The following is a 288358-nucleotide window of genomic DNA, read 5'->3' as shown; positions in this document are numbered from 1 at the left end:
CACAGTAAGTCACAGGGGGAGGACAGCTAAGGAGGCAGGTGGCTATGACTTGAGTCACTATGCTACTGATGATGCCCACTTTATTCTAATGGCACCAGGTTTGTGTGAAACACAGACATAGCAGTTCACAGGTGGACCTCTCGATTTTGTTGTATGCCAAGTTCATACTCCTTTGACCCTTTCTTGAGATTTTTAATCCTGCAGTTTAAGGGAAATGAATTTCAGCCAGCGACTTTTGCATTGCTTTCTAATAACTGTAAAATTGCCCAGGTTCTTTGGAAATTGCCCAAGGATCATGAACTACAACAAACCTTTGGAAAACATTGTTATGAATTCCAGATGCTCTTAGGAGTGTTTCCAACAGCCTTCAGTGATAAAGCCTGGAAACATTCCCAAGCTGGTAAATGCATCTAATTCCCTCCAGGTCCAATAGCTACTACAACCTCCCTTGGAGCCTTGAACTGTAGGCACGCTGCACTTTTGTTGGTAACTCAGACTTTCCTTTAGCAGATGATCAGAATATAATCATGTTAGCAGTGGATTTTACATTAAAGCAATCCCAGAAATACTACCAATCACTTTAAGTTTATGAAGCACATCTCTCAGAAATGAACCTGAGTAACAGGAAATGTGTAAGAGTCGGATAATCCTTCCAGCTGCAGAGAACTCTGCTAACAATTATTTTAAGCTGTTATTGCGGGACTAAAGCACTTCTTTAGCTGTCAAACAGTAATAAATGGGGCATTTTCTTACACAGTACATTTTTTTTTGTTATTTTTTCCCCCTGGCCATCACCTGATCAACTGTATTTTAATTCAATGCTGTAATGGTTTACCTTAGTTACCTTAGTCTCTTACTGCTTTTCAGCCCGGAGGCATTTCATTTCATTTTCTTACATTCCTAATACTTCCTTACTATATATTTCCCATTATGATGATCACTATTGTTTTGAATGGTTCTTGATCTGAAGGTTACTGCAATTATTTTACCCACATGAGTTTCAGCCTTGATGGGGTACAGGGCAGGATTGCTCTTTGGTATAACAGTAGGCTTTACATACGAAATCCTTTCCTTTGACCTGTACCATCTAGCATTCAAAACTAATAGCTGCAAAAATATTTGTGAGCCCATGACTGACTGTATTCTAGCTGTAACAGCTAACCAAGTCCACCTGCCCAGCCAAGGCATAGCTGGGTTCAGTAATATCAACTCTGACAGCTAAATCCAATTGGGCTATTTGTTGGGAAAACCAAGAGCAAATAACTGTTCAGCTTCAGAGCTCAGCTAAGCTGTAGCTGCCAATCTGAAGTTTTTCTCACTGGATGGGGCAACACAGGCAGTTGCAGGTTTGTATGTGTACAAGTCCAAAACAGTCAGTAGAGGCTTCTACAGTCATCTGGGGGATTAAAATTGGACTGCAAGTGCGCCTAGACCTTCCAGCTTTCTGCCTGGTTCTGGTTGACGTGTTTTCGTTCTGTTTGCAGGGATACCAGAACAGCTTATGAAAGACCCCTTAGAGTATTCAATTTCTAAGTCAATGCATTAAGTGAACCAATCTCAGGTTATCTAATAGAGAAAACAGAAAACTACTGAGTCTGATGGTTCCTCACAAACCATCCAGTTATCCCAACAATGGTGACATCTACCATCCATGTGATAGGTGAAAAGCTGGGAGCAATGAGCGCTTGGTCAGGCAGAACACAAACAATCCTGATGTGTGGGGCACAGACCCATGGTTCACATTGACACTTTAGGGGCTTGAGCATCCGTGTTGTGGTTTAACCCTGGCCAGCAGTCAAGCACCACACAGCTGCTCGCTCACTCCTGCCACAGTGGGATGGGAGGGAGGACTGGAAAAGTAAAAGTGAGAAAACTTGTGGGTTGAGATAAAAAGAGTTTAATAGGCAAAGCAAAAACCATGCACACAAGCAAAGCAAAACAAGGAACTCATTCACTACTTTCCATCGGCAGGCAGATGTTCAGCCATCTCCAGGAAAGCAGGGCTCCATCACGCATAATGGTTACTTGGGAAAACAAATGCCATAATGCTGAATCTGTGTGTGTGTGTGTGTGTGTGTCCCCTTCTTCTTCCTCCAGCTTATATACTCAGCGCGATGTCATATGGTATGGAAATCTCTTTGGCCAGTTTGGGTCAGCTGTGCTGGCTGTGTCCCCTCCCAATTACTCATGCCTCTCCAGCCCTCTTGCTGGCAGGCCCAAGAAACTGAAACCTCCTTGACTTAATATAAACATCACAACCCAGCAACAACCAAAACCATCAGTGTGCGATCAACATTGTCCTCACATCAAATCCAAAACACAGCACTGCACCAGCTACTAAGACAAAAATTATCCCAGCTGAAACTAGGACACATGTAGACAAACTTACAAATTTGTAATCCATAAGGGATCTTTTCCAGTTCATGAGTTATGACCAGTTTCCTTCTCAATGATTTTTTTCTCTGTGGATCTACGTGAGATCATGGAGAGGTTTTCTTGCTTCAGTGCCTTTTCTGGCAGAAACTTCAGGACCATTAGATGATCTGGCTGTAGCATCCAGGTGCTATTTTAATCTATCCTTATAGGAGGACTCTAAAAATCACTAAATGTTAGTAAAGGAAATGCTGAAAACTTAATTCTGTTAGCAGAACTTTTTAGGAATTTTTGCTTTTACCTGCTTCCAATAAATCATTGGTACTTGGATTATTAGGCTTGAAGCCATGTACTGTTCCTGGGATTTAGGTTTTAAATATGGACAAGCTTCAAAATAGAGTGTTAGACTGCATTAACAATGTTTTTCATGACACAAACTCTAAATTTTGTGTGTAAAAGTATTTATTTTTTCTTGCAATTTTTCTTCAGTGTTTGTGGTGACTGTAATGTCACCATCTGTTCAAGAAGAAACAGAATAAGGTGCCAGCTCAGATGTGTCAGAGACATTAAAGCCCTGTAATGTTCCAAAATTTCATATTATGATAAATCTATTTGGTTTCATTTAATATATGTCTATACTGGTTATTGGTTATAGTCAGAATGCCCAACTATAAGAGTCATATGTGAGAAGCTGAAATGCAGCTTGGCTGAGGCCAACTGTATACTTGGGGTGAAAACTTAGCTCCAGAGAAGCTGAAAGCAGGTTTTTTTCTGACTTCAGTTTGCAGTGCCTCTGAGGTTAGCACTAAAAATTACCTGCTTATTTTAGGCCTGCTTAATAAAACACTTCAGTTTAGAACAGACATTTCCTTAGCGGATCAAGTTGTGTTTGATTTATTCCTGCATTTCAGCTGTAGTAATCATCAACTTTTGATGCTTCAGTAAGAGCAATGCTTCTATTTTATCCTTGTCTGAAACAGTCTATCAGAGATGGGATTATACGAGGTGTAAGGTCTTGCACCTTGGTACGTGCAGTTTTCAAGTCCAAGTTTTGTGACCAGACAATTAATTGTGCATACTTGTTTTGTCTAGTGACTTTTGGGTGCGTGCTGACCTCTGAAAAATTAATCATAGACTTTTTTTTTCCTGCAATAACTGTTTCTATAATTAAAATATTTATAATGTGAATTATTTAAAGAGGTCCCTTTATGTAAAGGAATATTTGCCAAACAGATTGCAAAGGAAGCAATGATTACAAGATCTATATGCAAGCTGCTTGTTTCTGTAAAGATATCCAACCGGTCTGGATGTATCCTTTGGAAATAATCAAACCAGACTGGAACCGACGGGGGGACCAAATCCAACTACATTTTGACAAGATCCTCTACTGTTGTTCAGATCCATTAATCTATATAATCTAATGGTTTATAAACTCTTCTACTTATTCAGCATCCAAAGCACATATGAGATTTCTTCTGCCATGAAGAATCCTCTACTCTGACAGTGAGGATTACAATCACAGAATCATAGAATAGTTTGGGTTGGAAGGGATCTTAAACACCACCTAGTTCCAACCCCCCTGCCATGGGCAGGGACACCTTCCACCAGACCAGGCTGCTCCAAGTCCAGTTCAACCTGGTGGTGAACACCTCCAGGGATGGGGCACCCACAGCTGCTCTGGGCAGCCTGTGCCAGCGCCTTGCCACCCTCATAATGAAGATTTTTTCCCTTATATCTCATCTAAATCTGCCCTCTTTCAGTTTAAAGCTATTACCCCTTGTCCTATCACTACATGCTGTCATAAAAAGCCCCTCTCCAGTTTTCTTGCAGCTTTCTTTTGTAGCTTTCTTCTTTTCCAGTAGGAAGGCTGCTTTAAGGTCTACCTGGCACCTTCTCTTCTGTGGGCTGAACAACCCCAATGCTCTAAGCTGAATGCATTCCCTTCCCAAGGTTCCAGAGTTTGTCACAATGTTACATTTCAAAGAATAGAAAAAAAAAAAAAAAAAGAAACTGGTAATGGTGATACTTGCATCAGCAAAGACTGCTGTCATCTCTGCGCATCTTGGGAGGTTCTCAAGGACCTCTGGCTTCAAAGCCTTATTAGGATCTTTCCTATTCTGCCCCCAGTAGAGTTTCAACCTGCACACTGTGATGTCAAATACATTCTTTTGCCAACATGGAGCTAGTGCAGCTACTGCAAGTTCAGAAGTAATTGTAGACATCAGAACAGGGCGTGAAGGTCTGACTGAGGAACTGTTCAGGCTTGCAGATATTTTTAGATGGCTGAACATCTCAGTGTGAATTTTGGAAATACTTTTAAGGAGATTTACATAATAGTTCACTTCTGTATGCAGAAGGAATATTTCTCAAGATTAATGTTGTAGAAGTTCTAAACAATGCCTGTACTGAGTACCTAATGATGACAGCCACTAAAAAGGTTAGTGTTCAGATTACTCCAAGACTCTTCCCCATAAGTGTTTTCTTAAGTTGTCTTCTGTATCTGGCCATTGTTGTATAGAAAGATCAGACCTACTATAGGAAAGTTTATTCTCCTAAATACTGACATAACCAAACAGAAATTGAAAAGACACAAGAAAAGAAATAAGCTTCTGCATCTAATGAAGATAAGAAGCATATTTGCCCGTAAGCATCTTGCTAGAAATTATCATATGTTGTCATTTTCCTTGAACAAACAGTTTGAATTTAAGGTTTAAATTTGAGAAAGGCTTAACAAAATGGCCAAGCACTGAATATTATGAATATTTGACTGAAATAGCTAGGTAATAAGTCTGCTTAATTTCACTGTAACATAAACCAGCCATCAAGTACACGAATGCAAGTAAACGCAGCAATTTTCCTTCAGGCAACTCGGCCAGTTTGTGAGAGTACTATCTGGGTAAGAAATGGATGTATCTTGATAGCAAGTACATGGTAGTGAAATAGTTCCTTTTTTTGAGTATATGGCAGATTCAGCAGCTACTCTGTGAAAGAAACCCGACACTACTATAAAGAAATAGTTATGTTTAAAACAATCTGTCTCACTTTGGAGAAGAATCAGTGCATCTGCAATGATCATTCTTTCTAGCTGGACGATAGGTTGGCACATTGCTTATGAAAGGCAGCAGGTGGGATTCAAACAGCTTGTGTGGTTTGGAGGGCAGGAATGCTCCTGAGATACTGCATCATTGAAGATTTTGTCAGCTCAGCAACTCCTCTATTAAAACAAACAAACAAAGAAAAAAACCCACAGTAGCAATGCTAATAAAGTGCAAAATTGTATAAATAGTGGTATTTAAAGTTCAATCTGAAATATAAAGCATGCTTCAGTAATTTACATTATATGTAATGCTTCAAATCCAGATACTTTAGTATCTCTACAAAATAAAAGTAGGAGATGATAATCTTCAAAATCCCTAAGGCTACATTTTTTGAGCAATTTTAACCAAGAGCTTAATCAGTACTTGATCTTAAAGGTCTTTTCAAAGCTAAATGATTCTATGATTCTATGGGTGAAAAAGGCTTTAGGCATACATAGACAACCCAAAACTCATAGTGACAAATCTTATGCAATGGACAGGATCAGATGTTACATACAACGCTGTCAAAATCCTTTTTTACACTGAATGAAACAGAAGCCTCTGGGCATCTGACCTCAAGCATGAGAAGAAACAAGCAAGTCTTTCTAGAGCAGTTTAGCTTTTTCGTAACCTGTTGAGTTTATTCCTTTCGTTCACTGTAGAGTAGGATACCCACAGCTGTCCGAGGTAAAAAGTAATGGATGCTTAGAAACTGTAATTATAGAGAAATCAAGATCTGAGGTCAGATGTCTACATTTCAAAATAGTTTTGTCTCCTATCACACTGTCACTCTTTATTAGTGATTGGTACCTAAAACCAGAAGGACTGAATAAAAAGTATAATGATGTAAGCCAATTTTTCCTTGATGTAAAAAGGGGGGAATTAATGTTTGACCCCTGTGAGCTGACTGGCGTATGTCTGGAAGCATGAGATTTAATTAAACAGATGGTAGCATACATTACTGCTTTAGAAATCTGATTAATCATTATAAATGTTCTAGGTCCTTTAAAAGAATGACTAGAGCATCTGGCTATCCACACTGAAACAGTGCACACCCACCTGACAGGAATCCATCTCCATAATGTAAATGATACTTGTGTTTATGTTAATTACTTTGCATCTTTATGCTTCAGTTGAATGGACAAGTGCTGGCACATTCTTTTAAATAAGGCAGATTCATTCTGAAATTGGATTGCATTTAGATTCTATCTAATGTTTAAATTTTAGCATCAAGAAAATGCATGAAGCAAAAAAAAAATATCCAACCTTAACCCACCACTTTTCAAGAAGCCTGGAGGTGAAATTTGATGTAGACTTTTAGATTAGGAAAAGGCAAAGTGACTGCCTGTTGTGTGGGTAATTTCTTCACTGAATCATCAGATTAGTTAGGAACCACACCACTGGAAATTCCAGCCAAGTGCACTAACGTTAGTTCTAATGTGTTCTACCTGACACGCTCACCAGCTTATTTCAAAAATAGCTCTTCTGTTACGCACATGTGTGATCCAACTTTATCAACAGTCAATGAACAGAAGAGCTGCTTGTCTGAAGTTCTCTGCTTTTCAGAGGAAACTAGTAGCTTCCAGGTAACTACAGGCCTGCCACCCTGACCTTGGTGCCAGGGAAGGTTATGGAGCAGATCATCCTGAGTGCCATCACGTGGCATGTGCAGGACAACTGGGTGATCAGTCCCAGCCAACATGGGGTTGTGAAAGGCAGGTCCTGCTTGGCAAATCTGATCTCCTTCTATGACAAGATGACCCACTTAGTGGATGAGGGAAGGGCTCTGGACGTTGTCTGCCCAGATCTTAGTAAAGCGTTTGACACCATTCCCACAGCATTCTCCTGGAGAAACTGACTGTCCGTGGCTTGGATGGGTGTACACTATGCTGGGTTAAAAGCTGGCTGGATGGCCAAGCCCATGAGTGGTAGAAAATGGAGTTAAGTTACATCTGGCTGGTGACCAGTCACAAGTGGTATTCCCCAGGGTTCAGTACTGGGGCCAGTTCTGTTTAATATCTTTGTTGACAATCTGGATGAGGGGATTGACTACCCACTTAGTAAGTTTGCAGATGACGCCAGGCTGGGCAGGGGTGCTGACCTGCCTGAGGGCAGGAGGCTGCGGAGGGGTCTGGGCAGGCCGGGCTGGTGGGCCGAGGCCAAGTGTATGAGGCTCCTCAAGGAGCCATGTGGGTCCTGCACGGGGTCACAGCAACCCCAGGCAGCGCTGCAGGCGGGGAGGAGCGGCTGGGAAGGTGCCCGGAGGAAAAGGGCCTGGGGGAGCTGGTGGGCGGCCGGCTGACCGTGAGCCGGCAGTGTGCCCGGGTGGCCAAGGCGGCCAGCGGCACCTGGCTGGTGTCCGAAGCAGCGTGGCCAGCAGGAGAGGGCAGATTGTCCCCCTGTACTTGGCACTGGTGCAGCCACACCTGGAATGCTATATTTGATTTTGGACCCCTCACTCCAAGAGGGATGTATAGGTGCTGGAGCGTGTCCACAGAAGGGCAAAAAAACTGGTGAAGTGTCTAGTGAACAATTCTTATGAGGAGCGGCTGAGGGAACTGAATTGTTTAGTCTGGGGAAGAGGAGACTTGGGGTGGGGGGACACCTCATTGCTCTCTACAACTAACTGAAAGGAGGGTGTAGCGAGATGGGATCAGTCACTTCTCCCAGATAACAAGCGACAAGACAAGAGGAAATGGACTCAGGTTGCACCAGAGAAGGTTTAGACTGGATATTAGGAAAAAGTAAAATTACTGAAGGGTGCTGAAGCACTGGAACAGGCTGCCCAGGGAGTGGTGGAATCAACATCCCTGGAGGTATTTAAAAAAACACGTAGATGTGGCGCTTAGGGACAGGGTTTAGTGGCAGTCCTGGGTTAACAATTGGAATTGATGATCTCAAAGTTCTTTCCCAACCTAAATAATTCTATGATTCATGTATGTCCTCCTGACACTCATGACCATAGACTACGTGTCTTAGGAGTACTCCTTACTTTGCCTGTTTTTCTGAGGGGACACAGCATGAACTCAGGAGCAGCTTGCTAATGCAGGTCAGCCCCTTATGGTGAGACCTTCCCTTGGATGGTTATGAGCATGGTGATTTATTTGCTTCAAATAGATATTATATTTTTTAGTCCTCTATATTTATCCACATTCTGTCATTTAGTTCCATCTGCTGTACATGGGAAATGGAGTCTTTATTTTAGAACCCAGTTCTGCAAACTGCTGTCAGCTTGAGGCTTTCAGAGATTCACAGTGCTTGAAGCTGGACAGAACCCTGTTTTTTTGTCTGTTCTCTGAAGTGCATGCCTCATTAATTCATGTTGTCCAATTGCACATTGGTGGCTGATTTCTAAAGTATATAGCACTCATGCAGGAGATGTTTAGTGCCTTGCAGAATGGACTCATCCCCATGTAGCTCTCTAAGGTTCCTCTTCTTGGGAATATTTCAATCAAGCTCAAAGAAATAAGAGATGAGACCAGCTTGAGGCTGAATGATAGACATCAGGTCAGTAGCCAGTGTTGCAAAAGAAGTCCTGTAGACTGATAGCCTAACTAGATAGGTTTCTATACACATTTCATTTGCTAAAAGTCACATTAGAAAGCAAAGATACTTGGACAAGTCAGATGTGCTCTTTTTTTCAGACATCAATGCATTAATATTCTCTATCATTTTCATATGACTCTGACAGGCTTACAGAAATAAACTTACTTCAGAGGATTACCTTCTAGTCTCTGAATTTATAAATGCCATCTGTTCATATCTGAGAGCTTGGTGTTATGGTAACCTGAGTCTTTTAAACTTGAGCTAATTGCGAGTACATGCCCATACTCATGGAGCACATAAGCATGTGGGTGCATGAGGATGGTGACAGGGAAAAGCCAGAATATGGGAAGCCTTTGAATGGATCTTGGGTACCACAGTGGTCTGGTTGGAAGCAAGGAGGTCCTTTCCTCCTCAAGGCCAGGAAGCAAGGAAGGTTACTTGTAACACTACAACATGCCAAGAGGCCGGGTAACAGGGGCTCTTCTCTTTTGATGGTGTAAATCAAACTTTGGGGCAAAGATGAGGGCAGGGTGAAAGGAAGCCTCTATGCTGAAATTTTCTTTTTCATGTAAACTTTGAGATATCTTGTGTGTGATTTAATGTGAAAGTGTCACCTGTTCAGTTCATTCCATCTGCACAAAGAAAAGCTTGCAATTACTGTGGCCATTGAATGAATTTGAATCATCACACACAAAACTCCCTGTGCGTTTACTGAACTTCTTAGGTTACTCTTCACAGAAAGTAACTTGACATGTACACAACATTTTCTCGAATGACTTTTGCTCTTAGAAGTGTCTTTCAGCTTATGGCCATGTAGATCTAATAAAAGTTAATATAACAATTTCACGAAGTTAGACAGGTACACAGCCCCATTCCCCGTAGTTGACTGTTGTATTAGCTAGTATTCTGCTACTGTTTTCCTGCTCTGTGTATCCATTAATTATGGATCAATTACTCAATTCTTTAGGAGCTCAGGTGATGCCTGGGCTACTGAGTTGTGAAATTAAAGCAATGCCACAGTGAACAGGAATGAGCATGCATTTACTTTAGAACCATCGTCCTATGATACTGATACTCCTAGGACAAAAGCATTTTTCTTCAATCAATAATTAAGCCAATTTGTATGAATGTCCTTTCCCCCACACTGCTTCTAACTTGTGTAGTTTATCAAGACCTTATTTCTGAGTAACAATCTTTCCATATTTTCTTAATGGCACAATCAAAATCTGAAAGCCAAATGCCTGTTATCACCATAGGCATAATTCACTGTGCTCTGTATTTTTCCTAAATGAAGCACAGCACAATTACCAAAAGAACAGCTGCTTTACAAAGTGAATCTTGTAGTTCAGTAAAATTTAACCGCTGAGGATCATCTCAACAAGTAAAGTATTAATTTGCTATTTGACATGCTGGAAAAAGTGTCAAACCGAAATGAGAGCAGTGGCTTCTCAGCTACTGGGACCAGGAGGAGCAGCACTCTCTAGCACATTGCTCATTTTGCAGTCAGTCTCTTGCTTACAATTTCACTTAGATTCCTGTACTATTTAGCTGGTTAAGTCAGTTCTTCTTTACCTTTGGGGAGTGAATTTCTGATGACAAGTCTTTTGTTAGTAAAGTTGTTTGCTTTTGAAAAATGTTCTCTAGTGTAAGAACCTGAATAAAATTGAAGCCAAATATTTACACAAAATAAAAATATGCTAACAAATACAGATAATAACCTGTTTTTCGTTGCTTTACCCTTTGTTCAGCCATCTACATCAATCAAATCAAGCAATTAAACAAATTGCAGGAAAAAATTTAACACTTTACAGTGTTTTTTTTTGCATGGGGCAGAAAGGGAAATGAAGCTGCTATTGTTTTCAAGTATCTGTCATTTTGCTAAAGTGCCAAGTCTTTAAAGAGTGCCATATTCAATGCCCAGCCTCTCTGGTATCAACTGACACATTGTAAATTATCATTAACAATGCAGTACAAGGTCATGTTTGTATATATAGGTAGGAAGGGTCTGCATATATGTCTCCATCAGGACTGAAACTGGTGGCTATCTCACCAATTTGTGCCATTTACCCCAAGCCTGCGACATATGACAGACCACACTGTAAGGCACTGGGGTGACACAGGTAAAACTGTGGCTTCTGGAAGTGCTTGCAAGTACAGCTTGTGTCATTAACCCTGGGAAGTGTGGCACTGGTGTCTGTGCTGCTGAGAGCCAATCTGCTGGTGTCAGAATTCTTTAAAACCTCAGGACAATGATTGCAAACCAGTTTGTGCCAAGATTTCCTCCAGTTCCGTTACAAAATGCTGCTTCTGTGCTATGTAGCAAAGGATTGCTTACAGCCCCTTCCTTGGGGTTTTTAGCAAAACATTATTTAAATCCCCCAAATTTGGAAGGCCAACCTTCCTTTATAGTTAAGGGCTTCTAGTTCATTCATGACACTGAAATTAGATACTTGACACTAAGCAGGTTAAAAACCTCTTAACTGTCTAAGTCTTTCAGAGGCACGTTTCATGTTTGGCTCTTGCCAAATCTTTCAGCATTCAGAATTCTCTGAAGTATAGTTTAAACGTATGACCCAAAAGGCCAGACTTAAAAAAAAAAATGTTTATTTTCTTTTTTTCCTGCTATGTTACCTGGAATTCCAACTTGAGTAAAGCAGAACTGTGACCTGAAAGATATGTTTGTGATTCAAGCTTATTTAGAAGTAAAAATGTTTTCAGGACTTTCTGGTTTGGTTTGTTTTGGTTTCCAGAAAGGACATCATGACCTTCTGTGATGGGAAAGATTGTCTTCTGTCATGTGGTTTGTGAAGGTGTGAAATATATAAACTGAAAGATCAAAGTGTTTCTTATTTTCCTCTTTTTTGGGGTTTTAGCATTTTAAATGGCAAGAAAACTTACTTCAGTGTAGTCACATAGCAACGATTTTTGGATCACATAAGTAGACTACAAGGTTGTGCTGCTTTGGCTGGGCTTGTATATAGGACACTTCCAGAAGTTCTCAGAGAGCGAGAAGCAGCAATGTGTACTAGGAATTCAGAGCAACTTTTTTTGGCGTGCATGATTTGACATGGAGTTACAATATAGAGAAACTTTTGATGGGAAATCTTTAACCTTTGAAAAAGCTGTGTTGGAAAGTTAGCTTGTTGATTTAGAAATGAAGGGGTAAAGCATCCCTTATTTTATTTTGAAAGCTTCAGCCTACATATATTTGTCAGTTTCTTCAAAAAAATACTTCTCAGGTGTAATAGCTGCCTAAGGACGGTGGGATGGTGCACTGCTCTGGCCATTTAAAGAGAGAAAATTCAGGACCTGTAGACTAGATGAGCATCATAACAGGCTATTTCTCCGTCTAATGAAAATGCCAGCTTCCTTGGTCACTGGTCCTTATACCCAAGAAATTCTGTGCTTTTGAAGGGCAGATCTATTTAATATAGGATAAATCTAATGAAAAGAGCTCATCTTTTTCCTCCTAATGAAATATGTTTGAGGTCTTATATTAGCTGTCTACACTAATTTCAACCCCACTCTCAAGACCAGACTTGTCCATCATCACTGATGACCACACTAAGTGTCCATGTATGGAGATCTCTAGAGACGGACAGACCTGGACGGGATCTGAGCACTTGTTCATTCCTATGGTCTGGCTGGAAGGAGCACCACTGAACTCAAGTCCAGTCCTCTTCAGGTTTCAAATCTGTATCTTTCTGAGATGAATACAGACATCTTCAACTCACCTGTGCGAGAAGGCACAATGATCCCATGGATGAGTTTGCCCAAATCTACTGCCAAACGCAGAATTAATCTTGCAGCACAGACACAATAGAATGACCTGAAGGTGACTGTTCAGGAACCAGGGACTGAGGTCTTAGGCTGTATCTCTGGATCTCACTTCAGCAGTCTTTTTAATGAGGCCAATAATATCAGCTTTAAAAAGCAGCTAGAGCAATTTAGGTAAGCTATTTAGTAGAAAGTATTATTATTAGACTTTTTCTGACAGCCCAGGGAGGATGACACTTTTCACTGCTTTATATTAAATAGGAGTTTTTCCTTTTTTCATGATGAGTTGGAGTAGTGTTAGCAACCATGACAAACCATTTCCTGATTGCTTTTTCCTTTCTTTCTGACTTCAGAATGCATCACTTCAGGGACTGTGTATCATTTACTGAATTGCTTCTGTTTGCCTCCCTCAGCCACTGCCTGCTTTGTCAGCAGTCTGGGATCCAGCCGGTGACATTTTTCACTCCTTGTCTCAGAGGCACACGGTGCTAAGTCCTGCCCAGATGCTCTTGCACGCCTTTCTGTAAAGCCTAATGATAAAGCTGTTCAACTGAGTGATACTCATATCAAGAGGGGCCGGTCTTGAGAAAGAAAATCAGACAAAAAGCAGGCTTGCCTTAGATGTTGAAAACAGTTGGGGAAGAATTGATTTCATTTTAAAGGGCACTTCTGCTTTGCAGTTCTGAAGTGCAACATGTAGTAATAAGAGGTGATTATGCTGCACAGTAGCCTGAATATAGTCACTAGAAGCAGGGTGAAATTAAAAAAGGTTTCTTCATATAAGGCATGATGTAATGACTTCTGTCATGCTTACAGCCATAAATGAAAATAGCAATTCATTGCACACCAAAACTAAAGCAAACAGTTGAGGCTGCGGGTAGTATGGAAGTAATAAAACCAAAGCCAATCTAAGGACACAGAGGCTTGAGTGCATTTTCTACTTTATTTATTAGTTTTGATCTAGACCACAATAGACTCAACCAGAAATGACCACGCACCTGCTCCGAGTACCTTGCCAATTATTTCAATCTACAAAACCAAAAGGCAGTACGAACAGCTCACCACTTCTAGCAAAGTGCAATACCCTCTCAGATATCCCTGCCCCTCCTTTTCCACCAGTACTTTAATGCATTTCTCTCTCTCCCAGTGCCAGGTCACAGAGATGAATACTGCAAGCACTGCTGACAGATGCAATAGGAAAGTATTCTTTTCTTTTCCTTATTTTTCAATGAGAAGTAGGAAATGTTGCCTAAAGTGCAATGAAAACACTTCGCCGTGTCTCTTTTTAGAAGCAGGGCTGTAAATTATTAGGCTTCTGTTCCTTGTTCTGACTTTTCTTGAGAGACTGTTTTTTATCTTCTTTTCTGTGCTTAGCTACTTTAGGTAATATTTAGACCAAACACCTCTCTTTGCTCCATTCTACCTTTAAACTTACCAAATTTGACAGGATGAGCAGCAGCATTGCTTTTAGAAGGAGAAAAGTATATGAAAATCTGGCAACGTTCTAGGTATTTAACCATCATGCCTTTATTTCTTTTATTCTTACGAGGGGTTAAATTCAAGACTAATTATGTATTATTCTAAAAGTAGTAACACTTTTACAGTTAACATTCTTAAGAATTAATTTGACAGGTGCTGCTATTATTTAAATATGGACCAAGAAAACAGTTTGGTTTTCCCAGAGATGTAAGAGCAATTCTGTGTTACAATACTTGTGAAGCTATAGATGAAATCTTAGTGCCTTGGAAATCAATGGCAGAACTTCCTAAAGTACTAGTACCTAGATTTTAAAACAAATTAAGTGCCCAAATCCCTTTGAAAAACTCACAGGCAATTTCATCTCAACATACAGATGGCTTTGGGTCTGGAAATCTGTTTACAGACTGCAGAGTAACCCCATGGCAGTGAAAGCAGAATTTGGCAAAAGACTGCTGAAAGAATTTAAGAGACTCAGATGCCCATATCCACGATTACTCCTTCCACTCCTGCTCTAAGTATTATTGGTTCATGCCTCATCTGACTCCCCACAACTGGGTGTAAGGCTGGAGACACACATTCTGTTCTGGAACATCTGTGCTGCTTAAAGAGATGATGCCCCCATCCCACACCCATCTGTCTCCTCTCCCTCTTACTGTCTCTTTCATTTTCATGAGTCAGCTGGTATCCTCCAAGTCTTCCAGCTGTCTGTCCAAATCTCACTGCTATTAGCAATTAGCCAGTGAAGGCTGGGTCACAAAATAGGAAATGAGGAATTCTTTTACTGAAAGGTAAAAGCAGTATTTCCCCTTTTCTAATGAAGGAAAATAAGTGGAAATGTTGAGACGTATTTTTTTGAGCCCAAAGTCCAAGGCAAAAGATGGTTTTCTCAGTGGCTTCACCTTGTAATTTCCTTCATTTCTTGTATAACAGAAAAAGCAGTACAGAGAATGTATGTTGTATTTCAGATCTGCTGTGAGTTATGCTGCAGGGTCACCCACTCCTTCCTTAGTGAATGCCCAGGATCCCCAAGGATGAGAGTCTTTGTATACCTTCCCCTCTCTCCCCAACTCCAGTACATATTCCTTAGGCTTTGGTACCATATATATCATACGAACTCTGAGCTGAAACTTGACAAGATGTTAGCTTGGTACCTAAATAAATCTGAAGGTGACTACACTGGATGAAATGTTCATAAAAACTCCTCCCTCCCATTTCTGTCATATCTTTGCTGAGTTTTTGCATCCAGGCAAACCAGCTAAGTGACTTTCTGAGCTGCAGCAGATGCTGCCTCTTCCCTTCTGTCCCTCATAAGCCCCTGCTGTAGCTCCTGAGGCCTGGCTGGCTTCTCCCAGCAATTTGGTCTCTGTGCATGTTGCAGGCTCCTGGTGCCCTGCTGTGCAGAGCTCCTTCCTGCTCGCAACATGCTGTATTGCCTGAAACAGCTTTCTGGTCAGGTTTAGTTTCTCCCTCAATCAGCAACAATGTTCCCCTTCCCAAACAGCCACCTGATGATGTCCTTTCAAATGGTCTTACTGCACAGACTGAGAATAAACAGATGCTATCACTCACAGGAAAACTGAAAGCCTTTGCTTAATCAAAGGGTGTCATACAGCCTATTAATATTAATAAAATTGATTTTTAATCATCATTCAGAGCTTTAATACACAATTTGCCTTATGTGTTTTATAAAAAGGCTGAAAAGTGCTTCTACATTTCTAGACTGTTTCCTTCCATTGTTTTAGTAGCAGCAAACAGGGATATGCTGCTCCCAAGTACCTCTGTTTGGATGCAAAACCATATTTGAAATGACAAGACGACCTCCTTTAAATACCCTGGAAAATAAAAGGAGGTAAAACCCAATTTCTGGATATGGATTCTAAAATTCCATATTCGGTGCCCTTTAAGTATTGCAGTCCTATGTTCTTGAGATTCCTTCAGAGGTATTATCAGGCTTAGAACTGAGTAAAGGTGAACTTTATTAAATAAGTTCATTATAATGGTATTTCATAGGTTTGGGCTTCCGATTAATGGATTGTAAATTTATACTTTAAGACTAGAAGAACATGATCATATAAATAGTCTTATTGAAGTTAACAGGGCTGTTCTCTGAAGAAAAATGCCATTCAGCAGAACACTTAAATGTATGCATAGCTCTAAGCATATGTTTAAGTTCAAATGAAGTCAATCTATTTGGTTTTAAGAGGGCTTGACTCTGCTTAGGTTCCTTGAAACATTTATATTAATATATAAGGTGGCTGCAGCAGCAGCCTTGGGATGTCATTAATATTTCAAAAACAATAGTCTTCCCAAGCACTCATGACCATTAGGTGAGAGAACTACTATTTGCTGGCAGCCAGGTGAAGGCCTTAAAAACTCGGTCATTTGATATGTTTATTAAACTTCCATATGAACTGTACAAATGCAAAGAAGAAAATTTAATTGAGTACCAGTTGCTGAAGACTAGTCCCTGCTGCCAAGTGTTGTAGAGAAAAAAGTTGCCAGAGTGCAGTTCAAGAGTGGTGCTAAGAAATGGATTTTCTAATTTTTTTGCCTAAATAATCAGAAAAAACTTTGCAGATTTGCTCTAGAAGTAATTTTCCTTGGGTTATTTTGAACTCTCCCTCCCCTCACAGACTGTAATAATACCTTATGGAAGAATAGGAAAGAAATCTCTGTGGTCATACTTCCCTGCAGTGAGCACAGCATAGCATGACGGAGGAGCCTTGCTGACACAGCAGCCGCTTCAATGCATCCCCCTTACATCAAAAAGCTACACTGTATAAGGGTAGTTTGAAGGCAGAAGTTAATTTATTATATTTCTGTAACAAAGACATCTAATGTCTTAATTACAAGAAACTGATACAGAACTAACAGGAACTTTCTACATTATTAAACAAGGGTATAGAGGTTGAATTTTTTTTTCTTCTCTATACAAGTAGGATACTGTATATACAAAGGAAACTTTTAAAGTATGCATTCCAAATCTAAATCTCAAGGTCCTTATTGTAAGTAATCTACCAAGAAATGCAAAACAAACAGCACCCTTAATCCCCCTGCTTCTTAAGTGTTTCTGTAGGTTACTTGGCAGCATAATCACATGCTCCACAGAGCATCATCTCCCTGATTGAGAGGAAATCATCCTGTAATTTTTTTATCCCTCTGATTTCCAAAGTTATTTTTAGAAGAGCCTCAAAGTCTTTACGTACCTGCAGCCACCACTCTTTCCAAAACTGAAGGATACTGCTACTGTCCCATTGGTGTCCATAGTCCAGCTCATACATTAAATTAGCCCAAAACCTACTGACTTTCCTATAGTAAAGAGTTTCATTGACATCAAAGAGTTGTTCTAGTACCTTTGGCCTTAGGATCCTTTTATCTAAAGAAGAATGAATGAAAAAAACAGCAGCAATGATGATTTATCAAGTCTGTCCCCTTTATATTTGAGCAAACCTTCCTGGACATCATTTTACATGACAGATTTGTCATACTTTCGCAATGACCAGGTACATTCGTAAAACTAGAGAGAGGGAGGGAGTGTAAGCATTCAACCCAGGAGTCCTTCCTTGCCATTTCTCATCTGTAGTCTGAACTCTGCTACATAACACTCGATTGCTGTTGTCTTGAATAACAACATTCTCATTTGCATACATGGACTGATGATCTGACTTTTTTTTTAAATTCTCTTCCATATAAATGCACAAAAGTAGCAGATGCATATCACCATACTTTATGCTGGGCATAAAATAGTGCAATTCAGAAGGAATTCAGTGGTGCCTCCTTTTTAAAGCCAGGCATAGATATGCATGAAGTGAAAATAGCAAAAGTCCTTATCTTCGGGTTGGTATTAAGATCCAATACAATGGGTAAATGTTGATTAAATGTCAGATACACCACACTGGGCAGTGCTTTAATCAGTTTTTTCTATATATTCCAAAAAGAGGTGCATTAAAAGCTTGGGAGAAAAAAAAAAAAAAAAAAAAAAGGAAAGAAAAAAATGTGGTGTTCTCATCAATAGGAGGTAGAGAAATACCAGAAGTCTCATTCAAACATTTTCAAGTTTTTGTACAGCAAAGCTATGTGGGGCTTAGAAAAATGTAATATCACAAATATAAGCTTTTACCATTGCTGTTCTGCTCCAGTGAATGGCCATAAATGTGATATTTATAAAGTTTTGTGTTTGTCACTCAAGGATCCAATATAAAAACTATTAAGTTTATAATCAGAAATATATTCTCTTCCCTTCTCCAAACTCCAGCCTGTACTCTGGAAGTCAAGCTGCGAACTTTCTGTCATGGGTATTGACAATAAAGATGAAGGTTCTATGCCAAATTAGGCCCAAATTAATGCTTCAATACCTTCAGCTTCTGTAATGCGTTTGCACGAGAGTAAAACTTATTGAACAGCTTACATGGTGATGGAGCAAAGGAGGTTAACTTCCATTCCACTCTTACCTCTTGTCTGGTTCTGAAGAGGAGCTGAGATAAACCAAAATAATTTCTGTCATAATAGTCAGCAGGATAAGGTGACTGGTGCATGAAAAGGACATAGGGCACAGAAAAAGATGGTGTTCTTATATGTTCTTTTCCAAGTGAAACCACGATTTGACTTGTAATGAATACTTTTCTTTTCCCCTACAGAAAATACTCACTGAGCTGGGGTAAGGGAGCTGTGACCAAGTTATCCTCCAGATATTAATGTTTGGTTGCACCTAGGAAAATAGAAAGTAGCTGTAGTCCACCAGCAGCTGACCAGTGAACAGAGCTGGCTAGTATTAGTCCTTAAAATACACTGTGGTATATAAAAATTAGACAAGTGCAATTTCCATTCCTTTGATCAAGCAATATTGCATACATGTGCTCACTACTGTCAGCATTCAGAGCTGTTGTGGTCTAGATAATTTTTCTGTTGAAAAATGTAGATTCTTGTTTTGGAAGATCACCTGCCTTATTGGTTGTAACTTCTTACTGGATCATTTGAACAACACTTTGGAATCAATATACTGTTGTTTTGTTTTTTTTTTAAATTAAAGTTTACAGAAATAATGTCAAGTTGGCCTGTGAGTTTTCTGAGGATTCTTACAAATTTCTTTTGTAGTTCTTCCTTGAATTAAAAACAAAGTTCCCATGAATGGAAATTTTCTCTGATGGTATTTAGAGAAGCATTTCTCTAGTTGCAGCTTAGCATGGATGTTAAGGAATAACAGAAACTTTTGAAATTATAGAGCTAATTATCTACATGCAGCTGATCAAACATTTTGTGCTTCTAGCTGTGAGCACAACTCACTGCATCTGTTGGCCTCTCCCTGGGCAAGTCTGCACTGCAGTTGTTGCTGTGAATGTTATGGAGTGGAGACACACCAGAGGTAGCATTAAACTAACAAGCCTTGGATTTGTTAGCATGACAGCACAAAGCTTAGTGGTGGCTTTTTGCCTGGAGCCTTACCCAGTCACTTGCTGGGTGTTGGAGCCCACAGAGAATTTGGGGGTGGCACAGAGCTGGGCAGCTGCAACTGCTCTTGGCTATAAAGGCTAGTACTGCTCTGTCCTTCACAATCTCTTTCCTTTACTGTTGGATTGTTGCGTTTTGGTTTTTTTTTTTAACTTACTTTAGTTATACAGAAAGCTCACTAGAACTACAGATTGCACTTAATGTTCAGAGGACAGAGGGATGACAGTGAATCGGCACAACATCAAAAAGGAAGAGTCCAAGCAGTCTATAAGGTAGTTTATCCCTCCATGAAAAAGCTGAGTATCCTTGAGTGGTAGCAAAGTGAAAGGAAATTTGTTGAGACAGGTACAGTGTTCTCTTCAGTACATTGTATTGTGACCATTATTTAATATTAAAAATATCATTTTCTCACTTAGATCATGAGGACTCATAGAATTGCAGAATACAAGCACTGTTAATGTACAATGCACTCATCCTCACCTATCACATGGATGGACTGTATGATTAGTGTTTCATACACTCTTTTAAACTGCATGAATAATCTTTCTGCAGACAGAGACATTTCCACATGCAGGAGTGGAAACACTGTCATTCATATGCCTTGGGAAACTCTCCACTCATATCTTCTGTACAGTCACTAACTTGTACTGCATGTCCAGCTTTAACTATGTATAATAATAGTAAGAGAAAGGCATATGATGTTCCATTTCGTGTTTATGTATAATAACAGTGCTAGAAAGCTGTATGATGCTTTGTATTCTTTTTGCAAGCGGAAGTGAAGATGCAGTTGAATCCCTTTTTGTTCAGACTCATGCTATTATTCAACTTTCAGGATCAGCAATTGTCAGCCCATTGTTTAAAAATCCCTTGTACTGGTTCTGTTCCTGGTGCCTAAAGATCTTGCTTCCTCTGACTAACAAAACCCTTCTTTTTATTATTATTTTTTCCTCTTCTGAATCAGAGAATAAGGGCGAGCAATTTTTGATTTAACCTCCTGCTGCTGAGTTTTTAAATTTTGAAGTGTTAACAAAAGGGACTGCATGTTTTCAGTGCTGAAAGCTCTGATTATACTATGGCACAAATTTATAAAAATCAAACGCAGGCAGAGAATACCCGGCTGGAGATACGTGACTCTTTTTAACTGCTGGCCTCCTATAATAGAAATTGAACTTTCTCAAGAAAGCAAGCTGTAAAAAGAGACTGTTTTACCAAGTCTTAGTCTGTATCCAATTTTGATAGATTTAGTTAACCTACAAGGGAACAACAGTATTGACATATATCACTTTGAAAAATGGCAGCTGAATGAGATATTTTTGTTTCCTGGGTTACATGCCGAAGCCATGTCATTTGTTCTGATTTTTTTCTGTCCCTGCTAACACACTCTGTTCCTCTATTTCATGATTATATGTTCACTCTCTGAACTACCTCAGAGATATTGATCACATTTTTTGGTGAGTGAACAATATTTCAAACAGCCTGTATGGAACTCTCACTTTTGTTCCTATTTACACAATTGTTTGAACTAGAAATATAATTAGACAAGTAAAATTATTAGCCTAAAGAACCTCTAAACCTGGTTAATAATTTCTGGTGGGAAGACTTCTGGTTCCGTAGTGTTCTTCAGCCGACATCATACATGAGAAAGAGTTGCCCCCAAAGGAGAAAACTAATGAGATTAGTTAAATTTGGGTGTTGCCTCAGCGGGTTTTTCCTAAGAATTAATCACTGCCTGGTCCTGTGCCTTTCAAGTCTCCCTCCTGGAAGGATAGTGAATATTAAGGAAAGGAACCTTTAGGGTTTTGGCGCCTTCAGTAGAACTATGGGTACAGCTGCCTGCTGAGACACCTCTCAGTACAGACCCAGGGCTGGGTTTTTAAGATTCAGATCTGTTAAGATTCAGAGCATGGCCAGAAAACCAAAACAGTGTGGACAATGTCACCACTTACAGCTTGTTTGGTGAGAAGACTTAGGGTCAGGCTTCTCAAGAAAGTTTGATGTGAACAAAGCTTTTACAACGGATTTCTTTTTCTTTCATTTTGTTGTTTCCTACATCATAGGCAATGGGCATCTGTGGGGGCAAAATCTGCTCTCACTGCAGTTTGGTGACACTTCATCAAAATTGTGTGCTCAAGGACTTGTATGACTCATACTGGTGTGGCTCAGGATGCTGATATGAGCTTACTGCTCGATGCTCCCTTCCTGGGAAAGCCATCGCTTGTTATTTAGGAAGAGAGTTGATAGTGTTGATAGCAGCTCAGCGCAGCTTTTCTCCCAAGCCAGTGCCAGAAAACAGATGTGTGACATGCCATATCCTTAACAGATGGACATGCCATATGCCATTAAAAGTGGTTATCCAACTTTCTCTCACATTGTGGGTGAACAGCTCTTCTCTTTTGCATCAAACCCTTAACAGGCAAAAGAAGTGTTAGCTCCTAGGGGAGGTGAGTAACTCCAAGAAAGATTTCCCAGGCTTCTTCCAGAGTTCCTCGATGCTGAACAGTTGTGTGTCTTTCAAGGGTCTGTCTACCTGAGTCTTTGCTGTGCCTGTGTATTCCTGGCTGTGGGAGGTATCTTCTGTAACTCACAGTCCTGGGATTACACTAATGCATGTCCAAGTCTGAACTAATTTACTTTGCTTTTCCTAAGGCAGGCTGGGGGCTGAGCTAACACAGTCGTGGGGCATCTGGAATGACTTGGCATATATGAGGAGCAAGCTCCCCTTTCCACAGAGCGGAGGCAGGGCTTGTAGAAATAAACTTTGATGTATAACTGAACTTCAGCTTCCTTACAGGAAGGAGTAGAAAGCTGCATAATGGTCTAAGAACAGCTACACACATACTTTATGTTCTGGTTAGATATCTCAGGTGGGACACTTCCAGGTTGTGCTCTGTGAGCATGTCTGTTCTGAACCGCTCCTGTGTTTTAGGCTCACACACAGTTATGGACCCACGAGTGATGCTGTAGCATTGTGTCGTTAAATGGTTTGATGGAGGAGAAGTTATTGTTGTACCACTGGTCATTTGTGGCCTTAACAAGGAAGCTGAGGTGATCCAGGTTTTATCATTTTAGGGTATGAGCTATATCACATAAGGGACTAAACCCATTTTGGTGAATGGCTGAAAATGTTTACAATGGTAAAATGTTGCAATTATACTGATAAGCACAGCTTTTATAAAATAATTTGTGCTTAGAAAACTAGCCTCCTATGAGGAACATCGAATTTTGCTGGAAATGGGCCAGAGCAAGACTGTTTCAAAGATGACTGGCATACTGGTTTGGTTTCCCCTCTCACTGTACATTTGGTTCATTCAGATGAATGACAGGGCTTTGGGCTGGATGGTATTTTAAGTGGAAATGACACAAAATGGGAGTTGAGAGGGAAAGATGTGGGGAAAGCCTTCATAAAAAGTCTTGTTAGACCCAAGCCAGCTCCTGAGGGTGGTTGTTTTTCTGTCCCGAGTTATACGAAGCCCTGAACTGCGGGAGGATTACAATGAATGATTTTGATTTGGCAAATCTACAGCATAATGTGAGGCAATGGCCACAATAAAACCTACATAGATTGAATAATGCAGAATCAATACATGAATGGAAGTGTGTGACAGGGGTTGCTATGGCATGTCCCTTATTTAATAAAGGAATAAATAAAGGAATAGAAATCTCCATAAATGGTCTCAGCACAAATTAGAGCTGTTCCTAACAGCTGTAATATATGCAGTAACATTTTTGAAAAAATAATTATCTTTCTCTATAAACAAGAATAGCTTTTTTTGATCATGCTTAAAATGACTTTAATTTGTCTAAATTTATGCCAATTCCAGCTGAACTGTCCCTGAAGCTTCACTTAGGGAGTAGGGGAGTTATGAACAGAGAGATCTGTACAAGTGTTTTGTTCAAATGCCTTCTTCTGTTTTGTGCTAGAAGTGTAAGAGGACAGGCATAAATATACCCCAAAATACAGATTCTTGGAAAATATTGAACCTCAGTCTGCAAGAACCTGAGCCCTTAATTTTATTCCTTGACTCAACAGAGAAGGGACAGTAGCAGGATTTGCTCAGTGTGGCAGAACCGGACTGAAGACTTTTCTGGCAGCCTACCTGTGAATCCCAAGCTGTCTCCCAGGCCAGGCTGCTCCTGAGCTAGAAAACTCACACTTAGATTCCAGGTGGAGCTGCCAGACCAAATCCTTACGTGTTTAAGATCAGGGTGTCCGGGGAATTAACAGGATTGCACCATTTGGGTGTGGAGAAATGAAAAGGCAAGTGAGTTATATACAGGGATGAATTAATCTATGAGGTTAAGATCTGCTTTTGCTTGTCAAACATTGATTTTCTCATTTAAGCCTACTAAGATTTGGTAATATCACACACATTAGAATAGTTTTTCCTGATCTCTAACTTTCAAGGTATATTGTTTAATTATGTCTCATCAATCATGTGGTGTAGTTCTTCATCTTGAATTGGGACACTGCTGAAACTGTGCATCACATCTTGTAGGTGTTCAGATATGTATTTTATTGTCAACAAATATTTTCTCAGTAACGTTTCTTACTGGTAAAATCTCAATTGTTTTAGCAAACAGTTTTGTGCAAATGGATACCAAAGGGGCATATTATGGCAAAAGGTAACATAAAGAAAATTTGGATGAGACTTCTGAAATGTGTTTTCTTCCATTTAAAGGTTGAGTAGAGGTTTCTCTCTGCTTGAGCATTTGTTATCCCTTGAATGTTTTACACCCACCACATCTCCTACTGTTCCTGGGGAATGTGTCAGCCTTTAAATGAATAATTTAAAGCTAACTTAACTTTCCTGGGAAGCGGTCTAACGGATAGATGTAATCAATGCCCACTAGTTATCACATTCCAGGGTACTTGGTGAATAAATAATCTTTTTTTTCCCTAGCATGAAACAGTCCTAATTTGTGAAAGTGCATTTTCTAGTCACAACTATCCCTCAAAAAATGCAGGAAACAAAATAATATTTGTTGTGTAAAAGGCCTTCATTCACTTGAGTCACAGACAAGTTTGTACTTCAACAACAAAAATTAAATATCAAAGGAAAAACAATTAATATTTGCTTAGGATAATATATCATTGTTTGCTTGCAAATTCAGGCATTTTAATGGGCTTGATTTAAATCCTACCAGTAACCTGAAAGCATCCCATGTCGTTCAGGTCAGGCAGCTGAAGAATGTGTCTTTCCCCAGATTTTTGTGAAAAGGAAAACAACTTAATAGGGATAGTTAAAATTAGTCAAAAGTAACAGGTAGAGACAAGCAAAACTAAGATATTCTGGGTAGCTCCATATTCCTTGCTGTTTGTCTCAGTTGCAACACAGGAAAGTAGAGAAAGTACATAAGAAAGTACTTTGCGTTGTGAGCTATGGGCCTGTGTAGCATCCTGGTTATGAAGGGGACTGCACTTTCAGTTACTTAGGGTCAGTGAATTGCTGAAGTTAATTATAAGTATAAATAATTTGCAACGAGAAGATTAACGGGGCTGGGAAAATTATTTGTCCACTTATTGATTGCAAGTGCATTTTTCAAATTCCTCATGATGTGATAAATCCCACAGGTGGTAAAAAAATTTGGGCCAGATCATTAACTGAAAACTCAGCTCCATTTGCATTGAATTCAGAAATGCTGAACAGTGGTGCCTTACTGTAGCTCTGGTCTGTAAATCAGCAAACAAAATTCAGCAGTTGAGTATTTTATTCCTGAACTATACTTAAAAATATTTGTACTTACTTTCTTCTGTGGATTTGCACAGATATACTTTTCTTTGGCATCATGTCACTTTTTGGTGAAAATGTATTTAGAAATGTAATAAGAAGCTAAAGGATGTTTATTAAATTATTAATTATTTTTCACTTATCCATTAGGCTGCATTTTTGCCTTTTTACAAGATAAACACCTTTTGGCCAAAAATATACAGTAGGAAAGGTTATAGCCACCTTGATTTGCAAGGAGATTTTACATATGCCTCAGGTAAGGACAAATAAACAACTGCATTCACTACAATATCACTTCATGGAACTTTCTCTTAGCCCTAGTTAGGCCTTAATATACTCTAGAAGGTTGCTCTTCTAATTTGAACTGTGTGAGACTTTGGCTGGAGGCTACTTCTGTGTCCCAGTGATAAAAGAAGACATAAAACAACCCAGTGCCTGATCATTCTCCCTGACTGTCAGTGAATCATGTTTAATAGCATCTCCATTGCAGTTTTGGCCAATTTGCTTGCAATGGCATCCTTTTCCATGGGCTTACTGCTCAGCAGGCCCTGAAGCAATCTATGAATAACTTCCCAACAGATGCTGTTTATGAATTGAAGCAAATGGCTTCCCTGTTTCTCTTTTTTCTCACTTCAATAATTTTCAGTTACATTACGATGAATATTTATAGTCCTATAACAGTGCATAAAAATGGAAACAAGCAGACCTGTGCATTGTTTCATACGTGAGTGCTGTTCTAATGGGTTTTGGCTCAATGGTTTTAATAATGTTCTGTTGATGGACTGAAAAGACAATGCAAATTGTAGATCAGTCACTTCCATTCACTGTTTTAACAGACTGGGCATTGATGGAAGACTGTATTAGGAGCACGTATAGCACACCTTATCTTCTGGAAATAATACACGCCCTAATACAAGTCTGCAATACCTTTCTACTCAGCTTTATTTCCCATCCCTAATCCCAGCTAACTGCATTGTTAAATGCAGGACTCTGCACTACTGCAGCTGGTCCTTACTGGGTTTGTTGGGTGTGCAGGGGGGGTGCTGGCAGCAGGGGCTGCCCGGAGCTGCCCCCACACCCGCTGCCGCCCCTGCCAGCTGGCTCCCAGCTGGGCCCAGCGCTCCCCAGGCCCAGCAGCTCTGGGATCACTGGTTTCCCCAGGGAAAAGCTCTGGCACGGCAGCAGCTGCAGCCAGAAGCCGCAGGGTGTGAGGGGCTGAGCCCGGCCCTGGGGGAGATGGTCTGTGCCCGGGGGGGCAGGGACAGAGCGGCTGGGAGGGGGCAGGGACAGAGTGGCTGGGGGGGGGCAGGGACAGAGTGGCTGGGGTGGCCAGTGACAGAGCGGCTGGGGGGGTGGGCAGGGACAGAGTGGCTGGGGGGGCACCTGGCCTGCAGCGGGGGGCAGCCCGCCACACTGGGTTTTGCAGGCTCTGGCTAAAACATTATGTGGTTTACAATAAAATTAATGTTTAATGGTAGATATAGCCAGTGTTACAAGTATACCATTTCTACAAATTAAGTTGGAAAGTCAAAGGAGAAACTGATTTGTGATCAGCCATCATTCTGTAACAGAACAGTGCAAAATTCTTGTTCAGTCCTGAAAAGGCCATTTTACTAAATTTTATAGTTCTATAACAGTTCTTCACCGGTGTTTTGCCAAAAGAAGTGGTTAGATTTACAACTGTAGATGTTTATTCAGTTTCTTCTAAGGGAGCTGTTCTTGGTGCTGCTTCATTCGTCTCCAGATGTCTGATCTGCTTGTCGTTTCTATTAAACAATAGAGAGGCTAAAGAAATAATGCTTTTACTATCACAGCAATTCCAAGATTAATAAACCCCTCTAACATACCATATACACTTGCACAAACATATTGTCTATAAATATATACTAGATACAAACCATGCATATTTAAATACAGTATATGTCAAATTATTGTTTTTTCCATTGCTCTGTAATAATTAAATTTGTACGATAAAAATAATTGGAAATATTAATGGCCACTCACATGATTCACACTACAGATCTTTAACAGCCAGTACAGAACTTAGAAATGGAAAAAATCTGAACAATTTCTTGTATCCTAGTATGATCACACTCATGCGGATTACAGCTTTTAAAAATCCATTGTAAATAGGGCACACTAAATATGACTGCCATGCCTATGAAACTCAGATTGTATGATTTCATCGCTTTTGGCTTCCTGTAAATGAATAAAAAGCATTTACCATGCTAACATATATTATCAATTGCTGTCTCAGGAAAGTAAACTGAGACATGCACTGTGTCCTGAGTTCTCGGCCATTAAGTAGCAAATACTATAATTACACCCATACCAACCTACACTTCTAGAAGCATTCCTTTAACATTTTCTGAAGTCGCTTCTAAAAGGCACGTATTGTAGAAGGTGGCATTTCTAATTGACAGGATGATTTGACATTTGAAAATGTGCATTTGTTCCATTTTCCATCAAAACAACATCTTGAAGAACTGTCATGTTGGGTTATGAAGGTGGCCAGATTCAGGCATCAGGCTCAGGGGTGGCTCCCCACGCTGGGAGCTCCAGCTGGTGGGCCCAGACCTGCGGCCCTTCAGAGAACCGGGCTCCAGCCTTCTCTCTCCATCACTTGACCCACTCTTCTTCTCTAGCCTGTGCCATCTGCTACAATCTCTTTGTAAGTTCTTGCCACTTCTCCTTTTGCACCATGAGTGTGCAATGTACCAACATCTTTCTGACATCTTTGCTGATGTTTTTTTCTAGTCTTCTTTAAGTAGTCCTGCATAGGGTATAGAATGATAAACAAGTCCTTCCTTTGAGACTAGATTTAATTAAGAAAGGTACGAAAACCACACTAATGGAAAGGCCTAATTTGATTTTTTTCTGTATCTTTTAGGAATAAAAAATTGCATTAAAATGCTGACTAGATATTCACAAAAATTTCTTCTTCCTGTCAATCACACACAGTGGTTTTTTATTTAATTATTCCATATAATTTATCTTCACAGTTCCCTCTATAACTCATTTCCACAGCTCCTTGCTTCTTGGACAGGTTATTGATCTAATGTGTACAGAGAAGGTTTTTTAAAGGCAGTCTTTTAATAATAATCACCTATGCACAAAATCAAAGAGCTCTTTAATGTAAGCAGTAGTAGAAATTTGATCAATGCAAAGCATTACAGCATTAGGTCTTAAATTAATTGTTTCAGCTTACACTTTAGAAAACTTTGACATCACTTCGATATCTGGTCTTTTCAGAATTTTATGATGTAGGAAACATTATCTTCATAAATCACTGTCAGGTAAGAAATTTTGCTGGAGACAAAATAAAGTAAGTGGTCTGAAAAATTTTCCAGTGGAAGCTGGGGACTGAACTAGATACTGGCCCTAGATTTCCAGGCCCCATGCTAATCATTTAATAGCTCAAAAATACCCAGGGCAAGAAGTGAAGAAGCTCCACCCAAAACATTTGACAAAAAGGTTATAATGTGTTACAGAAGTGTCACTCATAAACTGCCATTGGGACGCAGAGTTTAGCTATGCTTAAAAGGAAGACTGGGTTTATAGCTAAGGACTTTTTTCTTTAATTCACCATACAAATTCCTGCTGAGGAATATTGCTATCAGTTTGGTATTCAATAAAAAAAGAAAGGTTGTTTTTTTTTAACCACTGGATGAAGATCAAAAGTGTAGACCCAGTACTCCTTCCTTATTAACCTCAATTAGGGGTGGTAAATAGATGCTTTCTCAGATTCATCATAAAGAATTGATTTTTTAGAAAGAAACACCTGAAGGAACATCTAGACAGTGAACTATGGGGGTCAAGCATGAACACATTTCGGATCACACACTGATCACTTCCCACTGGTCCTCAGGGACCATCGCTGCTGGTTGCAAATACCCTTCACTGAGAGGAATAGTGGAGTAGGCAGTGTGTCCCAAGAGATGGAAGGGAAATAGATGAAATGGATGTTCTTGCCAGGAGGAAGAGATACATATAGAAATGTACATATATTCCTTCAAAGGGGTTTAATGATTTGCATGTAGTTGTGAACAGTTTTCTGTACATTTAAACAATTCTAAAGATTAGTGTTTCTAATGAGTTGTTTATTACTGTGGACCTTCAATTTACCATGCACAGAGCAGGCTATAAATACTGGTCCTGTATAAATTATTAATAAAATCAACATCTTTTATCACTTTCTTGCTTGACATAAACTATGATGAGCTGAAAATCCTACAAATGCTTTTAAGCACTCCCTCCTCCTGCCACCCCACCCCCCTCCCCAGCCCCAGTACACATGAGGAAAATAATTTGCTTTTATACAACAGTGGAAATGCTTTTTCTGTGGCTAGAATAAATTTCCTCAGTCCTTCTATAGTGGATACTAATAACCGAAGTGGCTTTGCTGTTATCTAACAAAAGGCTAACATGCTTTAGCTTTAAAAAATCATATCTTTCCTATTGTCCTTTTCATCTCAGCCTTGTTTTCTGCTATAGTTAATTATTTTTCTTGTAGACAAAATAAACCCCATTAGTACTAACAAGGGAGATTCAGATTAAGGGCTCACAGAGGCTTGGATCTTAATGTTAACATTATTGTGTGAGCAGGAATTTATCAATTTGGGATTAAAAATTAATCACCAAAAGTGTTTTAGGAGCATGATTCATAGTCAAACCAAAACACCAGAATGTTTATTTGATTCCATAGAAAAGACAGATGTCTTTATCTTAACTCTATGGGAATTGCTCTGGAAAATGGAAAGGAGTGTGTCTTTAACAAAGCTAAATTTGAACTATCACATGTGATAATTTCATTTCTGTTTTTTCTTCTTTCTTTGCCTTTCTCAGTGTGACATGATTCAGACAAAAATAGAAGGATAATATCACAGATGTTACTTTACACCAATCACTGGTTGTTGCTTATTCAAATGATGTTTTGATACAAATACACAACTGCTCCTTCTGTTTTATTGCTGTCAAAATTTTGTTTCAAATTTAATAAATGGAGAAGTGTGAGCAGATGTGTCATTGACAGTTTGCTTTCTTCACTGGGCTGCATGGCAAGCTAGAGGATGTTAGTCACATCTGCATTTTTAGAATATTTAATTCTGTGCCTTTTTCACCCAGTCTGCTGCTCCTCAGTTGGCTGTTAGGGCCAGTGCAAATGGGCTATTGCTGTGCAGCGGATCTGGAAAGCTGCTGCAAGCTCAGAGCTGTACAAACATTCAGCATCCATCACTAGCTCCTGGAACCTCGGGTACCTCGCTGGCTTCTCAGAGAGCTTTGGGTAAACTCACTTGTCTGGCCACAGATGGTCCCTGAAAACCGTATTGATGATTACACTCATCCCATGTTTTTCCCAGTGTTTGACATAGTACCGTAGTATCCCTAACTGCTGCACCAAGAGTGGTTTCAGTGCCAGCTGTGCTCTGGTAAAGCTCACGATAAGACTGGCTGCCAAAATCAGATCAATGGGAGTCTGTGGGCTCTGGGGTGTCTGGGTCATCAGAAAAAGGGCATTTCTTGTCAGGTGGACGTGTTCCAGCGCATATTGCTGTGTTGTGGAATATCGGCAGGCAAGTCAGCTAGATCCTAGCTAGCAAGGATCCCCTAATCTATTGAAATGGGTAGCTTTTCTGGGAAACAGGCAGAGAGAAATCCCAAGGAAGAAACTATCTTAGTATAACAACAGCTGACACTTTATAAACATAAAGATAAAAAATAGTCCCTCACTTACAGTTTTTATGTGATTTATGTCTTTAATTTATTTAAATCAGTGACCCATCAAATGCAGACACAAAATTAGAAATTCAGCAAAAATTTCAACTGCCATGAGGAAATACTGTTTTTTTTATTTGCTCTCCTCCTGCAGCTGCCTCTCTACATTTCATGAATTTATCTCAATATGAAACACGATGAGGAATCATCTTGCCAGAACATTATTGATCCATGATTGGGGTACCAGGCTCAATACACTTTAGACACAGATGTGAAGGAGACAATTTACTTGCTCTCACCTCCAAATTTTTCAGAGTACTTTGTTTCAGATAGATAAATCTGTAAGCTTGCCATAGCAGTTTTGTGACCAAATATATGCCACTTACATTACTTACGGGGTTTTTCAGTAAACCAAGAATGAGCCAGTATCCTTGTATTAATCAGATGGTCATGGTTTGAAAGCTGCTGATATCCATGTCACATGGCCCAAAGGGCTCCACACACAGTGAGTCTGGTCTGTAAGGAACTGAAGTGAAGGGATTTCTTTTCTTTTTCCTTTCTTTTTTTCCCCTCATTGGTTACAGTGGGATTTGGTTCAAGCTCAATAAATTCAACAACAAGTACTGGATCTTCAGCTGGTGTAAATGTCACACATTTGCTTCAAAAGCAGACGCTGCCTTTCACGGTGGGAATTTTCCTGCTATCTTGGGTATACACAATTTGCAAGTGCTGAAGTTAGAGTGTCCAGCTCTATAACTTTGAAAAAGGTACTGAGATTTTCCATGCTGTACGGGTGGCCACTCTCTGAACGATAGCTCCTTTTTGCTGTCTTTGTTGCTTACGAGTAAAATGATTATTTGTACAGATATTTTCCAGAAATATGTGACCAAATTATGCACACAGCATTTGAGAAAAACATAGTCCATGTATCAGGATAAGGCCAAAAATTCATGGCATGAGATTTTCTTCACCCAGCTGGGCTTGATTTTCTTTCAGGAAATCATAGTGTTTGTAACAATCTGGCCTTCCCTACCAAAATAATCCAACCCTCTTTCAATATTTGCCAGGAAAGCTGCACCAATATATCAATCATTAATTATAGAAACCCATGCCTGAACATAGGAAAAAGGGAGAATTTTAATTCTTTCCAAGATCTTGATTTCTTTTATAGCCTCTGAGAAGTCAATCAACCTGCTTGCCCCCCAAGTAGCCCTTTATTCAGAACATAGGTGGTGCAGGAAGGGGGAGAAGGGGGGGAGAAGAGTCTGATGGGGCAGAATGTGCACATGAGCACGTGGCTTGAATGAAGCAACTCTATAAACGGCTGCCTCAGTAAAGAGCTAGTTCACTTTTGCAGGCTTGGAATTGTACATGCACTACCTGGAAAAGCTCTTTTATCTTCCACAGAATGGGGTTAGTCTTACTCGTGAGCATATTTATTCCTTAGGAAGACATCCTTAGGATTAGGCTCTTTGAAGTGCAACAAAGACAAGTTGCACTTTCGAAAGGATATGACATTATATGCAGAAGCTCCTTCTGAAGTTTGGTCGTTTAAAATATTTTAAAAGTATTTTTTGTTAATAGATTGAGCCATGAAAATGAGATAATGGCATTCAAATATTTGTTCTTGTTCACAATGACTACCTTATTACATTATCTACATCAAGGAAAAGCTTTCACATTCATGATGCACATTTTCTGCGAATGATTCTTTATAGCTATGCTCAGCTCTATGCAAAGGTAGAGGCTTCTTGAAGGCGCGTTGAACTCTTCTCTGTGGCATTCTGTGGTGGTCCCAGAAATTTCTTCTTGGACATGATAGCACAAGATAACAGAATGAAACTATGACAATTTCTGCAAGATAACGACCACTAACTGCTACCTGTTGTTCCCTACCATACTGTATGTCATGTGAGTGGTACCATACTATTCTAGGTGTATCTGTGCAATCTCAGTGTACAGGTATGTGCTATAGCTACTAAGCACGGACCTTGGCAGGTCCACTTTACTCCTCATATGTAACATGTGCTGATAACAACAGGAGACAGAAAAGTCATGCTACTTTGTCAGTTACGCCAAAAGATAATCCAGAAGTATTTAACCCATGTTCTAGCATGCATTTGAGAATCTTTATGGGTGTAAGGTAGGATACTGGAAAACACAGTCTACCCTCTCCTTCTGTAGAGGGTGATCAAGTAGTGGCTTGCAAGTCCATTCCCTCACCTCAGTTTTTTCTTTACTGTCTCAGAAGCTGTTCTGAATTTCCCTTCTGAACATGCACTGTTCCCAGGCTTTCTGACTCCACGGTCCTGCCCCACTGCCTGGTGTCATGCTACTGTGCTGACAGCTCCTTCTAGAGCTCTGATAGTGATGGACAACAAGCGTGGCATGCAGCTGTGTCTCTGCAATCATTACAGCCAAGTTTAGTTGCGGATTTAATCTGTGTCAGGCATGGACACTCCCTGCATTTGTGTCGTTAACAGGGTCCCCTGACAGACAGCATATGCCAGGTTTTTGTGAGCCCTTGGGAGATAGATAGTAACAGTATAACATCAGATGCATCATTATACAAGAAAGAGGGATCCATGATAGGTGATCTACTCTTGGTAAAATCAAGCCCCACTCAAACTTTCTAAACCAATATGAAGCAGTAAAATGATTTTATAACAGACCAGCTCTTTACATTTTCAGGTGTGATAGTTTTAATTTAATACTAGGGCTTCAGAAGCTGAATTTACAGTACGATCAAACCACAGCTCCAAAAGGAGCCCGTAACTCTCTTTCCAGTGTCATCTCTAGTGACCTCAGAATGAGACTTGTCTCGTTATTAATGCCATACTCCGCGGATTATGGAGCCCTCTAATGTCAGGAAGCTGCACTGGGTGAAACGTGTCCACAGTTTAGCTCCTCACCTCTGAGCAGGTTGTGGACACTGGCAGATTCATTCTACTGTGTTGAAAAACAGGGTAATATACTTTATGGATGAAAGGCATGTATTCTGGATGCTAACTCTACATACACCCTTTGAAATTGTGCTCCTGTTCATACTCTGAAAACTGCTGGCTCCAGTGGTACTTAATCAGGCCAGAACTCAGCATTGTGTCTTTTAGAAACTGATATTTTTTCTTATTATAGATGTTTTTGCAGTAGTGGTGGCATCCACCATTCCATCAAGCACTGATTGGAAAATGAAGTAAACAAGCACTCTATGTTGCATGACAATTTTCTTCTTTGCAGAATAGATACAGAGCAAATCTCTGGAAGAAGCCAGTAAGATAAAGTTAGAAATGAAACCCTGCCAAACCCTTAAAGTTGGGAAAAATATGTGGTTACCAAAGAAACAAAAAAAAATATGAAAAGAGAGCCATGCCGTTGAACTTCAAACATTGTCCAACTGCTGAAAGCAAAAGCTATATTAGCAGTAGAGAGTTTAGCATTTAACAATGAGAAAATCTGTAATAATGGCTTAAAAAGCCAGTCTAATTTTCCATGACCCTACATAAGCCTAGTAATACTCATTAGTGTCTACATGAATTTGTTAAACCTTCTCAGCACTGAGAAAACATGACTTCTTTCGATTTGGATTTGTTTGCATCCAAAGATTTCATATGGTGGAGCTTCCATGGGAGTGACAATAACTTATATTTGAGGATTAAGGAAACGCATTATATATTCCACATCTCAATAAGAGTAGCTAAATAACGTAATCTACCACATTTCTAAAAGCAATCAAATGGACAGATTGCTGCCCTTTTCAGTAAGCAAGCTTGCCTGTAAGATAAGCATTCTGAATTTCATAATTAAATGAAAAATTAGATGAATGCAAGTGAGGCTATGAGTTGGTGCAGCTTGATTAGAACAACAGGGTCATTAATAGTTATTAATGATAACCAGGATAAACTGTCTGATATCATCCACGTGTAAGTAGGTAGACATGAACAAATGATTAATAAATGTGTCTTAAAGAAAAAGATTCCTTGGCTGAGACTCTGGTGAACTTGCAAGCTAGGAAAGTAGATACAATAAAATGCAGAAATAGGGCATTTGTTTTAATTTTGGATGTGCTGTATTTGGATAAGGAACCCAGCGTCACACAATGGCCTGCCATGGAAACAGCGATGTTACGGATTTTAGAAGTTAGCTGCAATGAAATGCCCCTTTTGGCTCAGAAGCCTATATTCACCCCTGACTAATTTCATTATGCTGCTCAAGCCGACACACTGATTAAAAGAAAGTCATTCCGTTTACTGCTCCTTTTAATCATTAAGTAAACATAATATGGAGCGCTTGGTATGTTTGGTAAATATGAAGTAGATCAGTTATTACTCCTCAGGTTCTGATAGCACTATCGTGCTGGCTTATCTCCTGTGCTGTCAGCACCCCATTCTCCCATACAGCAGCTTCTCAAAATTGCAACATGGTAAACAAAAGGCCTTTGGGTATTTGATTTTCTCTCTTTCAAATATACATAATCACTCAGCAATACCAGGATGGTTAAATTATCCTTAGAGCCAAATGACTTTGAATTAGATTTCTTTTCTTAACTACATTAATCCCCCATGTGCCACTGATATCTGTGGAACTAATACACAAAATGGTCCCTGCTGGGGCCACACTCACCACCCATTTGCAGACAAGGGTGAATGTAATGCGTAAAGCCTCACAGCTCATGCTATATACATGGACTACATAATTCTCTAAATGAAGAGGTGGCTGCATCTGCCCATGCTGATGTTCATGTGACGGCTGCCAGAGAATGTTCTCCTATGGCAGTGCTGTCACCCCTTAGCAATGAGGGACATTTTCAACTGACGTGGATGACGTACTGTTTTCAAGGCAGGTGAAGGCACTGCAACAGCAGGGTGGGATCTTGCAGAGCCTTCTAAAGATCTATAGTTCTTCTATAGAGATAGCTCTTTTAAAGCAATGGGAGCTTTACTATTGATTTCCTTGAGAGCAGAATTAGAGTACAGCTTTCCAAATCCTTGCTGTGCAAAAAATGCAGAACAGATTTTAAAATTTAGGGATGATGTAATGAGGGCTAAGCTAAGCCCAGCTGAAGCACTGCTGGGCCTCCTTCCTGTTACCTCACTTTTGGCCAAGCAGAACCACTCCTTTCCTTGTGTTTGCACTGGCACATCTGAGCTGAAAACCCAGGGAAAGAGATGGGCAGGGTACACAGAGAAGGAGGGGAAGGTGTTAAGGCATAGACAGTGTTTTCCCTTGGATACAGCCAATCCTTTCCTTCACATCCACAGAAGTATGAAGCCTTGCTATGCTGCCTTGCAAGGGTACCACACAGGAGGATGTGTCTAAATCCTACTAAAAAGGATGTTCTGTCATTCTGCAAGAAACAGCCTCCAAAGGTCCCTCAGGTAGGAGTTTTGAAAAGCTCTAACTCTGAAAATTAATATTTTCCAGACAGTTCCGGACATATTTATTATTACAATTACTATTACTACTATTGGCATTTTTGCCCATAGTTGCTCATGCATTTTTGCAGAGTGAGGATAAAATTGGAACCCAATTAATTTCCCCACTTCTACTCTCACACCTCTGAAAACAAAAAAAATCTGAAGTTGTCACCAGTCTGCCTATTATTTTGTTTGCTGCCTCCTTCCTGAACAGTGCCATCAAGATGAGCTTACATTTGATATCTTGTTGTCATTTCTCTTTGTTTTCTGTTTGCAAGATGCTGATGGATCATTGCAAATTGGAGAAGGCTCCCAGCATGTCAGCTGTCTGGACAAACTGCAGGAGCAGGTTAGCTGGGAATAAAACCTCCCAGAGACACAGGTTTAATACTGTTTGCATGGCTTTCCCTCTTCAGTTTGCAATCACTCTGACTTCAAAGAAGTGTTTTACAAGTTCCTACATTCAGATCATTGTAGAGAAAAATATTTGTTCATTCTTCCCATCAGGCACTCTCAGAAACAGCCTTACAACAGTTGGTAAAGGGGAAAGAGATATTTTATTGTTCTGATTCCCTTAAAGCGGCAGCACCCTGCAAAAATGGAGAACAATTATAGGTGCCATAATTTTTTTTGCTATCATCCTTCCTAGCTTGTGTATTCCGGTTTAATACAGCCTCAGAACTGTGATTTTCCGTGAGCATAATTAACATTTTGCCTCTGAGTGCAGTAAGCCGCATTTGCTGCTGTGTCCAGAGGCTGAGCCAAGAAGCATTGTTTCTCACTTGATAATGTTTTAATGTTCTATGGAAATGCCAGTCTATTTGTTGGGTTTTTTTTCAAACACACCTCAGCCAAAAATGCTATCACTTTTTTCACGTGAATCTTTCAATGGCCTTGTTCTAAGCATGAATTTTCTTCAGGGGCTGTTATATTTACTTATTTGTTTATTATTAAGGACACCGCAGATTGAGAAAAATAAAGGTAAGCAGGCAAAGCTGCAGACTGCTGAGCTGAGAGGCTCGTATCCTAATAACAACATACAGTGAGGCGTAGAGTCTGTTATTAGGATAAAAGTCTGGCCATGAACAATGACAGGATTCTAATTGTCTTCAGGAAGATCAGCATTTCTCCAGTGTCCTTGCAAGAGCAGAGGTTCTCCCTCTTTAGCTGAACTTGTTTCTAATTAAGTCACTACCAACACCACCTCTGATTTCAACCTCATTATGAACTTCAGCTTTTTTTCCTTTCCACTAAAAAATTAGACTTCTTTAAAATGAACTATGAATTCTACAGAAATATTCTGGCTTAGACAAAATTGCCGCTGAGAGCCTAGGTATTTTTTGTGAAAAAGACAGTAAGACCATGGCACTGATTTTACAGTGGTGCTGAGAAAATTTACCCTTCAGGCCTCTGTCCGAGTCTCCCGTTTGCTTGATTCATTGCCGATTTTTCTCTTATCAGGTGAGTAGTTTGATCATTTGATTTTATTGTTGGTTTCTTTCCAGATGCCAGAAGTACTGGGTATTTAAATATGTATCTGAAGTTCAGCAGGAAATTGAAAATTGATTCTCTACAACAGTTATCTGAGATATGGTTCAAGTTCTTGCTTCAAGTTAGCCAGAGCAAAGAGCTAAAGGAGTCTCAGGAGAATGCCAGCTCCACAGATATTCTGGAGTAATTTCTGTGGCATTTTGGAAGAGAAATTCAGAAGTTGTGCATTTGTTTAAACAAGTCTCCTGTTTATTCTTGGCTCTACTGAATAAGCACGGAGGGTAAGGAGAGAACAAAAAGTATTTTGAATTACTTGCATAATACGCAGGCACCTTTTGGCGCAGACATAGGTGGTGAATTGTCGGATACGGCGATGGTCAGACTATGACTCCTTGTGATTGCCTTTAGCTGCGCTGTGGCGTGGCCACAGGCTATGGCCGCAGCTCAGCCTGCAGGTGCTGGGTCTCTCCCGAGGCTGCTGAGTGCAGCTGAAGCAGAGGCGCGCACTCCAGCAGAGCTAAGAGCTTACTTTAAAAATAAGCGGCGTGACATAAAGTCAGATTTTTACTAATGACTCTGTGAATTTGATATACTAACACCAATGGACTGACTCAAAATGGTAACCTTTGTCATTCTGAGTCATACATAAATGAACGGGTAAACCAGCACTTGGGTGCAGAGTTTAGTGATGTTTTTCTCAGCAAAATCAATGAAACTAAGCTTGGGTAAAATATTTGCAAGAATATAAAAGTGACTTAGACAATTCCTTGCCTAAGATTAAGCTTGCTCCAGCAGCACATCCAGTAGTAGCCTATTAAATGTTACTTGGACTCCAGAAGCTGTGATATGCGAGAGAGCTCAAACCCCCTTTTATGCTCTGGCAGCAGAGTGAGCCCAGTAATGATTCAGTGTTACAGGCCAGTGTTAGTTCAATACAGATTGATTTGGTTCTGTACCTTTTTGTTTAAAATGCATTTCCACACAAATGAGTCTGGTGTGTTCAAACTACCTAAATAATAATTCCACCAAAATTCTGTAATAAATGAATTACCCTCAAAAATCTACTGGAATTAAAAAGAAATCAGCAGATTCTTGGTTCAGCAGCAGCAATAAATCCTTCCTCTATCACAGTATACACTGTTTACATTTGCCTAGGGGCTCTAAAACATTATGAGATGAAATGATTTCCCTGTTCCTTGGTGTCTGGCTTCCATAGAATTTAAGTGTTTCATGAATTTAATTGTGAAGAGAACAGTTTAACATTTTTCAGCATCCTGTGGGGAAATAGAAGGAGGAGCCAACTGGATATTATGCTGCCTGAAAAATTATTCATATTTAAAATTTAGCTGTGATAACTGTATCAGGTGACATTCAGAAGGATGGCAAATGGCCCCATGTCCATTAAAGACCCATGCAAACTCTCAAAAGAAGGATTTGATATTCTAAGTAGGGCCTAGCTGCCTGCTTTGTGGTAGAATTTCATTCCAGGTTGCATAAATATCTTTATTCATGCAACATTAAGCCAATTTTCAGCATTTTCCTGAAAATCTATTGGTTGTTTTCAGGCTCTCTGAAAGGTATCATATTTAATTGCATGAGAATTCATCTGTCATACTTTGAAGAGATACTTTATATCTCTAGCAACCAATAGCTTGTAAAAAGGAGCTGCAATCTTCTGCTGGAGCATAGGTAAAAGAAACAAAAACTACTACCATTTCTTAGATGTAAAAAGAATTCTTTTTTCAATGGAAAAGATTGTCCCGGCTTACCTTGATTACTGAAATCAAGGAAAACATATAACTTAAGTCTACCAGACCATTTTTGTACAATTTAGGGAATGAGAGAGAAGATTGCTGTACAGGCTGGAAAAAAAACCCCCAAAACTACTAGTTGTGCCTCATTCAAACATACAGCCCTTTATATTTTCATTTTCCAATCTCTATTTTCTTTTCTTGGTCCTCTTTTATTCACTTTCATGCTTTGCAAGCAATATGGGAAGGATTTCTGCACCATTGTGTATGCTCACTTATTCTGACTTCTCTGCTTGGTGCACAGAAGTCAGGGTGTGATGAACAATGATTTGATGTACAGAGCCTACAATGCCAAAAGAATCTAGTATTTTATTCAGAAGCAAATGACAACAAAATCTTTGAAAACCTGAGAAGAAGGTGGGGTAGTAAAAGGGATGTGTGGGAGAAGAGGAATATAAAAAAAGGATCAAAGCAGATAAATTTCAGCTGGCATGTGATAACATACTCCTCAGTTTCCTAGAGTTAAATTTGCAGTTTCCAATATATTTCAGTGACAGATCCTGCATAGCAAACCTAACCTAAATTATCCCTTATAAATCTGTTTTCTAACAAAAAAAAATAATAGAATTAAATATAATCTTATAAATTCTGCTAATATGCTTGGTAGCGAAGAAAAAGCAGCAGTAAGAAAAAGAGTACTGCTGACAATTTCAGTGAAGAGCAAAACCAGTCAAGTATAATGTTCATCATTCCTTATTATGATAATTAGATCCCGACATTCTGCACTGTGATGTGCATGGCTTGCTTTGTTCAAGATGTTACCCACATTATTTCTTTGGGAGTTGTCTTCTTCCCTTGCCACCAACTTAATACACATGCTTTTATGTATACAAGCACTGGAAACAAGTGCTTCAGAAGTTGCTGGTTGGCCCAGCCCCTCTCTATGTGCGCACCAGATGACACAGAGACAAATGAGTCTGCTTCCAGGGACACCACTGCATGAAGCATTGCTTTTGTTCATTAAAGCAAATGCCTGGGTACCCATTCAATAAATGTTCTTTATGACTGAAAATTAGCAGTGGTGTGAATGGGTCTCTTGAACTTTGTAACTACAGTGAGGGTTAAGAATGACAGAATCTGAGTGTTGAGAATTGGAAGGAATAAAAGAGTAAATCTGAAAACAGAACAGACTGGAGACTGGAGCACTCCTGTATCTCTCATAGGGTGGAACTGTGCATTAGCAGATGGCAGCCTAAAAACAATATGTGCTTAGAGAGCTTGAGATGTATGGCAAGATTTTCAACACCTACGCAAACGTTCAAAAGAGTATTGTCTGTCAGGGGTGGTGTAGGGATTTACAAGTTGCTTTTGTGTGGATTTATGAAGCTATTATCTACATACAATCAGCTATGAGATGTTGGAGGTAAATTCAAGGCAGAATTTTACAAAATGGAACACGAGAACTCGTCACAATATTAATCCATATGTTTTGATGTGAGCATTGTAAAACACATATAAACCAGCCCAGACCCTTCTTTTATTGGTAGATCATATAGTTAGGTTGCTTGTGAGAGGCAGCGGAAAATTGCAACCAAAAAGTAAATCGTGATCTTGCCATCTGCCTGGAAGGAATTATTGTATAGGGTTTGCTGTCAATCAACCAACCTGTTTTGAAGCACAGGCAGAACAGTATACGATTTTTTCCATGCTCATTTCATGCACTAATTCTTTACTCAGAAACTAACCATTTCCAGCACTAGCACAGCACACGGGGCTCTGGCACAAGCGTGCTGCCCAGCCCTGCAAACAAGCAGATGAGGTACGGAAGAGAGCTTTAGAGTGTTTTACTTAAATAATGACAAAGCCCATAGCTGGTACAAGGAATTAAATCTCAAGGTATTGTGTTTGTTGAAGTGATGGCATCAGGGAAGTTCTGGCTGCTGAGTATCACATATTCATGCTGATTCTCACTTTTTTTCTTTGTTCCAGTGGGAGAACTTTCCCCAGTCTCTCATTTCTACCTCTTTAAGGGTGTCTTTTGTGTTGCTTTCTAATTTTTTTGGTTGGTTGGTGGTTTTTTTCCATGAACACAACTGAAGTCAGAAATTTTCCCTGTCTGCCTGCTTGATCTTTTCAAGGATTTTCCTACAAACTTTAGGCTACAGTATGGCACACCAGTACATTTCATCCATAACCACATTTCCTTATGCAGCACCTCTAATCTGAGGCTCTCCAAGCTTACTAAAATAGGTATGTGCAAGGCATTTTAGCAGTAATAAACTGAAGCATAATTTAAGATCATGTAGTAAATCTATTACTAGAGTTCACACTGCAGGGGGCCAGTAGCAAAGAAACCTCTCAATTTGTTAATGTTTTTTCCACCACTGGCTTTCTTTGTGATAAAGTGGAAGCAAATACACAGGTTTGCAAATAAGCTATTTGGTCAATCCCCTAGTGTAATAGAAGAGCTGAGGTTTCCACTGCAGCTGGGGCTGATGCAGAGTTAGTAGACTTTAAAGTGTTATTTTCAGGGTAGAATCTGGAGTTATCAAGACCATAAGTGCAACACTGCAGCATGGGATCGGCTCCTTGCATTTTCCTTTTGCAGAGGTACTTGGCCAAAGCTTTCTTTCCTAAATAAGACGCTTCTGAGCACAGGTGCTGGGTTGTGCCAGGATGTGCATTTGATGTGTACTGGAGCACCCTGGCATGCCTGGGCGCCTGGAGACGCTTCACAGCCAGAAGAAGCATTAGGCTGATAGCAGAGCTCTGTGCAGTGTTCCCTAGCACACATCCTGGCATATGTTCCAAATCAGCCTGGCTGTGCCTTGTTACTGGGATTTACTTTAAAAAGCAAATACTTTGCACCTGGTGGTTTTTGAGCCTTCAGACCAGCTCATTCCTATGCCAGGATGTGGACCCTTTAAAGGCTCAGGTGGTTTGAGTTTGTAAAAATTGCCAATCTGTGAAAGGAGATGAGAGGAGTTGGGTGTGGTTTGCTTTGGGAGTGGAGGAAGCCGCCACAAATTCATAGAAAGAAGTTTTTTTTGTGTTAGGGAGAGACAGAAGCAAGAGCTAAACCTACTTGTGAGCTGACATCTGATTTTTTTTTTTTAATTTTTTTTTTTTTTTTAAGGTTGGTGTCTTGGGAGCTTGGCTTTTTGGGGCTGGTGGATTGGGTTCTTGGTTGTGTTCATGGTTTGTGCTTTGGGCTGTTGTGGTGTGTTGGGGAAGCTCTTTCTCCTCACAGTGGTAGGAGGGTTGAGGGTAGCTGGGAAAGGGGTGATGTATTTTTGAGCTCTGGTCTATGGGGTAAGCCTTTTTTGCTATGGCTTCTGGATGCTTTTTCTACTATTTTCCCTGAGCTTGGAGAAGAGGGGAGGCTGGCTGGGCTTGGGGGGGAGGAAAGTCTACCACAGTGCAGCTGGGAAAGAGATGGGTTATCAAGCTGGGGGTGGCTTGCTGCAGTGCTATAGGGAGAAATTTGTTTCCTAGATAGCCCCATTTCTATGCTGATGTTTAAAATATGTGAACTTTGACGGAAGAGACTTACTTTAGCTGCTGTTGAAGCCTCCTTTTTTATTACCTGGGGATAATGGAGACCTATTGTTTAAATTTAACTAAAGGTAGGATCATAGCAAGCCTAGAGGGAGCGAAGACATCCCAGTGACCGTGTCTGAACTCACTAGTGAATTTGCTTGCTGCCTTAATTGCTTTGCTTCTGTTGGATTTATTTTATTTATGTTGTGAATATTGAAAGCACTTTTACCTTCATGTAAAATTTACTTTTCAACAGCAAAAGTAAACACTAAACTGTGCTTGAGGACTGATATTTGATGTACTGAAACTGATAAATCAAACGCCAAGTGTCCTCTCTGACTATAGATATACCAACTTTCAGTTAATGTGCTCTGGCCCTTGGTTTGTCTGCTGTAGGTGGGTCTTGCGTGTAATGTGATTCTAACTGGTCTGGAAAGGCAGCTGCAGACTGGCAATAGTAATAGTTCATTCTGAAACTAAGAATACTTCAACAGTATTTCATATAATGTGTTCAACTAGGCTAATGTAAGAATGTCTGAGCTGGAGGCTCTTGAGTTTGTGCTGTGCAGAAGTTGAGAATCAATGAGTTGGATTTTCAGATCAGGGTGATCTCTTCAGCTAATGTATAGCTGATAAAGGATAACAGTATCACTACTTGACAAGAACACCATGACCAGCATCACTCTAGGGCTGTGTTAACTTAGATTATTTTGCTTTTTTGGTATCTCTGAACTGAAACTAAATAAACAACTTGCTCCATTATATGAAGGTTATGTCTACCTGCCACGATTTCCTGAGCATACTCATGTTTTTGTGGTTATATTTTAAATACACTGAGTGCTATTGAAATTTTGTTGCGTGATGATAATGTACTGCACAGATAATTCATTTTGTTAATCCTTAGCAAGTGCTGATCCTGTTGGCTAATGGCAAGCTATAGATAAGGGTTGAGATTTTTTTTGTGCATTGTCCTACATACTTTAAAAATAACTAGGACACAAACTTTTTGATATAAACTTCCTTGACAAATATAGATATGTTCTTCTTTTTCTTTCTTTCCTCTTAGGCATGGAAAAACTGTAAGAAGTGGAATCGTTGGAATCCCCCAAACACAGCAATTGTGAAAACTAGACATCCCTTTAACAAGGAATAGCAGCACCTTCAAGGTAGGCTGGGAAAAATAACTGTGAAAAATTTTCCTTTGGTGCTCTGCTCTCACTTCTTCCTGCTTTTGTCAGTATTCAAATTGTTGTTTAATTTGTTATTGTTTTCCAATACAAGCTACTTATAGTGCTTATGTGGTTTTGGTTTTTTAATGGCTTTGGTTATGTTGTCTTGCTGGTTGGACCCTCTCTGTACATTTGGGGGTGGGGGATGGCTGACGAAACTGCTGCTTCCACCAAGCAAGGTTGGTGTGGCTGAGGTAGCAAAGAGGGAGGTAGTGCAGTGGTGTGGCATGAGATAACAGGGTGGGAAGGGGCCACCATGTTTCTGGGTGCCAAGTGCAGCAAGTGAAGCTTCTCCATTGTGTGTTGCACTGTTCCCTGGTGTTGCTGTGTGGTTGGCTGGTCCCTTATATCTACATAGATGCACTTGTGATAGAAACAGCGAGTTTCCCAGCACCCTGTGGTGGGACAATAACTGTCTGAATCAGATCCTGGGCTCCCATGGGAAAGTCTTCCCTGCGCAAGTTGTTCAGCTCTGCTTTTTCAGGCTTTTGCTCTGTATAGTTAAGCCAACAGAGACTGTGGTTGCAGCCAGGCAAAAACCCCAAATATTTCTTTGACGTTTTTCTTTCATGAAAAATTGTGTAGCTTTCTAGCTGAGCTTTTCTTGGTCAGCATGGTTGCCTCTAAGAAAATGAATGAATTTTCTCTTGCTACTGGAAAAGCTAAAGGAGAAAGAAGTCTGACGATACAGACTAAAGGATTTAATGTTGTTGTAGAAGACATAGGGAAGGAAGGTTATAGGCTCAGTTCAGTCACTGAGGTTGGACCAGACTTCCTTCAAGAGAGGAGGAAAACTGGCAGGGGGCCAAACAAAACTTCGGCTCCACCAGATTTTTAAAAAAAGCCTCCATAAATGTTGTGGACCTAAAACAAGAGACAGTAATTTAGCTTTTCGTGGAGGTAAGGTAAAACTTGCTGTTAGACTACACTTGGCTTACCTGGGGTAGGAACATGTAGGTACAGAGGAGCTTCAGTGTGCACTGCCTGCTGCCCAGGCACCAGCCAAGACTGGGTTTGGGTCTATAGGAAAGAGCTTTGTAGGGTGAGTGGAAGCAGCTGGGGAGGGATGGAGAACACAAGCTGTGAAAAGCAAACCTTCATTGTCCCAGGAGCGCTAGAATTAATGAGCTCTGCATTTCAAAGGTGATGAGCCTTCTTCAGACCCTGTGAAATACATGCCTGGGATTTGTCCTCTTAAATCTCTAGAGGGGGAAAAGGGGGGGGGGGGGGGGGGAGGGGAGGAGGGGAAGAGAGGCAGAGGAGGCAGCATGCAGAAAGCAGAGGTCAGAGACCCTTATTTGGGTGCAAGTACCAATCTGCTGTCTGCATTAGTCTGCCCAAGTTGCATATGCTCTCCTTTTCTGTGCGCACAGACAATTGCGATAAATAGAGGTTCAGGCAGTGAAGAGCATTTATTTTTATTTGCCTGGTTTTGTCATTCACTTGGCATCTCTGGATGAATGGTGGAACCAGGAGGAAGAGGCTATTCTTGTGAATGCAGTCCTTGTGTGGGTTAGGCAGCCTGTCTCAAAGAGAGTTTGATACCTGCTGACCCCTTGCAACCTACTTTCACCTTGGAAATATCACACCAGTGTACTGGTCTGCTTTTGGCAACCCTGCCCAGAACCCCATGGAGTCTCTCAGTCAGACCTGTGGATGGGCAGTTTTCCATGCTGTCTGATGGGTAGCTCGGGTCCTGGTCTCTGTCCTTTCTTCTGTTCGCCATCAGCTATTGGAGTGGAGATCGAAGGACCTGGTTTTGACACTTCATCTTCCAGCAGCCAGGGATGGACCACATAACCCAAAGGCTGTTCTACCCCTCTGCAGGGCCTGGATACATCCCACCCCAGCACTGGTGGGAGCTGCCATTGCACAGGATCGTTGACACAATCTTTTGTCCCATCTCCCTTCTTTGTAGAGATAAACTACTCTTTCAGCTTTCCCTTTTCATGAGGAAAGATTTTGGAATGTGCAGATTGTTCACTAGTGTCTTATTTTTCCTTCCTAAATTTTCTTTCTAATGTGTCAGTGTTAGTAGCCCCACATTCAACATGTGGGCCCATAGACACATGTAGCATCATCCCCTTCCGGTCAAAGCCAGTGACTCCCGAAGTGTGGAGGTTAAAGCCCCTAAGTACCAGGTGAAGATGACACTGCGCCTAGCTCAAAGCAGGGTAAGAGGAGCTGTTTCATGTCTTGTTGGTCCACTGAAAGTTAAAATTGGCAGCAAAGACATCAAAGCAGGTGTGAGGATGCTTTTGCAAGATTTGCCAAGGACTCCTCTGTTCCTGTCTGATGCTGGGAGCCAGGGCAGGGAAGAGACTGCAAGCACATGCTGTTTAATATTCTCTTCTGTCCCTCTGATCTCCCCCCCCTACCCTGCAGAAAAAACATGTCCCATGTTTCTGCAGAGCTTGTCCTAGGCAATAGCAGCATCTGTCAGGGGTTATGGTGGCATTAGCCTCATGGAGCTGGGAGTTAGCAGTGCTTGGCAGAGTGACAGTTCTGCTGTACCTTACATAAATCTGTATCTTGCATAAATCTGTCTCTGCCTACTCTGCCAAGGTGTGCGGTCACAATTTGTCTGATTCCTCCTGCTGTCCGCAAGGCCTTTCAGTTTCCTAGAAGACTTTATTTGTTTCTTGAGGCTGCTCTTCCTCTTTCTTCACAGCTCCCCACTCCATACCCTTTCCCTCAGTTTCCCCACGAGTCCTAGTGGGAACATAGCTTGTTAAACAGATGTGTTACTTTAAAATAAATTCCCATCACCTGCCCATCTCAGGTGCTGCAGAAAGCCCCCCATACTCCCATGGGAAGAGGGGAAGGTCTTGAGCCTCCCTGTGGCTTTGGCAGCAAACCACAGCAGCCCTCCACCCACCACCACCTGCTATGGGCTGAACCTGAGCCCAGGTCCTGGTTCCTTGCTCATCAGTTCTTTCTGGTACTTGGTGTGCCTTGGCTGCCTCTCATCAGCTTTCTTTGACACTTGCAGACCCTTCTGAGGCCAGAAAGTAGCAACAACTGCCCTAGTTCTTGACCTTCTTCCAGCGTTTAAGAAATTATTGGGGAAAATAAAACCTTCATTAAAGAGAACATTATATTCTGCAACCATACTCATGCCATGTGTCTTTATACAAAGCACCCCAAAAAAATCTTGACCTTGTGAAAGCATCTCTGGTCATTACAAGACTTGTCCTAAGACACCCTCTCCTCCCCAGCACTACTCGGGGACCTGATGGGAGCTATGCTGTGGTGGTGGCCTGTGGTGCAGGGAGGGTCCTCTTGCCAATGGTCTCCTGTGTCACTGTCATGCATGCCCTCCCACCCCCACCCCCCGATTGCTTTATTGTTTGAAGGCTATGGTAAAGGGCTGCTCTGAGCACTGTGACAGAGAACAGCATAATGCTCCTGTCAGTCTGTGGGTCCAATCTCCTATACGTATTACCCAGTAAAATACTGCAGCTCCAAAGGAGTGTGTGGTCTGTCAAGTTAAAGTCATCATGTATCTGCTGAGATGGTGTCCTTGGGCGCTGAGGAGGAGGTACTTGAGTGTAAGGTTACTTACTACTGTTGTTATTTACTGTTGTTTGATGTCTGGAGATGGTAAGTAGCAAAGGTAGTACACTCTTTTACCACAAGTTATAAAGGAAAAAAAAGAAAAATCCCATGTTCTGTTATAGTGTGCACCCTGGGCTCTTAAAATGGAAGTTTCTGTTTTGTCTCCAAGCCTTCTTTATTTTGTAGGCAGGCGTGAGAGCTGTAATGCTAAATGAATGGTATGTATTAAGTCCATACAATAGCTCTTTAAAAAACAATTACATATTGCACAAGAGGGAGAAGAAACCACTCCATTCCTGTAAATGGCCACTTAAGATGTAGACAATAAACAGATAACTGTAATAAATAATCTGGCATATTTTAGCTTTAGCATTTAGGAGGAGTAAATCAGAGCTCTTTCCCCATTGTCTGCTGAGATGCATTGGAAATGGAGTTGGAGTGAAAGATTTCACTCGGAGTTGTGGCAAGGTGTTGGAAAGACCATGGGAGCGTGTAGGAGTCTCCTGCCCTCCCCTGGGTTTTATTACACTTTTCCCTGCACCACCCCTCCCTGTTCACAAGCATGTGCCGCTCTCCCCTGAAATGGGAGAGACTTCCTTAAGTCTCACTTGCCTCTTGTGAATAAATGCCAGAGCAACGCCTGGGGAATAAAGCCTTCGCCGGCAGAATTAACACGTCTCCCAGATTGCTCATTGGGTATTTAGTCCATCGCCTCTCCAACGGCTTTGCTTTTCCACCCTCCTCTGCCCATTCATACCTGCTCCTCGCAGACAAAACCAGCTGCTCTTCTGCTCTGTGCAAAGTCTGAGTGCTGGTATTTAAATGCAGCTCCAGTTGCTAAGCCCCGGCGAGCAGCGAGTGCCTGGCTGAGGCTTGCAACCGAGGGCTGTGTCGCTTTAAGGCATGTGATACTTTCCCAAGCAGGGATGTATTGAAATAGGCAACGGTACTTACAGCATCGTATAGCAGTGTACATACAACTGCCTTACTCTGCACTGCCCGCGCTGGAGTGAGGCTTCTCTGTCATTAAATGTAAACTGCTTCTCGTCCTTAAGTATCCTGGAAGCTGCAAATTATCTCAAGATCACTTCAAAGGTCTCATCAAGCGGAAGGTGATGCTAGGAGATGATTTAAAGGTGAAAATGAGAAGGTTTCCACCCCTCAAACCTTGGCCACTTTTCTGACGGCAGAGTCTTAGAGCTCAGATGTCTTCTTTACTCTGGAAACAGGATTTGTAACGAAAAAGATTTTTTTTCTTCTTTTAATCCTGATAAAGAAGATTACTGGGAAGCTATTAAAAATCCCTTATTGTGACACAATGGATTTAAAAAAGTGTTAGATCTCTCCAATGAACACTAATAGAGTGCTCTGCTCTTGGTTGGATTACTCAGGTAAGGAGCTCTTTAGGATTTAAGATTCAGAAAACAGATCAGATCATCAGATAAGTGGAGGAATACTCGCTGCTGTGTTTCTTTACTAATGATAAGATGATCTGTGTGTAAAAGTGTGTATGTGAAAGCAGTTTGCTGACAAGTGCATGAAGAAATGTTTGTAAGAAATGCTGGGCTGTGAGCAAAGGTAGCTTGAAATAGTGTAGTTCGGGAGTTGTTTTTTTTTTTTAATAAAAGGAAGAAAAAAAAAAGGTAGGAAGCTAATAATAAAGACTGAGTGGGTTAAGTAAGTCTGCTCTCCATGTGGCAAAGGATACGGTGCCGGAGGAAAGGCACAGAAGCATTTAGCAATAGAAGTTTGGCTTTGCTTCACTGTTTGGCTAGTATTTTTAAAGTTCAGTTTAAATAACCTTAATACCTGAAATATCCCTATGTGAGAGTCACCTTTCTCTCTTACCATTTTGTATAAAAAGCATGGAACACCAAATATGACGCGAAAGCATTAATTCCCAGAGACATGCAAAACCTACTGGGAGCTCCCTGATCTGAAGGGATTGAACCTCTTTTGCAAGATAGAGGTGTAAAAAGAGGGGAGAAAAAGTAGACTGTATACTGCAAAATAAACAGTTGGAAATGAAATTAATTACATGCTAAGCTGCGCATCAAACAGTGCAGAGAAAGAAAGAGCCTCATGCTCTTATCAAAATAATGTTTTGGTGTTTTCTATTTATATTTGTCAGTTTACGTGGTTCCTCTCAACCAGACTTAAAAAGCTTCCCAAAGACTGTGTGCTACTTTAATATTGGGGCAAAAAAAATATAAATTATATGCATATTTTTTATTACCACTGTATTTCACTATTGCAATATTGTTAATTTTTCTAGTGCAGAAATCCCCCAATAGATCACATACGACTCTTGATTATTTTTTTTTGAAATTTTTTTGTAAATACATGATTTTTCTATGAGAGAGATTTAATCTTTCTAAGTCTTTCTTGCTCTGTGGAGCTGATGTTGAGCTGATTGGATTATTAGATAGAAGACAGCATCACGTCATTGGCTGGATAAGAGTGCCTGAAGTTTGATTAATTTGGCAATATGAAATGCAGCAGAAGGTGTTGTTAAGGGAACTGGACGATGTGTAGCGTAGCTGAGCCTTGCAAACCTCCCGATCCTTGCAGGCACTGAGAAAGAGCTGCTGGAAGTTAAAAAGTCAGAGGGAGATTTAGCCAGTTAGTACAGTAATGAATACAAGTACGAAAAACCACATTTGTTTGTATTGGATGGCCAATTATGCCAGCACTGGGAGACAAAGAGATTGCTCTTTCTCTTTGTAATAGTGCCAGAATTTTAAAAAAGATTTCTATCTACTCTGTGAAAGGATCAAATCTTCTATAGAATATGTCTGAAATTCAGTCTGGCCATACCCCAGTCCCTTTATATGCACAGGTCGAACAAAAGGAAGCTCATTTCATCTGGGGATTAGAACATAATTCTGAGAAACAATTACTTTGTTTAGCAGGCAGCATCATGATTAAAAATTAATGCTCGCAAAAGTAAAAAACAATGAAGTGTTACCTAGTGTTACCTTCTGGGTCAGTATTAGCCTTCCAGTCTTGGGAATGGAGTATTTTCGAAATGCATCTCAGATACCCAAGGATGTTGCATGCCTATCTGTAATGTGTTTAAAGTAGTTTTGATATTGTCTGGGCATCATGTTTTTTCAGCTGGCTGTTTGATTATTTTTTTATTTTTCAACTCCTCTGTAAATTCAGCTATGGACCAGTGCGGGAATATTTTCCAGCCTTCTATTTACATTGTTTTTTCTAGTCCTCAGATCATTACAGTTTCATTTTTACCACTGAATTATTAAAGTTATCCAGGCTTCTGTGTTGACATCTTGTTACATCAGCTGTCCTTTTTGGACATGACCTTTGTTGTAAGACAATTGCATCCTCCAGGGGGGAAAAATAACCAAGAGGTAAAAGACATTTAGGAACAGGAGTAAAAGAGGTGGTGGGTGGGGGAAATATTAAAAATACTGTTGTAATGGAAGCTGACTATTCTGTGTGCTGTAAGGCAATGGATAATAATGTCTATCTAATATTTTGTTTAGAGAATGGCAGTGGTCTCTGCAATGTCCTGGGTCCTGTATTTGTGGATAAGTGCCTGTGCAATGCTGCTCTGTCAGGGGTCCCTCCATCACACTTTCCAGCAGCATCACCTGCACAGACCAGGTAGGACTGAGATCAGCTGTGGGATGCCGTAAGATTGCAGGCTCTCTGCCCGTGCTCATGTCTGTCTTGATAAATGATTGAATAATCATACAATCCTTTTTCTCATTTAACTTTTATGAGTTGCTTACCTTTACATTGCACAGCATCTTTTTTTTATTTTATTGGTCTAATATGTGTTGTGCTTTACCAATCTGATGTTGGATTATTCATCCTTTAATGTCATCTTCTAACAACTTCCCAACACAGGAATCCCATTTTGGACAATTGTTTTTCTCTCTTTCTGTCCTTATTTCCATCTTCCCTTCTCCAAATTTCATGCAGTTCTGGAATGGGTGTATAACTCGAAGGTGTTGTGACAACACAGGTTTGGATAACTTTGCAGTTACCTGATCCATACTGGACACAGGTCCCACTGGCACCAAATCTCACTCAGTCACTAGTGTTTACTGGAGGTTGGGTATTTGCCTTAGCATAAATGAGAGAGACAGTTATTATCAAGTTCTCAAGTTTACTTCTGAAAATTGATGCTTTTGTGAAAGTGCAGCCCAGAGGAAAATTTGGGACTGTCTTTCAATGGAATGAAGTGCCTGTCAAGTCAGAATAAATCCCACAGGTTAGCAGTGGAAAATGCATCTCACTTTGACTGTTGTGATCCACAGAGACTGCACATTAGTAGTTTTATTGTGTTTTTATTAATGGAAATGGATCATGTAACTTTTGTTAATTGCTCTCTGAAGAATGTGCACCACGTTAACAATTACGAAGTTGGCATTCTAGTGCAGTATTATCATCTGGTTAAAATTAGATGGGTCAAGAATGTTGCTTAACAAATTTGGATGCGAAGAAAGGTAGGAGAGGTTTTAAGAGCCTTAGAAATGAAAGATGGAAAATGTTAACTCGCAGTGATGAATCATTTAATGATGTGGCAACTAATAATTAAATAGTTCTTTTATCTAATGGCGTGTCTTCAAAGACAGATGTTCTTGAACTGCGGGTCTTTAGCCACCTTAACGACTCAAAGTTTTCCCAACTACTTTCATTGTCCAAAAGTCAGGTATTGGCACTGCCTTGCTTTCTTGTAATATGCATAGCATAGAGGAATAGACCTGAGCCTTTGATAGACCAGCTCTCAGTAACTATGTTAGAGCATCAGATTAACTAAAGGTGTTATTTTCACTAGCTGGCACCAAAAGTTTGAGAGTATTTGAAGTTGAGTGGTGAGGTTCTTATTTGGGACTTGCAGAGAAATGAACAAAATATTTATTACTATGCAATTGCAAGTAACGCTGCAGGTTGTTTGAGTCTGTCCCCCAGTGAAAGAAATAGGAAAAAACAGCCCAGCTAAACAGATAGGTAAGAGGAAAATGTAACCTCATTTTACAAAATCACTTGAAACAAGCGACATTATGAGAAAAAATGAGTGCTGGGCAGATTCAGAGCTCTGCAACATTTGCCTAAGCTTGAAAAATCGTCTTTTTTATGAAACAAGAACAGCAAGACACTGAATGCATACCAAGTATTGGGGAAATGTGAAAAATGACAAAATCTTTCACTTGGAGATGTGATACAGATAGAGTGAAGGTTTTACAGCTGCCTCATCACCTACTTAGAAACAGCCAAGCTTTCCCTCCTGTGAGCCTTTCTCAGGCAGCTTCTCCACACCCTACATGAATAAGATTGATGGTGTTCTGATTCCAGGCAGCCAATTTCAGTCTCTCAAGAAATAATCCACTACATTGACAGATGAGTGGAATTTGACATGATGTTCACCTCAGATTCAGATTGTGCTGCACCTGGGAACTACCAGCTAGGGAGTGTCCTTTAGGGAGACTGTTAGAGATTTTGGACAATTTCTGCTGTCACAACAGAAAATAAAGACAGTGCTTTTTATAAGGCCATGAATTTCTAGTCTGTCAACTGAATGTGAAAGGTTGTACATAAAAGGGATGGAAATATGTTAACTAGAAAACTGAGTGATTTTAATGTATTCAACTGCAGTCCCTGAGCACACCCTATTTTTCATATTTATAATATTAGGAATGCGTCATTTACTTTTAGTTAGTCACTGTGTAAGTAAGATTAAAATGTTCAGCCAAATAAAAGTGAATAAAAAATGCATGCAGATGAGCCAGTGCATAATTTCAGTAATTTAATATTTGGTATATGAAATTTCAACTTATTGAATCATAGCAAATATAGCTGTAATCAATAGCATGCTCAGCATACCTTTTCTTTCAGTTCATGATCTTAGATAGATAATGAGATGCTCTAAAATAAGAGAATTGGAGCTGTTCAGCTCCGTCGTGGGGCTACTTTGGTACAAGATAATTAAAAAGGCAGGTTCCACCCCTGTTTTGTGCTTCTCATACTTGATGAATAGAAGAGCCTTACTTGAGCACAGGGAGGTGCAGGTAAAAGATGAAATCCTCGTGGAGTGTATTTGGTGTAATAAACTTGAACTGAACTCAGGGCATTAGCACAGTGAATACACCTGTCTGTACTACTGCAGTTAATCTGGTTTTGAAACCCTGGAAATAAAGGGCAACACATGAAAAGGCTGGCTTATCTTCAGAGATTTCTGAGCTTGTTATATTTTTTTTTTTTCTGAAACTTTCTTAAGCAAGTATCTGAACTGGTTGACATAGATTTCTACACAGTGTGCAATCACACAAGTCTCAAGCTTCCTGTTAGTGTAATATAAACTTTCAGTTCTATAATTCAGTACTACTTTATTCAGTGAGATGACTTAGCAGAAGGTACAAACCTGAAAACAAGTGTGATAAACTGCTTTACATGGCAGTATTTGTAGCTTTATTTTCTGTGAAAAGTTGGCAGGCAGGCACAAATAGTAAGGGTGTAGTAAATATTGCTTGAATTTAAGTTGGGTATGCTGTATTTATTATTTGTATCTCCTTATTAATTCTTTCTTATCTCATTAACACAATGAAAAGTTTGAACGCTGCTGTTAAGTAACCTCAAGTATTGGTGGCTGCTTCTTTTGACTCTGGTAGGTAAGGTGGGCAGGGTAGATTTTCAGGCTTCTTTGCTGGGATTGGAGGAGACCTTTGGAGTAAGCTAGCTGAATGCTATTGCAGTATAATTCCCCTTGGGAATTACCCATGGCTTTCTGCAGGTTTTTTTATGACTATATTTCATTTTCATGAAAATTATGTTAGGCAAAGGATGTGTGAAAGCATTCACAGGAAATAACTTTATGTGGAAACAAATCTCCATCTTTTTCAAGCATGTCACTTCTGTGTGATTTAATAAGAAACAGTGGTAATGAGAAGAATTCCACATTGGCTGTTTTAGGCTCTAAGATACACAGTTGTAGAGCTGTTGAATTGGCCTGAGGATTAGAGTGGACAGGTTGTGATTTTCAGAGTTAGCTGAGTGCCTGTGATAGTCCATTGATCATCTGATTGACAGGATTGACCCTGCCTAGAGGTAGGAAGTAGATGCTGGCATTTGGCAAGACAACAACATATTAACAAAGTAAAGGATTTAAGTTTAAAAAAATAACCACCACCCTTTCAATCATGCAATTCTTAGCAATTTTTCTGGCTTTCTTCCATAACAAGGGTTGTTTTCCTCCTGCTGAGGACCACCAGCTAGTATTGGATGACAGCAGATAGCTCTGGCCAAGCATTGCTTAAAATATGGGAAAGTACATTGGATTCACCTGTAAGTCTGTGCGAAATAATTAGGTACACATTAAGTATGCTAGGTTAGTCTTGCCGACAGTGTAAAGATGTGAGGCAGACACAAGCAAAAACATGTACCTACTGTAGCAATGCTGACATTTGCAAATATGTTAATTAAAAATAGGTCTATTCAGAGGAAGAAATCATGGAATGAATCAAGGCTGGAATTGGATGCCTACTAAACATGAAGTACCTTTTATTGTGACAGTAGTTAATGATGGTGCCCATTAAAAATAGTCTCAAATGTTTCTCTGTACCTCATATTATAAGGAAGAAAATCAGTCTCAAAGCAATTCTGCACTAACTAACCAGTAACATCGACCTACAGATGCTCTTAGCGTGTTTCTCAGTAGACCGCATTTTGCAGAACCTTGGGTCTGTGGCTGTGAGCAAAAAATGTCTCGGTTCTGATCTTGGCCTTCCCACTGATTTTTATAGCCTTGGGGGAATCTGCATATTTTCACATTTCAAAAGGCCTGCCGTTTTCATATGTCACATGTATGTGGCAATTCAGCTCAAAACAAACTGGGAAGAATGATGGTCTGATTCTAATTCCTCAGGAAACTGTAAATAAAATGTGTCTTTATTTTGCAGAACGATTGAAAATTGGAAGATTAATTCAACGGGATTTTGGCTCTTGGTATTGACAAAAGCAAGTGTGGGACTAGGTAGCTGAATATATGCAGTTCCTATGATTAGCAAGAACTGTATTCCATTAATCATACGGTGTGAATGCAAACTGTTGCCTTCAGTATTACAATATCCAAATTGCCATGCAACAGCTTAGCCAGTATCCAGCAGATCATGTCACAGGCATGAAAGCTGACGACTGGTGTTTCTTGCTGTGTTAATTAAAATGAACAAACTTATAAGCTCGAAGGCCTGATTCAGACATCACTTACACCAATAAATGCACAGGAAACACCATATGTATCCTGGTTTGTTCACGATTGGAAAACCTGCTCACAACAAGCTATTCCAGTCACTCGCTGGAAATATCTCTCTCGTGACACCTTTCTGTTATATACCTCTGGCCTTCACAGTCTGTTCTGGAAAATGTGAAACTACCACCGACTGCTAAGTAAAGAAATCCAGATTGGAGGTACCTACTGTGTTCCTGGTCGCACACAAAATATATTTGGATGTATGTGAACAAAACTTTGTATTTTGTGTAGGCAGAGAACTGATGTAATGAAATCAACACTTAAGGGTGAGGTAGGATTACTAGCAGCGTGATAGCAATGAATTGCCTACTGTGCTTGTGTGTTGCACTTGTTTGCAGCAGCAGACTTTATTGGAAGTATTGCACCCTGTGATTTTATTTTTTTTGTAAAAATCAAATATCCAAAGAAGAAACAATATAACTGTAGGGTGTGTTTGCAGCTAGTTAGCTATGGTTGTGGGTTTTTTCTTTTTTTTTTTTTTTTTTTCCTGGGGTCTGTAAGCTGTTAATTCAATGTGCTCCTCTCCCTCAGGTAAAGGGGGAAAGGGTAGGTAGGCATCGCTAAGGAGCGACCAGCGCTCGGTGGAGGCTCAAAGGCGAGAGGACACCTCTCCCTTCACCAGAGAAGGGAGTGTAGCTGGGAGGCTGGCAGCTTGGTTGCAGGTGGAGGAAAGCTGTCACCAGTCATGCCGCTGAACGCGACACCTTGTTAGTTCTGATCCAGGGAGACTAAGCAACCTGAGAGGGGAGCAGGTGTTGCAGCTCGATGGACTGTGAAGAACAGCATGGCCAAGGTGTGAGGTGGGGCACTGAGCAGACTGCTGTGCCCAGCGTGGCTCCACGGGAGCCACTGCAAGCGTGGCTGTGTTCCCTGCAATCACCCTCACAGCATGCCTTGTGCAAAAGAGTGATGGCAAGGTGCTAACAGTGGTGTTTCGAGACCAAGGATGTGATTCCTGCATGTGATTTGCCCAGGCAGTGCCTGTGCTCTGGTTCAGTGCTCCAGTTTGGTTCCCCTTGCTCCGTCCTTCCTCCTGGCCGTGCTCCTGTCCCTGTTCCATGCCACTTCAGCTCTCCCTCGGGCCTCTCTGCAGGCAGCCACGCCGGCAGGCACAAAGCACATCCTCCTTTGCATGGCAGAAGCTGCTCTGGGAAGACTGGGACCAGAAAGCACCTCTTGCTGTGATGACCCCGGCAGGCATCTCCTCCTCCCATACCAGTGTGCTGAGCCCCATCTCCAGTGCAGCCTTGGGGCTTTGGTGACCATGACGGGACGTTTCAGCGCGCTCGCTATTTGTAGCTTGCTGTCACGGTATTAAAGACCGGGAATTGATACAGCGGTGGTGGAGTTCCAAGGAAAATTTGGCACCTACAAATATAAACCCCAAAGGCAAACTACATTGCTCTGCGCTGAAGTATTTCTGCTGATAACATCAAGAAAAACCTGCCTTTAATGATTAGCCTACTTTAGTCCAAGGCTCATTTATATTTTAAAAGGCAATATCCAAGTGCATTTCCTCATAAGATAGAAGTGTTTTCTCCCATTATGTTTCACATTGTTTTATCCTATCCCACTTACAATCTTTGTATTTCCTTTTGAATGTTTTCTTTTCCACTCTTCTGTGAAATCAACCTTTGCTGTGAGTAAGATTTATTTTCCTGATGGGATTCAGCATTTTTGCTGTTTTCAGATGTTTTGTACAGAACAGTTATCTCCAGCTATAAACTTTTTTCTTTTGCATGGGAGTGGTGCTGGAGATTTCTTTTCATTGTGCTCTAGGCAGGGACCACGAGGACTGTAGCACAGTTGGACTCTAAATTTATGAGACTTGGCCAATGATGCACAATGGGGAACTGGGGCTGTAAATTAAGCTGAATGAAGTTACAAAGCCCAGTGTATGTATCTGTGACTCATATTTCTATGCTCTATTTAGAAGATTGTTATCTGACATCTCTCTCTCGCCTTCTGTATTCCTTTCAGAACAACAGTTTTCCCCTTTTCCTTCGCAGTGGGTGAAGAAACCATTTCAACCCTTCTTGAAAGGTCACTTCAGTGACAGCAGGTGTAAGATCACTGTTACTGTATGACAATAATTCTGTCATAGTATCCCATTGTAATCCTTGTTTTACTTTGAGAGAACACCTTTTCTTGGGAGCTGAATTGCCTGCAGGAATGGAGGATCTTACTAGTTTTTAGGAGATGTGAAAGTGATTCCTTGGGAATCGCCAAGCAAAGTGCAATACGTGGGAAGTCTGCTACCTGTGATGGCTGAATTTCCTTCTGCCATGGAGCTCTCACTGTGGTGCCTTGTCTTTGAGCTACAGGTAATCTGGGAACAGCCTGCTCTACGCTAGCAGCTCCCACCAACAGTCATATGGGCTGAGTGCTTTTTAAAATGGTGCATAAATATTTCTTCTATGAGCTGTGAAGTTTTATTTGTATACTTACATCTCACTAAATGAATAGGTAATTAAAAAGCAGCTTAAATGGTGATCCTTGTCTCTTGATTATTAGAAGAGCTGCTGGTTCAGATCAAAATATGCATTTCATGCGTCCTCATGCATTATATAAAACTCCTATTGGATTAATTATTTTTTCTGCAGATGGTAGATCTGAATTGAGAACCTCCATTGTGAATCTACCAAATACAATGTGCAAAAATCACTTCTGCTGTTAACTGTGCAAGTTAATTGATGGAGAACTTGAATGGAAAACTCCTATGAACGTACATGTCAGTTTATTAGGAAGTGGGAAACTCGGAATTATGATTTCCTATGTTGTAAATAATGTCAGCAGCCATGAGGGTCTATAGATCAGCTTGAGTGCAGGCAAGAGCCTCAGTCTTAACTGCACACACTCTGATAAAATGTTTTTGTTTTTCGGGGTTTTTTTTACTGTCCTCATTAATGCTTCTCAAAAATGCTGCTAAATATTTCTGGCAAGCAAAGCTTCAGTGTAATTTTGATGTATTGTTAAGGATTTATTAATTATAATCTTTTCTTGCAGAGTCTATTTATATTTGATCATGACATTAATTGGTTGCCAAAACAAACTAGAGTTAATTGTGTTTAATTAAGTGGTGGGGAGCAAGCAAGGATAGTTTATTTGGAAAATCTGTTTCATTGATTTATATGTTTATTTTTTAAAAGAGTATGAATAAATGAAGGGAACCTATTGTTTATCACCTTTTTCCCTACGTGCTGCCCAGGAATCATCAATAACATAGTTGTGACTTTGAACATATTCAAGAGTTGAAAAGTATCTGTATTATATATGTTTGTCTACACAAACCTGTAAGAAGTAAATGTTCCCATTCTGAATCATCCTGAATTTAAATAAAACCTGAAACCAAACAGGAATGAGATCAAATAACATTAAAACTAACAGTCAGGTGTCTGCAGAGCAATGTGTCCTGAAATATACATTTTAGAGAAAAACAATTTCATTTCATATTTGGCTAAAGGCACTTTGGATATGGAAGATGAGGTAAAATACACTATAAAATATTATACAATTACAACTACAAAAATATTTTCTATTAATACAACATATATTGTATTTCCATGACCTAGTAGCTACTATATTTTTCTGTCATGCATTTCAAAACCTACTAATTTTACAATTCAGAAGCTTTTGTACATCAGCCAGTTTCACATTTTAAAATGTGCTAAAATCAGAACTAAGTGGAGAATTCAGAGGACTTCATGTTTGGTTTTGGTTTGGGTTTTGTGTTGAGCTTCCCCCCCCCGAGGAATCTGTTTCCTAAGTTGAAACTGTAATTTGAAAATAGTTTGATATCTTCATGCCTTTCTTGTTTCTGCCTTTATTCCTTCCTTGGGGGGGGGGGTAATCTACATAAGGTTTGTTATCTCAGTAGCTACCCAAAACAGGTCATCATCCTGATAAATGAATAAATCCTGTCTGGAAGCATATATTCAGTTATGCCAGTGGCTGCCTTTTTCCTGAAAGAAATCAAGACCTCAAATGTCATGTCCGATACCAATGTAAACATACGGAAGGTCTTGTGTGTTCTTCTGGCTGGTACCAGCTCTTGTTTTGGTTTGCAGCAGCACTGGAAATAAAGGATAAAGGAGGTCTAGTGTTTCCAGAAGTTGTCTTTCCTCCCAGAATCTCTTCTCTTTTATTAAAAGATATTTCCTTATCTAAGAATCTTGCTTAAATCATAAGTTATCAGGGCTACATTAACCCTGTTTGCTGTGACGATCGTTAACTCATTAAGTTCCTCTTCTTAGTTACTGGCATGGAGTGCTTTCAAATTTGGGTGGTCAGTCAGCCAGAAGTCGTTGTGTGTTTAAAACTCAAAGGATGCGTTGAAGATAACAGAGGGGTTTGAGTTTGTGATTGGTTTCAGTGTGCCAGGGCAGGATGTGACAGAGAATGATTGTGTCTAAGCCAGCTCCCACACCTGTAATGTTCTTATTTCTGCAGTAATACCATATTTTTCTGAAGGCTTTAAAATTCAGCTTTTTTTTTTTTTTCTCCTAGGTAATTAGAAACTGTCTTTTCATGGCTGAAACCTCAGCACTTTTTCCATCTAGTCAGCTGCCTGGGTGGTGTTTATCTTAACCTTGTTTTGAGTTTCTCCGACAAATAGATGACTCCTTTAGTTCTAATTTAGTTTCTCTTGGTATTTCTATTATCTCTTTCTAGCTGGCAAGCAAGGAAATCAGATGTGCATCAAATGAAACCATTTGTCATGGATTAGTGCATGCAAATGCCTTGATAACAGCTATAGACAAAAGCTGGCGAGCGAATGCTGACTTTGGAGGAGAAAATTAACAAGGCCAAAATACTAGCAATAGCAGTCCCTAAATGAGATTATTCTATGCCAAAGAGCAAGGTGACACTCTTCTGTCCCCTCCCTTGCCATGTTTTGTCTTACTAAAACTTTAAGACATTTGGTTAATGCACAGTGAACCCTGCGCAGTGGAGAATTGCCCATGGGAGCTTCTGGATTTCCCAGGGCTACACAATATTGGGACCTTCGCTCTGTCCTTTAAAACCCATCTGGATCCACAGCGGAGGGGTGGGGTGGGACTCATAGCTAGGCAAAAGTAGAGATGACCATTAGTGATGCTCCAGCATCTATACCCCAGTTTGTCACAGCACCCTGGGAGTCAGAAGAGCTGCCAGGCAGGATACATTCCATCCACCTCAACATGATTCACTTAAGTATCTTCCTCAATGCCTTGGTTAGAAATGATTTATATTTCCCTTTTCCCCCGAGGACAGAACTGGGTAATTGTTTGATGCTGATTTCCTACTGTTGATAAGATGGTGAATTGAACAATGACAGCAGTTATTAGATATTTATCTCATGCTTGTGATTACTACTCCATTCTTTTTATGAGCCTGGTTGGACTTTTTTTTTTTTGAGTCCTAACAAGTAAGTTGAGCTCTGCCAAGTTCCCCACTTGAAGGATGTTGTGAGGAAGAGCCATGGCACAGTTGTGAAAGGGAATTTGAGATGCCTTGACTGGGAGCAGGCTGTGGGCAGCAAGCACCCTGTGCACGTTTGCATGTTGTGTTTCCATCCCCCCGACCCCCCTTAGGAGAGTGCCGGACACAACCTTTAATTTAGTGGAACTCCCACAACGTACCCAGGTTACCTGCTGTTTTCTGTAGGTTTTTACCTTGTTTCAATCTTTCCCCCCTGCTCCCCTCCCCCCCCACCCCCCCAAAAAAAAAACCCACACAGGAAAAAAAAACCCAACACACTGTTTAGTCTATTTCTAAATTTGTCTTCCTTCCTTTAAATCAGTTTCCTTTATTTTCTTTTAAATCTTTCTTTGTGTAAGCTCTTATGGCTCTGATGTTTAGAAACGGCTCTCTGACCCTCCCGCTCTTACAGTCAGTGTACCTTGACGTGGTGTTTGAGCAACAAAATGTCATGATTTTGTCCTAATTAGAACACACCAAATTTTTAATGAAATAAATATCTTCAAACATTGCTATCTGGAAAGAATCAAAATGGAGCTATCTGATCAAAGGATTTGAAATGCTGAAATACATTTTCCACTTTGATATTGACATCGTATTTTAAGTGTTTTCTAACAAAAAGTGGGGAAAACATAAATGATAACCTTTCTCCCATAGGAAAAAAATTATTTCTGTTGGTCAGCATGTTCCAATGGGAAAAATGTCACAGGTACTTTGCGCCTGTCTCTGCAGCCGACTCTGCACAAGGCAATATATCATCATAGTGGTTAAGTGTTGTTTTTTTTTTTATTGTTCCCCCCTCCTCTGCCTTTGCTTTCCTTTTTGTGTACTTTTACTGGAACCAGGCCTTCATCCCTTATATGCCCAAAGCTTCTCCCTCTTTTGGTGCTGTAGTGGAGTCAAGACACCTTGTGGAGGTCGTGACGTTACCACAGATGTAAGTGTGCTGGTCAGAGTGGGTGATGTAGGCTCTGCAAAGCAAACTCCTGACTGAGCAGAACAAGTTCTGAAAATGAAGAAACGCTGGTGATAAAAATAAATGTAAATTAAAGGGAAAGGGATTTCTGCTTGCAGTGTGAATCATTTAATGGTTTCCCCTAGTGAAGCAGTTCCTTGACTTTTTACGTTGTATTTGAATGGCTTTGGGCTGCCTGCTGCTGCAGTGTTTCGTGATGATGTACCCTCTATGCATAGTGTGGTGTGAAGTGGTTTGGTTTTTTTTGTACCAGTCATACTCCTCCGAGGTTCAGGATACACAAGTCCCCTCTAAACCCTGTTCTTATGAAATTAAATTATTTACTTATGTTCCTTTTTTTTTCTATCCTATCAAAGGAAAATGTGTAATCTATAGTGTCTGGAGATGGAAACAAACTGCAAAGCAGTATCACACTTACAATGCAGTCCTTCTGATGAGGATTGTCTTTAGTATGCTGCTCCCTACATCTGAGGGGCTGTGCTCTTTAACAGGTGAGAAGAGATTATCCCTTAGTCCTAATAGAATCTATGAATCAAAGTCTGTTAGGGAAAATTCATAGAGGGTTTAAAACGCAAACCTGCTTTTAAATGTACCTATATCAAAACAACTTCCTCTGTATAATAATGCGTACTGTATGAATTAGTGCCTAGAGTTTCAGAAGTCTTGCTGTAATCTGTGTCCTGTCTGCTTTTAAAGAGGTACTTTAATGTCCAGCTTTCACATAGGAACCAAGCAAAGACATGAACAAAATTGAAATATGCTTTTGTTAGAAGGGATTATTCCTTATTCTGATAACATACACAGATCTCAGAACATCAATTATTTGCTCTATAGAGAGCGTGGTTTTACAGGACACCCAGCTAACACCTGCCTTTCTTTTTGGTTCTCTTCTTTCTCTTTATGCCCCACCCAAGGGCAGTCAGTCGATCCCCTGTGCAGTCTGTACGCAGCATCCAGCAGTGGAATGATCTGAGGAAACAGATCTCCATTATGAGCATATTTAGGGCAGCTGAGATGCAAATAAGTGAGGTTCTGCTATTCTGTTCCTCATGTAGCCTCTTTAAGTGAGGCTGGTGGCTACCAGTCACTGGTACTCAGAGCAGGCATCCCATCCCTAGCACCTCCATCCTTGGCATGGCGAGTATGAGTGTTGCTGTAAGCTGGGTGATGGATCATGGTGGCTCTTAGCTCCCTCTTTTCATGAAATCAAGTGCTTTGCTGTAAGCCAGCTTCACGCTGGCTTAAACTTTCATGGTGGTTAAGCTATAATCTATCAGACTGCCCCAGCTGTGAGGTGTAAAGAGCCTTCACGTTCACTTACTGTTACTCTATTGACAAACAAGTTGTACCCTTGTAGTGAATTTTTCCCGTGTCCGTGCTCTCAGCTGAAGCACAAGACTCCGTGCACACAGGCAGGCAGTTTCTTTGCTTCAAATGTGGAACTTTGCACTTTTAATGTAATTGCTTTCTTCAAGAGACGAGAGGGTTGGGCTTGTCTTTGGACAAAAAGGCTTCTGCTTTAAGCGTGTTTCTCACTTGGAGGCTACGCTTCCCACCAGAGTTTTGTGCAATGCTTCCAATCCTTCACAGGCAGCATAACACTGATTCCGCATCACTCAAAGAACACGTTTTTTGTAACACGTCTGACTTGCAAATCTTGTTAGCTGCATGCTGTTATCTCAATATACTTGCAGCCAGCTACAGCAGCGTAGAAACCTGTGGTAAGATAAATTATGTCTTTTTTTTTTTTATAATATAGGGAAAAAAAATTCACACTACTCCATTTGCTACAACTGGAAAAAACTTAATCATTTGATTGCTGCTAAAGGCACAGATTGCTCTGGGGAGAGACCTAGGGGAACAGTCCCAACAGAGAACTGTGCTCTAGGGGTCCTAGGTGGGAAAATCACCCTTGCCTGGACCAAACAAGACATTGCTCAAAAGTAGAGTAGGGAGATTTTGTAGAGCTAGGATCCTGGGGTCCTGCATGTCCTTCCCACTAATGACCCTTCTTTTTTGGATGCTACGGTTGAGGTTCAAGCCAGCTGCCAAAGTTTTGCTTCTTACTTCTTGGAACCTGGAAAACCTCCAAGCTGGGGAAAGGTCTTCTCAATTACTTTGTTTTGGCAGCAGAAATCTTAAAGGTTATATAGCAATCCACCCGGATTGTTATGTTTTCTGGCAGGACTGTGTGCTGTCATAGATGTACAGCACGAATCCTGTGTCCCAGTTCATACTGGGGACACCTGGTTGGACTGAGGATTCCTGGCCAGAGATCCACTTCCACAGGATCCTTTTCCTTTTGTGCACTGAAAAGGTGACAGAGCTTCAGCTGGTGCCCACTGCCTGGCTTGCAGAGGGTATCTGGAGGCTCTTGTTAGGTCTGGAGAATCAAACTCTAGGGCTTGATTCCATCTGCATCGACAAATTAATGCAAAAATTGCTCATTTTAACCTCTTGTGGTTATCAGCTTTTATGTGCTTGAGGAATAGTAGCAGACTTTCTTTCCTGTTGTGACAATTGTTTATTTTTATAGTCTGAAGGTATACAGTGTAACATTATAGGCTTTGCAAAGCAGTGTTTCTTTTGTTCTGTGACTACAACAATGTAAACAATCAATTATTATTGTTTTTATTTGACAGCCAAAGCAAGATATCATGTTGGTTTGGTGCGACATTTACATTTTAAAGTTAGTTTAGAGCAATTTGATTGTTTTCCTTACTAACTGGAAAAGAAAGAATAAACAAATAAACCCAAAACCTGAAACAACTTGCACTTCTGAACACCAAAAGAAAAGCAAGGAAAAGGCCAGATTAAATTAATTATATATTAAAAATGTGTAGAGAAGGTACTAATTCTTTCCTTAAACAGATCTAAATCAAAGTATCTCTAATCAGAAGCTATGTTCTGGTGTAGGGGTTGACCCTTATCCCAAAAGTAGAGTGGTGGCGTTAAGGTCATGCTGGTAGGGAGAGTAACTTCCAATAACTCCTGAGTTTTCCCTTTTGAAGAAATTAGGTAATCAGGAGAGCAGAGATGGGACATCAGGACTTTCCCCTCTCTCTCACTGTGAAAGGGTGAAAAAAGCCAGTTGGCTGCTCACAGTCCCGGTGGCCAACCTGGTGTGCCATGGCAGGTTGGGTGGGTTTTGAGGCAGCCCCTATCCTGACCAAAAGATGAGGATTTGGGAGGTGATGCTAAACCTAATCCTAATCCTGAGTGCATGGCTCTGCTCTGAGCTGGGGGGGCTCTCGGGGGGTGGTGGCACACGCTAGTCATTGAGAATTAAATGCGTGTGAGAAAAGAGGTTTTAATGAACAAAAAAGGGTATTTTAAGAATACCCTGTTGTGAAGTTTAACCTCTGGGAAGGGCATACTTTGGATGTTTTGCTTTTCTGCCAGAAGAAGAAAGCTGAAGCGCTGCTCGCTAACTGTGGTGCAGCAGGCATAGATCTGCTGCCGTTCTGCTGCTGCCTTTGAAGGTGAGGCTTGAACTGTGGTTTCTCTCTGCTCGTGTTTCAGAGGTGGTCAACGCCTGGCCCCAGCCGCAGCAGAGCACTGCCCCTGGCCTCTTGTCAGCCTTTCAGAAAGCAGCAGCAGCCCACAGGGAGGGAAGGCAAAGCTTTGACAAACTGTGTGTCTGCGGTGCTGTTGAGGTGTTTTGCTGACTTCTCAGTCGTCTCGAGATCTTTGCTAATTTAATGAGCCAATTTCAATAGTCAAGGTGACAGTTATCCATGTCAGAGACCAATACTCCTTCTCTTTTAATATACATCAGCAGTTATTTTTCTGTCCTTGAAAAAACATAGACCGGAATACCACTTCATTTTGAGAGATGCTTCTAGGTAGTTTTTATTAACCGAGACTTAGTATTAGAAGTGTTGGGTTTTTATCTAAGTGATAGCATCTGCTTTTGTCATTTTTATGTAAACTCAGCTCTGCTTTGCAAAGCACCGCTGTTCTCCCCTTCTGGAGAACATGTGATTATCTACCAGCAGCGAAGCTCTGTCTGGACACTCTTAACATTAATCATTTATTCCAGCAGTTATTTAAACTGTATCTACTCGTGCCTTTTTCATGACACGCTCTTGAGAGGATGGTGGGATTCGTCAGTGGCCGTATTGGATTTTAAGTAAGGGTAATTACAGTGAATGAGTTGGGGATTATGTGCCAGAGGAAACCTTTAATGAAATGTATGAACCTGACAGGAAAAATGTCTTCTGATAGGAACATACAAGTTTTAGCAGGATCTAAAATGTGGTGAAATGGAATAGGAGGTTGAGATCTTAACAATGTGATTGGTGGTGTGGTGGTTTGGGTGTTTCCCTGGAACCTGCTTCAGAGAAAGGATTTGAATCTCAGTCTCTCACTGGGCTGTTGAATCCATCTGAATTTTCCCTTTCCTGGGAAGACAGTCTGATTCAGCCAGAAAGCTGCTGGTTCAACGTCCAGAGTGCTGCTGGTGACACAGCATGAAGATCAGAGGTACTGGGTGTGCAGGGGGGGTGCTGGCGGCGGGGGCTGCCCGGAACTGCCCCCATGCCTGCTGCCGCCCCTGCCAGCCAGCTCCCAGCTGGGCCCAGCACTGGCCCAGGCCCGGCAGCTCTGGGATCACTGGTTTCCCCAGGGAAAAGCTCTGGCACGGCAGCAGTGACAGATCAGCTGGGGGGGGGGCACGTGGCTTGTGGCCAAAGGCAGCCCACCACAGCAAGGACCATTTTTTGGCAGCACACAGAGCACAAACATCTTTCCAAAGCCTTGTGACTCCTGCAGAAGCACCAGCCCTGCTCTGTGCGGTGCCTTTTGGCGTGGTTACCCAGCCCAGCGGACAGACTGTAGCTGTCAAACCTTGCAGAGCCCCAACTTTCTGCCAGCAGAAATAGAATGGGGTGTGAAACATTTAGAATTGGTTTTGATGGCCCTTCATGTGGAATAGAAAATGTAGATTCATTTCATAGCTGACAAAGAGCAGATTATTTATGTTTCTTGGAAAACAACTAAGAATGTCTAAGAATCTTTTTTTACCATTATGGATGACTTTCCTTGTATTTTCACATCATTCTTTTTGAATCATGACAAATTGAGATTAAACAACAGCCCCTGAGATCTGTCATTTTTTCAATGATTTACGTAGGGTGGTACCCATAAATTATGGAGGCAGCTACTGGATACTCTGAGTGAGCAAGTACTTTGTGATGTAGAGAAACATCCTGTGAATTGTATCTGCAGAAGATAACGGTGCCATCCCATAAACAAGATGCTTAGCATTTTCAGGACACTAAGCCATGAGGCAAAAGTGCTAATTTTTTATTTTTAACATAGACCCCTGAGGGTTTTTTATGCTGGATTATATCACTGTCTGGCTATCTCTTTTCTCATTTCTTTTACTGTCATCTAAATGTCAAAAGAACAAAAATCCACTTCTTGTAATAGCAAAAGGATGAAGCTTTTCCATCTTGCTCTGCTCTGAATACTGGCACGTGTGATATAACTATTTCTCAGTAAATAATTCACCCAATTTTGAACCACCCTCTTGTCTGAAGCATGTCCCTCCTCTGTAAATGGGAAGGTTTGGAAAGATGCTATAAGAAAAGGAGGCTTAATTTTGTTCTACTGCAAAGCTGCCTTATTTACAGCTGCTATCATTTTATGTATTTCCCTTCATTACTCCTTGAGGAGGATGGAGGAAGGTGGCAATGTATCATCTCCCAAAATGAGAATGTGTGGATATGCCTATAGCCTGATGTATCTAACCTTTTTGCTCTCAGTGGTGCAGGCACATTTGTGTACAAGACTGCCTGTCACCTCACCTGGTACTGCAGACCTGCTTTAGTAATACAGAGCTGGATTCTGCACTCAGTTTCTTCACAGAACATTGTCCTTCACTCTTCCATTATTTCTTGTCATCACAAAATAGTCCAGAGTGGGCATGTTCAAAGCAGCAAGGTGTTAGCTGCTTTCACGGATAACTAAGTACTAAATGTTTCCCATCAGTTGACCAGGTCTTGCAGTCAGTTATTCAAACAGTTGCAAGGGTTTGGGATTTGGTGCTGTTTCTGCTGGGTCTTGATGAAGACTGAAATGTTTTGAGTTTTGCTATTGCTGAGAGCATCTTTCCTCATTGTGCAAATGCCAGTCTGGAGTGAGATTCTTCCCCTAGGGCCGTGGCTTGTCACAGGCCAAAGTAGCAGCAGGAATAGCATTGTGAGGGGCAGTAAAAAAAAATCCCTACATTGCATTGTCTGGGGGAAATGAATGTTGCTGCCGCCTTCGGACTCATTTTTTCCCAACAGACAGAATTTCTGCAGCTCCCTTAAGAGCAGTACAGCCACCTGTTTGCAGTTGCAGAGCAAGATGTGCCAATAGCTGCCCTGGTCAGGGCAGCAGCAGTGTTGCTGCAGTGCAGGATGCTCAGCACACATAACTTTTCCGTGTATCTTGCCCATACACCCCCCAGGCCAGCCTGGCTTCACCTGTCCTCAGGGTGAAGCACACTCAGGTTTAAGTGATGCTGGCGAGCTGTGGGATGGTCACTGTACATGTCTCCTGCCACCGCAGGGCAAAGCCCCAGCCAGCCTGGAGGAAGAGAAAGCGCCATCACAGGCACAGGGTTTCTGTTGGTCTCTTTAGGTTACACGTGCTTGTGATTTGCTTTTCTTGTTTGTTTTTATTCCAATCAGTGAAAACCTTCAGAAATATCACTCCAGATTGGAAATACCAAATGTCCTGCTTTTTCATTATTTTTATTATCTGCCTACCCCCACCCCAAATAAAAAAGATACCCTCTTCTAAAATTTTTATTTTTTTTTCTTTTTAACTGTTACCTTCTCTGTTCTGGTGGCTGCAGTTAGGCAGACTTCAGTGCTTACAAGGATTTGTGTTTTCTAAACAAAGTACTTAAAATCATAAAGAATAAATGTATGAAACCTGGGAACAATATCAATTATCCTGCCTTTCTTCTTGTCTAGAAACATTTTTCTTATTATGTTTTGAATTACGATTCCTGTAATGAATTCTAAAAAATATATATTTACTGAAGTGCAGAAATGCCCAAAGTGTCGTGAAGTTTGCTGTGACTGTTTCTGTCAATATGGAATACTCGGGTAAGTGCAATTCATGCTGTTAGCAAAGCCATGCTGAATCGGTGGAAGGCAGTGCATGTCTGTACCTTTACTGTAAGCCAACTTACTTCCCACTTTACATTCCCCATGTTTACGTGGATTTATTCCATGAGGGTTTCAGGTGCTATATGCTTCTTCTGTATGTGTGGTAAGATTCAGAAGTTTCAAATCCATCTACTTGGTGATCATCTGGAAATAATACCCATCAGTTTATAGTTTGTTCAGCTTTGTGACACATCATAATTTGGATTTACAGCCATTTGCTAGCCTGGTGGGTGGAGGGGTAAATGTCCTCCCCTGCAGGAGCCTCCAGCCCAGGGCACCTGTGTTATGCCCTAAGGCTAACAGCGAGGGATGCTTATGATCTCCCTGGGGAGGGACTGGTGCCTCCCTGCTCCAGCAGCTCCCATGGCTGCCTGCCTGCCCTGTGCTGCAGCTGCCTTTGGAGATGGGGCATAAAGATCTGGTAGTTAGAAGTGACTGAAGGTTTGAGGTAGCAACAGGTTTTCTTTACAATAAGTTTGCCAAACATTTTGGTTCCATCACACTTCTGGAAGTGATAAATATATTAATTTGCATTTTTATCACATAATAGTCTATAGCCTTTAAAATGTCAAATTGCGAGCACGTTTGTAGATTAGGTTTAACTATTAGTGCTTTCCAGGAATCATATATAGATCTGTATTATTTCTTTATTGGCAATATTAAATCATTGTAGTTGGAGAGCTATACGTTTGTTCTTTATTAATTTTTTTCCTCGGCCACCAGAAATGTGCAGACATCACAGCATCTTGCACAGCTGTCAGTATCTGAAGATGTTATCTCTAAGTCTTTTATGCAGTTATATAATATGGAGGAGTGGAGGATGTAAAGGTTCCATCAGTATGTTTTTCTGTAACTTAATTTATACTTTCTTTTTTTTTTTTTTTTTTTAAGGAGGGAAACTAAGAGAAAGAGGTAGAGACTATGAAACATTGTACTTAATGGCAGCAGTGAAAGTGTTCTGTGATTTGGGATGTTAGAGAAAGTCTGCTGGGAAGCAGATTAGTAGGCCAGGAGAGCGTATTGTGATCAAAGTGCATAGTAAATTAATTTACCTCACATTCCCGCAATTTATCACATAGGTATCACCTCTACACATGAAAAGATACATGAGTATGGATGCAATATTGCTCTAGTGCTTATATCTTATTCCAGAACTTAAATAATTTAACACCCCTGCTTTAACCTTATTGAAATATTAAAACCCTGCAATCCCTTAAATTTGCTTTTGTTACAACTGTAACATGACATTTTTGTGTCATTATGACACCAGTTCATAATTGTGGCTCAGACAGGTCTTTGGCCACTTGAATAGAAAGCAAAACTGGTTTTGACTGGTAACTGCTAAACATTTTCATCATGAGCAAGGACATGCATTATAACGAAGGAGGAATTACAGATTCATTCTACATCAGGAGCCCTTTTCAAAAGAACTTTTTCATTTGCTCACCCTTGCAACTTTTGGCTTGCAGTCATTTCCCATCTGTATAGCAGTTCTGAGTGATTTTTCAAGTTGCAGTAGTTACTCCTCACAATTAGACTTGGCTGGTAAACAGTTCATTAAAAATACCTACATCAAAGCAAGATGAAAAAGTCTTTCAGAGGTTTTGATGGAGAATGGAACAAAATAAAGATCCATCTCTTGTTGAAGGGCCTCTAGGTTAGGTGGTGGTGCTGCTGCTGTGAAATTGAGGATGGGAAATGCACAGTTGCATCCTGGCCTGAGTTACAGGGGTTGGGAGTTCTCCTTTGCTACTCACGGTCCAGGAAAGTGACCTGACAAGGCTGCGCTGGGCAGCCTCTGCCTTTGAGCAAAACCTGCCTTGTTTCTGTGCAACCCCCTCCCATCAAAATTACTGCCAAGTGGCCCTTCACCTCCAAAAGTTTCGGCCGTACAGAAGATGCGCTATTGTATTACAAAAAGATTTCCTCAAAAAGAAGTCCCAATTAGCTACAGTCATCGTGCTTAATTCAATTAAACCGAGCTGATCCCTGCTGCTCGCAGAGCTGGCAAGTGGAGTGCTGCAGAGGAGAGGGTCTGCTCCTCTCCTGCCACCCCACATCTTCTTTTGAAAGATTGCTTGGCTCCTGTCTGCAGAGCTACCAACTTCTTTAGCTGGAATCTCTTCATTGCCTGGGTTCTTCTAATTAATTACTTATCTCCAGGTCTGTTAAAAATTTGGTAATTGGCGTGTGTAGCTGTCTGCTTCCCCTAAAGTCTGAAACCATTTTATGTACAACTTATCTAAGTGTACAATCAGCTAAATTAATATTAATTACAATTTCTGAGACTTCCATGAAATAATTTTCTGAAGAGAGAAAAGTTTTCTTGATGGTTCTTTATGGGTAGAGGTCATGAATATCTCTGTATTATTCTTTTTTGATTACTAACACCTGATAACACTGCTTCTTCCTAAAGTATTTTTGGTTCAATTAGTTTGCTTTTAGTGCTGGATCTAACACTCTTTTTGCTGTAGTAAATCACCTGCTAATGAAACTACATCCTTTTAAATCATTTCAGACTTGCTTGTGACTATGTTTTTTTCTTGTTAGTCTTCCATTTGAGGAAAAATGTGTACCTCAAAACACTTACAGAAAACTCAAATTAAAAAAAAAATAATAAAACTACTCAGATATTTCAGTGTACTTGAAATTTCCAAAGGGAAAGATTGTCAACTTTAAATCTCTTGCGATGTTGACACCAACTTTAATGGGTTTTGACCATTCTTTGCATAATTTTTTTAGCATAGAATTATTAGTGTTTCTTGGATTTTTTTTTCTGGTTATTTAAGTTGTAGGGCTCAGAGCCTTTACCTTCAGTATGAAAATGCAACACACATCAGACATTGGGGCGGATATGCTGAGAGATGCTCTTTGCATCTGGCAGTGATGTTAGATGTCTTTTAGCCTGGCCATGCAGAGCAAGGCAGATTCAATCAGCTGAGATCTGCTGCAGGGAAATGTGAGGGAGAACAAGCTAAACCATGAGGGTGGCAGTGTTTCTGAAAGCTCATTGAATCATGAGGTGGTGCAAACATTGGAACTCAGACTCCAAAACTGGCAAGAAAAAGGTGATGGAAGAAGTTGCTACTCTTGTAGAGGAGGAGGAAATCTTTCCAAAACAGACAGTTGGCTCTCAGTGGAGTTTTCATCATAGTGTTACTCCATCAGCAGAACGTAGGCACCAAGTAAGACCACACTGATTGAATGATGTTTTACAAGCACTGCCCAAAAGACTTGGGGCAGTGGATAACTGTGTTCTAGGGTTATAGAAAAAGTACCTTTAGACCCTCTTAGAAAATGAGATTCATTGATGGCTCACATGAGAGATTGCAGGTGAGCTAAATGATTCATCAGGGAAGGGAGTGAATGGTTAATGAAGACACTTGATCATAACCAGTGCAAAATTAATCTCTACACCTAGATAAAAAATTTGTCATGACAACTCTTGTTTGGGTCCATGAGAGTGAGCATTAATTAACTAGATCTTCAAGTGACAAATGGGTAGTCAAAAGGGAAGAAAGATGCAGCAATCTTAAATAAGAGGATGCCAAAGCTATAGCATCATTTTATAATGTGTTATTCTAATCACAAATCAACAATATGCTAGGATTCAAAAAAACAGATTAGAGACTTGGATGATAAATAAAAATCTTTACATATATTTGAATACTTTTTTTAGCTTATAATGCTCATTTTAACAGTATAAGCTTGCTATTCACCTCTTAATTTCATGTCTCTAGTGCAACTCCTAGTCATGCCTGCACTAAAATCTGCACCTGTCTTCCTGATGTCTGTGACATCTGGCTTTTAAGTCTGACGCGATGTAGCTAGAACAAAATTCTTCTCTTATCCTGGGTAAAGCAGGACTCATCATTGTGTCAAATCTCAGTTTTCAGCATTGTCCACTGTGAACAATTCCATCCTGCCTGTAACTTGAGTGTCACCTTCAGCTCCTCAGCTTGTGTCACCCTGGCCACCTCTGAATCATGCTGCATGAGCCATCCATCTAAGAAGCAATTGTTCAAGTTTATACATACAGCCAGAAGTTTTGTTAAGGCTCGTGTCTCATCCCCTGATTATTTCCACCTTCATTTATCGGTTCTTCCTAAATTTGTTATACTGCGCTAGTGCCTATCTGAAATGAAGCAAAGACTGTTCCTTGGCCTGTACCTCATCTTCCCTCTGTCCTGGTGTCCCCTCTGCTACTACATCAATTGTAAACTACTTATTTTTATTATTATTTTATTTTAAATATCCTTTTTGGTCTATTCCCAGCAGATCTATTTCCTGTTTCTTGTGTTGTACGTACTTTCATATGTGTATCTCATTGTTTTCATGTTGTTCGTGCACATAGTACTTTATGTACTCTTTCAAGCTACCAAGCCACTTTAGCATTAGCTGCTGTTGGGATACTGGATTAGATGTAGCAACTGGCCTGATATTCTATAATAACTTCTCTATAACTGCAGAAGGAAGGACTTTATTTAGATAATCTATCTTCAGAGATCTGTGCTTAGTATAACAGATAAGTTATTCTTAAACTCAGGCTACAAAGGCACCTTCTGGGACATACTGGTTTAGGTACCCAAATGCAGGTTTATACTTACTTTGATTTTTCAGCCATGGCATTTCAGGCATCTAATTTAAAAGATCCAGTTGCATAAGGATTTAATTTCAATGAGTCTTAGTCCTCTGAATAGCTCCCTCTCCTAAAAAGAAGATTCTAGACATTTCCACACAATGCAGAGGAAAACAGAGGTGTCCTGGTTGGAACCTGTACTAGTTCCAGAGCCAACATAGCTGCGTCAGGACATAGTAGCTGGAACCGATGGCTGTGCTGATTTGGTACCCTGCTTCCCTAGCCGGGCTAGTTTCAGTGTCGCTCCAGCATCACACATGTTGGTTACAAACCTACCATCTGTGCTCAAGTGTTCAGTGTAGACTAGTTTTAAGCTATTATGTGAGTTTAGGGTGCTTACAAGACCAGAATTCAGTATTTTAAAGTTCATCAAAGACTGTCTTAATTGCACATATGTGCTGTGCTATGTTTTTCTCAGATTTTGTTAATAAACTAACAATTATCAACAATTTTTAAAATGAGTAGCTAAAAATTAATATTGATTGATTCACTTATACATGCGAGTATGCATAACATGGTATGTCCCCGGTTTATTAATCTGAACCAAACTGTGCTGCTCTGAAAGAAGGAAGATGTTATTAAAGTGAAGTATATGTGTATAGCTGGGCTATTGCCTTACAAACTGTGGTGATAAACCTGAGGCTTAGGTGCTCTTGAAAATATCCCCTATAGAGAAGCGCGTGCATTTGTTCATAATAAGTCAGAGACTCAGAACAGGATTTCTGCTGGCGTTTGTAGCCCGTGCCCTGGTAGCAGTCAGCAAACACTTAATTAGCATCTAAACCCAATGTTAGGGCCTCAAGGGCGACCTTCAGTAGAGGGGAGTAATCAGACACTTTTAATTTCCTAATTACTGAATGGGACTAATGGATCCATGGCAACATCAATTCCACAAAAAACTATTCTTGTTCCTCTTGGGTTCCTCAGACTCCTTTGCTTGTATTGATTGCATGTTTGCCCTGAAAAAAAATGTATAGGCAGTGTGAATGAAAGCTATTTTGTCTTGAACGGCTGTGAGATCAACACTGTCATAGTATACATAGCGATTTAAATGTGATATTCCAAAAAGAGGGCAAGATGCTGTGCTCATCTCCACTGAAATAAGTTATTAACAACTGTGTTCTGTTTTTAAGGAAATGAAGTGTGGAACAGCGGATTCCCTTAGAGTTGAGGGGGGTTTAAATTGCTCCAGTCAGTAGTACACATAATACCATCAGTAATACTTATTAAACACAACCCTCGGAAAAGGAGAAGCGAACAGCTTTTTAAGTGTCCGTGGCTGCTCACTGCCTCAGTAGCTCAGCTACTAGTTAATACACAGAGCGTGCTTGCACAGTGTCCCTTACTCACTGAGGACTGCCTACTGGAAAGACAAAGTGACTTAAGTCTGGTGTAAAGCAGGCAGGCTCCGGATTTCAGACCTTGCTGCCAGCCCGTGCCGTGGGTCAGCGACCTGGTGTTGGACTCAGAGGCCACACAACCAACTATTTCCTTTGCAGCACTGGAATATGGGATCCTGCTTCCCCCTCTCTAGCTTTTCTACGCCTATTGGTGTCATAGCTCAAACTTGTGTAGCAATCAAGAATTAAGTAATTATGTGCATAAAAGTACATAGATTCACTGGAATCAAATACTAGTAAGTGTGCCATATACTAATCGTACCACTTTAAAAAATACCAATCTAAATCAATTTGATGTGTGATGTCTTTTAATGCTTTTCATCAGATTTGCATTAGGAAGAATGGTAAATAACTGCTTGGTCTTTCCCTGTCATCAGATATTTTTTATGCTTTCCTGTGTCCCTCCCCTTTATTAGTTCCTGCTGGAAATGAAGTGCTTAAATTGGTTCGGTGCCTTTGATTGCCTTTGTTTCTTTTGCTGCTTGTGCACTCTCTCTTGTTTTTTCCAATTTGCCTTTTTTAGGGTGGGGATCTTAAGTTTTACCCTTTTTTAGTATTGGTTTAATTATATTCCTTCTCTACTAATTTTTTCTAAGCTATTATTTTTCTAGCTCCTAAATTGCATGACGTTATGGCTGAACTACCATTTTCTCCCAACTTGATATTGTTTACTTTAGAAATATCTTGGAGAAGGTACAGCTGACTGTTATGACTTCAAGTGGAATTGCATCTGTTTCATTAACTCCTGTATAATTTAATGATTTTCCCCCTTTACTAAAAAAAAAAAAAACACAACAACACACCAAAAAACTGGAAAGAGACTCAATTAAAATGCAGTTCAACAAATGAAAATAACAATTCATGTTGGCCTTCAAAATGAAGCAGGGGGAGTTAATGCCGGTATTCCCTCTACAGCCCCAATGCTATTTTTCTTCCTTTGATAATACCAACAAAGTGGAAGCAGCTTGGGCAGATTTGTATGGGGAGGTGTAAAAATTGTGGGAGTGTGGAAATAGCAAAATAAATTTATCTTCATCCCACTACAGTGTGTCATTGCAGCTGTTTATTTCAGTAGTTGTTCCACATAAAATACCGAAGCAGAGCCAGTTTCTCTGCTGCCTCAAACTGGCCGCAGTATGTGAGTATTTTCAGGTAACGGGCCAGTAAGCACCAACGGGCCTGAGTACTGCCTGTATTGCCACGTGTGCCTCGTGCTAGATGCAGGTCCTGTTTCTTCATCAGTTGACAGAAAAACATTTCCAGGAACTGTTCCTGTAAACAGCGAAGATGTGAAGCCCTCTGAGGAGGAGCTTGAGGTTGGAGGATGCTCTTGCCTCACAGATTTGGAAACCAGCATCCTGTAATTATTTTTTGTTTTTCCCCACCATGTCCCTATTCCTGAGAGCAGTGGGACAAACACTGAAAAGGATTCCCCTGTTTCCCAGCTACCTTCTCCCTCTCACTGGGAAGCGCAACATGAGTCACCTCTTTCAAAAACAAGAGGTGACTCTAGGAGTGTTGCTGCTGCTATTGACTGTATGTGGGGTGAGCTCCAGCACCCCTGCGATGAGCCAGCATCCCTGCCTTTGCAAGGCTGTGCATTTTGGCTCTGATAGAAATTAAAGCCATTATCTCTTCCCCAGGTCTCCTACGGCACCTGTGAGTTGTTGCATTGGAAGGCAACCTCACCATCTGCTCCCAACTTCTTACTGTACCTGGCCAGGGATAAACTTTTAGCTGAGGTGTGGCTCTGGGTAGAAGGAGGAGAAAGAGGCATTGGACAACTAAATACAGATATATTTTTTTGTATTTATTAAAACATAGTAACTCTCAGATTTAAATAGGAGAGTAGCTGTTGCTAATGCAAATTTTTTTCTAAAGTTCAGCTGCTGCTAAATGAGATTCTGGTGCTCCTATACTTAGAAATGCTTAACATAAATTATGACCTAATTAACATTTGCATGTTAATCTAGACTTCCTACAGCTTATTCTGCTAATTAACACATGACAAATGATCAAGAATTAATATTTCATTGAAACATAACTTGTCCAAGAAAGCCCATTAATGCTGTAGAGAACACTTCATTCCCTTATAGTTTTATACCTGAAAAGTGTTCTGTTACAATTAAGACTATTACATATTTTTTTGTCATGAAAATTATATGTTATTAGAAAAATTACTGTAATAAGGATGACTACAGGTGTTCCAAATTTTTCTCAGGTCTACTTAAAAATAAATCAGTACATGTCCTGACACAATCAACTGGGCTAATTAGAGTTTGGAGTAGTTTGGATTCTTCTGTAATAGCCACTGGACTTCAAACAGACTCCAACAGGTTGAAATAAGTGCAAAACCCATGTGCTGCTGTTCTTCTGTTCCGTTTTATTTGTAATGTGATCATACCAACGGGTAATACCTGTTCTGTGTCAGACAGTCTCGCGAGCAGATCTGCAGGTAAGCTCCAACGAGAACAACATCAGCACAGTGACATGCAGAGATACCAGCTTGGGTCCTTAGCTGCTGTTGTCTCATTTGCTCCACATTTCATGTTTTCCTGTCTTTAATGCTGCAAAACATCCTCGTGCCTATTGCTGCTGTAGTGGGGCCAGGCTTCCTATACCCTTAGTGGGACCCAGCTCCTTGTCCTTGTCTTTCCCGGGGAGATGGGTCACCTTTTAGCAAGATACGAAAGTCTGAGCTCCCACTCAGTTTCTCATCTTAAATGGATGGCGAAGTATGGCTGAAACTGAGAGCTTGCTCTTCAGAAAAAAAAAAGAAACAAACAAAAAAAAACAACAACCAAACTTTCTTTAGATCCACAGGAAAAGAGCCTGAAGACTTCAGTAAATTTGTATAGGCTAAGAATAGTTAACACTTAAATAATAATTAACTGCTAACTCATATAACCAAGAACTGTAGTTTTCAATCAAGGTTGTAATTAGGGTTACATGATCAATGCAGCACAAAAAATCCAATGAGCGACTTCCTTGAGTTCAAAGTGATTAAGTACTGGCCCTTCTTGCTGTGTTTTTCCAAGGATTTCTATTTTTGAGTACTGCTTACCCAAAAATTGAATACAACTGTGTCTCCGTGGGCTGAAACAATGTTTGATTGCCCTTTAATAAAAAAATAAAAATAATTAAATTAGAAAATATTTTCTTCTGCTTGTTTTCCTATGTAAATAACACCACTTAAAGCAATAGGTATCCTTTTGCAGGAATTTAAGTGTCATCTTCACTGTTTGGTCATCAGGCGCATCTCTACAGGCACCACTTGCTCTCCTTTTAGATGATATGTCATCATTTGTTCACTAGGCAATAAATTCTTAGTGATTAATCAGTCAAAATGCCCGTTGGTTTCAGAAGGAATCTCAACTGCTTGCAAAATACAGGATCTGCTCTCTAAGGAAAGTGTAGAAAACATGCACATATTAGACTAACATTTGCTTTGTTTTAAAGTCAAATTAATTTTGCCTTGCCTGAAGCTGAGAGGGAACTTAATCATATATATAGTCTGTAATAAATCCTGCTTGACATATGGTATTTCCCTATGAGCTTCCAAAAAGGAGGGGGATGTAGCAGACACGTGGTTCAGGGACAAAGGCCTGGTATTTCTTGAGCACCAGTTGAACTCCGACATTTTGTATTTGCCTTTGTACTCTAGTTGTGTGTGCTTTTCTTGGAAAGAGTTCATAACTCAGTTTTGTTGCACATGGCTGCTTGGCACTGTTCTCAGGCGCAGGCGCAATGCAGAAATGCGTAGCTGAAAAATCTGTTGCATAGATTGTCAGACAGCTTGTCTCCAACGTCTGAGGTCAATGTCTAAGGTTTGAGCTTTATGGCTATCATTTTATAAAAACTTAAATACTCATCTAATTATAAATTACCCATATTTTTAATCCAGCCCAGAGCAGTAAAGATACTTGGGGTCTATACATTATCAGTTCTGAGGTTATGAGTATCTATCTTAACAGTTCAATGTGCCCAAAATTTTTCCAAGAGCGGATTTCTCAGAACTGTGATCATAAGGTATCATGACTGATCAGGCTGGGGAGTCTGTTTTCTCTCCCACCAAATGAAAATCACAGTGCAGGAATATGGGGGGTGGGGGGGTGGGGGTGGGCAAAAGAGGAACGACTGGATTTGTATCTGATGGTGGCGTTCTGCAGCCTATTGTCTCGACTATCAAATTAAGTACTGAAACATCAAGAATCCTTTTGCAGTCATTCTTCCATTGCTGCCTTGGGGAGAGGCCTTAGTGAGTACTGGGTGTAACCCGTTGTGTAATTAACCATTGTGGCTTTAATTTTATAATGATCTGAGTGTTAGCAGAGTCATATCTTTGAATTTCTTGTAAGGGTACCTGTTAGAAGAGTTCCCTTTGTCCACAGATGGGAGTGCAAATAGAAATTGGTAATGAACTGCCAACAGTGATTTTTTACAACTGAGTCTGAAGTATATCATCCCTTTGAAGCTTTCTTTCTTGTTTAACTATTTTTCCTTTGTTATTTTTTATGTGCTGGTACTGATGCCCACAATGCTAAGAGAACTGAATGAAAAGCTCTTCAGAAATCCAGCAGTTCATGCCTGTTTACATTCTTCTGTTCTACATTAGGAATACTCAAGCACATTTGACCCTGAAAAAGGGCTTCCTTTAAGGCTTTCATTCACTGTGACATGTTACGTGTGTCCGCATTATGCAGGTGGCATCATGGCATTTGCCCTCTGCCGTACAGCTGGAGGAGAAAAGCAGTAACGCAAAATTTGGTGTCAATCACTTCAGCTGCAGGTGGCCTTTCAGTGCTCCCCAAACCCTGATGCGCATAATTTCCGCCCCCCCCCCCCCCCCCCCCCAAGTTCGCAGGAAACAATAGAAGGTTTCTAGTATAAAGCTTGTTTTTAATTCAAAGTATAATGCCATGTTGTATGTTTTCTTTAACTAACAGAGAAACTGGCTCTTTTGAGTTCGGAGGATCTTTGAGTTCACTCTAAAACTACAAATTTGCTACTGTTTCTCTAGGAGAATCCTGTTGAATTTCACTTTCCTTGACATACCGAGGTCTTCTTGGGATTTTGAATTTGCAACAGTCTCTGAAACTTCATGATTTGCAGATTTAAATGATGTTTTAATGTTTCCCAAGTAGGAGCAGCACCTGCAGCCGGATACGGCTGGGATGGGCCATCCTTCTGAGCTCCAGGCTGCCCTGGATGCAGAGGCATGTTGACGCTACTGATGTTCTGAAGGCCAGTAATATTGCCTGTTTGGATGTTATGTTTTGGATAAATCCACACTTATCCAGGCTTGTGTTGCATCGTGTAATTGAATCAATCTGATTCATGCAATGGAGTGACACTGAAAGCCAGTGGCTCACTTTTATAAAAGTAGTTTCCTTTGAGTCCAAAAGGAAATTTCTTGAATGTCTTTGATCTATGACAAAAGGTCAAAAGTTTGAGATGCAGGAGATATTGCACATCATCCGTGGATCTGGGGATGCCAGAAATGTCAGTCAGGCTCCAGACTGTTTTTCAGTAAGAGCAATTTATGTCTGTAGTGGTCCTACATTCCCCAAATGTAGAACGCACTTGTGTTCTTCAGCTTCTTTAGTTTGAACTTCTGAAGGGTGACTGTAACTTGACCTACTGTCTGAAATGAATTGTGAATAATTAACTTTTGGCTTGTGTGATTATTTTGAATTAAACAGTATCTGGTCCGTATAGGTTACTCAGCTTTTTTATTCCAGAATTTGGGGAGTCAAGTATCTCGGCACAATTTTATTTCTTTTACACAACAAACAGCAATGCCTCATTTCTGCATTTTGTTATATCCTAGCTCCATTAGATCTGCAGGTAAAACCACAGCCCTAACTGCTTCAGAAAAGGCTTTATTTCTTTCCAGTTGTTTGAAGCAAAAGCCATTTGCAAATAAAAGATGAGTCATTAACTGTGTTCTCCAAGACACACTGGTCAGTGCAGTAAGGAAGGAACTGCTCTTCCAATTTGGCTGTCTAAATGCAATTAAATGCTGCTAGGTTTGCCATAACAAACTGCTAAATTGTCACTGTCATCTACTGAAAGAGACACCTCCAGTTATTGAGGGCACTGTTCATTTCCTCCTCACCGATAAGGGATCTGTCCAGTTGTCAATTGTCAGCCGCCGTCAGGCGATGCTGCTATGTGCCTGGACTTCAGAGCGCGCAGCGCAGTTCGTGCTCGGACAGCGCTTTTACTTAGTCTTCTGCTTGGGTTTGCCACTTTGCGGGTGCGTTTGTATTTTCAGCTTCCCAAAGAATGACTTCTGGTTGTACTGGCTGGAGGTAACTGCTCAGGGGAAGAGCAGAGTGGGAGCAGTCATTTAAGTGGGTAAAAATTTGGATTGGGATGTTTCTGTGAGACAGGGCACAGCTTGGTTCCCTGGCCGTGATGAGGGAACAAGCTGGGGTTTATCGTTTTGGGTCTGGCTGTGTGAACTGGCAATCACAGGGTGGTTTTGTTTTCTCCACTCAAGCTCACGCTTTATTCTGAATATCTCCATTTACACAGACCATTGCAGTCACAGCAGAAGTTAAGCTGAGGGAGATTAAAAAGTGTCTTTTTTGTGGAGTTAGCACTGAATTGATCATGACATAGTCTTTTCTTGCTTTACTTGAATTCGGTCTGTCTCTAGCATTGAACTATAACTCATTCTACCTTTCAGAAACGGGAAGAGCCCACTAGAGGCTGTTTTCACCATTAATTAGTTGGCATAATTTGAGATGCTGAAGAAACTCAGTGATAGTTCAGACACTTTATTTTCGGCTACTGCTTTTCTTATTGATTGATATTCCTTTTCCCTCACACACTAATTTAGAGGGGGGAAAAAGGCCCTCTTTTTCAATTTGATGTTAGGCTGACTCTTCTTTCTGTTTGGTTTTTTTTTTCCTATCCAAAGCATCTGGAGCTCATGGAAGCATTCGCCTGTGTGCCAGGCCACTACCAAGCAGAAGTGACTGTGTGCTGATGCACACATCTGTTTCTTTCTGACATGTTTAGCTGTATTGATGTTGGAAGGTAATATTTTGGCCGCTGGAGCTGGTATTTACATTTAGTGCTGAACTGTCAGTTTGCTTCTTCATTTGGCCGTGTGAGGTGGTCCATCCACAGAGCCAGCACATGAGCGCTGGAGAGCCCTCCTGCTCGTAACGAACGCGAAGGGATTGCTTCACAGTGACTCATCCAGTCATATAATCAAAATGTTTATAGCATCTGTGTCTTGGCAAGGCTGTCTGCGGTGCCCCAAACACAAATTCCATCAAACAGATTGTTGCAGAGCAGCCATGTGTATTAACTCTATTTATCAGATAATTAATTTTGGTTGCAGGGAGAAAGGATGACCATAATTTACAATGCAATTCAGGGCCACGTGGAAGAAAGAACAATGCTGTAGTATTGCGGGCTGCAAACAGGAATATTAAGTACACCTTGGTATCTCAGTGAATATACTAAATGCATTAGGTAACCTTCTAACCAGAAGGTCATCTTTATGTTAATGGGGGAGTCTGGTTCACGTCCTGCTTCTGGCAGGACAGGACTAATTTCCTCTTGTAAGTGTCTCTTTGGGGGAAGGGGTGGGGTTTGTTTGTTTGTTTGTTTTTTTTGTCTGGGATTTTTTTTTTTTTTTTTTGCTTTTTAGTATTGCATCAATCTCAAGAGGTGGTATTATTGGTTCTCTGGCAGCAGTCGTATTTTAGTGTTTTTAAACAATATGATGTTTATAGACCAGGAGAAGATTTGAAAATTATTTTAAGCCACAAATCCTGATTAGACTAGGAGATGTAGAATTAAATTGTCCCAGACAGGTCCTGAACCCTATAATCAGCTCCACTGCTATTTCCTGGATGCATTTGGTTGCCGAATGCCCTACCAGGGTCTGCTAGATGACTTTACCTCTGTTTCCCTGCTCCTTGCCAGGAGAGAAGGAGCAAACATCATCTGTATCTTCTCCAGAGCATATGGAGTGCTTCTGCCTTCTCCCCCTTGGCAGCAGCGTGGATCCAAGGCACGCAGGCAGGAAGCGCGGTTATCTGGGCTCTTTCTTTGTTCCTTTACTATCACCAGACTGAGTACTCGCATTTGAGAAAACGGGCACAATGTGCAAAACTGCATCTAAATTCTTCATCGTTGGGGTGACTTCTGTTTATCAATAGCTCAATAATTATTGATATTACATTTCCTACAGAGCACGTAACTTGCTTCAAAATTTATTCTCCCTTCTTTTTTCTTTTTCAGTTTTCCTCCATTTTCTACAGTATCTAGCTAGAGGGGAGAGAACCAAAATGAGCATTCAGTTGTATTTTCCACTTCAGGGTCCCTTTCATTCCTGCAAGCAAAGTGCAGGTCGCACTGCAAACACTAGATAAATGGCTTGTCTTACCTCATCACCGAGCGAAACGTTCTTGCTTGCTTTTTTTGCACTGTTACAACGTGTTTCATGTTGTTCCATTTGCAGCATTTGTAACAAGTTCCAGTCGGATGACCTCCTGCGATCTTCTCAGCAAAGCTTGAGAGTGGTGCATTATTATAGCATAAGAGGGAACGGGCAAAATTTCCGTTACTGCTGCATGATGGCATTCGGAAACGCCAGTCCCTTTGGAATAAGTTGCGTTGTTAGTTTGCCTTTTATTTTGTCTCAAGTAGCTGGCTCCGATCGGTTGCACTGACTGTTGTGAATGGTTGCGGCGGGGCAAGGCTTACACCGGGTGATGTTCAAGCATGGGGATGCTGACCATGCTGCAAGACGTGTCCTGCAAAGGGGCAGCCGAATGGGATGCCCTGGGCTGGGAGGTGCTGGGCCTCAGGCTTGTGCAGTGTCTCACCTGACCCTTGCCTCTTCCCCTCTGTGGATGATGTATTGAGTGTCTGCAGCCACCCTCATCCAACAGGATATCAGGACTTGGGCTGGTTAAGGTGTGGGATTTTCATATTTTTTACTTGAAAGTGCTTTTGTTTTCCTGCTTTTTATATTCTATTTATTAATTTTGCAGTACTTTTTTTACAAGTTAGTAGTTGTTGGTTCAATATTTCAACTTACGTTTCATGTTGTATCTTCTTTCATGTTGTTTTGAAAATCATTATTGCCTTTCATTGATCAAATCACAGTATCCTTTATCTAGAGCAAAGTGTCTGCTTTGAGATGCAATAAAGGGTAAGTTTGACACTTGTAAAAAAAAAATCGTACATTAAGGCATGTCAATAGTAAAGTAGCACAGGATATTACTACCATCATGTTGGAAAATGTGAGAATAATAAGAACCATGTCGTAAAATAAATTATTTTAATACTCCACTTCAATAATCTCTAAATTTAATTTAAAAAATACTTAATTGGAATACAATATGTTCCACAATATCTTTGTTGAAGTTTGTGTTGGCTTCAATAGAATTTGTAGAAAAAAATCTTTTTTTTTGGCAAAAAGCAGCACTCTGATCCAAGACCCTACAAACAAACCACATATATCATAAGGGGAAGAAGGCCCTTCATGACATTCAGGTCCTTACCAGCAACTCCAGAAGACTAGTGCTAAACACACTTTTTATTCTTGCTAGCTCTTTCTCAATCAGCTTCTATTGTGGGAGAGAGGGAAGGAAGAGCTATTCTTTCCTAACGCCCTTTCGTGATGATCGGAAATCCAAGACACAATCAAGTCTTTATATACTAGAGAAGTGGGTGGTAGATGTCAACCTAAATAGATTAGATGAATTATTAATGTGCATATTTTTGAGATTGACAATAATCTGTTGAAGATGACAAATCTATTTTGATAAGAGCATGCCTCCAGACACAGCACCAAACGGAGGGTCTGGGCTGGGGCCCCTCTGTTTGGGAAGAAGAAGATTGAGGGGGACATGGACATGCCTTGCCAGATCCCAGCAGCAGGAGAAACAGTCAGTGTGGAGCTGTTCACCATGTTCTTCAAAATTAGAGCTATGGGCACCTGGTGAGTGAGCAGGAAACTGATTTTAAAACGATTTTGTCCCAGCGAATGTCCCCAGTGCAGGGGTTTAGATGCTGGGGAAAGAGGTAGAGATGGGATGGCACAAAACGGTGGAGGGTCCCATGCTCCCCCAAACAGTGCCTAATTGCTGCTGGGGAGAGGGAGCACTGACCCGCAGGGCAATTCCTCTGCTGATCTTGAGATCTCATCTTGAGAAAGTCCTCAGTCTTTTCTTATTTTCTTGCCTTTTCCATCTGTTCTGGGAAGGAAAAGGGGCATATGAATTTGAGTGGAGAGAGAAGGTGCTTCAGCTGTTTTCTCCAGTCCTAGGAAAGTATTACTGTAATGATAATGTGGAGGGGGGAAAATGCTATCCTGCTTTTCCAACTCTTCTCATTTACTCTCTTGCTAACAACCACACAGACTCAGCTCTGGTAGTCACCAGAAGCCACACTGTTGCTTTTGAAGAACTCAGTGGAATTTCAATGATATGGGCAAATACTTTGAGATTAGTTTGCAGCGTGCTTAGCTTGTTTCCAGAATCACTTAATCTCAGATTATCCAACATAAAAGATTAATCTTCTTCTTAGCTTTCACTTCCTCTCACAATCCTATGTCCAAGCTTTCTGCACAGTGTGCAGCTTTTTAGGGTGTAATACTATCGTGGCAAATGCATGCATAATATATTAAAGCTATTCATAAGCAAATACTGGATGATATTTACTAACATTTGCTTTGTATCCAAGCCAGTCTTTTCAACTCAATTTATATTGATCTTTCAGCCTGATTTTCACCTTTCCCATTAGGTTTTTCTGAACCGTTGACCTTAATTTTGTCCTTTGGAGCTGTAAGATTGACTGAAGTGATGCTATTAGATTGCTCTTTGGAGAGCTGATAGTGACAGTCACAGCTTTCATTGCAGGTCCCCGGGAATCTTCAAGTGTGTGACTAATATTCCCATCTTATTTTCATCTCTCAGGTTAATCAAAAAAAAAAAAAAAAAAAAAAAAAAAGGAGCAGTTAATCCAAAAACTCTATCACCTCCAAAATGAAAAGACTGTATGATAGAGGCATGTTGGTAGAGCAGACACCTCTGCTGCCTTTTGGAGCTTCTTATTTTAAATGACAAGGAAACAAGAGCTTTACACTCTGATCAGAAACAAGAGGTTAAAATTTAATATGACTGAAGCTATCCCACTTGTGGGGTTGTCATGAATTTTACTTGCAGCTTGCAGAATGAGAAGGGTCTCCTTGACAAGATACCCTCTAAATCCCAAGGCTGCATTTACTGTCTTAGAGGTGGGATTCTCTGATGTTTGCACATGTTTTCCAGCTTGGCACTGGTGGCTTTAAGAACCATATGAAATATTTATGTGTTGTGCAAATGGCACTGCTTAGTTACTATTGGATACCTGTTGTGGTGCAAGGCTTGAATCAGAATTACATGAAGTCTGAATCGCAAGATGCAAAATAAACCCCTGAAGACAGCCCCATTTTGTTCAGAGAACCTGATCCTTTAGTTTGAGGCTGAAGGAAATTCCTAATTCTGTCCATTTCCAGAGGGATTGTGCTTTTGTCTGGATTTGCTGTATCAGGAGGGAGATGAATGCTTGGAAACATGTTTTGTGAGAACAGTAAAAACGCATCTTGGCTGGTCTATTATATATTCTTAGATCTACTCCACAGGGAAGAGCAGGTCAAAAGGACCATCCTGCCGGCTTTTGGCTGAGTCTCTCACAATGTGGTTATCAGTTAACTGATGAAGAACCACGCTCTGTAAGATGCAAGATATTTTTTATGAAAGGGTAATTATCTTCATTTTCCTGTGGGACCTGAAAATGCTGAGCATCTCACGAGTGCTTTACAGGACTGGCTGTAAAGGTGACATAAACATATTAGGATTAATTGTAGGCATAAATACCCATGGAAAGGGGCTAAAAATCATGACAGTGAGATGATAATCTCAGCCCTGTAGCTGTCCTGAAGCAACTGCTTAACTTCTTGGTCTTCTGTGGAAATTGGAAACAGGGCCACAGATACGGACACGTGTGTAGGTACCTAAAGATGCAGAAAGATGATACCAACATTCTCCCTGAATATATATCCCTATTAATAAATGTTCTACTGTTGTGAATCTGGCCCTTAAGTTGTGGCTTTTTCCTAAGCCTTTCCAAGCCCTGACTAAAATAGTCTGGTTTTGTGGTAATATTTTGAATTAAATTTCTGAGTTGTGTTTTCTCATTGGATGGTTTTTGATTTTTTTTGTATTTTTTTTTCTTTTAAATACTATGAATTATTTCCTGCCAATCATGAGGTGTGGTTTTTTGTGGGTTCTGGGGTCTTTTTTTCCCCTCCGGAGCCTTGCACAATCAACAGGCTTCTGGTTGTTTGATAGATATGTACAACTGTCAGTGCCAGTTGCTCATTCAGGGATGAAGAGACCTTTATTAATGATAAATGGTTAATAATATAAGCTTTTAATGTCTGCTATCTGGAATTAAAAATCTCATGAAAACTTTTACGTGCTTTTGAATTGTGGTCGTTTAGTGCCTTTGTATTTTTACATGCTAGAAATCTGGCAACCATCCCCTTTGTGCCTGTTAGATACAGAACCACAGTTGTCTGACTTTGAAGTCATTAGAATGAAAATGCAAAGATCACAAGAGCTCTCCTAAGCATTTGCTTAAAGATTTATACTACTTGGTGATTCTAATCTTTGTTTCAATTACAGTAACACGTTGATAGTGTGATACCTGGGTATGGATATAAACAAAAACGTACATATATGTAAATTTAATTGGTAGATCTATCTCTTTATCTGATGCAGAAATATTTCTGCTGGTATTAGTTGTGTATACAAAGTAATATTCCTGCACAATTTGCAAAACCAATTAATGCGTGGTATTACAGTGAGCATCTTTGATCACCTTTTCTACAGTCTGTTCACAAAGTTTGTTGTGCAATGATGCTGGATAGTCTCAGCCTCTTTTACCTGAGTTGCCATATTTAAAGCAAGCTACCCTGGAAAAGGTCTCTGGTAGCTCTGTCCGTGTGGAACGCTGCAGGGAGTCAGTCTGACAAAAGATGTGAGATCAGTTGCTTTTGGATTTGCTCTTGGGTTTGCTCTTGGATCTATCAGAGGTCTGAGGTGCAGCATCCAGTGGCCCAGCTGGATTAGCAGGTGGAAATGGGCTCCCTCTTTCCCAGAATGAGAAGTCATTCCACCAGACCCCAAAGAGTCTTACGTTACCTACCCTAAAATAAGCCACTGGTGCATGGGAAGTTTAATGCAAAATAATTTTCTGAAGTCTTTTAGATAGGTGTCAAGGTACTCCTTATACTAAATTATACCAGGTATTTAGCTGAATCAAGAGAGACAACTACCGCAGTTAACTTTAAACACTTTTTTTTTTTTTTTTCCTGTTCAAGTATATTGCTTGTAGTAGCATGGGTTAAGGTACTCTAAGGAGTATGCAGACATTTCTTTAGGATGACTTTCGTAAGTTCCTTGAGAGTTTACTACCTGCAGTGGAGACGTTCCCAATGAGTGCCAATTAAATATTTATACCACAACATAATATTGCACAGATACAGTGGTCACCATTAACATTTCAGAATTTGTTTACAGAGGCTGCATTCTCACCACAGTTATTTGCTAATTCAGGCATATGCACAAACAAATGGTAACTCAAATAACTGTTGGAGGGAAATACTAAATTTTTAATTGTGGGCGCTGATATATGTAATGTGGCGTGTATTGCTATTCTTAAATAATTGGGACCAAAAGCCCCAGCTGAGAATAGTAATCCATTGTACACACTTGTATAGGAATCTGGAAACGTATCATTCCAGTAGAAGAGGACTGCTATTCAGACCTTATGGAAGACTGCTAGGTTAATGAAGGTATCTGCTAATTGCAGGTATTCATTCACAGATTATGTCAGAATGTAGGATGTGTATTTAGGTATCAACAGCGTTTCTCCAGTCATGTTAACACAGAAATATAATGCAGCGTGGAAAAAGTTACTTTAAAACTAGTAAGTGATGTACCCTTACATAGTTTCTTCTCACTTTGGATTCAGAGTTAAATGCAATTTAAGTCCAGTGCTTGTAGTGGACATGACATTTCCTTTTAAGTTGCAGTGATTCCTGCACTTAAAGGCTACAGCTTAATAAACCACAACTTCTCTTTGAAATGTCTCTGGTCAAAACTGAATACTTTGGAATTTTTCGAACAAACATCAGATGAACCCGCTGTAATTTGCGCTAGTGTGTTGAATATAAAGTATGCTACTCTTGTAGGATTAGTTTCATTCTACATTCATTTCAAGATACTGGGTTATTCTGCATGTTGAAGATGTTTGGTGGCAAGAAAAGGAAGTGATGAATGAACGTGACTAGTGGCAAAAATTAAAATGTGCTGGTAAGTGCACATTCAGCCTACTACTCTGTAAATTTTGTTCAGGTTGCATAGACTCAATGTGCGCTATTTTGCTGAGCACTGATCAGATTCAAGATTTTGGCTATTTCCTGTCATGTATTCTGGCCGACAGAGAGAGCATATCCATCTTGGTATGAGTAAGTTACAGGTATACAGGTCTCATCTATTTTGGTTCTGGTTTAGTCCTCCCCCTAGATTTCTCAACAACATGGGCAAGGGGTGACAAACAGTGTCTCCAGCTGAGTTTCTCTTTCACCAGTGGGACTGCCTCCAGCCTCCACCTCTTACTGTTGTGAGATGCTATAAAGGTAAATGCCTGAAATGTTTTGAGGTACTCTCATACTTTGGGAACATGGAACTGCGTATATCCTGTCTATATGTCTACCTGCAAAGATACGTGCCAGTTCAGTGCTAAGACTAAATTGCCTTTGGTTTAAAAATTCATGTATTTAAGTAGCTGTTATTACCTCTGGCTATTTGGGTTCCAGGTGAGTGCTGGTCCACAGTGGAAGAGCTCAGGTCCATCTACAATGCTCAGAGAGATATGCCCTTAGGTGAGCATGGGCTATGGCAAGACTGGTAAAGGGAGACAGGATGTGCCTGAGAAAAGGGATAAAAAAATCATGGTGGAAAGAAAAGCAAAATAAATCAAACCAACACACAGAGAAGTGAAACGAAGACATAACACCCTAGAGGCAGGGAAATAACTGAAATAAAATTAAATCATTATAAAATATTACACCTGGAATATCCCTGCTATCTAGTCAAAGAACGAAACAGGGCTTCAAGGAAGGTCAGTATCGATACTGAAAAGGAGAAACAAAGACAAATCTGGTGTCCTGAAAAGGAAACCCATGGCATGAGCAACTTCAAATATTTCCCCTGTTGTAATTCAAGGGTGAGACTATCTGTCCCCGCAGGACATAACTCAGAAGATTTTTATTTTTTTTTACGTTTTTGTCTGAGAAGGGATGGAGGGAAATACCTGGGAGCAATATAGTAAATAAAATCAGTGCTGCATACTGAAAAGCAAAATAGTTACAGTTGTCTCTTGATTTCTGCTTAAGCTTGAAATTAAATTAAACTTCAAATACATCCATGCTTGATGGTGTAAATCATCTGATAGGTGTTGTTTTGGGCTGTTGCTTTTTTTCTTCTAAAAGCTTAGTAGCCAGGCCATGTGATGTATTTCTACAGAGGATGGCCCCATAGTAATAATCACTGGTTCAAAAGCCTTTGGCTACATAGCTATCAGATTTAACTTAACCAAGAAATCAGGAATTAGAAAATAAACTTGATGGTTCAACTTTGTGACTATTGATGGTTCGTCTTGGTGGCTGTTGATGGTTGTCTTCACCATAGCAATAACAAGCATGGAGGGTGCATTGACATGGGCTGTCTGTACATCAGCCAGTGATGCACTGCATTGCAGTGGTTTTCTCTTTAGCACCTGATAAATTCCGATTCACTTTGTAGGTTATGCAACGGGAGTGAGAATTTACACTGTTGTGCAAAGGACAACAGTTTTTGGTGGTGTTTTATTTTCTTGTAGATCTTTTTAGTTGGAAATAAGCATAGTATCTGTGCCTGAACTCCACTCCAAATAGAATGACTGTAGAATTAACCCGTTTTGATACTGCTGGATAAGCGGTGGTCTTTCAGAAATGATGCTTGTGTTATCTCTTCACGAAGAAGTTCCTGCTCTGCATGCTCACCTCGAGCTGCTTTTTCCCCTTCCCTCACCTGCAGTTCCATTCTGGCTTCAAAGAGCTGTTAAGGGCAGGTGCCTTTGTGGAGGCACACAGCCTGTAGCGAGGGCAGGCAGGGACCTGCGATGGGGGAGGATTCTTTCCAAATTGAAGTTGCTTTGTGCATGACAGGTGCATTTAAACTTTTCTTGAAAATATAGCCTTTTTGAAAGGACTGTAGACTAGCTTCTACATCCCCTCTCAGCCTTGCCACTGCTCTGCTCCCCAAGCAATGCCTATTTTTTCGCTCTTTCCTCCCTGATACGCAGTGCAAACAGGCTGCACACGAGCTGCACGCACTCCCTTTCCCAGGAGTATCCCTTCTTAGGGACAGACAAAAATATCAGTGCGAAGAGACGCTACCTGTGTCACTGTAGGTACATCACAGGCCCCAGGAAAAGATGCAAACCTGGTCACTGTGCATTTGCCTGCTTCAGTCTAGCTGACGTGGGGAAGGCATAGCATAAATTTCAGCGCTGCCCCCTCTGCTCCTGGCTATGCATTTCTGCTGCTGACCTGCGTTACTGTGCTGCCAGGGTGAAAGCTGTGCTCTGCCCTGGGTGCGGAAAGGCACCTCGGGGGAACAGGGCTCTCCGTAAGAGCCAGACATGCTAAAGCTGAATGAATTTCACTCCTGCGCAAGTAATCACTTGGTTCTCTGAGAATAATACAAATTATGTGCACTTGCATTAAAAATCCTCCTCCTGACAGTGCTGCTTAGAAATATGTCAGCTTCTGAAATCAATGTTTGAAATCTTTGGTCGGGAAACCTGCCTTTTCAGAGTTCTGCTCTTCCTAGAAGACAGTGTCAAAAGCTAGCATCTTAACCTCCTACTAATTTGCTTCAAGTCAGTCAAATGATGAGTTTAGCTAAATTCTTTTTCCTTGTAACTGGCAGCATAAGTTAACATCTACCTTTTCTCCCTGCCCAAAGCCAACACCATACAAAGGCCTTCTGACGAGGGGTATGTACGTTAATGATACAGCTTCTTAAATAATATGTTATCTAAAAAGCAGTAAAATCTGTTGCTTGTAGAGATGCAGAGTATTTAAAGAAACTCAAGCAGTAAGCATCTGGGGCTAGAAGCTTCTAGAAATTTTGTTTCAATAAAAGGAGTAGCTTTCAGAAAAAAATTTCAGTGGAAAAGTGACATGTTCTTCAGTAGTTCTGCTCCTGGGATATATTCTGGAATGCCTCTGCTGAAGATGGCCACTAAATAAGTTTATGCAGCTCAAAGTCAGACATGTCCTTTCCTGCACATCCATCAGGAATGGGGCAGAAATGCCTCTCGCAGTCTGGGCATGCCGAACAAGCATGCCTGGAGTGGACAGGATTACAGGGCTATTAGGAAGGACAATCAATTTAATACTGGTGATATAAGAGAAGCCAAGCACTTGGGCTGCCTTTCAGCTCAGAAGTCAAGCTGAGTTTGTGCAGTTTGAATTTAGAAGGTTTCTCAGACTGTTCCTGCCTGGAAATCACTGACTGGTGACATGGAAGCCCAAATCAAGGGTAACTTTGATTTGTCAGAGCCTTGACATGAGTTTGTTTGTCCTCTCTTTGCATTTCTTGGCCTTTTTAGAGGGCTAAGGAGAAGCAGATATACAGCAGAATAATTAGTCTGAAGTGCATAAACCATTCACATGGTGAAAGGAGGCAAATGAGCGCCTCAGGGAGGATGTGGGATGCACCTGAATTAGTCTGGGTGCCTGACATGAGTGATAGAGCTGACCCTGGCCTGGTATAGGGGTATTAAACACAGAGAGATCGGGTAGTCCCACTGCGGTTTGCTACGGTAAATCACCTGGTAAATGAGAAGCAAGCAGGTGAGCAGGATTTACACAGCACTGGTATGTCATCCTTTTACACGAATAGGCACTTAAGACGTTTGGTGTGGTTATGTCTTGTTCCCCTGGGAGGCTGTAGTAATATTTTGTGGGGGTAGTTTAGTTCAGCTCTGAGGAGGTTTGTCTGTGCTCTTTATTTTATGGCACAGTGAAAGCTGCTGATCTACGTTAGCCTGTCTTTGCTCGCAAGTGCTTGCTGTTGAGCTGCATGATACCTCTGTTTCCCCAGCAAGTCTGTTACTTCATTTAAATCTCTCTTAAAAAGTAACTTCTGCTGTATACCTTAGGAGAGGGAATTGTAAGGGAATTACAAAATCAATATACAAAACAAACCGAAACTAAATTTAGAGACACCTCTGCCAAAACAATGGGCGTTTGTGTTCCTTATGTGAGAAAGATTTACTTTTTGCATTGTTCACTTTGTTCTTCCTACATCTATTTCTTTATCCATCATATCAAACGTAGGAAAAAATGCTGAAGCTACTGAGGTGTGAGTTTATGCATATATTTCGGTGCATGATGGATCCATGTTCTTTTCTTCATCTACCTACTCCCTAAAAGCAGATCTCAGTTTGTGTAGTGTATAAACTGTATGGTACATTTATATGGATATTTAAGAAGCACAGAGAATACTTTGAAGAGATGAATTCTGTATGGCTGGGCACAGTGCTGGGTGGAGACACAATCCCCAAGTCCAGCCGGGATGATTTATCTTTTTTTAACTATTACATCAGAAATAGGGATATCTGAATTTGTACTGTTAGTGATTAATTATAGGATAAAAATTGCAATTCAGGGAAACCATGATATTTGGTGGATGCACAGATAAGTGCATCTGGTTTAGAAAATATTGGCATTGAGATGAGTTTCCCCCACAGTGCTGAACTCACACAGTGTGCCCAGTTTGACTCCTTAGCACTCTAAATAAAACCCCAGGACGCTGGCAGAGTCTTGAAATTTCTTTGGAACTCAGGAAAATATGAAAAATACAGGGAAATAATGGGTATTGGCCTTTGATCAATTGGCACACACCCTTTAATGTCAAGTCCTTTCCCTTTCCAGACTGTGACAAAGCCTCTTGGGTTGCAAGAGCTCTGCCAGTCCAGACCTTCATGGTGGCTCAACCAGAACCAGGCTTTGAAGATGTGCAAGACGCCTTCTTGTGCTGGGCAGATCCCAGGCTTTGGGTTGTCCGTATTTGCTTCCCAGACACTGGAGAGCAGTGGCCAGGGCACAGCCACCTGCCTCACGTCCTGCCCCAGGTCAAGGGGCACCTGCAAACTCTTCCATCAACCACCACTGCTCTACGTTTTCCAGGCACTTCCAAGAAAAGCAGTGTGGGATGGGCTGAATGGTCTCCCTGACAGGGAAAGCTGGGCTGTGTTTGTTCTGCATCCCCTGTCTGCTTTGAGGAGATGAAAATTAGGCTTGCAGTAGTGTATCAATCCTGAGAAAGTTGTGCGCAACCCTGTTGCCTGTAGTCTGCATGGGGGCCAATTTCACCCTCTGTTTCTTCGTAGCCCAAGGCTGTCAACTCCGTGCTTTCCCTAAGCCACGAGGATTCAAAGGAAAAATAAGATAAAGAAAACAGCTTTGATTTTTATAGTTTTGCTACCACCACTGAACAGCATATAATTAGCCTTTCTTTTACATATTAAAGCTAGTCTGATGATGCAATATCCACTGTAACTCTAAAAGCTTAATCTTAAACAGAGCAAAAAAAAAACCCCAGAGGAGAATCATATGACTGGAAATTAGCACAGGGTTTTTTCCTCTTTAGAGGAATGCCTGAGCGCATGGATGCTGGGAGGATGTGACTCACACAGAATGAGAACGAGTTGTTCTTTAGCCTCTCAATATAGTGCCTGGGATATCAAATCAAGTCCAAGCCCTGATTTGAAACTCCCTTGGAGGACCAATTTTTAATTGGATGTGAACTACTTTTACTGATGGAAGGATACCTCTTCTGGTGTTATATTTATGGGAAAAAATAAAAAAGCAATTTTATATGAGCAATAACGTACTCCAGAGCATGCAGTCATAATCAAGTAGATGTATTTCCTGATTGCTGGATTCACAGCTGAAGCATAGTGTATAGAGTACATAGGCTACTCGTCACGTCTCACAGAGGGCTCAGTTCTGTTTATGCTGCCGTTAGTATTTTATACAGGCAGCTTCCATCTCAGGACAGGAGTATTTTGCCGTGTTTATCCTAAGGAAAGACTAGACCTCCCTTGAATTTCTTCTGTTCAGTGCATGTGAAGAATGGATAACTGACTGGCCCTCTTTTCCCCATTCATCAGACCCAGATTTTTAACACATAGGCTGTGATGTGCATTTCCCCTCTGCATATGCTCATTACCTCCCTCGTTAGTAACTATGGAGGTCTTGGCACCATCCTGTTGGGCAATGGGGTCATGTCTTTCTGACTTATTCCCATGCAGCAATTCTGTGTAGTGGTCTTAACTATAGTATGTTTTGGGTCAGCTTTTCTTCAGTGCCAAGATGCAAGCTTTTAGGAGATGCCACTTTCCATCCAGCACTGCCTCACAGTGCAGGCAAAGCACTCTTTCCACCCACCAGTTGTAATCAACGTATAAAGTTTGTCAAATAACATGCGGGTAATTGTTACCCTTTCTCAGAAATCAGCTTGTGCTGTTGGGTTGGGGTTTTTTCCCTCTTATTAACCAGCTGAATAGTGGCTTACACAAACCCAACATTTAGAACCCCTGCTTTTACATTGGTCATAACAAGCTTCAATTTGAACTGCAGAACACTGCTTTTGAAAGAAAAAAAAAATAACATTTGGCCTTTGCCTGGTACTTTTACTTAGAAATAATCAACAAACAACTACCCAGCTATTTAAATAACCTTTCATTCTAATAACTTAGTTATTTATCTACCACAACCTCATTATTTAACATTAACAGAAGTGTTTTGCTCTGCAGAATCTCAGTGCTCTTTCTACCCGTTGCTGCTATTCTATCTGGGAACCGTCATACCAGTTTATTGTCTGTCTTTGTTTTTAGAGTATAAGTGAGTTTTATATTCTGCCCTATGCTTTCTGTGCCCTGGATGTCCTCACAGAGTTCTTATAGAGTAGCTAGGGCAGGCTACATTTATAATTTCCTTCTCAGTGATTTTCCTGTGAAGACAAGCCCTAAAACAATTATTTTTGAGATAAAGGTCTTGGAAACTTCATTTGACTATCCAGCAATCAAAGACCTGATCTCAGGGTTGAGTGCATCCATATCTTTCTTCCAATTCTCTACAGGTTTTTGTAGCCACACATCCTCAGCTGCACTTGGACACCTTTCAGTGTGTATTATGCAGCACAGTTGATATCTGGTATGTATTTTTCTTCTCACCAACTCCTTCTGAAGGGAAGTGTGAACCGCAGTGTGCCCAGGTGTTTTGGTTGGTTTTAGTTTATGCAATATGCACATTCCTCTGAGTTTGTTCAACTCAAATGAATGTTCTTGAAAAGGAGACATCGAGGGATCTGTAATTCATTTTTCAGACTGGGAAGGCTCAGCATTCTGCACACATGAGCCTAATCCTTCATACAGCGGTTTTTTTCCACACGATGAAGTCCTGAAACATGGGTTTCAATCCACACACCCCATGTGCTGGCATGCACTGCAGGAACAATGAAGCTCAGCTGCGTCAGGAGCGAGCAGTGCTGTGTGCGCCAGTGCCAACCGGGCGAGCTCTGCAAAGCGTCACGGCCATGGCAGAGAGGCACTCAATTGCTTATCCTGCTTATTTGGAGAAACTGGCTGTAGTGCCGTACTGATACAGGTATTTCATTTCTAGTCTAGTTAGTTTGGTGGGCACTGGGTGCCATGGCTTCACACCCTAATGTAGGTGGTTCACTGGGATTCAGGCTCTCCAAGGACTTTGAACCTTTCTAGGGATATGGCGGTAGAAAACAGAAAACTAACCTGATGTACTTACAATGGAAGCTAAAGGGTTTGTTGCAGCTTTCTTTCCTGGCTAGGATTTCTCACACCTTTCTGTCCAGGACCCTTGAACCATGTGCAGACCTGACTAGGTAGGACCAGGCTGGGACTCTAGAGTCCTCATCAGTACCTTGAGGGGCATAGGGAGCAACCTTTGTGTGTGCAGGCATTTGTACCCTTGGGTTTCTTCAGTCTTATAACCACCGTGGAAATCTTCTCTAGATGATAGGACCCTTGAATCCTATTTCATCATGGCCACAAAGGAAAACTTCTAAGAAATTTCATTATTTCCTCTCTGACAGTTGAATAGACCTCATATTAATTGTGACAGTGCTTCAAATTTTCCATTAGTATATGCTGTATCATTCTTTCATGTCAGTAATTCTTTGTTCAGTCTGCCTCACTGCAGGAATATATTAAGAATCCTTATAGCCCAGATTTAGACATGCTTAGGCATGATGATTTTTCATTTATTGTTGTAGAATGAACATTGCAGAGCAAGCAGGAGGCTAACCATTTAACACCAAGTGTCTTATTAATCAGCTTTTGTTTATTTAATTTAATAAGCAGCTTTTGAGAGCTGTGAGAATCTGGTTGTACATTTAATTTAAGCAGCACTTACTGCTTGGGTCTTTGGAATATACAGCTTCAGCCTTCCTGATACCTCTTTACTGTATGGTGGCCTTTGGATCTCAGAAACTTTGTTCCATCTTTTTCTTTTGAAAATGCAGTAAGTGTTTTCTCATTAAGATGCCAGGGAGCCTACTTTCTTGAGCTGAAAGTTTTACATTGCTGTCTCCTTAATTTTGGGAGGAATGCGTAGGCACAAAAAAGCCACTCAACTGCTTGCCTTTTGGCATGAAAACCCAGAGAAGCATATGTTAGAAACTCTGGTCTTTGAATCTTGTATGGTTCTTTGGGAAGTTATGGAACCCTCTTACCATCCTTCTCTCCCTCCTGACAAAAATAGGCATTATTGCATCCCTGCCTTGAATGAGCCCCAACCTATTTCACAACTGCTATTATAGGAGGTGAGGACCAGAACCCACCTCTGAGACCCCTCTCTTACAGTCCTTTAGTCACATTGGTCCGTTGGTTTTCTCATGCATTTGTTCTTAAAGCCATTTAAAATCCTTTCCAACGTGCAGCATGCTGCGTTCCTGTGCCTGGTGTTGCAAACCTTGCCTCCTTAGGGATTTGGGATCCAGGAGGTGATGTGGTCCCACTTCTCAAAATTCTTTGGGACAGAAATCAGAGACCTGCAGGGTAACAGGGCTCTGGGAAGCTTTTTTCTAGTTTCATTTGCATTTCATGTAATCATTACTTATTTATGAAGTAATTAATCTGGGTTTATTTTTCTGAACTAGAAGAATGCCATGTGGTTTTGTATCTTCCATTAGTTCAATCATGTCACATTAACAGGATGGGTTTGCATGTACAGCCTGTAGTTCCAAATGGCCTTGAGCATTTTTTTCATGGATCTAGTAGCTGAAGCTGGATCTTGCTGTAACTAGTAAAAAGTCAAGAATTCTCCTTAATATCCGGTGCAACACGATTCAATAAGACCTTGATAAATTGAAGACAAAATATTACTGGAAAAACTCCACATACATGTAAGTTAAGTGATATTATTTTTCAAGCAAAATAAGGTTTTTAATACCCTTCTGTCACCCATGATAGTCATCTTTGTGCATTTTTGCAGTGCTAGACTGACATGGAGACCATGCATTAAGCTGACTATATATATGCCTAATTGTCTTCACAGCTCTATGGCCTGCAATACTGTGTTTTGAAAGACTATTCAGGAGTAGATCTCTAACTTCACGACTCCTTGCATAAATTATTGAAATACTGCAGGGGTGGGGAAGGAGGTTTCAGAAAAATGGATAATTATAATTGCCTTAGTGAAATATATATTGACAACACTAATGTTTAACTACTTGATAAACCCTTTGAAAAAAGGTACTGTAGGAGCTGCTACAGTTGGCAGCTCCTAATATAATCTGAGAAATACAGAGATTGATACATGACTGCAGGTGCTGCATGTCCTTGGCTGTAGCCCCCATTACTGCAGCTTCCTGCAAGTAGCCAAGTAGCCCCCATTATGCCATTCTGATACTGAAATGGGAAGATAAGTGAGGGACTGTTATTCTGTGCTGAAAAGCTAAAAAAACCCACCCCAAAACAACAACCATCCCACAAAAAAAGCTACTACGTAATGTGTTACATCGGCTATTAAAAAACCCTTAACACCCAAAATCCCACACTTGGTAGAAAGCCAAGGGCATGGTCTGATTTTATTTTCAAAAGCGTGTGTATACAAGTAATTAATAAAGCAAGCTTTTAAACTCGGTTTAAAATGAAAATGGGGAGAGCAGTTTTGAAGCACATAATTCAGTCTCTCAGTTTGTTCCTGTGATTTCGTTGATTTTTTGGGGGCTGTTGAGTAGCTCGGTTGTAGGCATTAGGATCCTAATTCTCTTAGGTACTTATTAAGCACTAAATTGCTTGCTTGTGCCACGTCTTTGTAATCCATTGTCCTAAAATAAAAAAAAGAGCAGACTGGCATCTGAGTTATTTTTTCTACTGTGTTATCTGGCAGAACAGTAATATCAGCATTTTACAACCTTTTCCTCTCTCTGTCCTATAATCTAAATGTAAGACATCTCTAGTAATGATGGAGACGTCTCATCTAAATGGGAATACTTAAGTGTCTGTTCTCATCATTCTTTTTATCCTTCCAGAAACAGGCATTCATATGGAATTCTTGTACCCAGCTCCCTCTGTTTCCAGATTTCCAAAGAAAAAGACCACTGTGCTTGGGAGCAATGTAATGTTCCTTTATCCAACAACAGTAGGACTTTGACACATGTTTCTAAATAGGATCTGAAACAAAACCCATAAACGTTACTGTGGGAGACTCAGCTCTTCACTGTAAGTGAAAAGGGCTGTTATGTGGAAGCAGGCACGGAAAGTTATTCTCGTATGTCCATCAGCTACAAGAACGGGCCATCTCACCTTCTATGCTCATAGGGCTTGTGTGGACATCTAAAACATATTTCTCCTGCGAATAATGTCAAAAGGTCCATAGGTTAACTGTCTCTGAGCATTACGGTTCCTTGGGGAGGCATAAGCACAAAACCAAATGCTGCTGTATGCATCAGACACAGCAAGTACAGCGGTAATGTTTTCGGCACAGCCAGTGCTGAAGTGGGGAGCTAGCCCACTGCTGAGCCTTGGGTACCTTGGCTGTCCCCAAAAACAAGGGGCCATCTGCAAATTAACCTGAGATGGCTCTGTGCTCTGAGGGAATAGCTGATATGCAGGAGCATCAACAAGTGTTCTTTGACAGAAGAAATTCTTGATAGAAGATGTCAAAAATAGGCCGTGGGGAGGGGGGAGAAATGAAAAGCTCAGGCTGAAGGAGGAGGCAGCTTTGTACAGCAAAAGGCATCACCCAGCTTTCTGCATGGGATAGCAAGCAAGAACTGATCTTGGGAAGAAGTAGGGCCCATTGTCCCTTAGTGACCCGAAGTAATGTTGGCATGAAGGAGCTATTAAAGGGCAGTGGTGGCAGGGGAAAGATACTCCTTTTAAGTGAGAAATGAGTCATCTGAGGAATGAGTTGCCTTTATTTTTTTATTTAATTGCTTTTCTCTCTGTCTCTATTAGCTAGATATCAGCTCTGAGAAATGTGCTATTTGGGCTTCTGGGAATTTGTCGGCAGTATTTCAAGTTTGTTTGTCTATCGGTTTTATAGACTTGTCAGCAGAAAATCATGGGAGAATGCAAATCAGGAAATCTTTAATTGTGTGTAGCTTATCAGTTCATTTCCATGGGTGTTTTCTCAATAATCTTATTTCCACAACACTAAATGCATGTATGCATTCTATTTTCATTGTGTTTATTCATTGAAAAACTATGTTATAAATAGAAAAGTGCTTTCCTAAATGCCATCTTGCTAGCTATTGTAATGTCATGTCTCTGGCACTCTCAATTATGCCAGTGAGAGTATTTACTGCTGCCAGTTCCAAAAAATAAGTTGTAGGCTACTGCTCCCTGCCTATTTTTTTGCTTTGGGCATTTTTACCCCAGATCTGTATAGAACTCCCTTGAGAGCTTCACTTACCCTCTGCACCTTTTGAGCCCATCCCTGCCCTTGCAGAACATATGTCATGCAAAACTGCTGTGTGGATCAAATTGCCTTCTCTTCCCCGGAGATATCTCCAAAGTCACTTTCCAGTAAGACACCAAGTGCTGCTCCAGGCTCAGTCCTTCCCCTTTTGCTTTTCTTCTCTATCCTTTGCCTGTTTTATTTCTTTTGGTCTTACCACCACCACCACCACCCACCCCTCCACACTTTTCTTCTAGACACCTCACTGCTGTTTCCCTTTTCCCCATCCCTTACTATCCTCTTAAAGGCAGACCTTCGTGTTTCACCTACTCTGGCTCTCCCTCTCCCCCAGTGGTTTCTCTCCCAGTGATAACCATCCTCCTTTTCTCACCCTCCTCCTCTCCTCCTTTTTCCTGGCACTCCAGTTTCTTTCCAGGGCGGTGGCTGACAAACAGGTTTACAGCACTTTAGATGAAATGAATGTGCAGCTATTTCTGTTCATAGCAGCTTATTTCAGTTTACATCAAAACTGCTCTTACACTCTACCATGGTGGAAACATCACAGAAAAGAACCTTTTTTTAATGCTGAAGAAGCCACTCAAGGTGTTTTTCTGGCTGATCCCTGGTGGGTCTTGTGCAACCAGACGTGGGAGCGTGTGGACAGGCTCCGAGGGCTGTGTTTCGGTTCACAGCCTCTCCATTATCTGCTGCTTCTTCCACTGGTTTGTTTTCAGTTGAAAGAGGCGCTTCCCTTCCGACTTAACCATCTGCCTTGGTCTCGCCACGCTTTTTCTCTTCTATCTCTTAATGGAGTTTGCACCATCTGGACCTTCCCACTCTTAGTGGACAGAATTTTTAAATATCGTGATGGGTTTTCTGATTGGTTTCTTCATGATTTCCTTCTTTTAGGAAGAGTGTGGAGTCAGCAGAGCAGGAACTGAGTCACCCTCCTCAGTGCCTCTCCTGCCCCATCTCCTCCACCTTGGGTTGTGTGCCTGAGCTGGGATGGATTCCTTGGTCTGTGTGCAAACATTACAACATTTTATAAAAGTAGTAGTGAATAATGCTGTTAGCTTTTCCTCACTGTGGTTTGATTTCCTTTATTTTAAGCATAGCTCATTAAAACTGTAGTTCATTTTCAAAAATCCCTTATTATCTATTAGTTTGCAGCTTAGATACCCTCCTACTGCTGATTTTCTCTAACCTCGATGACCCACTGTGGCTCTAATAGTGTCTGACTGAGTTTCTGGGTACTGCCGAGGGCTCATCTCTGACAGCAGCCCGGCCTCTAACGTTCTACGATCATATAAATCAGCCTGATTTACCTGATTTTTATTGCTGTCGATGGAATGCTATGTCTTCATTTGTAGCGATAAAATATACATTTGTTCCCACACCCTCAGCTCTGCCTTGCCTAGCTCAAGCCAACGATGGTTATTTCTCACATCGCCCAGTTTGACGTAGAGGACAACAGTTGTTTTGTCTATAACTCTGGTTGTGAGGAGAATACAGAAGACACCTATAGGACGTTTGCTCATTTGCAAAGGGATGGATTACCCCAGCCAGCTGTCCACTTGCAGAGCCCGATGAATGGGCTTGATGTCTCCTTCAGCATTAAGTATTTACTGCTTCACTGAGCTGGTCTACTAATCTAACTGCACCGAGGGTTTTAAAATAAGTATCATTGCCTTCAGCTTAATTAATTAAATTTTCTAATTGTGCTCTCTCTTTACTGCTGTACAAGGTAATAACTGGTGCTTTAATTGGGGTAATTCAAGAAAAAATCATCTTGTTCTTATTACTGGGTTGTGGGGTTTGTTTGTTTATTTAAGGTTTCCCTCAATATAATACCCATAACATTAAAATGCTTAAGACAGTGGGAAAGCATCTGCCATGTACAACACAGGAAAGATGCTGAGTCCTGGGTGACGTGGCTGCTGGGTCAGGGCTGACTTCCTAATAGCCCCATCGTCGGTAATGCTGGATTTCATACCACTGCTGGGAACCTGTATACCCCACACGACTTTTAGGATTAGATTGCAGGATGAGGACCACGGGTCATTTAATCCTGATCCCAATTTGTAATGACTTTACTGTTCCTCTGAAAGCGCTATTGGAGAAAAGAAATAGGCCCGTTGGGTACGTTACGATCATAGGGTGCATACTGCAATCCAATCCTTGCGTAGTCTGTTTAATAGAAGAAAACACAGCAGAAAGATCCATTTGAATGGTTTTAAGATCGTCATCATCTCTCTAAGCTTTGTCCTTATTTTCCAGAGACATTTCATAAATGGTAATTGCAGCTTTGGGAACAGGCCATTGAGAGTTTGTGGGTATTTGGCGGCAACTAGGGTCAAGGGGCTTAAGGAGTTTGCCACATGGGGAAATCTACTGGTGTACTTACACTGCTGTCGTTGTACCAGCACAAACACCCCGTGTTTTCCAGGATGAGGGTTACTTTCTTATTCTTTATTGTGCTTCCACTGTGACATGCTTTGGGTAAAAGGAAGCAAACTTTGGCAGGTATGTTCACCCCTACCAGAGCGCTGGAGCTCAGCCTGTGCCAGGCCCCAGCAAGCCATCCACAAAGGGGCATCCCATCATCTGCCATACCAACAGCCATGCAGATTTATGCCCCAGTACCGTGGTCAAATTAGAAAGCTGTGTTGCATGGCCTGGTAGGATTATTTTGTCCAAGGGCTGTGCTTCAGCCAGCTCTGTGGTAGCTGTTATCCCCCTGTTCTGCAGAATAATAGAAAGGAGCTATCTAGCAGGATGTGCCCCTTTTGGTACCACTGGTTCTGAAAAGGGATGGAGCGACATGTGCTTTCAGCAAGATGGTATTGCAGTGTATTATCGAACAACAGAGGCATGGGAGTCTTTTGAGAGATGAAAAGCAGCATGCTCAGGGAGTATTGCCTTCAGGGCTGGGAGGAGGTTGCTTCCAGATCCAGAGCTTTGCTTTGAGGCTGGGTAAGGGGAAGAGTAGAGGAAGCAATGCAGGTGAGGGGGGAATTAATTTGTTAGAGTTTCTGTGCCAGGTGCAGTTAAAAGCATTAGGAGTCCTTGTGTAACCACTATTATTTGAAGAGACAAAACTCTAATCTTGGAGTTATGTGTGCTCAGGACAAAGAAGTGTTGCTTCTTTCTGCAAGTCAGCATCAATAGCCAGCTGGAACCTGCCTAAAAATGTTTCTCTCTGGATTTGCAATTATTATTTTTTATTAAAAAAAAAAAAAAGGGACTTCATTTTGTTTTAAGTACACATTCTGCAATATTTCTGCTAGTATGGGAAACAGCATACCATGCACTTAAAATTACTGCTCATTAATTAGCTCCTTTGATCCTACGACTGAAAATATCCTACCTGTGGTACAAGGTAGCATGCAGAGTCGTCTTTAGAAAAAAGACTTTTGCTGAAAAAGCTTATCCTCTCTGCTGCGTTACGCAAACAAATTATTCTTTTTTTTTTCTTTTAGTAGGAGTGAAGTACGAGCTCTTTTTCTTTTCCCGGCTTGCTAAAAATGTGTGATAACAAGTTGACTTCAGTGGGAGTTTAGCATGGGTAAAAGCTGAAGGATCAATCCCCATATTGTATGTGATTTTGCCCTAGTAATTATTCTTCAGTTGAACGGCTTCTCCATGGCAACTGCTTCAAATAAGTCTTGTATCTTCACCTATTTTTAAAAAAGGATTTATTAGGATGTATGTTTTAATTTTTCTTTTCACCCTAAAAAGAGAGACACGAGAAGAAACAGACACAAGCAGGAGTGCACAGGATTCGGCCGAAGATGTCCTTTCTTCCACTCACATCCCCACCTTTTCTCTGTCCTAGGAGGGGAAAAAGAAAGAAAGAAAAAAAAAAGAATTTACTGTTAAAAATAAAATCACTACCTTGTCTTTCCATGCCCCCTTCCTGAGCCTCTGAGACATTGTGACGCTGACTTGATCAGTCATCCCGCATCTACCCTGACAGTTCCTTAACACAAACTTTCTTCTTCCCTCTTTTTTTCAGCCACAGTCTGCTTCCAATCTGGCGATTAATTGTCCTACTTCTCCTGTCCTCACAACTGCATTCTTGTCAGAAGGCTCAGCTAAAGGTCAGGGCCTGTTAGCTGCTTGCTTTGTTTTGCACCCTCTTACTGCAGTGTAAAGACAGCAAAATATTCTGTGGCTGGATATTTTCTTTCATACTGGGCTCTTCTCACGGATCATTGGTGATGCCTCCACAAGCAGTTCTACTCCTAGAAAAAGGGGAGACTTAAATTTTGTGCCAGAGCCTAGAAAAAAACATCTGTTGACAGCATTATTTTCGACTTAATTTTCTATTTCTATTTTTGTATGGCAACGTTGCTTTCTAACAAAACCCCAAAAGCAATGGTTTCATAAGGAATCATCTTCTCTTTATAGTTTTCTATTGTTGGAGGTTACTGTCTTCTGAAATAAAACATCCTTTTGGAAGGCTTTTTACCTTGATTCATTTCAAAATGTGGAATTGTTGTATGCTGGTCATGGTATATTGTGTTCGGTTCCTTATGCCGTGCCACATTTTAAAGGCTAATAGGGTAAAATGGGGCCCTCTCTGCTGAACCCATGAATATGGAAACTCTGGCAGATGAGTTTACCTGTCCTGGTGACACGATCTTTGAAACACTGCTGACTGACAGTTTTGCTGGCAGGTTTTCACACAAGGCTTTTTAAAGCTGGTGTATAAGGCTATGTTGTGCTTGTTTCACCTGAAAAACTACGTAATGTGGCATACAAAAAATTATTATCTAATTGGTTTCAGGAGGACTACATCCTGTGTGAGGGCTATTTTGTTACCTTTAAGGTTGCCTCTGAAAATTTTTGCAGGTTATGTGTAATTTTAAAATCGCTGCTCTTTCTCATGAAGATCATGAAATGCTGATGATTTTTAGCTTGTTTTTAGCAAAGCCAGGATGACTGACACTGGCCTTGAACGTTGCTTTCTGCAGCGGCTCACCCCTCTGGTTACATGTTACTCTCATCCTCCCTGCAACACACATTGCTTTTAGAGATCCAGTCTATGTTATGACCCAATAAAGAGTTTTATCTGCAGAAATAAGATGGCAACAAACCGTGGCAGAAGGTGGGAAGAGTTAGCTGGAGGATGAAAACATAATAAACCAACTTTCTAATTTAACCTGATTTATCGCTGTACCCTGAGCCACAATACTCATGCATGTCAGCAGGTGCTGCTCACTTTTCTTCTTTGCAACCCTGTGTCAAAAACGGGGCTCATCAGGCAGCATCCATATGTTTGCCAGTACGCTGTAAAGCACTGTGTTTTGCTGTTGTCTGATAATCAGAGTGGTTAATAAAGCTAAACCAGTATTTTTCAGTCAAAATGTTGACAGCCATTTCGCAAATGCCATCTTAGCACTGACATCTTGGGAAACAGCTTAATAATTAATGTTACAGTGGAGACTTTAACTGTCTGCCAGTTCTTACTATCACCAAAACAACACACTAACTCACTAGATGTAGCAGCGGTACCTCAGGTGGGCTGGACATCAGGCACTGAAGAGCAGCTGTCATGTTTGATACGGTGCCATCAGATGGAAGAAATTCTAACTGAATCTTAAACAGGGCACATCTATTAAGTTTTCATTATATATATTTGGCTTGAACAGTTACAAGACCAATTCAGTTGTCTTTTGTTGGTATTAATAAATTGTCAGCAATTAAATAATGAAATAAGCATAACCAGCAGCAAAAAATCTAGGATTTTTTTTTTTTATAATGCCTTGGCTGTAATTGTGATTAAATGGTATAGGTCAGTCAAGGTGGGAGAAGAACTCTAAAAAGCTGTGAGACAAAATTTCTTGTTACCCTTAGTTCTGCATTACCTGTTTTGTCACTTAGTCTAATACCAGAGTAATTAATTTCAAACAGCTATCTTTGAAAAGCAAATAGCCCTGGCTTCCTACTGAAAATGATAAGCATCACCCTACACGGAGAATAAAAACTAAACAATAGTTTATGACAGAAATTTGGACCATTCTATTTAATTAAGAAGTATCCAAATTCTCTAAGTATTCTCTGATTAGTGAATTTGTATGTATACTAAATGGGTAAAACCAGGTGTGATTTCGTATCATTTATCACTGGCTGTAGCAGTCTTTTGGCCAATAACCCAAAAATTACGGAGGTTCCTCTGCAATTTTAGCCTTATTACTAAACTTCTAATAATCAACAACAACAACAAAAAAACCAAACTCAAAAAAACCACAAAACCAAACCTAACCTCTACCTTTTACAGCTTAATGTGGTCTCACGGACCAAAGTTAAATGCTTGTTGGTGTCTTGTGGACCACCAGAAAAAGCTGGGACAGCAGGTGGGATCCTTTCTGCGGTCCATGGGATGCTGTTGCTGCGAGCACAGGATTGCCACAGGCAATGCATTGCAGCCAGGATCAGTTTCCCCACATGGCAAAGAGAAAAACTGTGCAGCAGCAATAACATGATTGATGCTGCTGGGTTTTTTTATTACAGCTAGGTCTTAAAATATCCATTTATTCTGTTCGTCCATCCCATGCAGATTTTAGACAAAGTGACATCTTCTCCATGAGTCTCCTGAGCTTGCTTCTCTCCCTGAGGCAGGGCTCCTTCAGTGCTTGTATTTTCCTCAGGACACCCATCTCTTTGCTTGTGTAAGTAGGATGGTGAATGAAGTATTCTTTGGTGGGGAATTCAGCAAGTTTATTGTTTCATTTACTGCTGGATTTGGATTTTGAGCAAAGAGTGATGCAGAGGGACTGCACGTTGAATGCTGAAGGGAAGAATAAACGCTGCAGGGTCTGCATTGCTGGCTGGGCCACATACTGATTCGGGCAGGGTCCTGGGGGGGGGGCGGGGCATGGAGTTATGTACAGCCCCTGTGCAGGATTAATGCCATAAGATTAGACCTGACAGCAGATCGGATCCTGCTTTCAAAGGACTTGACTTTGCAACTGTAGCGTTCTTAGTCAATTTGTGTCATTATTGCTTATGAAAGAATAACTTTAGAGACCTTCCAGCAGCTTTCCTGACAGAAAGCCTTCTACTCAAAACCTTTTCCACCTGAACTAGACCTTGCGCCCCGCTGTATTACGGGAATTGTACATCCTGATTTCTGCTGAGCCCAGGATGTGGCTATCCAGACAAGGAAGAAACAAGTGTGTGTCAAATCAAGAGCTGGGGCACGAAGGAGAAGGAGAACTGGGAATGATTTCCATGATTGGAGGCCAAAGGAAGAAAGGTTGCCATCCCTACCTTGCTCTCAGATAATTATATACTCCACCTGTTCTATAGGCTTCTGTAGATTAGTTTTCCTTTCTTTCCACTTAAAGCGGTTCATATTTGAAACATACAGCTACTTGAAAGGGGGCATTACTTAAGACAGTATGGCAAGTACATCTCTGTCAGCTGTTCCACTAGCAAGAGACATCATAAACAAGGTGGCTAAAACTGTTTTTGTACCGTATCGTGCCATCTTGCTGTCACAATTAATGTAGCGAACCAGTTATTAGGTCTCTCCTCAGATCAGAGCATCCCAGCTCTTATTGCAAATCAATGATACCAGGGCACTGGACCAGGTGGGAAAAACTGATTTATCAGGAGTACAGCTTACAATTTTGAGTCTTTAAACAGAAAGTGAAAGCAGGGCTTTAAGTGTTAATACCTTCTAAACTTAAAACTGCCTGTTAACTATGGTAAACTTCTAGCTGTGGAAGGTATATGAGTGGATTACAGCTTAATGTTTTTCTCAAGGTATGTCTGTTTAATCTCCATCACAATGTAACTGCAGAGTCTGCTGCCTGCATATGTTTTGTTGTATTTGTGTCCTATGCCCAGATTTAGGTAGCACTTAAGTGAAATTCTACCATTTAATAAGCACTTAAAACCGATCCTAATTTTCAAGTGTCTATTAGATTGCACAGGGAGTTGTGACATTTAACTTGCAGACTCATGCTTTTGAGATATAAATGTATATATAATATCTAGTAAAGAAATTTTACTTGCTGGGCTGGAGTTTCAGGTCATGCTGAATTTATGCTTGTGTGAGGGAAAGCGCCTTTGCTTGTATCTTTGAAGGGCTGTGAGATAATGGACTTTTGCACTGAGACATCTGTACTTCCAGAAAAGCTTTTACTGACCAAGAGCAATGCCCAGGCACTCCTGTGGCTTGGATAAAATTAATTGGTGAAAAGGCATTCCACATCTAGTGAAAATGAAAAAAACCCCAATGTTTTGATAACTTCGGGGACTTCCTTCTTTCTTAAAAATGACCATTTGAGCATGCTGAGGAAGGTATACCATTATGTTGGTATGTTGAAATAAATCTCAGAGAAATATATGAGCAGGCAGGCAATGTAGTCATCGATGAGGGCTAAATTATGTGGCTGTGATTAGAGATATGGAGCAGAAATCCATGTGGTGAATTCCACAGGTATCTCTGCATGCAAGTTAAACCTTTAAAAAATAATAGCAAAAGGAATAGTGTATTCTGTGAAGTCAGAGTTGAAAAAAAGTCCTGCAAGCTGCTTCCTTTTCAGTTAATGAAGACAGAGGAATCTTTGTAACATACAGAATATCAGGACTCTGTAATGTGTTGATTATCCTCCCATTAAGCATTATCCTGGACATAGAAATGGAATATAAGTTAGCTTTATAGGGGAAATATTGACTAGACAGGCTGCTAACATAGAGATTGATTTTATTATTTAGGAAGTCAGAATATTAGGATACATGAGTGTTTCTTTTTTTAACCAAGATGCTATACTGTCAGTGGTGAAATATTACTGCAGGAGAGTTTTCTTTTTATACACAGCGGTAAGAAGTATGGCTTCCTTTCTCGGCACTTCAGCCACAGATGCTATCAGCTAGACCATCTGTGGTGACAGATTTGTGTTATATCACTTAGAAACTAAGCGAAGCTGGTAAAGCCTCCTACTACAGGATATAAGTAGCTCCTGCTAAGGCTGAGATGTATTAAGATTCTCTCTTTCCTTGCGGGGCAGAGGAGTGGGAGGATTGTGTGGATAGAGGCTCACAATAGCTTTCATTCGTGTCCTCACCATGTCTTGAAGTGCTGGTGTGGATCTTCTGGGGCGATGTCCACATAAAGCTCCTTCCTCTGTGTCCCTACAATGGATAGATCTGGACTCTTATTGGTTCACTGTCAGTCACTAGCAAACCTAACCCTGATGTGGGGAAGTGAAGGGTGACACTAAATCTAACCTCAGAGGAATTCTGTGTAGGTGGTACGTACGAGGTTCTCATGTGGCCCATATCTCCTCTGGAGGAATGACTGCAGAAAGAACAATGTCCCCTCAAGGTTGCATTGTCCTAAAGATGGTGACATTTTGGGTTACAAAAATTGCCCAGTTGCAATGCTTTGCTTCTCCTAATCTTCAAAATCTTCTTTATTGGTGTTCTTGGATTTCCCAGAGGATGAAAAGCTTTGATGAACACTGTTGTTAGCAAGTAACCATGAACACCATTTCAGCACTGCTACGACTGAAGCCAGTACTCTGAGCAGGGAAAGCTGGCCACACCAGGGACATTTTTTTCAGCCATGAATATGCAACAAAGGGACGTTGATGGCATGGAATGTCTCACAGCATTTCTATGCAATGTGGTGTGGTACAAGTAGATGTTTTTGCAAAAACATTGCAGAAAGCTTTGCTGAGCCAAGAATGGAAACCTTCAGCCTTCACATCTGTCACTGTCCAACTGAAGGTATTTGGAGATGTATTAGATTGCAAAGATATTCTTTTCAAGTCTCCATAAGCATATAAGCAATGTGGTTTTAGACTGAGAAACAATTTTTGCTGCTAAGCATATTACAGTATCCTTGTTCTATGTTCAGAATCAGCGAGGCATACTCGGATACCAAATGAGCACAATAGGATTTAACAGTATGAAAGCTCTTCAAGTATCTTGTGGTGAGAATTACAGATTCCTCAGCCCATAGTGTTATGCACTTATTCCTCATCTCAAATTCTAACAAGTAACAACAAAGCTAAAGGAGTTGAGCACCTTTATGGCAGTTGACATTTCATGATCTTGAGTTCCCCATGTACAAAACAGAAGAGAACATCCGTTTGGGTATGTACAGCAGTGGCCATGAATTCTTTCAGTAATAGAACCCATAAACCAACCAAAAATAAAACTATGGCATTTTACAAAATCTAAGTGATAACAAACACCTACTTGTCGGTATAAATTTGCAAAATTGTCCTTCCGTTCTTTTAAAATAAAATCCTACTGATAACTTATACTTTAAATCCAGAAAAGAGACTTTCAAACAGATGATCTGAGGAAATTGTTTATCTTTGCCTTTGGAAATTTAGCTTGCTACATCTCACCCACTATAATTTTGCAAGGGGAAATCATAGCAGCAGTTTTCTGGGTACTGTTCCTGCACACAGTGAAGCCAGCTAAAATTTTCCAGTTAGTAAGATAAATACTGAAAGAGTCGTAAAATGAATGGCTCTTTTTTGTGAAGTCAAGTATTTCCTGAAGGATAAATTGGGAGTCAGTTAAGTCCCTCATTGGAAAGCATAGCTTACGTGCGGTAGCTTATTGGCATCTCAGGTGTTACTACCCCTTTTCTTAATTTGTCTCCTTCTTATCCTTCCTCCCTTCTTTCATTTGTCTCAGTATTTGGACCCTAGCCTTATGAAGACTTAGAGTAGTGCACCCAGAATAGCTATATTGATTGCAGTGGTTACTGCATGTATGGCATCTGCAGTTGCCATACTGCCTCTGAGCAAAATCTCCAGCCAATTTTTCTTCTTCCCTCTTGTGCTGGTTTTGGCTGGGATAGTTAATTTTCTCCAGAGTAGCTGGTATGGGGCTGTGTTTTGGATTTGTGCTGGGAACAGTGTTGCTAACTCAGGGTTGGTTTAGTTCTTGCCGAGCAGTGCTGACACAGAGCCCAAGGGCTTTTCTGCTCCTCACCCCCCTGCAGCAGCAGGCCGGCGAGCACAGGGGGTGGGGGGGACACAGTGGAGACAGCTGACCCAAGGGATATCCCATCCTTATGGCACCATGCTCAGCATATAAAGCTGGGGGGAAAAGATGGAAAGGGGGGATGTTTGGAGTGCTGGTGTTTGTCTTCCCAAGCCCCCATCAGGCATGACAGAGCCCTGCTGTCCTGGCGATGGCTGAACACCAGCCTGCCCACTGGGAGTGGGGAATGAATTCCTTGCTTTGCTTTGCTTTGCTTGTGTGTGCGGCTTTTGCTTTACCTATTAAACCATCTTTATCTCAACCCATGAGTTTTCTCACTTTTACCCTTCTGATTCTCTCCCCCGTCCCGCCAGGGGTGGGGAGGAGAGCGAGCGGCTGGCGGGGCTGGGTTGCTCGCTGGGGTTAAACCACTACACTTCTTCAAAAAGTCCCAAGACACTCCTGCAGGGTAGAGGGCATAAGAAATGGATGCTGAGCCTGCCTTTGAGGCATGGTAAGACAGAGGGCACACAGAGCGCAGGTCATGCTCTGATTTCCCTGGCTGGCTGGCCAGCTAGAGCCTTGCAGAGCTGCCCAGGCACGTGCCGTCAGGAGGGTGGGCAGGCAGCAGGCTTGCTATTGAGCATGGCCCAACGCTACACCTAAGGCGAAGGGTCTGCGTGTGAGGGTATGCACTCATCATGCTGCTGCTCCATCAGGCTCCACTGGTGCGCCACAATCCCTACCTAACGCGCTCCCATTACCGTTAGTGTTATTAAAAAGTGTTACTGTTTTGGGGGATGCCGTCATCGCCGTGTGGAGTAGGAAACAGCCTTGCCCTTGACCCAAGACCCCAACACCCATCTCTGAATAACAGTGGAAGAAGACACACCTGGAAGCCACAGATCCTATCACCAACCTCTTGTCTATTTTGGGCACCTGCTTCTCATCAAAACCTGTTGGGACTTAGTGATGAAATACTTCAGTGGATTTGAATAAAACTGCTTTGTATAATAAAAAGATAAGATCAGCCAATGTACCATCGAGAAACATTTGAAATTAATTCTTTCCCCTTTTTATATCCGGAAAGTATTTTTTGCTTTTAAAAATGTGAACTGGCTATCATGCATTTTAAAGCAAAATGAAACCAGCAACAAAGACTGCTGCATTTAATTATTTTTTTAACATATCAAAAGTATAGCCCACAATGGGTGTGTATTATTAAAAAAAGTAAGAAACTGTGATTGATTCTACTTCAGGATCAGTGGTGCCCCTTTAACTAGGCTTTTTTCTTTATCGGGCATTTGTCAGGAAGGTTTGTCGTATGTATACACACGGTAGGATTAAGCTAAGCTGAGACAGCAGATTTATTCATTTAACGGGCTTTCTTGTTTATCAGGTTTGGGTTTGGTTGGGGTTTTTTTTTCTGCAGTCTTCAATATAATTAACTTGTTGCTTCCTAGCTCTCTGCCCTGCTGCCCACGTGAAGTGAGGGAGCTTTGCGGTGTCTTTGCAGTATCTTGGAGCTCTAGAAACACACAGCCACATGACAGTTAGGTTTGGCTTCCCGGTCCATGCTTTTGAGGTGTCTTTCTACAAAGACCTTGAGCTCCTGAGCACTTTCTTGATGCCATCATCTAAAATCCTGCCCTAGTGGAGGTTCCCTGCTCTCTGGGTTTGCCTGGTTCTCTGGCCTTAGAGGTGTGCAGCATGGTGGGGTGCAGTCCGTGGGGGCTCGGAGGAGGTCTGCCTGAGTTTGTCTTCAAAACTGAACACTTTTCTTTACTGAACACTCAACTGCTAGCGTGCACACAAAGATATTTTCTCCCCAGTAACTTTTCATACAGCTGGAGCGAGCAATACTAGAATCTAGCTCTCCCTGCTCCCCACATCCAGCGTGCTGTTGACTGGAGAGTGTATAGCCCTGGTAACGTGCTGCTATAGGGGATGTTACAGTTAGAGAAAAAGGGAGCCGAACTATGGGCTCTTGGCAATTGGAAGGCATCATCCAGTCTAAACTCCTGATCACAGCAGGGGAGGTTTCTCAGGAGCTTCTCCAGTCAAGGCCTTAATATAAACACATACTGTGTGAGCTTCCAACAAGATCTGTGAGTGAAATTAAAATTAAATGTAGACAGGAGTTACTGCAATAGAAAAAAGTCCTGCCAAAAAGGAGATCATCATTATGCTGAATAAAAAAGGGGAGGCAGAAGAAAACCAAAATCTTTGGCACAAATCCTGCTCTCTCTCATGCCCTTGTCATGTCCTTGGAGTCAGAAAATCTACTCAGTGGATAACTCGGGCCAGAACCCAGTTCTGCAGCAGAGACATGATGATTCTTCTGTAAAGAAGAATACTTTATTAACAATATGTTTAAGTTATGTCAACTATCAGCCATTCATGAACTTTTATTGACAGCTAAATAGAACCTGAATGATTTGGGTTTTTGGCTGTCATTCAGGGGTGCTTTTGCTTTCAGGTCTGTCTTAACCTGAAAGCATGTAATTTGTTTCATTTGTGGTGCTGCATAGGAAATGAACCTAGGTCTCTAGTGCTCAAAGGCAAATGCAGTAATCATCTGCATGACTTGATTCCTTATTCCGGTAATATGAAAATTGTCAATTATGGATGAATTATGGGTGCTACTGATACCTGTAATTTGGTTCTGCAGTTTTGTAAACATATGCAGCTGCATTTAATTGTATTTTACTAGTCATGTAATTCATTAAGGTGCACCTGCAGTCACCTAAGATACAGATATTAATGAACTGAAAAGCTGTATTTCATTGTCTGCTGTTTATATTGACATTTCTTACAACTGTTTGTTTTTAATAACATATCTGAGTATCTGAGGTGCTGGTATTAAAGAAAATTAAATGATTGTGAAATAAGCAGACAGCATAGCTAGCTGCTGTGTTTTAACTCCCTGAAAGTACTTGCTAAATAATTAATTTAAATAATTGTTTTTCCATGCAAAACCAAAGACTGGAGGAAAGCTTTAGAATTGATTTTTGCAACAGTTATTGTGGAAATGATGGATCATGAGATAACTGATTCCAGGGATGTGAGTTGTTGAAGCCCTTACTCTGTATTTCCATGCTTGAGTGGTGATGGATGTTGTTCAGCTCTGCCCAAATACAGTACCTTTACCTTTCATCTTCCAGTCCAAGCTCTTGGAGAAGTTATCTTCAGATTTAGGAATATACTTTTAAAATAGACATTATATTTTGCCCAAATATGTGTTTAATATGCACAAGCTGTTCTTCTCTTCTCCTTCTAGGTATTTCTATCATGTGGATTAAAACAAAAAATCAAGTAGTTTTATTAGCCGTATAACCAGTCCTCAGTTCAGTGCCTTTTGCAGCATGTACAGGTAGAGCACTGAGAATAAGATCATACAGGTCATACCCCGGATTTCTTTCTTCCCTTCTTTCAGCAAGTCTCATTTTGCTTATTATTGGGGGGGTGGGGGGGGTGGGGGGGGGCAGGAATGGTGTTATGGCAGAAGCCTATGGCTTCAGCAAGTCTTGGGTAAACTCTGGCTCCATAGGGAATCGCCATAACTTTGCTGCAAAAGATAAAGATGGAAAAGACAGCAACACAGAGAGCTCCGGTGGCGGTGTGCATCCCTGGGAACATTGCTCTGTGGCTGCTGTCTGTATGGGAGCACATGAAGAGTGATGAGCCCATTATCTGCAAGCTGCTTAGGGGGAACTCAAACCTTTCCATCAGCACAGAGACATACTCTGATCTCCTCTCAGTGTTGGTCTCTGCCTATTCCTGCTCTCTGTATTAGCTACCTCTTGACTCTGAAAAAGTACAACAGTCAGGTACCTTCTTCCCATTGTTACTTTCTCCTTGAATAAAGTTTCAGTTTTCCTTTTTCCCTCTACCCTGCCTCGAAGGATTTTCCCCTTCAATCACACTGTTACACGTGTGAAAGTAGCCACACCACTGAAGTTAAAGAGCACAGCAGCTCAACAGTCTGAGAAAGATGTTGTGGTTCCCATCCCTGAATCGAAGGTACTATATTTCTTGAGAAACAGTCTCCTTTCCTTAAAGAACCTGTTGGTTGGTTGAGGATCTTTCCTGGAAATGACATTAACATGTATATTCCATTTTCAATGAATTGTTCTTTGTCAGGAATGTTTTCCCAGCTCTAGCTATTAGAATACACTTTCTGCCTCGTGTAAAGTTGATCCTCTGCCCATTATGTAGGTCCTGGGACAAAAATAGAGTGAATCCTTTCTGTTCATCTTCACATTTTCAAGGATCTGTAAGATTTTTGTTGAGGTTGGAGGGGAGGGGTGTTAATTCAGTATTTCAGAAGTTTCTTGACCTGAGTATGATGACATTATGCTAAGAAATATTTTCTGGCCTTATCATGAGATTCTGTGATAGATGCTTTTGCAGTTGCAGTATTTGTCACAAAATAGACTAATCCCATTGCCGAGATGATGTACTTTGTGGCTTGGCACCATTTAACTGCACAATGATGGTTATTGTAAGAACAAACTAAATATTCTTGAGTCTATCTAGGATATTAACATCACACTTCCATTTCTGGAGGTGCTTTACAGACACAGTCTCCAGCTAAGAAAATGTCAAGCAAGAAGATGAACTGGAATCTGAATAGCAAAGCTTGCATAAGGGCACACAGGCTCCTCAGATGGAAGGGGCAGATATCAGGACAGATGCCTTCAGTTAGAGGGAATTAAGGATTAATGTTGTAAATAACTTCCAAAAAACACAGGAGTTGCTGGAATTAATAATCTCATTATGTCTGTCCTGACATCTGTGCAAGTGTTGGAGTGTCTAACATTAGGAACATTTGCACAGGAACAGTCAAAATATTCATGTTCTTATGCTAGAGTCTAAAAACAGATGAAAAAGTTAATTGCGTATTTCTTCTGTTTCTTTGTTTTACTCGTGAAGAACATTACAGACAACAGAAGGAGAAATGCAGGAAAAAGAAAAAAGATCTGCCATGGTTAGGGAGAGGACTAGGAGATGAGGAAAGGTGGATGAGAATGTATTGTACATCAGATTAGGGATGGTATTATTTATTATGGGAATACTGTTCAGAAACCTGAGTTAATACGTCAGCTTGGGTGTTTTATGATTCTGTTCTACTGACTGTATTGAAATGAAGTATTAAAGAACAACTGAAATGTAGAAAAGACGTAACAGTAGGCTACATTTTTAAATAATTTAATTCAAGCTGTTCTTTCCAAGGAAGCATAGAATAGATGAAGCATAGTCCCATTAAATGGATGTGTCAATTGTGTCATTTTGAAGTCCTCTTTCCACGCTGTAACAGGATTTGTAAGGATAATGAGGTGCCTAAATCCTACAAGGTGTTTCATCTACCAGGCCTTGCACTTAAGCCCGTTCCAGTCAGGGTCTTTTTCTTCTGTAGACTCAAAGGAAATCTCCTCCTTGGCTTTAACTGGCCCTTGGAGTTCTTTGCATTACTGTCATATTATCCACTTCACTGTGTGAATGAATAAGATTTAGCCCTTATCTCTGCCTATACACATCATTTGAAGTTTTCTTTAAATGAGATGCTGTTCCAAGCCACATAGGTAGCTAGATTAGAGGTAAAATATCTCAGTCATTAAATGGTTTCTTGTCTTGCTGCAAGTCATGCAGTGTTAGGGAAAGGCTCAATTAGCTTTGAGTTTGCAAACCTATTGATTTTCTGCTCCTTTCCCCTCTGTCAAGCAGTGGACACCAGTTATGACAGCACCTATCTCTGTTTTTATGAGGAAGTTCCACACACAGCAACAAATTTCAGAAATTAATGGCTTTGTGACAAACTCACAAACTTGTATGATTGCGTTTACTTTGATCATTGATTTGTATACAGTCTGAAGTGTTAGAAGAGAGGAGAGGTGTATCCAAGTCTCAGCTGACCAGTAAGTGCCGTATCTAATTGATTCTTTTGTGCCAAGTGGAAATTGAGTTTTCTTGGCTCACAAAAAGGTACCTATTTCTGGAGTCTGCTACCATTTAAAACACTTCTGTTTATGCTCATGATTGTTGTTGCTACATAGCATTGTCATTTACGTTTTGCTGTTGATGTCTAAGCACTCTGAACTAATGAACTTTAGTTTATAACCTTAACGCTTGTTTGTATAATTGGTTCTTGCTACATTGAACATTTACGTCTCAGGTCTTTTATTGCTGAACTCCACTCAAACACTTCAGTGATGTAGGCTTATCCAGACCATAGAATTGTTCAATACACAGTACGGGTAATTCAGTGTTTGATTTCCTGCAACGTGTATCAAGGGTAGTCATCCTAAAGTCAGCTTGTCTTGAATAAGGACAGAACTATGATTATTTTGGGCATCAATAGAAGGCTAAGGGCTACGTAATAGAATACTTCTCTCTTTTTTAATAATACTGGCAATTTCAGGATGCTACAAGGTATGCCTTTTGCTAACTTTCAACTTCCTGGTATCTGGTGATTTCTGAAGGGCTCTCAGAGCAGAGCTCGCGGTATGAAACACTCAATGGCTGTGGATTAAACGTAGCTTTGGTTTTAAAATAAGCATTGGATTGTTTGTAGTTGAATTGGTTTGTGGCTTCATCTGTCTAGAGAAGGTAGGAAGAGGGTATACAAACCATCCTCCATTCTGCAGCTCGCTTAAACCTCCAGTCCCAGTGAGCAGACCAAGAGATGGTGGGTAGCTGCAAGGGCTGGGTAACACCTTGTCTCAGCCCTCCCACTCACTGGGTCAAAATAGCTGAGCCAGCACCTGTGTGTGGGGAGGCAATAATTTAGTCCTGCTACAGGCCAGCAGTAAATCACTACCCTTTCCCTCCCACGGGGAGTAGGTGATTGTGATTCAGAGATGTGTCTCTGAGTCAGGTGGCCTCCTGGGGCTCGTCGTGGGATGTTCGCTCCCAGTTTAGCGTGCAGCAATGCAGAAGAGTCGATGCTCACCAAAACATTGCTGGAGGGGGCTAATTGCATCCAGTTTGAGGAGGTTATGTGGAATTGCTTTGCCTTTTGGTTCTTTCTAACCAGTGTCCCATCAACCCTCCGGTGATAAAGAAAAGTTTAACATCCTGAAGTTGAACTGTACATCCACTCTTCCCAAATGCACTTTTTTTTTTTTCTCCTGAAGAATATATTATAATGCATAGGAATGTAATCATAATAAAGACTCTGTGTCTGCAGAGGTATCATGTCTTCTCCCGCCTGCATTTCAAAAGGCAGCACCACCAAAGATAAAGGAGGAATCTGAAATAGTTGTAGCAGGAATTTTCTGGCAAATGGCTTTCCAAAGGAAGATATATTTCTTGCCAATCTGAAAATGCCCACCATGAAAAATGTCAGCTTAATGTAAATTAACGTGGAAAAAAAAATTGGAAGTTTCCTCTGGAGTATCCCTGAAGGCTCTCCTCAAGGACCATAATGTTACTGTCACTGACTGTCTGCTGGAGGGAAGGGAAAGTGCAAGGATTTTTCCCCAGGGCAGCAATTTCAGCCATGCTTAAATGAGCTTTTTTATCTTTTTCTGGAAACTTTTACTGGGGAGTACAGGGAATTAAGTTTCTTTAGTTTATGGTGATATTTTTTTTGTTATTATTATTAACTTTTTTTTTTTTTTTCCAAAAAAAATTAAAAGGAATCTCTACTTTCTGGCCAGCTAAGCACCCTGGCCAAACCAGAAAAGTCTGGTCATCAGCTTTTTTTCTGAATGTGTCATGGGTTATTCTGTTACCCCCAGGTTTCCAAGTTCTTTTTCCTAGTACAGGAGTCAGTGTTCAAGCATGAGCAGAAATGCTGTGGGTGAAGAACTGTTTCCTCTGCATGTTGCTTTCTGCTTAGGGTTTTTTCCTGACAAAATCTATTTCTGAGATTCTTAAAAAAGAGAATGACATTCTCCTGTTTCTGACCACTTCTGCCCCAAGAGTAGCAAACGTGCAGGAATAAGGCAACACATTTAGAATCCACCCAAATACCCAAGAAATTTCTTCTTTCTCATTTACTAGGCTCTTATTCACTAACTGTTCCTAGACAGTCAGTGCCTGTCTTGCTGGAAGGGGGCAACAATACTATTTCTTACAGATGTATTACTAGTGAACACTTTATTAGCCAAAATGGAAGTGTCCTCAAAAACCTTCCTTAGGCAGGAGTGAAAGCAAATGAAAGAATAGGAGAGATTCATGATTTTGATATGTCTTAACAGTAAGTGACTCAGACTCGTATAAGGTACCTTTTATTCCGTTTTGCTCACTCATGTCATGACAGATACTCATGTCTTGTTCTCTCTGTAAAGCATCTGTGGTACTTGTGAACAGGCTGTCATCAGTGCCAGAGAGAGACAAATGCTACACGAAAAGTGGCAGGGGAACTTTTCCTGCCCCGCAAGTGTCCTTGCCTTGATTTTTTAGGAGCTGTCTAGTAGAATAAAAGTAGTACCTCAACTATTACAGCCATTCAAACAAAACGGGCTATAAATATCTGCCAGCTCTAAGTATAGCGTAGTTTTTCATTGGAAGTGTTTGTTCAACCAGTATCTCCTGACCATCCCCAAGCACCATTGAGTAATGTCTCTGCAGAGGAAGAGCTGTTCTCCAGAGAAGCATTTGCCCACAGAGCTGGAATTCTAGTGTCTTTTCCCATTACTCTTAAAGGCTCTTGGAGAGAATTATGGTCACCCTCATCTCCTAGTTGTCTCGAAAAGGATGGCTTGCAGCTCTGATCATTGATGGAGTGACTGTACTGTTGGCTATCGCTGGTGTTGGCATGGGGAGCCGGTGGTGGTCCCATGGCTGTGCTGTTGCAGGACCACTGATTTCCCACATGATTGTGCAGGGGATTCATACAAACCCTTTGCAGACGATCTGTTGGATGTTTTCAACTTTCCTTACCCAAGGAAATTATTTTTACCCTTTTCTGTTACCTGTGAATTAATCCTGTAGTTCTAATCCTAAAATTCAGGTTGAATACTAGACTAAAATTTCATGGTAATATGATTGCTTCATATGAGATCATTCAGCTTCATAAAAGGTGCCTTCTGATGGTCTGGATATAATGTATAAAACCGAAAGACCCCAGAAACAATAATGCATCACCATCTCTAGAACAGTGTTATCTAAAAAATACTTGAAGTGCCTTTCTGCTGTGCAGTGTGTCCAGAATCAAAATGAGGAAAGACAAATTTTTAAGATAAATTGGTTTGTGAAAAATTTATGTGCACTTTACTAGTGCAGGCAGGATGTAATCTGTTTTGTATTGAATCTGCTTGAAAAAAAACCCCACAATGATAATGAGATTTTTTAAAGGCACTTTTAAATTCATGCTGGCAAAAGACAAATAGTCATGACTTTTAATTTCTATAAACTTAACAGCTGGGGACAAAATAAAGCGTTATTAACTTAAGGGGTGTAAGGAAGTTGCTTTTGTTTCAAGGACAAAATAAGTTATTCTATTCTCAGTGTTATTCATCTAAGCTGTCTGATCTTTCTGCTGGTACGACAAGGCCAGTGAGTGGTTTTATTTGTGCTGCTTCTACTGTTACTGGTGAGAGAAGAGGGTCTGCAAACATCTCCTGTAATGTCTGTGTTCCCCATCCTTGGTAATGCCTGTAAAAACATCGGTTACGAAAGAACGGTGTTTCAGGAGCAAGGTGCTCTGCTGCTAAATGGGATATTCTTCATAAAATGTATTACCAAATAGTGACGAGCTTTTTAACCTCATTTTATTGTTTGGAAAAATATTATTTTTCTCTTCTGTCATGACAGTCGTTAATGATAAAGTTGTTTGTCCTTGTCAAACGGAGTTCTTACATTAATTTTAATTACATTAAGTTCAATTTATTGTGATCAGAAGATAAATAACTGTTATTTTTCTTTATCACTGTATGCTTTATATTACAACTAAGAAGTAATCTGTTGGGTTTTTTTCATTTTGATTATAAATTTAATGCTAATTTGGAGGCCAACCACAGTTTCTTGGTATTCTTTTGTGCCTGCTGTTTCTTTTGCCTGTTGAATTCAATTCCATTTATATTAGTGATTTATTTTTTACTGTGAATATCTTTCTTTGCCACCTGCAGACTCCTCCTGTATTTTCCCAGACTTCAGCATAGAAGAAGTTGTAGAGTATATTGTGTTAATAGTAAACCACAAGTTCATGTTTACATACCGAGGGGTTTTCCTTGAGTCCCAAGTCTTTACCAACTGATTTGTCGTAGAGGTGAAGGGCACAACCTTTGTGTTTAGGAAATCAATAGCAGTTGCCATTTCCATTAAGGAGCCTTGGCTGAAGTTGTTCTATCTTGCATATTACATTGCTGTCAGTACATGCTTTCGTTTGCTTTTGGCCTGAAGCTAAAAAAGGGGACAGACCAAAAAAAGAGGTTTTTTCCCTCAAATAAGCATATCCTCTCTGATGAACTGGGAAGGACTGATCTGAAGATGGCTTGAGCAAAGGGGGAATACAGGAAAACTAGTGTGAGTAAATGTTATAAAAGAGTGTACTTATACATGCTCAGCTAAACCAAAACAGTAGAGAAAAGTATAGTTTCTTCTAGCGTATAAAAAATGAACAGAGGTGCCCCTTCCAAAAAACAAAAAGAAAGATCCCTCTGCAGGGAAAATTTCTTAGTACATTTTAGGGGCAGCAGACTAATACCTCTGTTCAATAGCTGTTGAATAGCATCTGATGGTATTCCTAAGAATCTTAGAGAACGACCAGTGTTTGAAATAACTGTAGGTGGAGTAGCAGCAAAGAACGACGTGCCATTTTAGAAGCAAATGTACTGCTGCCATTGTTTAGCTATGAAATTATGGTTTCCCCCAAGGGCTGATCGGGGCTACAGCCCTTTATTGGTACCTGTGCTGCTGTTCTTTCTCGTTGCTTCTGATCATCAAGACACGTTTAGTTGCTGCTTACCTTTGAAGTACAGGAATGCACGAGTGCACCAGCACGATGGCATCATTACAAAATGAACTTACCTCACTGTGCATCCACTGGAGAGAAAGTGGAGTGAGGCCAACTATAAATACTCCTGAAAACAGCATGTGAAATTACAAACACATCTTTCATGATTTCATACTGGCACATCCCAGTTGGCACTAACCATTTCCTCTATGCAAAAGCCCCATTTAAAAGAGATTAAACTGCACATGACAAGGATAAACTCCTCTTCTCCTCCCATGGTGCTACTTAAAGCTTATTTGCTCAATATCAGACTTAGTAGACTCTTCTCCCACTGTGATATCAACCGGATTAGACCCTGAGGTCACCATGGTAGGCCTGGAGAGATGCTCACTGGGTGGGGGCACCATCAGCAGTGCTCCCCAGGACAGTGCCAGAGCCCTGGGGCTGCAGGAGCCCAGCCCATGCACGCTTGCCTAGAGCATCCAACACCCAGTTAGTGTCAGGAAAAGATTCCTCCTCCAAGGCAGCTGTAAATTTCCAGCAAGCACAGTGGCCTGGGAGTGGACTAGGGGAAAATTTGCTAGCCCTTCTTGTGTTTTATCATATTTCTGCCTGCAGGAGAGCCACTGAGTTATTGATAGGTCTTAGGTACTCTCCAGAATATTTCAAGTACTTTACCTTTAAATACTGACCACCAGCAGAATGATGCCAGTGCTGAATGCTATACTCATAGAAAGGATCATCTTTGGGAAGACACTTTTCTATCAAAATTATTAAAGGAGCATCTGATAACAGTGTTTCAGTTAAGGCTTATTAAACACTGTTTTATCCTCCATTTTCAGGGTTTTATAATTTGGTTATAAAAATTCACTCAACATTGAAAATTGGCATCCATAGTTTCATTCCAGAAGATATTTTTAAAGATACAAAAGCAGAAACATCCCTGTTCTGGCAATGGCTTAAATGGATATTAGCTTGCAATCCGGCTGCATAGCACATTTGAAAGTAGAGAAAACCTGCTAAAAATTACTGTTTAAAAAAAAAAAAAAAAAGTGTCTTTGCAGCAATATAACCTGGACTATCCACTGAAATCTTCATCTCTTGAGTGTGATCTGGTACATTTTAAGGGTTGTTGTCCGGTTTCAGAGAGAGCTGCTGAGATGCAGTTAGCTCTGCACTGTACTTCTTGGAGGAGCTGTAGTGACACGCTCCTTCTTAGAAGGGCCCGTGCCCCCTGAAGGAAGGGCTTTATAGACAGGGAGGATGCCCAAACACAGGCAGTCCTGAAAGCAGTGTGCACTAACAATTTTAGCAAGTGAGCTTTAGCTTTGAGGTGTGGGAAGTCCTGTATTACATCAGTGCCTGGGAGTTTTATAAGATTGGCAATGGACACAGTCGCGCTGAGTTTGAGTGCTCTGGAGAATTACTGGAAAAAAAGCTTTCTAATTGTTTAGTCTTGGAACAAATTTCTTAGGGTCATTGCAGGGTTTCCATCGTCAGACCTCCAACTGGACAGGCTGGGCTGGGCGTATGTCAGTAACATCCCAGGTGCAGTTAATTCTGCCTTAGGGCAGAGAGAGAGATGGACTCTCTCATGCCCTCCGGCCCATTTTTTCACTCATTTTTCATCATAAAATTTGCTATATACTTTGTCATCGGTGCTGCTTATTCCTCTCTCCATTTCACCAGGCATGTGCTTTATGGTTGTCTTAAGTGGGTCTTTATTTCTTAGTGCAGAGCAGATTTTTGTTCTCAGTAGAGGTCTCCGTTTTCCTGTCCTTTTTACCTAACGTATCTGAGCCTGGTGTCTTCTTGATTTCATTGGCATTTAAAATGCTTGACATCTTTAGCCCTCAAGGATGCTCTGAGCTGTAAAGACTCCTTGCTGAAACTGCTGTTCTGGAGTTATAGGTGGTGGATGATTGGTTGGCTGCTTCATGCACTAAAGAAATCAAGCAGCATGTAGCTTCTCCCATTAAAAATTAATGCTCTGCAGTAGGCAGTAAAGACCTTAAATGTTTTGTTGTTAAGGAGCAAATAATGGAAAAACACCACCTTTTTGGTAAAGAATGAAGGATGCTTCAAGTTAGGAGCTTTCTCTTGTTATGTGGCTATCACTGCCTTGAGTCTGACAACTGGAAAATTATGTCCAGGAATGTGTGATCGCACGCGTGTGTTGCTCAGCTGTTATTCCACCATTCATAATCACACTGCTTTTACCTGAAATGGCCAGTGCATGTGTGCAATATGTTAAGAGATGGATAAGTACCTATGTGATTTGATAGTACTTTGGGTATCCTTTCATATACTTTGTGTGCATGTAAAGCTTCACGCAGCTGCAGATGGATAATTTGAAAAGAGGCCTGTGGGAAATTTGGCATAGAGTGCATTTGCTAATGCAAATAACAATAATTCATGTGGGAAAGAGTGAAAGGATCATTTAAAATGGAGCACAGATTCCAAAACATCCCAGACATCTGTGAATATCCTGGGTTAAGAGGCTAAACTCATGGTGGGGGAGCTGGGGATTTGGTAATCTTTTGGGGTTATGTGAAGATGAATTGTGGGATGTCGATGTTTGTGTCTATTTTACACACTCAGCCTGCAAGAGGGGATTTGGCTGGTGCATGAGGTTCTGTTGCCCTGGTTGTAGCTGTCTCAAGCTGTTCTTCACTCTGCAAAACAGTGATGACTTGAAGCCTGAGAAATGTCCGTAGAGTGGGATGCAGTGATTGGAGCAGACCTGTGGAAAACAGGCACATTTCCTCTGCCTGAAATTCCATAATGTTTTTGACAAAGACCACAGTGAAAGGAATGAGAGGGAGCTTTCTATCCAGCCAACTGTCACTGCTCATGCCCACCTCCCTTCTGCCTATCTGGTGCATCGGCCCTCTTTCAGCTGCACCATCTGAATGCTAAACAGCAGGGCTGTCTTATCTATGCAGCGCTCTTTTGTTACACTCCATGCTGTCATCAGATAAGAAAAATAGTTACTAAGTATTTGAAGAGTTAGGAAAACTATGAAGCACTGCCATGCAAATAAGAGGAAAAAATATAATGTCATAAGAATGAAGTGTTTGTCTGTAATATAAAAGAAAGTCTATCTATTTAAAAGGCTTGCAGCAGAGGGGTCCTTCAGCTCATCTGGGATGTGGCAGCAGCTTTACTGGGTATAAAAGCTGGTGCTCACCGTCTCTGTCTAATTTGGGAGTAATTGCAGTAAACTAGTGGTATAATAAAGACCAGTTAGAATAAATGCTACTAATGACAGTAACACAGGTTAACATTGATATGATGATTGTTGGGTATTGGTGGGTAATTGCTAGTTTTGATTTTAATTTTGGAAAAGAAATTATCTATTGCCAACCACCCACTTGTCCAGTAGAGTGCAAAGATGGTTAGTTAAGACACCCATCTTCAGACTCCCCTGGCTGCTTTACCCATGCCGCACTGTGCTCCAATTTAAAATGTGCCCACAGCCGCCAACACACACCCTTCATGGGAAGAAAAGAGCAATGTCACTTTGAGACAGATCCACAGGGTTTAGACCAACTTTCCATTTCCTCAGTTAATTACCAGCATAATCTCTAGATAATCTCTTCTCAAGTCTATGAAGATTGGCTGCCTTTGAATTCAGAGGACACTTGGTCTTTTTGGATTGCAGCCATAGATTAAACTTCTTCAAAGTGGAGATAGCTGTACTTTCCTGCTGTTGATTGAAACGTGCCACTGAACACTTCTGAAGCTGGATAACCCCTCCAGAAACGCAAACAATTGCTGGCCTCCCCGTGTCCTCCCAGCTCAGAGGTGCCAAATCCCATTATAACTCATTTCTGTGCAGACAGTCAATCATAGCCTTGTTGTGCGATGTGTAAGAGGATTTTCCAGTTAGGCCAGGAATGCTTTATCAATAGGAAATCACACATTATGAAAGCGCTAGTTCCACCAAATTTGCAAAGTTGTGTCCATAATTGTATTGTTATGCATTGTTATTGCGTAACCCTAAAGAGGGAAATTTTTAAACTATGTTTTCTTAACTGTCCTCATCGTGACTGAGTTTTTACACCTCCCGTGAAAGGAGAGATCTCCCATCTGCAGGAGACATACCACCATCATTTGCACACCTCTGCTATCCTCAGTCCCAGGCATTTTGGCATGCTCTGCAGAGAGCATCTGCCCACAAAAACGCTCACAAAGTTTGTCTGCTGTCACCTCAGGGAGCTTTGCAGAAGGCCGAAGAACTTTCAGAGGAAAAATAAACATTTTACTGGGGGAGGAGCAAATTTATTTAAATGAACTGATGTACCCTATCCTGCACTTTCCTTCTGTATCACCCACATCACCTCTCCACCTCAGTGCAGGTACAGACTATCTAAGGAGCCATTTGCCTACTGCATGTGTATGGCTGGGAGTGCAGACTTTCAGGAATTATCTTGGTTTCTTGTGAACCACATAAAATGTTCAGTCTCCTGCTAGGCTGTCCCTCAGTAGCCTCTAAGACCATTCCTGGCCCTGTCCTTCTAGCTATGCGCTTCTGATCTTAATGAGCTCACTAAAAATTGCTGGGATCTGACAGCTTAAATCCATTTCTGTCACTACTGGAGAATAAAAATACCAATTTTTTAAAAACATTTAGTAATTTATGAGACAGAAAGACAATCAAATGCTTAATATATGCTTTCCTGTAGGGCATCATTTTAAATTAAATTTTGCTTTTGAATAGGCCTTAGATTTCCAAACTGTTTCACACCAAAAAAAAAAAAAAAAAAGCAGATATAGTCGCGTTGGTGGGGTTTGTCTCTAGTTTATGATCAGGTCTCTAGCAGCAAGTCATTTAATTTGCTAATGTTTATTTACAAACCAAACCCTACCCACATCTGAATGTAACTCACTAAAAGTCTGTGTGGTTTCAGCACAAGCTATGACCCATTGTTCAGATATCCATACAGTAATTTCCCATGAGCTCAGAGGAAATCATCCCACCTCCCAGTGGACAGCCAGTACCATTTTCTATTGTACTGGAATTTTTTTTGCTTATGAGTATTGCATTTCTCCCCCGCCCCAGACACACACAGCCATTCCTGTTTCTGGTAATAAGTTTTTGATCAGGTTTTCTTTGTACTCTCAGCTTTTGAAAACTCACCATTGGGGTAAATTCCCCTTTCATCTTCATGTAGCCTTCTACTCCCCTTTTTTTCTGAAAACATCTGAAATTGGTAAGGAAGAAAGTTGCAGTGCAAACACAATTTGATGCTTTAATTTGAAATTGTAAATGCCCTTTTTATAAATTCTCCGTACAGTGAAAGAAAAAAAGCCAACCACAAACAAAAACCCAACAGTTTTGTGTTCTTTTACTGTGACATTAAAATCTGGAATTTCTACTTATGAAGAATACGACAGCTCTTTCTTTCACCAGCTGTATATGTTTCTACAAATGTCAGGCTTGGTTTTGCATGAATGAATACATGCAAATATAAATATATACTAAAATATGTCCCATAAAGCCATCTGAAAACACAAGAGTTGGGCTTGATATTCTCCATGTGGAGGGAACAGTGCAAGATTTACTTCTGCCCCATCTAGGCCTGATATTTTGAACAATACTTGCAACATATAACAGCTGAAGGCTTTGCTAATCAAATCCTGCTCTCTACCAAAGTACTAAAGAGGTTACGGTGGCTAAAATGTTTGTGGCTCTGTGAAATGTAGAGAAGTGGGCAAGAAATAGCTTTTAGAGAATGTCAGTGATTTTCGTTTAGGACATAGGAAGCTTGGACTTGGCTTTCTACTGCAAAATAAATATGGACTTCAGCGCAACCTCTGAAGCCACTGACCTAACAGCCAGCAGCATGTGTGTTATGAAATGTTGGAAAGGCTGACTCTGCACTGCTGCCCTGGGATGGAGCTGTCATCCCTCAGCCATATCCAGCTAGCGCAGCCCGCCGGTGTCCCCCAGCTCATTCTTGCCATGCAGCTTTGGTTTCAGCTTGGCCAGTACCTTGTCCAGTCCCATGGCAGAGACTGCTCCAGCATGACTTCCCTAGAATCATGGAATCATCTAGGTTGGAAAAGAACTTTAAGATCATCTAGTCCAACTAAACCTAACGCTGCCAAGCCCACCACTAACCCACATTTTACTATGCATCTTTTAAACACCCCCAGAGATGGTGACTCCACCACCTCCCTGGCAGCCTGTTCCAGGGCTTCAACACCCTTTTGGTGAAGAAATTTTTCCCGATATCCAACCTAAACCTCCCCTGGCACCACTTGAGGCTGTTTCCTCTTGTCCTGTCACTTGTCACCTGGGAGAAGAGACCGACACACAACCCCACCTACCCCCCCTTTCAGGCAGCTGCAGAGAGCGATCAGCCCCCCCAGCCCCTCCTCTCCAGGCTGAACCCCCCCAGCTCCCCCTCCTGCCCCCCATCAACCTTGGGGCTGGGGCACCCTTGGGCTGCCTTGGCCACCCGGGCACACTGCCGGCTCACGGTCAGCCGGCCGCCCACCAGCTCCCCCAGGCCCTTTTCCTCCGGGCACTTTCCCAGCCGCTCCTCCCTTGCTGACATCCCTTGGTTTGCCCGCCCTGTTGGTGGCACTCCTGGTCCCTCACACTCCATGAAGGCTTCTGTTCCGTGGGGTGGGCTGGGCCACCATTGCTCCTGGCCCTGCAAGCTGCTGTCATGTGAGCTGTGGGCTTCTGGTGGATCTCTTGGCTCCCCTGAGGTCTCCTCAGGGTTGGGAGCCCCCATGCACCACAGTGGAGCTCTCCACTGCTGATCATGACAGCTCTGGAGCTGCTTGCCTCAACCATGGCATTCCTGCACAAAATGCTTAGAAAAACTGCAAACAGGCTACCCTTCCCTGGTGTCCCCTCTTCCCCGCCACTGCCATGGAGCATCAGTTTCCTGCAGGCTGGGGGGGATCTGTATGAAATACTGTTTCAGTAACTGGCCACCAGTAGCACCATCTTGGCTTTCTTCTGCCATGCTCTTTGTTTCCCTAAGACTGAACAACATCCAAAAATCCTGTGAGCTGGACCTCTTCTGTTAAGGACTGCTCTTTCTGAGTACAGAAAGAATACAGGCTGTAGCAAGGACGGGGCTTTCAGCTTGGCTCGGGCAGAGGAGCACTGCTGACACGGGTGCAGCCACGTAAAATGCCACTCAACGAAGCCCTAACCCAGGGTACGGTGTACAGCTGGGTGTTTCAGGTGGGATGTCAGCTGCCTTTTTGTTTTCTGAAATGAGGACTGTGTGTAATCTTGAGGTTGTTATTTCATGAGAATGTTGTGAGTGGATTTAGTAAGATTTTGGAAAGTGGTGAGTGCGTATGAAGGTGTAATTCATTATTTCTTGCATTTGAACATAACATCTACCTGCTCCTGCCTGGTTTGCTACACAAATCACAGTTTAAACCAGAGTATATGTTTTACATCTGCATATGTGTATGTGTGTATACACTGAACACTTTAAAATATATGAATTGCCTCCATTTGGTGCTGAATAAATTCTTAAGGGAGAAAGGACCCTCCTGAATTTCCAGACCAAACACTCTCAGTTCCTGTTACATTGTAATGTGAGCCAGATCCTAGCTGATACAGACTTCTATAGTCTCAATGAAACCAAAAGAGCAGTTCAGATCAGAATCAATTGAGAATTCAGCCTCTTTAATAAGCAAGTTTCAGAAATAAACCTTTAATCCATTTTACTGTGAGAATATTTATTATGGCAGGATATTTTCAGGCAGCAAAAATAAAGCAGCTCCCAAACTTGCTAAAAATACAGAAAAAACTTGAGCACTGCTAAAAGGTGTTATTTTTACTGTATGTGGTTTATTACTTGCATAATTGGCATAAAATAGAAAGCAGTTCATGATAATGGTATTGTTCATACTTCTGTAATTAAGATTGTATCAGTATTTCAAGGGCATAATACCCAGTTAGAAAAATGCATGCAATTATAACATTATTTCCTTGGGAAGTAGATCTTAGCCAATTTTTATGGGGAAAACACTGCTTTGGTCAGTGACCAGGTAGAGGAGTCCAAAGAAAATGATTCTGGGTTCCAGCGTGGCATCAGGTGTTTTGCATTCCTCACATAATTAAAGCCTAATGTGAAAGTGATACCTTAACAGACTTAACTAGCAGAAATGCAAATATTAGACCGGCTTAGTATGTTCCACTTTTACGATATATTAATTGCTGTAAATATGCAAAGGTATGCAATTAAAAGACCAAATGAGTATTTCTAATTAGGATGGAATGGTAGCACATTTTGTCAAAGTAGGACACAGTGTGCTACTTAGCTGTGTATATGTTTTTGCCAATTAGTCAACAAGGAATTTTTGTATGAACAATTGAGCCTTATATAATTGGAAAATGAGCGCTGAAGCACCAAAGTCCAAAAACAACATTTATATTACCCTGTAACACAACAGGGTACTTTTGGCCTTCTTTGCATCTGGGGAAAGGGATAATTCATTGACAAAACCTGTGCCTGCGTATGGGAATGTGGCTTCCTCCTTACTGTCTGATGGAGCTGCCTGGCAGAGACCTGGGGAGAGTCCTACTTACAGCAGACAGCGATGCATGTGGGACTGGGAAGCCAGGTCCCCAAGCAGCCCAGGGGCAGAGCTGCTTTCTAACCCCTTGCATTTGTTCATTCAGGTGTGTCTTTCAGCATGCTGAGCACCATGGCAAGTGCCCACAGCGTGTCACGGTGTAACACTGAGGACTGGAGCTTGGCTCTCCTGGCATTCCCAGCGGTGTGTTACAACCAGCTTGTTCTCAGTGGCAGAATACCACATAAACATGTTATCAGCATTTTCCTAGAAAGCATTTAGAAACAGGGTCTAAGCTGGAAATATAAAGGAAATACAACTCTTGGCTAAAATAATTTGATCTGCTCTTCTCCATAGAGCTGCAGATGCATGCGTGGGAGAGGGGCAATTCCATGGGATCGCCATGCATGGCATGTGCCAGGGCTGCCGCTTGGAGCCTGGCAAGAGACCTCCTGGAAGGCTGGGGTAGCTGAGCACCACGCCAGGGGGACAGCCCACAGTCACAGATACCAAATTTGTATGCTGAACCTCATGCAGTGGGGAAACAAACCTATTTTCTGTGCAGTCAAGAATATCCCAGTGAATACTCCACATTTTGGATGAGGGGGCACTCAGAGCTGATGGAGTTGGTAGCGGGCACACTCCTATGGGAAGATTTGTGTTTGGTGATTTAGCAAGTGAACTATTGGGAAATTTTCCAATTAAATTCCTTGTTTTTTTCTCAGGTGAGGGAAAAGGATTAGAACAGGAATAACTGCTGTTCTTGACTAACATCTCTGGGCGAAGCTGTATGGAGAAGGATGCTACTGATATGAATTGAAGCCACAAATATATTACTCAGGATGTCAGATGAGATGGATGTGGGGTTTGCAGGAAAAAGAGTTTAGTCTGCCTGTCATGAGGAGCTAAAAAATCTGAAACTGCTTTGAAAAGCCCTTGAAGGAGCAACAGAGCATGGGAAGGATGAGGAGTGGTGGAACAGAGAGCAAAGGCTCTAACCCAAGTGCTCACGGAAGCTGCTCAGAACAAGAATGCGCCTCTAGTCTTTGTAATGCTTTGCTGGGTTTGGAGCTGTTCTTCCCTTGCTTTTGAATAAAGTTTCCTTGAGTTTGTGAGAATTTAGAATCTGTGTTGTGGATTCAGTAAGCTTAAGGGGTTCATCTGGGGGAAGGAAAAGACATTTCTCCTTTGTATAACATTACAAATGCACTTAGGTACAGGCTTTCCTTAAAGAACTGACTGATAGCCTCTGTGACAGATGAAATAGAATATTCTGGGGTTGCAGAATAGAATAATATAATTCATACTGTACCGGGAAGCCTCCTGCCCTGAGCCCTGACCCATCAACAGATATTCTTCCCATAACCTCCGCAAATATTCCCAGGGCCTCTTTTGTGGTGAAAGGTGGCTTGCTCAGTGCTCCTCCTATGCTCAGAAGGCACAGGCCTGTAGCTATAAATAATTACTGACTACTCACACTGCCTAGCACAAAGTTCAGATTTGAACTTTCATTCAGATACATCTGTGCCTGTTCGTGCTTGTTGTACGTGGTAGAAGTTGTATTTTGTACATCCACTCTGTTCCCTCCAAGTTAAAGTGATTCTGTCATCTGGTTGAGATGCTCAGACAGTGAATTAAGTTTGGGTCTTTTTTGGTGGGTTTTCTTCACTATTTTTCATCTTCTTTTTCTAAAAACAGTTTCTAGAACCTTGTTCTTTCCAAAAGAAAGGAGGGAGTTAACCACCCAACTCCAGGTCATCGGCATGTGGGTGTTTAACTCCCTTATGCTCCGTTGTGAACCATAACCAAAAGACTGAGGCTTTCCCCACAGCTAACTGCCTTCCACAGCTTTCCTCTGGAGTTAGGGATGTCCCTTGGTACCCAGGTGAGGATGAGCAGATGAAGGTGGGGAACATCTGCAAGTCTCTCTGTCCTGAAAGCCTCTGAGTCCTGGCAGCTGCCCCCAGTAGGACATTGCCCTTCATGAAATCTTTGCAGGAGGTCAAGCCTGTGGTGGCCTAGCCATGAGGGATCCTGTCTGCTGGAAGAAGAGTCCCTCCAGGCTGGCCTCCCTCGAGGGTGCACTAACTAATGGCACTTGTGTAAAAGCTTTTACACATGCCCATGGAACTGCAAGTCTGATCCCTTGTAAAAAACCAATTATATATGTATGGTAATGGCAACAAACGTCTCTTGCGTCATGGCTAAGTCTGATGTGTTGACAGCTGCACTCACAGATGATGCTTCAGTGGAGCGAGCTGTCTTCTCCAGCTTTCGACAAACCTCAAGGAATTTTGCATCTGGTTATTTGCATGCAGCTATTTTGACAGACCTCCTACCCAAAGTGCCTTGCATCCCTCAAGCTTGCCAGGTATTGAGCTTTGTATTTTGAGTGAGGGTAACTTTCCTGATGTATTGAAGGCATTTAGTATTTCATTTGACCTTAGCTTTAACTTGCTCATATTTGTCACTGGAAAGAAAGGTGATTAGGAAGATATATGGCACTCTGTACTGATTGCAGACAGTGGATATGCAGCACTGTCAGAGTGGGCAATTGCTGATAGAACTGTTTCAAGTTTAGTGCAGTTTGGATCTCAGGCTCACATCTCTGTCAGCTTTATTTGAATATCTCCTAGCACAATTTCAATATTTACTTCATGTAGAATAGAGAACATCTGGGATTTATGCGGCTGCTCACAGGAGTAAAGAAAAAAAAAAAAAGAAGCAATTCTGGAGCTTTGCCTACAAAAGCTTCAACTTTCTGAGCAAAGCTAAATGGTATTTGGCAGTGCTAGAGCAGAAAATTAGAATGAAAATGGTATGAAGGCTCCTGTTAGCACCAAAAGAACTTGTATTTCTGCAGAATTTGGCATAGCAACATCATGCATTCCCAGAACTCTCCCTGTGTATTCAAAAATAATGAAGAGAAAACAAATTGGGTTTGTGGAGTACATTATATGTGCCAGCAGGCTTGTTTGTGTGTGTCTGAGATAAAAGTGCGTGTGCTTATGTGTATGTGGGGTAACTGTTATCTGCGAAGTGGCGTAGGATCCCCCTCCCGCCACAAATTCACATCGCCACTGTATGCTGCGAATAACAAAGGAATACCGGGCACCACCATTTATACGTCTAGGCTCAGTTTCCATGTAAAGAGGCTAATACTGGCTAAGAATTAAGTGGTCCTCTCTTCCTGCTACTTTTGAGGCATTTGGGAACATTTTTAATCCCTTTTGCTTTTAATTGCCTTTGTCCCTACTTCATCCTTTGCCTTTTTGCCACTTAGCCCTTGCTGAACTGCAGAAATGGCTTTTTACGCAATGTTCTGTAGCTATTGAGATCTTTGATTATAAAAGGTACATGCTGTTTCTGCTGCCTTCTGTACCTGTAGTTTGCACAGGGAAGTAATGGTGAAGGTTATGTTGAGGGGGTGGCCGGAGCCTTAGGAAACCCACCGACGTGGAAGTGCTGCTCTGCTTTGCACTGAGTGAGGATCTGTGTCTCTCCTGTCCCCTCAAAAGTGGTTATTTTTGGCAACAAAATAGGGCTTTCCTACAGTGCATGGGCTTTGTTATCCCAGAGAAAGTCAGCTGAATTTCAGGACAGAACAGTATCCTCCCAGATGTTTGATGCTCTGATAATATACGCTCTATTGACAAACTGCATTAGAGCTGAAGCTTTGTGCTCAGTATATTAAGAGCCTAATGTGCTGCACTAATTGCACAACTCCACTTTTGCGCCCCTTTTCCTTATTCCTTGAAGTCTGATTCCTTACCTAGCTCAGAAAAAATCATTAGCATTGGGCTGTGCCCAGGTCAGCTAATCTGTGGGAGGGAAAGTTGCTCAACTCAAGAGTTCTTCCAAAAAGTCACTGCACCACGCTGTGAGCTCAGAACTGCTGATACTATGAATTTCCAAATTTTGCTATCAGCCCCACCTCCTGTACACACCATGAGTCAAACTTCAAGGTACTTGTCTGAAGTTTTCTCTACTTATTTTCCTTTTCAATCCTATAAGTTTTTCCAAAGTAAATTTTGGCTTACATAATAAATGTTTTTACAGCTACATAGTAGTCTTTATATCCATCCTGTGTGTCTTAGTGGCATGTGTCAAGGTCAGGGGCACTGCAGGTGTGCAGCAGGTTAAAGTAACCTTTTAAATATTGACAATGTGGTATATGTGCTGTATATTTATCACTAACGCATAAAGTAAGTCCTGGACTTCATGCAGTACTTGGATTTACTTTGCATGTCTGAAAGTCAGTCATGAATGAACGTGCTAGATCTACTGCGCATGCACAGAGCATCTTTGTTGTACATACACTGTGCTAGTGCTGTTTCCCAGGAGCTTCTGCACATCCACAAGACGTGCATAGGGTAATGATCACAGAGCAGGATACTTGGTCTTCCAGGAAAGCTGGCTTGGAGGATATGGCTTGTGGTTCCATAGTGGGGAGGACCCCCATGCTGGCCCCTCTTTTAGGGTGATCTTTCCTGAAGGAATGGACTGATCACCAGGAGGTGATAAAATGTTCATTGCTGGGGGAAAACAAAACAAAAAAAAAAACAAACACCCCCCCCCCCAACCAAATCAAATAAAAAAAAAAAAAAAGAAAGAAGAAAAAAGAAAAAAGTATGAAAAGTATGTAACTTATTGAGAAGAGTGTATAATCACAAATGAAAATTACCTCTGCTTTGGAGTTTTCTATAAGTGCATCATTATACTTGGGAGTTATCTAACATTTCTGTAATTGCTATGCCACTGTGTCTCATATTGCAGTGGAGTAATTCTGCATGTGTAGGTTCATGTAATATAGAGCGATGGTTTTATTAATCTCAAAGGAACATCAAAAGTCTAAACTACATTTCAGCACTGGCATATATCAGCTGAGTGTTGTGCCTTCTGCATAGTCCTCTCTCCTGCTTCTCCTGCTTTCCTAGTAGCTGACACATCCTTTTTTTTCTTTGTTTTTTTTTTTTTTTGACACATTTGACTGTAAGCATAGTGATAAGATGTACCTCCCTACATGAATCTTGGTTTGCACATACTTCCATATTTAGATTTCAACATTAATTTTACCTTAAGATAGTTGTCACTGTGCCTAGTGTAGGTATATTATTTCCATGTCATTTTTGCATGGATGTGGTGGTATTTGTTCATACACAAATAAAGCCAATAAAGCACATATCTAGTGCATATTTTATTACTAATGTAACATTTACAGCACTTTATTGTTAACATAAAATAATGGTACACATATAAAAAGCAAATGTTTCAGCATAAATCACTCTAAATGTTTAGGCAGCATGACCATCTCATATAATGTTTCCATTTATCAATCAATAAGTCAACATGTTTTGATGCATCAGATGTAAATTATCATCTAAGGTATATTTCACTCTTCAAAATGTCATCCACTGAACTGAGGTCATTCAAGTTCACCTTTTAACTTTCCCCTCTGAGATGCTCGCTGTCCATCAAATATGTGAAGGAGGTCAGAGGTTAATAAATCTTAATTGGACTTCATTATGTGGTAATATAGCACCTCGAGTGGCTAATTATGCCCTGGTACTGAAAAGCAATGTCATAGCGTAAGGATGTAATGAACTAGAAGCCATGCGTTATCATGCACTGTAATACTGCATGACTTGTTATGGTTCTCTGCATTGTCTCCAGCGAGGTATAAAGTTTGGTGCATGCTAATACGGTCAATTTTCAGGTTTGAGAAGTGTTTAAAATACATTTGTAAGTATGAAGGCTTCTGACTGATTGAATTATTCTGTGAGACAAGTCCAGTGCTATATAACTTCTATCATTATCACCATCTGTTGTTCTTTGTTGCCTGTGATGCTAGAAGAGAAATTGTATTCCTTTGCTACAGGTCAGGCAAGGCAAACTGGAAAAGAAAAATTCTTCACTCCCAAATTTTAAGATGTGAATTTGCCATGTATTAATTTTCACATATCATTTGAGAGCAAACAAAGAATTAAAGTAGAAAACTGCTTTATTTGGAGTTGTAATTAGACTATATTATTTTCAGTGTCCCTTTGGAGGATTGGATGCCATGAGCAGAAAATGATTGTACTGCTGCTTCATACGTCAAAAAGTCTGCTTATATCCTAGCTTTTAGCAAAAATGCTTGTAAGCTACTAGTGAAATTATTGGGGCATTGCAGGATCAAAATGTCCTGAAACAATAATGTATTTTTGGTACGTTGTAACTACTGGTGTTTGTATTTCTGTTTCCCAGAGTTTAATGTTCTGCATCAGGTGCATTCTGCCAGTTCTTCAGCAGTTGTCATTTATATCATCACATTGTCCTTTCATTTAAAACAGGAGCCAGGCATGATGTCTGGTTGTTAGGAACCATACTCTATGGATAGAAGTCGTAGTAGAGAGCTTGCAAGCAGCTTTTCACAGAGCTGTTTGAATAATCAATAGTTTGTTTGATGGCTTGGGTTTGGTGTTTCATTTTGGTTTTGGCTTTTGGATTGGGTTTTTTTCTTTTTTTATTTTAATTATTCTGGAGCAAAATATTGTTTCTTACTTAAAAAAATAAGGTGTGAAATTAGGTTACCTAAAACATTTTGTTTGAATAAAAATTATGTTTTGTTTTTTCTAAGAATTTTAAGCCTTTTTAATTATTTTTCTAAATATTCTGACATTTTTTTAAAATTACTAAACCAAGTTCTAATAAAAAATTAAAAAAACCAAAAATGTTCCATTTTGAAAATATTAAATGAGCACTTCAACTTTTAAAAAATAAACACCTCTTGCCCAAAAGTCTTTATGGACTTCACCCCAGAAAGGCAATATTCTGTGTGTAAACTGTTCACTTTTCAATTTTTCATTTCTTGGGTCATTCATTTTTCATGATTTTTTTTTTCTTTTCACCTTCAGAGATATTTTCTTCAGGACAAAACCCAACATTTTCACTCTTAACATTTCCTGTTTGGGCTAAATCTTGCTTAACAGTATGTGTTGTCATTCACAAAACCAAAAGACACTCAACCCAAAAGACGACAGATGGTAGGGCCACTCTAAACATCACTGCAGAGAGAGGTAAATGCAGTTTGGCTTAAGAAATGTGCTTATTTTTCCTGGTATTGCAAATGGCAGCTAATTTAAAATTGTTTCATAAATAAATGAATTTCAGTCACAAAAGAGCACCTTCATTTCTAAGCTGAAACTGGTAATTTTCTTGTGGACTTTCAGTTGTTAGGAAAGGAAACCTAGTTATACACTGCTGTCTGTACTGTCAGGTATCCTGCTTTGAATCCAATAAGTGAGTTCAACAGCCTCAAAAGGGTATTAAACATCAATATCCTTTCCTCAGCGAGAACTAATCAGTTCCATCTCTCTAGCTTTTGGGATAAAATGAGGCTGCCTAGTTGCTGCAGGATTTATAATATTTATAGCTGCATTTCATATTCTCTGTTTCCATCTACCTTTGTTTCCACCTCTTTCGTTTGCTTTATTTACATAGCATCCATATAAGCTGAATGTAATGCTATAGATCGATTCAAGGAACCGACCTGTAGGATGTATCTGCCTTAGGAAAGGCTCCAGCAGTTTCACTCAGGAACAGTCATGTATCTATCTTTTTTCCTTATTTTCAGTTTATAAGAACAGGCCCTGGGGCTAAATGACCACTGGGAAGGCTGTTGGGACACAGCAATGACCAAATTGTCTTCACCTCTCTGGCAATGCCCGTTTCTCCTGGGAGCACGGGCTGCAGCGAGGGCAGAGCTCTCCAGTACTCGTATGGCCAGATGCTTAGGGACAGTAGGCAATGCAGACTTCTGCTGTCATTACATATAAACTGTGTCTACTTTTCTTCTTCCTGGGGTGTGCTCTGAATTAAATCCCGCAGTAAGCATTGCCGGCTAGCCAGCCTTCCTTTTGCTATGTTCTTTCAGCCCATAAGGCAGTGGAACCCTGGTCCCGATTAGGCTGTCACAGCACTCTTGTAATGATGTGTCTATTTCTCATTGCATCAGCTGATAACTTGATTTAGATAAATGATTACATGAGGAAAAAAAAAACAAAAGAACCCCAGGCATATGTGGTGTATAAAAGCAAATCTCAGCCCCTATTAATTTTTAGGCTGTTAAAAACCGCTTTCCTAAAGCATAAGACATTACTGTTGTCCCTAAAATGTGAAGTATAATATAAATAACCAGTGGCAACCAGGGATATTTTTGCTGTACATTCAAGTAAGGTTCATCTGGTGGGGTTCTATCGCATTCTGATAGATTTATGACAGTTCAATCAGAAGTACAACACTGGTGCGTGTGCACTCCATACCCACAGGGACAATACAGAATTCAGGAAACACAATGAGCATTCCAGCAACGATCACAATTCAGGACAACAGTGTCTTCACTCTGGATATCAGTGGCAACATCTAATTATAAAGAAGGAAATGTCAATGCTTTCCCTTTATTACTAGTGTTGCGGCTGCATTAAATCTAACTTTATTTGACAGGGACTACTCAAAATTATCTCCTACAGAAATGTGCTATCAGACAGCAAGAGTATATCTTTGTCAAAACAGCAAGTAGTAGCTGCTGTTAAGCAATTTTGCAAATATGGTACCTTCAGGCACATATACTATATTTCATTCTGCATTTACTGATATGGCAATTAGCCTTCAGTGTCAAGATAAAAAAAGATTATGGATGCAAATATGGCTATTTCTTTTCTTTCAGTTGATTGTAGCTGATCACAGCCAGATACTACTTCTCAGACTGATGAGTTTAAATACGTTTTGCTCTTTCCTTAAGGAAAAAAATGGAAATTCACAGCAGAGTGCTTAACGGCTAAGATTCATGTGGTCACTTTATGTATGTATGATATGCGATTCAAGTGGCTGCAAACATTGACTAATCCAAGAATTCAAGCTTATTTGAGTTTTCTGTAGAGAAGCTTAGATTAGATCAAGTTGATGAGTTCTTTTGAGTTGCATATTACAATGTCATAAAAGACTAACTAAATTCATACCAAATGCAAGCTGGGCTCCTGCTCTCAGTGCTGCCAAAGAGTAGAATCGGGGTATGCATCTTCTCCTCACAGACAGCAAACCTCCTCTTTGATTATTGGAGGAGTTTTGGCAGATTGTCTCACTCAGCAGCAGAAAAACATGAAAAAGTCTTATTATGGAGTCAGTCCTTATACCTGGATTTTATTATTGTAGTTTTCTAAATATGAGCTATTCTTCAGTTTTGCAGCCTGGAGGTGGGTAAAAACTTGCTGGGAAATTCAGTGACAAATTTGTCATAACAGTACTCTGGAAAATGAGCTGGGATTATAAAACCATATAGTTAAAATCAGTCACTTCAGACTCATCTATCATGCAGTCCAGCCCTGAGGAGCTCTGCTGAAGGACCACCACACTACGAGCTTGACCTAGTGCTTTGGTTAAACCCAGTGGGCTTGTTCCCAAGTGTGCCAGGGAAGGGCAGAGCCACAGCTCCCTCTGCCCTCCTGCTTGTTGTAATCAATCAGAAATCACGGTGGAAAATGGGAAGTCTTAAGCACAGTCTTTGTAATCAGAGACCTTTTCCTTTGTATCTACACCAAGAACCTAGCTGCATTCGTTTTTGCAGCTTATTACCTGAAAAACAGGCATAACAATGGAAGGAGCACCTGTGATAAAGAGATGGAGTCAGGAGCTAAATAAAGAGAACAATAAATGTAGCTGAGATGATGCTGTTGGCAAAAGAGTGGATGCAGTTAAAAATCCCGCAGATCAGTTCAGTAAGATGAAATTCATTGAAGGATGCTAGGCAGTAATCAGAAAAATGTGTTCCAACCATAACAAAAACTGAAAAGGAAACACCGAGATGGCCACAGCAGGTGTACTTTATATTGCTGGCACTCATGAGACCTGCCAGAGAACATTATAGACATGTGGCAGCAGAGCATTTGAGTATAAAAGGAGCATAAAGTTGCCTTGGCGTTCATATCCAATTTAAACAAAAAAACCCCAAACAACCAACCAAACAAAAAAACCCCACTGCTTGGTTATCTAGAAAATATGTAACTTCCAAATATTTTATATGGAAATTGTGGTGCTTATGCTGTTCTAATCAAGACGACATTCATGGAAGAAAGCAGAAACAGCAGGCTTGAACAAATGCTTTCCAGTGTCCAAGTAGGAATTATTTTTAATCATAAGACATAAAGCATCTGTTTTAGCAAACCCCTGATCTGTATCTTGCTGTCATGCGAGTTGTTTCATTGATTTTAGTGGAACTAGTAAAGTTAAGCATGTGCTTAAGTGCTTGGCTGGGTTGAATGATAAGGAGGGTATGTTATTTGGATACATTATTTTTGCAGAGATACCTTACAAAAGTCGCATCTATTTGCACCTTAACTCCCCTGTCATAGTTCTGTCCTTTAAGGAAACATTAATTCCCTGAGAATAACAAAGGAGTCATAGACCCAAACTGCACCAAAACAGGAAGACTTTTCCCTGCCGATATTTCCACAATGTGCAATGACTTCCAACAATTTTAATTAAGGAGAAAATGCATACAGAAGAAAAGAGTACAAAGATATAGCTCGGGCGAGGAATTTAGTTCAGCATCTCAGTATACTTCATGAAAAGCAACTGTCAGTCCTTGGTCAACAACTGTTAAACATGCTGTGATGCACTGAAATGTTAAAAAAGGGAAACTTTTCCTGACTTCTTAAAACTGAGCACGCAGTTCATGTTCCTTTGAACTACCTGAGGAGATTAATTAATTAGGGGAAAAAACAATGCCAGAAAACCAAAGTCCACTGGGAAGTTAATTACAGGTATCTCCTTTCCAGATCACCTGTTGCTTTGGCTGGTTTTTACCCAGAGCTGCCATCACATGCTGCTGCTGACCTCACCTTGTGAGAGGGTTGTAGAGGCATAAAATTCGAGGTGCCGTGACCCTGCGTGGCATTCACCTCAGCTGGCTTTCTGGTGCTTAATTCAGGGCAGGTGATTGTCAGGGAGTAGCCACCTTTCCTTTTGCATTAGCTGCAAACCTACGGCATTTTCATCTTCATTAACCTGCACAGGGCTAATGGACTTCTCTGCTACAGGGTTTCATTTTGCCTCTGCCCCTCCGGCTGCTTCTTTCACCGATTGCATCTCACTCCCCTTTAAAGATGCCTTTGGGGACTTCCCACTTCCCCCTCAGAGGGATGGAAAGGCTGGAGCTGGGAGGAGGATGCTGTAGGTGTTTGGTCTTGACCTCTGCTTATCAGATCTTCTCAGGTGCTAGCCACAAAAAGCTGTAGTAGCAGTACGTCTTTCCTGACTTTGTCTGCAAACATTGACTTCTGCTGTTGAGGTTTTTCACCTTGAGCAAACATGTCATTCAAGAAAGTGGTAAGGCATGCAAATGTAGGTTTTCCTTCAATTTTCCAGAAAAATCTATGGATTTTTATTCCTCAAACTCTACTCTGTATTTACATATTGATTGTTGGAAACTTCCGTGATGGGTAGTGATGACCAGGACATAGGACTCTGCCTGGGATGTCAAATTCAAACAAGTAGGAAACAGCCATAGAGCAGCTCATGCACCAGCGTCCTTCCTGCTTTGGTCCTGTGCAAAGATGCCTGCAGGGGGGAGACAGATGTTTGTTTGGATAGAAGGGGGTGGATTCTGCCAAATTAGGGAATTAAATTGTAAGTAACCAGCTTGGCCAAATTATCTGTACTTAGTGCCTGAGAGTTACTGTTGAATTCAAGGCATGTTTGCTTGTTGGCAGCTCCGCAGAGATACGCCTTCTAGGCATTAATTATTATTAATTATTAATTATTAATTAACCAATAGCACCACTTGAGTGGTGTCAGCTGAAGTGATATTTTTCTTTCCTTCACCTAATAGAGACTGAAAGGGCCCTGATTTCCTGGATTTACTTGTGTGAAAGTATCAGCTATATCAGTACAGGAAGGAAAAGGAAGATGGATATAGGAAACAAAGCCACTAAAAAATCAGCACAGCGTAATTTGAAGACCAGCTCATGCAGGGCTGGAGACTGCCTGAAGCAGACCTGTCTAGTCCAGGCTAAGCCAGGACACAAGTTTGAAGAAATACTATAAAGAAACAAGACTGAAGCTTGGGCTTTTACCTATACTATTGCATTGCTTAAGTACAGATATACATGACTCAAAATGTTCTAGTATGAATTGGACGTGATCAGTTTTCTACAAGGATGCTTAAAGTATCCAATTTTGGAAATACAGATAACTTAATTTCAGAAAAGTAGATGGAGAGACCTGCTGGGAATTAGAGATGTTAACGGCACCGTCAAGACTTGCTGTACTCTTTGTTTTATTTACAATGCAAGGTAAATTTGTTTTATTCAAATGTCTTACTCCCATACAAAGTATTACTGCAAACACCATCACTGAAACTGAATAATCAATAAAGTCCTTGAAGTGTTTTTTGACCTTTTAATCTATGTGTGTAGATTCAAGTTTACAAATCAGGACATCAAATAAATACTTTTATTTCTTCTGAATAAACCACCAAATTGTGTTTTAATGTCAAATTTCATTTCTAGTTCCAAGCAGTTGGGTAAAAGTTTTACCAATGTAAGGATTGAAAATTGAGCTGGCTGATTGCAGACTCAGTTCTCTGGTAGGCACAGCAATCTCAGAGAAAGCCTTCTGGCTGTTGGTGTGACATCTGTAGCAGTACAACCACATTTCTTGTTGAAGTGTGTTTCATCTAAACTGTATCATTTAGCAAATAAAACCCATTTAGTAAGATACAGTAGACGGATGCTGAAATTGGCCTATTAAAGATGCTTTAACAAATGGTATAATGAAATTCTCTGCAGCTGAGACACTAAGCTTAATATGACTCAGAATAGATAAAGTAAATAGTGACTAAGAGTAAAAGCACTTTATAGAAGACAATTATCATTTAAGTAAGGTACTTTGCAGATGTGAGGAATTTTTGTAATACGCTTCTCTTTCTGCTAACATTAAAGGTAGTTTCCTTTCAGTAGTGAGTCAATGTGGAGCAATTTGTTTCATAACTTGAGAGTTTAAAACATAGTTTGGAGCTTTGCTAAAATGTCTCAGACTATTCATTTTGCGATGCTTTGAAATAGGCTGTGTATTTATGAATGATTTTCCCTTGAGTCTTTATTAACTAACAACAAGTCCCCCACATCTTCCAATACAAACTCCTGTGAGTAGTAGATTTTCTTGTTGCCTGCATAATATTTTCATAGGCTGCAAGAAGCTATGCTTTACAGACAGGCGCTCTAGCAAAATTCTGGCCAACTAATAAGCCGTATGATTTAAGGTCAGATTTCAAGTGCAGGTTGGAGCAATCCCTTTTTTTGATTACATATAATAGTTGGATGAGTGTACTGGGTCTGGCTGGGTTACAAATTTGTGCCTGTTATGAATATGTATCTGTTCCCGCTGTGTTATAAATATGATCTCAATAGCCTTGTAGCCTCTCCTTGATAACTCTTTCAGAAACTTGGAGACCGTTGCCAGTTCTGTATGAACTAGGTTTTGATTTCCAGTATCAAATTTATTCTGATTTTGCCAAGTTCTCCTCTCTGCTTTGTGTTCCAATCAATGACTCTGAAGTTATCCTCACACATCAGTGACTCTAATTTTCTCTGTAGATAGCAGTCAACTAAAGGTTAAGAGAAAGGCTGTATCTGGATCATACAGGGCCAATGTCCAAAGCCTAGCTTAATCCAAAGCCAAATGAGTGAGAAACCCAAATGAATCCAAAGCCAAATAGGAGAGATGCCTTATGAGCTGTTCGTCACAGTCCTCTGAAGCCACAGTTTTCTCCTGGGTGGAGAGACTGCTCCTGGGTAGTTCTTCTGGCAGGACAACTCTCCCCAGATGAGGTGGAAGAGTTGACATAAAGATGTGTTCTGAGATACGCGAGTCCTGAATCACTTTTTAAGCAGGTGACTGCCTTGATTGGTTAGTTTTATACGACACATGCTATTCACGATCAGTTAGGAAGCCTTTCCACTTCGTCACAAAGCACTTTTATTTTGCCAGGCATTATTTTTATTTAATATGCAATCTGTTCAGCAACTGATTGCAATCCCCTATACAAGATTTTTATAAGTATTGCTGTATGTTTTAGTAGTCAGTATAGTTATTGTAAGGTTTAATGTTCCCAGCACTTCTGAAACAAATGGCTTTTCAGTGTCCGTATTATTTTATCATATCAGTAATAAGCTATTACATGAATATGGAACAAGTTTTATGTGACACAGCAGAGAAACAGTATTAATTTCCCATACCATTACATTCTCGTTTTGAATTAGCGAAGGTGTGACTCAGAGCCATTTCCGAAAAAAAATTATGCCATATATTGCTGTGTGAGGAATGTCCTGATAATGAGTTGTTGCAGTTATAAAGAGGATAAATGGAACTTTAATTTTAGACTAAAATCCTTTCTTTACATATCTTTCTTTCTTCACCTGTAATGCTGCAGAGAGTGACCATGCTGTTAAGATACTGCCCAGGTGGTCCACAGAAGTCCTGGCACATTTGATTTAATTTCTTCCAGGCTGAATCCCATAGCAAGGTCACTCAGAGGTTGCCTCTTACCCACTGCTTTCCCATGCAACTGGTATGGTTTTGTGCTGCCGCCTGTAACACATCTTGCGTGCGGCTTTACCTTGAAAGGGCTCCACAGCTTGCTCAGTGAGTGTTTCAGGTTGAGATTAGATTTAGGGTTAGGCAAATGTTTTTCAGGGATTAAGTTATTCACACACAGAAGTTGGAGCTATCCCAAAACTCCTCACTGAGAGGCTGAAATCAAATCTACTGAATAAAATATTTCAGGCTAAATCCAATTGGGGGCTTGGGCCATCAGCACACAAGGAAAACCTCTGCATTTAAATGAGAGCAGAAGGAAGCATGAGGAGGAGGGCAGGGCTGCCCTGCCGTGCAGGCTGCCCAGGAGAGCATCCTTCAGACCTCACTCCACGGAGCAGCCCGTGCTGTGATGTCTGTGCAGGTCCTGCCCTCATGCAGATGTCCCCAAAACCTGCCATGGTCTTCCTTTGTTTTCAGTTTGCATTGCACTGTACCAGCAAAGCCAGCTGCATCCCAGTTTGTGTTGGCACATCTGATTTGCCTTCCACACCTTAGTACTTTGCACTTGTCTTCAGCGAACTTTATTTTCTCAACTTCAGTCTGTTTCTCCAATTTATCAAGATTGTTTCTCTAAGCCTGTCCCTGAGAGACTTCCCCGCCTCTCCCAGCCTCTTGTCAAGTGAGGGTTTCAGCAGTGGGCTCTCTTTTCTAATTACTCACCATGTAAAAAGCAGTACCGTCGCCACTGATAAAGAGTGGTAATTATTTCTTTGCAGACTGCAGAATTTAACGCGTGTTGCACTTCTGTTCTAGAAGGCTATAAACAGGCTTAAAAATCTCCAGAAGGTGTATAATTATTTATTTAAATGTAGGGGGTTTATTGATTCCTGTGGAATCCAATTGATTTCATCCCTGTTAAAACTCAGGTGACTAAAGTATGTAGCCCTTTTGATAAATTAATAATTAAATGTAATGAATTATTAATCACGGCTCTTGTTCTGCCTTTGGTGACACAAGGTGCAAAGACCCCATTAATCTCCCCCAGCTCCCTCCATATCACTCAACGAGCAGTTTCCACAACAAATTCATGTCTGTTATAAATCTAACAGAGGGATAATATTAGATAGGCTGTTGGTCTATTTAGTTTGTAGAATTAACTATGCATTTGCATTGTTTGAGGATTACTGAAGTCATTTCAGGGGAGGGGAGTTACCATACATATCTTCTATTTTTCAATAGAAACTTGTGTTCTGCAAGCATGAGTTTCACTACGTGCATGCTACCATTGGGTGTGAAGATGTGCATTCATTCACCTGCAAATTAAGGATAAAAAATTACAAATGCTCTAAAAAAATAATTAAATTTGTAAATCAGATATTTACGTGACACAAATAGCTGTGTGAAAAAAAAAAATCCTGAAAACCACGTCTTGAAAGTTGCGTTCAGCAGTAAGTGGAAGTCATGCGCAGTACAAGAGAAGTTGGTTTAAGGAAGCCTTGCCTGTGTTACAAGGGGAATGAGCCAAATGCACTCCACTCTGCTGCTTGCTTCCATTTCAACACCACTGTTTGCTCTGAAGACCCATTTACTGCAGCTGCACACATCATTTTTTCTCATGATTTTGACTTATCTTCTTATTGACCTATTGGGGAGAACTCAATATATTTTCTGGAAGATGGCATTACAGACAGCACTGAACAAATGATCTCTTATCCTAGTCTCAGGTACCTGGTGTCTCACTGCCCTAGTGACCAGCAAAAGCTTCTGCTCAGTGTCTTCTCCTTACCTTATGAAGTGACAGCCCTCCTAGAGTGTCCTTGATCTTACCAAAGGATTTTTAAGTAGAACTACCTCATTCCTAATATTCTTCACACACACACCACACACCCCCACACACACACATGACTTAGTTTAAACCAATATATTCTCTGAAAGGATTTATAACTTACCATTAGAAATCCTCTTCATTGCTTTTTAGCCCCTTAGGATTTTGTCAGGATTACTAACGGGATTTTTATCACTAGGGAAATATGGCTTCAGACATTATATTTTAAAAAAATAAATCTGAAGCATAGACTGTCAATGAAGCAGCCAACACATTTATATTCTTCTCTAGAATAGCTTGTCTTGTAAACCAGAGGATTCTTTAGCAAGGTGTTTTAATTTTTTATGTGTCAGAATAAAACAAGTTTCTGGCTGAGGAAAACTATCTGTATAGATCTGTGGTTCACTGTTCTGCTGACATGTATCTGCCATGTAGTTTTAACCATGTTTTCACCATGTTTTGCTACAGCTGCATTCCTACTCATTCTGGTCCCATACTTAAGGATATTCTTAAGTCTAGCTCTGCTCAGCTATTCACTCAGGATTGCAAGCATGTACCTAAGTCAATCAAACTGCCTCTCAAATGTTTTTCTGCATCAGGGCCTCTCTCCTTCTGTGTAGAGGATGAGTAAAGAAGACCCAAGAGACACCACAGGGTAAAAAACATTCAGGCTCTCCCTACATTTATCTCTGGGTGTACAGATCACGTAGTACTCAAAGGGTAAAATCTGGGGTGGACTTGAATACAGAAGGGAACTGTATATATGACTTTATTTTTATATATATGACTTCTTTGTCTTGGCTTAAAGTTGTTCTAATCATCCTACTTAAAGGAAGGATGATCAGCAGGTTTTGCAGTTGAAGCTTACTGCGTATCTATTGTGAACTCCCCGAGCGAGCCATGGAGGCAGTTAAGCAGCAATATTTATGTAAACACCTGTCCATGACCTCGTTATGTCTCCATCTTATACTTAGTAAATATATAGCTGGAGAATGGGGGTCAAATTAGGAAGGAAATGGGCCTGAGAACACGTTGTATTGCAGAATAAAGTGTGTTAACCTTAGATATGGTCTTCAGGGATCCAAGAGCTGAAATCCATGCAAAAGCAGATTTACCTTCAAAAAATGCTTCCTGATGATGAGATTCCTTTCATTGTCTGTCAAATGAAGCAAGAAAGAAATATGTTTCCTTTCTTGTCTCTTTAAAACTGCCCTCACAGGGCATGAAGCAGAGCCCTGTGGCTCCAGTAGGCTCTTTCTGTCCCTGGCCCCCACCGATGCAGGCTGGTGAACTGGAGTAGGAAAGACGGGATGGTTCTCACGGCAGAGCGGTGCCAGCTTGGAGCTGCAAGAGGCCCTTAAAACAGGAGGTGGCAACTCTGCTTCTGAAAGTGGGTTTCCGAGTCTTGTTTTTGCCCCAGAGGTGGGCTCCCATGGTGGGCGTCTGTGCTCCAGGTTCACTGAGGCTCCGCATGTTCTCATTGTGAACTGGTCAAAACCATTTCCTAAATAATTGCTTTATTTAGAAAAATCCTGTGGGATTTTTTTCTCCTGTTTGTTTGTTGGTTGGTTGGGTTTTTTCTGATCAATAAAAAGCATAGTTATTTGGTTCAAATGCATTACAGTAGAGATTGGTGGGTCACGTAAATCATTTAAAGCCAAAAAATCTGGGGTTTTATTTGAAAAAGTTTACTTAAAATTTTGTGTCTGGGGATGTACTGTCAAGGTTATTTTAATTTCATATCAACTATAATTATTTAAATGACCTCTAATCTATATCTTAGAAAGTCTAAAATGCAATGATAGGAATGAAATCCTATGAGTATAACCTTTCCAGCCACCTACAAGATTACCCTTAGCAATTCTCCAGTGCTTTGGGAGGTAGGACTGGACAGACCTTTCTGAGATATTTTCCTTTTTGATTTCTAAAATCTTTCTGGATCACTTAACAGCCAGTTCGGATTAATTAACAACAGTGCAAAATGCAGAGATTCCTGGGAATGACAGAAAATCCAAGCAATAATAAGCATGATCCATCCAGATCCAAGCGCTGAGGGCTTTGTCCAGCTGTGACCATATGTCCGTGCGCTGCACGCTCCTCTCCTGTTCATAGCAGTATTTAGGATGTTCTCCGGCTCATCTTTATTTTCCTGAAGAGTACGAAGAGCTTTTGCAAAGGAATGCTCGCAATAAAATACTATTAATTTTTAAACTGATGAGTACAATCCCCCCAGCTGGTAGCTCTATGCTATTTACAGTAGAAGTGATATACCTGTTTATGTATTTATAACAGGCCAGGTAGTGATTAATGTCGGGGGGGCAGGGGTGCAGCTCCCCTCAGCAGGCACTTCCATGGCAGAGCCCCTGATCCCCCCGTCTCCCCCAGCCCAGCTCCCCCCATCCCCCTGTGCACTGCATATTCTGCTGCTGCCCCGTTAAATTATGTAAGTCCAAATTCATGCCATAGGATTAAACATGTGTGATCTTTAAAAAGAAGTCTGTGTCAGGTAACTTTTATTTCCATCCTTGGCTTTGACCCTTCCGGCTTTAATCAGCTTTCATTGCCAAGCTCATCTTTGAACCCACAAAAGGCTGTCTTGTCAAAGGCGAGATATTGTATCTAATCACTCGATTTCAAGAGCTGGGCTTTAAAATTAAAATACCAGATATTCAAGTTCACAATAAGGACAGGAAAAGTCATCCCTAAAGCCAAGTTAGCAGGACTTCTCTCGTCCTGCTCCGTGCCGCCCCGCTGGCCGCAGCATGGGGCTCCTTGCCCCCCTCAGATTTCACAAATGCCCAGCATGGCAGCTCGCCTCGTGCACGTGGTGTGCTCTAGCAGGGAAGCAAACAGCCTAATTGCTCCCATTCCAAGCCCTGAACTCAACTAACCCTAATTAATTAATGAGATATCGGCACAAGTCATCCAGTCTGTAGGTTAGGAGAGGAAAACGCTGCTCCAGGGCCGCCTTGTTTCCCCTCCCCAGAGGAGAGGAGTGGGGAAGGTGCTCTCTGCTGCTGTTAAAACAAGCCCTGGCGTGGCTCAGGTGAGGGAGGTGTGGGCAGCAGCGGGGCATGACCTTGGGCTCTCCTACATCACCCCTCGTTCAGGAGTTCGGGTGGCTTCTGCCCCTCAGGGAGGCTAATGCCATGCCCTGGCTTATCTGCTGATCAGCTGGATTGATTTTTTAGAAACTGCACACACACGTAAAGGCAGAGGGGCTGCAGCTGGAGTGTCAGATGCTGCCTCACGCAGGGCTGGTGGTAGGCTGTCCAGCACAGGCTGTGTTGCTACAGGGCAGGTGCAATCGCAGGTAAAGGATTGTCAGTCCCTCTAGGCTCCCTGGACAGCCAGAAGAGAAAGGTCCATCCAGAGGGCAATTCAGGAGAGGGGGCTTACCCGGCAGAAACCCCCCTCCCTTGCTTACAAGGGCTCCCTGAGCTGCTCCTGGGAGCAGCAGCCTCTGCAAATGTTTAAATGGATGCCAAGAGGGAGGTAGAGCAGTTGCAGCAATTGCTCTCATACAGCTTGGGGTGACTGTAACTCAGCAGGACACAAGTTTGTTTGTCTGCAGGCTCAGATCTGGGATATAACAGCTTCCTTTGGGAAGGGAAACATAGCTCTCCTGAATAATTCATGGGGTTTTCTTAATTATTCAATAATAGGTGCCCATTCCTTGGTATTGAGATCCCAGATAAAATGCCAACAGTATATTATGTCTCTAAATCTCATTTTCAGGAGTAGTTTAAGGTTAAATTTTCAAGGTTAGAAAAGCATCTTAAGATAGAGATAGTAATTTTCAAGACCAGTAATTAAGCCGGGCATCCAATTCCCTAGGAGTGCAACCTCTGTAGGCATTTTGTAAATGTATCTTTTGGCACCTGATGACCTTGGCATCCTCCTCAGGAACAGAGAATGGAAGGAGTTTGGGTGACTTCCTATGGCTAAATTGCAGCAGAATCTTCTGTTAAGTAGGAAATGCAAAAAGGTCTTTTAGCATGTTTATTTTGTTAGCTGCTCTCTTATGATACAGCAGAAAAGATGGGTCTTGTAAAAAGCTGAAGTGACAACCTATCTTGTTATTTTGAGGGTGAAAAAAATAAGTAATGCCATGTTTTTCTTCTAGTTAATTTAAAATTTTATGTCTGAGACTATGGTACCAACTTTATGTGGCATCATTAGAATACATTTGCTTAAAATAACTTTACACTATTCATTTCTTAGGAAGTCTGAAATGCAACTAACAAATGTCAAATCTTTTAAGCATAGTCTTCCCAGCTGCACAACACTACTACTTGTTTTGGCAGATCCCCAGCACGGCTGGGAGTCCTCTCTCTGCTTTCTGTCCTCAAAATGTTTTCTAGATCAGAGCTTTTGACAAGCAGACAGTGTGGGAGTGTCATGTACGACAACTCCAAGTCATTAGGAAGAAGCTGAACTGGAGTAAATCAGCATTCCTGCACTGACCATAGTAGTGGTATATTTGTTTTGGTTAGCTGAGATCCTGATCCATATAAGAAAAGATTAAATTTAGATTAATGTTTTAAAGTGTTAATCGAGGAGTTTTTTTCATAAACGATCTCTTTTGTAATGAAATATTGCTTTACAGATTTATACATGTGCATCCTTTTTTTATTTTATAGTCAATTAAATTTGAAACAGTAACACCTTAATAGAACAATTGAATAAATAATAGTAAGTAGTGGAATTTGTGATGCTTTGATTTCCATTATACTGGAGTCTGAGCACCCCACTGCTGTGCTCCAGCCTGCTAGCTCCTGATGCAGGAGGAAATCCTGTCCCCTCTCTGCCTTTTGGGGACAGGCAGGGAGCGAGGGAGCTTTCTGTAGCCCTGATCCAGCCCGGTGAGCTGGCTCAGTCGCAGGAGTAGCATGGCCACGTCAGCAGGCACTGCGAGTAGAGTTAATTCGGCTGGTTGGCCTCAGCTTGGGGATTTATGCGCTGGGTATTATCTATAATATAAACTTGCCCTAAAGGCTCTAGTCTAAATGTATTTAGGAACCCAAATATGCAAGTGATTGCCTGATGGACTTGCGCAAATTCACAGATGAGGACTGTGATCCGATGCTGTAACCCTTTCTAGTCCCCAGAAAAAGGGTACACATTCTGGAAATGGCAAAGTGTGTTGGACCATGTTATGATTCTGGGAAAAGAAAAACATTGAATTTGTAAAAGAGAACAAGAAGAATTCACATAACCCTGACATGATTGCCTAGCCCCTGCTGAGCGTGTGCTAACCATACCCCATTCCAGCTTCTGAGACCGTAAACTCGTAGCTGATCACTTACAAATAAATTAAATAACACTAATTATTTACAGAAATCATATGGTAAATAACTGTGCACAATAAATACACTTAAGTGATAACCTCCTTGTAGATAATTCACAAAGAGGAAAAATGTGATGCTTTATTTATGGCAAATTATTCACTGCCGTGAAGTGATTTGCTAGTGAAATGCTGATTCGTGCCAGATATCTATAGAACTGTGTCCAAACTTCTTAAATACTTCAAGAGTCACAAGAACATTGCATAGCATAGTTAGTCTTTGTGCGTAAAACTCTGGTAATGATTGCTTAGTGTGAATGTTTGGCTCTAGATCATCAGTTAATCCTCTACATCCCTGTTAGATTTTCTTTATGTAAATTTCAGATCAGAAAAACACTGTCTTGCTAACTTTAACTTGTATGTAGAAACTAGGAGAAAGCCTTTGAAATGACAAAAATAATTGTTTGCTAGGCTTTTGCTTCAGAAGACCCTTTCAAAAACATCAGTTTTGCAATAGGTTTTTATGGTGCTCAGATTAACAGCAGCAATTCCTGGTAGTTGAATTGCCCCGTGTGTTACTTGACAGCTGTCAATCAATCACTGCTGAAATGTGCTTCTTTGTTATATGTGTTTTTTGAAAAAAATAGCAGAATGTTCACACAACCGAAGTGGACTTCATTAGCATAGTGACAATAATGTAACCCCATCTCGAGAAAAAAACAGCTTAAGGGAAGTTTAACCTGCCTTCCCGCCCAGTTCCTGCATGTCATGGGAGTTTTCTAATGTCTTGAATCTAATTTCCTAAATCTCTAGACCAATAGCGGAAAATAGTACAGGGAATGGAGAAGCAATTACTTCAAGGGGCTGGTCTTTGCTGTTTGAATCAGAGCAGGACACTTGCGAGATGCACGCCAGCGGGGGCTGGCCGCTTAGCTGGAGCACTTCACCTTCTTTCTGTCTGACTTGGTCTGATTAAGATGGTTATCGCTTTCATCTCTGCTTTACTTCGTACTCCTGCAAAGTCTGCTGAGGAGGCTTGCCTTGACTCAGCATTTATAATTTACTTGTATGATTCCATTAATATTATCAGGATGTACAGAATTAATTACTACAGTGTGTGTGTTATAAAGGTTTTTTGTCGCTAGCTACGTCAGCAGCACTAAGGCAGTGGTGATACCAGAGCCCTGCTCAGGTCAGTAACCATGTAGTCTTCAGCTTTAGAGATCCCCAGATTCCAGCTTGCTTGAATTGGTGTGTGGTAAAGCTGTTTTTTTAAGGCTTTAAATACATTGACCAAGCTGTGCCTTTATATATATTAGTGAACAGAGAGCTATGCTGACTTTTCCCAGCTAAAGACTGAAAGCCCAGTCCTAGTGCTTTGAAATTGCTTTTCTGACTTTTTACAAAACTCCAAGGGAAAAAGCCTGTGATGAGAGGTCCAGCTTTGAAAATGTAGCAGGATTCCTTTTCTGTGGTAGCTAGGGAACAGGCTTAAAAGTCAGGTTTATCCATATATGCATATATATATGTGAATATTTGAAATGTGTATATGTGTATTTTGAAGCTTTTAAACATATATATTAACAAATATATATTTGTCTATATGTTATAATTATATATTAAAAAAATCAATTCATGCTAAATCATTTTTAATTCTTAAATGAAGAACCAAAGTTTTCTTCCTTTCACGAGACATAACCTATACAGTGTGCCAAGCAAAACACCGGTTTCTGTGCCAAGATACTGGAGTTTTTGCTGGTTTAGGGAAGTTAAATATAACTGATTTCATAAGATGCTGTTTAACAAAAATGCTTGCTTTCTTTCACACTGGTGCTGTTTATTTTTGTCAAGCCCTGGCTGGTTTGTTAAATATCACTAAATGATATTTACAAGTTTGCAATGTTCCCACGGACCAGGTGCAAAGATTTTTATCTATGTATGTATCTATATATTATATATATTTTTTTTGATTATACATAATTGAAAGGAGAAATTAATGACAAATTCTCACCTACCCATCATCAGGCACATCACTGCACAAATGTCATCTCATTTTATGTCTATTCAGTTTAATGCTCAGGGAAGTGGATCAGATATTACAGCCCAAAAGACTGAATATCAAGTAGTTGTCTATGAAATTTTGCAGCAGTTTAAGGTTTACATAGCTCTGTCATGGACTCATCCCTTTTTTTACCAGAAACTTCATCTCAATTCCCATACAAACCCACAGCTGCTAGTGTTTGAATTTCCTCCTCTTTGCAGCGCCAGACATCTGGAAGAACCTGTGTGTGTATCTCTACTGCAGTAACTCTCCATCTATTTTCAAATATCAGCCATAAATATCTTCTTCCCCTTGCTCATAATCCTTCATTTCTCACCCCATCTGCAGCCACATTTTCAGTGTTTATTTTGCATTTGGACCATCTAACTGAGGATTGCGCTTTGAGGTGCAAGCTGCCACCCCAGGCATGGGGGTACATGTTTGGGTGCCTGCCTGGGGGACACCCAGGGGAAGGTCCACAGACACCGAGGAAAGAGTCCCTTTGACCTGCTCACGATCCTGTTAGCCTCAACTGCTGTCCGGTGGGAAGCTCAGCACTGCGGGTCCTGTCAGCATCACTGCAAACTTTGTGTCACAGATGGCTTTTACAATTATTTAGCTGCTTCCTTTAAGTATATTTAAATAAAACTGCATATTCAGCCAATTCCCTTTGTTGTCCTGAATTACAGAGAGCAAATGATGTTAACACACTTTTTCCCAAATTACCAAGTAAAATTATTTCTGAATTTTCTCATATGACTGATGATGTCGGTATAATTGATTACAGTATGGCATCAATCAAGCACTGGTCTTAAAATACTGTCAGAAGCCAGAGTAAACGTAGCCACTAAGTACCTTAGCATTTACTTCTTCAAAGAACTCTGTGGGTTTTACTAACTGGCACGTTAGTCTGGACTGCCGAGGATCTTAATACACGTGTATGACTCCACTGTGTTTATTTCTTAGCAAGGTTACAGTACATTATAGGATGTATGTGGTGGTCAGTGCCACCTCAAAATATCTTAGAGAGCATCAGTAACCAGCCAGCATGGTCAGAGTCAAAGTTTTCTTCTTAATTCTAAGGCATTTTGGATGAGCCAAAGAACAAGGTATCACGTTCACCACATCAGTGAAAAATTCTTAACTGTCGCATCAAAGTGTAGTGGGTATATCAAACGCTGAAGATAAATTTATGACAGCATTTCTAATTCGAGCCACGTTATTGAGTTCAGTCCACCTGACCACAAAGACTATTTGATTGATAGAAAAAATGTGTGATCTATCTGTCTCTAGGGTGCCGTCTTTTCCCATTGTCCCTTTGAGCTCTCAGTTCTGACACAACTGAAAACAAGGGGTCAGGTTACCTCTCAAAACGGAATGATTTTGTGCCACTTACCAACACTGTTTCCTTGTAGGCCAGCCAGAGAAGATGGAAGAGTTTGACATGCTTTTATGCCTCTTGAAATGTGGGATTGAAGATCATATTAGCATGCACATATTTGCCCCATCTCTTTCTTCTAATGCACAGCTAACATGTTCTAAAATTAGTCTGAAGCAGGTTTCTGACAGGGTAGGAATATGTATATTGGAAAGATTTCTTACCTTGGTTTCTGACAGAAAATATCTGAGCTGGATTTTAGATTTAATTATGAATAGATACAGTTTGTTGATAGACAAATGATACCCCTCGTTCTTTGTCTTCCTGTTATTTTGACATTTTGCTTGTAATCGGTAGTGGTGAAACCTGAAAATTAGCAAGATGAAATTATCAGATACAAAGAGAATACACGGAATTTTGCAATACCGAAGCGTAACAGAAATCTATCTACAATCATTTTCCTATATTCCTTTCCATAATCATTTCAGGTATGTGTTTGTGTTTCAGAAACTGCAATTTATTCTGCGTAGCTCCTTTCATCCAGAAGAAATGGACTACAAGGTGTTTTATAGACTGTGGTAATTTAACTTACAGCAGTAATATAGGCACAACATGGCAAACAGACCTTCTAACTGGCAGAGCAATTAATTCATGCTGAACATTAAGCACCTCAGTAGTCCCATGATGAAATCCACTTTGAGACTGCTGACAGGCCATTTTAATGTTAATCACATGCTTACAACCTTTGCGGTATCAAGGACTTAATTTACCAACACTTGAACAGTATGCAGCCAAAAAAGGAGAAAATAGGGAAAACGGTAAGAAGTCACTTCCAGATGGAAAGCACTACACTTCAAAAGTTACTGAAACGGTCACACGTTCAGAACTCGTATTGACATTTCTCTATGCCAAGGTGTTATTTCCTGCAAAACCAACAAAAAGATAGGACAGTTGAACTAGGGGAAGGCAAAAGCTTACTCCTTCCACGCAGGGACCATTCAATGCAAAATTTGGCTCCATTTGGCTTTGTCACAAGTGCTGATAAGAGCAAGATCTTGCTCACTCTTCCCTTTACGGTGAGCAGTGGTTCTCGTGGCATTAGTGTGTTGAATCCTGATATTCTTGAGCTCGTTTGGAACAGGCACATCCCAGCTGTTTCCTTATAGCTCCACAGGCTGTCCTGGTTTCGGCTTGGGTAGAGTTAATTTTCTTCTCAGTAGCTGATACAATGTTGTGCTTTGCATTTAGTATGAGAACAATGGTGATAGCCCACTGATGCTTTTAGTTGTTGCTAAGTAATGTTTATTCTAAGTCAAGGACTTTCTTAGTCCCTGCCAGCAGGAAGGCTGGAGTGGCACAAGAAATTGGGAGGGGGGGCACAGCCAGGACAGATGACATGGACTAGCCAAAGGGATATTCCATACCACAGAACATCATGCTCCATATATAAACTGGGAGGAGCTGGCTGGGGCCTTGGGATTGCTGCTCGGGAACTGGCTGGGCATCGGCCAGCGGGTGGTGAGCGGTTCTGCTGTGCATCACTTGGGTTTGGTTTTCCTTTTGGGTTTTATTCCTCCTCCCCCCCTCCCTTTTATTACAATTATTGTTTTTATTGTTGCTGTTGTTATTATAATTATTATATTTCATTTTATTTCAATTATTAAATTGTTTTGATCTCAGCCCAAGAGCTTTACTTTTTTCCTAATTCTCCTCCTCATCCCACTGCGGGCCATGGGGGGTGGAGTGAGTGAGCAGCTGTGTGGTACTTCAGTTGACAGCTGGGGTTAAATGATGACACTGGGCAAATAAAATGAAAATACAACCTGCTGTCAACACAGCGGAAAGGGTGAGAGCCAGCTTTTGCCTACATGGGGATGGGGTTGTCAGCAGTCAAGGTGAATGGAGGAAATTCCCTGAAATATCTTTTCACTTAACGTAGGTAGGTGAGAAAATGTGTCCTTCAATAAGTGTGATTGCTTATTGATAATGTTAAAATCATAGCTTGCTGAGTTTAGGCCTTTGGTGAGCGAATGGAAGGAAATATAGCGAATCAGGTTCAGATCTGATCCTCCTGGAATCACATGATGGAAAAATTTCAGGCAATGTGTGAGATCTGTGCACAACCGGTTCTGGCTGAGAGATTTCTGAACCCTTAAGAGATTTCAATGGTAGAAACAACTTGGGATCTGTATTATATGTCTGATGGGTGTTTTGTAGATTTTTTCCTATGTGGGCCTTGGATGACAGATTGTCTTCAGTTTCAGAAAAAGAAAATCAGTGGTCTTGGCAGTTTCTTACTTGTTGCCTTTTTAATACAAATATATACACTTTTAAAGATACATAGATTAATTTATTTGAAAAAAACACCACCATTTCTTCTCATATCATCATGAATTCAAGTACAATGTAAAAGAAATATCACACAAAATGAAAGATAGAAGATGTGTGCTGACTCTATGCTGACAGCAGTAAAACTTTTGCAGAACACATTGAAACTTCTGTCACTAGAACTATTTTATTGCATCTGGGAATAATAAGAACTGTGAGAACTGATCGTTAGAGACAATAAAAACAATGCTTTTTTCTCCAGATAGGTAAATCACATTTTGAGAGGTAATTGATAAATGAATGCTACACAGCCAGCTATAAATAAACCGTCCATCTCAAGGATGAAATATGTACTTTCTTCAGTCACAATCCTAAACCTCCATCAACGATGTAATTTCCTCCCTTTAGCAGGGGAAAATACAAGCCTTTATCAAACGGTAATCCTTTTAACAGAAATGCCAATTAAAGCTACCCTTTTCTTTCTACTATATGGGTTCTTACCATCTGTCTTGCAACCCTGTACTGTAAATAAGAATGAAAATAAAAGGATTCTCAGTTTATTATAGCTTTAACTGTAGGAAACAAAATTCAAGCGTTCCCTTGATGTCAACAAATATCTCTCTTGGCACCCAGTGGAAACATGATTGTACTCTTGCACTTCTGCTTGAATTTATGAGTTTGAGCTTAATGCTCAGGGTGCAGGGCTGACAGCTAGAGGCTTGTAACCTGTAATCCAGGGCTGGAGAAACTTTTCTTTGCCGAGGGCAAACAGGCCCTTGAAACACCTTTGGCAGACCACACAGCAACACCTAACTGGAGTTCCGGCAGCTCAGAGAATACATAACAAAAACTGTGGCGGTGGGGGCCATGTAATGTTGCATGGAAGTGCACTATGCCATTAATAACAGCATTTTGCACCATTGATTAAAGCTTCCTTGGAATAAATCAGTAATTTCTCATGAGCTACATAAACACCATGGCTTCTTATTTGGAAATGGTATGTCTTCCCAGGGGACTAAAGATGGGAGAAGCCTTTTGTAGTTTTCTAGGGAGTTGTGCACTGAGTCAGAGCAAGGCCCTGGATCACATTTCAAAGTAATCTATCTCTCTCTCTGTTCTCTATCATGCTTACAGATGTGATGACCGAGCCCATCCAAACTAATAACAGTTTAAAAATGAGAGTCACTACTTCTCGAAGCTGCAGCATATTTTCAGACTGGTACCATGAAAATAATGCAATGCTTTATTAAGATGCTCAAGCCCTCTTTTCTTCAATGTGTAAGCCTATTTTAAGTATTCCATGACCCCGTTTCTTTGATTTTTAGCAAGTCATTCATAAATTTATTTCCATGTCCTGTGGGACTGATGTCCTGACAAGCTTTTTCTGTGCTGGCAATGACCTGCTCAGTTGTCCAAGAGGGTTCTGTGCGCAGAAAAGCTGCAAGCCTCCCAATTTACATGAACCACAAACTATGATTAAAAAAGGCATTAAATGTTATTAAAAATGGGGTCCAGAGATTTGTTTTTCTTCCTCACTATGATAGTTCTGTTACCTAGAAGTTACACACAATAGCTAGACTGTGGTGGTCTATGGTGTGGTGTGGGAGTGGTGTGGTGGAAAGGACTCGGCGGGTGGCCCTTGCTTAGGCTGTGACATTAATGCTGGGTTTGATAGGTGTGTCCTATGGACCCACTACAGTATGATGAATTCAGCAGCTTATTTTGGCACACTTCCTATGAAATTGTTATGAATTTGCAAACTTAGGGGCAGGGAGGGCAGGTAGCATTTAGTTGTATGATCAGGTGGAAAACTAAACGTATAAAATTCCTCATTTTAAGTAAGACAAAATATCTTTTTTAACCAAAATACCTTTTTTAAATTCTTTTTTTTTTTTTTTTATCCAGGAGCACATAAAATATGTGTTGCAATAGGCATTACCCTGAATGTAAAGGAAAATATTTTTTTTCCCTACCTGCAAGTAACAAGAGACACCAATGCATTTATACAGGATTTAATAATGTGCTTATCACTGTTATAAATATTTTTAAAAATTACCTTTTGGGGGCCTGATTTTTCCTGTTCTTTCAGCTTTGTATCTGCTGGTCTCGTAGCTTTGCAGATAATTAATTCTGCTTCAGACACACCTTTTGCAGACCTAACCATACATTTCTACAAATTCTTTGTAAGTCAGCAACTTCTCCTCTGGGGCTGGAGTGGCAATGCCTGGATTCCCTTTTGCATGCAGGGAGCTGGCTGCCAAACTACTTCCTACCTTTTAATAACTCTTTTAACTCTCCCATCTCCAGTTTGATGGCTTGTGTTTTATTGCAAAGTGAGCTTTCCTCCTAAAGATAATGACACCCTTTGGTTTCTAAGTACCTAGTAAATTGGTCCCAAGGTGTCTTATGACTTTGACTTGTTGAAACATCTACCCCATTCTTTGTACAGCTTCTCTTTTATACAAGTGTCCTTACCAAGTTTGTGACAGTGGCGGAGTTTCTGTGTTATGCTTGTGATCATGTCGTTATTGATTATTAATCTGCACATCTGGATTATTGAGACGTGTTTGCTGCTATGTTTACACATGCAGAACTCCAATCAACACGTATACCTAACATAAAAAAAAATGGTATTCATGGAAAAGACATTATATGCAACATAGAAATTACTGCTTGAACTATTTGTTACATGTTTCTCGTTAAAAAATTCTAAGAAATGGAGAAAGATAAACTATTCACCATAAGAGGCAATGTTTTGCAATAAATGAGTCCTAGCTATCAGGTCATACTTGCTTTTTCACCACAGCCTCCCAAATCTTACAATAAGCCTGAGGAGTATGAGAAGTTTCTCGGACAAAAACCAGTCTGAAGTATCAGATCCATATCCTGGTATAATTGTGCTACCTTGGGAGCCTGGTGGTGTATAAGGATATTTGCCATGTGCTCTTTGGTGGCAATAAATGTTAGGATGTTCCTAAGCCAGAATCCATGAATATGCATACCTAAAGATAACCAAAACTGTGCTATATTTGTCTCAGGAGAACATAAAGGACTTCAGTTCCTTTCCAGTAATGTGTAGTAATGCACTAATCACTCCTGTAAAATGCAGACCTGACTACCTCCATGACGAAATGTCGTAGAATGTCTACAAAGTGTGTCCTCCTATGGAATATTTAAACCAACTGAGAAAAAATTCAGAAGAGCAGTTACCTCCTTCTAAACGCTCTAACTTCAGTGCAGGACACACAGGCATTCATTCCATAAGAATTTCTTAACAGTTGCTACAGGTGTCAATCCAGACAAACGTAAAAACAGAAATCGGCAGAGTACCTGTTCTGGTGAGGCATGCTACCATCTTTTTGGCAAATTTCACCATATCAATTGGCACTCATAAATAGTAATTAATTAGAATAGTTTACTGTATAATGAAGCAAGTGGCTTTCTTTTGAACACTTGCATAATGACTGCAAATAATGACATGCTAAGAGTTTTGTCAGTTTTCCTCGGTACCCCTTCATGATTACTTTCTCTGAATGATCCACTTGGCCTGTCATTCGTCTGTTTTTTGAAATAAAACAATCCTCCTTATGTGAACACTCGGTGTAATTACTAAGGCCACCGCTTAAATAACTCTGCCGGAGTCACTCCATCTGTGAACTGCATGAGCCTACGTAAAATAATTCACTACTCCTGTAAAAAAGGGAGAGACATACAGGAAGATTGCAGATAACCTCAGGGCTTAGCAGTAGGTCTACTACAATTAAATAAAAGATTTTCTGAAGGTGACCTTGTGGATGTTCATTTCTTACTCTTGTCAACAGTGGACCATGATGACAAGGCAGACAGAAGGTAGTAATGAGACAGTTTGATTGATCAGTGAATGTCAAATTAATTCAGCTGGAAGCTTGCCAGAGCAAAACACAAAATGGCATGGAAGAATAAATAGTGGATTTGATACTTTGGCTAGAACAATGCCCTGAAACCACTGAAAAGATAGCTTAGGCACTGAAAGGTAAAAAAATTACTTCTGTAATGAATTAATTGTCGTTCCAAACAAATTTGGTTTTACAGCAGGAGATAAAAACTATACGCAAATCTTAGGAGCTTTGCCAAAAGGAGAAGCAATATATTAGAAAAATGTTAGTGGGACAAATGACGAATATTCGTTTATCTTTAGGCAATCTGCAAATTCAGCCTCTTAGATTAAAATCAAAGGAACCAGTCTGGAGAATTTGGTAATTTAAAACATGAAGGAAAAGAGCCCTTTTTAAACTTTATTTTGTATGTACAAGCACATATCATTTTATAGAGCTTCTTTGGAATCAATCTTAAGAAGATTGGCCTACTAAATGTATTTATTTGGGTTTGATTACAATCATTTATGAAATGTTTACGATCCACTGCTACATGGAGGGAAACCCTGGCCTGAGTCAATGGCAAAGCCTCCCGGACTTCACTGGGTGCTGGGTGTTACTGCTGCATGTACCAGCAAAAAGTGTCCCTAATGAAATCAGAATTTTATCTGACAATCAGATTTAGTGACTATTTTCAAACTTAGTTAATTCAACTTATTTCACTCCTATTAGCATGAAAAATAACATTCCCCTCCTTAACAATACTCCTCCTTGAGAACAAGTACCCACATAACTTATCCCTCCAAACAGCATGTTGGGGCTGTTGGGGCGCTCCCTTTCCAAGGTGCCTGCACAGCCAGAAAGCCTTCTTGCTCCTCTGGGTGTAGGTTTTTTGATGTAACGGGGTTGGGAGGGAGTGGAGTGGTCGGGTTATGGAGAGATCAGGGCAAGAGGTGGGAAAACCTCCAGCGTAGTCCTATCAGCTCTATCATCCCACCCTGCTTTTCCCCAGAGCTGTTTTCCATGGATGCCCATGCAGTTGTCAGGTGCTGTCTTTACAATCACCTTTCTTTAAAACCAAAAAGCTGGCACAGTAAATGTGAAGTCTACACCATAGAAATGCCAGCACATGAGTACTATCAGCTGCTGGCAGCCCATAATTACATAGCTGCACGTTGCTAAATGTTCTTTTTCATAAAGTAAGTAGCATTGTCCTATTTAGAATGTAAAGGGACTTCTATCAGCTTTGTGACGTGAGCGTACATCTGAGAGTGGGAATTTGCTACATTTTCACACAAGGTCAGTATTCATGACGCAAATGCAAGGGACACTTTTACAGTGTAGAAAGATATCTAACTGGGCTTCATTATCAGCCCTTCAGGCATTTGCTGTTCTTGAGGTAGAAGATTTTTTTCTTCCAAGCGTAATGCTGATGTTGAAAACAACAGAGAGCGCTATTATAACTAGTGTTAGCTCAATTGCTCAGTGTCTCTTGGGGAAATTCATGCCATCACACTTGTAAATTAATTTCCTTTGGCTATTCTGTGTTCCACTTGTGTTAATTTTCTATGAACATTTCTACAATATGGTTTTATCAACAAAAATATTCATAGAATGACTGTTTCTTAACCAAGGCATATTTGCAAGGGCTACTTTTGGTGCGTGCTCAGGTACTCATTCTGAAAAAACAGAGTGCTCTCATATTGTTTGCAAGAAATTCTTGTTTTTATAAATGCCTACTGAAAACAATAGCAGCTTAGACAAGTAATTTTGCTCCAGTGTTAATGGAGTTTTAGGGTTGCAAATGTAGTTGTTGAATGCCAGGAAAGGCTGATGACAAGGTTCTTTGTGCAGTCACAACTCCATCATCTTTGGGGCGTGACTATAAATCTGATTTTTTCTCTGAAGAGTTAGAAACAAATCCCATGCTCATGCCTATTTGCACCACAGGACTCACCAGACCTGGAAGTTTGACATTGCAAAGGCTCAAACACCGGGCGCTCATTCTGCATGGTGCAGAGGAGGCAAGGGGAGCGTACGCAGTGGTGGGACATGGGCTCCTGTGGATTTTCCCCACAGGCACCACTTGGAAAATCCACTGGTGCCAGCACACTTACTTGATTGCAACAACAGAACTGCTGTGATCACATCTGGGCCTCACAACACAGACTGGAGGGTGGGCAGGAACAAGACAGGAAATTTTGCCACCAGCTTCAGTGGGAAAGAGATTGAGGTGCTGCCTTTTTATTCATTTATCTGCAGTGATTAATTTTTTAGGGAGTCAGGGATAGCCAGCTGCCACTGAGCTATCTGTTCCTAGGCTCCAACTGTTCAATAACTTTCCAGCTGGAGAAGCCTTTGTCCCCACCTCATCTCTTTTTTGGTCATTCACATTATCACTTGATAAATATCTCACGACATGATGCTCTCTTTTACCCAGACCTGCACCTCAGAGAGCTCCCTGCAAGTCCTGCCATCCCAACCCGAGGAATGTAATGCATCAATAACAAAAAATAATGACTTGATGTGACATGAAGTGAGACATGAAATACCATTGATATTGTGTGTTAGGTACATCGCAAACCACACACTGCAGGGTTTAATGGCTTACTGCAATTATATTGAAAAACTTTATCATTTGTCATATATAGAGGAACAATTAGTCAACCTGATAGACAACAATGTTGCATGATCCATTCTATGTAATTATGCAATGCTTATTAGGTTTTTAGCTCATCCTTTTTCTGCAGCTATAAGTGTATCAGAATACTTTTTGAGCACTACCTGCACTTGATGAAAACTCCTACCTTTTTTTAAGAGGTCAGCACATGTGTTAGTGCAGTGAAATACCCTATGGATAAGAAACTTCAAAGTAAAACATTAAGCACCCCGTTTGACTGCCCTGAGGTAGGAGCCTGAGCTGAGTCTGATCTCTGATGAGCTGAACCACCTCCAGGAGGTGCCAGTTTCTTTCTGCCATGAGGAGAAGCTCATGAGTCATTTGGGTGCCTGAGCAAAGTACTTAAACTCTGCATTGTCTACAAAGGGCCACAATTTTGAAAATCTGCACAGTCCATCTTTCCTCCAGGAGCAGACCATTTGCACATTGGTAAATCCCACTTGACTTGATTGTGGCACAGAAACAGTCTCTTGTTTTTAGCGATGCAGGTTCCTTATGTGTGCAGGGGAAAGCACAATCCAGCTGTTGCACTTTCAAGGATTTTCACAGAAAAGTGATGAAGCTTCTGTCTTTTAACTCTCAAGTCGGGAAACCTGCTACTTGTCAAAGCAATCATTTTGTTGGTGTGAGTTTGCTCCTCTTGAAGTCTGTCATTAAATTCAATGGGAAGGATCTCAGCTCACCCACTTCCTTGGAATTCTTTGTGGAATAGTAATAGCTAACTTTTTCTCCATGGTGATAATTCTATTTACTCTCCAGTTGATTTGCAATAATATTCTCCCCTGATACTTATTGTACATGTTCAAAATTTTTACTTGATCTTCATTTCCAGATAATGTCTATATGTCTATACGATAACATTTTGATTTTCCAGCTGATGTACATTTCTCAGTAATGCAGCACTTTAATGCATAGTCATTGCTCTGAACTTTGAAGAGGTATCATAGGACTGGAATATGAGCCTAAAAGTTGCTTTAAAAGCCTCTCTCATCTTTAAACAATTCAAAGTGCAAAGCATTCCATTGATTAAAGATTATTTAGCATGTTTGAATAGCTTTCCAAAAAAAGCCATGTATCTAAAACTTAGCCACATTTCTGTAAACCTGTGCTGGTTTCTGACATGTTTTTTTATTAACGTTAAAGGAAGGGAAATGGTTGTGATTTTTCCCAAGGAAATATAAATATCAGGTTTTAATGTGAAAGGACAACCATCGTTTTTTGCTGAGATTTTCATTGCTGTGACTCATTTGCTTGCCCTGCTCTTTCAGTAATTAGCCTAGATGAGCTCTCTTCCTGCCACTCGGCATTCCCGGAGCATCTGAGGGAAACCCTGGTGCTTTCTGTTTGCATCAGTTGAAATGAGAAAGGTCCTGGGTCACTCCTGAACACAGAGTTTGGCGTGTACCCCACTGTGCAATCAGCCAGGCTCGCTGCCTCCGCTGCTCTGTGTTCTTCCCTTGCCTCCCTGCTAATTAAAGTGTCACATCAGAGCAGCTGGGGTTGGTCGTGGTGTGCTCACGCCAGGGATGGGGCAGCTCAGAAGGGTCACCTTTGGGGAGGGAACATTTGAAAACATACGGGAGGAAAATGCTACTTGGGAGGTTTTTGACACCTTGAGTTTCTAAATTGGCACTTGGATATGAGGAGCGATTACTGCAGTGAGGTTTTCCCCTTCTTCCTAAAATCCTTAGCCACTACATTTTGCAGTACAAAGTATTTTGTAAGTGGAGGGAGGGGGAAGGGAGGGAAGCATAAAGATAAGGATTATATTAAGGAAAGTGGCCAACTTCGGAGCCAAGCAGTGTGACAAGTTTGAGGTAGAAGAGCAAGACTGATTTTTGATGTGGGATAATTTAACTTAAAACCATGACTATCGCTCACAGTTTTACACATTGTAATGAATGCAAGCATGCGGCAAGAACAGTTTGGGAGCATCTGATACATGAAAGCACGAATATGATATTAGGCACTTTTAATTGCTGAAATTTTGGTGTCTCAGGCTTTTTTTTTAATAATTTCCATTTTTGTTATTCTTTCTTAAGAAGCTGTAAGAGTGCTCCATAGCTCTACAGAGTGCATTGGACATGGAAATGTAGAAACCAGTTGAATTGTTCCTGTACTTTACACTAGTAAATGATTGATTTTGTAGGAGAGCAGCTTTTGTAATGCATCTCCCTAATTAAGCTACTTCAAGCACCCTCCTAAGAGCAGTGTATATTGGCCCAGATTCAAGACGTGCTCAGTGCAGAGGAGGGGTACCGGCGAGCCGATTATGGGTCTCAGACTCACAGACCCCATCTGCTCCAGCCTTGATTTCAGTTAGAGCATCTAAAGGGACAGCTCCAAGTTGCCCCCAGTTGTTCTGTGTCCTTAGAGACTCTCATCTAGATGGGAACTGAGAAAATGGAGATTTCTACCCATTATACACATTGTGACAGCTGAGTGTTTCCCCAGCTGGGGCCATAGTCTGTCCAGATGTGCTCTGTTAGTGGCTGGGGTGAGTGGGAAGAAAATGTGGACTTTTTACTCCAACCCTACTTCACGGTTACACCTGTCTTCTCTCGGCAATGTCTGTTAGTCCCCAACAACCTTTATGTGAGATGAGTGGATACTGCTCTCCCCAGACTTGCATGCTTGCAGTGAAGTAATCACAAACGGTATGAAAATTTAGTCACAATACTGCAAAAATTTCCTTGGGTTATGTTTCTAAAGGAGTTCTTTCTTTTAAAAAAAAAAAAAAAAACCAACAAAAAAACCAAACCAAAAAAAAACCGGAGAAAAAAGTGATAGCTTCACTGAATTCAAATGGAGACCTTTGATGTGTTGATATTCCTGGTAGATTTCTGTCAGAAGCATAAGTTCAGCTGAAACCATTTTGCCAAAAAAATATTTGAGCTGCAATGCTGGGGAAACAGATAACAACTTGGGACTGAGAGAAGATGCATTTATTGAATAAATGTTCATAAAAAAATATCCACAGAGCAGTTCTACACAAAGTTGAGATCTGCAAATACCACATAAACTTTAAAACAAACAAACAAAAAAACCCTGTTGTCCTTGCTTAAGTGAAATCAAGTGGCTGGTAGGATGCCCTTTTGCAACTCGTTTGCTAATGCTTGAGACATTTAAACTCACCTGCAAAGGATTCTTGCCAAAAGATGGACTGTACTTGAGCAGCTCTGAAAGCAGTGCTGGTGATTTGAAATTGTAAAATTACTAAAAGAAAATCTTCCTGCTGGAAGAGTCAAGGACAAACCTGAAGTTAAAGGGAATTGAATCAGAATTTCTTGGTAAATTATACTCCCAGGATACTTAAGAAGAAAGTTTTACGGATGTAAGGAAAAATAAATCCTTGAGCTTGATATCTACCATTTCCAAACTAGCTGGTGAGTGCTTTTATTGTGCATGTGTTTATGTTTTTATGTCTTTTGAGGAGACTCAAAACTTTGATCTAGTTTAACAAAATAAAATCATAGCAGGAATGTTTGAGGAAGGTGCAGGGAGGCCACCAGGGAACTTTGTCAGCAGTAGTGGGTCTGCTGGGAAGTGTCCCTGCACAGGCTGCCCGAAGAGCAGCTTTGCTAGCAGTGAAACTTCTGAACAAACATCTCTCTCTCATCTCCAGAAGCCGTCTTTTGGATAGGGCTCCCAAGTGTCTCTTGGTAGAATTCCTCAACAGGTTGAAGCAGAAATATCTATGTTTCTGACAGAGTTCATTCTCTTCCTAAATACTGACAGATTATCCTTGCCAGAGACATCTTACACACGAGTTTGGGAAAAAAGCATACATCAAAATGTTCTTTGTCTCTCTTCTTCCCCCCGCCCCACACCCTCCTTCTTCAATAAAGCAAATGAAGACTATTTACAGAAAAATAAATCACCAGGAGAAGATGTTTTCAGTTCCATAGCACCTAGTTCTCTACCATCAATATCCACAGTATGACATCCATGTCTAAGATACAAAAGTTAATGAAAAAGAGGATCTTAATAAAAGCAGCTTTTTTGTATTTGTTGGGGGATTTTATTGTTGCTCTTTTGTGGTTCTTTTTTTTTTCAAATTGCAGAGTTATTGTTTTGCAAAAGCCATTAGAAGGCTCCTGTAACTGCACTCTCTGTTGGAGAAGGATGTCATGTCTAAAAATGTTGTCACCTTCAGAATACTGTGAAAGTCAGGGGCAAGTTATTTTAATAAGGCAGTGCTAGAAGTTGTGGGTAGAATCACAGCGGAAAAGCAACATTTTCCTTTATACAGCTGATGTAGTAATCTCAGCTTCTCTGCGGAGATACTAGGAATTATGTGGATGATTTTGTGGAGATTAGTGTATTACTAAAGCATTTATCAGCAAGAACAGCTACCACGTTAGCTCTCTAATACATTAATAATACCATTTCTGAGTTGCATCCCCCCTTTCTTTACAGGTTTGTTGTACCCGTGCCTTCTTCACTGCAGTCAGCTCTAGCTACCTGGAGAGGTGGAGAAATAGGAAGGCTTTCCTGGGAAAGTGATTGATTGGGATGAGATTGGGGCTTCTGTGGGAAATGATGGAAGCTGCCAGGCTTGTGCCTCAGAAAATTCCACTGAAGAACGGTGCATTTTTGTAAGGAAGGAGACTTTCTAGATCAGGAGAGATGTTGTATTGTGCAGGAAGAACCTGACGGTGATTCTTGGAGGAAGGGTTATTAAGAGTCATTTTGTAGCCACCATGAAATTCAGCTTGCATTGATGGCTTCTTCACTTGGAAATCTCTTTCTGCAGGGAAAATCGCAATAGGTGACAGTGAGAATAAAAGAGATTTCTTACCCATTCTACTCCAGCTGACCCCAGGCCTCACAATTTATGCATTGTGCTCTTTTCTCTCCCTTGCTCCATTAGCCGCCCTCACTGACTCTGATGCCAGTAATTAAACCATTTCCAGTTCAGGTTTTTCACAGGCTTTGCTTTAAAGTTTCATCTCGCTCATGGAGACTTCCATCCTTGTGCTTACTTATTTATGCATAAAAGCTGCTTCTCAGCAAAAGCACAGACCTGGGCAGGAGGCACAGTGACATGTCTAACGTTTCCCCTGTCTAATAGCAGGATTGCTGGAGGGGTCAAGCTAGCGCAGCAGAAGCAACACTTCACACGGGGCCCAGGCGATGCAGCGGAGAGCTCTGCTCAGGCTCGGGTTTATCTGCAGTCTCTGATTAACAGCATTACCATCCCAAGTCTCTTGCTGTGTCATGCCTTGCTTGTCTGTCTGCTCTTAGCGGAGACCCAAAGAGCATCATGTGCTTGCACAGCCTTGGTAATTATCATGACTACCTTGGCTCCTGCATCCCAAGCCAGGGCTGCCAATCTCTTTTCTATTACTGACCAGCCAGACTCGCCCTGTAAGTCCTCTTAATTGGCTTTTTTGGGATAACTGAAGTTTACCTATTCTGCCTGGCCAATTTGCTAACAAGGCTCAGCTGCCTTTTCTGGGCATTTACAGGCTGGAGAAAGATTTTCAGGGTTTGGCTGGGCTCAGAGGCTTTGGAATAGCTGCTAGTAGTACCTGAGGGCTGCTATCGGTAGCTTCATCTCTCCTGCAAGAGGCTTCTCGTGCATGTCCAAAATGGGGATTTTTCTCATTGAAAAAAGATGGGTGAGTGCTCCTTCACCATCCCCTAAACATCCTCTTCCCCTTTTTTTCCCTTCTTACTAAACTGTACAAGTGGTGTATGCCAAGGGAAATAATGAACCTGTATGTGGTATTTTACTGCTACTTTCTGTCTGTGTATACTGTGTCAGGTATATTGAAAGTAATGGGATTTATAACACTATTATGGTTCTGATAGTTAGCCATATCTATGGCTAATCATTTTTTGTGGTTTTCTTTTTTTTTTTTTTTTTCTGAGCTCCCCTGTCCTTTGCTGCACTCTGATTTGATTTTTTTTTTTCTTAATGTAGTGATAGCAATCTCTAGGAAGCAATGCTCTGTCACAATTAGTTATTAGATGGCATTGTATAGAAAAAGAGGCCAAAGTGACTTGGTAGTTATTTCCTTTTTCTTTTTTTTGTAGCTATAGACTCATTAGAAGAGCCTCATCCACTTGCGGCAGGCAGGCCAGAGCACACCTCATTAGTGTTTAGTATGAGAAAATCCTGGCACGCAGTACCAAAGGTTACTTGCAGGTGTATTTCATGATAGATCTAAAGCTCTCTATTTTAACACTTGCTCTAAAGTAAAGCTACTGAACCATGGCTCTCTATTACAGTACATTAAAATGCAATGATAATTACCCTCATTATGAAAACATTTCCTCGTAGCTTTTGCAACACTTGCTTCAAAATGTATTAAGGGGGAGTACACTTGGGATGCAATCCACAGAAGTGGGGGGAGTGAAGTCTATGAAAGCAAAAGTACATTTATGGACAGAAGTGGTGAAGAGATGTCCCTCCCTGACTGAACCCTGCTGCAAACTGCTGTCTCAGTAATTCAGCACTCACCAGCCAGAGATTCCCCGTAGCCCTCCCTGGAAACAGCGCTCAGTGAGTCCCAGTGGTCCCTGTTTGTCTTCTACGGGTCTGATATAGGATTGACCAATTAAATGGGTTTTGTGGGGGTGCCTGCTTACCCAGTACTCCCTCACACAGAATTTCTGCTTTTGGGAGTTTTGAGGTGACAAAGTGAAAGGCATTTTAGCTGGAAACAGAACTCATTAAAAGTTAGGATTGTATTTCCAGCCTATCCATACACACAGGGGAAAAAATATTTCTGGTGTGTACTATGTAACCCATTGGTTTGAAGAGCTGTATTAGCCTGGAGACAAAAGAGCGAAGACTTAATTGGAAATAAAACAAGCAGGCTTTCAACCACCCTAAACTTGGTTGGATACAGAAGAGGCCTTGCAGTAAAAAAACTCCTTGATCTACCAAGTTTCCAGAACTACTACTGACTAGAAAGCTGTTATATTGAGTAAGAGAACAAAAGTGCAATATCTCCCCATCCCAAGCAGTGGCAAGGTTTTCTGCAATGTGCTTCTTAGCAGGGAACAGCAGTTTGATAAGGATCAACATCCAGTCCTTACAATTCAGTGGAAAACTTTGCTGACATGTGTACACCTTACAGTTTGTTGCTCATTTGTAGCCTCCAGGAAGCACATGAGCAAAAAAACCAGTCAGTTGGGTAATCGTGGTAATTAAAAGAGATGTAAACTTTCAAAGTAGCTGACACTTAGTCATTACACCAAGCTGTCATGCTTGACTGAGCTAACGTTAATTCTGATATCCCATTACATCTAGCTGATATCAATTTAAAAGATAGTTGCCGTGTTTTTTGAGCAACTTGCAGCTCCAGTCATAAAAGTATTGATTGCAGTGCACGTTTGACAGATGTGAGTTGTATTTAAGAGAAATTGTGCTGTAGATATTCTTTCACTTAAACTGCTCAATGCCATATGGATTCCAGATATATCCTCCTGGATTTCACTGGTAAATCCTGGGGAATCTGCTGAGAGGTGCCAGATTGAGGAAATACCTTCTTTTGGGCTGGATTTTTAGTTTCTTAGCATAGATCTCTTTGAGTTTGCTACCTGACTACAAAGGTGATGGAGAATGGGAGAAACAGCAGTGTTTTGGCCAGCTTCACTGTTTTCTTTGAGCCTTCACCACATGCGAAGTTACAGACCTCAACCAAAGTCAAGTCTTCTAATTGACTTCAGCAGGCTTTGGTGGAGAAGCTGAGCACTGAAGTTTTCTATTCCTTGGAAATTATCTACATCCTTAAGAGTTATTTTATCTTGTTCTTGCTGGCATAAAATTCATTTCCCAGTAGTGAATTAGTATTTTTTTTTAAGACTTGTTAGATTTAATTAGATACTAAAACCCCAGCCAGTGGAAGCTGCTGGGAGACGTGAGGGAGCTATGGAGAAGTTCTCATGTGCAGGACAAGCTCTATGGAAGTGGCAAGCAGGGTGCTCACAGCAGACTTTGTTCTTACAGGTGACTAGATGACATGAAGTTTCCTTGTTCAACTCATAAAGGATTTTTATCTTCTTTTCCCAAATATCCCCCACCGTTTGCTATCTTGTAAGTTAAAATAAGCTCTTATTAGACAATACATCCTCTGTTTCTTCATTTCTGCATGCAGTTTTGAATCAGTCCATGTGTGCACACTGAAGCATGAGGAAAATGCTGGCAATTGTCCCACAATAATGAAACATAAGAAAGCAAAAAGAAAAAAATATTTTCATTTACTTAAAAAAAAAAAAAATCCAGCAACTTGAAACACCCAATAAGCCTAATTACTTTTATCTCTTTCTTTAAAATTATGTGCTAGCATATAGCACGGCAGGAAAAAATTGGGAGCAGGCCCACAAACTTTTATGAGAAGTGGAAATAGCAAAATGAAATGGCAAAAGCATTATTCATAGATTTATTTCTCTGTGTTTAGCAAAAAAAAATTGACTCTGAGGACTTTCACAGAGACAGGCGTGCTGGCATTATGAAAAAGAGGCCAAAGTTCAACTCTATCTAAAGATTCAGAAGCTGTCATCAGATCAATGTATGCCTTACAGTATAGCTTGCAAAAATCGTTTCTCAGCTAATATCCTCAAGGACAAGATACAGTTTGATTTGGCTCTTCCAGGAGGTATTCTTGATTGCTTTGGAAAGCAATATTTTAAAATGGGGGTGAGGGAGGGTTATGTGGAGTTTGATTTTTAAAGCTCTACAAATCACAACATCAATCAGCTATGAGGGTGGAGGCTCTCTTTCTTTCTTTCTTTCTAATATGAATCTTGCATCTTCTATTTTACGCTTAATTGGGAATTGTTTTAATGAGCTTATGAAAATCAGTCTGCCTTCCAAAATGTTTCAGGAGTTGTTTTTATTTGCGTTAGTATTGCTTTCTGTTTACTGGTTTCTACACTGCAGTATAGAGGGATTTTGGACTTTTTTCTTTCCACTTTTTTTATCAACCTTTGCATTTGATTCATATGCAGATAGACCCTTAACACTACTCAAACAGATCAGGTAACAAACCTTACCAAAAGCTGCATAGAAAGATGCTGGAGACAACAATCTAGCAGTTCACTGTTCATTGCGGAGATCAATGATTTATTTACCTGCCTACCCCTCCTCCTCCCCCAAAAGCTGACTGACACAGAAAATGACAATGGTAAATAGATGTTCACGCTAGTTTACTTAAAGAAGAGCATGGGCTTTTGGTGTGCATCCCACAGGTTGTTTAATAAGATTTGTGTGCAAGGCTCCCACACAGTGCTTACCCCCTGATGGGCAAATATGCATGCTACATGGCTACTTTCAAATGTGGGAGCCTAAAAGGCCTAATACCTATTTCTCCATTCAGTCAGCAGCGCCATTATTACTATAGAAGAAAGGAAACTTACATTTTGAAAAGTCCCAATCTTCCCCCCAAGCCCTACCCCAGCAGCAGTAGCTCCAATGAACCACATGCGAAGAATTACTGGTGGAGAAATACCACTTAAAAAATCAAGCAAATGCTTTTGTGTGATGCTTTTGCACAGGAGACCCTACAAAGATCACTAAAGTAACAGGCAGCCATTGCAGGTCAGAGTTTTCTTTATTTTTCTCTTGGTCTGATGGGGGATTTGGTCAGAAGGCAAATTCAGAAGGCTGCTAGTTGACTTCATCCATGAAGCAAAGTATCAAAAGGGTCAGGGTCCCAGCTGACCTGTGCTTGGCTCAAAAAGGGAAGAGATCCTGTGAATTCAGTTTGAACTGTTTTACAGCATAGCCTTGTGGATGAAACTAAACCGGGGACGGGAGCTGAGCACACCCATAAATGGCTGCTGATAGTGGGAGAGGTGTTTTCAGGGCCAGTGGCACCCATTTTTATTTCTACATTTATCATCTTGAGTGCTTCTGACAGTGTCTTTAGGTGGTTTGCTCCCATAGCTGGTAATGTTATGTTTTAAAACAAAAAACAAACAAAAAACCAAAACAAAACAAAAAACAAACAAACAAGAAAAAAAAAAAAGATTATTTGGCTGTTCTGCATCAACTGGAGAAAGTAATTTTTCTCCAATTGTTCTGGCTTGAAAGATGTAATGGAAAATGTGTCTTGAAACTAGAGTTTTGAGAAGATGTTGGAAGATACACCCAGCGTGCACAGCTGGCCATCAGCACAGGAAATCAGGAAAAGCAGGTCCTGTACAGCAATCCTGTTAACCAGTAAAGGTACTGGTGGACTGTGTTACCAGGACTGGGTGAGCCAAATTTGCAGAGTTATCACTTATAATGTGACACAAAGAAATGGCATGCAGCTTAAAGCAAAAAGCAGGAGAAAATTGCCTTCCCTTCACATATGTCAGTATGCAGCCCACAATGGCACAAATCAACACTGGCTTTCTGTCTCTATACTGGAGGGGATTTCAGCTGCCTTTTGGTAAGACATGGAAATTCCTAAATGCTCCAGGGTGTAAGCTAGCATGGGAAGTGTGTCTGTGAGAAAATGAAGCACGTGGGTTTTAATGGCTTTATTTCCTATAGGTACTTGAAATTGTATGTTTCACTCAGAAAAACTTTGAAACATGTGCTCTATTCTGGCAGTGTTGCATGTGAATGTATCCGCGCAAGTGAGCTGGTTTCACCCCCAGTCCTGGCTTTGTCACCTTAACTCAGGCTGTAGTTTCTGAGTCCCTGGGGCTGTGTTTCTGTCCCTCTGCCACCAGGCTTGCCCCAGGCGTGAGCTCACTGGAGTGTCGAGCTGAAAGTGCTGTCGGTTAAAGAAAAAAAAAAAACAACTGAGCTGAAAGTGCTATCAGTTAAAGGAAAAAAAAAAAACAACCCTGAGCTGAAAGTGCTGTCCGTTAAAGAAAAAAACCCCAACTCAGTGTCTGCTTCAAAGATGATGAAAGTTATTGAGAAGGAGAAAACCTGCAACTTGTCAGGGCATTTTTTTATAGCTACTTGTCTGAGTGCAGCTTCGCCTTAATGGTTTACAGGATGTTTGTCCTCCAGATTCTGGTGTTTTTATCATTTAGGGAAAGTAGAAACCCAGATTTTATAAAACTCAATAATTCAAACAAAGATATAATCAACTATAAAAACTGCAACCTTAAAGACTTGGGAATCTTTCATGTAGTGTCCTGTGCAGTGATGCTGGGCTGATAATTCTAATTGTTTATCACTCTTTAACGTGATCGATACAGTAGCTAACCACAGCACTCTCTTTCAATAACATTGATTGTAACAGCTCGGACTGACAGTCACTCCATGTACATTGCACCTGTAGCAACGTATTAACATGACTTCTGAATGGCTGAGGAGATTTAGACTCAAAGGATGCTATTCTTCACTGATTTACAGCCCTTACAGTACTCCTGAGGCTACGTGGAATGTAAATCAATGGAGAAGTTGGCCTAGGTGATGAGCTATTCCATTACAGAGAAACATTTCCATTTCATGTATTTACAGTAGAATGCACTTAGTTCCTCTGGTGTTACCTCTAAAGTGAAGTAAGGGTGCAATATTGGGATTGAAAATTAAAACAACAGATTTGTTCTTTGAAGACATTCACTTACAAAGTTATTACTTGCCTTTTTCATAGTGATTGATTCAGAACAATTGCATAAACATTAGAAAAGCAGTCCTGGCAAACTCCCTTTCATCCAACAACAGTTCAGTGTGTGTACCTTACCTGCATACTCTGTGCTTTGCTTACTTGCCTTTGCAGGATTACTCACACGGGTGAGCTGCAAACCCTCTGGAGCAGATTGTTGACCTTGTCCTTCAGCAGGAGGATCCTGAGGCAGACCAAGGGCCAGCTACATTTGCTTTGAGCAAGTACAGTCTGCAGCTGGGCAAAGTGCTCTCAGAGGATCTGTGTAGTGGCAGGGCTTTGCAAACACCTGGCTTTATGGCAGCGCTCAGCCCATCGTACAGGCACCAGGGTGGGAGTTTTAGTACTGAAATTGCTTCATCTGCTTTGATCTGGCAGCAGATTCAACATTTGTTTCCCTCAGGATTGCAGAGCAGAGTTGTGCTCTTGCAGCTCAGAAGTTTATTCTGTGATTATTTTTCTCTTTACTTTGATGATAAGTATAAATAGTGGTAGTTAATTCCCTATCAAGATGAGGCTACTGTTATGCTCTTTCTCAAGCCCTGCCCATTAACTGAGCTGAATGAATTGATGGTAGTGCCTCAGTTTATTGACAACTATTTCTCCCCAGCCTGCGAATGATGCTTGTCTGGATTAGTGTAGGGGTCTACTAAATAATCTATTACCACTTCAGGTTATTGAAAGACAATCTTGAAACACTTTTAGATTATGTTTGTGGGTGTCAGTCTAGAAAAAATAAACTCTCAGTGTTTAGGAAAAAAAAAGGCTTCCCTCTCACCCTGTCCAGTATAATTGGTTTCTGTGCACTGGAAAAATCAAAATAACCAGAATAATGTGATGCCACTGGCCGACAGGCTGGTTGTGAAACAGGTTTGTGCATGCATGGCACTGCCAGGGCCTTGGTTCCTACAGTCTACATACTCTTCCCATTGGCATAATGCTGTTGTTATCCATGTGCCAATATGGTTTACAACAGGTCTACAGGTTTGCCACTGGAAAATGTTACAGTATGTCCCCTCCCTGAGTGCTGGGAGGTGCAGGTCTTGCACTACACGCAGGTATTAGAGCTGTAGTGGGGGGGAATGGCTGAGATTTTTTTTTGGTCCTGTTGCCACCAGTCTGGACTGATAATAAAACAAATAATGAAAAGTAGGTTTGCCTGCACCACGGATGCTGATGTAATCACGATTTCTTTTTACTGTTTGCCTTTTCAAAGCTGGTCCATGTCAAAGTTAGAACCACGGTACTGAGTGGCCCAGAGCATGAAAAAGCAGCTGTCCTACATAAAATAAGTTTTGATTCTATTTTTCTCTCTCTTTTTTTTTTTTCTTTTTCTTTTCTTACCCTCTTCAAATCACTAATCACAGACTCAGAGACGAAATCTGCCCTTGGCCCTATCTATAGACTCCCACTGACTTGTAGTGAGAGATTATAGAGTGGGACCTGAGGCTAGAGGTTTTGCCTTAGTTTTATTTTTCATTCTGCAAAAAAACAAAGCAAGGGACTAGCTGGAGCTCAGAATTGGAAATTAAAGACCCCAAATAAATTATTTCTGTGCCCCTACAACTTGAAAACAGGTTGTTTTCCTACTACTTTGTGTTGCTGTCTCACATGCTGATTGCCTTATTAACAAGCTGACACAATCTCCACTGCTGAATAACTGAGCAAATTAGGATAGTGCTACATGTGTGTTACTTGAAGGACATACTTCAGTTGGAATTTCCTAATCTCATATCTGTGAAAACCTAACAAAACTGCTTTATATTTAGTGCTTGTGATAGTGTTTCTGACCTTTCATGCTTTCTCTCCCTTCTTGGATAAGGCACCTGCATTTTGGACTGACTTGCCATGCATGTAAATCACTGTAAGTGGTGAAATGACTTTTTCTTGATTTGACAGAGAGCACTAAGTATTGTGCTTTTGTTCCCTACACTACTGAATATGAGTTGGCTAGCTATACATACTGTGAGAGCTATTGTATCACGCTGTTAAAACCTAAGGAGCTTTTTATTGGACTTTCATGCTAAATAACTTTAAAGGTACTGCCTGGTGCTTTTATATAAATTATAAATGTTTAAAAAATACATCAGAAAAATATTTTAATAGCACAGTTTCCCACTGTGGAGTCTCACGCTATGTAAATTTTCGATTATGGCTATTTATCCCCTCCCCCACCAATGACAGTCTGTTTCATGAGATTCAATTACAGCTATTTGTTCAGCTCGAATAAAAGATTTCTTTAGATATTTGGTCTTGGAGCATTCATTTTTATTTTGTAGGTTTAGTAGGAAACACCCACAAATATGATTTTTGCTGCAGTCCCCCAGATAGTGGCTGTTTGTGAAACTTGACATAAAACCATCACAAATAAAATCACTGCAGTTTCAGAGAGGAAGATGGAATTTTCCTTGAGTTTGGTCTTGCTCAGTTTTACTGGGAGCTGTGAAACTCATAGCTCTGGTACTCCAAACTGCATGAATATTGGGAGCGCAGACCTACAGCAGATCTGAAAGGTTGGGTTTCACAGGTGATGCCCGGTTTTCCTGCTGATACAGAAATCCAGTGGCTGATGCATCTGCTGAAGGCTCCCCTGTAAATTAATAAGCTGTAGTAACAACACGCCCGATCAGCTGAACCCCTGTAACTATCTACAGACTGTGGTGAACACAAGAGAGTGCAACTTCTCCTAAAAGCCATCACCTCCTTAAGGTGGAAGAGAAGCTGCCTTAGCTTGCACTCACTGCGGGTAAAGAGCAGGCACCTGGAATGTCAGTGCTGGCCTGGTGTAACTTGTTAAGCTGCAGTAACCTGACTGTAAGTCTAAAACGCAAGTCACCAGTGGTCCTCAATGATAAAAGAAATGTCCCAGGGTCACGGTGTTTCCAATTTCCCATTTAGGTGGGGGATTTGCTTGTTAACCTTCTGGTAAGGATCGTTTCAGAAGTGCCTCTGATAAACTCCTAGGACAAGAGAAGCTGAAAACGTTCCCACTCCAGGCAAAGGTGGTGAGCGAGCCCTCTGCATGCGGATGAGGGCAAGCAGCATTGCTGCTCACCTCGCCACAGGCACGAGGCGGGGCGGTTATATGTAAGGTTTCTGTATTGAGCTGCACTGCCCTGGGGTGAACATTCATGTTGACGCTTCTGAAAATGGCAGAGAGAAAACCAGGCTGAGGAAATGCACTTGGTGTACCTGTAGGTGGTAAATGATAAGCTGTGCCGTTAAGGGTAGCACAAGGATGATGCTCTCCTGAGAGAGCCTGTGTAGGGCCAAGCTTCAGTGTTCTCCTCCGAAACAGGGCTGAAGTACTGCCCACAGAGCAAAAGTCACTTGCCTTTTTAACTTCATAATTTTATCTAGGCAATCTTTCTTCCTCTGCTTTTCTTCTTTCCTTATTAATGCTGACTTCAGGATAATCCCTTGTACTCCTTCTAATGAATATATGATCTTTCATACAAAGTCTTCCGGTGTGCTGGGGTTGGGTATATTCAGTCAACTACAGTTAGTAACAGCATCAGCGAGGAAGGAGGAGGATACTTTGATCCATCATTTTTCCGATGTGATCCACAGCTTCCAGGTGGGAGTCAGCTGGTAGTGAAGCCGTATCATATCTGTACTGCTCAGTTCGGTGGTGAGGTCAGTGATGACTGGCAATAAAACCGGAAGGCAGAGAAAAGCCGACTTGCAAACATTTGCATCTCACTGGCCTAGGTGGTCTTGTGAATTCAAAAATAAAGGAGATTCACAAGGTAGCTGAGCATTTGATTCCAAATAAAGGTTTTTCTTAGAATAGGTAGTTATTTTCTGTACGTAACTTGTGACCATCAGGTGTGCCTAGGCTCACAATACACTGCAAATCAAAGTATTATTTTTTGATGGCCTTGAAACTGCTGCCTGGAGTGAGATAATATCTGCAAATGATGCATTGTAACTGTTGACACGGGAAAACTGTTTCCCAATCTAGTACAACAAAAATAAATTAAAAAAGCAACTGCAGAACTTGCAAATGTAACATTTCCGCAAATATTATTTCTCTTTACCTCCCTATTTATTCATACATTTGTAAATGCAAAAATGTCTTTTACCTGCCCTTCCTCAAGGGCAGTTCCCTAGTGTCATAGTAATTGAAAATTAAGAATTTACAGTATCGTAATTAAATTCTACCCTTTGAACTCTTGTAGACTGAAGCTGCATATTAACAGCGTCCCACTCAGATCATGAGTGGCAAGAAGTATTTTGAACACCAGCTGCTGCAAGATAACATAACAAGCTCTGACAGCTCCCTAATTACCAGACTACCCACTAGTTAAAAACTCTTTAATACTGTAGCAATTCTCTTCTTTTCACATAAGTCAAAAGGTATAACTAATTTGTCCTTTAATTGATATCTATATTGCTGTTTAAATAAAGGGCACATACTCCCCCAATATGCTTAAGCATTAATTTGTCACCTATGAACTGAATTTGGAAAATAATTGGAATGACTGTAAAGGCATCTTTCATTGATTTTTATCACTTTCACCAGGAAACTTTTACCTCCAATTTGATCATTAGTCGTGTTAAGTGATTGGCAAGTCATATAAAGTGATCCTAAGCAAAGCTGAAGTTCGAATGCTCCTGTGCCTGTAAAAGATTCCCACCATACCATATCCCAGTGTTTGTGGCTGAGTAGCAAAATAATCAATAATTGGGCTTAAACCAAAGGTTGCGGAGACATGATGCAGGCAGGGCCATCACCTGAACAATGGCAGAGGGAACAAAGTCCTCCCTGCAGCACTGCACCCTGTTTCTAGCCTACAAGCCCAGCAAGTTTATCCTGGTGGCTCATTAACCGCTTGCTCCCCACTCCACAGAGCGGGTGATGGCACTGCCAAGCTCAGCTACCCCAGACCCCACCGAAACTGGCCCCCTGCCCCATATCTCTTTCTGCTTTTCCTCTTGCTGGCTGTAATTTAGGAAAAAAACCAGAGGCTCTGATGGCTTGCCAGTCTGAAATGAAGAGTGGGAAGGTGATGTGGAAGCTGCTGTAACTAGATTTTCAGCACAGACGCAAAAAGTGAATTCTGGAGGGGTCTGAAGGTGGAGGAGGGTAAAAACAGGATGTTCTGCTTTTAGGGATGTAGTTATTTCTAGGAGAGATAAGGACATCCAGAATATGTGACCGGGACCGCTGTGCAGCCTCTCTGAAGGAGGCAGCTTGCAGAGATCAATACATGCGTCTGCCTGAAAAGCTGCTGGAGGAATGCACATCTCTCCCAGGGCTATTAATGAATATGCTGTGGGTTTCTGAACAACTTTGGCTTTGTGTTCTTCGGCACTTTGTGATCGTGTCATGATTGAAGTCTTTCCTTAAATTGCAGCCAGAGGAGGTGGGAGACCACTAATGAGGCTGTTTTTTGGGACATTCCTCATGCTGTGTAAATACCCCTCAGAGAACATACTATAGGCAAAGATAGTAAATGCTGGTTTCATTTCTGTTTTTCTCTTTTGTTCAATACCTGGCACGAATTTAATAGAAATGTTGCCTTTGGTGCATGTAAATACAGTGTGATGATTTGATGATGATGGCTAATATTACCTACGTTACTTAGGTAGCTAAAAATTCAGGCAAGCACTTCTATGACCATCACGCTGTGCCTTGCTCCCATCAAAGCTGCAGCAACAGCAGAGATTCAAATGAACTCACATGTCCTATGTGTTGCTTAGGTTGCCACTACATCCTTCTCGTCTGCCTTGCATGATTGTGAAAACAGATCTGATTGTTTATATGAATCTTCTCCCTTCAACAATACTGCACCCTTTACATGCATTCTTTTAATGTATTGCCACTGAATTCAAACTGCTTGCATTCAGTCAGTGAATAGCACAACACTCTTCGCTCTTACAGTGCACACAGAGATTTGAGTTCTCTGAAGCACAAAGAAAGGGCTCAAAATGTTTTTCAAAACTTTTTTTCATGCTTCAGTTTCTCAAAATGGCAGGGCAGAATGTTATCAATCTAGCTAAAGAAAACCTCCCTGTAGCAGAAAAATAACAAGTTAGTTATATTCCAGAGTAAGAATATGGTGACCTGTGTGTGAGTTATTCAAGAGACTCATCAGTTAGAACTTTAAATTATTTTGGCAATTGTTTTCTTTGTAAGGAATTTCTGGGTCATGATTTTAACTCTGGCCAAGCAGAGTCTGAGCTGACTGCAGCCTGGGACTGTAGCAGTGAGGAAAAGGGTAATTGATGAGACCAAAAATAAATAAATAAAAAATATAGCATTGTGGCTATATGTAATATCCATCACAAAAATATTTTTAACAAGCTGCATTGCTACTAAAGGATACCTTTGTAGGCTTACTTTTCCACTGGAAAGAGAGATAAAATATCAGCACAATGTAACAGAAGAATGGCTGGCAATCTTTGAGATTTTTGTAAACATTCACTCATGCCAAAGAGCAAACAGTCCCCTCAATTTGTTCATGAGTGTGGCAAAAGCTGAAATATAGACCTGATGTAGATGACACTGTGGAAGGGAATAGTGGACTCTCACTCAAGTAACAGACTTGCACGTGCATGTTCTGGGATGAATGTTATCCCAAACTGGCACTGAATATAGACACGCACGTTACTGTTATTTACTATATATTGTATATGATGTATGTGTGGGGCCAGTCCATGGGTCTGGTTACAGAAAACCTGATGCAAGTCATCCCTGCATCTCCCAAAAGAAGGAATATTTCTATGCATTCCATGGCAGAAAGTTTGTAGTCATGTCATTTTCCCCCATGCTTTGGACCCTTTTGAAGTCCCCTTCCTTCTGTATGCCACTGTGGGTCATGCAACACTCCTTATGTGAAGGACACGTTTTAATGCCTTTGTGGGGTGGCGGATTGAGCATAGCCCATCAAAATAACTCTCATCAGAACAAAACCAGTAGAACCAAGTGGAGGGAGGTGAATGAGGAGATGCCACTGTTTTAATGAAAAACCCAGTTCTCTCTGCTTTTCTGGATACAAGAACCTGACTTTTTCTATCGACTGCTGAAATGTGCTGTAATTGTGTAAAAGGGACCTTGAGACAGAAATCTATTTTTTGTTCCTCTTCTCCTTTGTATTAAGTGAGCTCTTTGTAATGTTACTTTTTATAGCCTATAATCATGGTAATTATGTTTTGTTGAATCTTTCACAGTAGTCTAACATTTAGTAACATTTATCTTACTGTGCTGGGACTTGAAATCTTCCCTGCCATCAGATGCTAATACGGTTTTATTATTGTGGCAATATGGGAGCTAAGCCTAAATACAGTTGTTACTTGTTACCATTGTTACCTTTGGCAAATTATTTCGGGTTATTATGAGTAGCTGAAATCAGAAGGTCAGTGTTAAGCAAGCCGTGAAGAAGATATGAGCAATAGATATGTTTAAATATGCACACAAAGCACATCGTTGTTGGGATCACTAATGCATTGGTCAGCATCCAGCAACCAACAGCACCTGCTTTCAGTGTTGTGCTCATTGCAATGATTATTTCTAGTTGAAGATCCCCTCGTGCACTTTTTCAACAGAATGCACTTGTCCAAAGCTAACTCAAACAGATAAATTCTCCTAAATGCTAATATTAGTATAGACCTGACAGCTCATTTCTATAAATGCTGGACTATATAGCACCCTAGTATCATCAGATCAATATAAGTAAGTATCTCAAAGGAAAGACGTTTGGGGGATTAATACTGTAGTTTCTGCAACACACTGTTACAGAAAGGGAAACGCATATCCCTTTCTCTCCCTGTCATCTTCTCACTTGCTCTCCCCCTTTATGACCGGTACCACACTCTGTGCTGTAAACAATCATCATTAAACTCGATTGAGGCACTTCAAGACAACAGCAGAACTTACACCAACTGTTTATTTCTCATTATGTTCCTCCAGCCTGGCCTGCTGTCATCATTCCAAGGCAAGATCCTCAGCTGGCACAAAAGAGCTGAGTACATTTGTGGTGTTTAGGATGTACCTCGTAATAAATGTACTTCTGTAAAATGTCTATCGGGTTGCCAGGTGCTTGAGCTGGTTGTTCAGAAGTCACAGATTTTGGATTGTCAGTGGGAGAGGCATGATCTACCCCAGATCATGTCGGCTACTCATAGCTCAGTAAGTTACGGCATGGACCTTAATGGTTTTATGTTCACATCAAGCTGGAATAAAATTGATCAAATGACTGTTATTTAACTAAAAGCATTGCTGCTGCTTCTTTTTCTTTTCCTTGTACAACCTTTTCTCAGATGCTCATTAGCTAGGAAATGTAGTCACTGCAGTCTCTGCTCTAAGGTGAATCCTGTGATATACCCTGTGCACTTAACGGAGAGACATTTCTTCAGCAGGAGAGCGAAGTGAGAGATAATACTTCTGCCTTAAATAGGATGACACAACAATGGTTCAGAACAGCAGATTTTTGAGGTTTTGTGTGACAGAACTGACAGCCCTTTGAAGTCATATATCTGTATTTCACTGTGGACCCAACAAGCCCATGGTGCACCCAGGAGGGGTGGCCGGAGGGCAGCTCCTCTTCACCTTGCAGAGTACGGCTGACTCGCACTCATAGCAGCACAAAAACCGGCAGAGGGCTGACCTGACTTCTTACGTGATTGTCAATGATATTTAAACTACTGTAAAGGCAAATGGGTTTAAATGAAAGCAGGTTGCCATGAGTGGCATTCACCGTGTCCTGAGTGTTTTAAGAGTGGGGACTAGAGGGGAGTGTCTCATCATTTTTTACAGCTCCTTCCAGGCATCAATTGGCATTTCTTTACCAAAAGGTTCCTCCTCCTCTTCCTCCTCCAGTTTTCTTTGAACTTGTCATCCTTTGTGTCTGGAAGCACCACTGCTTCTCCCTGTAGGTTTTGGTTTTGGCTCAATAAGGAGAGTGGAAGTGAACTTCACGTTCCCTGAAGCTACCATGGGGAGCATGGGAATTTGTGACATGCCGGTAGCAAGATGATCTTTGCAGTAGAGCTCTCGGGAAATGCAGCAGAGTGAGCCCTGAGATGCAATGTAACCATGGTAGATTCCCCATCCCCTTTTTTGTAAAGGACATTGTTCAGATGGCCTTGCTGCTGCTGCTGCTTTTAAGGTGGTGGTGGTGCCCTGGGAAATATAGCTTGCTTTCCCCCAGAATAGCTGGCTTGGTGAAACTCAGTGAAAACTCCCAGTGCTCTGTTCACCAGTAGAGTCCCTGTGCCTCCAGATTTTAAAACAAAGCAATGATATGTGCAGCATCTGATTGCAGAGCTTTGTGCTGCAACATACTTGTAATACAAGAAAAGTCATTATTGATTTGTAGTGCTGTTAGAGTTTCTTTGCCCTCCCACCACTCTGCTTCAGTGCTTCTGACAAACAATTGGCTCCCAGGTCCTGCAGTAGGAATGAACAAGACAAATCCAATACAAGATTTGAGCATCACTTTAAGGCTTGGGCAGAATTCAGGTTCCTATGTCTGAAATTGCAACTCTGAAAGCTCATCCCGCTACCCGCTTCTGGGGATACCTAAATGCTTTGGTTTAACAGCATGGCTCAAGTGTCTGGATAAAATGTGCCAGTACTTCTGGAAGCAGGGTCTAGGATCCAGGGCTTTTACCTTCCCAGAGGTAGTTACCAGCTTTCTTATTATCTCCACCACCCAGCAGCACGGTGTTGCTCTGCCTATCATTTAAAGACCAGGGTACTCCGCAGAGGTGGGTGATGAGGGCATCTGTGCCTCTGCATTACTGGTGGAATACTTCTGCGACAAAACTTCTGTGCAATAAAAAGGAAAGCTCCAGCACCATCTCCTACATTTTAAAAGCTAAAAGACTGATTGGAGCCCGTGTTTTGAAAGAAAGGCTGTGGATACATGTGTTCAGAGTGGGTCCTGGGGAGGACCTTCCCACAGAAATAAGCTGGGCTTAAGGCATTTGGTGAGTGAAGGTTAAGTCCCACGTCTGACCCACATCTCCTGATGGCTAGCTAGACAAGAGTGCTGGTTTCAGGTGTTCTGTGCTCCAAGCACGGAATGTTTCATATCCATTTGCAGGCACTGCGTAAGCATAGGAGATGTTGCACCAAAGTCCTTTACTAGACCTGCTCAGAAAATTAAAATCTCTCATTTTATCTGTCCAAGAAATTCTTCCTCATTTCATTCTTTCTAACTGTACTTTTAAAACATCTGAAATATATTAACTATCTCTTTATCAGCGGACAAATGCAAGTTGCAGCGTCAGCTGTAATTATTTTCTTGTTTTGTTTGAAATACCATTTTTAGCCAGTTTTCCACATTTTACAAATGCCTTCCATGCCAAATCATCCATGGAACGTACAAATCATCTCAATTGTTAAATTCATTAACCTAACAAACTGTGGACTAAAAGCCACATTTAAAGCATGCATCCTAAATAGTATTCTCATTATGTGGAATCAGATTAGTCCCTAATCAAATTTGACTTGGAGCTTGGAGCAAAAGGTAATGTAGTATGACCCCTGATGTAAAACAAGGATAGGTGAAGTAAGAACCTAGCACCATGATACCTCCATTTTGTGCTGTGCCAACTAATTCCATCCTTTCTGGGCATTTTCATAATTTTGTAAACAGATTTGTACTTGTTTAGCTCCTTACCTCAGCTTCTCGCACACACATGACATCTGCTAAGATATTTACAGATATTCTTCCCAGCAGTTTGATGTTTTTGCACATTCATGTCACTGATGTAACTTTAATAGCATGGACCAATAATAATTATCAAGTCTATTATCATTGTGCCAACAGACTGAGTATTGATGGGACACCGTGGTTTCAGATATAGTACAGACAGAACGGGAGAAAACCTTTGCCTCAAAAAGTTTACTGTATAAATAGAAAAGGCAGGATGGGGTAGAACATGCAAAACAAAGTGGGGGGAGAAAAGCCTAAACTGAGGCAAATATTGCATTTCCATCCCAGAAAACTGCAGAGAGACCAGGAGAGATGCTCACAATAGAAAGGAGAGGAAGGACTGAGAAAGACGGACCATAGTCATATTATGCATTTGGATAGTGGATTTTCTTCACAGATTTCCAAGCGTGTCTTAAAGACGTTCCTTAAAGAAGATTTAGGAAAGTGTATTTGCCCCTTGAATAAGACTTCCCCAGCTTGAGCTAGCCGTTGTGAGCTCTTTTCCCCATTTGCTCAGCAACTGGGACTCCCATGTGGGCTGCTTGCTGCCAGCACCAGGCTGGTTTAAGGGAGCCCCACCACGGTAGGAGAGGTGTGTTTTTCCCCTGCACAGTAAGCTGGCTCTGGCACGCAGGGGGGCCACGCTTAGCTGCCCATTTTCCTTCCAGTCGACACAAGAGCATCCAAGAGGGCAGTGAACAGCATCCACCATGAAGTGGTGTGCACCAGACCCAGGAGGTGGGATGATGAAGTCTTAGGTCCCCTAGTTCATCTACTGGGACGTCCTATTTATTTCATGTAGGAATATTCAGTGTGTATTTAAAAATATCAGCATCTGTCCTATAGATATTGTAAAGCACCTACGTACAAAAGGCTGTTTTGTGTTGAGGTTTTCTACCATTTTTTAAATCCTTACTTTTTGAAAAAACTGTTTTTTCTTTTTCAAAGGATGCTTTCTTACAGCATTCTTTGAAACTGTCCCATTTCATGCACTGCTATAGGTAATTCTTTCATTTGCCAAGTACCTGTTGGCTAATTAAAGCTGTAGCTGTTCATGTGATAAATGAATACTGTATTCCAAAGTTGGTTTAGCTCTTTAGTTGTGTTTCAGTAGTAAAGAGGAGGAATGGATGGCATCTACAAAGAAAAAAACCAATATTTAATATTTTTTTAAAAAACACAACAACATCCTTCTGGTATTCAGAAGCCCCAGAAAAAGGACTGTCAGCTCTTTGGAAAGCAAGAGACAAATATATTTAATAGTGTGGTCAAGGACATGAGGTGAGGTTACCGCAAAGCAATTTAGCAGATAAGAGTGTGTGCAATGGTGTTGAGGTCATTGCAAGCCTACTCATGTGCTGTTACCAGACTGATTTGTGATAGAGTTTTAGATACCTAATATTTTTGCTGTCTGTTTGCAGCATTTAGTGCTTTATCAAGGCCCTATGCATATTGTCCCGCAGTCGGGTAATATACAGTTCTGCTTACTGCAATTGGCTTGACTGACAGTGTAAATGTCTGTTTGTGGATTCACAAGCACTCATTCCTTTTATCTTTTGGTTTAGGTTTTTGTTATTTCATAGAACGTTGATGACTTCAGTATATGAACAAATGCTTCCAAAACCTCAAAACAAAATCTTTGTTCTGGAGGCAAGTTGCATTATTTAAAGAGATCTGCAGTTGCAGTATAAGGTAATAGATGTGTCATGGGGTTCTAAAAAATCTCAGTGTGATGACATCTCAGTGTGATGTTTGGTGGGTTTGGGTGTGCCGCAGCCATCGCAAAGCCATCACTAGTAATCTGGTGCAATCAATGGTCTTTGCTAATGAAAGGGTAAGGACTGAGTTAATGCAAATTACAATGATTTTTCATAACTTGCACTTGTAAGATTACTTTTTCTTTCTTCCCTGCAGAATTAAACAAAGTCATCCATTTGCTTTTCCTTTTTGTGGGTCACTTCTTCTCTTTAATCTCAAAAAAAATTGGAGGTTAAAAAAAGCTACTCAGACCAGACTCTTCAGACAAATCCCGCAAATGAATGGAGTAGCTGACTCTCTTATGATTCTTTTTAAGCTAAAAAAGTTTTAGATTTTTAACTTTTTGGCTCTCTTAAGTAAATGGGAGTTTTGATTTCAACTTCAATAAGGTCTGTCTGTCTTTCTCCTTCTGGGAGAAAATGTGGTTATATAATTTGAACGCTATGAAAACCTTTCTGCTTGCTAAAATAAAAGAATTGGTTTCTGCCACTTTAGCAATTACCTACAAGTAGTCTTTGTGGTGACTTCTGGAGTGCTATTTGGTTTCAGCATCTGGGCAAGAATTCGGCTCCAGTGTACCACTTCAAATTGAAAACCAGAATACAACATGAGTATGGAAAAACAGTAGTGATAGAGAATACTGAAAAACCTGAGTGAGCAAGAGCATTCCTTGATAGCTGCTCCACAGTTCATATTCAGCTCCTGAGCAAAATCCAGATTGCACCTGGAATAGCTGGTTCAGTTACCATATCTGCTCGGAGAAAACTCAGTGGCTGTCATACCCCAAACCCCTGCATCATTGGTCATAGGAATACGGTTGTTCCCACCGAAGCCCTAACCCAGTGCGCAGCTTGCCGTTTAAATGGACAGTAATTAATGGGAATTTTTTGCGTGCATTGCAAAGGCGGACGCAGAGCTCCAAATCCCAGTGTCAGGGCTTGGAGGATGGCAGAGCAGGAGCACTAATGTGATTTCATAACAAATAGTTGGGCTTCAGCATATGCACAAGGCATAAAAACTGTCCCTGCAGGCAGACACAGGGTAAGGAGTATGTCATGAAATAAGAGAAGCTGCATTTTGAGGACAGTTTGTCTATTCTGAGGGCCCTTTCTCAGGAAATCTTCTGAGAAATAGAAGCAGGGTAAGGAAAGGCTTCTCTTTCTTTTGCTCTCCCTTTCTTGGATGTTATGAGGGGTTTTTTCTGCTTTCTTTACCTAACTGAACTGATGCTACCTTTGGATCTTGGGCGCTACTTTACTGGACAACTAATAAATTAGTTGAAAAATAGGAGCTAGCTGGGGAGAAAAGAATTTGGGTCAAATCTTATAAATAGCTCCTAATGAAAAATATAGGAACAAGAGAGAATTCAAAACCATTTCATGGGAAATGCCAATATGTTTCATTTCAGCACTTTAATGATCCAACTTCTTAGCTTTTTGCTTTTTTGCTTTAAATCAGCATTTTTTAGTTTAAAAAAAAATATGCTCTACATACTAAAAAAGGAAACAATCCTTTGTTCAGGAGTTAAATAAACCAAAAACATAATACTTTTTTTTTTTTTTTTTATGTTAAATGAAGCATTTCAAATTGTGCCTATGCTAAATGCAGAGGTTTTGTTGTTGTTGAAAAAGCAGAGATATATTTTGACCTAAACCAATTTCCTTCTCTATCTTGGAATTGGCTGGGAAGATGAAGAAGCTATTTTTTTTCTCTCTCCATCTCCCTGTTCCAGCATTCCTGAGGCATTGTATTTCCTTAGCAGAATTGTTGAGAGTGGATGGGCTTTCCTTGGAAGCAAATCTATCTGTGTGTGACTAGCAAGAGAATTTCTTCTCCTGGGATATTTTGATGTGTATTCCTTCTGAGATATTTGCTGCAAAATACTTTCCAGAGCACTTTCCTTGAACATGCACTCAATGAACAATTATTCCACGTGTATTTTCATTAGAGCTTTCATTATTATGGTACATGTAGGATTTAAATTCCTCTAATATTCTGAGAGGAGAGGAAACATATTCATTGTCTTTGGACTGCAGGCTGAGTCATCAAATGATGTGCATTTGCTAACTAGCAAAGCTCACAGGTTAGCACTGGTTAATCAGGAATACTGCAGAACCCCTGCAATCACATCCATTCCTTTTCCAGCTAAGTTGGCTCCAGGCTGGAAAATACAGCTCTAAAAGCTGCACTGACACTTTCAAAGATGTCCAAATGCTATAAAAGTTTAGTGCCACACCATGGTATCCTTATCTCTCACTCTGGTATCCTTATCTCTTTCAATAATGTTGAAAAATACTTCAGGACTGTGAAGAGCAAGGAGTTGCACAGGGAGAGAAGGCAAAAATGGAATGTTTTCGCTCGGGACGCAGCTGTTCAAGTGGGTGTCACATCTATTGCTTTGTCTGCAACAAAGTGAGAAACCAAGCAGCGCCTGTCCTCTGTTCTGCTCTATGTAACTTGCATGCTGTGCAAATGGAGAAAAAACAGTGCACATCTAGGACCCCTCTTAAGGTCCTCTTATGGCTGAGAGCAAGAGGGGGTAGCACAGTGGTGGAAAGGAAGGCTGGATAACCAAAAGGAGGGCAGCTGCTGTCCTAGTTACTCACAGTATTTGCCTTTTAAATTTCTGTACAGCCTGGGACTGAGTGTACTGGGGGATGTGGTGCAGGGAAGCTGAAGTCACTGGGGGTCCAGCATCGAGCTCGTAGCCAGCCCCACCAGGCTCAGGCTCGCACCCAGAGGGTCTGGCATAAAAATGACTTAGCCCCAAAACTCTGAAGTGATGTCAATGATGCTCTGTTGCTCTTCTCTGGCATAGCTGAACTCAATTGTTCATATGAACACATACAGACAAGTATAGTGGCTCTTTGGTGAGTTTACCTGTGCTTTCACAGGTCTTCACAGCACAGGATTCCTTTTAATTCAGTCTTTGCACCATCTTGCCATTCTTCTGTTTGGGAAGAGACAGCTCCATAGCTGAAATCAAATTTCTGCCTGCTCTTTGCTGCTTTGCTGTGATTATGTGTATAGAGAGGAAAAGGGAGGGGAGAAAATCTAACTCTTGTGATGTTATGGGGGAAGGAAATAGAGAAAAAAATTGTGCAGATTTACTGTAAGTTAGAGTAAAACATTTCCTAGATGTATGAATGTTATTATCTAGATCAAGAGTATTATACGGAAATATCATTTAAGTTTCATGCCCAAGTCCCAGTTTAACTTCCACTAAGTCAATAGAAAAGATTGCAATGTGTGGAATGGAAGCGAGATGTAGGTCTATAAAAGAGGTTTTCTTTTCACAGGGGACATTGCTTCGCTATTTGTACTCTTTGTTTCTTAGGAACGTATCTCAGAGGTACTCCCTCTTTCATTTCTCTCGTCACAAACATGTGATTAATGATCTCTTTTTAAGCTTTTTTATTCAATTCAGCTCGCTAATCCAGTACACATGTGCATAGTTCTGAAAACCTGAATTGTCACCACATTCATCCAGGCTGGTATACGTAGACTTGCAACTATCCTGGAATCTGACAAATCAAATCATTTTAACGAACCACAGCAAACAGTTCATGTTGAAACAGCTGTAAGCACAATATGCAAATCATGTTTACTGGTAGCTTATGCTCCAGAGAAATAATCTTTATATGACTGCTTTATTATTTACAGTAGTTCCAAAATTTAATTTTAGTCAACATTGACAGATGCCATCCATGTTAATACTTGGACTGCTATATATGGAAAATGCTAAACATATGCAGAGATCTCATGTTTGTGAGTTGATAAAGTGATTGACAAATGGGTTTAACAATACGCACTCATTTCTGAGCAGTCGGCTAAAATTCACCTGAGGTCTGTGGTAACAGAGTGAAGAGGAAGGTCAGAGGAATATGAATGAAGAAGAAATAAAGGAATGACTCCAGAGAGCAGTGGGTATAATAAAAGCATGACAGAGGATGATTAATTATATTTTAGAGTCAGATAATTCCCAGAGAATATGTGTGCAGGATAAAAATTTCTAACCTTTTGAGTTGTAATTAAATGAGAGGTACACTAATCTGACCAAGTAGAGACTATTCTGTTCCTAAACCAGCTCTAATGTATATATTTAAAATGTGTTCTTTTAAATAAGCAGTCCTACCTGGCATTAATAAAGTCAGAGGCATTAAATGCAAAAAGACAGAACTGAGACTGAAAGAGCTAAATTAAAAGAAAAATAAAGGAGATTTTGAGATGTGAATTACAATGTGTAAGATGCAAGAACCGGGAGGAAAGCTGTTACTGGGAAATAGGGGTAAAAGCATCCAAAATTCTCGTTTACTGTTAATCCCATGTTGTTTTGAAGATGCCCATTTAAGTCTTTGCATACTTGCTGTCAGTGAGGTCGGTGGCTCTATCAGAAGTAACTTCGGTTTCTGTTCAAGACATGAGTGGTTGGCAGGTTGATTTAGACAAAACCCCTGAAAATGCAGGAGAGCGTCAATTACTTCATATGTATTCAGCAGAAGTAAGCGTGGATCATAAAGACCATGTTTTCTCCTCTTTTGTTGGTTAGTGCAGTTTCAAAAGTATTTCTGGATCTTGACTTTAGCAGAGTTGGTCCTTTATATGAAATCTTTGAGCAGGTATGTAGAAGCTATTCTGGATTGCATGGGGACAGACCATCAGCCTGCAATTATTTTCCATTTAGCTTTATTCCTTAATATTAATTACTGAAGTGCTGGAATCTCAAGTACAAAACCACAGCACTTTAATTCTTAATTAACCTGAAAAGAAGAGCTTAGGGACAATGAGCCGTGTCCCCCTGTTTAGTGAACTTCACTTTGGTAGGAGTCAATATGTTCATTTATATTTAATGCTACAAGAGATATTACAACCTTCATTATCCCATCTTGCTTTTACGTGCACACTCCTGAGTGCCATCACGTGGCACGTGCAGGACAGCTGGTGGATCAGACCCAGCCAGCATGGGGTTATGAAAGGCAGGTTCTGCTGGACTAATGTGATCTTCTATGAGAAGGTGACCCAGTTAGTGGATGAGGGAAAGGCTGTGGATGTTGTCTACCCAGATGATAGTAAAGCCTTTGACACCATTCGCCACAGTGTTCTGGGGAAACTGGCTACGCATGGCTTGGATGTGTATATTGTTCACTGGGAAAAAAAACTGGCTGGGTGGCTGGGCCCAACGAGTGGTTGTGAATGGAGTCACATCCTGCTGGTGGCCAGTTGCGAGTGGTGTCCCCAGGGCTCAGTGTTGGGGCCAGCCCTGGTTTATGTCTTCACTAATGTTCGGAACCAGGGGATCATGTTCCTCCTCAGTAAGTTTGCAGATGACGCCAGGCTGGGCAGGGGTGCTGACCTGCCTGAGGGCAGGAGGCTGCGGAGGGGTCTGGGCAGGCCGGGCTGATGGGCCGAGGCCAAGTGTATGAGGCTCCTCAAGGAGCCATGTGGGTCCTGCACGGGGTCACAGCAACCCCAGGCAGCGCTGCAGGCGGGGAGGAGCGGCTGGGAAGGTGCCCGGAGGAAAAGGGCCTGGGGGAGCTGGTGGGCGGCCGGCTGACCGTGAGCCGGCAGTGTGCCCGGGTGGCCAAGGCGGCCAGCGGCACCTGGCCGGTGTCCGAAGCAGCGTGGCCAGCAGGAGAGGGCAGCGCCCGTCCCCCTGCGCTGGGCGCTGGTGCGGCCGCCCCTTGGAGCCGGGGCTCAGGTTTGGGCCCCTCAGCCCCAGCCAGACCCTGAGGGGCTGGAGCGTGTCCAGAGCCGGGCAGGGGCTGGGGCACAAGGCTGAGGGGGGGCGGGGGGAGCTGGGGGGGTTCAGCCTGGAGAGGAGGGGCTGGGGGGGCTGATCGCTCTCTGCAGGTGCCTGACGGGGCGGTGGGGGGGTATCGGTCTCTTCTCCCAGGTGACAAGCGACAGGACAGGAAGGAATGGCCTCAGGTGGTGCCAGGGGAGGTTCAGGTTGGGGATTAAGAAAAATTTCCTCACGGAAAGGGTGGCCAAGCCCTGGCACAAACTGCCTGGTGGGGTGGTGGGGTCACCATCCCTGGGGGTGTTTAAAACACACATAGATGTGGTCCATAGTGGTGGACGTGGCACCCCTGGGTTAATGGTTAGACTCAATGATCTTAAAGTTCTTTTCCAGCCTAAACAATTCTGTGATTCTGTAGTACAGGGGCTTTGTAAAGCACAATTGCAGTGGGCTGGGCTGGTCATTAACCAGGTCTGGCTTCTGAAAGAGTCAGCCTGTTCCTGAGGGACAGCTGGTTTTAACTCTCATGCTCTCTCCTGCACTTCATGCTGATTTTTGAAGGGGAAGACTATGAAATTGGGGTCATGTTATTTCAAGATGGATGTGCTGGTGATAGTCTTGTCTTGGTCTGCCTTCACAAGAAAGTGTTTATTGCCTTTCTCTCTCTCTTGGCTGAAAATATGCAGGGAAAAGTGGCCACAGCAACTGAGACTGGAATTCCTGTTATTGCTTCGTTCTCATTTGTTAGGAGTACTTGAGAGAGCAGCACCCAAAGGAGCACAGTAATCCCACTCTTTTCCTCCAGCTCATCTTGGAGCCATCCCCTTTCCAGGCTGTGGTTTCCTCTCTGCCTCCTCACTCTTCCCCTGTACATCTTGCTGCACAAGACACCAGCTGGGGACAACACTGCTCTTTATCTTTTTCTTAAGTTGTCTTGCTCATCTTCTGTGCAAAGTCTCCTGGCAGCTGGGGGTAGTTCCATGCCTGCTTTGTGGTTACGGCTGCAGGTTAGATAAAGCAGAAATGCTCCTAAACCATCTGCAAGAAGTGCAGAATGTTATCTTGAGCTTTTCTTTTTATCAAATGCTTGGACCACTTCATTAGGAAATCAGGGTGATTTCTGGTAGTAAATATGCGTAGTTATTTAGGGACTCATACCAAAAAAAGTAGTGGAAGAATCATATTGAGTCTTCCATTTCTACTTGAAATTAATATTAAAATACTAATTTGCTAGTGCCTCTCTTCTAAGTGCATTAAAATAGGAAGCATTTTATTGAAGTGATCGGTCCCACCATTAAAAAATAAAAACAGCAACAAGGCCAAAACCCCCAAACCTGAACAGTTGGATTTGAGCAGGAAGATTTCCTTTTTAATAGATCTGGATGTATCACAGAAGCACTAGCATACAGCAAGCCTTTATATTCATGGTCTGCTTCACAGAAAGCCTATCATTTGGCATTAAAATCTGAATCTGTGAAATGGTTAAGCACATGTTTAATCATAACGGATTGTGGACCCACTCATGTATCATTCTAACATATTTTTTTTCAGTTTTCTGAAGCACATTTTTCCTTAAGTTTTAAAATAATAATGCAGTGAATTATTCTGATTTCACCCTGATCTCACGTTTTTAATGTTGCAGGCTTGATCAGCAAATTTTAAATCAAAGCATTTCCTGTGGCTTCTTAGATTAAAGTAAAAAAAAAAAAAAAAATGCAGCTCAGCTGTTTATATACAAACATGCAGCAGTTATAATGAAAGAATTACCCGCAATGCCAGTGTAACTATAGTAACCTGCATTCATAAAGATCTACATTTAATGATGGTTAAAGCCAAATACATATTTGTTTCACATAGACAATATCATTCTTTGAACAGAAAACAACAGCAAAAAAGGGCCTATGGATGCAAACATTGGTTAGGTGTGGATTTTCCTAGAAAATAAACTCTGCCTTTGCCTTTGCTAACAGTAAGCAGACTCTCAGGCTGCTCCAAGCTTGTCAGAAGACAGAGGCATTTAACGTGTTATTTCAGCACAAAGTCAGCTGAAAACCCACTTCTCTAAACCCTCATCCACAGCAGTACCCACCAGCAGAGGTCCTGTCCTGGACAGGGTACCACTGACTTCAGCAGGATGGTGCAGGACTGATGAGCTCAAACCTGCTGCGACTCCTGCATCTTCAGACTGCTATAAATATAAAAAATCAGGTGTCTGACTGTGGCAGAGCTGATACTGATTATAAGTGATGGAAAAAGAAAATAGTAAAACACAAACAGAAGGCAGATAGAGGAAATAAAATAACCAGTGGATGTACACAGTAATCAAAAAGTCCTCTCTAGTTTTGATACACTTTATGATGATGCTCTGCTAAAAAGAGATGGGTGTTTTTTTTCAAATCTGTGGGAGATTGCAAGCAAAAATAACTACTGATCAATAGAAACCTCCACTGGGAATGGAACATTGCCTGGAAATGATCTTAGTAAAACTATCTGGCTTATTGCCTTGCAAGTTTATGCAACTACTTCATAGTTGTTTCCATTTTCTTGTATATAGAGAAGTCATCACTATTGGTCTATATCCACTTTGTAGCTTGGTAGTTTCAGGGAATTTAAGGGTACAAAAGATGACTGTTCCCTCTACTTTGACTGCTTTTAAATGCTGTGCTTTTAGTTTTGTCTGAATATCCTGCAGTGAGACCGCAAAGCACTCAGGACACTAACAGTGTGTGGTGGGCAGAGGACAGGAGGGGTGGGTGGGAGTCCAGGCACCTTCTGAAGTGGGAGGTACCTGGATGATTCCAGCAGGAAAGCCTCACCTCTCCTAAAGAGAAAGGCACAACCATCCTGCAAGCCCTGCAGATCTGACACAGGGGGAGGGAGGGAAGAAAAAAAAAAAAAGAAAAGAAAAAAAAATAATTCCCAGCCCCAAACCTGGTGAGGAAAGCACAACAGGCAGAGCCTGTAAATGCGTGTTCTCTGTGCCACCTCCTTCATTAGTCCACAGCAACCCCTCTTCAGCAGCTGTGGCCCTCCACGGTTTCTTCAGAGCAAGATAGAAGTAAACCCCCCAGATTTTATCTAGACAATTGCTTGCTTTATAGAAAGAAAGCAAAATAAATATGACCAGGTTTATCTGAGATGAGTGATTTCAAGCCTGAAAATACCAATACAATACTGACCAAGGATTCTCACGCTTCAGAGTATTTCTGAACCAGTGTGTGTTCCAGTCAAACTTAAAGCACGCTGTGTTTTTCGCAAGACCCAGTTGTTACATCGTTAATGACTGCTGTCAGATTCTTGTGTGCATATCCCATTGTCCCCAAAGGCTGAGTTCCTATTCCCAAGTATGTGGAGGAAATGTTAGGGTATATAATGAGTATGTGAAAAGCTAAAATCAAGCACCTGTACTGTGGGTTAATGTGGATATTTAGCAGATTTTGGTGTGTCAGCCTGTATGATTAAAACAGTTTCTATAGTGGGCTAGCATGTAAGATTGTGGTAGCTGGTACCTTACCCATATGCCTGGTCTGGCTAACGTGGTACCCATTTAATGCTGCCTTGGCTGCTAACATCCCCTGATGCAAGGAGGCATCATCTGCACCAAGAAGCTGTATCGGTATTGTCTCTGTGACTTTGAAATAAAAAGCTCTATAAAGCAGCTTGAAATTAGCTGCATTTTGTTATAGCTGAAAACAAGAACATAATTTCAAATGAACAGCACAGAGCTGTCAGTTGCTATGTTCTTTACACCTAAAAGTTTAATGCAATTCATTGTACATAGATGAAGAAAAAGGAGAAAAAGAAAGTATGGGTACGTGGAGGGAAAGCTAAAGGCTGACAGGTGGAAGGGCCCAGGTCATTAGTACATTTCCATCACATCTGAAGTAAAACTGAGACAATGAGTCAAAATGTAAATGACATATAAATAGAAAGAGAATTGAAAATAGAAAAGTAGGCAATAGTACAGCCAGGATATAATATTTGTAATGACACGTTCACAACATAGGACAAAAGTTTAAAATCTTGTTCCTAAATCAATAAAGAATAAAAAATGGCATACTTTACTCCAGTCAAATAGCTCTTTGAATTTCAATTTCAAATAAAGTGAAAGCAGGTTGCCATGACTACTGAGTGTTATTGAATGTCTTCATATCTGTATAATTGCTGAGTATTTGTAGACAAACAGTTGAAATGCATCTTTCACTTTCACTTGAAAATTTGGGAGCTAACTTGTTAATGTGAGTCCCCTGGTGTCTTTGTGAATAATTGACTCCACATTAAACCACAATTATCTCTATCTAGACAAAAAGACAGCTATTCAAACAGCCACCATACCAGACTCGAACGTCGTGATGTGTTAACACACAGAATATCCTCATTTTATAGAGCTTTCCCCATTCAGATAAATCAAGGACTGCTAATATTGTCGACATGATTTTACAAAGCTTGTCTTTGGACTGTTTGATCTTTGCTCCCAAAACTTGATAGCTCTTCAGAGAGAAGTGGCTCTCTTCAACACAGCTGTGGAGGTCCGGTGCATGGAGAGTTGATGGCTTGCTTAGGCTTGTCAAGGACCTGTCATGGGGATATTTTATACAGTGTTTGCCACAGTGTCTCCATTTGTCTGGTTAGGTGGGAGATCAGATCTAGTAAGCATTGCTCGTGGTTTGTTTGTGGGTTTTTTTAACATTTGTGCTGAAGATTGCAGTTGAACTGTTCACATGCAAAATGAAATGTGGAATTTCCACTGCCTTCATATATTATGCATGTATACTCCACTCCATTTGCCTGCTAAATGCAGCACTTCCCACTGTCACAGAACTAAACAACGTTTAATCCTGCATAAGCAAGAATTGCCCCCAGTGAGGTTAATTCAGAGTACCCATAACTTTCAACAAGATTACAAAATTCAAATTTTAATTAACTTGTAGTCATATGTAAGTTACCTGCACAGTTTGTACTTAGGCAAACCATTCAACCTTTTTTTTTTTTACCTTTTTTTTGTTTATTTTTTCCCTCGCCTGTGGCATGCCTTTGAGAAGATCTGGTCCTAAAATGGGAAAGAAAATATTTAGATAGAAAATAAAATCCTTAATTATTTCTCTGATTTTCATCCAATATAGATAAATATTAGGAAAAGCAAAAGCACTGTTACTCCTGTTTCCTTTTTCTTTTAACAGCATCCACAGTAGCACATACATGGGAGTAAGTAGGAGTAAGTGGCCCTGAAAAACAGACTTTGTGTCGTATTGAAAAGTTGCCTCTGTCATACAGCACCTGCAAAAGAATTAAGAAAACTCAGGATAATAGGGCACAGTTCTCTAAGGTACCAAGAGCTTTAAGTTCAAAGTTGTGCAAGTAAATCCCTGAGTAATAAATGTATATGGAAAGCAAACTCAGAAGGACTATGGAAAATGCTGAAATATTCTGGGGTGTTATTTCCCCTACAGTCCACCAGAACAGAACCTTGTCCTCTTCTAGAAACTATGTTATTCCTCATACAAAAATTTTGAAACCTGTACATATGTGTTGCTCACCAGCAGTGAAAGCAGTGTAGTTCTTGCTAATTAGCTGTTAGGAAAATGGCAGAATTCCAAATCAGAGATCTCCTAAAACTCCTGGCAGCAACTAATCGTAGAGATCTGGATCAAATTTTGCAGTATTCCCTTGATACACAACTAATTACCCAAAATCCAACTTAGACCTAGTTCTGGAAAATAATTTAACCGTATAATGAAACCTAGTAATAGTGGCATTGTTACCTGCAGCTTCCTTTCTGTTAAAAAAACCAAAATACAAAACAAACAAACCAAAAAAATTTGCTAACCTTGAACTCAGAAAGCCTATTTTTTTTCCCACTAGCTGTATTAGGATTTGTTCAGGTCTTGAGGTCTAATATGTGAATCAAGTTTACATTTTACTCTATTTGCATAGTTCCAATCAACCAGTAGCAGAGAAGAAGTGCTGCATGAAAGTCTTTGGCCATCTGACCAATGATCATTATACCTCTAAAGAGCATTTGGTTAGCCCTCTTAATCACTTAGACGTCTTCTGTCAAGCTGTATTTGTCTCTGCTCAGGTTCCACTCTTTCCTCGAGTTTGCTTAATTGTATGAGTGGAATTCTGTTCCCCTTGCACAGCCTTTGGAGAAAGCTCCACAGCTTCATCCTCAGTATAAAATAGCCCAGTCACCCCCAGGTGATACATATTTTATCCCTTCTTTGACTTTAATTCTCTGCTCTTTCTATTTGCTACCTTTTCCCTTTCATCATCCAGCCCACCCATACCTCTGGTGTGAGGCAAATGATTCTTTTGAAGAAGAATAACTTATACAAATAGCATTCTTGTTCATTTTTCTGTAGTTTCTTCATAGTCGTGGATTTTTCCCTTGTGACCCTGTAGAAAGCAGCTTGGGTAGCTCCATGCACAGTGTGCCTTCCACCTCATCCCCTTGTAGATCGGAAGGCCACTGGAGTATTTCTGTTGGCTACTGTTTTAGACCAAGAGAAGCTCAGTCTGCTGTACTTGGAGCAAAGCTGTGAAACTGTCTCCCCTTGGCACCGGTACGTACCAACTCCATTTCATGCATGTTACTCAGGAGTGACTATGTAAAAGAAGTTTTTTTTCCCAATTACTGCCAAAAAATTCATACACCTTTCCCTTTTTCATAATAAATGGCCTCTGTTTTATGATTTTAATGAGCACAATTTATGATATTTTGAAGTTTTTCCTTGTGTTATATATTGGCCCAGTGAATTAGGTGGAGATGTAATTACATCACATTCTAGACTTTATCTTTTATGTATATGAATGTCTTTAACATCTGAATAATGGAAAAAAGGAAATAAGCTAAAAAAGGGAATACATGTAATTAATCCTTTCAAGGTTCACAGACTCAGCATTTCAAAGATGTTTGGATTGCCCTTTTTTTTCTTTTTTACAGTTATTCTATTGACCTAAAGATTTTTAGGTCAGAAAGTGTCACTAGAATTATGTATTCCATTCGCTTGTGTAAAATAGGTCACAGGATTTTATCCAGCTGTTTCAGTACTGAACCTCATAAACTCTGTTGAATAAGCATATTTACTGAGACAGAAGTCAATGAACTTGAGAAATGAACTGAGTTCTCCCCTCTCACCTGGAAAATCCCTCTGTCCTATTCAATTTTTACTCAAGATGCCAATATTTTCATTAAAAAACCCACATTTATATACATAGAGATTATGCAGTTTCTTTCCAGCTAGCACTTAGTGTGTTCTTTATCATGAAGGAAGTACATGTGACGTGCACACACACTAATCTCTTGTTACTTTCTCTACTTGGTATAGTGTCCCTGAGAATAAATTGTATTAGTTCTGCAAACTTTCGTAATCCCTCTGTCATGATCATCTCTGCATCTGTAGTCCATTTGTTTTAGACGATGGCAACTTCAGAAACTTCATAAAAGCTTTATAGATCATATTTACAAGGTGGAGAAAATTCTAACTTACAGAAGTAACACTGCTGGAACAAAAGAAAACTGGATGTGGTCTGTGCTTATTTGTATAATTTGCTGGGAACAACCCTTTGGTAAACTGTTTAGACATCTGCAGCTCATCTGCCCACTAGCCTGAGACATTGCAGTAAAATGGAAAGACAAAGATTTTTCTCTAATTATGTTGAGCGTCCAACATGGTAGGGGATAAAAAAGTGTCCCTTATCAAAGGTGCTCTGCTTATTGCTAATCCTGTGACCAGAGAGCTGCTAAACACTTCTGAAAGCCTCATCATGGTTCCCCGGATGCCAGGGATGGACACATCCCCTGCGTGCCTGCTGGCTCCGAGAGCTGCCAAGGGTGCCAGTGGCCAACCTGATGCTTTCCAAGAGGGTGAGAAGACCTTTGGACCCCCAGGTGAGGTCCTTCCCAGCCCAGCTAGGGAGGTGTTTGTGATTTGTTAGGTGTCAGGCTGGAGGTTGCATGGTGCTAGGTGAGGAGCTTTTTCTGTAACTAAGCGGAGCAGAGACTCAAGTGTGACTGTCCTGTGGCTGGTCCCGTGCACGAGTGCTGCTGCAGAGAAGCGCACAAAGGAGCTTTATTCAGTTCTGATGCAGAAGGTATGATAGATGACTTGAAAAACCACAGTGTATCAGCTACACCGTGCCGTACCCCAAAGGTTGTAACTGCCACCCTGCTATGCGCCTGCTGCAGCGGCTCATCCTGGGAAGGGGGATGGCTGCCACACCAAGCAAGTGTGGTGTCAGCTTCAAGGAGCAATATTTGTGCTGATGAACTGAAGCTACATGACAAAGGCTGGCAGCATGCTGTGAATAGCGATCCAGCGCAGGCAAAAGCAGGTCTCCCCGATGGCTTTCCAACATAATGGTGCAGTTCTGTATTGAACTGGCTGCAGTGGGTGAGGGCGACACCAGATCAGCCCTTGAATGCATGGGCTGAAGTTTAGCTCGTGCTGGAAAAGCTGACGTCAAGGCTTTAAAAAAATTTCTTTAAAACTCTTTAAAAAAAATTTCTTCTCTTGTGTTAAGCATAAAATCTTGTTGAAAATAAGATTTTCCATGTCTTAATTGTAATACAGAAAGTGTCTTTTATTCTTCCTATGCTTGAGATAGCAAGGTAATTTCAGTACTGAAACTGATTGTCTCAGACATTCACGACTCAAATATTTAATCTAAAGGGTAAAATTCCCAGAGTACTTCTCTCATCATTCCTTAGTTCTATAGAGAATAAAAGCTTCAGCTTTATATGATCTGATACTATTTCCATTATTGGTATTATGCTGGAGGCAAATATCCTTCAAAAAGCAAAATCCACTTCCCCAGTGCTCAGTAAGTTGCGCACCACAAAGGCCCAGTCTCTCCTTTGCACTGTGTTCTGGAGATGCCTTGTAGTCTGCTGAGAATTTAATAACAATTATTTTACTTCTTGTAGAGAAGAGTCTTTAAGATGTAATATAAAATATTAATCTGGAACCTGATGTATCCAAATTTCAGGGGTGATTTAGGACTGAAGGATAAATTTTCCAGCCAACTGGAGAGTTTAAGTAGTAGTATGTCTCTATGTATATGCATCTGTGTGCCCCTCCACGTGGCTGTACAACGATTTTCTTTGGCACCACTCTGATTTTACTGTCCTGGTATATGCAAACACTGTGATAAGTAATAGCTTACTCCTAAGTAGTTCATACATTTTTGGAGCTCTGCCTCTGGAAACAGGAATAAAAGTATTTGCCTGTGTGGCAAGCAAAGACATCAAATTCATTTTTTCCAATAACCCCTCAAATTCTTTATCTCCCTAATAACACCTCAAAGATTTTCCCATGATCTGCATCCAAGTGCTTCTATCTAAAAGTGGTAAGAGCTACTAAATGAGAACTTCTAAACAGCATGCAGTGTAATATGACAGACTGTAAAATATTCTGCAGTTGAAAACAGTGGGTAATATAATGCACCTTACTTATAATACAGAGAGGACCTCTTAATGATATCAGACAAATTCCTGATGTCTTTTTTTCAGTTCCTACTGAGTAGAAATCCCATTGACTTTATCACCTTAGCGGGGCTGCAAAATTTCATCCATCCTGCCCGATAACATAACAACATGAATATGGATTGCTGTCTATATTTATTGTAATACAAGGGCATATGCTTTGTAATTACATGTGATGAGGTCTGTAAGGCTGTGAGGTGTGTGTGTGGCATTAGCCACAGACATGCAGGCAGGAGATGGATGCAATTTCTCTACTAGCAATCATTTCTAAGCATAGAATGAGACAGTAGGGAAGATTGCTTACTGCAGTTCCACAAAGCACTTACTGCATCTACAGAAGGAACTTGTGCAAATAATTGTTTGCATGAGTGAAAGAGAGAGAACTAGAATAAATACATAAGAATTCGGGGACACATGGCTGATAATTGTATAATGGTGTATACATGGAGCAACAAGATCAAAGATTAGACTGAAACATTGAAGTAGGCAGTCTGCATCGCTTCAACTTGTTGCTTTCTGTATCCAAAATATCTTTGAAAAACGTTATTTGCTGCATATAATTGTCACAACTAATTTGTAGATGACACAGTTGGGTTTTGATCAAACAAAGAAACAAGGGAACTGAACACCAAGAATAAGCAATCATGACTCAGGACTGTGCAACAGACTGAGAAAAGAGAAATCACAAACTGTGCCAAAGAATAAGAGCATTAATGTGTGCTTAGTTTGAATTTTCCAGGGCAATCAAAACCAGGAAAATGAGAAGAATTCAGGCTAGATACTAAAAAGTTGCACAAAAAAAGATATGGTCCCTTCTCTGTTGTGACCCAGAAAAGAGGGATGCATTTCATGGTGGTTTGGATGGATATAATACAAATGTTTATACCTGAACTCAAAGACCTCCTTGCAGTCAAAAGCTTTGCATGATCTAATGAGCAGAATGCTACTGCCAGGCACCAGATGCTTGACAATGTCAATAATGTCATGTAGATAACACATGACAACCAAATAAGCTGTGTAAGTTTTATATACATTGTTATGCTACATCAGAGCCCTAAAAGACACTAATCAAGAAGAGAAACACCAAATTGTGTTAGAAAATGGAATAATTGTGCAGGAGGTGCTGCATTTAGTTTATGGCAATGTTAGCTTCATGGACCAGATTTTAAATCACAGAAGCTATATATCAAGTAGACATATCAAATGGTAATATCTGTGGCGATCCATTTCAGTTATGGATCCATTTCAGGATTCTGATTTTGGTATTTTCAAACAGTAGGGAAAAATAATCCCATGAGTTATTAACTCTAATAAAGTTAATTAACATAATAGATCATAACTTCTACTATCTGGATGTGTGTGAAATTAGTATTTGTTGGGTGAACCAGGATTATCATCAAAATGTGGTATTTCATTGTAGAAAGTGATCTATATATTCAATTTTTTACCTAACTTGAAATATCTAGTAAATGTCAGAATATGCCAGATGACATTAAGAAAGTTATTCAAGCAAAGATGGTTTAAAACACTTACTAGAGCCTGTAATGTTTTTAGATGGAGAGTAGAAGACATCGCTCAGTTTCCTCTTGTTTTCTGATAATAACAGCAGGTAAAGGCAGAGCACTTGTTGAAATGTACCTCGAGCTCTGTGCTAGCTGCACATATCTTTCAAGATAGTCAAGGACTCCTGAGGAAAGTAAAATTGAATTTTAAATTCTAAGGTAGCCGAACCTTCATGCATATGTATGTTTAAAAATGAGTATGTATTTATACACATGTACACAAATTCTAGAGATACTCACTCTGAATATGTGCAAATACATCCTTAAATGGCATTATAATCTCACTTAAGTACAGCATATACCCTGCTTCAAAGTCAATACATAACATTTCTCTCATTTATTTGCTTTTTTCAAAGAGGATTGTAGGAGTGGAGTTACACTCAATCTCTGATCTTATAGGTGAAAACAGATAATATCATTTAGCATTAATTGATGACCCTTTTATTATCTTCTATTGCTTGGTCTTTTGAACAAACATAATGCAGCCTACTGTTGCATGAACGTCATAATAATAATTGCTGTTTGGTGACTTGAAATGCATTTCCTCAGCTTTGGCAGAGCTGGTATTTCTGAAATGGTTATGTAGTTAAGTATTTTATTTTGCATTTATAGCAGCTACTTGCTGCATTGTCTGGCTTTTCAAGGGAAAAAGACTCTAGAAGACATCAGTATTCAGGAACAATTGTAGGATAGTGCAAAGATTAAAAAAGAATTAGAGGAACAGCAAGAAGGCAGCAGATAAATAGTAAGAGGCCTACTCACTAAGCAAATGGGATTGCCACCTGTGATGGGAAGAATGATGACTAAATATTATGTTCTATCTGCAAAAAAAAACCCCAGAGACCAAAGGACTTATTCTGATTTTATTTGGTGAATAGGCTCTACAGTGACTGACAACATGCAAATTATGTTGATGGATCTAAATTATCTAATTAGTGAAATTACAGAATAATCTCATGAAGTTCCTGTTGATGGGATTGTATTAGTTGGGTGTATGTTCCCATTAAACATCTTTATATTTTGGGGAAGAGGCACCATCTCTTGCCCCTCTGGACCATTTCAGAAGCCACTTATAAGGCAGTTTATGGGGCTAGGGAAGCAGCTTGCCTATGCTGGGAAATACTAAAAGCAAAAGAGGATCCCAGCTCAGGTAGGAGGAGGTCCTCAAGAGAGATTTGAAGTTTGTAGGAAACCTTCCAGGTAATGCAGGACATCAATCACCTTTAATGAGACACGACTCTTTATCTGGACTTTAAGTAATACATGGGGTGAGCCCCATAGAAGGGTCTTGCTCCTTTTAGTTAACATATAATTTATTACTTTATTATAATAAAGGTGCTTTTTTGGATATGTCATTTAATAGTGATTTGCTTGAGCTGGAAAGCAGTGAAACCAACTGAAAAAAACATTTACTTTTTTAAGATTTTGCATTACTGCCCAACTCCTGTAGTAAAAAGGGAAAATCTCAGCTGTAAGTGCAGGAATCCAAGAATCAAGCCCTTTCTTAAACTGTTTTCTTCCCAAAATAAAACAAGGTGCCAAGTAACTTCCAGTCATTCTTGCTGTGGCAATAACCTTTCTCAAATAAATCGATGCACTGTTACTTTATTAACTCATCCAGGTAGAAAACTGTCTCCAGCCAGCCAAACAACTGCTCCTTTAAGAAAATACAATAAATTTAAGCATATAGCAGGGAGTTACTTGGCACTATGATGGCCACAGTAGATCACTAGGAAGAGGTGATACAGTTGTTCATAAAGCAGTTAGTGCTGGGTTACAGTGGGATGCGCTCCGACAAAAATGCTCTGCCCTAGCAATGATCACTGCTTGTAGCCATTACAGATGTGATGAAACTCTTCATGTAGGGATAAGTACGATTCTACAATGTCAAACTAGATGATCACATAACATTATTTCTAAAGAAAATTAGACATTAGGGGTCTAATGAGAAAGTTTCCTGATTGTTCATCTGTTACTCAAAAAGCTTTGGGAATTATGGTTGCATATTTTTTTCCAAATGCCTAAATAAGTTATGCAGGATCGAGTGGTTTCACCATTTTATACCTCATGCCTATGAATTTTCTTAGCAAAAACATGTTCTGTTTCAAAGTATTTTAGCTTTCTGCAATATTTTCAGCAGAGTTGAAAAAGCAGATGTTATGATATCTGGATAGTGTTCATTATTTTCACCGTACTTTTGAGTAGTTTCGTATGGGCTGTTGAAGGAAGTTTTGAAGGAGTTTGGGTGGTGTACGGACATAATTAGGACATTCTTTGACTGTGTTTTGCATGTAATTGTCAGTAATGTTTAACGCGTTCCATAGTAAAGCTGGAGAACTGGAAAACAAACATCAAAGTATATTAAGTGGTCACCTGAACACCTGAAATGCCTTTTGTGAGAACATGTACCTCATCAGGGACTGAGCTGATTGCTGCCTCGTTAACTCCTGGTTTTTACTTTGTTCCAGCTGTAAGTGACACAACTCATTACTTACTGGATCTCAATGGTATTGTTGTCATAACTAATTCAAAACTTCCTTCAGTAGCAAGATGCCAACTTGTATTGTCGCCTGATAAGTACTGAGAGACAAAAAGGTCTGCAGATGGAAGAAATAGGGCAAAACTTGCTTCATTATCTACAGGGTAGATTTGCCCTGTGACACAAGGGTTTACTCCACAGCTTGAGAATTTGCTAAATTTGTATTGTTCTAGTTAGTCACTTGAAATACATTCTGTACAAATGAATATGACATATGCAACTGTTTAAATTCACAGTTTGGCATCATACTGAGACACAAAGATATTTAAAAGACTGATTTATGTGGAAATCTTAACTGCTTTATGCTGAACAAGGGAATGACTGTACTACACGTTTATATGTTGACAATGTAATGAAAGGGGGAAAAAGTTTTACTTCATACTTCAATGAAACCAATAATGTATTTACTTCCATAACTATTTCATAGAAAAAGTATTGGAAAATACTTTATAACTTTGAAACAAAATTATTAGGGGTTCATAAGTCAATCACGGTGCTCTTTCTCTTGTTCCTGTGTAAGACTTTGCTGGAGGATGGTAGAATCCATCATATAAAAGGAATCTGCTAGTTGTGGAGGAGGCATCCCTTAACAGCAATATAGCATTGGTTTATTCATTTTACCCGTGCTTGTAGTTAGAGTAGGCACCAAATATACTCCAGATTAAATATTAATGTAACTAAGAGTAAAGCCTCATTGTCTGTCTTACTCAAGCAAAAATTATCAGGGCATAATTCAATTGATATTTTATATTGCAGTTAACACTTGGTATTAAAAGGGAAGCTTCTGCAGAATCACAAGAACCCTGTGGGTTTACTGAAGCTTGCAGGGAGCACTGGTTCCCATCAGTTTGGGGTCTGCTTTAGAAGCAATAAAGGGGTGCAACACTGCCTTTATTAGAGTGGATTTTGGCTGGATCCCTTCAGCTGCAACAGCCAGACACATTGATCTGGTGTTGCACAATCCTTTCAAAGTTTTATTTCATCCTTTCTTTCTCTTCCTTGAACTGTTTCACTAGAAAATGAAAACAATAAACCCATCCAGTCTTGGGGGCTAACACATCTGGAAAGATACTTCTGTATTCCAAAATTAACTGAGGAAAGACCTGGATTCCTGGGAGTGTGGTGGATAAACTTCAGAGACTTTTTGATGATGTCCTGGTAACAATCATTTTCAACCTGCAATAGGAGAAAAAGGAACAATTCCACAAAATGGACTTTTTAATTCCATTTATTCTCTTTCATTTAAAGGCTGGAATCCTTCACCACAGGCTGGAAAAGGGCTACACAGATAAAGTGAAGGCAGATTAATTATGTGCAGTCCACATTCCACAAATAAGGCAGTTTTCAGTTTAAATAAGTAAGCAGATGGAGTGAAGTCCTGTCCACATTTGCCATTTTCTTCAGTGGAACCAGGATTTTGCCTTGAGATTTGTGTGGCATACAGGGACCAAATCCCCTGTCAACTTTACCACTATAAGCTGTCTTGATGAGTTAGGTTTCTTTTTGGCTGCATTAATTCCTGAGAATCATCTCAGAAAGGTACTTTAATGGATTTTGCTACATATGTTCAGAATAATTGGGGAAATTCTAAGTGCATGAGAGCTGAATCAGAAATGGAAGCATCTATTTTCTTCAAATTCCTGATGCTATTGAATCTGAGCTTTAGCTTTTTTTCTTTCTCCATTCTACTTCTTCTGTATGTTATTACCTTCTGATTAGTTAATTATTGCTATTGATTCTACTGTATTATCAAAGAGACAGCTTTTCCCTTCTGTTTTACTTGTGAATTATGTTTAGACACCCAATAATTATTTTGATAATGGTAGGTATAGGAATGAAGAAATACTTCCTCACTCCGTACGCAACAGCTAGCTTGAGACTGAGAAGCTGAAGCTGAGTTGAGTGCTTATAGGTATTTATTGGTGTTGCAGTTCAGTTAAACTGATGTGTGTGACCTACTGCAATCAAAGGAAAAAGCAAAGTGGGCAGGAGCTTTATGAAAAGGCACACGCATGCGGTCATTAACCTGTTATTGTATTTGGGAAAGGATATCAACACCTCTTATCCACAGTCTAAAGCATGTTTCAGAAACCATATACAGGGGTGATAGTGTTTTACCTTTTCTCCAATTGCTCTTTGATGACTGGCATCAAGAATCAAGCAGTGTGGTAGAAAGACCTTGACATATCCCTTAGTGACATACAGCGCCTTGTAGGCATGGATGGTATTCAGCAGAATTGGTTTTCCATTAATAGAAATCTAACACTCCACACAACCCCCCTGATATCAAATATCTTACCACCACCACTTCAGGTGCAATGGACAGCCTTCCCACAACGGCCTCGATCCACAGGTCTGCCTGAAATATTGTCATACTATCAGTGACATTTGTGAAGCTCGTGGCAGTAATAGCAAAATGCAAAATATGCAGTACACAGTGTTCAATATTGCTTAGCAAAACTGTAAGAGTAGCCTAGTGGAATTATATATATGTGGGCATATTTGTGCATGTATTTAATGAACTGAGCATTAAAATGTATTACAGAACATATTTGAATGCTCTGAAAAAATACAGAAAAATGTACTGCTCATTCCTAATGAACACAGATTTTCTGTAATAGACCCTAGGAGTATAACATCGAAAACTTTTAGTATCTGTAGACAGGCCACAGCCAGGCATGCTCAGCGCTGATGGCTGCAGAACTGGATGGATGCTGATGTGCACCATTGCCCACCCCATGCGTGCATGCCCAGAGATTTTACAGGCTGACATGCACAACTGCTAAAAGGTGTGTGTGTGTAGTTTGTGGTCCCTGCTGTGATATGAAATTCTTTCAAACTGCATGCAGACCAGTCATAAAATTAAGACCTCCTAATCTTTGGGTAGCCAAGACAAAGTACAGTTAAAGAATGCCCATGCACCAGTGTGTGTGTACCTGTGGTGGGCTGTATGTGCAAATAACAGAATTATCTTCGGTAATGCCTTTAATGTGCTAACACTACTTTCGAATATTTCCAGAGGTACACAGAAATATTTGTTACAGTTATACCTTATTTTTAATGTTAATTAATTACTCTAAATTAGATTTATGAAACATTTGGGCAATGTTCTGGCAAGTTTGGAAAAGTATGGCATAAAAATTTTTTTTGTGAAGCACATGGAGAGACTTGACTTAGAAAAACTGATGCAGCTGACAGTCTTGGGTGATGGAGACCACAACAAAATTTCACAATGACTAAGAAAACTATAGTAGTATATGGTCAGATGATTTTCAGTGTTGAAAAAAGCAGGAAAAATAAAACAAAAAATATGTACACAGAAGGAAAGTCATAAAGGCTAATTTTAACCTTGTGGCATTTTTCTGCCTTTCTGTTCAGTGGAGGGAGATGAGCGTTTAAAGTGCCTCTTAAAAGATCATCTCTGGGCTAAAGGTAGTTCTTGCAGATGTCCCTCACAGTACTGGCTCTAATTAATCCTAACTACTTGATTCAAAGACCTGATTCATCTCCTGAGCAGAACATCTGCTCACTCTGCACTATGGTTAACAAGATCCAATGTGTGATGCAGTTAGCAGTGCGGTGCTCCGAAAATGAGTAATGGATCTGTAAAGGATCATATAAGTGAAGAACTAGGGAAGGTGATGTTGTCAAGATGTAAACTGCAGAGAGACAAGAGCACCCACGGGAACGTGTGGTGAATTGTTTCTAGGGGCTAGCAGAGACTGCAGAATAGCGTAACAGGAATCCAAGCCCAAGAGGATAGGAGTAGAGAAAGAGGACAAGATTTATTAGCAAGCAGAGCTAGAGTAGTCTCAGGGGTGGCTCACCTGGGGGGCACCTACTGCTCTTGTAGTGGTGAGGGGAAAATCACCTATCTGGTGAAACTGCAGGGGGTGATTTATTGTGAAGGCATTTGTTACTGGAAAAAAAACAGTGTCAAAGTGAAATAGGTGTGTCCAGGCTGGTGATTACTGAAACGCTTCCTCCAGCACACTAGGATAGAAATGGTGTGGGAAATACTGGATTGAATACTGAATTCTTGAATGTCGTTATGAGAATTTAAGATATGTCTACTGATGGATTCACATGTCCCCTTCTGTCATCAAATCCAAAGCACCAGTGAACACTAAAAGAGAAGCCACATAATAGGTCTGAGAGACAAAGAAATATCTTTATATAAGCAAAAATTGGCATGTTGGTGACCATATACAGTAGAGAAAAACTCTTGAAGAGGCATGAAATGCAACACAGAATAACTGTTATCTTTGCAGCCCTCTTAATGAATGAGTACAGATACTGAAGAAATTTATGAAACTGATATAGGGAACCGAGTTTAAATTTTTTATTAATATAGTGTGTAATGTATGTGAAATGCATGCCATACCATTAGTACAAGGGATAGAAAATAATATGGGTATTTTGCTGGATCATTTGAACATCATGAATTTGCCTAGGATTAAAAGATGCTTCTGAAAGAATGGGAGGTCTTATTCCCCAGAATAGAAGTGTGTAAGCAGGCTATATTGCAATCATCCCACTTACGGGCTTCTTTAAGGTTCCTTTGAAGCCCTCTGTGTTTCATCTGTCCCAACGAGTGTGGAACAGATGACGGACAATTGTTCTGATCTAGTTTGGCAGTATTTGTGTTGCAGGTTTGTACATGTTTAGGGGCCATTTAGCAGTGAACCTGGGACACTGAGGGTGTCTCAGATGCATGGGAGATTCATCCCCTAGCTTGAAGCCTAAGCACAAAGAAGTCCTGAAGAAGGTGTGGGTAGCAGCAGAAATCAAAGAACTGCGGAATGTGCATGACAACTTTGACGTTTACTTCCTTGTTCTGTCCTGTAGCAGTGACTCTGGACAAGGCTCTGCAAGGCAGGCTGTCAGATGATGAATGAAAAAAATAAAACTCTCAGTGTGTACTTCTGATGGCATTTCATAGCACAAGTCTTTTGAGAGAGCATGTCAAAACTGATGTGATTTGAGTACAAAGGGAATACAGGAGATGGAAGTGTGAAGGGTATTTGCTCTGGATAAGAACAGAAAAATGGAAATGCAATACCTGCAAAGGGATATGAAATTCCCAATATATGACTTATGTTAGGAATATGTGTCCTAAATAACTTGGTTATACTTTGCAGTGGGTTGCTATTTTCAGATGACTAGAAGAATGACCTCAGGGACATTGGGACCATCTCTAGGAATTTAAAAACAGCCATACGGGATCAGGCCAAGAATCCAGTGTCTTGTCTCCAGTAGCAGTTGCAGCACATGCAGAGTACAAGAGTGATAAACAAATAGAGAGAATTTCTTCCTAGACCTTCCCAGGTTTTGGTATTTTGTGATTCTGGGATTGTGTTTAGTAACCCCTAAAAGAGTTTTTTTCCCCATTTGCTTCTCTACCCACTTTGTGAGCTCATGGAAAATGTTCAGTTCATGTGCCTTCTGTGGGAATGTCTGCCTTATTGGTTTGAACCTTCAACTACATATTCTGTCAGAACTCCTGAATTTACTTCTGGAAGACGCAGTGAAAACTAGTATTTCCCTGACATTTGGCAGTACCCTGATTACACACTATTTCAAACCACACCTCTTGTTCAGCACTCTTAATAATAGCGTTTTCCAGAAAGTCACTCTTATTTTGGTTAGAAACATTCAAATTTTGTTCTAAACTGATATTAATCACTGCCAGTTTAATATACTTTTTACAGTTGGGCAAACCTTATCTCCTTATGTGGGGCTTTGGGTGTTGTGTCAATGAGTTGCAGTTGACTGTTTTTGTCCTCTTTATTCACTTTTTTACTGAGTTTTCTTAACAAATGTTTATTGGCTTCATTATGAGTAAAGTCAAACCTAAGGCAAACACCTTCCGGAATAGCAAGTCATTTTGGAGGACTTTGTTTTGGGGCCAAAAATAAAGTTTCTGAAAGATGCCTGTTTTTCAGGGTATTTAAGCATTTTTCTAGCACTCAGGTCTTTTAGCACATCTCCATGTAGACGCCTAAAATCAGCAGCTACTGTGGAATAACTAGATTTAGTTGTTCTTTTTGCTAGCAGGGTCAGTGGAGAACTGTCTTACTCTTAGGAGTTAAGTGTTAACGTTGCACGCAGGTCGAGAGGTGCAGAATTGCTGTTACATGTCAGCTCGGCTGTTCATAGGGCTGTCACATGTACCAACTGCCCTTATAAGTGTCATTTACTGTTTCTGAGAGGCTAAAAGTATGTGCAAAGTTTGGTGGTTTCGTTGGTTTTTTTTTAACACAGAATTATGAACCGTCTATGAAGACATATATGTAGTTTCTTCCAGCTTATATTTTTAGTTTGTGAACCCTGCAAGAATTGTGAGCCCTTTTTTTTGCAATTCTGTTGTAGTGACTTCCATACTATAGATCTCAGACCTCTACAAATAAGTGAGAAAGCATTTTGTTTATATAACTGTGTTAATGTAAGAGAAATCATACCAGGGTATGTTAGATCCATTTGCCAAGTAAGCTTCGCAAAAGGTGTTTTACCTCATGCAAAGGAGTAAGAAATACATCACACTTGTGAATCATGCCACAGTACAATCTTCTCAGGGGTGGGACATGATGACACACAGCCACCATGCATGCAGTTCCAGGAGTGTAGAGATGACTATATCCATCTGCAGCACGAATTAAGTAGAATGCAATTATCCCAGTCAGAATCCCTTTTCTAATGGTTTATATATTGGCATTCACCATCATACTATTTAAGCATCTTCCATAAGGGAACATTCCGTAATGTTCCATGAGGAACATTAACACTGCTATCTTCTTTGCCTAGTGGAAATATGCTACTTGCAAAATTTTTTCTTCATTTCAATTCTTATAGCATATGGAAGATTGTGAGTGGTATCTGATTTGGCTTTATGGTGGGAAACTGGGTAGAGAGGTTGACTTTCATGACTGTAAATGTTCCTAAATCACCTGGCAATGAAGTTTACAATCTGGTTAAGCTTTTCAAAGTCTGTGCTTTCTGTTGCACACACACCAAAGCCACCTATTAGGAAGCAATGAATGAGGCTAAGATGGATGTGATGGCTTGAGGACCAGGTTAGTGAGCCTAATTCTATGGAAGTCTTTCAAAAACTGGCAGGGTGGCAGCCAGTAACCAGACCTTGCTAACTTATGGGACTGGTGCAAAGAGCAGTCAATGATACTTCTCAGAAAACAATCTTGATGAGATGGTGTCTGCTAGTTGTGACACGCCTGGAGTTTCCTTAGGACAAACTTTCATTCTTACCGCAGGGAATTTGGCTGAAACAGGAGATTTTATTTCATCTCTTGCTATTGACTTTTGCAATCTTGCATCTTTTGCAAAGATGATTGCCATCATCTTTTACCGAAATGACTTCTTTTTTTCCTCTCTCTATTTTTTTTTTTTTAAATCAAAAGCCAAAGGTATCTAGGGAGTTTAGCTTAAATATTCACTTTAAACCCATATTTCTTCAAAAAGTTTCTGTGCAGTTTTACACTTTTCTTTTTTGCTTTGTTCTGATGCCCAAGTGCTTACTCTTTCTCTCTTGAGGATCAGAAACAAAGCCATAAAACCAAAAGCAGTTGCCTGGAAAGCCATATGTTAGATAACTGGCCAGAAGGGAGTAGGGCTATCATCAGTCCATCACGCTGATGACCATCTGATGACATTCACAGCATGATAAAAAGAATTTCTGACTGAGTGAGGGTCAGTGAGTGAGCTTCAACAGCTAAGAGCTTGTTTGTCTAGGGCATTGATCAGTGATTTTCAATCATCTTAAATATCACCCCTTTTGAAGCACTCACAGTTAGTAATTTATTTAGCCCACAAAACTCCTAACATAAACAAGGATTAATCTTGGAAGAAGACTAACAGAGACAACAGCTTTGTGCCATTTCTTTTGTTTGTATAATTAATGTTCAACATTAAGTGTTCACTCGGCTGATACATGCATGGTACCAGCAAAGTAAATTCATTCAAATGCAAACAGTTTCTCTTGTATTGTTTTTGGAACTATATGGTACATTTGTTCAGCTCCCTGGTAATACTTTAAAAGCTAATTACTTTGAAAAGTAAACAAGTATGCAAATATACATCAAGAAGTGCCAGTTGGTTGGTTTTGAGGTTTTGGGTTGAAAGAGCCCAAGAAGAGAGAACCACAAGTTTTCTGAATTACTGAGTGTGTTGGGTTTTCTATTGTAGCTCTCTGCAGTAGTTTATTCTATTGTTAGTCTCTACAACGCTTTCTTTATCCAACCTAGTTGAAAAGGAATTGGAATCAATGCTTCAGGATCGCACAAATTTTCAGCTGAAACAAGTCAACAAAATAGTGGTAGCGAGGAGGAGACCACAAATGCCCAGGAGATTTGATCTGTTTGGAAAGCAGCAAGCAATGGAATATTTATGCACAAATTGAATAGATCTCACAGTTAGCTTGCCTGCATTGGCTGGGGATGATAGGCTTTTGATTGCTGCAATGAAAACATGAACAAACAAAGCACGAAAGGAGAATGGGAAATTTGGGGAAGCTGTGTCCCATTGTGCCTCATCCCAGCCCAGCTTTCTCTTCTGCTGTGCACTGAGCTGAAAAGTCTGGTGTTAAAGGATTCCCTCCCTGACTCTGTCGCTGCTGCAGCTCAGGACCAGGAGCTCAGGAACTCAAATGTTACAAGCCAATGTGCTTTCTGCTCCATGCCCTCTGCCCTGACAGCATTATCTTAGATGTAAATGGGAAGGTACAGAGATTTGCACTTCAGTAGTTGCTAGTTATGCCAAGCACGTTAGTATTCAGCTGTGCCAATGGGACATCTACGCTCATGCGCTCTCATCAATCTTGCCCAGGTGGAAAAGCCCACAAGCTCATGTTTGCCTCTTGCAGGTCATTATCAGGAGGATGGGAACCACAGTTGTTTCTGAGTGCCACACTGGTGGTACTCCATGAGGCTGTTCCCCAAGCATAGTCGGTGAGCAGGAGGACAAAGTTTAAGCCTTCAGGATCTAGCCAGAATGTTAAATTTTTCAATAATAAAACTATACGTGTAACACTTAAATACAGACTGGACAATGTGCCATAATTTCTCAAAAGATAATAATAATTCATGAGCTTGACATAAGAAAGCTCCTGGATCATGTTTTTAAGGGACCAATCAGATTATTAAATCCCTCCCTCAGAACTTGAGTCCAGCAGCCTCAAAATCTTCTGAAATGACAATTAGTTAGAACCAAGTGCTATCATACTGAGCTAGACCGTCTCCCGGTCTTAGAAAGTCCTGCCATTAGATTTCTGATCCAGCACCATTAATTCACGAGTCTGCCTCCCCATATGTTCTAGTACTTGCATATCTATCCTTCAGAATGCCCTTGAAGTGTAATATTCTGGTTCCAGTATGGCTGAGTATTGGTTATCGATGTGAAAAGAAGTATCTGATCCCGAAAGTATTAACATATATATTCAGATACTGACGAGATGATTTGTCCCACAGAGAGAATTATGCTTTCTAAATAAGAGAAGGGCTACGATGCATGAGGCTGTGAGAAGGTGATTGCAATATCAAAGGAGGAAATGGAATAAATGAACTTTCCAATTATGTCAGTAACTTACCTGCTTGATAGAGTATGTAAATTATTGTAATTTATTTAAATGAAATTTGTGTAAGCAAAAGAATTTTCTAGATACAATAATTTATCAGAAGAAAATTTTTAGATGTTTTATGTGGATTTCTCTTTGTGGTGATTGAAATAAGACCCACGTCCTAAAGCTATTATTGTAGCAACATGGATTTTCTGGCTACATTACTTGTTCACAGATGGTTAGCCTTTGACATGGCAATGAGATTGTTCACTTCTGCAAGATGTTAGCACAGATCAATAAGAAAACTGTCTTACAGAGAACACCTGTTTGTCAACTGAGCCTGCCTTAAAGGTATTTCTGATATTACATTTTTGTTTGTTCAGTGGAAAGTCGGTAGTTTCTCTGGCTGCAGGGTTAAATTCCCTCTGTTAGTGTGTAGTTTGATAGCTGTAAGGAGAAGACTCCCTTTGGAAAAAGAGGGAAAGCCACATCTTTGCAGTGCTGGATGTCTTATCAGGTTGGGCTTGAAGCTCTGTTCCCTTACTCTGTTTTGGACCACAGAGGTATTGCAAATGCTAGCTGAGTTTTCTGCCAAGCAAAAAATCATTTTCATCTATCAAGTTATAAAATAAATATTTGGGGACTGCTCTATTCAGGTTGTGACTTATAGGAAACAGGGCCTCTGCCTGTTTACCAATGGTATTAAAATATGTGTTATGACAGATGTCACTGAAGTTCAAGACTCATAATAAAAAGAATCAGAAAAATTTGAAGGTCCAGGAAATTATGTGAGTGGAACTAGAAAAATGTGAACTAATATATCTGGGGTAAAGAAGTATTCAAGTATTAATGCTGGAAAATTGCTAGCTGCTAGAGTGGAGATGAAAAAAATAGGAAAGTGATGGCATTTTCTCAAAAGAGCAGGAGGTAATAGTCTTTTCCTTGTTGAGAACACTGCTGGAAAGCACAGAGCGCCATTTCAATTAGATATGGCATTCCTCTTCCACTCTCAGGCTGTTGGCTAGATTTTCTATTACACAGCATCTGTCTCTGTTTCTATCTATCCCTTGTTTTTCATTCCTTGTCTATTTCCATAGTGCCTACGTGCCTAAGCAGTAATAGATAAATGCTTGTGTATCTGGTAGTTTGTCCACTGATGCTCAAATATTCTTGAAACTTGATTAACTTGTGTTAGTTATGTCTATGTTTTAGTTAACAGTACTGAAGAGCAGAGAAGAGATAAATGCTGGGTTGGGAAAATGGGGTATATTTCCTCTCTTAAATGGAGATAATAATACTCATTGGCTTAAGAGCACAGAATTTTTATCACTGTTAATAATAATATTATTGTTATATAGTGGAATTTTAGAAACATCAGTACCAGTGATTTCAATGATGCAAAGAAGAGCTGTAGACATAATTAAGGTGATGGAAGCAGGCTTATGAAGAAAGATGAAGGGAAGCAGCAAATGCACAGCTTGTCTAAGCGGTGATAATGATGATGGGGGATGTGATGACCATCTAAAACATATCTGACATCTGCAAATACAGAATAGGGAATAGTGGTGTTCAGTTGGTCATAGCATTACAATTAGGGTTAATGAGGAGAACTGAGCAAAAGAAAACACGGAACATTTTTTTGCAGTTCAGCCCAATGGTAGATTGCATTAAATGCTGGAATAATATCTTCAAAGAATCCCCTGTTGCACCAGCAGAAGCCCAATTGCTTAAATAATGTGAAAATAAATTGAGCAACATGCTCATGAGTGTGTGGAGGGAAACATTTTGATACTGGGAAAGGACTGGGCAAGATGACCTCTTTTGCTTCTAATTTCCAACACTCTATTAGAAAGAGCTGGCAGAGATACCCTATTTCTACTTTGCAAGCATTTATCATTTTTTTTATTTGTAATGAGAGACCAGTTTTTATTCAACATTATCCAAAACTCTCAAGACTGAAAATTTAGCTAACTGAGGGTTCAGAGCGTTAGGGTTGTTTCACCTGGAGCTGCACAACCTGCATGCACATAAATTTCATGGGATGGCAGTTAAACCTGAGCTATCTGAAGCAAAATATTTGGGGTTGAATTAAATGGTGTTTTTCTAACTAGCTCAAAAGTGGACAAAGCTGGACATGCACCAGGACAAGTCTAAGAAGAACTGAGGGAAGGAAAACCATTTGTGTGCAACGCTGCAATTAACACGGCATCTGCAGCACATCATACTCGCTGCTTTCCCTTAGGAAACTGCAGTACATGCATAAGGACACAGATATATCTTTTTTCTTTTCGTGTGATTGCCTTGAAATATATCGCTTGGTTTATTTTGGACTAAAAGTAGATTTTAATTTTTTTTTAAGATGTAAAATGGCTCCTTTGTGATACATAGTAAAAATAATTCCCTATTCCCTTCTCTGTCTGGACTTCATCTTTCGAGATACTTTCCCCTTTTTGATGGGGATGTGAGTACAGCATAAAGTTTCTTGGCTGTAGTACTATATAGGAAAGAAATTGAAAATCATTAGCTAAAAGTAGTTGAGTTACGAAGTTATAACCCCCCTGAGACACAGGGATTTTATCTGGAATTGAAATTTATTGATGTTTGCTAATGAAGTGTCAATGTTTTTCACCACCAAGGTTTTAGTAAAAAAAAAAAATCTGTTTAAAAAACAACTTTAAATTAAAAAACCCAATTCCAAATTCTCAGAGATGGTATTTGGATGAATACTGATCATTACCAAGGGTAAACAAGAGAGAGAGAGAAATAAATGCATTTTCTGCCTTGCCCATTTGGTTCTCCTAACTGCAGAACTCCCTGCACACTGCTACTGTTTAACTAATAAAAAATAAATTAATATGAATTTCAAGCCAATGCTGTAATGTATCACACGTTGCTTTGAAAGTAGGAAATTATTTGCTCACTAGACTTCATGTATTTCCACTCAAGTATGCAGCCCTTTTTATTCACATTATAAGGGAACAGAGTGAACTGAATTGCACATGTATTCAAAGAAGCAGTACAAATCTGAACAGGAGCCAGATGATCAATTATTAGGAGGTAGTACTGCATTGTGTTGTTCCCTAGGAGCTTCAAGAGAGAAGAGAAAGAAATGTCAGAGAGAAACATTCAATGCAGTTACAAAAAAAAAAAAAAAAAAAAAAAAAAAAAGGGGGTGGGGGGTGGGAGAGAAGAGAACCAGAATAATCAGGGTTGGAATTGTATGCTGAGAGCTAGAGCGGAAAGACAGAGCAAATCAAGGTGATAGGAAATAAAATATTGCTCATCAACAGACACAGGAAGGAGAGAGACATCAAAACATGGAGAGTCATGCAAAAAAATGCAGCTCAGGAGAGTGACTGTGGGAAAATATAGGGGAAAGGAGGTTTGGGGAATGTTCAAAGTAGTTTGGAAAAAAAAAGCCAGACATTTAGTTGGAGGTGAATGCCACCATAACACAACAAAAAGACAAAATTCAGAAGAACAAAAAGTTATCGTGAAATAAAATATTGGCACTGTCTTCTCCCTTAAAATTTTGGTGAGGAGGAGGCAACAACCTTTCCACTGAGTCTTCCCACAGGAGAGGCCACCAGGAAGAGTTAAATTTTGAGAACAGTAAGGTCTGAATTCCACGTCATCCTCTGCTTCCCCCCCTCTTCCTCAGACGTAGTTTTGTCCTGACCAGTAGTAAAACAGCTTAATCATGCTTAGGTCTGGATGAAATAGATTGTTTTGAGAGAAGTTTTTTAACTCATTAATTTATAACCACAGTATAGTAGTCTGAAAATTAAACCATTGCTGTTCGCATCTCTGGTCTGTAACATTTACTGAAGCATTTGGCTGTGCTTGAAGCTAAATAAGGTACAGTAATGAGTGTGCTATAAATTGCTTTAGGCTGGAGACTACCACGTTCTTCTGCTACGGATAATGTATGCAGTGTAAAACACTTTCTATGCTAAAACGAGTGATTGCTTCTGTTCCTTCATATCCATCCTCTGTCCTTACATACCATTGTACAGCTGGTTCCTGGCAGAGGTATCATTTTCTACACAAACGTAGGACCAGCTGCTGGTGGTCACGGTATGAATGACTCTAGGAATATATGGGGTAGGATAATGTGTACGCTTGTCCACTGAAAAATGACTGAGAAATTATTGCTTGACATTGTTTAGCTGCAGCAGGGGATAGGATTTACTGCTCCTGCCCATGGCACACAGCACCTGTACAGTGACACTTTCCTTCTATACGCTGAAACTTATGGCCATTTGTTTTCCTTTTCGTGGGTTTTGCAACACGTGGTCAACCCCATTGACAAAACTTACTGCTGCTGTAGCCAGACAACTCACCTGTAAGAGATCCCATTCGAAACGTCTTCACTTTAATCCCACCCTAACATCTCAGTTTTATACATTGCCCAAATTTTTTGACTCCCATTCCTCCTTGTTATTTTATTTATTGCCATTCTTTGGAAGATTGATGCAGCTTCTGCACTGGTTATAATTCTCTGTATCAGTCTGTCTATAGTATCTCTGCAATCCTAGCTCTTCATCACTGTACATTCTTTATGGATCACATTACTTTCACCACCCCTTATCTAACTACTTCATAAAAACCACCTCACACATTTATAAAGCGTGACAAGAGCATTACCATAAACTATGTTAGTCTGCTCAGTAAACACATCATAGGCTCTCCATAGGCTAATCACCTTAGTGGATAAAATCATCTGGGGATGAATTTATCTCCAGCAATCATATCAAAAGACAAACTTACAGAACAGTATTGTTCTGCTTTTCCACAAGAGTTTAAGATCCCTGCATCATTTTATCTCAACCGAATGCCTGGATTTTAAAGTTGGTGATTGCTGATCTTCTTTGTAATCAGTGGACTCATTTATGAATATTTAATAGCAATCCTTAAAAGTATGAGATTTTTGTGTATCGTATGAAACAATAAAGGATGTGTTATGAGTGTAATAAGCAAATTTGGGTCTCTTTTGAGGTTGATGGGAAAAGTAATATAGTTTCCCAATTTGTAGAGCAGGCTGAAGATAAAGGCGTTTAATAAAAGGATTAGGCAGTTTTAAGAGATCTGGAAACATCAAGGTGCTTGGGGAAAGCCTGTTGGGCAAGAGCAAGACTCTGGCAGGACCAAACAGTGCTCGCATTGTTGACACAGAATAATTTCTAAATCCTTTCTTAGTAACTGCTTCTCATGCACACATCTATATTAATTTCTCAGCAGCAGCTGTGCCTAAATCACATATTTATTATCAGCCTAATTATTCCATCTGAAAAGAGACTTATCCTATCTTTCTTTTGTTGTGTGACTTTTCTGAGACTCATTTGACTTAACACCCATTCTTTGGATGCCTTTTGCTGGCAGAATTTAGCAGAACAATATTTTGAGGCCCCAAGCACAATATTCTGTGGTTCACCCAAACGTTATTGTTAGGTTATTTTCAGGCCTAATTCCACTTTGGATTTTCACCGTGCGAGGCACTACAGATGCCAATATTGGAAATGTTCGTTTCTGTTCAGCAGCAGCAGTGTTCATTTCTCTGCAGCTTTGATACCTAGGAAATTTGTTCTGGGGAAGAATTGTGCAGCTGCAAAGCAATGATCAGAATAGCATAGTAGGTCTTTTTAACCTCGTGTATATACTGCTGCCTGAAGTTTAAGTTCTAGGAGGAGCAATGCTTGAATGCAGGCATATTACATCTATTTTGCCCAAACTGGTGTGTTTTTTTTATCCCCTCTGACATATCAAATATTAAATTTTCCGAACCACCCAAGTGACTAAGGACAAGATTCTGTTAAAGATACGTTCAGATTTTATGCTCAGCCTTACTAGGCCTACATAATTTAGACCAAGAAATCCCATTTACAAGTGATATAGACCTTTAGGAGTGTCATATCTCACTGAAAGTCAATGAACTTTAGAGTCATATTGCCTATTACTTTTTGATATGGAACTTAAGTTATTTCTCAAAAAATACCATTCTTCTCCTTCTGAATTTTCAAAGTCCTGGCTCTTCATATATATCCCTTAATGGCATTCCAGAGCTGTAAATCCCACCAAAACTTCTAATTTCTAACCTCCATTTCTCAAAGTTGCTGGAAGTTGATCTCCCTTTGAAGTAAAAAAAATCTCATTACAAGACTGAAGATCCCCACTAAAAGAACATTGGATTCTTGACTGCCTCGTGGGTTACATATCTGCTTTTTGTAGTTCATCAATACGAGAATGCTAATACTACCTGTTACAATTCACTTTCAACACTCCCTGTGACAAAAAAGCAATCAAACATGTACGGTATGTGTATGGTCCTCTGCAGGCAGCTCTGCAGGATGGCTTTCACTCTGCTGGCTGTCAGAGACAGCATACACACACAATGGCTGGGATTGTCTCATAAACTCTGTCATTTTGGCATATGTGTATACTGTACATGTGCATGCAAAATCATAATTAAAAGCTACTCATAACTCTGTTTCAGTAACAGCTAGAAGCAAATTCCTCATCAGCATTCCTCTCCAGCCACTCTTGCCCTGTTGTCCTCTTGAATACTTCAGCCGACTCTGGTTTTTGCACTGCTGTTTGAGACGCAATGTGCCAGAGGCAGTAGCTGCTAGAAGACTGCCTTGTTTTTCTGGGTACCATTTTTCCTTTGATTCATCTTTAAGAGATTTTTTTTAAAAAAAAATATGCATAAGAATAAGGTCCTGTGCAAATTTCTCAGGAGATCAATTTGCAAGGCTCTTTAGTAAAAATACCTATTCTCTAGTGTGTATATTGGTTTGATATGGAAATCCATAAGCCTGCCCTAGATCCACCCACATCTCATACACTGGTGTGCTTTGGGTTTTCTTTGTGAATTCAAGAGTAGAATCCATAGCATTTCTTCTTTACAAAAAATACTTATTTTTAATTTCTGTGAATAAACCAGTTCTTGAGGATCAGAGTCTGTTCTGGGTGTAAGTATAAGAATCTCTAAATCTCTCAGATAAAAAACCTCCTGTGGCTGATGGCAGAAAGCATTAGTAGGAAATTGTAAAAGACTACAAATCCATGTGCTAATTAGAGCTTTGCATATCCCTGCTTTCCCTATTATACTGAATGGAAAATAAAATACAAATGAAAAAAAAAAAAAAAGAAAAGAGTATTCAAATGAAATATTAACGTTCTGCTGAACAAAGTATTTTAAAGATATTGTTTTCCTCTAGAAATTCTTTTGTTATTGATTTTTGTAGAGAAGTTTGATTTCCTGAAAATGGCCTTTTCTGTTGAAACTGCTCTTAGAAAATTAGCTTATAGCATCATAAAGAACCAGAGATGCCTGTGCTGAATGCACATTGCCCCTCTCAGCGTGTGAATTCTGACTCCCAAATCTCTCAAAACTTTGGCTTAGTGTGAAATTAATTTCCAGCTGTAGCTGACCTGCTTTGTCCATTGTTTATCTCCAGGCTCTGACCATATGTGCAATGGGTCAACAAAAAACCAAGACAATAATGTTATTGGTCTTACTCGAAACAGGGTCATATCAGTGATACAGGAACAGGGGCCTGAACTGAACGAGAATGTTGTACCACCCAGCAGGGAAGAGTCCTGTGGGCTCTTGGCTGAGCTGTGACCTCCCTGCATACTCTTTTAAGTGACCTGGACATCAGAAGAAGCTCAGTAGGAGTTTGAAATTAACCACAAAGTGCAAATCCATGGGAAGCCAAATTTCACCAGCCACACTCCTCATGGAACTACTTGTTCTGATCTTTTGTAAACAAACAGCATTTTCTTTAGAGGAGGTGCCCTGCATCTCCAGAACCCTTTCACAGCAACAACATTTGAGAAAAAAATATCCCAGCCTGAAACTTAATGACCCACAACGGGAATCGCTTATGTTGCTGCTGTTGCAGAGTCTTCCCAAACTGAAAACAATATATGTCCCACATAACAAACAATGAAAGTACTGAATATTAATGAAAAGATATGTATATAAATTTAGGCAACAGGCCACTATAGTCTATTCTGATCCACTGGGTAGAAAAAAAATCCATATATAACCAGGGGGCTTGCAGAGCATGTGCGGTACGTTACAAATTCCCAAGGCTACTGTAACTCCACGTATAGTGAGCAGTCCATTCATCAATTTGTATCAGTTATCATCATGGGAAAGAATTAAGTGTGGCTTAATGCTAACTTTTTATACTTGGGTCCAGTGTTTGATGGTACCTTTGTGTTACTTAAAGTTCATGAGCCAAATTCCGCTGTTTTGTAACTGCATTGGAACCGATGGCTCTCTGGCAGCTGAGGTGCCATTACCATTGACCTTACAAATATGCATAAAAACCCTAAGGCCTGTCTGCTTGCTCTGCAGCTGTTGTCACTGTGTGTGTGCAGAAATGCATCCTGTAAGCCTGATCCCTGTCCTTCTGGAGCAGATACAGAGTGTCAGTGGATTATACGTAAAACAAAAATTGGAGTGTAATTGCACTGTGGTTATGAGGAGTCTTGTATTTGTTCACTTATGAAGTGGCTTGTGGAGTAGCATGGGACTTTGGTTTTCCATCTGTTACACATTCCTGTCAGAAGCAAAAATGTTATTTTTTAAGTAACATAGTAGTGGCTTATTATTTCTTAAAGTATAGTATTTCCCCCCGAGTACAGCGTAGTCTGTAGTTCTGGCACATTAGCTGGCATAAACATTTTGATTAAAGCTTATGAATATATTAATTACACCTGGGAAGTTTCCAAAGCTTATTCAAACTGCAAACTTCTCAAACTGCAGCCCCCAAATCTGATTTCATTTTAGTAAATGTAAAAATGGCTATTACAGGGTTGACTTTTCTTTCTCTAGGATGTTTGTATAAAGACATGAGGTGGCAAGGGTGCCAATTTTTTTACCCATTACATTCTGTGAGCACTTTTTTAAGAAAGTATTCAAGTGTCTGAAGAATTTTCATGTTGTTAAACATTTCCTTGAAGTCTAAAGAACTTTAATACCATTCAAAGCTTTCTCTGATCTTCTAGGTCTAGCAACATCTGCCTGTACTTAAGCATTTATCAGAATAACAGAATCATAGAACCGTAAACTCATAGAACCATTTAGATCGGAAAAGAACTTTAAGATCAAGTCCAACCATTAACCCAGGACTGCCAAGCCCACCAAAACGCCATGCCTCGAAGCAGCACATATGTGCATTTTTTGACCACCTCCAGGGATGGTGACCCCACCACCTCCCCGGGAAGCCTGTAACAATGCTTGGCCAGCCTTTCCGTGAAGAAGTTTTTCCTAATCTCCAACCTAAATCTCCCCTGGCACCACTTGAGGCCGTTCCCTCCTGTCCTGTCACTTGTCACCTGGGAGAAGAGACCGATACCCCCCCACCGCCCCGTCAGGCACCTGCAGAGAGCGATCAGCCCCCCCAGCCCCTCCTCTCCAGGCTGAACCCCCCCAGCTCCCCCCGCCCCCCCTCAGCCTTGTGCCCCAGCCCCTGCCCGGCTCTGGACACGCTCCAGCCCCTCAGGGTCTGGCTGGGGCTGAGGGGCCCAAACCTGAGCCCCGGCTCCGAGGGGCGGCCGCACCAGCGCCCAGCGCAGGGGGACGGGCGCTGCCCTCTCCTGCTGGCCACAGTATAATGGTATGTGACTCCAGACAGGATGATAATGCTGGAACGTGGACTCTCTAGCTGAAGCTGTATAAATAAATAGAACTATCAAAACCAGTCATAGTACTAATGAGCTGTGTCTGGAAATGTTGGTAAAATTGGTCCATGTGATTTCTTTTCCTCATGTTCCCGTGGTGGGTTGCTTATGGTGTAACAGAGGGCCAGAGAATTTGACCACCAAAGCCTATGAAGGTGTATGGGTATCACTATTTTTTTTCAAGTTACATGAACAAGTTCTTACAACAACCTTCAGCTGGATCAGACTGTGTGGTGCATTGACGATGAGATAGAAGCAAATGCAACAGAGGATCTGAATTCTAAAATCACTGGGCGTATGACCCCAAAAGAAAGGCATATCTTATCTATCAACTGTCTGTGCCTCCGCCAAACAGCCCGAGAAGTCTCACCTAAGCGGTGCTTTGCTCATGCATTCATGCACACATGCATTCATTATGACTGACCTGCCCTAGGAAGGTCCATTAAGTGGAACTCATTTCAAGCACAGATGGTCCTGAATAGCTTAATGTCTGCCTGGTGGCCAGAATAAGTGAATTCTTGATGGCCTTAGACTTCTGATCACATACATGCAGCCAAGGAGGAAATGAAAACATGTTTATCATTTTGATAAACAACTTCTCTCATTGCTGCAGGATGCTCCATGTAACTCAGCAGTCAAATACTATTAAATTGTCATCACTGTCACAGACAGAATGTGTAAGTTTTGCTACCTGAGTCATAGTTAATGACTTCCACAATGTATAACACAAATCAGTACTGCTGTTTGCCTTTTTTATGTTTGTTTACTGGTAAGTTCAGGCTTGGCTAGAATACAGTCAAGTTACAATTTTGAAGTGCAAAATATACTTTTATTATTATCTCTCAGCTAGAGGTATAAAAAAACAGGGATGGCTAGAAGATGGCTTTTTGGCTTCTGCCAGGCATGCCCTTAGACCCTATAGGTGATGAGATATTTGAAATCACAGCCACCCACAATAGGCTCATACCTACAAAAAAATATTTCACCCTGTGGTGTGTAAGCTCAAGGTGGCTTTATAATAGAGACCAAAATGAGCATGATTTCAGGAGTTTAGTGTCCTCCAATTAGAATTAAAGCCATTGCAGGAGTAACAGTTGTCCCTGTTTTACAGTAAGAATGTTTTATTATTTCTACAGTTCCATATTTTAAGCCTATGAAGAACAAAGACTTCCAGAAGGCTAGGAAATATGAGCAGGGACAGAATGCCACAGCTGGCTGCCATCTTCAGCAGCCCAGAATCCTTCCCAGCAAGCCAGTTCCTGCATGCAAAGCTGAGGGCATCCTGTGAACTGCGTGCTCAGAAAGGATTAGCTGTTCTTACTATCAAGTCCTCCTAATGTTTGGTGTAAAAAGGATATAAGTCACGTTAGGACATTTCTATTCACCTCTGAAGCTTCTTGAAAAAAAGAGCAGAACTATTCTTGATTTGCAAGCTCCTATTCTATTTCTAATCTTTTTCTGATTTTCTTGGGTCAGAAGTGAATTAAAAAAGCATAAACTATTTTTCTTGACAGCTGGATAAAGCAGCTACTTCATAAAATGTAACTGTCAACAAAACATTCAGAAGACACATACTTAGAGGATTTTAGGGCCCTTTCCTCACCTTTTAAGATCAATGGCAAATCCTTTATTGACTTGAGTGAGTTGGATGAGGCTGTTATTGTGGAAAAAAAGCCAGCTCAATAGACCATAAACTTAAAAAAAAAAAAAAATATTTCTGGGTTTTGTGACAAGGATTCAAACTTTTGTAGCACTTGCAGCCTAGCAGCTCAATAATTCACATTTTTTTCAGGACTCCCAGCACTGTAACATCTCTCCAGGTCCTCCCATAATCTAGAAGAACCTCTGAGAAAGAATCACTGGCTCAGGAACAGAAGTCCTCAGATATTCATATTACAGCATTTCTTGGCACTACCCTCCCACCCACACCCACACCCCAAAAAAAAAGTTGGAAATATAAAATAAAAATCACAGAGTAAAAAGGTACTTCACATATGCATCTGAAAACGTTTGGGGTTTTTTTCCCAGTGGAAACTGAAGACGGATTCATGATCCTTACCCCACTCTAACTTGTTTCTTCATTCGTACAGCTGAAATAGAGATTTAAGTTGAACCTCCCCACCCAGCATACTTGTGGTATATATATTTCTGTGAATAACCTAATCCAGAGTGTGCTTTTTCAGTGAGATTTTTTCCTAGTCTCACTGTGTCCATTTGTATTTGTCTGTATTTACCTCTATCTATTCTCATTTTGTATATGGCTTTTAAAAATTCTAACCTGTATTCATGGCTGGTATAATATATACCACCAAAACACACTGCATGCAATGTTATTCGGTAGTCATTCATAGGCTAAAAATGCTTTAATGAAAAAATCTGATCTCACATAACGAATTTTCCAGGAAAACAGGGTGTGTAACACGCAGAACTTTCTCCATGTGAGATGGATTCTTTCTTCTGTGTCAACACTGGGAACGGTCCTTTTATTCTCATTTTTATTATTATGATTATTTAGATTACAGTTATAGTCCATGCAGATAAAAGTTCCAATTAATATACTTAACTGTCTAGTGGTAAGAAAAAGTGGCGTTTTGTTGCTTTTATAGTTTCATTATGTTTTGCCACTCCTAAACAACTATACACTTTTAGTTAAATTTTTTATTGCTGCAGCAACTTGAGCTTTCACATAAAAATTGAAGGTGTTATAAAGCTTATCCACTGCAACCCATTATTTTGAATAGATAACCAAATAAGCAAGACTAGCTCGTGTGGTTATTAGTACTCATACAGCAAATTAATAGAGAAAATTAAGCATTTAACTTATTCACAGCTATTTACTACATGGTACATATAGTCTGGTTAGAAACACTTATTGCTGCTTACATTATCTCTGTTGTTGAGGTTGCAATCAATAAAATCACAAATCTTTCTTCTCTTAGGGCATGACTGTAAGATGAATTAAACCAATGGGAAACTTTTCATTGCTTTCAATACAATTTGGATGGGAGAACAGGGAGTTTATTCGAAGAATTACTCCGTAGAAAAATACAAGCATTTGGGACTGAGTTGATTGTCACAATTCCTCTTGCTCCTAAGAGACACTTAAAAGCCCGTTTGTCAAATGATGGCTTTCTGAATTGTTGGGATCTCTCTTCTGTGGCATCTGTTGGCTTTCAAAAAGCTTGTGTCAGCAGGCCAACTTCACCTAATAACTAATACATGAAGCACCATTTCTCTCCAGATGAGTTAAATATTTACTGCAGAGGCAGTCCTGTCTCCTGCTTGCAAACTCATCAGTGCTTAACCCCATGACCACACAACCTAAGCTCATTTACCTTAATGGATGTTTGCAGGCTTTCATCCACTGACTCACCCTGGTAGGTCAGTGGTGTGAAAATGTAATATTATAAAACATTTCCACACTTTGTGGAGTCCCTGTTCATTGGTAGTTGTTGTACCACTTAATACTGTGGGAGCATCTTATGGAAAATCACCATATGACCTTAAAAACATATAGTCAAGGGACATCCTCCCTGCCCACCTACCCCAGTGCTTCACTACAGAAATGTCACATTTGTGGAATCACCAGGTAACAGGATTTGCTCCTGAGCAGGGAGGTGCCACCAGACTCCCAGACCTCTTCCAAAATCCCTTGTTCACAGGCAGACATGGATCAGCACCTCCACACTGTGTATTCTCCTACCTGGCTGCAGGGTTACTATAGCATTTAAAAGCTCTCAAAATTGTTTCAAAAAGAGTGAAAGCCAAAGACAAGAATAATGCTTTTTCTGCTATACTACAAGCAATATACGCTTAGCATTTCATAGTGGCCGATGTATTTCTAGAAAACCTTCTTACACATCCTGCTCTTCAGTAGGCTGTGCGTGATGTTTTGTCTTAAGTTTAATCAAACCCTGCCAAATTTATGCCACAATTTCATAAAATAACCAGATATCTGTGGGGAACAGACTGGCACTATTAAATACTTGGGGATTATGAGCTAAATACAATCTGAACTGAGGATCGAGAAATTACTTGGGTAGTGCATTAGCCCACTGTGGTGTCTCATCTCCTTGCACGGCACTGCTAAGGCGCATGGCAATAATACACCTGACACTTTGTTTCCGTGTATAGCATATGCCACAAACGCCAAGTATTCATAAACACTAAGCCACCGTCTGTCTATCACTCCTTTGTCTTCTCCACCTAATCAAACTATTGCAAATTTCATAATGAACAATTAGGGAGGTGGTGCCTGGTTATCTTGCACACAATGGGAATGTTTCCTGCCTTGAACCTGCCAATGCTGTGAGTGGGCTAGCAAAGGGAAGGGCTGTTGGACCACCCTGTAACGCAGAGAGGCTGACTGTCATTCCCTAAGAGCTGAGTACTGGCGTGGAATCAAATGTTTAGAGGCAAATCTGGAAATTTCTGGATGGATTCCCTTAGTCCCATCCTTGTATGAGAGAACATCTGGGGGAAGAGGCTTCTAATATAACAAGAGCAAAATTAGCCAGCAGTTGTTGCACATTTACTGCAGTTTGTTACCTACATTTCTTCAGGCCCAGATTTTGACACAGTTGTTTTTAGGCCAAAAATTCTGCTGATGTCAGAGAAGCTTCTAATTTAAGAGGCAAGCTATAGTTACTGTAGATGGACATTTATCTACATTTTCTATTCTAACTGAAGTATAGCAGCACCTGGTTTATTCAGGAGCATGCACAAAGGGAGAAACAACATTGTAATCCCACCTGTACAGAATTGTGCAGAGACACAGACAGGAGCATGCCTGGGTGCTTTGATTAGCCACTGCTGCTCTTCCTAATCAGAGTGTCAATATTCTCTTTTTCTTTTTTTCTTTTTTTTCTTTTTTCTTTTTTTGCCAGAAGGAGGAACGTGTGAAGTTATAGCAGCACACAGATGCTGTAATAAGAATCGAATTGAGGAAAGATCACAAACAGTAAAATGCTCCTGTCTACCTGGGAAAGTGGCTGGGACTACAAGAAACAGACCTTCCTGTGTTGATGGCAAGTAGATCCTCCTGTATATATGTCTCTGTTTGTGTACCATCCAGTAAATAGTTCTAAGTCTATAGATTATGCATAGGAACTGTGTTGTGTTCTCTGTTTAACAAAACAGAAAAGCCTCGAAGCATAGGCACACAGTTACACTGCCTTGTCTGCTACTCTACTGCGTGGTTCTGTGTGCCTGGGTCACGTTAAGATTTATTCAAAAACTGAGAGTATAGCATTCAGTACGGGCACTTAGAGAAGCATACCAGATTCTGTGGCAGGATCAAGCCCATAATCAATCACTGGACAAAATTACCTGTTGCATCACTTCACAGTCCCCACCCCCCTCCAGTGCCACATTAGTTTTGATTCAGAAATATTTCAAAGGACAACAGCCATTCATTTTGATTTAATTAGCCATTTGAAAAGTCAGTGTTAAAACAGATAAATAAATGAATCCTGTGGTCTCATCCTGTAATAAACATTAACGAAAGCCAGGAAAAAAACTTTATCTTTTGAAATCACTGGTGCCGTATCTTGTCATGGGGATTTTTTTGCTGAAGGAAAAACACCATGTTATTTGTGTCTGGGTTTCATATCAGGTCTGGCTCCACAGGGTGTGTTCTTCTCCAGGGCTCCCCCGCCACCACTGCAAGGTGAAACCGTGCAGCAAACAGGAAGATAGCTGCGGCTAGCAAGTGCTTAGCAAAATGTAAATAGCATAAGAAGACGGAGAGTATGTGGTACTAATCCCATCAGTTACCCTTCCCAAACAAGCCACTCTGTGTTGCAGAATCCCTCTGTGCAGCAGCTTTGTGAACATAGCAACTTGTCAAAATTCCTTGCTATTCTTTATAACAATTGTCTGGCACCACTGTTTATACCACCCCACAGCCCAAAGGTGGTTCCAAGAGACAGGGATCCTTTTGGCTAGAGTCAAGGTAGGCTCTGCCTTGGGCTTTCCTCATCCTTCCCCGGGCTGTACTTCCAGGGGTGGCAGTGTAACTGCAGGGTTTGGAAGAATCCGGTGTTTTGTCTTTGGGTCTGTCGTTTGGCATTCAGCTTCCCCCCAGGTGAGTGAGAAGGGAGACCTGTGCAAGCAAACATGGGGAAAAAATGTTTTCTTCTGGGTACCTTTGCTTGATCACATGCTGCAAAGGTAGTAGCAGGGGAGCAGGAGCTGGGCCAGTTGTAGCCCAGAGTTAGACAGGAGTGTCGGTGGGTGTTGTGGACTGGAGGATCATGTAGGCAAAGCTCTGAGGCTTACACGTTCAACATCAAAAAGATGAGAGATCAGGGATACCTTGGAGGGATGAGAACCTCATGTTTTCTCAGCAAGTGTTTGTGGTTTGTACATATCTGGTTTCTATATTAAAGATAGAAAATGTTTTATTTCAAAAATGCTTTCAAATTTTAAAATTATGAGGCAGTATTTCATAGCTTGTTATACTGGGAGTGCAATCCACCTTCTGAACTCATGACTAAAAACATGCTACAAATGCACCTGTGAATGATTACACTTTAATCCACATTCTGTTATTCTGCTGTTGCTTAATTACCCTGATGAAAAGAAGCTTTTCTTTTTCTGTTAGACACACTCATAAAACCATAAGTGAGACCTACAGTGGTCTTAACCAAAGTTAGCTGTACAAGCCTTGAAAAATTTCATGTTCTTCAGCAGGTCATGAAAAACAGAGGCCCTGGATAGAGCAGAAAGACACCATTAATTCAAATCTCATAATTCTGTTCAGAGAAGAGGAGCTCAAAGAATGCTGTGTTAAGAAAAAAAGTTGGGTGCAGGTGTGGACTGGAGCCTAATTGCTCTGTCAGGATTACAATAAAAAGAAATGTTATTGTCTGGAATTTTGAAAGGAGTAAGGATAAAACAATGGCTAATATAAAAGCGCAAAGCCAGTCCCATTGAAGTCACTGGTAAGACTCACAGTGACTTCAAAGCCAAAAAATGTGAACTACAAAGGAATATCTTCCCCTTTCAAGTCTAGTTGTTGTAGTCAGCCTTTTGTAGATGGCTGGTGAATGGTTCAAAAGCCCGATATGCTGGTTGTAAAAATTAATAGAAGGGACATTTTCTTTGGCCTTTGTTTTATCCTGGACTTTGTATTGTGACTTTTGACATACTGACCTGTTTTGAGTCAAAACTTTGACCTATTTAGTAGTTCTGTTCTTGCTAAGGCAAACTCCCAAAACTTCCCATGAGAGTCCCATTGACGTCAGTACTTTAACTCATACAAAGATTTGGGATTTGCTGTTTCTTTTTTTATGTGAGGACATTTCAAAAGGTCATCTGCAACTTTTTTTCTTCTTTACCTACCATGTTGAAAAGATTGAGACCATTAAATCTCACACAGGGTTTCACACTGTATGCAATTCCAAGCCATGGTCTGTTCCTAAGAAAGCTTGCTCAGGTTCATTAATTAAATATGCACGGGTGTTCAGGTCAGCAGTATGCTCTCACCCAAACAAACTGATCACCTTTGAGAGGTGACAAGGATCCTATGTCAGCAATTTGACTCCCATCTGTGGTTGATTATTGCCTCAAGCCATCTCCACCCGATGGCTATGTAGTAGTGTGTATAAAACAAGTTGAACCTCAGTTTTGCCCTGTTTATACTGTTGGCCAAACTATGACTTAATGGGATCAGAGTGAAGCTTTTGGTGTTTCTCAGTCCAGATTCATCAGAAAACACCTCATCCAAGCTGATGCTTTGACAGTTTGAGTTCATGTTGCATGCATTGCCTTCCACTCCTACCAGCCATTGCTCCGGACACAACTGGGCAGCGTGGGTGGGAATTGCGTGGAGAGCCAGCTTTGTTTCCTGTTTAAGAGAATAAATTCATATGTAGGAGTCAGCTTCAACTTTTAAATAATTATCAGGCGTGACAAATGGTCCTTTTGTCCTTTTATTGCGAGACCTCATCATGGGTAGCACACAGTCGTGGTACGTGGGGCTCGTGTGTCCCCCCTCCGCCTCAGTGAGCAGAAGTTCAGGCCGAGTGTGTGCGGTTTGTACCCCGAAGGGTGGGAGGTGGCTGTGCGTTCCCGAGCATCGCTTCCTGCCAGCTTCAGCAAACTTTGTCTTTGGGGCCTCATCTTAAAAAAAGAAGTGAGGCCAGGCTGTGGCAGCCTCAGAAGTTATAAATTATTCCTTGCGGCTCATTCGGTAGACACTGTCCTAAAACCTGCCTCAATCATCAATGAATTATGTAGTAGCAACAGTGCGAGCAAAACAAAAGCCAAATCTTGTCATGAAACAGAGATGCCAGTTTCTGTTTCTTTGCCTCTTCTGCTGCGCATTTACTTTCATGATTCCCTTCGCTACTTCAAGGTCTTTTTTTTTTTTTTGAAGGATGATTTTGAATGCTCCCTTCCCTCCCTATAATTTATCTTGCATGCCACTTGGCAGTAGCACATACCATGGGCATCAGTCTATTCAGCTCTCTTTCATGGCTGTTATTATTTTCTCCATTTGCACAAATACCTCTTCAGAGCAAGTCCCAAATGGATTATTTACTTCATTTGTATTAGAGCAGGTTGAAAGGGTCCCTTTTTCTCGGGAAAGCAGTGTCGAGCATGTCCAGAGAGCTGCCTGCCCTCTGCCTCCTGAGTACAGGGGACCTGTGCAGCTGGGAGTGTTACCAACCCACTCTGCAGCGATGCCGCGTTGCTGTTGGACACAGTGTGTGCGGTGGCTGTCTGCAGGTACCAGAGCAACTCCTGATCTGTCCTGCTGCCCGCACACTTCAGAGGTCCTGGGGCCAGCAAAGGCCTTGAATGTGCGGCTCAGACTAGCTGCAGACCCCTCTAGCTTCACATTTTGATGGACCTGCTCTCTCTCATTTTCCTGTTAGTTTTTGTGTGACATGCAGACATACAGGCTATTTCTGCAGGGGTTTCTGAGCCATGTGTCTGAATTTGCACCTTCCCTCCCTGCTACGCTTACAAACAGCTTGTCTTCCTTGTTTCAGAAGCCCATGAATTTTCCTCCTCCTGCAATAGGTTCTGTGGGTTTATGAGGGCACTCAGGTGGGATTTGTCCTCTTGCTTGCTGTCTCATGGCTAGTACGATTTCTCCTGTGGGTTGAAGTTTTATTCCTTTGTCTTTATTAACCAACTTCTGCTTTTGGTACTGTGGTTATATAAGAGAAATGTTCCCAGTAATGCACTCTGCTTCTTCATAGCAATGCCTCTTGCATCTTCCTGGCAAGGTCAGTGGGCACGTGACGATTGTCCTTTCAGGTGTCAACCCCACATCCTTTAGAAAAATCTGTTCACCTCTGAGAATAAAGATCAGTCAGTGGCTCCAAAATTTCAGTGTTATTTTCATAACTTAATTTTCTGTTATTCTACATAAAACTAAAAGAATCCAGAAAAACAGAAAAAGGAAAATGCTCATGTATTTCTCTTTTTTTTAGTAGATATTTGTCTTTTTTAGAATTTTTCACCATTCTCAGTACATCTTTTACATTAAGTGGGACCAAGATTTCTCCTATTGCATATGCGTAATATGGAGGTGTTCTTAATCTTCTTCATTACTTCATCAAAGCTTTCTTTTCCTACCCCATCTTCCTTCTCAGTGTGGAATGCACTTAGCATAGAGAAACAGTGATGAAAAAAATTGTTTTTTAAATACCTTTAACATTTCTATTTGAACCTTTTCTAGATGTACGCAGCACATTCTCAAAATATTTAAGTAATACTGAGGGATTCACATTCATGCTGCCTCCTGAAAAGCCATTTTGCCTTTTCTTTCTTACATCCCAAGATATTTTCTTCAAGTAAATGGCTGCAGACTGCTCCAGGTTCGGTGGTTCTACCAGATCTTGGCATTGTATGGGGTTTCATAACTTCAAAATAACTTTATTGTGACAGTGTCAAATGTAAAGGTTATACCAACACTGTCATATGTGGGTCAGGAACGTAAGTCCACCTCCCATTCTTCACTGGCCTAATCTTTATGAAAGATTGATGTCACCTTTCTGAATAAGCTAAGATTTTCTACAGCATGAATAAAGTTGGGTGTGTGAGCGAGAGAGCAACAATGAGCTCTCTCATGAGCTCTGAGAGGCAGCAGTGAATGGGTTAATACACTTGTGTTCGGGTTGGGGTTTTTTGTTGTTCTTCATGACTTGTCTACACATGACTTGCAGTTTTGCAGTTTTCTTTGGTTGCTTCCATTAGCAAAGCAGTGTTATGGCTACTTCATTTATTTTTTCTGTGTTTTACTTTGTTGTTTTGGGATTTTTTTAAGCAACTCATTTTAGTACTCAGTACAAACAACATGAATATTTGATTGGCCTTGAGAGTTTCCATCTAGCTGAAAGCACGTGAAAATTCTCCTATTTGGAAGTTTCCCATTCCCTGTAATGGTACACACTTTTACTTTCCATTGCGCTTCGCAGTGGCTGCTCATGTTCCTTCCAGGATATCAGTAAACAGGACTGGTCACAAATAGCCAGTGTGAAGGAGGTGGGAACAGAGGCCAAGTGAACCCGTGGGGTTACTGAGTACCTATGAACAGAAAAGCTCTGATAATATTCTCTCAGTTCTAGCACTTCATATGATTGCTATAAAAATGTAATAGGAATACAAGATATTTGTAATTTTAATACTGTCACTTTTATGCTGTGAATAATGTGCTTTGTACCATATCATTTACAGTGGTATTGAACCATTCTGTACAGTCAGCAGGTGGTTATGTCCGTGTGTTCTTTGAGGCCGTTGAATAATACATAATTTGTTCATCTATACTGAAGTTTACTGTGTTAGAGCCAATGATGCTCTCAGACACATCTTTTTAATGCTTGAATTTTTCTGTTCCCTTTTCTTCTTTTTTAAACTCTTTAAGAGGCAACCTCAATATTTCTTGCACAATTATCTGTGAAATTTTTTGGAGCACAGGGTATGGAATAACAGAAAAGCACCTCCGCTGGCTTTTGAAATCAGCCACAAAGGGACTTCCACGCAGGTTATGCATGTTGCCAGTGCTTTTAGGAAACAAGGCGCTTTAAACACTGGTCAAAACCAATGAGGAAAAAGGAAGGTGCTACGAAAATGCTGCGCAGTATCTCTTCCTCTAAGGTATTCTTGTAAGAAAGGTCTCTGCAGATATCGGAGATGATCCAATTCCATGTTGTCTGCTACACGGGATTTGAAGCATTAGCTCTCAGGCAGCAGGACTAGACTCCATGGTCTGCTGGTGTCCTATTTTATACCAGTCATGCATCAGGGGAAAGGGAAATCACTCACTGATACAGAACAATAAAATAAAATTACTCCAATATTTCCCTCTCTCCCAGACTGGCTTTGGATCACATCAAGTTTCAAATCATTCCGTAATATACAAAATATTAATGTGCATGTACATACTTCAGATTTCTGTTAGTTTGAGGATTATCCATCACTAGCCACCCTGTGGCCCTGTGAATTTACATCAGACTTCATCAGGAAAGCATTAACAAACTAAACACAAGTCTTAATGACCATTGGGAGCATTGTCACTTTTAGTGCCTCTCTGGGCCAGCACCCCACAACCCTGCAGTCCTGCCACTGGACGGTGGGTACCAAACATCCTTGTTATTCCATGTTCAGTAGTGGGAGCAGAGAGAGGACAGCTTTCATCAGCACACGTTCTCTTTGCTGACATTGCCCTCCTTTCTCTCACCATGGACCTGCAAATGAAAAGGCCATACCTGGTATGTCACCAGCTATGCCATGGACACGAGCTAATTTATTTTATTTTTTAAATTATGGATAAGATGCCTACTATAGAGTGAGCATTCATGATTCAAGAGCGCTGTGTTCCTGTAGTGCAGAGGTGTAGCACATCACTTGGTGGGATCCTGAGCTGGTGCTCAGCCCATGCATCCTCCCCCAGCACCCGTGCATCCTCCCCCAGCACCCGTGCATCCTCCCACAGCACCCGTGCATCCTCTCACACTCGTGCTACCCAAAGCGCACCGGCTAAGAGATGGGCAGGGGAACTACAGGCACTTTCTGGCTCTCCCTGGAGTAAGCGCAGGATCTGAGCCCTGTAGAGTCACATGGAAGACTCCTATTGACTTTGGGTCAGGTCCTTAGTAAATACTTTGTTAGATATAATCCTGTATCTATCAGCACTTACATCAAGTGAAAACATTTCACAGTCACAAAGCCAATAGTTTTCTATTTATCTAATGTGTACTTTAGGTGGTATCACCAGAAAGCTTTTTTTTTTCCCCCACTCTGTGAAAATACTTTCAATCAATTCTTATTTCTGGAAGAAAGAGGGGGGAAATGCTTTTTGAAATCCAAGGAGTCAGCTTCTCATCTTCTAGCTGTGCTTCGGCCTAGATAAGAAGAGGCTCAGGGTCCCATATTATTAATGCACTGTCTATATGAATAACGAGCAGGCTTGGTGAATTATTCCACACTCCTGGGAAAATCTATAGCCCTGTCCTTCTGCAGCACCACTGGAACTGAGCAGGAGACTCGTATTTTTTTGATTTGGTGAATTCAGATGACTTCATTTGTAAGGAAGAAAAAAAATAATGTGTCTGTTCCCCACTGACACCCATTTAGTAAGCTCAAAAAAAATTTGCAGCGTATCACATGCACTATTAAAAAAGTTGCTGGGGGGGAGAAGCCTAACTGTGTACTGGAATATTTTAAGACTTTGCTTTTGTCCAGACATGTCTCCTTGAAACGCCCTTGCAGCCACCCTGAAATTGCAGCCAGGTCCTGAGAGGTGCTGACTTCAGGGGGAGCGAAAGCGAAACTGGCAGTGAAGGCGCAGAGTAATTAGTTCATTTACCAAGGCACAGCAGCTCTCATTACCAGTTTGCCTTCTCATCTGCAGGGCAGAGGCTGAACAGAACAGAGCGGAGGTATGTGCCTGACCCCGCTGATGGTAGGTGAGCTTTTATGTCAGAGCACAGCATCACCTCCTGAACCCGGACCATCAGCGAGCAACCTGGGGAGAGCAGGGCGGCCATGCTTCTCCCTGAACAATTATATGTAGAAAATATATATGTGTGTGTATACATAAATATATCTGTGTATCTGTGCACGTGTTGTAGAGTCATCCTACCGTGGCTGGTGTATCAAAGCACCCATTGTGGTTTAGGCACGTTTGTATGTTCCCAGCAATAAAGGTGCACAGGGGGCGGATATTCAAGGGTCAGATGTGCAGCCAGCCTGAGCCGAAGCCCGCAGCAGAGTTAGGCCCTTCCCGGTCTCCCAGCGAGGGCTGCATTGTTCGTGCCGCACGCAAACCTCCGCCAGGCATTAGGGAGCAGTAGACAGATGATCATGTCTTCCTGGTGTGAAGATGGTGCAGCTAATGAGATCGTCTGACTGTGGGTTTATGTGAGTACATCTTCATCTGGGCTATAATTTATCTCCCTACCTATGTCTTATATTTCTTTCTTTTCCAATTGACATTGCGGTTTCCTGCGTAGCAAAGCAACCTCCCTTTTTAATATCAAGCCCATAGAACAGCTGACTAATCCACCCCTGATGAAGTGCAGAGAGCTCACTTAAATCCCAATTTCCGCAAGAAAAACATTTTCTGCTTAAGAGGGGGGGAAAGCCATAAGTCATGGCACTATCTACATCTGTGTGAGGGGTGGTCATTTTTCCAGGCTCCAGCTGACAGGTTTCAGTGCTGACACTGAGGGAGCGGAGCCCTCGTGGCCAACCAAGGTGCACAAGCAGCAGCCTTATGGTGAAATTAGAGAACGGCACGGCCACGTAGCAGTGTGAAGACACACAGGAACATATAATTACTTCACCTCCATACAGAGGAAAGTAACCTTTATCTAAAATACTTGCAATAAGCCTGCTAGAGGCTAAATGGAAAAACAGTAGGAGCTTTCTTCTCTTATAGGTAGCATTAAGTGTTAATCACAGCACTGGAAAGAGCCTGGTAAGGGGTTTTGGAGGCAGGGAGCGCAGGCAGGGAGGGCAGCCGGTCACGTTGGTGTGCCAGGCACTGCAGGGAAAAAGAAACACAAACTGGCTGGGAAAAGATAGCTTAGAGAAAATTCCCTTGCAGGAGTGAAGCCACAGGCAGGACCATGCAGGTGAGCCCTGTGAGTTCAGGTAGCATAACGCTTGGGCATGCTGCCTGGCAAGCATGGAGAACAAGGAAGAGAAAGAGTTTTTGCAGCTTTTACATGCACAGATCTACCTCAGTTAGCCCAGAAGAGGGACAGCAGCCCCCTGCAACCTATCTGCAGATCTACAGTTGGTAGATGTACCACCAAAAAAGCTTCAGTGATGCTAAGAGAGGCTCCTCTTGCAACAAGCCAGCATCCAGCAATGCTGAGAGAGAGCTTTCCATATGTCATGAGCTAGATGGAAAAAACCTGTCCAGGAAGAGGTCACAAAGCTGGGGTGAGCAGCGCTGTGTCAGAGCCAAAAATCTTTGCTTGGCAGGTAACACAGAGGTTGCTCAAAAGAGTAAGAGCTGGATATATTGGAGGGACATGTGTGTGAAGCACCTGATATATTCGTATCCATCACAGCCACCGCAAGGTGTGGAGTCTGGTCTGCATCTGCCCAGCGTGGCTGCAGCAAGGCATTGCTACCTTTCACTGCATCTGTGTGCAGGGATATTGCCAGCTGATACAGAATGTGTTGTGTCTCAGGAGTAAAAGGTTTAAACCTTCACACCATGCCTTTAAACAAACACTGGGTTTATCTGTGCCTTGGGCGACAAAGCACATGTGTGCAGTCCAAGTACAACATTCAGAATGCTCTCGGAAAGAGGTTTGACCCCCAGAGACAGATTTTCAGCTGGTGTAAACTGGCTCTCGAAATCCAGGGAGACCTGCTAGTTTGTGCCAAATGAGGACATGGTTTGTTGAGTTTAGGAAAATGAACAGAATGGTCACTGGCTATTAATCCTTGCTCACAGCCTTCAGGGAATATATGGGACCAGTGTTCAGCTAATCGGTGGCCAAGAGGAGCTTAGAGAGATGCTAAGGTGGGGTTAGCATCTGTGCTGTATCCCTTGCAGTAATTCAGATGATAATCTATCTCTGCCAGGAAAGACCATATTTTTAAATAGCTAATTCTGTATAAACCCATGTCATATATCTTCTCTGCAATGGATACGGTGCATTCAGTGCAGCAGGGCTGTGAAATGCTGCTTGTCTACAGGTGTCTCTAATACAGTACAGAAAATACATGATCAGAGTATTGCAGAGTATTAAGTCTTTTTCTGCTTTTGTTTCAAAGCTACCTTCTATCTATAAATATGGAGCTAGTTCACAGGGCTTGAATGTGGTTTGTAGGATTAGGATTTGAACACAAAAGAAGTGAATGATTAAGTAAAAATGGAAAATGCTGCTACATAGTGTGGTCTCTTTAAATTAAAAGATGAGAACCTGAAGTTCTTACACACTGGAATTTTAAAGAGACAATGACCAAATCTTTGTAAGAAGAATACACACTGTTAATCCTTCCGCTGTTGCAGTGAGTTCAAACACAAGTCACTAATTTAGACCTGGGATTGTCCATTGTGTTGAACTATATGAGTTAATCTGGCAACTGCAACTAGAGGTGGGCAAGTCAATAAGTGCTTAATTGATTTCCAAGAATTGATTATCCATAAAATTGTTCACAGGCACATGTCCAGTTTCTCTCAGAATACAACCAGGTAGCTGTGGGACACAAACCCCTCAGCTCGTAATCTGGTTTGGGTGATTTTCATGCATTAACATTGTAGAATTGCCTTACATTTAGGAATCAAGCAAGTACATTGCAAGCAAGGGATTTATTTCCGATCTTGGACTTTGCTGAGGGAGTGTGCTATTCAGCACATAAATGGCCTGCAGATTCTGGAACAGGTCTGCATACATAGGTGTCAGAAAACAGTTTACTAATACAATATCTCAAAGAAAGCATTATTTCTCTTTGGGAGTTGTTTCCATAGACCATTCAGTCTACTACAATAACTGCTCAAGGTTAAGCAAGCACAAGTGCTGATGTAGTATGGCAAAATTCAATAATATTTAAAAAGTGCTGCCTCTCCCTTTTGAAACTATCATGCAAAAGACAGCAGTGCGGAAGGGAGCTGTGCTTTACAATTTAAGCATTCTGCCCTGTGTCGTTAGTACATAAAACCTATTCTGCAGGCAGATGGATTGCTTTTAATATGTGGTTTTGTGTAATCATTTCCTTTTGATTACAATTCCTAGGCAGCAAGCATACAGCAGAGTTTTCAAGATGCATGTGCATGGTCAGTACATATTATTTTTTTTTATCTTCCTAATGTTCCCAGAACTCACAAACAGCAAAGTGAAACATCAGCACAAACCATCACTCAGGAATAAAATTGAGAAGCAAATGACACTGTCCTAACTGAGGGCAATGGCAAATCTCCCATTAACTCAAATGAGAGTAGAAAACATATCTCTGTATTGGTTTATTATTACAAAATGCTCTCTTTTTTTTCAGACCCCTCCATGATATACCATCAAATGCACTTGTATGTAATATAGTTATGCAAATATCAAATGAACTCTAATTCCTTTGAAAAATTCCTTTCCCTCTCTTGAAAATGGCTAACTGGATGAACACATTTTAAAACTAAAGCACCTGTAGTCCCTGGTAAATTAAAAAAAACAAAGTCCATTAGTGTAATGAACACTTGTATTACATTAGTGAGATCATTATCCAGGGACACAGATACCCACTGCACTGAGCAGGATGAGGGAAAAGAGGATGACCACTGCTTTGAACCACAGAGCACAGGAGCGAAGCAGTAAAGGAGAAAATCCGTATAGTTTCTGACAAGTTGTGTTTCCTCTGGGATTCAGCTTAGCAAGCAGCAAAGGCCTGGCCTCATTATTTCACTGGTGCTATTCATTTCTCTTGTTTGTCTGTGTATTGTGATGAATTTGGTTCATCCAAATGTCAGGCAGGGAATTGGGCGAGGGATTCGTGGCAGAGCTGGAGAAACATTATATGTCTCTCTAGCACAGGGACAGGTCCTTTCCTGGGATGGATGTGCAGGTCTGGCCACTCAGCCTCAAAAGAGGAAGTTAATTAACTCGTGGGCCCAAGTGTGGAGAAAGGCTTTGGCTGCTCAGGAGAACAGGCAGCCTCTGTTGAGAGAGAAGAATTGTAGGGCAGCAAAGGAAAGCACGAAGGAGTATGAATCTGCTGTCAGATTAGTGCGTGGGCACCAGGGATGGAGAAAGGCTAAGAAAACAGTGGAGGTTTTAATAAACCCCCCATTATTAGATGTAGGTTGGAAATTAGAACAGTCCAAACTCTTGGAGGAGATTGGCAAGGGCTCACCAGTAGGGATGTCAGCTAGCTCTGAAGACTCCCAGTGACTTCTGCTATACCCACAAAAGGCAAAGAAATCAGTATCATTTGATAAAATACCACCAACAGCATACTGAGGAGCAATGGATGGACCACAGACTCGTATAGGTGAGGAAGAGGAGCTGTAGAGCAGACTCATGAGAATTCATTGGTGTGTTAGAGAGACAGCAAACTGTATATATGCTTGTACTGGGGGACACGGGGGGGTGTGGGGGCAGTGCCTCTGGTGTCACAGGTTTCCCAAAGGAAAAGCTGGGCACAGCAGCAGCCGCAGCCGGGGAGAGGAGCCAGCCCATGTGGGAGCGACAGCCCAGCAGAGGGAGTATTGCAGAATCCATTTCTACTACTCCTCTGGAACATAGCTTGTAAGTTTTGTGTGGTCATTGCAAAAAAACAGCATTTGCAAACAGAAATTAAGTAAATTATAGCCTTGATACCTGTCTTACATTCTTCAAATGACCCCTGGTGCCCACAAGTGAGGATTCTAGCAAAACCTATCAGTTTAAGTTTGCAGATTTCCCAGCTGAGTTTGCTCATTAACACACTTCAGGCTGGAAACCATGATCAGAAATGATCTGTGATTACAATGGACGTGGTCTAAATGTATTGTATGTAGTCGGGTTTGGTAAATAAAATGAATGGGGGAGATTTTGAAATGCATAAAATTCAAATGTAATTGCTTACCACCCAGATCCGTTTAACTGTTTACTGGCACTGAAAGGTGATACAATTTCCCAATGAAAGGAATAAATTGACAAATCAGGTTAGAGGCTTATGTTCTGAATGTAGCAACCCTTAGGCAAAGACCTTTAGTGAAAACTCCTGGAAGTGTGCAATGTATTGAATTAGTATATTCCTGAAATAACCAGGAACACACATTTGTAACAAGGCTTGGGGTTAGACCCTTTCAATGTGAACCACTTTCATTTTAAACTCATTATTTATGGTAAGCATAGCCACACTTTTCATGCATTTTGCATATTCAATTTTCAAGCCAAGATATCGGAGCTGCATTAGCTTCAGTGCTCCCAGCAGGTAATCAGCCTCCTGCAATATCAAACCTTATGTCACCAACAGTAATAGGCTGAAATAGTCAGAGCCTCGTAAGGACTGTGCCTGCCCAGTTCCTATTAAAATTAATGGGCACTGGGCATCCATTCCCTCTAGGCAGCTTTGAAAATATCAGCCAAAATGTAGTTGTAAGTATTAACCTTTAGGAAGTTAGTGTTGGCAGCCTCCCACCGCTCTGTGCTCGTTTCCAAAATGAGGAGCTCTGATGAGGCAGGAGCCCTGCCGGAGAGCCTCCAGCCCGGGGAGGTGAGACCGCATCCTTAGGGGCTGCTGGTCCACAGCTGCTGGTGGGGAGCAGCTGTGGGTGATTTGCACCTTCAGGCTGTTCTGGCTGAGCAGATCCCAGGGAGTCAGGAGGCAAATGGTGAGGTTGCTCTGCCACTTCTGCCAGAAGCTGCCTGAACTGAGCATATCGGAGTTTGTTCCTGGTCTTCAGAGGCGAGGGAGCCGGTTCTATAAAGGTCAGTACAGGTGGTGTGTAAAGGTGACCCTGACTCGGATGTAATACGGAAATCTGGAGCAGAAATGCCAAAAATACTGCTAAACATATTTGGTATAGAAAAAAACCTGTCTGTGAATGCTTTTATATGTTAAAGCCTGTAAGGAACTTCTGCCCTACTGATTTGACCTTCTTTAATTAGGATTTTTTCCCTTTCCTGTCTATTTTTGTAAAGAAAAATAGTCTGGCATTTGAAAAGGAAAAGGGTATTAGAATCATTTATTATTGGATTACTATTAAACCAATAGAAATAACAATAGAAATTCATGTTTTTAAGCAACCTCCAGGTTTGAGGTCTAATCCATACGGATGATGACCTATGAGGATGTAGCGTTACAGGAATAAATTGGCTGTGGTTTAGACTGAAGGATTTCAACTCAGCTAATAAATTCTCAGTAGTGCACGCCTGAAAAGTTACCACAGTAGCTGGAGAACAAACTGCCCCCTTTTTAAATTTTTTCACCAAATAGTTCTAAAATAACCAAAATGTAATCAACATACTCAGCTAGCAGATTGTTCATAGACACAAAATACATTCCTAAATCAAATAAATCGCTAACTGTGAAGCATTTGGTAGGCTCTGTTTTACATAGTATGAGATAAGTAACAAATATAACGCACTGGTCTCTATTGCTGACTGCTATTAAAAATGCAAAGCTCTTTCAATTTCAACTGTGCATCATTAGTAGAAATCCTGTAAGGACCACCTGGATCTTAATGACCTGTTACACTGTGTCTTCCCCACCATTGTGGCAGCTCTTTTTGCTGGATACCTGTACCATTTTAGGAAATACTAATTGCCTATTGCTGTGTTTTGCTGCATTTTTAGTCTGGTGTTCTTGCTTTTTTTACTCCCCCTTCCTAAAAAAGACCGTCTAATAGTCATGGACCTGGAGGAAATGTTTAGCCAGGAATATTAGCAGTGCTGATGGATCTCAGAAGCAAAAGGGCCAGCCAGAGCCCTTCCTGGCTCTGCTGAGTCCACAGGTTTTGAGCAGAATTATGGGCAAGGCTTACTGCAGTATCCCTGTGCTCAGGGTATGGGTTGTGTGCTTGTTCTGCTAGCATTTCCTGAAACATTAGGTCTTGCTGAATGTAGCTTTCCACAGAATACAAATCAGCTATGTTAGTGTGGTGTCCTGCTTGTACAACATATTTTGGTTTTGTCTGCCCTTGTATTTGCTTAGTTCATGGCATACTATGATATGTCAAAGAATGTAGATGATGCTGCTTTCTACCACAATTTTAGCTAAAAATAACAGGTGCCTGGAATTATTATAGTATTATTTTTGCGTGGTTTTTTTTCCTTAAGAAAACACCACCATAGATGTTGAGAGGTTCTTGCCAGGAGTTTTGCAGAGACCAAGGGATCTATACTTGCACTCCCAAGTCTAGCAAGGAACCACAGTCTGCTACTTTATGCTGCAAAACAAGGTAGGCATCCAGCAAGGGCGGGAGTACAGGCTTTGTGTAGTGGGGGAAAAAAAAGAAAAAAAAAAAAAAAAGAATTAGGCTGTGGGCAACACAGGAGTGAGGAAAGGTTACACTGCAGAGTGGGAGCTGACTTGCTGTGTTAGGTAATACTGGATACAGTAAATAACCTCAAACATTTGGAATTTTTTTCTTTCTTAGAAACCTGAAAGAGTGTGCAGTAACTAAATGGATTAGACATACACTGTTCAGATCACTGTTACTGTACCTGTGAAGGATGAGACAAAAACATACAGCGTAGGGGGCAAACCCACAGGGTCCTGTTCTACTCGCAGTCTGGGGAAACCCTAACATAAAAGCAGATATTCCTACAGCCTGCTTTCCATTCCCATCCAAAAATACTCTTCCTTCCAATTTCTCTTTGATGTCAAAATAAATGAAAATGTTTCGTAGTGATTAATGGTGTGCTGGCTACAGAGTGAATGCTGGTAGGGATACAGCCGATCAGTGAAGAGGATGTTTTCAGAAAACCTCATCATATTTTGTTTTGACTTTATGATGACATGTTGAATTTTGGCAAAAAAGTGATGAAATGCAGCCAGTTACATAGGCATGCATGTGTGCACATAGATACGCAGGGAGAGTCATTTGATGATTCTGCTCCTGGAAGTAGATACCTCTCTGGGGAAATGCTCTGTTGATTGGTACATGCTGAAAAGATGATCACTATTTGCACCTGGATTGTCCTTTTCAAGGGTTATGTCTGCAGGAGCATCCCTGTGGTCCCCAAGACCACCCAGTGTTGCATGGCACTGTGGGAAGCAGCAGCCACTGTGAGGCAGGTGGTGGGAGATGGAAGCTTACCTGCTCCTCACCCTGCCTCTGTGCACCTCCTCATGTGCCACCTTCGGGGATAAGAGGTGACAAATGCCACCCACCGCATCCCTTTCTTTCTGCAGGAAATTGGCTTAGTTATTTTTAAAGTGCTTACAAGGCTTTGGAAGGAAGTCCAAAAAAAACCTGCACCCTAATGCAAATCAACTCAGAACTTCCCGTTTTGGTAGGGCTTGTTATACATGAAGTCTATATTGTATTTATTCACCCAGAGACCTTAACTATTATGTAAAAGAAAGAACGACTACAGCACAATATTGTTTCTTTCACTACCATTGATATTCAGTTTCCCACTTCAGTTTTGCCCTCTAGATTAAGGGTGAATGTTTTGTACTGCTGTGTATGTGAGATGTTTAAAACTTGCTTGAGTTTTCGATTTCCAGAGGGTTCTGTGAGGCTGAGGTTGTAGCTTATTTAATATTTTGACAAAGTCCAAGCTCTGTGTTGTAAAAGTCAATTTGGTTTTCAAGCTGTTGTTTTCACCACTACAGTGAATAATCCAATTTTTAATTATTTCATATGTTATTTTATTATTTTTATGTATTATTAGCTTAAAATTTAGTTGTTTGTCATTATTATAATTTTAGTGGAAGTGACACTGGAGGAACCAAACCTTGCTGCAATAGATTGTTATCCAGTGTAACATATTGATCAGGTCAGGCAGTAAATTAACAGGAGCAGAACACCGTTAAATTTTGAACTTAATTGCCTTCTACTCTTAATTTCTATTGGATATAATCAATAAGTGCCAGAGGAAAGCTGAAAGAGTTATTTAGAAAGCCACTATTTCCTGCAGCATAATGGAAAACTACTGTTTCATCCTCTAGTTGATGCAAATAATTTGCCGTTCAAGTGTAGCTGCTTAAGCATTTTATCAAAGACTCACTTTTAGCTCTTTCTTGATTAATCTTGATGCCTTCCAGAAAGAAAAGCGGTTTAATGACGCAATCTGTTTTGGTTTAGTTGCCCCTCTGGTCTTTGCACTTACACTGGTGTTGCAGCAACACTGTTTCCCTGCAGGATCTCTCCAGCCTGTATTCCTGTCTCCAGCCATGCACACACAGTGTCTTCAGGGGGATATTCCCCAGCCGGTACCTTTTTAATATCATTTCCTTTCCCACGGAAATGCAATGTTACAGCTAATGGAAATGAAGACCACAGCCTTGGTCTTGACTTTCCTTGGTTCTTTGGCTAGTTTGTTGGGGCAAGTTGTTCATCTCTCTTGTTTTTCCTGCCTGCAAAACACTAACATAACCCATTGCCTTTACCAAGGTCTAGTGTCAAGCTGATGTGCTGTACTCTTTTCTAGGACTCCCTGTGCTGATGATACACCTTGTTCTGTTCTCTAGCCTTCTATTCAGTTTGTTGCTCCTTGTGTCTCACATTTCCCTCTATAGTAATATTTTAGATACTCTTTTTTTTACTTGCTGTTGAATTTCAGTATTGCTTATCCTGCTGTAATCTAAAACCAGTTTCTTATAAATCAATATCTCAGTGCTATTATTATTTTTACACTTCTTTGAACACTCTTTCCATTACCTAGTCTTTTGCTAATAAAATGCTGCAGAGGAAACTCCGTATTTCAGGTGGCCCCCTGCCAAAGCTGTATGCCCAGCATCACTGCCCAGTGGAATCACAGGGACATTAAAATGCCATTGAAAAGAGGATAGAGATCTGATGCAAATTAGGGGATTATTGCAAACTTTGGTGGGCCTTGGAAGCTGTATTACTGAAGCAGCACACAGAATAAAACAGGCCAAAGTAATCGTACCTTGTATTTTACAATAGTGTCAGTTCTGTGCCAGTGGTGCTGTTCCATATTTATAACTTTATATTGGCATAAGGCAATTCACATTCAAGCTAATGGGAGTTTTCAGGAGTGTTGATGCAGGTTCTTGATGAGAAATGAGTATAGCCCCTTTTGCACATCTTTACAGCAAAAATAGCTGTTGAAGTAGAGAGGAGTCTAATTGAGATGTTATGAAGTGGTGCATAACGATGCACGAAATGGGCAGACCTTCATAGAAGTCTCATTTTCTAAGAGACCTGACCTGTACTCCCTCTAAAAACCAAATATCTACAGGGCGTGCCAAGTTACCCACCTCTGAATAGAGTCAACAGATTCAGTAAACCTTGCACTGAAATCTTGACCTACATCTGTCCACAGTTCTCTCAATTATGAAATGTGGATAACTGGAAGTTTACAGTGAGCACATTTGATTTCATTCAAGTCCAGTATATTTGAAAAAAAAACATTGCTTGCTGTCTGTGCAAATTCAAAAACTGCCAAATCATCAACAGAGCTGAGCATGAATTCACCTCTTTGACAATTATTCCTTGTCACATTATTTTGGTTAACAGGGAATTCATCACAGGGGAGAAGAAAAAATAAAGCCTCTTGACAGTTACAAGGAATTCACTGTGCTTACAATAATATATCTTTCAAGGGAAGGCTGGAGGGCAGGGTTTGACAGGGCTGAAGCTGTACCATGTGCAGGGATGTCCTGTGACCGTTACTGGCCTGGACTTAACCTTTACAGAGGGAAGACCTGCTAGTCCATGTTACAGGCTGGTATGAATTGTGCTAGGTTTGCAGTCTCAGCTCCCAGCAGAGGCTGAAATGCTCCTGTTCTGGTTATTCCACTGGTGCCTACCACATCACGGGTCCTGTGATTGTGAGGAGACAGGAGCATTGGTGTTGTGCCCACAGTATCTTTAGGGAACTGAATCACAAAGCCCAGGTGTCTACAGAAGCCTGGACATGGGAATTGGACATGGGGCTAATTGAGTATCTCTGGCCAGGGTCGTGTCAGCAATTGTAATAGCATTCCGTGTTTCCCATGGAGAGGAGCTGCTCCTTGTGTTTCACAATTCTGCCAAGAAAAGGATAAAAGGAGATTTTTCTCTGTGTCACTGAGGAGAATCCCCTTTTCATCCAAATGAATTATGCTGTCTTCAAGGCGCCAGATTAATCTGTCTATGATATCCCTTGTGTACTGTTTCTAGACTAACACATATCTTTGTTTCTTCTTTTGTGATCAGCTGGTACAAATGAAAGCTAACTCACAGGGTAGGCTGCTGCTGCTGCTACCCGCTGCCATGAAAATATCTACAGGAGCAGTTCAGCCCCGCTGAAGTGGAGAGGTACACAGAGGCTGCTCGTTGCGCAGGCGAGGATTTGCTGTGCGGTGGGGTAAAGTTTCACTCTTGAGCTGCCTCACAAGAAGCCTCCGGAGGAGATGCTTTAAGTATCTGAGACAGCTCCCTGGAAGGGCAGCAAGGAGAGGCAGCCGAGATGGTATTTCGATGCTGTGCTGGATCCTCTCATAAGCCTCCCCTGGCATCTTCTGAGACTCTTGACACCTACACCATGCAGCAGCCTAGGTCCAGTCCACACCCGAGACTGACATTTGCAGCCATTCCCTGCTGTTTTGGAATGAGATGTAAATATTAAGACAACATGTATGTTGAGGTTAATGACAAGTACAGTTTGGCTCAGTTGAAGCTCCTACTCTGGCTTGCTGTCATCATAAAAACCTTGTGAAGTATAGATCATTGCATTATAGGTATCCACAGCAGGATAGGCAGACAAGGTAGGAAGTCTCAGAGACATACATGAATTAGGATTAAATGGAGCAAACTAATTCTCAATCAGATCTAGTCACCACTAAAATGAAGAAGATAGAAAGAGACAGAATCAAAATTAGCGAGATAACAGATTGCATTTCTGGTTAGGAAGAAAATCCTGCATTATGAAATGCTGTGGATTTAATATTCAATTCTACCCTTATTTGTCATGCACATTGTAAAGCATACTTGCAGCCATCAGCTTTTAGTTGAATCAGGGCAGTGAGTTTTTGTTTTTCTTAGAGTACTTCATGTTTTATAGCTTAGAGCCTTGGCAGAAGTCCATCTACGGTACTGTATGATTCACATCGCTGTTCGGTGAGGGACTGCAATTGTTGCTGTTCTGTCTGTACTCTGCTGTGTTTGTGGGAGGATCAGGATTGGAGCTGTGAGGTTTTACTCATGATCCCTAAATCCAGAAGTGTATTTGCAACATTTTTATTCCTAGAAAGTTATTCACTGCTTACAACTCGCTTTCCTGAGAAACAGTCAGACAAGACATATTGGAACACAGGCTTATTTTTTATCTGATAGTATGTAAGAAGTTATACCAGACAGTAACTCTAGTTATGACCCAAAAAAACCCCATGGCACAACAAAAAACCCCACCCAAAACCCAGAAGAAAGAAACGCACCAAAACATCCAGCTCTTTGGAGGCTTTGCAGGACAGGCCTGGTTGTTTCAGGCAATTATAATATATCCTTCGCATAACTCTTCAAACTGAATGTGTTGACTCTATGCATAAACTGCTTTCAACTCTGTCTTGTCATTCAGCCTAGGGAGTTTCAGTGGCACCTTGGTGGAGTTTCTCAAAACATTGGTACTGAGAGATGTAGGATGACCTGCTTCAGTTTCTGGGGGAAGCTTTAGCATCAGTTTCATGGCCAGCAGAGCTTAGAAATTATGGCTGCAAGAAAACCGTGTAACATGCTGCAAGTCATCATGCATCACTGGAAAGATGAATGTGAAACCCCACCACTTACATGCACACATCTTCCAACAGTTTCAGCAAAAGCAGGAGATTTTGAGATCTTTTTCCTGAATGATAGGCAAGTGCATTTTATAAAGATATGCTCAACATCCCTGTAAATAACAATTTTTCTTTTTGCCTTTGCAAGACATCATCAGAAGGTGAATACTTCTTCACTTCCACATTCCCATCCTTCATCTACCCACGCAGCCATAACAGCATGCATGTAAAAATGCATAAAAACTTCAGCCTTGCAATTTAAATGTCAAGTCTTCAATCTTATTTATACATTTAGACCCTCTTTTGCGTACAGTATGGCTGACTTCTTACAAATCTAGTTTTCTTCAAAATGACAGGAGATGCATCTGTGGCCCTTGCCGATGGTCCCATTTGTTACTCTACCCTTGCAGAACAAAAAAGTAATGCAGCATGCTATGCTGAGAGATTGGTCACAGACAAGCCCTTAGGGATATTAAATAGTTATATTAGTCTTTGTGGAGCTCATTTGACTCCCAGTTGCTTCACTAGAATTTAGCAAGGTCTTGCTGAAATGCTGCTGGGATTAGCCTCACTGACACAGCCAGGCATCTCTGCACGAGGAGATGATGTTGCAAAGGTGTGTCCCTGTTGCCTGTCTTTTTCAGTGCCCTGAAAAAAAGAAAAGACAGCACAGAAATATGTGTGTGTGTGTGTGTATATATATAATCCATTTCACAGCTATCTGGTTGTCTAGATTTTTTTTTTTTTTTTTTTTGTCCCATTCTGTATAGATTCCTCAGGTATATATCAAGAGAAGCTGTTTGCAGTCATGCTGAGTGATGATTTGTGGGGGTGTTGCAGACTGCTGGAAAAAGACTCGGAGCACATATACACTAGGCTGCACTAATGAAGTTGCAGACATAGCCTGCTCCTGTCTCTCTTTAGCACAAACTAGTATTTAGGATCTCACTTTCAAAGACTGAGGGCTTCCACCCAGTCATCTAAATTCCACACTTTGGCACCTAAGTTACTTGTGTGTTTCTAAATTAAAAATTACAATTTAAACAAAAAGCACTAACAACTACGCAATTCATTTTCTCAGACTCATTTCATTTGAAAGTAAGAGCAAATACAATTACTTAAAAAAATAAGTTTATATAACTCTAGCTTTTGAAGAACTTCCTTCCAAACGGTAATAGTACATGTACATGTGTACATAGAAAGCTCTCTCTTGAGTCATATTTCTTTAGTATTAGAAAAAGCTTACTTTTATAGTTATGTAAAATGTTACGGCCGTTCCTAAAGAATTCATGTGTGTCTTTTTGTCCTACTGCCCACAGAATGTGGAAGGAAACTTGCCACTAACTTCTCTCTCCAGCAAAGAGAACACAAATATATCCCAGTATTTCCACTGAACAATAATGGATGTTTTTACCATTTCTGCCCACATTCTTCAGAGGAGCTTGTACAACCAATGGTGATCAGGAGACAAAAATATACCTTCCTTTCCACCTTAGCGTCAAGGTGGGGCTTGGGAACGGCTTTGACATCCTGGCAGTGGAGGTGTGAAGAAGACACAGGAAACTGCTGTGGCGTGAGGATTCCCTGACCTCGCTGCAGCATGAGCCTCCCTGTTACTGCAAACACCTTTGGAGGTCAAAAGCTGTCCTAGCTTGACTTTTCTACCTGCTTTTTTAATGATCAAATGCTGACACTGCTTGAATAATTCATTTACATTAAAATACAAAATCTCGAAGTCTATCAGCCACTAAAGATGCTACTTTGCAGAAGACATTCTGCATTCCCTGACCAGGACTGGTGGTCCCTGCCAGGCAGAGCTGGAAGGTCTCCCCAGGAGCTCCCAGTGCAGACTTGAAGTCTTGAATGCTCCCTGGCCACGAACTGAGCCCCTGAATGCACAGTGACTGAATATTCATTTTGTCCATTCTTCAAAAAAATACTTACAATTTAAAGTACAAGAATAACTCCATTCATAAGCCGCCATGTGAGACAAGGCTCCGTCACCAGTGCCCTATCTCCATTTCTTAATAAGAAGCGAACAAAGCCAATATATTGCCACATAAAAAAATAATGAAAAAAAAAATATATCCAGAGAGAGAAATTACCTTTTTGTCATAAAGTGATGTGGGTTGATGATCAGCATACGTATTACTTCTCTTTGTTGTTCACCTCATTGTGCAGCCTGGGAGAACAGGGAAGCGCGTGCACCTGCGGTATGGCTGGGTGACATTAGGGGTTCAGCAGATACTTCGGGTAAAACTTTCCCCCGATTTGAGCCGAACTATTCATCACACACGTAGCTGTCATTAATCTTACATGCAAAGCCAGGCTTCTCATACTTCAAAATCTTTGGAGAGGCAGCTTTCTAATCTATATTTGGTTCTTCTTTTTTTCCCCCTCTGAGATTGATTTCTCTTTGCATATAATGCTGTAGTAGTTTCAATTTAAGCAGAACCCTGAAATAAAATGGTTGAATGTGAAACTTTAGGAGAAAGAAAGGAAACACAATTATCTTGAAATTCTTTTTTCTTTTTTTTTTCTTTTTTTTTTTTTTTTGAGATAAAACCCGTCAATGACAGCACTGCTGACTGACAAAAGTGACATGTATTTTAACTCTTGTTTCAAGCAATGGCTTATCTTAATCACAACAAGAGGGCATATACTCCTGGATGGGGCCATAAATTCAATTAATCTCAATAGTAATTCTCAAAGCAATTCATTTTAATATAATGAACCACCTTGAAGTATCTAAAATTAAAGCAGGTGAACTTGGTTAAAGATGAGAGACAGATGCAGAAGCTGCACACCAGTTCCCAGTGTCCAGCTCTACTTCCTCTCTGCCACACCAACTCCGGCAACAGGCAGATCCGCTGGAGCTGCTCCCATGAGCCTGGGCAGGAAAATGAGGGAAAAGCACAAAGAAAGGAAAATGTCAGGGAAAAAAGGCAGCAAGGCTGTGAGGGCAGCAAGTGGCAGAGGGTTAAGGTCTAAGCTCATTCTCAAAAAATATATGAAGTACGACAGCTGCAGGTTATGAAGTATTTCTATCAAAAGTTTCTAGTGACCAAGAGCAAAATTTTTAAGTGGTTTGCATATCTCTCTGGGCTCTTGAGATAATAATATAGCTGTCTGTTCCTTATTTTGTAGGTCATTTATACAGCTCATATTCCAAACCCTTCTCTTTGCTAATACCCAAAAAGGCTGTTATTGGAATCCCAAACTCCTTGCCATTTTGCAGAGCTGAATCTGGACACATACTATTATAAATTTAGCGATGTGTGTCACTATGGGAACTATTTCTCCTGCCAGACAGCATTGGGAATGAACTGGGAACTGGGTGTTTAGACACTTGTGTGTATGTGTGTCTGCCAGGCATGCACATACATAAACATTCAAATGCAGATATGTAAATCTTACCATTAAGTGCTTGCATTTCTTTGCTTCACCATTTCTTCCTATTTTGCTCCATTTAGCATAGATTATCTCTGCAAGTCTGGCGACTAGTCAATTACTGAATTCCTTTTCAAAGGAAGGAAAAAGGAAGATTACAAAATTCATCAAACTAGCATAAATCACCATATCTTCCCCACCTGAGCATGTAACCCTCTAACAGTAGTTTCTTTCTTCTTTAAAAAGGTAATTATTCTATTAAAATTAATACTAAAATGAATACTGCTGTGACTGAATTACATGGGATAAGCGTGAAATACTGTGATCTGTTCTGCTATGAATTAGTAATTATAGTGTGCCCAGTGAAATTTGCATACTTTCTTCTTCTTCCCTGCTACCCATCTTGGCTTCGTTGCTAAAGCTTTCTCCAGGGCTGGGGCTGGAGGTTGCTAGTGCTTTATGCAGACAGGAGGTGTTTACAGAACATAGTACCCCTGAGTTTTAAGATACCAGAAGAAATTACAAGATAAGCATGGATTTGTTTGGTATTTGGAATATCTCTGATCACCTTTCTAAATGGGGTGGAGTTTGTGGGGGGTTTTCTGTGCCTGTATAGATGAGGTGCAGAAAAAAAGAAAGCGGAAGAAAAATCTGTCTCCTTTCCACTTGCTATTTCTGCCTGAAAAGTTTGGTTTCATGATACGACACCAAGTTCACCCTGCCTGGAGCAGCACAAGTAGTTGATATCTCAATGAGACAGCACTCAGAACAAGGGAGACCCAGAACTCAGGCAGGGTCTCACAGATCTGCAACAGCTTCTCTGTCGGAAAGCCCTGCATGCACCTGTTTGCGCTGATGTGGTTCGTGGAAAGTTTAAAGTGAACCTTGAAGAGAATAAATGATACCAGGGTGAAAGAAAGCCTTCCCCATGCACAGATTGCAAGACATGCCTTGAGCCAGCGATATCAATTAACTAGAGGATGGAGGAAACAACAGTTTTTTCCATGCTCTGTGGATGTAGGGCAGAAGTATCAGGTCCGGGCTGGTTCCTGCAGACGAGAGCGAGCCTGCCCAGCACTAGCAGGGAGTTTTGCCCTGCAGCCTGTGCAGCCCTGCTATGCCGGGCTCCATGCTCAGCTCGGCAAGTCAGGCTCTCTGCCTCAGCACAAGCTAAATACCTACAACCTGCTAGAAAAGGATACATGAGAGAAAACCGGATCAGAGAGCGCTGCTCCCCTTTGACCCACGGTAGCCTGAATCTGACATCCCTGCAAGTGCCCTATGAGAGCAGTGTGCTCAACTTGGCTTCAGAGGGAAGAAACTGCTGCTGCCCAGCAGCCTGGGAAGCCCTAGCTGGCTGGATTCCTGTGAAGTAATTGCTTTTGTTATAAGGATTTTATTGTTATTAACCATATTAGGATGGTCACAGGCTGGTTTATATAGCTTATGCTTGATTAAAAGATGACCTGCTGTAGTGATAAACGCAAACTTGTCCCAACGAGTGAAAAAATGGTTTTGCTTTCCTGAGAATAGTATGCAGCCACAATTGCTCAAAAAGAAGGGCTGAGGAGTGACTTTTGTTGACATAATTAAGATAATATATTTTGTTTCTTTGGTTAAACCTTGATCTCAACAATCCACAAACTAATAGAAAGTTGTTCATTTTTCCTTCCTAAAATAATCTGTGCAGTGCATAGCTTAACCAGCTCAATACAAGCACTTTATCACCCCAAGAAAGCAACTGTAGATGACTTGTAAAAAGGTCATGTAAACTTTAGATGCAAGCCATTATTTTTAATTTATGTGGTCTATCCATGTTTCCTAGCACCTGAAAGGTCCTTCCTTCAAATTACTTTTTTTTTTTTTTGGTGACTATAAACAGTTTATGAAAAATTCCTGTATTAATTATTTAAATGAGTTTATAAATATTTGAGGAAGCCCATGCAAAAGGCGCTCATAATAAACTATCATATTCTACCTTCATTGAACATTAAATTACCAAACTCTGAAGACTGCCTTCTGTAATAAAGCTGTTGCTGCCTGCTATCACAAGGTCCAGGGTGAGAGCATCATATCTAGGTAGCAGCAAAAAACTAAAAATCAGCACTTAATGTTTAATGTCAAATAACATTTCTGTCTTAGAGCATTTATACTAAATGTGACAGGTGACTGTTCATTTACCCATGTACCCATATCATATGGGAGGAGCCATTGGTTCCCAGCCCTGACTTTGAGATCACGGGTGTGGAGACTGAATTAGGAAGCAGAGAGAGAGAGGTATGGAGGAGAAACCTGGAGCAAGTGAAACAAGGAATCACTCGCAGAGATCAATGGATTGAACGAGAAGTCAGATACGGTAAGTGGTACCAGGAAGAATATCAATCCTACAACTCCATGGCAGACAAACCTGAACAGTGCAAGGGAATTTCTTATGTGAGATGACAGGCACAAAGTACAATTAAATAAAAAATGCAGCAGGATAAACTTTTCCCACCTGGAAAAGAATTTCCAGAAGAAGCTTCAGCTTGGGAGTTCTTACTTTTCCAATGTTGGTCAGTAAGGTGAAGACCCACTTTGTAGATGTTGCCGTCTTTTGAGTCTCTGTCTTCACGCACTTGGTCATGTCTGGCTGTCAAGGACATCGCACATTATAATGGCAGGTGCCAATCAGGACAGAAATGCTTCTGCAGAATTTGGGTGACGGATTATTAAAGTGATTAAATAGAAAGAGATGCCTGATGATGATCCCCTTCACCATGTGCTTCTTTCCTAACTGCCTTGTGTTCAAGGAACCTCTTGAGATGAACAAGTGGATTTTTTGAGAACTTGGTAAAGTCAGTTTGTGGTCATGCACAATAGGCCAGGAGATGCTCCTGCTGTAAAGCCTCAAACTGTGAACTCGTAATGGTTGACAAAAATCAAAGCACTTGTAAGGCTGGACTCACCTCTATGAGGACATATATCCAACCTTTACAGTTTTCCCAACTTTTGTCCACTCATCTGCTTCTTTTCTTCATCCATCTTCTCTTCCATTGGTGATCACTGCTGAAGCAGAAAATAAGAAAACTTACTAGCCTGAGGACTGCAACATAACACCCAGAATCAGGGGATTCACTAGCCAATTATCATTTCTATTTGATCTACTTTCAACTTGCAGGTATTTGTGGAGGTCACTCTTTAGAAAGAAAACCCAGGTATTTCAACCTTGTGATGTTTTAAAGTTCTTTAAAAAGATGAACAAGGAGTATTAGAAAATTTCATCTAGAACAGCTTCCTGTTCACTTTGCTGGTAACTATAGCAATTCTCAGTGTCTTTGTTTAGCTATTCATCTTTGGAGGGCTTCTGCTTGCATACATTTTGCAACTGGCAGAGCTGAACATATTCTGCAAAGCATTTTACACTAATTCATGCTCAGCTTTGTGAAAGAACTTGCGCTGGGCATGCTCAGGCTCCATTTACATTCATTTTGTATGAGCATTAATGAGATCAAGTAGAACAAGGACAGATGTTTGCGAAAAATAAAATGTTAAACTCCTATTTGTAGTGATGAGAATAGAGCTTACAGCTTTGTAGCTAAGAATGATCTGACCGGAGTGTGCACAAGATTCCTGGAGTATCTGGAGTCTAAGACTCACAGGTCCTTCCATCTGGTTATTTTTTCAAGAGCACATCTTGTGCATTACATAGGAAATAATGATCCTTGTATAAATTCAGGATTATTCACTCTAAGGACAACAGAGTAAGGTCATCATATAAATTATTCGTAGCAAAGACTTACCTAGAAGTGCAATCCAGGGACTCTTCCAGGGAAAAAAAAAATCAACACTGTAAATGGTAGTGAATTTTCACCTTTTAAAATAATACAACTCAGAGTTAAATGGAATGGAGGCAAAAGACGCGAGCTGTGCCAAAACCAACACAGCCGTGAAATTTCAAGTGCCCATTATCAGAATTCTCAGCTCTGTAAAACGTTTCAGAGTAAATAAGCATTATGAGCACTGAAGGAAAACATAATTTCAAAGAAAAGCTTGTCAGTTAAGGTCAGTTTAATATCCACTCATGAATTTCACTGGTTTTAAGTCTTGCTGATAAGCTTTTATAATTGAGTTACTTCTCTTATTCCATGCATATTGAAGTAGTAATTAAGCTATGATATGAGATACAAAGTATCGTGTGTTTAATTCATCAATTTTTGTTTAGTTTTGCAGTTGTTGTTCTGATTGCACTGGCATTGTTGCACTGAAATACCTCCAAATCTATCATGTCAAGATTATGCATGATGTAATTTGTAATAGTAGCTAGGGATTTGTTTACAAAAAACAAATGTTCCTTTAATCTGTAAAACAAAATTAGACTTGTCTTACATCACAGAACAAAGAGATTTGAATGAATACAACACTTTTAATAAATCAGTAATTACCTTGTGGAGTGACAGTTGGCTCATTTAACCTTTGAAAACAGTTTCCTCCACACAGATTTTAAACTGTGCCCTTCTGAGATAAGTTTTGAGAGCCGGACTGAGGAAATTTATTAAGTGCTCTATAGGTGTATTATTTATACCACAGCAATCCCCAATTCACAGAAGAGAATTTGGACCATAGTGTCTTTCCACAGCAGAGATAATTGCAAGTTAACTAAGCCACCTCCTAAAGAAATTTGCAAGCTCTGCCTTTTGGTACCAGCGTGCATAAAGTGGCACACCACGTGCAAGTTCATAGTACCATCATTAGGACAAGAAATCCTCCCTTAGTTTATCATTTCAAATTGAATCATCCCTACACTGAGAGCACAGGGCACCTGACCCTACTTTGCAATGTGAGTTTGTTGGTTGGTAGGGGTTTAAATATCACTCACCAGCTGTAAAACTGTCTGCCATAAACATATTTCTGTAGTTGATACTCCCTGAAAATAGCTGGTGGGTGCAGACAATAGCAAAGGGCTGCTCCCATCCTTTCCTGAGCACCACAGGCCATCCATGGGTTACGCTCATCAGGGCTTTGACCCACGTCACTTTACTCTGAAAATCCACCAGCCACATGCCAACAGGCAACTAATGAAGGCTGTTGTTCTTCTGCATATGTGTCCATCGGATAATAGATTTGTGCATATTTTATTAGGCTGCAGGACACAGCAGGCAGAACATTTTGAGCAAAAGAGAACGTACCAAGAATGCATTATGAGACGTTAGGTCAAGCACCGATACGAATTTCAACTACTTCAAAAGCGTTTTAATCACCACCCACAGACCAGATAGGCAGCTTTATTGCCCCAAGACAGGACAAAGACATGTGATGCTGGATGTTTTGGACATAAGTATGACCAACACACCAGCAGGTGCTTGCACTGGTGGGACTGGGGAGAACAAGAAAGTCCCTCCAGAGCCACCTCCTGCCACCATGCAATGCCAGCAAACAGCTGTTCGCACCCAACCCCATCCTCACACGGTTGGGTCAGCCTGTCTGAAAAGATGGTACCTCAAAGCAAGGGTTCTCCTATAAAATTGCAAACCTAAGTCACTAAAGTGATGGCTGAAATCTGTATTTAATCACACACCTCATTTTATCAGTGAACCTGCCAACCCCACTCGACCCAGTGAGAACCTCTGAGACCAGTGGTGATACTCAGACCCTTTTAGGACATTAGATTCTTAGAACAAGCTCAAAATTAAGGAGTGTTTTGATTCGGGAATTTTCCATCTCTGATTATTATCTTTTCTTCACCCTTTTTAAGGGAAGAATAGCAGATGGCTTCATGTACTTCACACCTCTTAGCAGTCTCTTTTTCCAAAAATTCCTTGATATCCAGATTTTAGGAGAAACGTCAGCCTTTTACTGCTCACACCAATCCCTGATCATTGTGCTTTCGGTTCTTTGGCCACATTTCCTGCCCTCACACGCTTCCTTCAGCAGTAGGTACCACCTGACAGCCCTCACTGTTACAGACACACCTAGAACTGCAGGCACATATGTCACCATTTTCTAAGCTTAGAGATTCAGCCTTAGGTCTTTAAATCACGGAGAAGTTAGCATTTTTCACAGAGAAAAACAGTGACAATATAATGGCTTGTATTTAAAACAAATAAACAAAGAGAACCTCAAAAAAAAAAAAACAACACCTGGAAAAACATACACAAAGCTAAAAAAAAGGTGGTTTTCATTGACTAATAACACATAATCGTATTAATTTCTGTAGATTCCATGGAAGAGTTTTGCTTATTTATTTATTTACAGGAATCTTCTCTGTGGACTAGAAACAACAGAAGCTGAATGCTACAGAATTTACACCCAAGCAGTACACCAGAATTTAATTTTGTAACTGATAACTATCCAATATATTATGCATGCTTTGTTATGCCTTATAAATGCATTACAGTTACATAATTTATTCATTTTCAGTGTTTTTTCATAGAGTGCTTTGCTGCTAAACTATGATTCTGGCACCTCGTTCAGTCAAAATTTCATAATAGACTTTCACCCTTCAGAGCCCATCTTGCAGCTTTTCCTTCCCACCTTGCTAAAGCAGCCCCCTGCCACGCACAGCATTCACGTTTGAGCAAATGGCAACTTTTACAGGCACCACATTTGGTCTGAAACCTGCAAAAACTAAGGAGGATTTTTTATCCCCCGTCTCTTCAGTAACTGTTGGATCAGACCCTAAACACAGATCATTGGTTTCTAATGCAAAACCAGGCAATAATTGCTCCTCTTGGGTGCTCACTCCCACCGTCACAAGGGACAAAGTCACAGCAATTATACCTTTGGTTCAACTCTGTCGTTTCCCAGCAGTACTGGCTGTGTGAGCAAACACCTCCACAGCAGCATCAGGACCACAGCAGCTCAATAGATATATATAGATATAGCTGTAAAACTTAAGAGTCCTTGCAGACACCAGAGGAATAGCATCGCAAGGCCACCCTCAAACCTCGGTGTACCTCCCTAATCCTCACCTCACAACCTGGCTCTTGTCTCTCTACATGTTAACTCATTCATTTACTTCATTAATGAAAAATTACATGGAGACATTTTTCTTCTTTGACGACACAATATTCCTCAACCCTGGTCTGAAACATGGGTGTGAATATTTATAAGCAGCTTCCTATTGTCTTTCCAAAAATGTATAATTATGCTGCAGTTCATCAGCATTTCATTAAATATATAACAGTAAGATTAAGCTTTCACTAGGCTATCTAGAAGCAGTTCAAATAGGGTGTAAATACATTGCTACACTGCACAAATATTTTATCAGCCTGCTCTCAGCTTTGTTCTGCAGTGAGGGATGGATTCAGCTCCAAACTTCAGTAATAAATAGCAGCAATGAGTCTCCCTAACCTACAAAAGATCGATTTTCCCTGTACAGGCTGGGAGGGGATCCTCAGTCACCTGCATTCATTTCAGCTCCCTGAATGTAAGCATTTCATGTTTTCATTAGTCTCATTAGCACTCATTAGTGTCAGCAGGTTGCTCTCAAATGACCCACTGCCTTTGCAGCGAGGTTATGTCAAACACCAATAAACTCACACGCAGAAAACTATAAACAAAGGTGGGCAGATTGATGCCTGCCTTAGGTGTGTGTTGCTGCACATGAATTCAAGAATTTCCAAGAAAAAACATAAGGCTCTGTCCTAGCACTCTGGAATGTCATAGAATACACTATGCACTCTTGGGGAGACAAGTTTATCATACATGGTTTACTTCATCATTTCACGTCCTTTCTTTCTGCCACAGATATCTGCAAAAAACCTGTTTTGTCAAGGCTTGCTCTGCCTTTCGTTATAGAAATCAAACTTCTAGATAGAGAACACAGTGAAGGTTCACTTATAATAGCAACTATGATCCATAACTGTCAAAGAAAAAAAGTCTAGCATGGGTCATGTCTGAGCTCAATGGAATGTGGAATAATTAAAAAAGCCAGCTATGCCTTTTGAGTACAGTATTAGCAAATGAGAACAGGGGTTGAGAGCCAGCTGCCAAGCACGGTTTGACTGACCTGGGAATTGCTGACATCTCTGGGAAGGAGTGCTACAACCCACTGGCCTCCAAGCTTGGCAGCTTCTGGTGTCTTCATTTTTTTATTACTTTAAAACCTGAGACTTTGAAAAGATCTCACAAGGTGAACCATGGGGCCCAAAAGACATTCTGATTGCTTTCCACTGGCCTGGGCTCGGTGCTGCTGAGATCCCTGAGAACCACCCCATTCGGGAGATAATTATGCAACTTCTACAGTTCTCCTTAAAATCTGGATGGTTTTATCTGTGTATCTAGCTAACAGAACAGAGGATTTTACCTCTGAACAGCTGTACACACTTTATAGGTACTCAGAGGACCTGAGCAGTGTCATTTTTAATGCACTCATGGAAGTGAAGGTGCACGTTCACCCACCGTGAAGGTGCCGCCCATGAGAAATCAGGGTTCTGCTTTAGTTTCAGATGCCGCTCAGCCATGCATCCAAGCAACATTTGTCTCCAAAGGTGCAAAGGGAGAGACATGGAAGAATCACAAAGCTGCAATGTCTGACCCTCCTGGACTGAACAGCACTGCAGCCAAAAAAACACCTTTGCAAGGTGCAAGCTGTTTTGTGTGAAACCTGCCCTCTAACAGACCATCTCTATCCGTCTGAAAGTCATGCATGTGCTTAAAAATCTGGCAGCACACAGACTTCATATAATTTTAATGTTACTATTTATTATGGTAGTACCTAGGAAACCCAGGCTCAGTCCAAGATACCATCCTCCTAGCTGTACAAATGCAGCAAACGAGTCAGCCCCACACTGCTGCAGTGCAGTGTTGGAGCTCAACGGGTCAGTAAAGACAGAGGGGAATGTACAAGGGAACAAGGCAAAAACAACTCATCCTTTTAAGTAAATAAAATTACAAATGGAAAATTGCTATAGCAAGAAGATGATTTACCTGTAGTAATAGAGAAAGTCAGAAGCAGAGATGGGATTAAACAAGCTCTGGCAGTTTCGGATTCTCAGGCCATTAGCCATCACCATCTCTATTAGTCATACTGTTACGAGGGAAGTATACAACATTCTTATGTCATTTTTTCCAATTTACCTAACAGTATGCCAACTGTTAGAAAATGGCAATGTAAGTGGTTTTTCACTAGTGAGTCTTCTCGTGCTGTCGAATTAGCACCCTTTTTGCTGATTTATGCAGATCTTAAATGGAAATTGTTCATGGATTCTTGGAGTCTAATCTGCCCTTTCATATTTTGTGGGTATATTTTAGTGCAGCCCACAGGGTTGCTCAGACACATATTACACTCTTAAAAATACCCTACTCTGGCTGCTGAAAAATCAAGAATTCTGGGTGGAAAAAAATATGAAAACCTTCAATTCTTTCTATACTTTCTACCAGTGAATTAATAAAACATCGTTCAGAAACCCAGAGAACATTGCAAAGATCAGAAAGTCATAAAGAAAATAATTTAATATGATGATCTCTTTTTAATGTTTACTACAATTAAAAAATATTAAATTAACTCAGCAAGACTGGATCCGAGGCAATTAGGAGATACGAAACATCACTTGCCAGACTGATTGCACTGTGCTTGTATGTTAAACTGAAGGAATGTCAGTTTTCCCAGAGTTATGAGAGGTCTGTTATCAAAATCTGCAAAGTATTACACTGCATGAGCATTAGGCTGATGCTTCTAAAATTAAGATGGAATTAAAGCAGATAGTTCGATGGATTCCCTGTAGGAAACATCCTGTATTTCTCCTAGATAGCATTATTCAACCTGAAATCTTTTTTTGTTTCGCATTTGTATTCTTTAACTTATCGCATTACTGCTTTACAACTCCCAGAGTAAATGGTATCTCAGGCTGTTTATGAAATACAGAACCCTCCATATGACACTTTCTTTCACTCCAGTTTTCCCATCCTCCTAGAAAGTGTATTCCCACCCCCGTAATTCATTCTGCACCCCATGACATCCCAATAAAGCAAGAGAAACTACATGTCTCATTCAATTTGCTGAGACTTTGTTTTACAAGGAATAGGTGAGCACAGGGTTACAGATTCCCCTATTCTAGTTTATATCAGGGTGAGGTGTGGGGTTTGTATCGAAAAAAAAATGACCTGGAGGATTTTACCTACTTCTGTGCTATGGCCATTGCCAAAAGACTCCATAAGTGCAAGAGTCTCTCACGGGGAGTTTGAACTTTCCTTTAATTTAATCCATTTAGAAAATGACTCACAATTTATTGAATAAAGTGGAGAAAATTGATATCTTTTCATTAAGCTGACAAAGTCTTTTTTTACTGCTGGCATCTGTGAAATGTGTTCTCTATTTAAATTTTATTTATATCAATCTTCTCTGGTGGAAACTAGATTAAAATGGAATGCTTTATACTTACAGTAAAAACTTTCCCATCCTGCAATGAGTGTCATACTAGTTTTGAAAACAAACTCTGTTTCTTATTCCTTGGAGTAACATGATACCTATGATCAGGAGGAAGCACAATCTAATATCTCTATTCCTTTGTATTCTATTTCTATATAAACAAAATGTGTGCACTTTATCACAGGCAAAAAGAGATAGCTGCTGTGGCTTTATAATGGCAAATGCAGAAGCAATCTTGGAACATTTTAATACATAGCATGTTCCCTCTAAACTGTTGAAAAATGCATGATGATACTTTGCTCTGTTTTCATATTTCAGGGTCTTCCATAAACATGAATTAACGTTATATATTACTCTGTGAGTATTGTCATATTGTTCCGTTGTTAAATATAATGTCTTTATGCTTATTGCCATAAAGACATTATATTTAACAATGGGACAATATGCTAAAGCAATTTCCTAAACACAAATGCAGAAAAGTTAAAGGATAGCTCTATCTGCAAAAAAAGTCTTTGCATTTTATATATGCACTGGAGTAGCAAACATGGCACTAGCAAGCGCGTGCAAGCCTCTGGGCAGTGTGTGCACATTTTCCCCCAGACCACCCCCCGCCTGTGCCCTGTTCATCCCCTGTAACAGGGCCCTTCATCACCGCTTTGATCAGCTGAGGGATTTCAGTTCAATGCAAGAACCTGGAGGCTGAGAAATGTGAGACACAACAAGTTTGAGAGTTCCAACAAGTGAAGAGGTTTGAATCCAATGGATTGGATCAAAATCAGATCAATTTTTTTCCAACTACCGCTTCATTCAAGAGGAAGATGATAGAATGGTTAGTGTTTCCATGTTGATTTGATCTCAGTTTGGGTGTAGATATGTGAGGGTATTCGGTGCTTTTTTACTGTCCCATAATAGAATAATTTCTTATTGACATTCAAGGGGAAAACATCCACAGCCAGCTCTCTTCATACATCAAACCGTTGTGCTCCAGATGATGCACAAGGACAAGTCAAAAAGCGGTCACTACCCTTATGTGACCTACAAAGGCTCTTATGAACTTGGTGGGCTGAAGCCCAGTGAATTCAGTCTAAGCTGGAAGTTCCCTGCAGCCACCTAAGGCTTTGGGCATTAGGTTTGGGAACAAATGCATTTTAAATTGCAATAGAATTGTGTAAACACTAGCATATATAAGCTATTTTCTTGCTCTTTCCCTATATTCAATCTGATCCCCAGATCTCTTATCTGTAGTTTATGTCTCTGTTTGGTACACACGATCAGCAAATGCCATTTCAACCAAATGCTTTTTTGTCTGTTAATCCATGCAGGCAAAATACATCAAAAGTTAAATATTTTGATCAAAAAATGTCTATAGCTTTTCCAACAAAGATATAAAAAAATACACTGTGAATTGGACTGGAAAAAAATCTCAAGAATTTTCTGAAGAAAGTTGCTTTTCTCCCCAGCTCCATTAGTTATATGCTTAGAATTTAATATTCTTATAAAAGAGGCATTTTCTTGAAAAGAACTCAGATATAAGCAAACTCTTATTTACACTAGCAGGAGCTGGGGAACAAAACACCCAAAACAAAACACAAACAAAGCTGGTGCAGTCAAGACTTTTATATCATATCCTTTTTTCTTTCCCCATGGCTGAGGATTATCTGTCTCAGTCAAATCAGCCTTGCATGAAGAAACTCCATGCTTCAAGTATTCCCCAGACAGCGAGAAGAACACAATGAAACCCACTCCAAAACGTTACAGGCATCTAATTCAGCATGATGTGAGCACTCGCAGCCCATGATACCTGGTGACTAATGGGAGTCTGTAATTCTCACCCAGAATTAGCAGTTCGGTTCACCAAGAAGCTCAGGTTCACCAGGATCTGGGGCATCTCGAATGCAAACAGCCCCGAGGGAAAGCGTCTTCTCTTTAACAGTTCTCTCTCACACACACAACTGCTTCAGCACATCTCAGAGCAACATAACCTAAGTGTAGAGAAGCTGCACTGTATTCCCCAGGGAAGCTTCCCCCACCCCCATACAGGTGCACCTCATCTCAAACACAGCAAACTGTGATTCATTTTAAAGCTTTTTCCTGCCTCTTTGAACAGAGCTGGAGGTGTAAAACTTTGAGATTAAGTAGACCTCAAAGGATCAGCAGTGCCCAGGAAGGACAACTGGTCTTAAAGATTAAAGGGCTCTTAATAGAAAAGAAAACCTGTAAACACAAGACTCAAAGGAAATAATTTTCATTGGGCTCTGGATGCCCCTGGCACAGCATGGTGCTGAGGACTAGACCACAGCGAGTTTTGTAGTGCTTCAGATTTACAAAGAACTTTGCCTACTTACATATTAGAGACAAACAGGAGCGTTTCATCTGTAAAAGGCCTTAGTTTCCCCAATTATAAGAGGAGCCTTGTCTCCAGCACATCTGTGCTGCTTAGGGACAGGTGAGGGTACTCACTGGTGGACCCTTGGGTGGGTTGCCTTGTGGTTGTAACTGCACTGTGATCACAGATTAAGAGACAGATAGATATCGCTATATACAGAGATGTGTGTATATATACATAAGCACAATAAAACCTGCACGCTGTTACATGAATCAATTGACATTAATGTTCAGCACTGATTTTGCATTTCGGTATTTTTCAAGGTCACAATCCAAACCCTTGGGCTGTATTTAACAGCATCAAGAAGTAGTTAGATCATTTTAATTGCTACGAGCAGCATTGCTTCTCCATGCTGCCTCTCAGTCTGTATTCATCTCATATCGCCAGTTTACATTGTAAACTCCCTAGGCCAGGGCATTCAGGTTTGTGGTTTTGTACCTAGCACCGTAGGATCCTTCTCCATGGTTATTTCATGCTACAGCACTGCTACTAGTAAATAATTATGATCATCGCTTTTGATTCCATATCAGAAGATTCTTCTCACATATTCTGAGGATGCGCTGCTCTGATGATTGCTGTGAAGGCCAGTATTTAGCAGGATATGCTTTTTCAGTTTGCTCACTGCCCAATCTATTATTAGAGCACAGATTCAGCCCTCGTGCCTTTTCATGCATAGTAAAGAGAGGTATCTCTTTGCTCCACTGTTAGCAGCATTAATAATAGCCTTCTGAAAATTATGTGTGAATAGCATCATTAAATTGCCTTGCAAGAACAGGTGTAAAGGCTTTTGTGTGTGTGTGTGTTGTACATATGGAGAAATTATATATTACATTATAGAAGTGAGGTATAAACTGTGAGGAGAAATAGGAAAGGCAACACAGAGCTACATGATCATTGTATGGCCGTTCCAACTGAACTCTTCTATTCTGCTCTACTCTATCCTAAGCCTAGCTTACTTGCTCCAGCTTACTCTTCTTCCAGACCAAAGGAGCTTTCAAAGCCAAGGTATTTTTCCCTGTGTTTCAAGTAAACTCAGCAGGTGAAAACCATGTCCCAGTCAAGAGAGTTATTCAGCAAGTCTGCTGGCACAATCCCATACCAAGGTAAGGCCTGTCCTAGAGCTACTGGCTTGGACTCCTGAGTTGCCGTACCTTCCCCATTACCGTTAATTAGCTGACTCAGAAATATTGCTTCTCATTCTGGGTTATTTTGCACTAAACTGGGCTATACTTGGCTGCACTCCAGCATGGCTCACCATATGCCATGCAGATCAACCGTGCGCCTCAACAAGTGGCAGGGGCTGGTTTGTTCAGCTTATCTGAGGAGCAAAGACCTCACCTTTCCAAAGGAAGTCTTAATTGCACTTTAAAGGAAATAATAGTGACATTTAATGTACGTATACTTGACCTTCTTTACAGGATTTCCCACCCTGTAATTAAGAATTTTTATTTCCCCGAGTTTACTACCAGCTTTATGTGAAAGACAGCTTCCTTGCTGGGCACATGACATACTCCTGTGTTCATTTAAACAATATAAATTATTTCTCTCTCTTACATTCTTACCTAAAGAATATAGTATTTGGCTTAATTTGGGAGTAATTGTGTGTACCTACGTTTCCCATTTGGAAATACACATTTATAGTATGACATACCTGCATGCTTGCGTCTCTGCACGTTGTTTGTTAGTCTGCAGCAGAGGAAGCTGGATCAGAAAGTCAGGGGAGCACTAAGGAGAAGAGGTAATTATGTGAGGCTGGCAGAAGACTTCCAAGTGGCTGAGGACTGACCGTCTTGGCAGTGGTTTGTTTTTGCTATACCACACTGGCAAACAAAATGCAAAATTGGAACAGTCCTATGAAAACGTGGTTTTCCTTTCAGGGCTAGATCAAAAGGGGAACCATTTCTAGTAAATTAGGTTTGGAGCAATAAAGTCAGGTGCTTAGGCGGGACAACAGCAGCTCTGGTAAGATAGTGTGATGGGTATAACTGTGTAGATAATGCTGATGACAGGTAACTTTGAAACCATAGTCCCCTAGCACCCACCTCTCCTCACCCAAAAGCAAGAATACAGTTCACGTGTTACTGAAAATGCCAGAGTCCCTCTTTTGTCCCTTGTTGAGTCTCTCTTCTCCAGCCTCCTGCTCTCTGTGCCACACAGAGCCTCCTCTTGCATGATGAATGGAATAGTGATGCATACTTTTTAGTCTAGGATTATCTAGTATGCGGGTTCAGTGTGTTTATTTCTGAGTGGTTTGTCATATGTTAGAGATGAGAGAAAAAGGGACTTCTAGCTTCATCTACATAGCTGTGAAGTGAGGGGATGGGCGTTAATAGCAGCTGCAGATGGGTCTTTGGGTGTTTCCTTAGGATTTTGTGAGCATAAACAGATTACAACTAGATAGAAAATAAATCAATACTTTAATTATAAACTCTGAAATATCCTTAAATCAATGCATGCACAACGGGGCATTTTCCAGATCTAAGGTAGTCTGCTGCTCCAAAGGTATATTATAGGCTCGAAGCAGCTGTGTGGGGGTGATATGAATGGGTTAAGCATCTCTGAGTGAGCGTGCATGAAGCTTTGAGAGTGAGGCTTCATGAGTGCTTCTTGCCAAGGAAAACAAACTACAGACAGAGCCACTCATGCACCAGCTAGTCACAGTTTGCAAGGTTAGCTAAAGTTTATCAAAATCCCCAGACAAAAAATGTCATTAAGATACAGTTAAGGTTATAGACAGATACCAATTCCCAGGCAAGAAACTTCATTAAGGTACACTCAAGGTTGTAAACATATGTGCCAATTAAATTCAAACAACAAGATCCAAACACTGTCATTATTTACAACATTAAATATTTGGAAATTTAAAGTTACTGTTAGAGATAATGTGGTTTCCATAAAGTTCATAATCATGTTTCAACAAACTGAACTTCTGCTGCTGTTCAGCACGTTACCTTCTATTTCTAGTCGTGATGCTCCCTGCCATGGGATACTGTCAAAGCTAAAAGTCTGCAATGGGTTCAAAAAATTCTGCACAGATTTGTGGAAGAAAAAGCCAGCTGTAGGCATGGAAAGCAAAACAGACAGTGTTTATTCTGGAGCACCCTGAGCCACAAGTCCTGAAGACCTGGAGAATATTCTGAGGGAAATCTTTTTCGACTTGCCTTGGTCTTATATATGTCCGTAAAGATCAGATGGGCCACTGGGACAGACGGGCTGTTAGGGTGGGGGGGCCTTCGGTCTGAGCCAGGGCTGCTGCCATCGCAGCGTTCCCCGCAGTCACAGCGTGACAGCAGACTAAATCCCGTGTATAAAGAAGCTACGGCAAGCAATGCACTGTCTTGGAGAATATAGGATGCAAAACAAGTAATTAAATGTGATCTCCTTGCAACTGAATTTCAACTGAAGGGTTTAGAAGGGACACTCTGCCTCTTAAATGCAGTGTTAGACCCCTGAGATATTATTTAATTAGATTTTTCATTATAACATAGTTGTGAACGTTGTCTTTCCTCTTTTAGCTTCAATAGTGATCGGGAAATGGTGGTGTGAGATGGAGCCCTGCCTAGAAGGAGAGGAATGTAAGACATTGCCTGATAATTCTGGATGGATGTGTGCGACTGGCAATAAAATCAAGACCACCAGAGTAAGTTGTCTTTCTGCCTATACCCAGGAGGTCCTAATAGGAATGGGGGTCGCTAATGATTGCTCGCCCATAGCTTTTCCATCATCATGTCTGCTGTAAAAGTCTTATAGCTCACTGCATACCTCCCCAGCCATCCAAAGCCTCTGGCTATAATTTCGTGAAAATTCAGATGGATTCAGGCTGGTCACCTGGGTCCAGGCTTGGAGCTGCTGGATTGCCAGGTCACTTTCTTATAGACATGGTCACCTCAGAAAAAAACCCTAGTGTACATCACTGAGCTTGTTTCTGGAGGCTAAAGGGAAGAATACTAGATCGAAGGGAACTGCTGGATCCCACATCCATTCCTGGGCTGTTCCAGGCCACATCTGTATTAACAGCTGTAGATGTGCTTTGTAGCATGAAATGGTGCTGAGGACTCAACTCACTATCTGCATTTCAGGTCTTACTTCAGAGCAGCTCTAGCCCTGTGCACCCATTAGTAACATACTCTTGAGATACTGAAGATTCAGGTAACCCAGGCCAACAAGTGATGACAGCTTTCACCATGCACGGCTAGGAAAAGGTGGAGATGCGGCTGCAAATAGAGAAAGTGTGAATGAGCTGGCTAAACTCTCATTATGAGATTCGCTTCGGGGGGGGGGGAAAGTGTTTTTCAAAAATAGAGTCTAGCTTTTATTTTTGCATTGTGCAAGTGTTTCACAACATCTGCTTAAAACTGCCACCTATACCTGTATACAACAATTTTGATTATTTTCATACCATGATAGGTTTTTTTTTCTGAGAAAAATGACATAGTTGTCAACTCGAGATATTTTTTTATAAATTAATAACTTTTGTTTTTCAGTGAAGTGGAAAATAACTTTTGAAACCTGCTAAATGAAAAAAAAATACAGCGATTTTTCAAGACATTTTTCCCTGTTCATTAAGAAATTCTACATACTCATACCCAGCTACTAATTCACAGGAATGTGAAGCTTAAAGCCAGAATTCCCTGACTTCTTCCTTTTCCTACGATCCTACCTCTAGTCATTTTTCATGTCTTCTAGGCCTTTTGTTGAAGGAGGAGATTTTACCCCAGCTGATCCCCATGCCCTCTCAAGTCTTTTCTTTCCCTCCATATGATTTACCCCAGGATGAGTGATCTGTTTTGCAACCCTAGTTTCTTGAACGGTACCTTCTGGCATGGCTAATCTCTCCACCACATCGCAGCACTATAATTTAGGAGGTTTTCCTTGCAGAAGGCAGTAAGTGGCCCCTGAAAGCAGGATGCGTATCAGCTCTTCATCATCTCACAAAGCAAAACAGAAAGCATGGAGGGAACTGTGATTCCTTGACTCAATTTCTTCCTGCAGTACTTTTGTTGCTGCAAACCACTCTATGCTCACAACTGATCTATCCACACTGAAACACCACTGGAAGATGGTGCCCTAATGTATGTGCCTTGCAGTGCAATTAAACAAAAAACCAAACTTACTACATGTCCTTTTCAGGGAGGCAACGTTTTCCTCATTGAATTGGGAAATTAAAATGGAAGAAAGTGATATTAAAGAAGTAATAAGCAACACGGGGAAATATGTTATACTTTTGTTAAATTACAATAACTCAGTACTTCTGCAGTCTGTCTGCAAATTATATAATTTAGGAATTGCATTTTGGTTTTTTCTGTGAAATTGTCCTGCTCTTAACTCCCCCAACCCTCATCACATAAACTACTTTTAGGCGATAGCCTGCATCTAGAAGCGATTGCTAGAAATTTAGCAGCTTCATTAATATGCAGATGTGTGGTCCAATCTATTCAGTATGCATTATTGTATTTCATTTAAATTAAATACTTACAGAGTGAGTGCTCATAACTGAAAAAATATTTCTTCATTTACCCACAGGAGTTATTTTAATTAGCTTGTGAGGGGAGTACCTTATGGTGCTGCTTCCAGTAGAATTTTGCTTTGTTGCTTTAAAATATCATTACAGAATGCAATTGACAAAGGCAACATGACATGATGTGCTTAGCAACTGCCTCTTGCATTTTTTAAGGAAAATTCTACTCTATAATCCCTGAAACTTTGCTTGAATCTGTACTGCTGCATCAAGTCTAGCAACATAAATATAAAATAATGGAAGAAATCAGATCCTGAAACAGGCATTTTTCTCTTTGTTTTGTCATTTCAGATGGCATCAGGGAAAGAGATTACCCTATAATCTGTACTGACCCCAGTCCAGGCTGCAAGATTGGGCCATGTGTGTCTAATCTGTGTAGTTAAGGAAGTTAAGAAAGAAGAAGAAACAAGACAAATCAGTCAACATCCCAGATATATCTGTGGTGATCAGCCAAAAAGCTAGAGCAAGTTACCATAGGCTGTACATTGTAAACGGTTTTAATGAAGGCTTTTCCTTACACTAGAAACATTTACATTAGGCGGCTGCTGTCTGACAAGGAAAACATTTGCATTTGACTTGCAGGATTAAAATACCTATTAGTATATTCTTCAAGAGCCGCACTAAATCACATATAAGCATGTGTGTATGTGTGTATATATATGAATACATGTATATACACAATATACGTAATTTTACAGTGTAGTGTATTACTTCATCTTTGGTTCTCAGATATGATTAATACTGATTAGTGTCAGAAGAAGGTGGACAACAGACCCTGTGAAGGCTTTGCCAGCACATCCTCCATTCCTTCCCTTTCATGCCTTTATTCCTGTGTTTAGTCCTTTAGCGTAGCTCACTAATTAAGTTGTTAATGCCAAAGATATAAAGCTCATGGCCTCTGTAAATCAATTTCTTTTCTACTGATGGTCAGAGCAGGTGACAAACACTGGGAAAAAATCAGGTTGTAATTCAATTTTGGAGCAGTTTCAATGCTTTTTTGATCCCTATTCACTCCTTTTTGTTAAGAACATAAGCTTCAATGCTTTCCTTAAAAATTTGGGGCTCTTGGAGCTGTACTAGGACCTGGCTGGAGATCACATCACTATACTTCAGCAGAGCAGCCAGCACCTGGGAACATGCAAGAGCACAGTCTCAGTCTGGATGCTGGGAGATGATGCCGACAAGGGCACATAAATGCCTGTAAGAACCAGAGCTTCTAAAAAACATGGAAACATGGCTCTTCATGCATCCCAAGTTTTGCCACTTCCCATCTGAGCAAGGGAGTCACTCACAAGTTCTGGACATTGGATTGGTGTCCACACAGGACTTTCTGCGCAATGCTCTTCCCCGGGGCTCTCAGCCTGGGCTCCTGTGCATGCTGCACTGCAAAATGCCCTTTGTGTGTACTCCACGCAAACAACACCTGGCATTCATGTACTAGCCCTCTAAATATTTCAACAAGCTGTTTTTCTACTGCAGTGTGGAGAAATTAAATATTATATATATATATAAAATACGTGTATATATATTTTTATATGTATATATAAATAAATAATGGAAATTAAAGCATTGAGCCATCGGGGGCTGGCAGAGCAGCTCAGCTTGAAGCACCTCTCCAGCTTCACAGCCTGCACCCTCCATCAGGGCCACCCACCCCCCAGTTTGCGGAGTAACACTTGGCTTACCGTACCTTCTGCCACCAGACACACACAGGCCATCTCACGGCACCCAGTGGGACTTGAGCATCACATTTCTTACCAGCCACTGCTCATCTCAAGCTGCAGCAAATGACATCTGAGGTGTCCACGGCCCCTCAGTCCCTTGCCATTCCCTGCTCCTACACCAACCACAGAAAGTATTGAGGCAGTGTACAAATGAGAAAGGGTGATATTCATCCCCGAGAGAGAAAACCCAGCAGGGTCACTTGTCAGTGGCAAACCAGGAGAGCAGAAAATGGGAACTGGGGGAAGGAAGGAAATGGTAAATGAACCCAGAGTTTTATTTCCTTTTTTTAAACTGTCCAACTGGGTTAATATGTCAGATGATATCCAGATTAAATTTTTCTTTAGAGCAGTGAAGAAACACCTCTATTTTTATAATAACAGTCTCTGTAATTAAGAGGTCAGTTCAAAGCAGTAGAGCACAACATAGCAAATACCTCCTGCTATAAGACCTACTGCTGCATTTCATCATATCACCTAGTGCTTAGCTAATAATTTGTAGCACTGATTTAATGCCTGAACCTGCCCATATTCAAGTCAATTTGAGTTTCATTGCTGACCTAGTCATCTAGCAAAGGGTTGGACCCCTTGTGCCATTCATCTGTGTGTATCAGTGTGGGGAAGAAACAAAAGCCTCTCCTCGAGAGAGCTATTTTTGCTTCTGGTCAGTCATTCTTATTCCAGCATCCTAAAAAAAAACAAACCTCTGGGCGGTGGTGTTTCCTCTTCAAGCCATTAGCACGCTCACTCAGATCAATTGTGGTGTTAGTCATAAAGAGCAATGGTGTTTACGGTCTGTTGCAGGCCGTGTTATCTCACCCGAGGTGAGTAGATGAAGTCAGTCAGACTTGCCAGTCTAGTATATAGCTGGTCACTCCTATCCTGCCCCCTTTGGGTACGTGGATTGATGGGGATCCAAATGAACCGGTCAGATGGATCCATCTGCCTGTCCTTGTCCAGCAGAAGCTACCAGCATCGCTCTGAGAAGGGGAGGGTGGGGGGCTGGGGTGAGCATGGCCCCACACCCAAGGTTGTCCTGGCATCTCCTGCGCTGCCGGCCCGGGTGAACGATGCTCATCCAGGATCTCCCAAGGCCCAGGCAGGAGCTCGCTCAGCACCTGCCTCTTGCATATCTGTCAATCTGTGCAGTCCCAAGAGAAAAGAGCCCTCCCAAAATACTGCGGTTTAAACTCAGCAATATCCTGAGCAAGGCAAAGCGCCGCAAAGCCTGGGTCTTTCTTTCCTGTCAGAACATATTTTGTATAACTGACTCTTTCACACTTTCTTATGGCAGATCCACCCGAGGACCTAACAGCGCGCCGCCTGCACGGAGACAGTGAAAGCCCTGCTGATTTGTGAGGACAAAGTCTTGAAAGTTTAAAACCATCTCAGCATTTACAAGCCAAATGGATTTCTTATTTGCACTTTGACTGTTTACCAGATAACAACAGTGGCTTTACTGTGTAAAAGAAAGCATTCAGTGGAAACAATGCCCCTGATTTTTGACAGCTGAAAATAAAAATGAAGAAAATGGTTCCTTTGGTAAAGTTTCCAAGATTGCGAAATACAAACAACAGTATAAGTTTGGATCTACAATTTACTTTATACCAGTTAAAGTATATATATAGAAATATATATATATTAATATATGATATTTTGAAATAAAAGCCTCAGTCTTCAAGAAATTGAATAGTACCACACTTTGCTGCAGCTGCTGTAATTTTTAAATTTTTTTTTCTTTTTTTGTAATGGTCTGGAAGATCCCTACCTGTTTCTGAGAGAAATGTGGCAGTGAAGAGGCAAAGCAAACCTGCTGCGGTACAAGGATGCCTAAGAGCTACACGAATCCTACTGATGTGGCATCCAGAGCTTCCTGTTCCCTTCGGCAGAATTTCGAGGGCATTTGTTGTTCCACTTTGTGTTCTGGAGGCTTTTCCCCTTGTGCAATACTAGCATGCTGGCTTTGCTTCATTAACCATACTTGATTGATATATAACAATGATAATTCTATCCTCTTCCAAGAAAATATTTTTAGAGCTGTTAGATATTCTATGAAGAAGAGATGGACAACTACTGAGTGAAGTACAGTATGTATTAAAAGTTTATTTGGCAGAGTTTGGTAGACTGTGAGCTCCCTTCTTATTAAAGATGTACTGTACGTACAATGTCTTCAGACTTTGTATAGCTCGTAGAGACTACAGTAAAAACCCAGTAACCAACTCCAAAGCTTTGCATCGTTGGCTCACTAATTCTTTGAAACAACGACAAAGCTATTTCTTTCCAGACTAACATGCGAGAGGGATTTTACATATGGTTTGGGTTTTTATGAGCCCATTTGCAATTGGTGAACGAGCATTTCAGCTTAAGTGAATTCCCCTGTGGACATCTCGAGTGCTCAGGCACACCCACACGCAAGGGGCTGCCTGGCTGTGTGCTCTTATCCCACAGCACATGTGGGAGAACAACCTAAATTTAAGTTTCCCTTGTCGCAGGCCAGGCTAACTCTCCCGGGGAGCATTTGCCACCAGCTACAAGCATACACGTGGGCAATTCCATGGCCCAGCAAACGTACACCAGTTTGTGGTAAGCAGACTGTGTCTGAGCCCTGCTTTTGTTTCAGGAACAGTTGCTTTCAGTTTAATTTTAACCTGTTTCTTACTAAGGTGAATTCAGCTGAGATGAGATGCTCTTCAGCAAGGATGCATCCACAGAGACATTAATCTACTCACTGCGAGCGGTTTGAGCTCACATTCCTAGCTAAGCTGTTGCTGTTCACCGTGCAGCCTGGCCCCTGCATTGCTGAAGAAAGATCAGATCTGAGGGCTGAAATGTGCAAGCCTAGTTCATGTTCCCAGGCACTTTTGTGAGCAGTCCAATTAGTTTCATGGGGTTTATTCATGTGGAAAATATCTTGCTGTCATGCGTGAGTCTGGGCAACCTACCCTTCAGTACGCCTAATTCTACCAAATTAAAGAGGAACAGGGAATGGTAAAACTTGTTCTATCCAGTCCAGCTTCTTTTCTTTAATATTTCCAGTTTCCTTTCAGCCTGCTTACCTGTCTCTCACAGGACCCCTTTGGCCATGCTGATCACTTTTAATCCAATGCACTTCCCGACCTTGAGTTGGTCAAAATTCTCCCACTAACTTTCTTTCTCCTCCTTCAGGGCAACCACTTCAATCCCTGATGCTTCAAGAGGCAGAAATTTTTCACTGTAATTACATTGGATATTAAAGTAGCTACATGACGTGTCACGCCATACTCCATGCCAGCTTTCCGTGCTGGTCCTTGCTTGATGCTCCCAGTGGAAATGGTTATGCTGTTTCCAAGTATTTCCATTATTGCCCTTTCATATCTGTCCTTTCAGAGAGATAGGAGAGTGGAAAGTGTCCAGGGAAGAAACTTGTTTTCTCCTGTGCACAGAAAGGCTACACAGATCCATAAGCCTCACCTCCAGTTGTAGGTCCTCACACATGGAGACCAGCTTCACTGGTGGCCCAACTGGACAGGCCACATGTTCTCTGGCCACAGCCACCTGCCTGAACCACAGAAGATACCTGGACCCTAGTCTGTGGTTTAGATATGGTCTGCCATGGCGATGTGTCCCCAGCCCTGTCATTTGACTTCAGAGGGGACCACTCCCTGCCTGGTTACCCACAGATAGGTGTGCTCCTAAAATGAGCTCATCAGACCAACTCCAGGTTCACCTGCCCCAAGTGAGGAGAACCTCCTCCAAAAGAAATCCATAGCACTTCTTAATTTTACTAGAACAACAGTTTAAAAACCCAGGACCCTCTAGAGCTAGGAAGCCCTTGGTGTACTAGCAGATAGACCCTGCCACCAGGGGGTAAGTTGATTAAAAGCCAGGATATGTTATCATCCCTTTACCAGCAGGAACTGAGGCACACAAAGCCACAATCACATTGGAGGGTTATGGAAAATCGAACAGAAATTGAAATTTGGTTTTCTTATGCCCAGTCTACTGATACTTTATAAGGTGACATACACAGAGAAAACTAACCCGTGGCCTCTTGTACCCGTAATCAAAGCCCAAGATATCACCATTGAGAGGTATTTACCCCAGAGCGGTGTATCTGACGTGGCTCATTCTGTGAGTAGCTAACAATGTTTATGCCTGTGTCTATGAAATATGCCTGTTCAGATTGGGAAATATTAGCCTTGCTCAAATATAAGAAGGAAATGTTGTCATTACCACAGCAAAGTTTCTTAGAGATGTTTATGAATTTTTCTTTGCCAGTAGGCAGCCTCAAATATCACCACACCAAATTCAGTAAACATCTGCGTCTCTTTGAAGTTGCTGCAAAATCTGCTCATGAAGTGTGGCGCTGAGAAATTGCTGTTTTAATTAAAATGTTTTAGAGGGGAATTAAGGCCTTTGCAAAAATAATGACTAATAAAACGCGAAGTCAAATTAATAGCTGGATGCAGCTAACCTTCATTGTTTCAGTGAACCGAACTGAAAACAATAATAAAAAAATTCAACCAACCTGGAGTCACAATGATCGTGTCTTTCAGTGATACGCACAGTACGGCAGTGTGCAGCTGGAAGATGTCAGAGCAGCTTACCCTGGCCAATGGAAACTCAAAGCACTTCGGTGGTGGAGTGAAGGGGTCCCACATCCTCATGAGAAAGTGACAGTCGTGCCATTCTTTGCATAATGCTAAAAGGTATTTACATCAACAGAAGAGAAAGTTAAAGTTCCTGCAATCTGGCAGAAGTCTAGACAGAGACATGTCAGGGAAAAAAGAAAAATATTTGTAAATGCATAGAAGATAAACTTAGATTTATGTCGGTGTTTCTTCTTCAGACGTGTGAAACCAAGTTATGTAAATTTAAAATGTATAAGTTGGAGAAAATGCTAAAAAAAAAACTAAACGAAAAAGCAGCTATCATCTTGATTCAGAACATCTAGATGATATGCTTCTGTCCAAAAATCTCTGGCAATAAAGAGCTCAGTGTGGTATGACTTGATACTGCTTTGAATATGCTACGTGCTATATTTGAAGAAAAAAAGCCTTGGAGAAAGTTCACTCCTGTGACCAACAATTACACACATGACGTGCACCCAGACTTGGCAGTACACAGAGGAAGGACCATGAAAGAGTACTGACAGCGATATAGTTTATGATGAGTGATGCTCTTATCAGACCTATTGATCAGACCATTAGCAGAGTTTGAAGATACTTTCAGTGGTGTATTGCTTGTATATTTTCCTATTATAAAATGATCAGTTATGCTCCTAACTCTCCTCATTTGCCACTTTTTTGTTTCACTGTATGGTCCAAATATAATTAAAGTTCATAGCGAAGTTGTGGAGAAGATAAACATACCTTGGCTTTGAAAGCACATCCATCTCATCTGAAGGTGGCAGTCCTTGTTTCTTCTTCAGTGGCAGGATGAATATTGTGGCCTAAAATGAGCTTCTCTTTTATCAATACCTCGGTCACATCCCAGTAAGCAGGGTTTAGAGCTTGCCTGACAAAGAAATGGGTCATGCTTCTTTGCTTGGTATTGTATTTTTTGTCAGAGAAAAATAGAAACACATTCCACAAATAATCTTTCAGGTAGACAGAAGGAGATGTGTGTACAGGGCAGTTGGTTTAAGGCTGTCAACACTTTTTCTAGTTCACCGGTTTGAATTCAGATCATAGGCCTGGCACGTATTTATGGTTTCTTCTCTGAAATGCTCACACAGTCAAAACACTTAACTTCACAAATATTTATACTTTATAAAACTGTGCCGCTCTGAGGAAAAGGAACTGAATCCTCTGCTTTGCAGGTAGGAAACCGAGACTCGTACAACCTGAGACCAGCTCAAGGTTATGCTAAAAATCCTGCAGCAGAGCCAGCAGTAGAACTGAGGACTGCTGGATTTTAGGTCGTCATTGCAGGTGGTTCATCTATGGTTCCCATCAGTGAAATTTCACTGACAGCAGACCCTGGTGCTCAGCAGGGGTCGCAGAGAGCAGAAATAGGGTGCCTGCAGTCACATGTGGACAATCGTCTGCAAGCACCAACTGCTCAGCACTTGTTCACCTCCCTTCAGCTGGGATTTCCAAACCACTGGTGCATGGAAGACCACCACTACACCTACTCCAGCCTCTTCTGCTCCCACAGGGACGGAGTGACACAGTTCTGCATTAGTTTGGTTTCATGGCTCCTTAGTAGAAGCTGCCTCAAGCCTTTCAGATGAAAGCGGAGACAGAAAAAGGCACACAAATGGCTGTGTCTAACCCTGATGGGCTGAGAAACAGGTGTAGCCAACAGTTCTTCTTCTGGAGGTCACAAGTTCTCAGAGATACCCATCTGATGGAATGATTTTCATGTAAGAGTTAACTTTGAGCAGAGAAAGTTCACGTTGCCTCACACCAGAAAGTGCCTGAACCAGCCAACAAGAAGCACAAATAACTTGTTCTCTACTGAAAAGCAGGAGCACCACTGCCAGGGGACAGGGTACTACATGGGGTAACTACATCATGGCGGGGGGGAAATTAATTTTGACAAATATGTATCTGTGGGCACACTCGGCAGATCTTTGATAAAACCTTTTGCTGTTGTTTGGCCAGTACCTCTAATTCCTGAGTGCATCTTAGAGATGTTCAGAGGCCTTTCCCACATGACGGGCCTGGGTATGACATATTTTCATCCAATATTTGTTTGTCAGATTATTTTTGGTTTCCCACCATGCAGCAATATGGTCAAATTTGTACGACCAGAAACAATATACGCGTTTGAGCATCAGGTTACTGACCCGCTTCCCATTATTTCTCATCTGCTTTCTTGGTGAGATAGCTGTCCTTGATTCAGTTAGAAATTAAGGCTGGGGGCCCACCTAGATTTGAAGCAAACTACCCATAACCTAAAATATTGCTCAGGGGAATATGCAATTTCTTCCTCCCACCTGCCATTCCTCTTCATTTCCGATTTCATTTCATTTCCATTTCATCTCATCCCCTCTCTTTCACACCACTTAATTATTTTCATCCATCTCTATTAGTCTTTTATCACCAGCATAGCCCCACAGACTACAGAAAAGCAGCTGTGCTGTCAAGACCTGATTCAGGCAACCGTCCCCCCCGCCAACAGCCGTGATTTATGTGATCTTCTTTTTTTCCCTCTTTCCTGTGTACTTTGGAAGGCAAGGTCCCAACCTTGCTGCAGCTGCAGTGCCAGCAGCTCCCCATATTTCACTGCCCACACCAGCAATCCCCAGCTCAGGGCCACAGGCTCCATCTCAGGTGTGCCCTAGTGTACAAAGCAGATGCTACTGGTACTTGATTTGCAGCAGAGGAGTTAATTGTCAGCTCCTCACCTTCACTGAACATGTCCTGTTTGTAGCTTCTCCTACAGTCCCCTATACCTTGACCAGGACCAAGAGCTTGGCACGCTGACTGTTGAGGGCTTGCCATTAGCTTGTGTGTCTGCAAGAGGAAAATTTATCACTATTGATCTAATCAGACTTTTCTTGGACTTGAAATAGAGAGCGAAGAGCCAGCCAAGTTGCTGTTAAATGCACAATAGGAGATACAAGAACAGACAGGTTTTTTCAGGGCTTTTTTTTTTTTTTCTGGTTCTTTTTCAGTTCCATTTTCTTTCTGAAAGACTCTGCTATCTGGGCTGAGAGTGAGTATCTCATGTAAAGTGGTCCAGCATTTTTACAAATCTGTCACCAAGTCCCTAAAGCCCTACTATTATCTCACAGACACTGATGTAAAGCAGAGAAAGAGGAAAAGTTACAGGCTGAAGACAATGGTCTCTGTGTCTTTCCTCTGCTTCAAAAAAAATCTTTCCTGAAATATCTTTGAAATAAAACATCAACCTTCAAAGCATTCAACAATGTGAAGCGCCTCAATACTGAACGCTAAAAGTCCTAAAAGACAAAATGCACTTGGCTCTTGAATTCAAGCCCTTAAATCTCCCACTAGCTTTGCTTCTGGAATAGTAACTGACAAGTCACCTTGAGACCCATTTAAGTCTCAGTAATGAACGTAAACAAGGAATCTACCACAAAGACATCGCTGCCTCTCCGTGCTACCTCCAGGCACTCCCCAGCTTTGCTTTAATTGTGCCAATGGCAAGTTTAGCATTTAGCGCTGAGTGCCTGCTACCGGGGGCTGCACTGGATCCACCGTAAGCAGCTTTATATCTCCACCCACCTTCACTGAGCTAAGTCTAGCCTGAATTTGATTGATGGGTATGCGTGATAGTGTCACTTATGACTTTGCCACACAGTACAACAGTCCAAACAAAGCTTTCCTACTGAGCAAGGCATACAACCTCATTACAATGACCTGCTCTTTTAGCAAGTGGCGTATATGTTCCAAGCTGCTCAAGAGGAATAATCAGGCTGCAGTGCTTTTCCCTAAGCAGCTTGGCTGTTTTCCCTCATTCTGTTTGGCCACCAGGCTCTCAAAGACAGCTAAGCTAAGCAGCAACTGCTAGTGCAACAAAGAAGTGTCACAGCCTGGGTGTGTGCCTTCGAGAGGCAGCTTCAATGAATGCTTCATTCATTTGGCTTCATTTTCTTCTGATCTTGACTTCCAAGAACGGATGGGCTCAAAAGACCACAAATAGTGACTAGATGGAAAATAAAGGTTGAAAATCACAGTAGTCCTAGTCGGGATGCCCTTGCACTGCTTTCTCCTGAGCTGGCAGGGGAGAAAGGGAACCCAAAAAGGCAGGGGCAGGGGCAACTCTGGCACCCAAAGCCCTAAAACTGTTACGAGCCTACAGCGACTTTTTCTGCCCAACTATGCTGAGGTGTGATTACTGAGAATATCTTGTTCTCTGTTAGCTTTTCTCCTCTCTCAGCACCTGATTTCTAAATATTATTATAGCCTATCTCCTTTTCAGCCTGTCTCCACCCTGCCTTTGTCCGAGGCAGAGGAAATGATATTCTGCATACACAAAAGCCTATTCTTTTACTTGACATACAAAACAAGACAGATGATAAGAGCCTGTTGGATTTATTCAGCAAAGCTAATCTCATCACTTGCTTCACTGTGGAATTATAAAAAGTATTCCAACCTACCCTCATAACTGAAACACCTTTTTGATATTGCATCTTTTTTCTTTTTAATGTCAGACTACTTTGATTTGTTTACAGCTCCAGCTCCTGTAAACCATTCCTAATTCTCTGATTTGAGCAGAATTGAGTGGAGATTTCAAAATAGTGGCTCCATCCTGCCATGTGTCCCTACAGATGTTGTGTCCATATAACCTGTGACTTCCCCCTTGCAATGCTCTTTCCAGCAGTGTCTTTTTACAGCCAACACCATTCCTAGGCAATAGAAACTGAAACAGCCAACTTTCAATTGATAGTCCAGGCATTCACATGTTTTACAAATTAAAATGTGTGTTAGACAGTTTAATATTTAATGCTAGTTTTTAGTCACTGACCTCAACAGAGGGCACAGCAAATTTTTGCCAGCGCCCAGCAGAGTTAGGAGAAAGATAGGGACAGGAGTAAAATAGGGAAGTTATCCACACACACAGATTTACCTGCTGCCTAGAAAGATTCTCCAGACTGAAGTTACTTAATTCACTCCAGAGGACTGATAGGGGTTGACACCTTTTTCTGCCAAAGCGTATCAGTTTCCTTCATAAGTGATTTGACCCACAGTTATTTTCTGGTTCATAATGTTGTTTTGCAGCCGCAGTGCTGTTAAAAATGTCTCTTTTTCTTTTCTTTTCTTTTTTTTTTTTTAATAATTATTCAGATTGTGGCTTTTGGGATTGCTTGTTACATGTGATCTGTGAGACCCTGGCGTTAAAGACAGCTCTCAAATGTGCCACAGTGGCTTTTCTCAACAATAACATCTCTGCTGTGCATCTAGCAGCCCCCTACAAAAAATACTTATGACGGGATCAAAATACACTCCTTTCTCCACCACAGAATAAGCTGCAAAGGAAAATAAGGATGACAGGATTTCTTGCCATCAGTGCTTTTCAAGATCTGGGGGCAAAATAAGGAAAAGCAGCCTAAAACTTTAAAAAAGGGTTTAGCGCATAGTTGTCATTGATTTCTAGTGCATGCA

The 288358-nt window shown here is 40.8% G+C and overlaps 1 protein-coding gene across 1 annotated transcript; it reads left to right on the top strand.

Annotated features, from left to right (window-relative positions):
• The first annotated feature begins 48911 nt into the window (after positions 1 to 48911).
• TAFA1 (TAFA chemokine like family member 1) lies at positions 48912 to 280465 on the top strand. The gene is made up of 5 exons (XM_056338783.1): positions 48912 to 49518; positions 51634 to 51754; positions 233982 to 234122; positions 274577 to 274701; positions 279595 to 280465. The coding sequence occupies exons 2-5, from the start codon at positions 51637 to 51639 to the stop codon at positions 279610 to 279612; spliced, it is 402 nt and encodes a 133-aa protein (XP_056194758.1). The 5' UTR covers positions 48912 to 49518; positions 51634 to 51636; the 3' UTR covers positions 279613 to 280465.
• The last annotated feature ends 7893 nt before the right edge of the window (positions 280466 to 288358 follow it).

Source organism: Falco biarmicus, chromosome 4 (genome assembly GCF_023638135.1).
Source record: "Falco biarmicus isolate bFalBia1 chromosome 4, bFalBia1.pri, whole genome shotgun sequence".
NCBI lineage: Eukaryota > Metazoa > Chordata > Aves > Falconiformes > Falconidae > Falco > Falco biarmicus.
Note: the sequence above shows the minus strand (reverse complement) of the source record. Positions and strands in the feature narration are given on the sequence as shown.

Bases quoted from the DNA above. Each gene is read 5' to 3' on its own strand.
- TAFA1 (XM_056338783.1), top strand. From the start codon at position 51,637: ATGGCAGTGGTCTCTGCAATGTCCTGGGTCCTGTATTTGTGGATAAGT. The intron at 51,755-233,981 runs GTAGGACTGAGA...TTTTTTTGCCAG, and splicing joins GCATCACCTGCACAGACCAG to AAGGAGGAACGTGTGAAGTT. The intron at 234,123-274,576 runs GCAAGTAGATCC...TTCCTCTTTTAG, and splicing joins CAGACCTTCCTGTGTTGATG to CTTCAATAGTGATCGGGAAA.